Source organism: Plecotus auritus (assembly GCF_963455305.1).
Source record: "Plecotus auritus genome assembly, chromosome: 5".
In the NCBI taxonomy this organism is placed as follows: Eukaryota; Metazoa; Chordata; class Mammalia; order Chiroptera; family Vespertilionidae; genus Plecotus; species Plecotus auritus.
Window position 1 is genome coordinate 149,723,390 of NC_137776.1, and position 288,358 is coordinate 150,011,747.

At 41.1% G+C, this 288,358-nt stretch overlaps 1 protein-coding gene and 1 pseudogene across 5 annotated transcripts; one reads left to right on the plus strand and one right to left on the minus strand.

Annotated features, from left to right (window-relative positions):
• Positions 1–92,467: 92,467 nt before the first annotated feature.
• LOC308248331 (protein FAM161A-like) lies at positions 92,468–95,200 on the plus strand (annotated as a pseudogene). The gene is made up of 2 exons: positions 92,468–92,563; positions 92,926–95,200. The product of its transcript is annotated as a protein FAM161A-like (transcript).
• Positions 95,201–103,669: 8,469 nt separating this feature from the next.
• On the minus strand, positions 103,670–192,079 carry TLE1 (TLE family member 1, transcriptional corepressor). 4 transcript variants are annotated; one of them, XM_080669563.1, is made up of 20 exons: positions 191,937–192,079; positions 191,046–191,146; positions 189,078–189,141; positions 188,924–188,968; positions 160,119–160,181; positions 158,633–158,707; positions 145,710–145,911; positions 144,962–144,978; positions 133,243–133,359; positions 130,567–130,620; positions 129,927–130,079; positions 128,441–128,585; positions 127,370–127,560; positions 125,988–126,064; positions 113,426–113,675; positions 111,651–111,898; positions 108,125–108,272; positions 106,492–106,642; positions 105,533–105,609; positions 103,670–105,390 (listed from the first exon to the last, which is right to left on the minus strand). In XM_080669563.1, exons 1-20 carry the CDS (start codon positions 191,958–191,960, stop codon positions 105,283–105,285), a joined length of 2,310 nt encoding a protein of 769 aa, XP_080525689.1. In that variant the 5' UTR covers positions 191,961–192,079; the 3' UTR covers positions 103,670–105,282. The 4 variants fall into 4 exon arrangements, with proteins under 4 accessions (XP_080525689.1, XP_080525688.1, XP_080525687.1 ...); XM_080669562.1 differs by having other exon boundaries at positions 145,710–145,914; XM_080669561.1 differs by having other exon boundaries at positions 158,603–158,707.
• Positions 192,080–288,358: the final 96,279 nt, after the last annotated feature.

A 288,358-nucleotide genomic window follows, 5' to 3' on the forward strand; every position in this document is an offset into this window, starting at 1 on the left:
TGTGGCTGGTGGGTGTAACAGAGTGATGGTTAATTTGCATATTACTCTTTTATTAGATAGGATGCTAATGTCCAGGGCTCTCTGAAAGAGCAATTACATAAATATTTTTAATTGCACTATTCTCTTAAGCATACAAACCACAACTCATCTTAAGTATGTCAAGGTCATTGGTTATCTGCACTGAAGTTTTAACAGGATGTGACAACCTTAAAGTTCTTCAGTTTAAAAATCTCAGCAAGTTTAGACATTTTGAAAGGTCTCCCATGCATGAGTACAACCCTTCAAGCGGTGGGGGCAGTGTTATGGTTTGTGGCATGTTTTCCTGGCATGATATGGGTCCTTTAATTCATGTGGAACAACATCTGAATAGTACACCATACCTAAGTATCGTTGCTGATCACATTGATGGCGTATCCCAATGGAGATGGCTTCTTCCAATAAGACAATGCACCATGCCATGGTGCTCGTATTGTGCAGGAGTGGTTTCAAGAACTTGAGGGAGGCTTTACCTTGCTTAGGTGGCCCCCACAATCACCAGATCTCAATCCAATTGAGCATTTATGGGACGAAGTTAAAAGAGCCATCGGGCAGCTGGTTCCACAACCACCAAATCTCACAGAACTGGACAGTGCTATTCATCAGGCATGGTGGCAGATTCCTCGCATCACCTTTGAACATCTCATGGAGTCAATGCCAAGAAGAATCGCCACAGTATTGAAGGCAAAAGGTGGCCCAACGAAGTACTGATGGGGTGGTCATAATAATCTGGCCACTCAGTGTATATTCACACTTTAGCTAACAATGTTGTAAATTCATACAGCACATGTCATTATTAAAATCTACCATCCTCCTCATGCTATTTTTGTTGTCTACATAGAGCCTCATATCAGAAGAACTCTGCAAATTTTTAAAAATATGACCATGTTGTATATTCCCATTTGCCACTCTATGCCACTATGCACACATTCCTATCCTGCTTTGTGACCCGAGAGCCTGACTTCCATGAATAGCAAAAGCAGTCCTCTGGTTCAGTGGATAGAAGGTACAGTATGGAGGGCAAGAGGAAAGAGGTTGGGGTATTTATTCCACCAGGGAAGTATCCCTGCCAGGCCTTGGGTTGGCAGCAGCTTGGGTCCACTGCCGACGGTGATAATGCACATTAATTCTTGTCAGGCACTGCTCTTCTACAGCTTTAGGAGACTGGAGGCACTTCCTCCCCTTTCCCCTTCTGGCCTACTGTGAAAAGTAGGTAAGGGGTAGCCACTGTTGCTACCATGGGTACATCTCCATTGCTTGCTGGCTCCCTTAACGCTGCCCAGGTGTCTACAAATAGTTCCTTCTTTGATCTCTCCTCAGCTTACCCATTTGATATGATATAACCTGACTGATATATTATTTTACGTGAATGGAACCCAGTTCAGAAAGTAGCATCTTTATTTAGAGAGCAGTGCTCTAATCTGGAAATACTTCATGTCAGCAGCACATCCTGCTGCTACAACCAAACTAGCTATGTCAATTCTCTATAAACTATGGTGACAGGGTTTTCTTTCCTTTTCTTTTTGAGGTATAATTGACCTATTGTATTAGTTTCAGGTGTATAAAATAATGATTCAATATTTGTATACATTGTAAAATGATCACCACAGTAAGTCTAATTAACACCTGTCTCCATATATTAATTGTTAAAATTTTTTGTGATGAAAACTTTTAGATTTTTTAGTAACTTTAAAATATACAATACAATATTATAAACTATAGTCATCATGCTGTACATTACATCTCCATGACTTATTTTATAACTGGAAGTTTGTACCTTTTGACCTCTTCACCCCTTTTTGCCCACCCCCTGCCCTGGCAACAATGTGACAGTGTTTTCTATGCCAATCATTTAGACACATGATCTCACACAGTATTTTTAATTTCTGATCTATGAATTTTGCTTACAAGAAATGTCTTATGAATATATAAAAAAATGAAATAATAGGTCCACATACAAAGGCCAGTCTTTTTTCCCTTAGCTAAATAACACATAAATGAGAGAAATGAACACACAATGCTGAAGAACTTGGTTTTCAAATATTTTAGGGACAGAGTAATAAGATGGCCTTTTCACAGAATTCTAGCATTTGCCATATACCAAGATACCACTTGATTCATTGCTGTTTGCACCCCTGGTATGAATGTCCTTTTTATATGAAAAGGGCAAACCTTCTGTAAAAATATTTTGAATGTTTCTCATACAAAACCCAGAGAACACTTGCAGAGGAACCAAAACAACATACAAACAAAAGGGGGCAGGGAGGCAGGGACACAATGATAAAGGCATGAAAGTACCTGCAGCAAAAAAAAAAAAAAAAAAAGACTTCCTGAAAAGGAAAATAAGGGCTGCAGCAATTGAACTCCCTTTATCTATACCCTAACAAATAACACCTCCTGTGCTTTAAATATTTAATGTGAAATCTGTGGATTTATATAGCTTACAAAATGCCAGGGGCTTATTATCTTTACAGTCTGTATGACAGGAATATTCATATCACTGGATTCCATAGTCGAAGACAACAGGAATTCCTCCAGGTGCCAATGGCAGATAACTTTCACGTGGCTTCAATAATCCACTAATTATGTAACCCCTCAGGTAGAACAATGTCATTAATCTGATTAAATTATTTATGTTGCTGGAAAGCTAAATCTTATTAGGTCTTCACTATTTTATTTGGTTCTGCAGTATGGATATGCAAAAGGGCAAAACCATCTTTTCTCCACTGCATTTTCCAGCTGGAAAAAAAAAAAAAAAAAAAAAGCAATGAAGAAGGAAATAACCACTTATTTGGTATTTTTGATGCAAGCTCACACAGGCCCAGAATTTTCCAGGTCCCTTTTGAAGCCCTGTTCTCATGGTTGAGGGATCCTCACCATGTTTCAGTAGCAGGGTTTTAACCCGTGGTCAGATTAAAGTCCTACCAGAGGCCCTGTCAAAGGTACTAAATTAAAGTGGAGAAGCTTCATGTCTCCTGAGCAGATCACTGATAAGACTGTGAAATCCCCAATGTTAAATGTGCTACCCAAACACATTGAACAGACTCCCCCATTTTTGTTTTTGGCAACAGACTGGCCCATTTTCATATCTGTGCTTATCTATCAAACATTTAGTTAGAGGATTTAAAAAGTCTGGAGATTAGATTAAAATCCTCCTGAATTTGATGGGCTACTCAAAGCCTGTACCATTTATCCAAGCACTCTGTGTGAATACTAATTTGTAAAATGCTTTATAACCCTGAATTTTAAAATGTTATGGCTAATTCATCTATCATTTCCATTTTATAGAAGTAAGTATTAACTAAACATTTTATCAGAAAAAAAAAGAAATAAAACACAAGATCTGTTAAGGAAAAATGCATGTTTTTAAAAATAAAAATACAGCCCTTAACCAGTTTGGCTCAGTGGATAGAGCATTGGCCTGCGGACTCAAGGGTCCCAGGTTCGATTCTGGTCAAGGGCATGTACCTTGGTTTCGGGCACATACCCAGTAGGGAGTGTGCAGGAGGCAGCTGATCGATGTTTCTCTCTCATCGATGTTTCTAACTCTCTATCCTTCTCCCTTTCTCTCTGTAAAAAATGAATAAAATATATTTTTAAAAAATGAAAAATAGGAGAAACCAAGATGGCGGCATAGGTAAGCACCTAAACTGCTGCCTCACACAACATTTTCAAAACTACAACTAAAAGACAGAACGGACACCATCCAGAACCACAGGAAAGCTGGCTGAGTGAAAATTCTACAACTAGAAGGAAAGAGAAAAGCTCACAGAGAATTGGAGGTACGGCAAAGGGTCTTTGTGCATGCAGAGAGGAAGGGCGGCTGAGAACCTGGCTGACTTTCTCTGGTGAGAGGGGGAAGGAAGCCCCCGACTGCAGTGAACCCCAGTTCCGGGCGAAACCCCATGGACCCAGGCTCATACAGGGGGAGTCTGGACTGTCAGGTAGAGAGAAAAGCACCCAGAGACTCGGAGACCCGGGGAGCCCCGGCGGGCAGGGGTCTGGAGGCGTGCGCACCAGTGTGCACAAAGACTGTGGAGGTTGCCACAGGCTTTCCCTAGCAGAAGGGAGTCAGAAGCTCCTGACTGCACTGAGCCCCAGTTCTGACTGCACTGAACCCCAGTTCCAGGCGAGCCCCTGGGGACCCACACTCTTGTGGGGGGAATCTGGACTCTCGGGCGGAGACTCGGGAGCCAGGGAAGGCAGAGGTCTGGAGGTGCGCGTGCTCAAGGGCAAGGCTGACGGGAAGCCAAGACTGTCTGCTCCGCCCTGAGACTCCACCCCATCCAAGCTGAGCACAGAGGCTTTTGCAATTTGGCAAGTCTAATCCTATAAGGTTGTCTCCAGCACCGAACTTCTCCCAGTGTAGACACAGCTGATCCTCACAGCCAACTGGCCTGGAGGTCAATTCCTCCCAGTGATACCAACAACAATCAAGACTTAACTACAACAAGGCTGTACACACAGTCCACAAAGGGGTGCACCAAGAGTGTCCACCTCAGGTTAACTGGGGAGGCTGAGCCACTGGGCCATATAGGAAACCTAGCACACAAAGCTACCCTACCAACTCAGGAAAGCAGTGAAAATGCAGCGCAAAGAATCAGATCACAAAAGAAAGAAATGGAGGAAAACAAACGACTGGATATAGAATTCAAAACCACGGTTATAAGGCTTTTCAAGAATATCCTAGAAAAGGCCGATAAATATAATGAGACCCTCGAAGATATGAAAAAGGACCAACTAGAAATTAAACATACACTGACTGAAATAAAAAATATTATACAGAGACCCAAAAACAGACTAGAGGAACACAATAATCAAGTCAAAGAATTGAAATACAAAGAAGCAAAAAACTCTCAACTGAAAAAGCAAAAAGAAAAAAATAATCCAAAAAATTGAAGATAGTGTAAGAAGACTCTGGGAAAACTTCAAGCGTACCAACATCAGAATTATGGGGGTGCCAGAAGAAGAGAGAGAGCAAGATACTAAAAACCTATTTGAAGAAATAATGACTGAAAACTTCCCCCACCTGGTGAAAGAAATAGACTTACAAGTCCAGGAAGCGTACAGAACCCCAAACAAAAGGAATCCAAAGAGGACCACACCAAGACACATCATAATTAAAATGCCAAGAGCAAAAGACAAAGAGAGAATCTTAAAAGCAGCAAGAGAAAAACAGTTAGTTACCTACAAGGGAGCACCCATACGATTGTCAGCTGATTTCTCAACAGAAATTATGCAGGCCAGACGGGAGTGGCAAGAAATTTTCAAAGTGATGAATAGCAAGAACCTACAACCAAGATTACTCTACCCAGCAAAGCTATCATTCAGAATTGAAGGGCAGATAAAGAGTTTCACAGATAAGAAAAAGCTAAAGGAGTTCATCACCACCAAACCAGTATTATATGAAATGCTGAAAGGTATTCTTAAAGAGGAAGAAGAAAAAAGTAAAGATAAAAATTATGAACAACAAATACATATCTATCAACAAGTGAACCTAAAAATCAAGTGAATTAAAAACCTGAGGAACAGAATAATCTGGTGAATATAATAGAATCAGGGGCATAGAAAGGGAGTGGACTGATAATTCTCAGGGGGAAATGTATGGGGGGGGGTTCATGAAGAGACTGGACAAAAATCATACACCTATGGATGAGGACAGTGGGGGGGAGGTAAGGGCAGAGGGTGGGGTGGGAACTGGGTGGAGGGGAGCTATGGGGGGAAAAAGGAGAAACAATTGTAATAATCTGAATAAAGATTTATTTTAAAAAAAACAAAACTTTCCTGATAGTGGTGGTGGTGGGGGGGGGGAAGGTAATGGGGGGGATGAGGACAAATATGTAATACTTAACCAATAAAGAAATTAAAATGTAAAAAAAAAAAAACAAAAAACTTTCCTGAGTCTAGTTGCCCCATGTCTAATGGGATTTCTACTAAGTTTCTCACTTCCAAATATTCTTCCTTCTTTCAAGGTTTCCAAAACATTGGGGGAAGCTATGATAAGCCTTTCTCTTGTAGCCCAGGGCTTTCTTTTAATCGGTATGTGCTCAAGACATATAGCCAGCTCAACCCTCAGCTAAATTTAAATCATATGATACTAGGATTAGAATTCATAATCTTATGTTACAAAAACACCACCCTCTAATAGAGCTCACAGAACTTAACTCTATTTTCTTCTTGACCAGCAGCTAGAAAGCACCATAAAAATAAGCCTATGCTCAAATCCAGGCCCAACCAACATGTACCATGTTTCCCCGAAAATAAAACATCCTCCGAAAATAAGACCTACTTACAGGTTTCCTTCTGAGTGAAATATAAGGCATCCCCCTGAAAATAAGGCCCCCAGGCTCTGTCTCAGAATGAAAATTAATTTACCATAAACTGGTCGCTAGGGCCGCCCCGACTGGTGTCTAGCAACCAGTGACGTTATGCGGAGTCCTGACATCACTGCTGTGTGGAGGCACAGCGGAGGTCGGAGTGAGCGGTGAGCGCGGGGCGGGAGAGAGGAGGAGACTTTCGCAGATGCGTGTAGAAGAACAGGAGGATTAGAGCGGACGGGACGCGGCGAAGGTGGTGAGTGCTGGTCTGTCTCTGGTGACACTACCTGATGCTCGCGGCCGCCTTCATGATGACTGAAGGTTCTCAGTCAGTGGCAGACCCTGCTCCAGCCCAGATCCAGGCCCCAGCAAGCCCAGTGACAGTCCCCAGGCAGGTCCCAGGGGTAAATGTCTGATAAAGGGGTAGGGGGGATGTCTGGTGAAGGTGTTCAGTGGCACAGGGGTGGGGGAAGGGGGATCACTTAAAATGACACAGGAGGATCAGAGGGGGCAATCAAAATGACACAGGAGGATCAGAGGGGACAATCAAAATGACACAGGAGGATTAAAAGGGATTACTAAAATGGTAATACCCCTCTGATTCTCCTGTGCCATTTTGATTCCCCACTCTGATCCCCACTGTGTCATTTTGAGTGATCCCCCTCCCCCCACCTTGATACCCCAATTCCTTTTTTTTTACCCCTAGAAATGAGCGCAAAAGAAAAAGCTACTCCGTGGAGTACAAGAAAGGAATCGTGGAAGACTCTTGGGGCCAAAATCTTACTGCTTTCTGCAAAGAGAAGATGTTGAGTATTCGATTGGTCCAAAAATGGCGAGCCGAGTATGGTAACCTCATTGAACAAGTGGACAAGGGAAATGCTAAAAAGCGCAAGTGTGGATCAGGTCGGCAACCATTATTTTCCGAGCTGGAAGACCTGATCTGTGAATGGGTTGTTGACAGGAGAGCAAAGGCTTTGGTTGTGAATAGGGCTCAGATTCAAGAATTTGCCCTTGCAATGACACTACAGTTTGACATAGCCCCCGAAGACTTCAAATCATCACAACACTGGCTGGATAATTTCCTTCAGCGAAGTGAACTGTCTTTAAGAAGATCTACAACATTGTTTAGGTTGGAAGATACTCAAGTTATTAAGCGAGCACTTGCATTCAAGTTCTTTATTGATGATGCTGACTTCTCTAAATACAATCTTTCCAACATGATTGCTATGGATGAAACTGTAGCGTTTATGGGCCAATCATCTCAAACAACAACTGAACAGCGGGGTGCCTCCTTAGCGTACATTCCCTCCACTGCTTACGGAAGTGCACGTGTTTCCTGTATTTTGGCAATTCGTCTGGATGGCACTAAAATCCCAACTTTAATCATTTCTAAGGGCAAGAAGGAAAAGATTGAACGTATTTTGGGCGTTTTTATTCTTGAAACTGAAAAGGCCTGGGCCACACAAGCAGTTATAAGGAAGTGGGTCGATTTAATGCTGCCGCTTGTTATGCGAGGGAGCCAAAGAGGTCTGCTAGTCTGGGATGCAGCCAGCACTCACCACGCTAAAGACATGAAGACATTTCTTCACGAAAGAAAAATAGATCAGATAATGATTCCCGCAGGAATGACGGCCTATCTCCAGACTCTTGATATTGCAATAAACAAGCCATTCAAAGACAATTTGCGCATGGAAATTAATGACTACATTGAAAATAGAATGGAGAGAAATCAGCGTGGAAACTTTGTGAAACCTAAACTGCAAGAAGTTGTGACTTGGGTGAAGAATTCATGGGAGAAAATCACTGACAGTTGCATTGCAAATGCACTGCGAGCAGGCTACCTTGACAAGAAGTACTCATTTAAAGACAGTGCTATTGCTAAACATGAGAGATTTGGTCCACTGATTCTGAAAGAAATGGAGTCACAAGAAATTCACCAGGAAATTCAGGAATTGGATTGTTATGATGATGTTCCAGAAGATGATGACATGATTGTCATTGAATAAATGAGTAAATTCTTGATACTGTAGGATTCAGTTTGTCTGGTTTGTGTTGACAACTACTGTACTACCGTACCGTATACAGGTAATAAATTTCCTTTATTTTCATTTAACAATAAATGTGTACCGTATTCTTCTTCATGGAAAAATAAGACATCCCCTGAAAATAAGACCTAGCACATCTTTGGGAGCAAAAATTAATATAAGACACTGTCTTATTTTCGGGGAAACACGGTAGTAAGAACCAGCATCTAGTCCACTTACATGAGTTTTCCTGGAGACAGACTTTTGGGTTAAGTGTGTCCTGAGAGGCTTCAGGCCACATACAGTAAATCTTAGAGTAGACCAGGTATCTATCTGCCCCAGGTTTCTAAGTATACAAGTGACTGTGCATGTACCTGCACCACCTGGATTCCTCTCTAGGAATGAGGGACTCAATTTACCACTACTGGGAGCACTACAGGCAGACAGCCCTCCGCTGTCAGCCCCCTACAAGGATTGCCTCTGCTGAAGAGAGCCTCCATACTCAGGATCACCACCTTACCAGGGCAGCCCATATCCAATGAACAGTTGATGTGGTGGTTATGAAGGCCCTGCTCCTTTGCCCAAGTGGGATGGTTCTGAAAGATTATCAGCTTCAGAGCTCCCCATATGTTGACTGAGGCTTCCACTGAGAATGCATTGTAGTTCAACTTCTCTCTCTGCCCAATCCTGCTTCCTCCCCTTCCCTTCCACAGCTTCTGATGCCCAAAGCACTCCCTAATAAACTTCAGGCTTATTCATCTCCACTGAGTCAGCTCCCTGGACAGTTCAAGCTGTGATGATGTTTAATTACTATACTCCCTAAGAATTCTCTTCGTCCAGGAGTATACCTGCCTCTTCCAGATGCAGAGTCCTGGTAGAGTACGCAATCAAGAAAGGAAGTTAAACAACACAAGAGTTAAAAAATGTGAACTGTGATAAACATTATAAAGGAAATAAAGGGCGAGGAAATATATCATAATGGAAAAGAGCTACTTTAGGTGAGATTTTTATGGAAAGCCTCTATATAAAGGTTACATTGAAGCTGAGACCTAAAGATAGGAAAGAGCTGACTACAAAAGGATCTTAAGTGGGAATGAACTTAGCATGTTTAAGAAACTTTAAGAAAAGGTAGAGCAGATAAAGTATAATGAACATAATGAGTATAATTAGCAAGCTGTAAAGAGCAAGGAGTAAATGAGGTTGGACAAGAACCAGATCATATAAATCAGGATAAAGAATACAGATTTTATACCCCAAGAACAATGAGAAGCCATGGCACCATGGTTTTTATTTATTTATTTAATTTTTTAAAATCGTTATTGTTGAAAGTATTATATATGTCCCTTTTTTTCTCCCACTGACTCCTTATAGCCCGCCCCCGCCCCCCACCACCCCAGGCCTCTGCTACCTTACTGTGTCCATGAGTTATGCATATATGCATATTAGTTCTTTGGTTTTTAAATAGGAATAAAACATTATCCACTTTACATATCAGATCACACTAATTGCATTGAGAGTTGACTAAAGAAAAAAGTGAAATATAGGAGACCTGTAGGAGGCAATGTTGTAGACTACCAGGGGATGGTGGTAGTACAGCTAGGTACTGACAGTAGCAATGAAGAGAAATGGAGAGAATAAATATTTCAGAAATGATGGCATGTATCTGATATATTGATTATGGCTTGGATATGAGGGGTTAAAAAAGAAAGAAAATTAAGAATGATGCTTGGGTTTCTAAAATATACAAAAGAATGATGGTGATAACATTTAGTTTTGAAGACTGGTGAGTGGGAAGGCAAAGCTTTGGGATAGAATAAGAATTCATCTTGGACAAATGAAGTTGCTTAAGAAACATCCAAGAAAATATCTCAAATATGCAGTGAAATAAATACATCTAGATATCATTGGAAAGATTTTATCCATTATCATCATTATCACCATAATCACCATTATCATCATCATCATCAATTAAGGCACCTAGCCTCTTAGAGATTCAGTTTCTTTATAAATAAAACTAGAGGCCCAATGCACAAAATTTGTGCAAGAGTAGGTCCTCACAGCCCCGGCTGCCTTGGCCCAGCTTCGTCTACAGGGGTGGGCAAACTTTTTGACTCGAGGGCCACAACGCGTTCTTAAATGGACCGGAGGGCCGGAACAAAAGCATGGATGGAGTGTTTGTGTGAACTAATATAAATTCAAAGTAAAGGAGCGGAGGGGAGAGCAAGAGAACCAGATAGAACAGCCGGATCCAGCCCGCGGGCCGTAGTTTGCCCACGGCTGAGTCTAGAACAGTGGTCAGCAAACCGCGGCTCGTGCCGCAGTTTGCCACTCTGTTGACTAATGAGTTTGCCGACCACTGGTCTAGAAGTTCATGCAAAAGGTCCTCTGGACGGTCTTTCTGCTGTTCCGCCATTTGGTCGATTTGCATATTATGCTTTTATTATTATAGATGGGAATAATGTCTACCTTTCTAATTCATAGAATTGTTGTAAGAATCAGAATGAAATAATATATGAGCAAGCACCTTGCAAACACACACATATACATTATATATGTGGATATGTATGTGTAAATAATACTCAGTATTTTGATTTAAAACCAATTATTTACACTTCAGTCCCTACCAGTAGTACTCACACAGAGTGTTTTTAGATTATGTTAATTCTAGCAGTCCCCAACAGTTAAGTCCTGTGTGAGGCTATAATGTGTAATTGGTTCTAGATTATGATTTCTACATGCTTGTTCTAACCAGATACCTAGAATTTCTGAGGAGATATAAGGTGTATATATAACTAGTGCTGAACATACAGAGAGGGAGGGAGAGGGGGAGGGACTGACCCCAAAAGAATTGCCAAACAGTGCATGTCAAATATCAGTAAATATTAAGTATTCAAAGGATATGACTTCCTTCAATAGAACAAGAATCTATAGGTAGATAATCCTCCTTATCTTTCACTTCACTTTCCTTACCTTACTAACCCAAGTAGAAACAAGAAGTTTCTTTCCTATTAGAAGTTCCTGCAGATATAACGAACACTCTCTTGGCCTCTAAGGAACACCCTTCCAGTAAGACGCAAGGTGAGTATTGAAGTTCTAGTAACTTCTGATGGGTTAACCCTATTTATGCATCACTCTGTCTCTGAACAGACCTTCTGGAGTCATAACCAGGCTAATTAATTCTTTCCAAGGAATCACTCTGGCAGACAGAGTCTGGTGCCAATGCTAAAAAAGAGAGAGATGGAGATAAGAAAAGTACCATAGTTTTATCACCAAATACCTGAAACTGACAAGCAGATAAAATGATCAGTGATGAGAAGCAAAATTTCTGGAAATCTGTCATGGCAGCAGGAAATGTTTATCTCAATAACCAATTTCTGCATTAGACATAGTCAATGAGCTCCTTTTTAAAGCCAGGCAAAAGATTAAATGCATTATTGCAGTAATTATTGGTAAAATAGTGACATTTTCAAGAACTTATTCATCTTTATCTTTGTTGTATGCTCTGAGGATAGCTTTCAGAAACATAAAAATAAAAATATTATAAATAAAATGTTTCTATTTATTAAGTTTTATATTTTTGGATATTTAATTAATTTAATTGTTTACTTAAAGATGGCCAAGATTAAGATCCTATTGCTAGAATTCATCATTGCAATGAATTTCTAGAGTTGAAATGGTAAGCTTACATGACTAGAATTTGAGATAGGCTTTTAGTGTTAGGGCAAGAAGGGACCCACTTTGATCATCTTCCTTATATCAGTGGTCTCAAGAGTGAAATACACAAAAATTTTTTGCATTTATTTTTATTCCCTCCTTTTTATTACTGGATATGTTTAATAATGAACATAGTACATCAGAACAGTTATGCAAGTACCTAATTTAGAAATATATACTTATAGTAAACAAATAAATATAGCATATTTTTATACTTGTAATTTTTTCCTTAATGATCCACATATTTGGAGACCCTTGCTCAAAAGCTCATGTTATAACTAGTAATGTTTTAAATACATATAGGACTTACCCTAAAATACCTTTTATGAGTATTATAACATTGCAAAAGCTCTGATTCAGGACCAAACGGTGCCTTTCTGCAAATTTAGAAAAGGAGCCCTTCATTCAGGTGGACCTGCTCAGGAAGTACAGCTTTGAGAACTGAGCAGGGGCCAGACTGCAGCTCCACTCAACCCTCAGCAGATACCCAGATAGAGTGAACAAACTGCACCAACGTCCAAATGTGTGGGCCCTGCATGCTCCATTTTCAGAGAATGTGCTCCAAGCAATCACGCCCCCTGTGTCCATCTGGCCAGACTTCTGGGAAGTGGCCCCAATAGCCTCACAAATGGCAGTTCCTTTGTGAATTAGCTTAGTCACAATCCAGAGTCTGATTCCCAGTTTCACAGCCTCAGAAAGGAGATGTTTGTCCGCATGGAGAACAGATCCATTTACTTTAACCCAAGTCACAAAGTTAGCAAATTTATTATTTTGACCCAAGAAACATCAGTGTCACAGAAACCAGAATGCTCTGGGCCAGCACACTGAGTATTTCTCATCATAAGCAAAGCAAGTTATAATCAGAAACAAGGCACCCCATCAAATGAATCAAAAGCAAATGGCATCAAATCAAGGTGGCCAGATGTCCGCAGCTGACAACAGAGGTGGTTAGATCAATATGACCCCAAGTTCTCTAGCTACAACTATTTGGATCCTTCTCCATAATAGATGTCATCTTGCCAAGATCTCTGCCAATACAACAAGCATCCTGAATTGAACAGCCACTGGCTGTTCCCTTCCCCACACAGTGTTTGGAAAGGCACAGTCTGTACATGCCTCACTGATTCTTCTCCGTACCTCCCTGGATAATAAAACAGCCCCTCTTTCTGGCAGGCAATTTTTTTTCTTTACATGTGTTATAACACTACATTAGCTTTCATCAGTCCTAGAGGTAAAGATGTCACTCTTGGGACCCTGTACATCACTGCTACTGGCCCATAAGTTTAAAGTTTAATTTTCCAAAGGAAGTCCAATTTTTTGCAACTTTTTCAGGGTACTATACTGTAACCCCGAAGTGCCAAAAACAATGTGCTACTCACACTGTCTTCAGAGTTGCAATAACTCTGATATACAATGCTCAGAGTTTCAGAAGTGAAATAGCCATCTACATACATGTCAATTCCCTGATCACCAAATGCTAGTCATGTAACTCTCCTCACTATTAAGACACTTCAAGGGGTGCCCCTCCTCATTACTAAGACATTTCTACCATGTAGTCCTCCTCATAACTAAGAATGTCCATATGGCAGACACCTCCTTTTGATAAATTTATTATTATAACTTTGGCAACCAATAGTGATGTAATAAGGAGAGAGCGATGTATTTAGACTCAAATGAAAATAAACTTCACCGGGGGGAAAAAATGTGCCCATTCATAAAGATGTTTATACTAAAAGGGACCAGCCGAAGAAAATTATTTATTTAAGACCCAAAACATTTCTCCAAATGATAAGTTTGACCTCAGTTTCATGTCAGAGTTAAGTAGAAGAATTCATCCCTATGTGTTTTCATTTTCCCATTAATATATGCTACACCAAGAGAAAATAAATAAGTAAAAACTAAGTCAGTGAAGTCAATGGACTGAGGTGAATTAGTTATTCATGTTTTAATGTTGGCAGTGGAAAATGACTGCCAGAAGGTACAGGGGCTCATAGATCCCCAAAGTCAGCTGTTTTCTGTAAACATACTTTTTAGACGTTTAATAACATGTCCTTGGACCAGACTCTTGTGATATTGCTCTGTTTTCCCTCTTAGATCTCCTGCATGTGCATAAAATGTCTCTTCTCATTTTACTGACTGAATTGGCTTCTTCTTCTTCTTTAAAATGGTCATTTTTTACCTTCGAACAAATTGTTAAATTTGCTATTGATCATGCATAAAAATAACTATCTGGCCTGAAACCTGGAAAAAATTTATCAGACTTTACTGGTTGATGCTATTTTTGAAGGTAAAATACCATCTATCACTTAAAGCTGTGTTAAACTATTCATATCTCTTCAAGAATTGTGATTTTTCAGTTTCCTATTTATATATAAAATCATATTTAATTTCGTTTATGCCAAAAGCAGTGTGCTAGACAGTGGGGAAAATAGCAAAGCGAATTAGGCCTGACTCCTGCCTCCAGGAATTTGACACTCTACAAGGAGCGAAAGGTGAGACATGCATATAAATGGCTACAATGTGAGGCAGCATGAAATTGGGGCCATGGAAAGAAGGACCAAGTACCCTAGGAATTCAGAGGGAGCCTCGCTTCCAGCGGGGATGGTCAGAGAATGCTTTCACCACAGAGGAGGAGGCATCTGAGTTGGGCATTAAGCCATGAGTCAGATTTCAGAAGGCGCAGATGGGGGATGAGGCATTGCAAGCAGACAGAATTGCAACAAGGACAGAAGTAGCAAAGCACAGGGAACAAACAGTGATCCAATTTGGCTGGACCATGGTGTACTGAAAGGGGTGGTGGTGCTTGGGAGGTAAAGGTAAGTTGAGGTTAAATTATGAAGGGTTTTGAATGTATGGTAAAAGAGTATAAACTCTGGTGGGCAATTCAGGGAAAAAGGATCATCTTGATCAGAATGCATTTTAGAACAATTGATCAGGCAGTGCAATATGGAATAGAGAGAGGAAAGAGCAAGGCAAGGAATGATGATATATTTCATATATGAAATGGCTAGTGGGCTTTGCAACAGACTGCCAGGAATAGATAAGTTTGAAATGCAGCAGGGATTTTTCTGTGCACTATTTCTTATTCAACCTATATTTCCCCCTTTCTGGCTATAGGAGTGAGGAAAGCCAAAAACCACAGAGTGGGTTCATTAGTCTAAAATGTGAGATGTGAATTCTAAGGAACTACAAAATCTGCAGGGGGTCAGAGGTGGGTGCTGAAGTCGAGTTACAGAGCTAAATTTCTAGAACCAAAGAAATAAGAATAAGCACAAAACCAAGTCAATTCAGAGAAATCTGAGGGTGGGAAGAGAGTCCTGCCAGACCACCAAGAATGCAATTTTTAAATTTTGTCTTTTCTTTTTTGTTTGTTCATGTTTTCTTTTTAATGATAAGCTAAAAGAATTGTGAAAGCATACTTTGGGCCACGTAGATAAGCACCTTATTAATGAGTGCTTCCACTCTATTTCATTGTGTGTGTTTAAATTTTTCTATTGCGTTGACACCAAGTAGTACTATTTAATTTTCAGGAATTCATACAGAGAAGGCAGAGGAAAATTTTATATAGAAATGATACATATGCCAGTCGAAGGACAAATGAAATCCTGGTGAACTAAATAAACAATAAATTATCATTGGTTCAACTAAAGAAATAGGAAAATGGAGTCCATGATACCAAAACTTAACAGAACTAAAGACTCAGAGTCCACTGTACCCAGAAACAAAGTTTTCTTAAATCAGTACAGAATTTGGATTTCAATGATCTGGTAATTTCTTGATATTTAATTTGTATATACATTTTGGTTAATAATTATGTATCATTTATAGCCATAATAAGCTTATACCTAGTTACACTGCATGAATGTAAGTACCATTTTCTTAAAATGATATCAGCTAATTCAGTGGAGGTAGAATGAGTGGAAATTTTTTTTCACTAAAGTGGGGCCATACATTACTAATATTTGGAAAACATGCATTTTGGCTTATGGCTTGATTTTAAAATAAAGCATGTCAACTATTTGCTTAAATTGTCAAGGCAAAGAAGACACTCATATATTTATATTGTAAGAGGTAGTCCTACCCATTTTTCAATCTATAAACTTCCAAATTAATAATATATGCAATAAAAAAGTTTTGTGTAGTACCTATTTGTTTTGTCATTGAATTAGTTCAGTTACTACGGGATTTAACCAGAGAGCCCCAGGCTATAAAATAAAGTGACTGAACCTAGATTGTAAGAATATATATTATAGAAGAAATTCTTCAATATTTTTCCATTTTTGTTTTTATTCCATCCTTATTTTGATAGTAGTCAGAAAATATAATATATTCTTGTGGTAACTAAATAAGCAAATAAAATCAACATTATCAGTCACCACTGGGATTATGTTATTTTTAGCATGCTGATGTGAAGTTGAGTTTAGTGGGAATCTCTATTACATTAATTGGCTACCAGTTCTGCTAAAGTGTAATTAGCACCACTATTCATATCTCAGTCCATGTGTGAATTTGGCAGCACTGTCAGCATAGCACACCTGTTTTCCTAGCCCAGGATACTAACTGAGCAACAACTGACTGATATTCTGAATTATATTAAATACTAGTGGCTCAGTGCACGAAATTCATGCAAGGAGGGGGGGTTCCCTCAGCCCAGCCATCACCCTTTCCAATCAGAGACCCCTTGGGGGATGTCCAACTGCCGGTTAAGGTCCCATCCCACAGGGTTCAGGCCTAAACCGGCAGTCAGACATCCCTCTCGCAATCCGGGACCGCTGGCTCCTAGCCACTCACCTGCCTGCCTGCCTGCCTGCCTGATCACCCCTAACTGCCCTCCTCTGCCAGCCTGATCTTGCTCCCAACTGCCCTCCCCCTGCAGGCCTGATCTCACCACCAACTGCCCTCCCCTGCTGGCCAATTTGGTTCTGATTGGTCGGTTTCTTGATGCCAGTCAGCATCAAAAGCTCCACCTCTTAGGCAGCCATTGGCTCCTCACAGTTGGACCAGATTTGATTCTGATTGGTCAGTTTCTATGCCAGTCAGCATCTTCAGGCCTATCTCCAGGACTGCTCAGAGAAGCGGGGCTGATCAGCAGCCCCTGTGGAGGCCCAGAGAGAAACAGAGGTGCAGCTGCTGGCAAAGCCCGGAGAGAAAGAGAGAGGCAACGACTGATCAACAGCTGCCACGGAGGCTGCGGATCAGACCCTGCCTCTCTCTCCAGGCCTCTTTCCGGGCATGACCCACAGCCCCCTTGGCAGTCAGTGCTGGGTCGCTGCGCCCACACTGGCAGCAGTCAGTGCTGGGTTGCTGTGACTGCAGGACTGACTTCCGGTGTTTGTTCGAGCTTTCAGTCAGTCGTTACAGACCCTGAGTTTTTATATATTAGGATATTTAGTAGTATTCCTGACATGTGTTCAAAGGAGACAGTATTTAGATTTTTTTCTCATTGCTAATATAATATAAAAAATGTATAATCTTCCACAAGTTTCACAAAATGTTAGCTAAGTCATATTTAAACTACCTCCATGAGGTTACACTCCATTATCTCCAATGTGTAGGAACAAGGGTCAGGGTGTCCCAAGCTTTAAGATTCTTCAGCTCATCACATTCTTAAAGTTTCCTCCTTGTGAATAAACCCTCATAGGAAATGCCTCCAGCACGTGCTGGAGCATGCATGACAATCTAAGAACAACTCATTTTAGGGTAGGAAAAATCAATGAAAAATATTAAATTAGTATCTATATGAAGAAAAATATTTAAAATAAAACAAGTTGTTAAATGTACTTACCTAGAATAAGTATCAAATCCAGATAATGCCAAATAATCACAAATTTCTAAATTAAAAAACTATAGGCTACTATCTCATCTTTTGACTGATAATAGCACCCTCTCAGTCTGTTATCCAATTTTCATATTTAGATGTAGGGAGTGGCTAAAGGGTTAAGCCTCAGACTGACCTGTTGGCAAAGCCACAAACAAGTCCCAGCTTAGAGAGCACAGCCCTCCTAGCATAATTAAGCTTGACCTTATGACACTCCCTAGATCCTTCCTGGGTAGCTAATGGGCTGTGGTAGGTGCAACAAGTGCAGCCAAAACAAGTGAAACTCACAAGAACATTGTAACTATGGAGACCACTACCTTGTTTACCTCTGACTATAAAATAAAGCATCAACTTGCCCTCTGGATCTTTCTCTGTGGCCTTAGCCAGGCACTGGAGATCCACCTAGAGTAGACCCAGCTTATTCTCTGTCTTTTTTTCAATCCTTCACCCCCCCACCCCCCACTCAGGCTCACTGAACCCTTGGCTGAGCTGGCCCAGCACATTTGGATGCCACATCAACTAGTCTACAAGTAAAAGGGCCATGACATATTCAAGCTTGATACTACATTTCTTCTTGTTTCTTAAAGAAGGGATTTGCACTCCACTCTATTCTTACCTCTGGAAGCACACTCTAAGTAACTGTTCTTTCTGGATCTCTACTTTGTTTTATACTAAACAAATCACAGCAGTTTCCAACCAACTCACTGACCCTTTACACCAACTCAACAAGATCAGGGAATCTTCTTTCTAATGGGGGCAGCTTATTTTCATCCACAAGCAGCAATATGCCCTGGAATTATGATGAATAGATTCCCATAATCCACCAGCTCCTGATTCATTGTGAATTAAGGTGCACCCCTTAATTCAGGAATTGAGCCTGCAACCTGGGCATGTGTCCTGAGAATTGAACCATGACCTCCACGTTCATAGGTCGATGCTCAACCATGGAGCCACAGCATCCTGGCAGAAACAGGTAGATTTGATGGTGAGTTAGCAATTCAGAAAAAGAAAAGTAGGCCAGAATTGTTTGCTTCAGGGAAAAAAAAAATCTGGGAATCCAGAAGTAAGCATGAACAAACTGGGCCCCAGAAGGAGTGAGAGGGCCTAGGATAGGAAAATGGAAGAAAGTTTTCAAAATCCTTTCTAATTTATCCAGAGATAGATTTCACTACTGAAATTTTCAGCCCTAATTTTGTATAACTGTGATAAACAGCCGATGGTTCTTCAAAAATGAAACAAATTACCAAATGGCACAGCAATCCTATTCCAAGCTACACACCCAAATGAACTGAGAACAGGTGTTGGTTCACAAACTGGCCCCTGTACATGGAGGGCAAGGAAAGATCAAAGAAATAGGCAGGCCATTCCAGAGTGGTAGGTGGAAGATTTAATAAGGAAAGGAAATTACATATAAGGACCCCCTTGGGCAACTGCAAGATGAGTAGATCTCCGCACCCACCCACTAGAATCTTAAAAGCTTATACAAAAAAAAAAAAAAAGCTTATACAGAGTCCTTAACTGGGTCCAGACATGTCCAGGTAGTCTCAACAATGTGACTATCTCGCCCTAGATGATTTGGATCAGTGGGTAGAGCAGGCGTCCTCAAACTACGGCCCGCTGGCCACATGCGGCCTGCCAAGGACATTTATCTGGCCCGCCGGGTGCCGCTGCCTGTCCTGCTTAGCAGCTGACTCGTCCCGGGCACGCAGTGCGCATAGGAATTTGTTCGTAGTTTTTTTTTTAAACTATAGTCCGGCCCTCCAACGGTCTGAGGGACAGTGAACTGGCCCCCTGTTTAAAAAGTTTGAGGACCCCTGGGATAGAGCATCGGCCTGCGGACTGAAGGGTCCCGGGATTGATTCCGGTCAAGGGCACATGCCCGGGTTGCGGGCTCAATCCCCAGTGGTGGGGCATGCAGGAGGCAGCCAATCAATGATTCACTCTCATCATTGATGTTTCTCTCTCTCCCTCTTCCTCCCTCTCTGAATCAATAAAAATATATTTTTAAACAAACCCACGTGACTATTCAAAGCTGTGTCCTTAGGGCAGCTTCCAGCTTGGGGAAGGCAGGCAGAACACACATTCCAAGGACAGGGAAGGGTGTAAGGTGCCTCCAAGTGCCTGGGACCAGCTCACAGATCAATCAGTGGTCAGATCCTCTTGATGACCTCCTCCAACAACAGGTGCTCAAATACCTGAACATGAATGTCTGTAGCAGCACTATCCACAATAGCCAAAAGATAGAAACAACCAAAGTGCCCATCAACCAATAAATGTGGTATATCCAATTTACAATAGAATATTTTTCAGTAATAAAGAGGCATGAAGTATGCCCAGCTGGCGTGGCTCAGTGGTTGAGCATCAACCTATGAACCAGGAAATAACAGTTCACTTCCTGGTCAGGGCACATGCCTGAATTGGGGACTTCATCTCCACTGTAGGGTGCAGCCAATCAATGATTCTCATCACTGATGTTTCTATTTCTCTCTCCCTCACCTTTCCTCTCTGAAATCAATAAAAAAATATTTTTATAAAGGTATGAAGTGTCATACATGCTACAACATAAATGAACCATAAGTGAAAGAAGTCAGACACAAAAGGCCATATATTGTATGGTTACATTTATATGAAATTAGAGGCCCGGTGCACGAAAATTCATGCACTGGGAGGGAAGGGGTCCCTCAGCCTGGCCTGTGCCCTCTTGCAGTCTGGGAGCCCTCAGGGGATGTCCAACTGACAACTTAGGCCCGCTCCCCACAGGGAGCGGGCCTAAACCACAGTCTGGCCTCCCTCTGTGGAAGGCGACAGGTGGGCTAATCAGAGGAGGTGCCCCCTGATTGCCATCCGCTCCCTCTGCCTGCTGGTATGCACCTTGGCTGCCTGATGCCACCTGCTCGCGGGCTCTGCCCCCCACCAACCGGTTGTTCTGCCATTTGGTCGATTTGCATATTACGCTTTTATTATATAGGATGTTCATTTTACTCAAATCCATAGAAACATAAAGTAGGTAAGTAATTGCAAGGGACTGGGAAAGGGGACACAGGAATGAGAAATTATTCTAACAGGTACAGTTTCTTTTTGGGGTGATAAAAATTTTCAAAACTAGATAGTGGTGATGGTTATACAGCATTGTGAATGCACTTAGTGCCCATGGTACTTCTGCAGCCCACTGCCTACCTTCTGTGTTAAATTCACAGACAGTGCTGAGTGGGTGTGTGTAGAGAAAAAATGGTCAAGTGCAGCATCTCAAGTTACCCTATGCCTTAGAAGAGATGGAGACAAAAGTGAGAAGAACATTTGAACAGTATGGGTTCCTAAATGTCATCCACTCCCTGGACACTTCACAGATTGGCAGGAAATGACTGAAGAATGCACCCTGTAATTTAAACTCAACCAACAGAAAGGAGGATTCCAAAGCAAAGAAAATGCTGAAGAACATTTCCCTCTAAACAGGTATCATCTTCATCCTTATAGGGTCAGCAAGGAAACAAAAGTGCCCATTGTTCCTTTATGCCATCTAGCTCTGCCTTATTCCACATATACAATACAAAAATGTGGGGGAAATGAAGCTATTTTCTGGGGGAATTTAGAGAATTCCCTAACTACCTAATTACTGGCCTCCAAAGTATTTAGCTATGAGACTTGAAAAGTAGAGGAAAATATGTCTCACTAAAGGAAATTTGTCTTCTGATAACAGGTATAGACAGTGCCTCTCATTTCTCACTGGCTGTTCTCTATGGGTTTACAGTAGTCAGGTCTTCAATTCATAGCTCATCACAGCTGATTATCTTTGTCCTCGATTTAGAGAACTCGGGTAAGCAGAATGCACTGCATAAACATACAAGTGAGTGGACATAAGCAATAGGAAACAAAAAATTATGAAGGCAGAATTCAGGTTTTGTAAATATATTTTAAGAGAGTGTTGAATGAAAGGTCATTCAACAACACGTTTACACAGATTGTTTTAGAGTGAGAGGATTATTGGTGATAAATGGTTATTTTTCCATTTTTTACTTATATTTCTGGATATAATGCAATAAGTACATATTTATTTTCCTTATGTTATAAAAGAAAAAGTACAGATTATTTTCCCACCAAAAGGAACCAGCTCAATTTAGGTTTATGCTTGAAATATGACAGATTAATCTGGAATAGTTTGTCAAACTAGAAAGCAAGAAAACTACCATGATTAAGATAAGATTAAAAATATTGGATTGTCACACAAGCTGGTTTGGCTCGGTAGATAAGAGTGTCAGCCTGTAGACTGAAGTGCCTGGGTTTGATTCCAGTCAAGGGTATATGCCCTGGTTGCGGGCTTGATCCCCAATAGGGAGTGTGCAGGAGGCAGCCAATCAATGATTCTCTCTCATCATTTATGTTTCTCTCTCTCCCTTTCCCTTTCTCTCTGAAATCAATAAAAAATATTTTTTAAAGAATACTGGATTGTAAAAATGGCCCAGGAACCAACCAGAAAAGAATTTCACAGCCAAAGATTAAACTGTTTGAACATTAATATTATTAAATAACTGCAATGGATGAAAACACATCATATAAATTTAAATGTATTACACTGTCATGATGCTAAAATAATTATTTATTGGCTACCTTTTTATAGAATGCTAGAGAATAAATTCAATATTCTAAAAACTGGTAAACAAAATGAAAAAATCAAGCAAGTAACTTGCCTTTCCTATGCTAACTGTACTGGAGGATAACCTAATGGTTGATGATGAAAAGTGTTTCTTTATAGAGCTATTCCAGCTTGTAAATAAGGAAGGAATTATAAAGTTAAATTATCATTGTTTTGGAAACCCAATAAACTAATGAGTACAGAAAGTTATCATTTTTGGTTCCTAATATCATCAAAAAAGGGATAACCAGATATGTAACTCCTACTAGAAGTAGACACCACCACCTATAAGGATAAGTCTCCAGATCGAACTTTTGTTTTTTACTAGATATAAGGGAAAGATCTCTTTAAATGATAGAGAGGACGTAATCTACAAAATCAAGAATGTGAAAGGCTATACAGAACAAATGATGTAGCTTCTCCAATGAATAAATTGCAAGGTGAAAAAATTAGGGGGAGGGGATAGCCTATAAATTACAAGACAATTAAGAGAGAACAACCAATGGCAATGTACAAATCTTATTTGAATTTTGATTTGAAACTTTTTAAAATAACTTTTTCAGATAATCTGGGAAATTTGACCACTGACTAGCTATTTGGTAATAATGAGGTATTACTGTTTATTTTTTAGGTTATAATAATGGTTATGTGATTATATTTCTTACAAGAGTTCTTACCTTTCAGATATACATAGTGACTTATTATAAACAGAATGATTCCATGCCTTGGATTTGCTTCAAATGATCTCTCTACAGGTGGGAGCAGGAAGTTAGGTAAAATAGTATTTACCATGAGCTGAAAATTTATCAAGTCAGGTGATAGGAATAGGGGATCTTCTTTGTACTATTTATTCTTCCTTTTGTACAAAGATAGTAAGTTTTAAATTCCAGAACACCTACAAATATCCCCAAACTATCCACCTAAGATTTTAAAGTATCTTCTTTCTCTGGGTAAATATTAAGGCCTGGGGGGAAAATAACAACACCTAACTATTTTATAGCTGAGTAGAGAGACACCATGGGACTGGGGAGAGATTGGCCAGGATGAGCTTGGCAATGCCCACTAGGCCATGGGAAATTTCATCTCAGTCCATGTCTTCAAAAGTTTGGCCTTCCAGAGTGAGTCTAACAATTATTTTCTGAACAACCTAAGGATAGTGAAGTAAAGCTCTTTTGCTTGTTTCATCTTTCCACCTCTTAACACAAATAACCTCCTGGAATTTTATAACCAAGAATTGGAAAGCAGGGGAATATTATTTTAAAGGATCTTGGCAGAATTTCTCATCTATAATAATAAAAGTAATATGCTAATTAGACCTGATGTCCTTCTGGACGACCTTCTGGGCGAAGCTGGGGCTGCTAGGGAAGCCCGGGTCCCGGATACCAGGGGGAAGCTGGTGCCAGCAGCCGGGGGAAGGAAGGCCTACTCTTGCATGGATTTCGTGCATCGGGCCTCTAATAGGAACAGAATTGTCTTTTTTTTTTTTAAGCAAAATACTTCAATGAGCCAATTAGGTAGAACAATGCTTATGAAGACAGTAAAAGATTAGAAGACAGTAAAAGAAAGATATAAATAAATACCTTTATTTTTAATGAGAAGAATTTGGATGGTGCATGGGGAGCCTCTGAGAAATGAGTGGCCTCAATAGAAAGGGGTGGCAGACTGTATGGACAGTGAGGGAACCCAGCACCCTGGAGGAAAGGTTTTTGCAAGGAGAAAAGAGTATCCTTAAAGAAATATTCATTGCTAACTATGGGTATGGGACTATTTAGAACAGAGGTGGCTAAATTTCAATTCTGAAATGACTATTCTGCTGTAAAGTGATGCGACCCTCAGCCCACTGTTGAAATCATAAGTAAAAGCAATTGCCCACAAAGCCATATGTGAGTAGTTCATGGAAGAGGAGCAAAGAGGTAGCGGCTGTTCATGTTGAGTTGGTGTGGGCAGAAGCAAGAGACAACTGCAGGAGATCTGTGTTCAGTAGAAACAGAGCAATTTAGAAGACAATTTAGACCACCATATTCTGTAATCCTATGCTCTCAATTCTGGGAATAATCCTAGAGATCACCCAACCAGCAGTTTTTAATTTGGTCCACAAAGCCCTTGGCTTCTCAGAGGTGCTCAGGGGCTTCCAGAAGGGACATGGCCCCTAATCCTTGCTACATCCAGAATTTAATCTACATTACATATTAGAATTCCATGTAATATCTTATTTTTAAAAAAGATTTTACTGCCTAAAAGGGGGAGAGGGCATTGATATTATCTAACACCCTCATGTTACAGAAAGGCAGAGAGTTGAAAATGCTAAGGAACTTGCCCACGATCACACAGTAGAGCTGATATTAGAATCCAGTTCTCCTGATCCCTAGTTCACTTCTTCCTCCTCTTGACAGAGGGGCTAACAAAGGTGCCAATGGAAAAATGAATGTATACTTAGGGCTTGATTGGCCTCTGCAGTTTTATAGGTTCTTGGCATCACATACAAGTCTCTGTAGACCAGGTATCAGGAGTCTTCTCAGCAGCATAAACTAGGTAGTAGAGAAAGACTTGAAGGCTTGAGGAGACCTTTGCCCTCTCTGCCTGTTGCAAATATCCATTTTAATTCAGTTTCAAGGCTCTGCAAGAAGCCTGAGGCTGATTTCATCCATCCACCTGTCTTGCTCCCACTCCACAACAAAGTCTGAGCTGCCTTCACTTGCATTCCCCTAATCTGTTTCTCTTTTTTCTTTCAGTTTTATTGAGATATAATTGGCATATTACACTGTATAAATTTAAGATATACAGCATAATGACTTGACCCTAATCTTTCTAATGGAGTCAACCACCATCTCTCCAACCAAATTCTATCTCCAAAACCAAAAATTAAATTTCAGGAAAGTCTTGGGCATAATGGAAAGAAGACTTGTTTGAGAATCAAAAATCTTGGGTCTCCAAGACAGTTCTACCAATTAGCTGTGTGGCCAAAAGTTAATTAACTCTTCATCTATAAAATGGTTCTAATAATACTTACCTCATGGGGTTATTACATAAGGAACAAATGAAGTAAGCCACTTAAAATATTGACCTCAGGACATGTTAGTCATTTAGTAAATATTGATTATTTTTTTCACATTTCAATTCAACTCATAAAAAAAGCACTACAGTACTCGCCTGGCATCCTATCACTAGTACTCAGCTAAGGCAAGGAGACTAGCGGTAGCCAGAAAGGTCATGAAGATGTATTTCTTGTCTATGTCTGAATTCTTGATGTTTTTTCAAGGATGCTAATGTGTCTACAGTAAAAGGCAAAATTGTTTCCCTCTAGAAAATATGATCTGAAAATAAAATGGCAGAGTTGTTATGTGGTCACAGTTGACTGCCCAACCCACTCTTCCTCTGGTAGTCTCTTGGGTCCAGTGAAAATGTTGACATCTCAGAAAATATTTCATTCTGTTGGTTCAAGCCTACAAATGGAGTCAACCACTCAGAGCCTCCTTTAGCAGGTGGATCCAACCAACTCTGAAGGAAAATCAGATCCCTCCCTTCACACAAGACACTTTAGAACAGTAGGCCTTCAACCTCCCATGACAGTGACAACACCATCTTATCCTTCCCTTTCACCATGCTCTGTTATAGGGTGCTTCCTCGACTGCAATGCTCCATTAGTTTCACTGACTTAATTCAAACAGAAGCTATGAATCCCTCACAGAGGTAGAACTGCCCCATTTCCCTTGTGATGCATGCCCAGTTGCCTAGTCTATAGCTATTCTGTAAACTCATTCATAGCCCCCTGTCCTGCCCTCAGTTGACAGTCATTATTTCTCATCGGAAAACTCACTGCTATAAATAAACTAAAGGCTTGATTTTAAAATTTTTTCCAGAGTTTCACCTAACTTGTAACCCCCAAAGCAGCCTCAATTCATAAGCACAAACTCAGGGGGGAAATTTTGCACAAAAATTGAGACATACTGTCTCAATCAGCTATTGTCACAATGACACTAAGTAAAACAAACAAACAAAACTAGATCTCAATGACTAACCAATAAGGCTCTGCTTCAAGCTGCAAATCAGCTGGGACAATTCTGTTCCACAAGGGCTCACCCTGAGCCCCTGTCGAAGGAGGCAGCAGCTCTTATCATGTGAAGGGGTCAGAGACTCCCAGAGGTTCACGTGGACATAAGCAAAGCTTGTAAAGGCCTGGAATAAAAACTTACACACTGTCAGATTGGTGCAGTATCCACAAATCAATAAATGTGACACACACACACCACATAAGCAAAATAAAGTATTAAAATCATATGATCATATGAATAGATGCAGGAAAAGTATCTGATAAAATCCAGCACTCATTTATGATAAAAACTCTCAGCAAAGTGGGACTACAGGGAATATACCTTAATGTAATAAAGGCCATATATGACAAATCCACAGGCAACAACATACTCAATGGGCAAAAACTAATAGTGTTTCTCTTAAGATTGGGAACAAGATAGGGATGTCTGCTTTCACCACTCTTATTCAATATAGTACTAAAAGTCTTAGCCATAGCAATCAAACAAGAAGAAATAAAAGGCATAAAAATTGGAAAGAAAGAAAACTGCCATTATCTTCAGATAATGTGATACTATATATAGGGAACACTGAAGATTCCATAAAAAAACTACTATAACTTATATTCAGTAAAATAGCAGAATACAAAATAAATACCCAGATATCAGTTGCATTTTTATACCCCAATAATGAACTATCAGAAAGGGAAACTAAGAAAACAATCCCATTTACAATTGCATCAAAAAATAAAATAAAATACCTTGGAATAAATTTAACCAAGGATGTAAGACCTGTACTCATAAAACTGTAAGACACTGAAGAAAGAAACTGAAGAAAATACAAATAAATGGGAGCATATATCATGTTCATAGATAGGAATAACTAACATCATTAAAATGTCCATACTATCCAAAGCAACCCATAGGTTCAACACAATTCCTATCCAGATACCAATGGCAGCCCTGGCTGGGTGGCTCATTTAGTTGGAGCGTTGTCCAGTACATCAGAAGGTTTCAATTCCAAAAACTTATATGGAACTAGAAAAAAACCTGAATATCCACAACAATCTTGAGAAAGAAGGACAAAATTGGAAGAATCACACTACTTGATATCAAACTATACTACAAGGCCATGGTACTGGCATAAAAACAGATCAGTGGAACAGAATAGAGAGCCCAGAAATAAACCCACACCTTAATGGTTAATTAATATTTGACAAAGGAGGCAAAAACATACAATGGTGGGGAGGATAGTCTATTCCAGTGGTCGGCAAACTCATTAGTCAACAGAGCCAAATATCAACAGTACAACAATTGAAATTTCTTTTGAGAGCAAAATTTTTTAAACTTAAACTTCTTCTAACACCACTTCTTCAAAATAGACTCGCCCAGGCTGTGGTATTTTGTGGAAGAGCCACACTCAAGGGGTCAAAGAGCCGCATGTGGCTCATGAGCCGCAGTTTGCCAACCATGGGTCTATTCAATAAATGGAGTTGGGAAAATTTGACAGATAACATGCAAAAAATGAAACTAGACCACCTTCTTACACAATACATTAGAATAAACTCCAAATATGCTCATTATAGCATTATTTACAATAGCCAAGATTTGGTAATAGCCTAAGTGACCATCAGTAGATAAAAAAGCTGTGGTACATTTATACAATGGAATACTACTCAACCATGAAAATGAGGAAATCTTACCTTTTGCAACAGCATGGGTGGACCTAGAAAGTACTATACTACATGAAATAAGCCAGTCAGATGAAGACAAGTTCCGTATGATTTCACTTATGTGTAGAAGCTAATGAAAAAAATAAACAAACAAAATAGAAACAGACTCATAGATACAGAGAACAGACTGACAGCTGTCAGAGGGGTGGGGTTTGGAGGGGTGAATAGAAAAGGTGAAGATATTAAGCAAAGGAAAAAAAAACACTCATGGACACAGACAACAACAGTATAGTGATTACCAGAGGGAGAGGGGTGTTGGGGAGGTAAAAGAGGGGAAAAATAGTGACCAAAGGAGACTTTACCTGGGGTGATAAACACACAATACAATATACAGATGATGTATTATAGAACTGTACACCTGAAACCTATGTAATTTTGTTAACCAATGTCATCCAAAAAAATAATAAAAATAAAAAAACTTATGCACTGTCATTTCCTACTATATTTTATTCCTACTATATTCAAAACAAGTCACAATTCCAAGTCTACATCAGTAGGGTGGGAAAGTATACTCCTCCCATTGAGGTAGTGGGAAGAGAGAGGGTGAATGTTTGCTAAACGATGATGAAATTTCTAACACCTCTGGAGATGCCAACTATAGCGTGACCCCCCAAAAATGTATACTCACTTTAATAGCTGATAGCTCAATTGATGCTTCTTTCAATTTAATCCACTGGAATTAATAAATTATTCAAAGTGTGTGTACATTTTGGGGGGGACACCCTGTATTTATTCCCTAGAGTCAATGGTTCCCTGCATTTCTATATTGATGTCTTCCTTGCCCAGAGTTAGGAGTTAGATAATATGATGCTTCTCCAGGAAGTTGTCTACCACAACAACTTTAGTGCCATTGCCTGCTCAGCATTAGGTAAGAGATAGGGACTAAGCCTTTCTGCTATTTGTATGTAGCCATCACTAGAAATAGATGCATGTATACACGATGTGTAGTTTAAACACACACATACTCCCAAACCGCAGACATTTTTGCAAACTCGCCAGTGCCAGAGGGAACCTCCAGCTTGTGGTCTGGCCTTTTATGTGGCATTTCACTTGAGTATTTGCTTTGGAATTTGATCAACAGAGCTATTCACGGGGCTATCACCACATGGTACAGTTACTACCACAGAAACACAGAACCTCTTCTACAGGAACATCCCCTGTTCATTCTGTAAGCTGAATTCCTGCCATTTCCTAAAGATCCCACAAAATGGCTATGTGGGCTCCTACTTCCTGGTAATTTGGAATAGAAGCTAATGTATTCATTTTTACACAACTCTTCCTTTGCCTCCTTCCTCTGGAAGAATTACCTTCATCATGTTTTATTTTAAAACTTAAAAAGAAAAATCAAGAGGTAGGGAAAATATGGTCTCATTTGAAGAACTGAAAAGTGGGTATGGATGAAGGTCTCACTAGGGTTAATCTGGAACTTCTTTTGCTTTTCCCACCAAATCACATCTTAGGCCTTAGGGAAACAATTAACAGCAGGCTGACCCAGAATTAATCACAGAACTTATTTGCTTATTATTTAACTTTTTATTTTAATGTGGAAAAAAAACAAACATTTCTTCCCTTCCTATGTGCTCAGGAATTAAGCTCAGAGAATTTAGCACCAATCTGGAAATTTAAACACCAATCTGGAAGTCCCAGAAGAGACCTCACAAAGTAGCAGGAAGTGCCACAGCTCTGTAATCAGACAGATTCAGTTTCAGTCCAGACTCTGCTCCTTCCTCAGTCATTGGCAAGATGGCTTAATGAAACCCTCAGTTACTTACTGCTACATAATATACCACACCTCCATACTCAGTGGTTTAAAATGACAACCCTCTTACCATAGTTACAATTTTGTGGGTCCTGAATTAGAGCAGTGCACAGCAGGGACAGATTGTTCGTGCTCTACAAGGTCTGTGGCCTCAAATAGGGTACCACCGAGGGCTGGAAATGACTGGAATGACCCAACTCTAAACATATGTTGGAGCCTAGATTTTGGCTGTTGGTTAGTCTTTTTGGCTCTTCTCTGAATAGCATCTAATGGGGCTGGAATGTCTAAAACAGGGGTGGGCAAACTTTTTGACTCGAGGGCCACAATGGGTTCTTAAACTGGACCGGAGGGCAGGAACAAAAGCATGGATGGAGTGTTTGTGTGAACTAATATAAATTCAAAGTAAAGGAGCGGAGGGGAGAGCAAGAGAACCCTCCGCTCTTTCGGCTCCGTGTGCCGGATAGAACAGCCGAACGGGCCGGATCCAGCCCGCGGGCCGTAGTTTGCCCACGGCTGGTCTAAAATGAGCTAAGATGGCTAGAAGAGCTGGTTCCCCTCTCTTCTCTCTTCTCCCTTCTTCTCCCTTCTTCTCCCTTCTTCTCCCTTCTTCTCCCTTCTTCTCCCTTCTTCTCCCTTCTCCCTTCTCCCTTCTCTTCTCTTCTCTTCTCTCCCTCCCTCCCTCCCCCCATTCCTCTCCCCCAAGGTAGCCTCTCCACATGGCTACCTTGGCCTTACTCAAAGCATCACACCCTCGGGGTACATGAACTTCTTACATGGCAGCTGGAATAAAAGCAAAAGCTATCAGGTCTCTTAAAGGTTAGACCCAGAGCATGCTGTGTCACTTCCACCACATGCTATTGGTCAAGTCAGTCTCAAAGGCCAACTCAGATTCAAGAGAAGAGAGAAAAACACCAAACCGCTTTATGGAAGGGTGGCAAAGAATTTGCAACCATTTTTAATCCACCACAGATTCAAATTTCTCATTTGTGAAAGAAAATCAACAAATTCTATAACTGTTTTAAAGACTAGCTAAAATGTTTTCAAAATATTTGATATTTGGGTGGCATTTTTAAATGGTGGCCTTTATTACTGAGAGTGTTTATTTGAATAAGAGAACATTTAAAATTCTCAAGATCAGATTTTGGTCTCACTGATATAAACACAATGCCAGGACAAAATTTTGCAGAGATGTCAATATATAGCCAAAATATATAATGTATAATATATGTTCCTATTCTATTGTTCCCTGTTGATTTTTTCCTGTTATTATTAGCCTTATATTGCTTTCATGGCTCAGACAAAGCTACTATCCATTCCTTATGGTAGAATAGGCCACCATTACAGTAAAAACTACCATAATCTGTAGGGGATGAGGAATGTCCTGGTGGTGAGAGCAAATACTTAGAAAGAAGTCATTTTAATGGAAATTTCCCATGTATGCAAAGTCTTCTTCTATAAACATATAAACAACAAAAAGAACTAGCCTTCTGCAGAAATAGGTTCTCCCCTGGGTGGTGGATAAGGCACTGTAGACCAGAAAACACAAGAAACACAAGTCTTAGAGAGGAGGACTTGAGTTCTCTGACACTTACCACAGAAGTTCCTTCCCACTCTGCACCTTGTTTCTTTAACACAGGGGCGTATGGTATGTGATTTGGCACATGGAAGATGCTCAAAGGCTTTTCTTGTAAACCTAGCTGTGTTAATGAACACAGTTACTTAGTGTTCCAGATTTGATATCCATTCTCTATTTTAAACTTCCTGTCCCACTGAGTACATTCATGTGATAGCACATGTGACTTTTGTTTTGAATTAAAGAATCAACTCACTTCCTGAGGTAACAAGGAATCTGAGCCTCCTGAGTGGAAGGAGTATCCAGGGTTCCTGTAACTACAAAGAGCTGTCCACAACTGCCATTCCTGAACTGCACATTTGGTTTCCTGCTTCTCACCAAGGTGACAGGATGATCTCAGTAGATGATGTCTATTTTTTCTTCTCCATTTCCTCAAACTACTTTCACTTTGCCTCTATTCCCAAACAGTACATCAGAAAAGCTGTCTCTAGAGCCACCAATGACATGCATGTCCACAAAAACAACAGATACTTTCATCCTCATCCCATTTGACCCTGTGTAGTAGCATTTGACACTGTTGACTTCTCCCTCCTTTTTGAAACACTCTTCCCTTGGCTCCAAGTAGCACATAACACATGTTTCTCTTCAGACCAACTGCTCCATCTCATTCCCTGCATAAATTCATCCTCCCCTACCTGAAAAAGTGTCGGAGTTCCTCAAAACCTGGTCCTGAAAACAAAAAAAACAAACAAAAAAAAAAACACAAAAAAACCTGGTCCTGGGTTTTTTTTCTTCTCACTCCATAGTCCTTATCTACTGACACTCCCATCCATTACTTCCCCTCAATAGCTCACTAATGTCACAAAATATGTACATCTCTAGTCCAGACCCCTCCTCTGGACAACTCTTTTTAGGCCTCTCAAAGGCACTTTAAGTCCAAAATGTCACTGAAATTTTTGAAAGCCCTCCATGGAATTCTACAGCTAAGTTTGGAAACCATTACTCAAAACTACCAGTTCCCTCATCTATAAAACAGTGGGGAAAACAGTCCCAACCATAAAGAGTTAATGAGACACTTTAACAAGGCCATTTGTTACATAAAGGGTTTGCACATTATAGGTGATCAGAGAACAGTAGTTATTGCCATTAGCTGGTGGTGGTGGAAGTAGTAACACATAGTCATGAGGGATCAGGTGATGAAGATTCATGAGGAGTCTCACCAGCCTCGCTGGCTATGCAGCATATTTAGATTCCTTTAAATGTCAGCCCAATTTCTACTTCTATACATCTGGAGTTTTTCTGGCTTGTAGAAAGCATCTTACCACAGAGGCATCTTTTATTTGGATTTACCTGCATTGACATGAACACCTGCCTTTCACACCTCACGTAAAAATCGTACAACACATCCTATGGGTCTGATAACTAACCAGGAAAACTTCTGTGGGGCCTTCAAAATTTACAGGGCTAACTTAAACACATGAGGAGAAAATTTTGATATCAAGTTGCATCTGAGCCTTTGAAACTATTTTGGGTCAGCTACACAGCAGAAGTTTGGGCCTGGCAGCAAGCCGTAAAACTGAGCCAAAAATAAACCAAAGGCCATTATAAAAATGCTGTAAGTGCCAAATGAATGCGATGTGAAAATTGCAACATAATGGGGTAAAAAATATACAAAAAACTGCTTTCCAATGGTGGCATTAAGTGTCCCAGCCCAGAGGAAGAAAGTTTGAGGGGAAAAGTCTGGAAAGCAAATCCAGTCCTTGGGAAATTAGCCTTCCAGACAGCTCAGAGTCCTCATCCAAGGCGATTTACAATTTATTACCCACCGGGAGTCAAGAGCATTCATTCCTCCTGCCCATATCAAAGAGTGCAGCATGGTACAGGGAGGAGTTTTCATAAAAATTAATTGGGCCACTCAGCTTTTCAACATATTCAGAAAATGAGGCTCTTTTTTCCCTTCTCCAGCCTGGACACACTCTTCCTGCTCTTCTCTCAATATCCAGCCATTCCACAATACACTTGGCACATCTATTCGTTATTTATGGTCTTATTTTCCTGAGCTCCAGAAAAGGTGGTGATTTATTCTCAGCGCAGTCCCCTGGTAGAGGCTTTTAGGAAGGGTGGCAGCAAGCACCGTGCTTCCCATCCTGGCTCTGCCCAGCCTGCTAGTCTCAGCCTGCTTTGCCAGGTCATTCCCACCCTCCTTTTCCCCAATTAGGAACTGTTACCAATTGAACATGGACAGATTTATGCCTGGCTGGGGACCAGCTCATCTTCCACTGATTGTCTAAAAGAAGAGTATGTTCTGTGTCAAAAATCCTTTGCATGGAGTCCAACTGTTTTCTTGGAAATTGCTTCTTTGACCCAGGCTCATAATTTTTTTTTAGATTTGAATTTTATGGGCCTGATGCAAAGTCTGTCAACATATTCTTTGTGAGACTTTTTCAGGGTACAGCATATTTCTGAAGAGTACAAAGGTTTGGGGATATTCCTATCACTTAGTGCCAAGAAAACGCACTAGAAACGGAGGAGCGTGGGAGAGGTGGAGAAGCAGGCTTAATAACCTTTTACTGAGGGATTTTTGAACAGCAAGACAGATATAATATTCTATCAGCAGTTTTGTAGTAGTTTGATGTTAAAATAGCAGATCCTTCGTGTTCAGGTGAACCCCCATAGTAAGGCCACCAGGATTACTATGCTCCAGAGAATGGCTTAATTGGCTCAGAGCCATGCCATTTTTTTATTATCATATATATATTTTTAATCCTCACTCGAGGATATTTTTTCATTGATTTTTAGAGAGAGTGGGAGAGGCAGAGGCAGAGAGAAATATCGATGTGAGAGAAACACATTGATTGGTTGCCTCCTACACACACCCTGACCAGGGTGGGGGAACCTGCAACCAAGGTATGTTCTCTTAACCAGAATTGAACCAGGGATCTTTCACTCCGCAGGCCGATGCTCTATCCACTGAGCCAAAATGGCTAGGGCACTATCCCGTTTCTTATCATGAGAAGATCAAGGTGGAGATAGGGTCAGCAACACAATTGTGCATCAGATCACAACCTCAATTTCCCCTAAATATTTGTCCTTCTCACATATATTATAATGTGCCTTTGGATGCACTAATAATAGGGTAGGCAGTTACCTTGATGAACTTCAGATGGACGAGGGCTAATTTAACCTATTCACACAACTAGGGAGTATATAGTCTTTTTTGTTTTGTTTTTTAAATCTTTATTGTTACATATGTCCCCTTCTTCCCCCATTGACCCTTTCTTGCTGCCCCCATGCCCACCCCAGGCCTCCACCACCTGTTGTCTGTGTCCATGGGTTATGCATATATGCATACAGTTTATGGTTGATCTTTTCCCACCCACCCACCCACCCACACCCATCTTCCCTTTAAGATTTGACAGTCTGTACCATGCTTCTATGTCTCTGGCTCTATTTTGTTCATCAGTTTATTTTGTTCATTAGATTCCACATATGGGTGAGATCATGTGAGATTTGTCTTTCTTTGACTGGCTTATTTTACTTAGCATAATACTCTCCAGGTCCATCCATACTGTCTCAAAGGGTAAGAGATCCTTCTTTTTAACTGCTGCATAGTATTCCATGGTAATAAATGTGCCACAGTTCTTTTATGCACTCATCTACTGATGAGCACTTGGGTTGTTTCCAGATCTTAGCTATTGTAAATTTTGCTGCTATGAACACAGGGGTGCATACATTCTTTCTCAGTGGTGTTTCACATTTTTTACGATATATTCCTCGAAGTGGGATCACTGGGTCAAATGACAGATCCATATATAATTTTTTAAGGAAATGCCATACTGTTTTCCATAATGGCTGTACCAGTCTGCAGTCTGCATTCCCACCAGCAGTGCACCAGGGTTCCCTTTTCTCCATATCCTCACCAGCACTTGTCATTTGTTGATTTGTTGATGGTAACCATTCTGACAGGTGTGAGGTGATACCTCATTGTTGTTTGAATTTGCATTTATCTGATGATCAGTGAATTTGAGCATTTTTTATATGTCACTTGGCCATCTGTATGTCCTCTTTGGAGAAGTGTCTATTTAGGTCCTTTGCCCATTTTTTAATTGGGTTGTTTTTCTTCCTTTTATTGAGAGTGCATAGTCTTGATGCTCACGTGATACCTCCTTATGCAGAAATTCAATGAAAGTGATTTGCTCTCTGAAAATGGCAAACAGATGAGCATGGATAGGACACAAACTATGAAAAATTGAAGGGATGCTCATATTTTCCTTCCTCAAAACCCCACTGCGATTTCAGCTATGTCCAATATATTTAAGAAAAGACCAAATATGTCACCCAGTCCCCAAACTCCTTGATGTGAGCAGCAGAGATCCAGGAGTCTGCAAAATAAAATGGTGAAGGAGAAGAGTTTTTTTCTCCCATGTCCCACCCTCTTTTTAGCAGCCAAGAATAACAGAGGCCAGGACAGAAAAAGAAACACACAGACTTGCCATCATTTCATTAAAAGAATATGTTGCCGAGGCAGAAGAGAGGAGAGATTCTGCAATTTGAGAAAATGTTAAATGTAGTCAGTCTCAGAGATGGAAGCATCAGCTAACTGACACTCACAACCCTAAATCATAAGTAGTTTTACTGTTCACCAGCAAGGCCTCCTGCCACCTCCAAATACTAGCCTCAATTTCTGTGATAATTTTATCTCCTCCACTTCTTTCCTGAACTCTGAACACTTCCTCCTATTCAATTTCCTTTTGATGTCTCTTTTCCCCTCAATTAACATATTCCCTCCTTACTGGCTGAACGTTTTTATTATTTCTTTGTGCTCTTGTTTTAAAATGACATGTATTCTATTTACTTCTCTGAGACTGTGGATATGCATTTGATATTATCATGTGCTTTATAGTAATACTAGAGGCCCAGTGCATAAAAATTCATGCACTGGAGAGGGGGGTCCCTCAGCACGGTCTGCCCCCTCTCACAGTCCAGGAGCCCTCAGGGGCAGGAGGCGACCCAGCGATCAGGGGAAGGTGATGCTCCATCACACCTCTGCTTCTGCCACTGCCAGCAGCGCAAGCCTCGGCCGGCCCTGGTTACCTGATCCTCAGGCGGCCCTGGGTGGCTGGGCAGCCGCCATCCAAGGCTTGCCTGCGCTTCAGGCCGGCCCTGGACAGCTGGGGGGCTGAGGGGGCTGGGGGACTCCAGAGGCAGGTGCGTGGGGCGGGCCCAGCCTTGCCGTGCGCCTGCCACCCCAGCGGAGCTGAAGGGACTGGGCACCACCCTCTTGTGGCTGTGGGCAACGCCATCTTTGAGGGCGGGCAGTCAATTAGCATATTCCCTTATTGGCTGTGGGCACTGCCATCTTTGAGGGTGGGGAAGTCAATTAGCATATTCCCTCCTACTGGCTGTGGGCGCCACCATCTTTGCAATGGCGTGAGAGTCAATTAGCATATTCCCTCTTTATTAGATAGGATTTTTCTGTGTTTTTGTTTTAATCTTTACTGTTGAAAGTATTACATAGGTCCTCCTTTTCCCCCCATTAACCTCTTCCAGCCCGCTCCCGTCTTCCCTCCTCCCCCAGGCTCTCACCACCCCATTGTCTGTGTCCATGGGTTATGCATATATGCATACAAGTTCATTGGTTGATCTCTTCCCACCCACCCTCCCCTGCCTTCCTTCCCTCTGAGGTTCAACAGTCTGTTCATGCTTCTATGACTCTGGGTCTATTTTTGATCATCAGTTTGTTTGGTTCATTAAATTCCACATATGAGTGAGATCATGTGATACTTACCTTTCTCTGACTGGCTTATTTCGCTCAACATAATACTCTCCAAGTCCATCCATGCTCTTGCAAATGGTAATAGTTCCTTCTTTTTTATTGCCGTGTAGTAATCCATTGTGTAAATGTACCATAGTTTTTTTATCCACTCATCTGCTGATGAACACTTAGGCTGTTTCCAAGTCTTAGCTATTGTAAATTGTGCTGCTATGAACATAAGGGTGCATATATTCTTTCTGATGAATGTTTCAGGTTTCTTAGGATATATTTCATTGTCATATTTTTATAGTATGCTTTTTTTACATCTTTTCTTTTGTGTCTTACTATATGGAGTATCTTTGACTAGATCTTTTGACAATTTCTTTTTATTATCTTTCATCTATGACAGATGTACCAGATATCTGAAGGTGTTTAATGTTGGCAATGTTCTGGGGTAGCAGGAGGCCTTGCTGGTGCACAGTGAAACTCCTAAATTTGGCAATGCACAGTTTACTTATTACTTTAACCAGAAGAATTACAGTTGAGCAAGAGAGAAAAACCTGAAAGGAATGGACCAGAAAAACTAGTCATAACGTAACTTCTTTAAATGTATTTGTTTACACCACTTTGATTGGTTGAACGGCCAACCGGATGACCGACACTTAGCATATTAGGCTTTTATTATATAGGATTTAGAATAAGTTCTTAATAAAGGGTGTCAGAAAATAGAGTCTTGTGGCAACTAGGAAATATAGTTTATATGGAGGATAATGTTCCCACTAAAATAACTGCTCCATTACAGTGGCAAGAAGATGACCTCAAAGGCCTTCATGTCATTATTCTGTTGACTTTACTAATAAGGGTAAACACATTTTCCTTGACAGGCGGAAGCCACAGAAACTTCCTTCTGTAGCCACCAAAGAGAGAGGCATGCTGGAGTAAGCCAGGACCTGCCTAAACATGGAAGTAATCTATTCCTTGATCTGTATCTAACAATAGTCAGCAAGTTAAAGGAGGACTCTTAAATGGACTATACCTGTTCTTACCAAATGGGTTGTTTAATGTATTGTCCTTTATGTAGGGTTTCTGAGCTCACCAAAGAGTACACACATCACCATTTAGCTTTGAGGGCAAAAGAATAAAACATACCATTCATCCCTTCACCAAGAGGGACTGGGCACCACCCAGTCTAATCTCTAATTAAGATAAATAAGCAAACAAGTAGGATAAAGTAGAAATTCCAGTGCATTACAAATCTACTGATGGCTGCTAGGTATTAGCCACAACCTGCAAATCCTGAAAAGAAATTAGTAAAATGTGGTCTATTTCTAACACTGAAAGTTCTGCTACTGTTAAATGATACTGATTAGCTCTATACCAAAAGGAATGAACTGGGTCTGCTAGCATGACTAGAACTCAGATGCATAAAGTTTAAGGGAGAGAAGCAATGCTGAAAAAGAATGGGGTGGGTGGGCGGGAGGTAATCAACCAAAGACCTTGTATACATATATGTGTGGCCCATGGACACAGACATTTTAAAAAGCACTCAAGAAATAATATTATATATCATCATGGAAATGAAGAAAGAGAGGTATTTTTTATTTTTTTAATTTAATATCTTCATTGTTCAGGTTATTACAATTGTTCCTCTTTTTCCCCCCATAGCTCCCCTCCACCCGGTTCCCACACGACCCTCTGCCCTTACCCCCCACCACTGTCCTCATCCATAGATGTACGATTTTTGTCCAGTCTCTTCCTGCACCTTCCACACCCCTGTCCCCCCAAGAATTGTCAGTCCACTCCCTTTCTATGCCCCTGATTCTATTATATTCACCAGTTTATTCTGTTCATCTGATTTTTTTATTCACTTGATTTTTAGGTTCACTTGTTGATAGATATGTATTTGTTGTTCATAATTTTTATCTTTACCTTTTTCTTCTTCTTCCTCTTCTTAAAGAATACCTTTCAGCATTTCATATAATACTGGTTTGGTGGTGATGAACTCCTTTAGCTTTTTCTTATCTATGAAGCTCTTTATCTGCCCTTAAATTCTGAATGATAGCTTTGCTGGGTAATCTTGGTTGTAGGTTCTTGCTATTCATCACTTTGAATATTTCTTGCCACTCCTGTCTGGCCTGCATAGTTTCTGTTGAGAAATCAGCTGACAGTCGTATGGGTGCTCCCTTGTAGGTAACTAACTGTTTTTCTCTTGCTGCTTTTAATATTCTCTCTTTGTCTTTTGCTCTTGGCATTTTAATTATGATGTGTCTTGGTGTGCTCCTCTTTGGATTCCTTTTGTTTGGGGTTCTCTGCACTTCCTGGACTTGTAAGTCTATTTGTTTCACCAGGTGGGGTAAGTTTTCGGTCATTATTTCTTCAAATAGGTTTTCAGTATCTTGCTCTCTCTCTTCTTCTGGCAACCCATAATTCGGATGTTGGTATGCTTGAAGTTGTCCCAGAGGCTCCTTACACTATCTTCATATTTTTGGATTCCTTTTTCTTTTTGCTTTTCCGGTTGTTTTTTGCTTCTTTGTATTTCAAATCTTTGACTTGATTCTTGCGATCCTCTAGTCTGCTGTTACATCTCTGTATAATATTTTTTATTTCAGTCAGTGTATGCTTAATTTCTAGTTGGTCCTTTTTCATATCCTCGAGGGTCTTGCTAAATTTATGGGCCTTTTCTAGAAAATTCTTGAAAAACCTTATAACCGTGGTTTTGAACTCTATATCCAGTCATTTGCTTTCCTCCATTTCTTTCATTTATGATCTGTTTCTTTGTCTCCACATTTTGGCTGCTTCCCTGAGTTGATAGAGTGGCTTTGTGTCATAGGTGTCCTATAGGGCCCAGTGGCTCAGCCTCCCCAGTTACCTGAGGTGGACACTCTTGGTGCACCCCTTTGTGGGCTGTGTGCACAGTCTTGTTATAGTTAAGCCTTGATTGTTGTTGGTATCACTGGGAGGAATTGACCTCCAGGGCAAGTGGCTGTGAGGATCAGCTGTGTCTACGGTGGGAGAACTTCTGTGCTGGAGACACCCATATGGGAGAAGACTTGCAAGAGCCTCTGTGCTCAGCTTGGATGGGGCGGAGTCTAAGGGCGGAGGAGACAGCATTGGTTTCCCGTCAGCCCTGTTCTAATAGGCCCCTGTGTCTCAGTGTCCCATGGTAATCGTTGCAAGCACCTCTGAGAGAAAGCCGCCCTCGAGTTCCGCCCGCTGCCAGACAGTCCAGTTTCTCCCCAAATGAGTTTGGGTACCCAGAGTCTCGCCCAGAACTGGAGTTCAGAGCAGTCGGGAGGTTTTGTCTCCCTCCCATTTGAGAAAGCCAGCCACGCACTCAGTTGCCAGTCCTCTCCGCACGCACGTCTCAGTACCTCTGTCTCCTGCAGCTCCTCTGAGTCTCAGTGTGCTTTTCTCTTTCCTTCTAGTTGTAGAATTTCTACTCAGCCAGCCTTCCTGTGGTTCTGGATGATGTCCGTTTTGTCTTTTAGTTGTAGTTTTGAAATTGTTTTGCGAGGCAGCAGTTTAGGTGTTTACCCATGCTGCCATCTTGGTTTCCACCCCTGAACAGGTTAAGAAAGAGAGTTTTTATAAAGGTCTATTATGACCACACACCAAACTATTGATGGTGGTTGCCTCTGGAGGTGTTAGAAAGTAGAAAACAATGGCTAAATGTGATACTAACAGTTAATTCTGGGTAGTGGGAATATGGGTATTTATGTTCTCTTTTTTACTTTACTGTATTTTTAATTTAAAAAAAGCATTTTAAAATAAATTACACCATATTGATGACCTATATCATGAAGTTCTATGGGTATGAAGGAATTGTGGAGACCTGCAGCCCATATGGCAAGCGGGTCCTTGAATGGCCACCACAATGTCAATCAAACGAATTTGTTTGTGCATCGTACTTGGGTCCCTCCACAACTCCACTACTGTCATGCAATTTAGCTATCATTGCACAACGCAGCTTTCCTGAGATGGTGTGATCCAGGAGTGCACGACAGAGTAATAGTTTAACTCTAAAAACCTATTGGCAGGCCCTGGCCAGGTGGCTCAGTTGGCTGGAACATTGTCTGTACACCAAAAGGTTGTGGATTTGATTCCTGGTCAGGGCACATACCTAGGTTGTGGGTTCGTTCCCAGGTTGGGGCTCATTAAGGAGGCAATCAATCAATGTTTCTTTCTCTCTCTCTCTCTCTCTCTCTCTCTCTCTCTCTCTCTCTCTCTCTCTCTCTCCATACCTGTTCTTATCAAATGGGTAGGGGTGTGTGTGTGTGTGTTTCTCTCTCTCTCCCTTCTTCTTTCCCTAAAATCAATAAACATATTCTCAGTGAGGATAAAATAAAGAACTACTGGAGGTCCAAAGAGGTTATAGCTCTCAGCGCAGGCTGTCTTTCAGCTTCTCATCAGCGCTCAGCCACAGTTCAAAATACCAGGGAATGGACCACTTTGACTACTCATTAGAAAAGATTGTAGGGAAGTCAAGGAAAATTAGCAAGATGACAATATTTTAGTGGAACCCAGAAGCAGTCACTGAGCAAAAGTTGAATAGCAAAGAAATAGCAAAGACTGTTGATAAATCAGACACAGGAAGAACATCAAAATATCAATTATGTTAAAATCAAAATCATCATTTTGGTGAGTATAATTTGGCATCCAGATGGACCACACTAAACAATTCAATTCTATTTAATTATTTAAATATCATTTTTGAGAATCACTTGCTTGGCAGTAGAGCTGTTTAAAATCAAATGTTTTATAGGAACCACATTACAGCTTTGCTATGTAGAAGACTTTCTGTAGTCTTTGCATTATTTGTACCTCTAAGGTTTTAATAGATTGCATGTTTCAGCAAGGAGGAAGGGAACTAATATTTGCTGAGTTACTTTTATGTACCAGGCCCTGGCTACATGCTCATCTCATCTCAATTCATCCTCACAACAGTATAAGATCAATATCACCTAGAAATGATACTCTGGAAATTCCTTCTAGAGATGAGAAAACTAAGGCTTCAACTGTGAAGTAACTTGCCCAAAGTCCGATGGTTGGGAAGTGGGAGATCCAGATTGCAAACCATAAAAGCTTTTATGGTTGGCCTATGAGTCCCCACCCCCTAATACTCTGTAGACTGTGGAAATTTCCCTAATTCAGATCTAATAAACTATGATCAAACTTTGATGAGCATATGGATCCCCTGGTCTTAATAAAAGGCAGATTCACAGTCAATAGGTCTAGGATTGAGGTAAGATTCTGCAGGTCTAACAAGCTCCCCATAATAATGACCTTGCTGGTCCACAGACCACAGTTTGAGTAACAAAAAGTTGTAGAATATTTAACTATGTTCAGATGAAGATGGCTTACAGAGACAATCCTCTGCTGAGAAACATCATTAGATTCTGTTTTGAATGACAGGATCTCATCTTTAAAAAGTATTTAATTTTTTTAAAGTCTTTAGACTTTTATTTTACAGAAACACATCCTAAAGAATGGTGGGTTATGTACAAAAAAGGGCCTTTCTTAATTTTCCAAAAATTACAGATCTATTATTTCACCAAATACCTACCCAAACTCTATGGTCTCTTTTCTTCAATATGTTATATACACTGACTCCTCAGTAAAATACTCAGCATAAGGAATAACCTTGTTTCAAAAGGGCTTTTTAACTATTGACCATTAATACATTTTGCTTCACTTAACAGAGGAACTAGTTAAATATAGAAGCAAGTGTTGGACATCTCTAAGCACTTTTAATAGAATCTGTCTCTATGATCTCAATAAAATGATACAAGTCACTTAAGGATTCTATGAGAGACTTGTTTTGCAATATCAACTTTAAAATCACATTAAAGTTTAAGTATTTCAAGCAGCGTTTAAAAAATGACTATATTCCAGCCAATTCCTTTTTAATCTATACCTAAGCAATTTGATGCAAATATTCATATACATGTTCTCTTGCAATTAAAAAAAAATAGAATGGTTGTCATTCTTATCCATTCTGAGAACATAATCCTCCCCTAATGTTCTAAAGAAGGTAAACAGATTGGTCAATTATAATCAGGTAGAAGTGATTATAGTTAAACCAAAATCATAATTTGTGGTGAATATGTCTCTGTCACAAGATGGATAATGATAAACAATTCTGTCCCTTGGGTTCACTCATCTGATTAACTGGAGGGTATTTTGTGGTTAATGTAATCCTAACAGCTCTATCAGAATTTCTGGCTCATCAAAATTTAAATTTTTACATTATAGAATTGAAGAATCTTGCCCTCATAATCTTCCAAAAACAGTAAATAGTGTGTTTATCTACAAAATAACTCATTCCCTCTTCTTTTGTCAGCTACTCAGTTCTCTTTTGCTATTTATATCCACACATAATCCTACCCTTCCTGCCCCAGGTGCTTTGGAGCATTGGTCCGGGGACCACCAGTTGGCGACTGCTGCTTTGGAGGAAGGCAGCTCCATCCCAGCTGGCCAGCCCTAACCTAGCAGATTATCCCTTTCCCTGGGCAGAGTAATTGAGTCATTGATGGACTTCTGATCCAATTGGAGTCAATAAAAAATGAGAAAAGTTTTGTTGCCACAATCCAGCTTCTTTCCTTAGAGGGAAGATTCAGAGGCACCCTCTCTCTGTTCGTGGCAAGTTCTCAACAAAACCATCTTTTAACCACAAGGGGGAGCCAACCCTTATGGTGAAGCTGACACCATGGCAGGAGTCAAAACAAAAACAAAAACCAAAAAAAATGATCCTCAGATTGTCCCATGCACTCTTCAAGCACTCTTTCAATCCTCTATTCGACGAATATCCCTCTAATTGATCTATGAAGAAATTTTTGAAAGCCCCTTTAAATGCCTTTTTTTAGTTCAATAGCATTCTCGGCCACATTTCCCCTGGCACCATAGTCCAATATATCTGTCAAAAAAGGAAATGAGGTTACTGTAATGATGACCCAAACACTTCCTCTTCTTAGAACTCCAGGAAATAAAATAAAGCTCATAATTTAATAGTTTGCATAATCTCTCTTCCTCTTTTTGAAAACTGGAATGGCAAATGACATTTGCCCATATCTACGGTATCCAGCATACCTCATGTTTGGGAGGATTACTCAACATTTCCAAGTTCTTTTTTAATATGTTGAAACGTAATCTTTTAAAAAACACACATTTATAGCAATGGCATGCTTCAACCTCTCGTTACAATCTTTTTTGTCTAGTAAGCTCTACTTCCCCTTTGACTACAATTCTGATTAAGGAAGTATTATTATCATTTTCTCTCCTGTGTTAAATTTCATAGAATTTTCTTTATTCCCCCGCCCCTCCAAAAAAGCAGACCAGAGGTCACTAGCTGATGGTCTTGAGTTTATTTTCTCTCAACAGCTCAGCAACCTTTAGCATGTACCTCATGGTCCACGTAATTACTAAGAGTGTTAATCTTCTTGTCCTTATTCCAAGCAGCACAAAGGAAAAAGAGGGGCAGAAGAATGTGCCCCTTCCTTTATAGCAGGGGTTGGGGACATCCAGCCTGCGGGACATATAAAGCCCGCGAAATTATTTGGTCTGGTCTTTCTAAGGCCTTAGGGGTGAATCAATTAAGTGTTTGACCAAACATAGCAGGCTAATTTTTAAGTTGATAATTTTGGAAATGATATTATAAATATCTAAATGGCCCTTGGCAGAAAAAATGTTTCCCCACCCCTGATTTAAAGAACTATATTGATTAATTTATGATAGATTATGCTATGGCAATAAATTCCAAATATCAGAGTTTACAACATCTCTTTCTCACTCTCTTCACAGGAGTCTGCAGCTCTATGCTACATTTTCCCCCATTTGGGGATTGTTGTGAACTGCAGTGTACTTCCCCCTCAAAAAAAAAATCCATATATTTAAATCCTAATACACAGTTCCTTGGACGTGACTTTATTTGGAAAAGGGTCTTTAAAGAGGTAATTAAGTTAAAATGAGGTCATTAGGGTGAGCTCTAATCCAGTATGACTGATGTTCTTATAAGAACAAAAAATTTGGACACAGACAAGTACAGAAAGGAAATGGTGTGAAGACGAAGGGGGAGAGATAGCCATCAATAAGCAAGGAATATATCCTTCCATTCCAGACTTCAAAAGAAACCAACCCTACTAACATCTTGATCTTAGACTTCTAGCCTACAGAACAGTGAGAAAATAAATGCCTGTTGTTCGAGTCACCTGGTCTATGGTATACTGTTTCTATGGTAGCACTAGAAAACTAACACAGAGACCCAAGCTGAAGAACAGAGAGAGGAGAACAATGGTTGAACCTTGCAATTTCTCTTATAGCTTCCGTTTGGATGTGCCATTTGTCATCTGCTCACATTCCGTTGGCCAAAGTCAGTTATCTGGCCAAACTCAACAGAATATACTCCTCCTAAAGGGAGACACTGCAGGTCTCATGACAATGGGAATCTATATATATAAAAGAGTAATATGCAAATCAACCGAACGGCAGAATAACCAGAATGACTGCTTGACCAGTCGCTATGAGGCATACGGACCACCTCTCGGTCCCACCCCCTGGCCAGCAGGCTCCAATCCCCCAATGGCGAATGGAGAACCAGGGGTGGGTGGCAGTGGGGGGTGGGGCCAGCTGCTGGCAGCCAGGAAAGATGACCCTGATCACAGGCCAGGCCTAGGGACCGTACCTGCACATGAATTTCGTGCACCGGACCTCTAGTGGATCTATAATCCTCCCACAGCATAGACAGTGAACAATAAAAATAATAATACCATCCACCACAATGATACTTTTCTGGTTCTCTACTGTGTAGAAACTGTACCAAAACATAGTGGCTTAGAGTTATTCTTTTCTCTCACAGTTCTGTGTATTGACTGGTCATTTCTCACTTGGAAGCAGCTATAGTCCAATGAAGCTGTCTCCTCTGAAGATTCAGCTGGGATGGACATACAAAATGGTTCACTCATGGTGTCTGGCAGGTGATGCTAACTGTTAGCTATGAACTCAACTAGAGCTCTTAACAGAGTACCTACATAAGGTCTCTGCTTATAACGTGGGCTTCTTACAGCATGGCAGGTAGAAAGTAGCCTCAGAGCCTGACAAGATTCAAGGCAAGGGTGCACAGACTCCATATATCAATGGGAGAAGTATCAAAATACTTGTGGCTTTCTTTTATCCACCATTGGTACATTCCACTTCAACTGTATCTCACTGGTGAAGAGTTAGACAATTAGTTCCATCTAGCTTCAAGGGAAGCTGGGAAAATACTCTCTATATAGCAATGTACCTGCTAAAAATTCAGGTTCTGTTATTAGGAAGAGATAAATGGATATTTGGATAAATAACATTGCCACACATGCCTCATATCCTCTTTATTCAGTTTTCTTTCTTAAAACAATTTATATTATCTCTAGAAACTCTGTTGTTTTTTTTATTTAACTTGTTTCTTTTCATCAAAGTAATAAATACACATTTTTAAATAACCTCAAAAGACTTATTATAAAATACTAGAGGCCTCATGCACAAAATTCATGCACTTGGGGGGGTCCCTCTGCCCGGCCTGTGCCCTCTCGCAGTCTGGGAGCCCTCGGGGGATGTCCAACTGATGGCTTAGGCCCTATCTCTCTGGGGAGCGAGCCTAAGCCATCAGTTGGACATCCTTAGCACTGCCGCAGAGGTAGGAGAGGCTCCCACCACCACAGCTGTGCCCAGCAGCCATGAGGCCAGGGGACAGCTCCTGCATTGAATGTCTGCCCCCTGGTGGTCAGTGCACGTCATAGTGACCAGTCGTTCCACTGTTCGGTTGATTTGCATATTAGCTTTTTATTATATAGGACTAGAGGCCTGGTGCATGAAAATTCATGCACTGGCAGGAGGGTCCCTCAGCCCGGCCTGCCCCCCCTCACAGTCTGGGAGCCCTCAGGGGTGGGAGGCGACCCAGCGATCAGGGGAAGGCAATGCCCCCATCACACCTCTGCTGCTGCCACTGCCAGCAGCACAAGCCTCAGCTGGCCCTGGTTACCTGAGCCTCAAGCGGCCCTGAGAGGCTGGGCAGCCACCATCTGAAGCTTGCCTGCACCTCGGGCCAGCCCTGGGCGGCTGGGAGGATGAGGGGACAGGGGCAGGCCCGGCTGTGCCGCACGCCTACTGCCCTGGCGGGGCTGAGGGTACTAGGCGCTGCCATCTTATGGCTGTGGATGCCACCATCTTTGAGGGAGTGGCAGTCAAGTAACATACTCCCTCCTTATTGGCTGTGGGTGCCACCTTTTTTGTGAGGGCGTGACAGTCAATTAGCATATTCCCTCTTTATTAGGTAGGACTTTAAATAACTCTGTTATCTGTTTCTTATCATTTTTGTTTGAATATTTACCTCAAAATTTCTAAACTAAATTCTTCATTCTTGGGAAATTCTTCCTATCCTACTCACTCCAAAATTGCCCAGAATATAATTTTAAAAAGATCCATAGAACCCTTTGTGTTTCTGGCAAGATCCTCCCATCCCACTGTCACACATCTCTGGTTTCACCATTACATGTTATTTAATAGGCCATTCCCAATGTGGATTTCCACATCTCCCTAAAATTATCAGAATGCCATGCACTATGCATACATCCATTCCAGTCATGACAAGGAATCCACTCCTCAGATTCGTCTCTCATCTTGATTCCCAAGTGGATTTGCACCTCTAATCTGACTCAATCTCCCAACCCTCCATGACTCCCTTTCACCTTGAACTGTGCCCTCTCTGGACCTCAAAGTCCCCTATGCTTCCAACCTCCTCTCTAGAAGTTGCCTTCACCCCCTTGCTCTGCTGGAGCTTTCAGGCACCATGTCAAGAGCAGCTCTTTCAAGCAGTGGTTGCTTTTATTCTCATAACCAATACTCAACAAGGCTTGAACATGGGCTATGTCCACCCCTATCCATTCCTTACTCTATTTCCAAACTACTGTTTCTCCCAATCACTAAATTCCCCCATGGAAACATGTGTTATCAGATTACCACATTAACCTGTCCTTGTTGTAATGATCTACCTTCTACTTGCTCCCATATTAATGTCCTAGACCTTGTCATTACCAACAACTGTTCTGCCTCCAAAATCTCCATTTCAAGCATCTGACTTAGATCACCATCTCCTATTTTTCTTGACCATCTGTCTAAAAATCCGGATCCAATAATTCTCCAAACACACTGGGACCTCCAATTCAGTTCTTACCACATTTCACTACCTGTCACACATTCTTATTGGCCCCTTCACCCTTGGTTAGATTCCAAAATCCATTATTATAATGTTTCCCTTGCATATGCCTGCTATGTCCTTGTACCTCTCTCCTTCTGTCTTCCATACCCAGCAAGATCCCAGTCAGACCAGGTGCCTGCATCTAAGCAACTGAACACAAGAGAAAGCCCTCCAACCACACTGATGGCTCACCATTCAATGTTTATGCAAACCTTAACTGGGGCCTCAGCACTGCCAGACAAGCCTTATTCAACATTTTCTAATACAAATTACTCTCCCACTCTTCAGGAGGCCCATTTCACAATTTCTTCTTTATCGCAAACCTCCAATTCCTCCCTAGTCATTTTCAGCTTATCAGTTTTTTTGTTTTTTGTTTTGGGCTAGGAAAATAAAAACAAAACAAACTGTTAAACTGTTGTGACAACCTACCCCAAAATTTCATTGAAAAGACCATGAGAGCTCTGCAGTCATAGAGAAAAGGAGACAGGTGAGTAAAGTATAGAAAATAGGACAACATCAGCAACAGACTTTATTTTCTTTATATCTGTCTTAAAGGCAAGCTCAAGTTTGTTGTATAGGACCCTTTCCCCAGCCAGGGGCCCTGGGCCCCAGTCTTGGTTCCACCAACTTTATGGCTGCACAAACCATCCTGCCCAAACAGTAAGTGTTACCAACTAAATTAAAGTCATGAAACTGCAAAGACATTATTTTTCTTATAAAATGGTACAATTAGCTTCTACGCTTTCTTTCAATGTATGCAAATGAATGGAGAAGTGGGAGTGGTTTAACTCTTCTACAAATCTAGTGGAATTCTTTGGGGAAAGATGTAAATAAGTGGAATTACACATTCACTGTAAAGAAAAAGACATGCTATTATCATCATTAGTAATAATTTAATTATATTGGCTAATTGTTATTACATTTTTATGCATTCACATGAAGGCAAATTTTATCTCCCTATCTCTGTTAAAACAAAAGAATAATGCTATCCTAGATAGTAATAATAATGACTACACCTGTCAAAATAGATTTATATCTTGAGTCTCAGACAGCCTCAGCAATATGTTTTTGCCAGGAATATTTATTTGTTCTTTTATCTTTTCCTTTTTTTAAGGAAGAAGACAAAAAGCAGATTTCCATATCTACTCTTGAGCCTCCCTCTCCAATGGTGCTCCAGGCAAGAACCCTTCAAAATTAGGTACCAATCAGTGCCAATTCCTTTGGTAACCATTGTAATAACATTAACATGATGAACTAATGAGATATTAATGCGGTTGTAATAGACATTTTCATAGGAGTTCCATTGTAATTGAGTAGTTTAATAATCTGCCTTAATCTGTGCTTGGCAAGAGTAATGTATGATGAATAGGGAAAGGCAGAATTTTGATGACTTTCAGCTTGTAAGGTGTTTACTCTTTTAAAACAGAAAATACCTGTTTTTAAAAGCAGGTGCATGAGTAAACATTGGAAAAAAATGAGCTCAGAGTGTCACAGCCCTTATTCCTCAAAACATCTCAATGCATTTTATACATTTTACTTTCTAAATGGCAATAGATGTGGGGAATGGATATTTAAGGTCTTTATTTGTATTTGATATGAATATGGTAGTTCACCTGTTTATTTGACTTTTCATTTGTCAGAACTTAGCAATTATGATTCTGGATGGCAGAGTCTTAAGAATTTAACAACAGTACAATCAGCATTGCTTTTAAAGGAAAGAAGCACTAACACCCATACCACATACACACAGATACACACACCTACACACATAAACACAATTACACAGACACACACACACAGAGAGAGAGAAGAGCTTCTGTTGTTTGAGAGAAATAAAGAAATAAGGTCAAGGACCCAGAAAGAAATAAAAAGGCATGTGGTGACAGAAAAGAAAAGGCAAAAGCAAGATTGAAAAGCCAAGATATTCAGTCTTTCAATTGGATTCAAGAGGATACCTGCAAGTAACCCTGGTTTGAACTCTGCTGAAAGAGAGAGGAGCAGAAAGAGCAAGGCCTTTGTATGATTATTTATTCCTGCAAACAACAGCACATGGCAACGCAGAGCCTTTCTACTTCCTGAGCTAATATTTGGAAGACATTGTATCTCCAGGGCAAATTCTAAGTGTTCCTCCTCTCTCTAAAGAAAAGACAAAGGGGGGAAAAAGTGGAGGGGGCGGGAATCAAAGGTTTCCATTATCCAAGGATAAAAAGAAAATACTGATGAAATTCAACATTGAACATTGTACAAGGAAGATAAAAATTTTGAGAAAAAAAAAGTGTGATGAAATGCTTTGCTTAGCAAATACAAATGAAGGTTATGTAAACCATGTGATTTTTTTTTTAAAGGTACTGTTGTTAAATTAACTGGCAGCATTTTAAAATCTCCTGAACAGTGAATGCTGCTGCCAGTTCTACTCAAGTTTTCACCCCCTCTACATCAGACCTACTTTCCTGGACTCTTCCAAGGTTGCTTGGTTCTGCCCAGCTTGGATACAAGGGGGAGATAGCCTGCAGATTCACTAGCTTCCTTTCATCTCCTCCAATTCAATTTCCAGCTGATAATCACAATGGCCCCATTTCTCTGCTTCCCTTGGAAGAACCCACTTCCTCAGTGTGACTCAGCACTGTGTCTGCCTGGAGCACAGCTTGCAGGGTGTTTGCTTTGCTCCCTCATCATGGCCAACCCACAATTACTAGAGGGGACTGTCCAGGTTCTGCCTCTAGTTTCACCCAGCATTTCACAACTTACCAGACTCTTTTTGATCTGCCTGTAAATCTGACACCAGTAAGAGATTTCAACACTAAAGCTTTTGGGGAATTAAAAGGGCAGACCAGGTAGGAAAAAAGACCATCATCATGGGATTCAGAGACCCTGTTTTCAAATTCTGGTTTCTCCACTTAATACCTTGTTACTTCATCTCTCTGCATTTCAGCTTCCTCACATATAAAAATATCTGTACTAGTCTCCTTAGGCTGCTGTAACAAAATATCACTGATCACTTTTTATTTTCTCAGAGTTTGGAGGCTGGAAGTCTAAGATCAAGGTGTGGCAAGGTTGGTTTCTGGTGTCTTTCTGGCCTATAGACATTACCTTCTCACTATGTCCCCACATGGCCTTTCCCCTAAGTGCACATGAAGAGAAAGTTCTCTGGTGTCCCTCTCTCTTCTTATGAAGACACCAGTCCTATCAGATTAGGCCTCAGCCTTAAGACCTAATTTAACTTTAATTATCTTCTTAAGGGCCCTGTCCCCAAACACAGTCACATTGGGTGTTAGAGCTTCCATCTATGGATTTGGGGAAAACACAATTCAGTCCCCTATAACACCTATCTTAAAAGATTTCAAAGATTCCCAGAGTTTTTACACTTCATGAAGAAAACTCCTGCCCTGAAATGTAAAAAAAAAAAGGGGGGGGGGTAGGTGTGAGGGTGAGAGGAGATAAAGAAAGCCAAATCAAGGCGGCATTGTTTCAGGAACATCTTTGTGAAGAAGAAAAAGGAAACTTAGCTCATATGTTTTCTCTGGCCCTCATTAGCAAAGATTCTGTATTTATCAAGGATAACTAAATAATGGATAATTTTATTCTTCTATTATATTAGAAAACATTGGGATAACCATTGTCCATATGGCCAGAATATGCAGAATTCTATTTTCTATCCCTGCCATTGACTGATAAGGTCATTTTGAATATTACAATTTTCCTCTATTTTTAGAGGAAATCAAATATTGCATAATAAACTACAGTGCAAACAAAACTATGTTATGCTTTCTCAGCAATTATAAATAACCAGATCAACCCTAATCAAATTGTAATAATATTTAGAGTCTACTGAGTCCACTAGCTGTGGTTTAAGGTAAAAGGAATAAATAGAATACGCTTAATAAAAGACACAGGCCACTGCTAGCTCTGCCCATAACTTCAACTGATTTGAGATAGTAAGTGCAACACCTTGGAACCCTCAGGTGATTGGACTCATGGTGCAAACCTAACCCAAAGTTTGCCCAACCCTACATTAGTAAAGAAAGGCTGTGGTCCCATGCCTTCCCAGCCACAAAGCCTGTAAGACCCATTTATTAGGCCTATTTCATGATAGACCCCTGAAACATCATAAGAACCCTTTCTTCTTTTTTTGGGGGGGGAGAGGGGGCTGACTTGGGTGAATTTCTTTTTCTACAATTAAGGGAACCATAAAAGAAGAAAACTCCTGCCCTGAAATGTAAAAAAAAAATAGGGGGGGGGGGGTAGGGGGTGGTGAGAGGAGATAAAGAAAGTGAAATCAAGGCAGCATTGTTTCAGGAACATCTTTGTGAAGAAGAAAAAGGAAACTTAGGTGTGGGTCTATAACATCTTTTCTGTGCCTTTTGATGCTATTAAATCTAGAAAAACACTCAAAAGCCTAAATGTTTCTCCCTCCAGTGGTTCCTAAAGGATTTTTGTTGGTATTTTATTAGATGTTGTGTATCTTACTCTATTACTGTTACTCCACATTCAAAGTGTGGGGAGATATCAGTCTGTTTTGAATCACCATAACAGGATATCTCCTTTTGCAAAGAACTTGTCTTGGCATCTGCAGATGAATTCATCTATAAATATTAAAACATACTAGTATCTAGAGCTACAGAAAACTACTGGTTAATGTTTCCTGGTAGAAAAAATAAAAAGAGCCAATAGATGAGTTTTCAAATTGGGCTTCTTACCTTTCGTTCATTCAAAATAGATGAAAATGCCATGCAAGATCTATTTAAGAGAACCAGCAAGTGAAATCTTGTATCTCCTGACCTCAGACCTGACGTCAACATGAGTTGGGCATGACTTGGACGTGATGGCTACCATGAATTGTTCTTCCTTATCCACACTCCCACTTCCACTCTTCCTATTACAATCTTAAGCATTATGAGGATGGCAAGTTAATCTATCTTATTTTACAGTATATGCCCACTGCCCCCAAAGGAGTAGGTGTTCAATAAATACTGATCGGTTTTCAAATAAATGAAAAAAACTTCTCTTAAAAAAAATACTCCTCCTTGTACACAAACTACACTCCTACAACCCAGATTTTCTCTTTTCCTTGTTTTTATTTAGGAATCCTCATCATCCTATATAAACATATATATATTTACTCATCCAACTAAGATTTAAGTTATTGAGGTTAGAAACTTTGTCTTTTTATATTCTCTCTGTTGTCCTTAATGCAGTAAATGTGCAATAAATATTAGTTGATTAGTTAAATAACTTGAAAGTTTAGTGAAATAACCAACAGTTTATTGTTTTAAAAGGTCAAATCAGTTGTGTCATGAATTCACTGGTCAGTGCTTCAATCTTCTAACACCCCAATAAACTCTTCTCATTTTTAAGAAGCATTGATTTGAACCAATATATCCATGTGAATATTAGTAAAGTCATAAGGTTTTTTAGTCTTAACTTTATTCATATGTTAAATACTGTTTTATTGCTTACCCTGGATCTTCAAAGCCTACTTTGTTTAAATGGGGAAAGGATAGCAGAAGAATGTGTAAGAGGCATCTCTGGGAAAAGAAGAAGAAATTAACTTTGAGGTTTTCTAGTTTGAAAAGGTTAAAAAGCATTCCAAAATAAAACTAGTCAGCATTCTCAGCGTAGGAAAATGACAGTGATTAAAAACCTCTTTCTGCCTGGGTGAGCACTGTCCCGTCCCTATCCCTGTCCCTAGTGCTGGGTAACCCAGAGATATAATTTATGATTCACAAACAAAATGGTCAATGGTTCAGCACAAACCAAACATGAGCAGACACATTTCTAAATCCAATCGTCATGCTGCTTACACAATCTGTTGATCCATTGAACAAATATATGTTGAAAGATTAAGCAGGAGTTGACTGCCATTCAGGAAGATAAATGTAGAGTAGACTCATTTTCCGCCTGACTTAATGCTTAAGGATTTGTATTAGAATGATGTTGGGGAGGGGATGTCTGCAGGGGGATGGGAGGAAGGGGAATTCCAGTCACCCAGATCTTTTGAATGAGATTATCTTGCCAAGGACCTCACACAGAGGCCTTTACCAGCCATATTTCACATCCTGGACCTTCTTTTCCCCTTATTCTTTTATTGTGAAAAGAAAAAAAAATCGAAGGAAATAAATGAGCATTGCAGGAGCACTTGCCTTGGCTATTCAGTCCTTGTTGATGGAACAATAGGAGACAGAATGTTTTATACAGTACAGTGTGAGATTTAGAAGGGGGAAAAGAGACAGGCTGTCATAAAGACATATTGTTATCCAGCTATCTCATAAAAGAGCTGTGAACCATTAAGCTATAGAGAGGACTGAAAGCCTGAATCTAGAAACTTGGTGTTCCCACTGGTGAGGCCAATACCATCCCCTGCCAGAGAGTGGGCCAGCCTTGATCCAGCTCATACTTGTTGAAATCTTCCCCAATTGAGGTCTGAGGGCAGGTTTCTGGAGTTCATGTGTTCAGCTTTGCTGGGCTGAAAAAGCCAGACCCCTTCACTGTTGTTCATCCTGTTCTAAGTGCTTGAGCTTCACACGAAAGTATTGCCAAAAAGAAAGAGAAGGGAGGGTGGAGGAAGAGAGGAAGAAAGAAGGAAGGAGGAAAGAAAGAGGATGAAAGAAGAACAAGAGAGAAAGAATAACCATTTGTACAACCTAAGTGGAATTTCCTTGATTTGTAAACCGGGGAAATATCTGCAATACAATAATGCAATCATGCTGCTTCCTTATTTAGCAAGCTGTGAACACTTTTCAGAGACAGTCAACAACTCTGGCCTGGTTGGGAATGCATTCAAAAAGAAAACCACTGAGCATTGCAAAAAGAGATGGATCTTGACCTACCAAAGTACATGTGCCAATAAATGCACTAGAAAGCAATTCACTTCGATTCAACATTTATTGAGTGCCCATATGGGTCATGACACAGGAGTAGGAAGCATACAAGCTTATAAAAGATCTGGCTCTTGCCCTTGCAAAGCTCATATGCCAACAAAGACCATGTGGACATGTGTAGAATGGTACTTGGATGTCCAGGGAAAGGTATTCATTTTCTATTAAAGAATAAGTTGAATCTTCTAAATTGGAAAAAAAATTAGGCAGGTGCTGGATTTAAGCAGTGCCATGAAGAAGTAAAGGGAGATGAGCACTGACAGTTTCTCACATACAGGGTCAGTACGAAGGCTCAAGAAGAAACAGTGTTCAAAGTAGTCTAAGAATATCTTTATTTGCCAAGCAAAGCAATGAGTTTGGAAATCGAGAGGGTGTTGGATAAAACTGGCTGATGAAAGGTCTTGAAATAGTTTTTAGCCAATCATGAGCCCTTGTTTTTCATTTTTTAAATGCATCTAGTGCAAGATGAAGAATTGCTAAGATATAAATTTTGTGATTTCTAGTTCTTTATAGCTTTTAATTTTGTTTCTTCTTATGAGATTTCCTATCATCACAGGCCTCCAAGCTGAAGAGGTTAATGACCAATATGCTAGCCTGATGTTTCAGTTTCTTGTTATTTTATTTCACTGTGAAATTTTGCTGGGATTTAAAATGATGCCACACAGCACGAGTTTGGACCATTCCTTTAACATTAACACCCCCATCTTTTCCTTGGTGCCACTGTTATTCGTTTTATCTTTCATGAGCATTTGACTTCCAAGTAAAACCAATAGCATAAGTCTCAGGCACAAAGTTTAAATTTTAGACCAGTGAGTCTACAGTCCATTTTATTCCATTTGTTTATTTTAACCAAGTATCATTGACTTTGAACTATTTAATCGTAAGCATCTGATTTCTCCTCTTTTTGGATGGCTTAGAACTTGGCAAGCCAAAATGTTAACTACAAGAATAGAAAAGAAACAGTACTAATGAATTCAATGGAAATTGCTTGCAGTCTAAAGAAAATATGACCATCTGTGTTAAGTTATTGAAGGTTATGGATTGAGCTTTTTGTTTGGTTTGGCTTGGGATGGGGGTGGGGATTTGCCTATCACCCTTTTCACTTATGTCTAACAGTACAATGTCAGATATTACAGGGCTTTAGCCTCCTGCAAGGCTATCCCATTGGACAACCAAATATATGTGAATCTTGCACATGATGGAAATTGGAAAGCAGTCTTACGTATATTCATACAACCTCCTAAAGTTATTTCTCCTCTGACCTGGAATGCACAGGAAACAGTGTGTTTGGTCCACTTTCACCAGATCCAACCACCTCAGGTTCAGGTAAGCAACTCTGTCTTAAAATCTCTCTCTCCCCATCTCTCTTACTCTTTCTCTAAAAAATCCAATAAATTACACACACACACACACACACACACACTCACACACACACACACTCACACACACACACACACACACACACACAGGTGCGTATGAGTTAGATGACAGCAAAGCATAGTCTTTTCACCCATATGGGCAGGAACTAGTACAGACTCTCCAGTTTGATTTATGGCTGTCCCAATGAAGAGAACATAATTATGTAGATCCAACCCTACTTTGGCAAGAGGTAATACTAGCCTGATGCCCCTCAATAAAGAAGTATGAAGTGGTTCTTGTGGGGTTTCAAGGAGAGGAAAGTTAATGATTCTGCTACAGAATTCTGTTCTGGATTGAAAAAAGAACTCTGTTTTTATCCCCTAAATCTAGGAAAAATTCTTCCAGAATAGCAAAACTAATGGTAGCCAAAGCTAATGGTGTGTTCTAAAATGCATTTTATTCTTTCTCAATGAAGCTCCACGTGTATGATGACATTTTCAGAAGGAGCTGAAAGCTATTTTGCCAAAATTAAAAGCACGGTTAGAAAATCTGCTCCAAATACAATGGTCTGCTGGATTGGAAATATTCCTCCAGAGACAAGCCCCACGTTGCAGAATACCTGAATCAGCAGAAGGTGGGAGGAAGTGTGAAGATGGTATTTATTATGTCTTGAGATGACTCCATAGGTCACTGCTGATTTCTGTTTATACTGCGCTGACCTTTCACACTCCAGAGCAGTTTGTTCAGCTGTGATCTACAATCAAGAGTACATGCAGTATTTCATCCGGTGGGCCCTGCTCTAACCTCCTGGTATACCCAAGGAAAGATGCAGTACATAGAAAGAAATGCCCATCAGACTATAGTTCTTTAAATTGTCTGTTTTCTCACTTTGCACTTTTGTATTAATAAAAATTTACGTGTTGGGTTACTAGTATAAAGCATGATCCCAATGGACTGGGTTTTAATAAAGCAATTATTTTCACTTTACATTATGGTAATTAGAAAATGAGCCTCTGGAAACAATCCTATCTTTAGGCCATTTGTTCACTCATCTCAATTAGGATATGTTCAAATACTGAAGAGCAGTCTAATACTTTTTGTAATGGTCTGTGCCAACTCTTTTGCAAAGGATTACTTGAGGTCACCAAGCTGTGATCATAAAGAAACCATCGGCAGTTTTGTTAGCCTTTCAGGTTGATTTTTATGTTTAAACTTATTGGAAGTCTGTTACTTGGAGCTCCCTGATCATTTTATCCATCCATTCAATAGCAGAAGATTCCTCCTGTTTTTCCTGGATGTGAGAACTCAATTATACTACCACAAGAAAATGTTTTGTGATTTTTTAGGCCAAAAACAGTCTTATGCATGTGTAATATAATCAATAATAATATAGTATTGTTTCCCAGATAAAACTACAATTCCAGGGACAGGACTACTTCAGTCACTCATTCCTGAAGTACAGATTAGTCTGTGTGGGTCTCTTAAAGACGAACTTCCATATGCAGATTACCTTTAATGATTACCTCCCTAAGAAACTTTCCACATATGACCCTAACCTGTGTACATATAGCACCTTGTACTTCCCCCCACCCCATCCAGCACTCAACACTGCACAATAACCCCACACAAATTAGCTCTTTGAGATCAGGATCTTATTCATCCATAGAGCCCTAGTGCCTAGCACAATGCCTGACATACAGTAGGCCCTCAATAAAGTCATGAGAGTCCACAGTGATAATAAACTCATGTCCTTCATCAATAGGCCTCTGTCTGTTTTTCCTTTCTTCAACCATTGTGTGCTGTTCTGACACCAAATGAGAGGCATGCATAGTAGGAAGCATATGCTTAGTGATTGAACCAATGTGTAAGCATCTCTGAATTATAAGGGCTTCAGGGCAGGGACCATGACTAATTTCTCTTGGGTCCTCAGTCACTGGTTTATAGCAGGTGCTTAACAGATTTATTTGTATTGAATAGGCCTGATCTTTTAATCTGTAAAAAGTTTTGAAACATGATATGCCTTGTAATACAAATGCCTATAAATTGTAAGTTCACCATATATTCTTGAATGGAGGAGTAGACACTGATTCTTTTGCTTCTTCCTTAAAACCCACTGTTATCTTGGGTTCTGGGTCCCTGATTCCTTAAAAATAATTGAGAGGGAGGGGGATAAAAAGGAGGAGGAGGAGGAGAAAGTGAAAGGAGGAGGAGGTGATGGAGGAGAGGAAAGATAGAAAGAGGAGGAATAATAAAATAAAAGATTAAAGGAAGAAAGAAAAGAAGGAACTGAAGGGAAACCCATAACTCTGTGTCTAACATAAGGGATGATGGAGTAATAAAAGGAGTAATGTTGATGAATATAAAGTGATCAAGTAAGCACTATTTTTCGAAGATGAAACAAAACAGAATTTGGAATTCTATTTTCAATAACATGGTAGATTAATCCCTCCAGGCATAACTAAAATACTGAATAAAATATTTAAACTGTCATTTGAATATATGGCTTGGCTGGCAGGAAACTATGGATGAATTGGAGATCAAAGATGAAAAGTGTGAATCTAGAAATATAAGTAAGCAATAGAGAAAGCCCTTGTCCTAGGACTACCTAAAAATCCTCGAGACCTATAACTCATTTTTTACTGGGCTGCACCCATAGAACTTGGGGCTCTAGCAAGAGTATAGGTCAAATTGAAAAGCTTTGGCATAAAGCAGCCTACCCTCTCCCCTCCAACCTGTAACATATACACTCTCAGAAGGGAGAGGAAAAGGAAAAACATTCCACACACTTTACAGAGGGAGGTGTTGGGCATAAATGCCTTGTTAGGCTCTGACCTCGGGTTTAGGTGAAAAAGGAGGGAAAATAAGCCTTGAGAATTTCTAACCACAAGCCCTGTCTATGTTAGTGTAATGTCAGAATTCCCTCTGTGTGACTCCCAAGAAAATACATACTGAGAAAAAAAAATTTTCTTAAGTGGTCCAGACATCACATCCATATGCTGGAATGAGAGAGAGAATGAGGAGAAAAGAAAGCCACCTCCATTTCCCAGAAGTTGCACACACCGATTCTGGCCCCCAACTTACTCATATAACGATCCTAGCTATGTATAGGTTGATAGGTTGCTTTATTCTGGGTTCCAGAATTTATTGATGAAGAAAAATGCAAGAATGAATATTGGAGGTTGTTGTGTGGGAGTAAGCTCTGCCTTTATCTTCAAATATTGCGAAGTAAGGTAATACTTGTTCCTTGGACATCTTTCTGGTTAGCAATGGACAGGATTTTTGAGTCTTATTGTGGAATAAATCCGTTTTGCTAGTCTTCAACTTTTCATTAAGAAAAATAACTTGATAAAAAAATATATATGAAATTGGTAATCAATGCTTAAATAATAAGAAAGATGAAAGAAGAATCAAAGACAAAAAAAATCATATAAATTGTAACTAAAGTTCTTTTTCTAGGGATATTTGAAATCACTAGGACACATAAAACTGATTAGAACTGAAGCAACCTTATTGTTTCCTTTTATTTTGCTCATCTTAACACAAATTTCCTCAAAAGTGTATAGTGGCCAAGCCCTCCTGTAGAGCTAGAAAAACAATGAAATCACTGAACATTTTCTTTTGATGGAATGCCTTGCTTAGGGCTTTTTGTTTGCTTGTTTGTTTTTGCTTTGGTTTGGTTTTTTTGGTTTCTGACTAAACCACAGGAAATAGTCATTTTAAATTTTATAAAAGGTTTAAAAAAAGACATCTTCTGTAGTAAGATAGCATCTTTTTAAAAAATCCTCAGTTAGTGCTATTAATTATTCTTGGAAGAAGGGAATGGTAAGTTTCTCTTTATAAGAGTAGGTTTACATTTTTTAAAAAAAATCACAGCACTATATCTGAAAATTTACAATAGAGGCATGTGCAATTTCCCAAAAATAAGGGAGGTATTTTCTTTTTCTGTGCCATGCTTCCAGCTATTTTACAAGAAAAAAATGAAATGTACTGTTGTGCAAATATCAAAATAACACTGACTCATGACAATACTTAACGCTGGCTAAATTAGTCTCTCTTTAATTCTGGGTTAATCTGGAGATGCAAAGAGGAAATTTCTACTGCTGCAGGTTCTCACACACTCACACACAAACACACACCTATGTATGTATACTTGTGTATGAGTCACAGCAACCACGTATTAGCACAAAAATTTCCAGCCCAGCTGGTGTTGCTCAGTGGTTAAGCATCAACTCATGAACCAAGAAGTCACCCATTTGATTGCTGGTCAGGGCACATGCCTGGGTTTCCAGCTCAATCCCCAGTAGGTGGCATGCAGGAGGCAGCCAATCAATAATTCTCTCTCATCATTGATGTTTCTATTTCTCTCTCCCTTTCCCTTCTTCTCTGAAATCAATAAAAAATAAGATAAAAAGCTTAACCAAGTAAGGTTTTATTTTTCTCTTGTAACAAGTACAGGAATAGGCCATCCTCTTCTATTTCTATATTTTCACTCTGCCACATTTAGCATTTTGCTTTCATCCTCATGGTCTCAAATGGCAGCTATACCTCCAGGTATCACATCCACATTCCAGACAGGAAAAAGAAACAAGTGATAAAGAGAAACAGGAAATGTCTACAGCAGAAAAGCAAAACTTTCCTAGATGTCCCCAATAGAATCAAACTTATTTTTTGTTGGCCAGAATTGAAAGAAAGTCTAGAGTGGGCTAATTTTACCAGACATATCACCATCTGAAATTGAGGTTCTAATAGTAATAAAAAAAGAATGATATAAATATTTAATGCCAAAATTCTAGCATTTCAATCCATGAAGGAAGTTATTAAGTTTCTCAGAGTAAAGTATAATATCGTATTTATTTTCTGTTCTCCAAGTGCTGATATATAGTTCATAGTCATTCAACAACTATTTCTTGAGCTCCTATTGTATGTCAGGTACTATTTTAGGTGTCAGGGATACACCCAGATAAAAATTCTTGTCCCCTTAGATCTCTCATTCTAGCAGGCAGAGACAACTAGTAAACTATAGTCACAATAACTGAAGTCTACAGTTTATTCAAAGGTGGTAAATTATACGGAAAAAAAACACAGCTGTGTAAGGAGAGTTAGGCATAGAGGACAGAATAAGAATGGTATAACTATTTCATGCCAAAATTCTAGCATTTCAATCCATGAAGGAAGTTGTAACAAAAATAAACAAGGTTATATACTAATTTGTTTTTCTTTTTATATCTCAGTCCCTTCTGATTTCTGGAACGTATTGTATGTTTTATCTTTAAAAATAATTTTTTAAAAAATAGGTCAGTATTCTTTTCAACTCCCATTCTTAAAAGTGTTGAATCCAACTGCTGTTATTTACACAAGAAATGTCAATGGTTGTGTCAGGTAGTGCGGTAGACTAGACATTGCTTCACACAGTGCAAACTGTTTGCAATTTATTTAAAGGGTCTGATTCCATGAGGAAGAATGAAAATTCCAAGGGAAAAAAAGGAGCAATTAACAAAGAGAAAATGCTCTCCTGACCTGGTGCCTCTTAAGTGTCAGAAGCCTGGCTTTTCTAGGGAATGTGCTTCTCAATAGGCATAGTGCAACTGGTTAACTCTCCTCTCCTCTACTTTAAATCATAAATATAAGAACTACATTCACACAAGAAATTACATTTCAGAGTTTAAAAAAAATTCCAAAATCAACATCTCCCAAGGGATTGAGGTTTGATTGATTTTATTTAAAATCTGAGTGGGTTTTGACCACTAAATATTTGCTTAATTATCTCAGCAGTGAAGAGTGATGCTCTCATTAGCAGGGGTTAGAAGCCCATCTGTGTTCTCTGTCTATCTTTTGTACATAATTGTAAACCCGCCAACTGAATGTACAGTTGGGGAGTTGGAAAGTTGTAATTACAGCTCTGATTATCCCGTGAACATGGGTAAAACCATTTATTTTCCCTGGGCCTTGGCTTATTTGTGCATAAAATGTAGTTAATGCTACTCCACTACAATGCAAAATTTCAATATTTAATGCTAAGCTAAAGAGTGTAGCCTTATATACTAATCACTGGCAAAAAGTGATGTTCTCCCAGTCCCTGAAGGTGGAGGGCCCAATGACAGCAAGAGGAATCTGATCACTATGAAATTTGCAAACACAGAATCACAAAGGTGCCATGTCCCTGCAGAAAACCGAAATTGAAGGCTTCTCCAGAAGGACAGGAAGCACAGTGAGTTGAATTTCACAAATATTAGGGAAATGAGCCAAAGTCATTTGATAGTTACTTTCAGCAGAGGCAAATGCAGATTTTGTGAGACTTTGAGCTTTTATATTTTTTTCAGGGAGAGGGAGGTACTCTTTAGTGAAAAGAATACTTAGTGAATGTTTCTGTAGCATGAAAAACAAAGTCACAATGAACTGTAAAAATTTTTAATGGAAAATATCACAAAGTCACAAAATGTGTAAAAATACTGACACTTGGAACTATCTGACACACCTCTATAATATGTTCCCTTCATTTTTGTCTACATTCTTAATGATCTCTTCAATTTTTTTTAATTTATTGATTTTTAGAGAAGGGAGAGAGAAATATTGACTTGTTGTCCCATTCATCCATGCTCTCATTGGCAGGGGATCGAACCCACAACCTTGGCCTATCAGAATGATGCTCTAACCAACTGAGCTACCCACCAGAGCCCATCTCTCTATATAAAAAGCCAGCGACCAGAACGCTGTAATGACCAGAACAACCAGTCACTATGACACCCACTGCGCCAGCAAACCGGCCTGATCGGGGGCCGGGCCAGCCAGCCAACCTCCTGCAGCCCCTCCCCCTGGCTGGCCCCACCCCTGATCGTCCCCCACACCAATCAGGGGCAGGGCCGGCTGGCCCACCACCCACAATCCCTCCCCACGGCTGGCCCCCGCACCCCAATGGGGGGCATGGCCCACCGGCCAATTACCTGCAGTCCCTCGCCCCCCCACCGACCTGGCCCTGATTGGGCCCTGATCAGGAGAGGCCGACTGGCCAACCTCCTCCCAACAGGCCCTGCCCCAATCTGCCCTGATCGGGGCCGGGCCGGCTGGACCCCACCCATGCACGAATTCGTGCATTGGGCCTCTAGTACAATAATGACTTTGATAAACATTCTCAGAGGCAGATTTACCATGAAGCAAATGAAGCTCCAGTTCCAGGGTCCCTCACTTCCACAGGTCCCTTGCAAGGCTCTACACCAATTTTATATTTTCCTCATTCCTATCACAAAAGAAAAAATTATTGTGTCTTTATAACTGTGCATGTTGTTGCATTATTGGGTTATATTCCTGAGAGGAAAGAATTTCCATTTACTAGGCTTCCATGAGAACCAAATTTTCTATTAAGAGATGACAACTGGACAAATTATCCATACTAGCTTCTGACTCTGTATGTTTCAAATTATTGTCTTCCTCCACTACTACCATCCTTACAATGCCAGGCTCTATAAGACACACTCACAAAGCAAGACAACTTCCCATGCCTTCATGGCACAACAGTGGGTCAGTTATAACAGTGGACATCAGGAGCATTCCTGGATGCATTCTCATAGCAGGACACCTAGCCTAATTCTCATTCTAAATAAACGTGCACTATGTACTTCTATAAGTGACTATGAACCTCATAAAACCATCTCACTAAACACAAACTAATATACTGCCAACTCAACTTCCTCTTAGCTAGTTCCCCAACATACAAAGCCATTCCAATGCCATCTCTATGCAAGAGAAAGAATAAAGGGAAGTTGGAATGGAAAGAGACTATGATCTTAAACAATATGTTTTAAATGTTTTACTTCTCCAAATTTTATACATATGGCCTTTCGAGTATCCCTTTAGTTTAAGCATCATTCATTTAATGGTAAATCGTTGCTAATGCTGAGTCCTGATGGCTCTACATATGCCCCATGATGGGTTTGATGGCTCAGAGGAAAGAGAAAGCTGTGCAGGTATATAATATTCTGACCTTCAGAAATAGCATTTTGGCATGTCTAGCTTCTATGCATCCAGAGATGTGAATTCTGGTTTGGATTTCTGAGGACACAAATTATTCATTCAGCTGCAGTTCACTTATATATCAAGTCACACAAAAAATGCTTATTGAACTTTATCATCATTAAGAAACTACTAAAAGCTGTGGCTGATTGAAAAGTAAGCCACAGTCCCTGCCTTTAAGGGATCTAGAGTCCAGAAGAGGAGACAAAAACAAAATCACAATGCAAGGCAAACTGCACTGGAAGAACAAAGGAAGTAATGTCCAAGTAGGAGTCCAAATGATCAAACCGTGGGCTGTTTATTTAAATGACTTTAAAACCTCTGGTCCTCAGTTTCCCCATATACAAAATGCAGGTAGTTAAATACTGATCTCACAAGACTAATGTAAAGATTAAAGGAGATAAAACTGCCTAAATAGAAGGCTTTCTTTAAATATCACTCCCTAGAAGCCAAAACAATCTTATTCTTTTATATATTTGCTTCTGTTCCAATGCTCAATAAATCTCTGTTGAAAGTAGAATAATAAATAACAAGATGGATGAAATCCTATATAATAAAAGAGAAAAATGTAAATTGACCATACCTCCGCTACACTCACCAGCCAATCAGAAGTATGTAAATTAACCCGACTAAGATGGAGGGTTAATTTGCATATGCAGGTGCCGAGCGGCCTGGGTTCCCGGAACATCCTCTGGACCCAGGCCGCTCCTAGCCTGTAGGCCCGTGCATAGGTCCTGAGCAGCCAGGGTCCCAGAACGCCCCTGCCACTCCAGGCCTACAAGCGCATGCGCCAAGTGGCTGGGGGTGGAGCAGGAACATCCCTGTGTTGCCATGGCAATGCAGCAGATGTTCCTACCCCGAGGCCGCTTGCGCATGCACCATCACCAAGCGGCAGCCCAGGTCCACACCCCCAGCCCAGCACCCACAACTGCAGGGGTGTGCAGAGACCCAGCAGCTGCCGCCGCATGGCCCAGGGTCTCCACACACCCCCCAGCCTAGCGCCCACAATGCGGGGCTGGCTGCTGGCCTCGGGGGCGTGCCCCCCGGGCCATGGGGACACGCCCCTAGCCCAGTGGACACAATGCAGAGGGGTCCTCTGCTCATGAGCTGCAGAGGAAACACCTTTTCTTTTCTTTTTTTTTTTTTTTTTGAAATATATTTTATTGCTTTTTTTACAGAGAAGAGGGGAGAGGAATAGACAGTCGGAAACATCGATGAGAGAGAAACATCAATCAGCTGCCTCCTACATACTCCCCACTGGGGATATGCCCCCAACCAAGGTATATGCCCTTAACAGGAATCAAACCTGGGACCCTTCAGTCTGCAGGCCAACACTCTATCCACTGAGCCAAACCAATTCGAGTGTAAACACCTTTTCTGACCACTCATTGGCTAAGCTCCCTGTATGCCGCCACTTGCAGTGTTCTTGGTAACTTGGGTTATAAGAATCCAAGAAGGTGACCTAGGGTTTTTCCACCACACTCCTGGAGGAAAAAATGAAGGTCCACTGCTGGAGGGGCTAAGAAATGTCATATCCTTCCCTAGCCGGTTTGGCTCAGTGGATAGAGCCTCGGCCTGCCAACTGCAGGGTCTGGGTTCAATTCCGATCAAGGGCACGTACCTAGGTTACAGGCTCCTCCCTGGCCGGGGCCCAGGTCAGGGCTCATGCAGGAGGCAACCAATCAAAGTGTCCCCCTCACACTGATGTTTCTCTCTGTCTCTCCCTCTCTCTTCCACACTCTCTAAAAATCAATGGAAACATATTCTCAGGTGAGGATTAAAAAAAAAGAAAGTAATATCATATCCTATGAAAGACACATCTTGCAAATGCCTAAAGAAAAGTTGTCATTTTTTCATGGTGAAGGGACTGGAGTCCATGTTGATGAAAACACTTTGGCAGCTGCGGTGGCTGGCAGTGGCTGCAGCAGCGGGTGATGGGGCTGACGCCTTCCCCTAATCAGCCCAGTCGCCTCCCACAGAGGAAGGCCAGACTGCGGCCCATGGGGAGCGGGCCTAAGCCGTCAGTAGGACATCCCCTGAGGGCTCCCAGTCTGTGAGAGGGGGCAGGCTGGGCTGAGGGAACCCCCCCCCCGCTCCATGCACAAATTTTGTGCACCGCATCACTAGTAAAAATACAAGAAGAGATAGTGAGGGCTTTCCAGAAAACATTTGCTCTTACCCAGGCCTTAAAGAGCTATCAAGAATGTCTTGGGCAGTAGTCTTTGAAGGACAAATGGCAGAAACCCAACTCAAACTGGCTTCAGCAAAAAAGAGGAACAGTTGGTTTATGAAACTGAGAAGTCCAGGAGAACCCTGGTAGCCAAACAATATTCCCGGAACAAGTCTCTCTTGTTCCGGGACTTGTTCCGGGAATATTGTTTTTCCCTTTGCTTTTTCTCATGTTAGCTTTGTTCTCAGGCAAACTCTCCCCGCTCCATGGCAAATAGTCACCTTCAGGTCCAGGTCTACGTGGCCCAAATCTGCAATATCTGTGGGGTCTCAGATTTGGAATATGCTGATTTGGAATATGCATCAAGGTGGTTGCTGGGGTGGTATACAAATGGAGAGGTATTTCAGGGATTGAGAATAAAAGTTGATTCTTAAAAATATCCAGCAGCTAAATAGGAGGAGGGAAAGGACTGCTGTGGAATTCACCTACAAAGCACATTTCAGGTAAAGAAGAAAACAAGAGCAAAAGCGCAAACGTTTACTGAGTATATGCTTCCCTGGTGTCTGGGAGCATACAAATGTGAGGGCAATGTGATTCTGTCCTCGAGTAGGGAGGTGAAGCATGTCTGAAAAATAAACAACCATAATCCAAGATGGGACGCGAGCAAAGCCATAAAAAGGTTGGTTAAATGCCATTTGCTCAGAGAAGGCAGAGATCTCTTTCAGCTTGAAGGATTATAAACTTTTCAGCAGACAAGGCACTTGAATTGGATTTTGAGGGAGACTGTAGGAAAAATAGTTATAAATCATCTGAAAATTGAAATATCAGCCCCATTTCCCCACCCCCTTGAGAAGAACTCGAGCATTGACTTTCAGAGTTGAGGAATTATAGTTCTGATACATGAGAATATCCAGTCATTTCTCAAACCATTATCATGGACAGAGATTAGAAACAAAGGCAGATAATAAAGGTCACAGAGTGGTTTGTAATGTGGCAAAAGTAATGCTGCCTGGGCTAAAATTTTAAGTAATTATATCTTTTTGCATTTGTTCTTTTATGCATCAATTTAACTAGACTTTTTTTATTGAGGTAATAGTTGCATAACATAAAATCAACCATTTTAAAGTATACAATTCAATGGCATTTAGTACATTCACCATGTTGTTTAATCATCACCTAGGTCTAGTTCCAAAACATTCTCAATCTCCCCAAAAGGGAAATCTGTACCTATTAAGCAATCACTCCCTCCATTACCCCATTCCCTGTTTCTCCCAGCCCCTGGCAACCACTAATCTGCTTTCTGTCCCTATGAATTTACCTGTTCTAGACATTTCATATAAATGGAATCATATAATACGTGACTTTTTGTGCTTGGCTTTTTTCACTTACCATATTTTCCAAAGTTAACTGAACCTCTTCTGATACTCCTTCCAAAATTCCATAACGTGGGGCTATGTACAATGAGTCTAGCAGCACTCCTATGATGGGCTTTCTACCACCCACTGTCCATAGACCCTGGTAGTCAGTATGAATCCAGGGATCATGTCATAAGAACTCCTTTGGGCTCTTCTGGACTCATAAACAAGTACTCACTTGGTATATAATAACAAATTAGCTGGTTGCATATTGGGTGCTTGTGGACGCTAAAATGAATTGTTTGACCTACAGAACTCTGTTTATCCTGGGATTTGGAATCTGGAAGGGTTTTAGAGAACATCAATTTTTTAATCTGTTCTTTAGATAATAAAACTGAGGCCCTAAAAGCTTTAAAAAATTACCCAAGAGCACAGAGCCCATAATAAAAGCTCAGAAATTCTCAGGCTAAATTCAGCACTCTCTGATATGATATGGTTTCCAAGACTTTGCCTCTATAAGCAAGAACAAAATGCAAGAAGACAGCAGATCTAAAGAAAACCTCTCAACTCTGGAAAAAACAAGAGGAGTCTCATTTCACTATTTACGAATCTGTGCAAATAATAGGGGAGTTGGGGGTAATACTGCAGTTCACAGGGGAAGAAAAGCTGGTGTATCAAAACTGAGACCAATTTTTTATAAAGACCAATTCTGATCTTAAATTATGAGCATATAAATGGGTGGGCAATGCTTTCTATCATGTATAAATTTGGAGCGACCATTGGAGTTATTTTTCCCTGTGGCAGGTTCTCCTTGTCAACATGGCTTATGTCTTACATTATTATAGCAATGATGATCTACATCCTGCCATCTCATTTCAGATTTGCTGCCAGGGGCACTGAAAATGAATGACCCAGCAACAGGGAAGGAGGTGGGGGTAGGGGACAGTGTTTAGGATGCAAAGGCAGTGAGAGCACTCAGGAGCACCTAAACTGTTCTCCCTCTCCAAAGATATCCTTTGTAAATGGGAGCTCAGATCCTTCTAGGTAGAAATGTAGGCCTGTAAATATCATGTCAGGATCTTTACTTTTTTTTTTGTAACATAAAGTTAATGATGCTTAAAATATGCACAATATGTACCCCTGTGGAACACTCAATTATCTTGATGTCTGAACTTCTGGGGATGGTCTATAAAAAATAATTCAGAGGTGAGTAGAAATAGACAGAATTGTAAAACACAATTAGGGAGGGGTGGTGGGGAAACCCCAGAAGAATATGCAGCAGAACAAGGGAGAAACAAAACAATGCTCCAATGTGCTCATCTTTGTTCTTTAATCTCATCTTTGAAAGATGTATTTCCTGGATTTTTGTCTGAGAGATTCATAGCATTTCCTGGAGACAATTTACTTTTTTCTTTTTAACTTGAGGCAAAAGGTGTTTTTAAAAACAAGTCAACTGAACCATTCTCTCCCTGCAAAGCTACAACACACAAACTCTCTGTACCTAAAACAAGTAAACAAACAAAATCTCCTAACTAATATTTAGGCTTTCAAAAGCAGGTCGGCTGCGAGCCTGGCTAGGATAATAATTTGCACCCTCCTTCAGCCACACATAATACAGTCTTTATGCAGCAAATAGCAAAGTTGTTTCCCCGCAAGTCAAAGGTCACTTTTTGCTGAATTAATAGCTGCTCAGGGAGGGTCAGTGTTGTGCTATCCCTACATTTTTTCCAAGGCCTGGAGATGCAATTTCCTCCAATCTGCAGGCAATTTCCCACCAATTTTCTTGGGGAGCTAATAGGCTGTGACAGGAGATGGAGCTAGCAACTAGCAGGCATCTTCAGAAAAGACAAATTGCATCTCTGCCACCTAACTGGGCAATCTAGAGCGACAGAGTTTATAGCTTTGTAGTGTTATTGGGCCCCATGCTAACAGCAAATCATTCACGCTGCTCGCTGAATTTCATATTCCCTTCCTTCTGAATTTGTTATTACCACATATCACTTTGTAGCACTTTCCCTGGAAATTGCAGTAAAAAGGGGGATCGCACATATATTAGTGACTTAAATGTCTCCTAAATTGCTTACCAGAAATGATTAGCTTTCAGTAATTTCTGTTTACAGGGTTGGGGCTGCGCTGGTACTTTTTAAGTGATGGGGTGGGAAGGTTGGAAGGACGAGCCAGAAAGGAATGAAGAAGTGCTGTGCAGCAGGTTGCAGCCTTCGGCCAGCACGTAGAGACTGTGTCTTCTGTCTGGTAGGTGCTTATGAATAGTCAAATGCATTTCAAAAAATAAACATTTGCAAAACATGCTTGCAACACTGCTTTATGCTTTGCCTAGATTGTGTTTTAAAAGCTAACAGTTTAATGTAACAGTGGAAATGTTTTCACAGAATTAAAAGGAAACACCCTTATTTTCATTTACTTTTTTCTCATTACATAGTAATACATGTTCAAACTACAGATTTAATAAGGATAAGAGAAGGGAAGAAAAGAAAGGCTGATTAAAGAAACACCTACTCATTGTTCCACTCAAGCATTTTTTAATTGCCTGAATTAAAAATGCACAAAAATGAACAAGCTAGGCTCCTGCTGCAGGGGATTCAGTGGAGTGGAGGAGATAAGCAAATGAGCAGATACATTGTAAGACACTGTGTCCCAGTAGTCTGAAGGCCACTTTTGAAGAAAGGGGGAACAGACTGCCTGCTCCACTAAACTGAGGTGAGCAGAACAGGTCAGGTGGAGTTAAATGGGGCAGGTAAATTAACAGCAGAGATTTGAGTCAGCTTTGCTTTCCTAAAGTGATGCTAGCTGAGAGGATCAATATGAAAATAAGTAACCATTGCACTCTCATTATTTGCATCTAGAGACCATCACTTGACAAGCATATAAACAATAATGCTTTGGACAACATGCTCTATGCTGTAATGATGACTGTATTAACATTAGAGTAATATTAGGGTACAAAAAGGCTAGCGTGAACCTTTGGATTACTGCGGCCCACCCCAGGAAAGGTGTTGAGCAGAGACTGTGCTAGAGAAAAATGCAGACATCCTAATAATCTTAAGAACCTCATTCCTAAATGATACCTATCTCTAGAACTTAGAGAAAATGAAAATGCTTTAAAAAAAATTTTTTTTCCTATTTAAAAAAAACTTCAGGAAGGCTAATTAAATGTTAGGAAGCACCTGACCTTGATAGATACGTAAAAACAAAAGCAGAAATACACCCCGTTTCACCAGATCAGGAGGCCACTGGAAGGATCGTATAGTCTCTGCTGTATTTGCCAACACCTTCATAAAGAGTAGTGTTATGGCTCAGCTAGCGTGGCTCAGTGGTTGAGCATCGACCTAAGAACCCGGAGGTCACAATTCCATTTCAAATCAGGGCACATGCCCAGGTTGCAGGGATCCCGGTATGGGTTGTGTGAGAGGCAGCCAATCAATGATTCTTTTTCATCATTGATGTTTCTAATTTCTCTCTCCCTCCCTTCCTCTCTGAAATCAATAAAAATATATATATTTTAAACATAGTAGTGTTATGATGTCTTCTTTTTTCAGCTCATTATCATACTAGTATGCCTAAAGGTAAGCAAAAAGGATCTTCTCAAAAGGAAAAGGAACAAGGTTTGGTGTAGAACTTGTTAAACCTTGGGGATTGTCACATTGATGTGAGCAGATCATCCTGGCTTGCTGGTTTTGAGGGTAGGTTCACTCAAACAGTAGAAATGTGAAGGGTGCAGCAAGATGCCTGCTCTAACTGATCTCCACTCGCTAGCTATGAAATCTGACACTTCATCATCCATATTTTTCCTACCCAGAAGGCTTATTTAGGTGACCCTGAGCCTTAAAGGCAGAGTGTGTTTTGAATCTAAAGGTGTTCAGAGGTAGGTCTATAATAATCCTCCATATATATTAACTGACTGAATTGAATAGAATCAAGAGTCCCCTAATTAAAATGAAATGCCCTCTGATAGACACCAGTCATTATCTATGTGCCTCACCCAAGCAGGCTCCCATTAAATGGGTCCGGGCAAAGGCCTCAGCATCTGCACAATTCCCCTGCAGAGCTAGTTTTGGAAACCCCTGTCTAGATGTGGGCTGAGAAGAGTGGGGTGGGCATGAAATGTATACCCAGAAGAACAGCAATTGTGGGAAAAGCATGGGAATGGCCCCTCAAGTCAAAGCTGCCCTTTAAATCTTAGGAGCTATGGGAATTCAGCCAAGTGACCTGATCAGAACTTTTTGTGTCCTTAACCTGTTATAGCATGGTGGTTGTGAGGGTCACAAGAGGCAATGCTTGTGAACCTCACCCCATCATGGTCAGCACTGGCAGGGCACCTTGCACAGGGGAGGCTTATAAAAAATGGCAGCTCCTTCTCTCACCCCACCCCACCCCTGCCACCTCCCCCTCCCCCTCCTCCTCCTAGGTTAGCAATGGATCTTCCCCCCTGCCCAAGCCACTCGCTGACTCATGAAGTAAGTGCAAAGCCTCTCCTAGGTTTCAAGGTTCCACATGGATTCAGCTCAAGCACTGGGCATAGTGTTCTCTCCTGTCCTCCCTCTTCCCTGTTATTGCATTTCTCTTGGGCATAACTTCCCAGTGGGTGAACCATTACAGCGCCACGACTGGCTGTCCTCAGTTCCTGCTTAAGCATGTTGGTTTTTAATCCAATCTGTACCACTTCTTGCATGCTATATTCACTTCTCTCTGTCCATATGAGAACCCTCAAGTTAATACCACTGGAACCGGTAAGACACAAAATGGTACCCTATGGCTGGAAAGATTCAAAGGGCTTCACTGAGCATTTCAATTGCTACTTCAAGAATTAGGTAAGGGATGCTGAAACCGGTTTGGCTCAGTGGATAGAGCGTCAGCCTGTGGACTGAAGGGTCCCAGGTTCGATTCGGTCAAGGGCATGTACCTTGGTTGCGGGCACATCCCCAGTAGGGGGTGTGCAGGAGGCAGCTGATCAATGTTTCTCATCGATGTTTCTAACTCTCTATCCCTCTCCCTTCCTCTCTGTAAAAAATCATAAAATGTTAAAAAAAAAAAAAAAAAAAGAATTACGTAAGGGAGAGAATGTAACTCATTCAATGTCTTTCACAAAGAGAAGTTAAGGACTTGTCCAAGATCACACAGCATTTCATATATTCCTCAATTTTATTTTATTTTTTAAGTGTTTTTTTTTAAATAAATCTTTATTCAAATTATTACAATTGTTTCTCCTTTTTCCCCCCATAGCTCCCCTCCACCCGGTTCCCACCCCACCTTCTGCCCTTACCTCCCCCCCCACTGTCCTCATCCATAGGTGTATGATTTTTGTCCAGTCTCTTCCTGAACCCCCCATACCCTTTTCCCCCTGAGAATTATCAGTCCACTCCCTTTCTATGCCCCTGATTCTATTATATTCACCAGATTATTCTGTTCCTCAGGTTTTTAATTCACTTGATTTTTAGGTTCACTTGTTGATAGATATGTATTTGTTGTTCATAATTTTTCTCTTTACTTTTTTCTTCTTCCTCTTCTTTAAGAATACCTTTCAGCATTTCATATAATACTGGTTTGGCAGTGATGAACTCCTTTAGTTTTTTCTTATCTGTGAAGCTCTTTATCTGCCCTTCAATTCTGAATGATAGCTTTGCTGGGTAGAGTAATCTTGGTTGTAGGTTCTTGCTATTCATCACATTGAAAATTTCTTGCCACTCCCGTCTGGCCTGCATAGTTTCTGTTGAGAAATCAGCTGACAGTCGTATGGGTGCTCCCTTGTAGGTAACTGTTTTTCTCTTGCTGCTTTTAATATTCTCTCTTTGTCTTTTGCTCTTGGCATTTTAATTATGATGTGTCTTGGTGTGGTCCTCTTTGGATTCCTTTTGTTTGGGGTTCTGTGGGCTTCCTGGACTTGTAAGTCTATTTCTTTCACCAGGTGGGGTAAGTTTTCGGTCATTATTTCTTCAAATAGGTTTTCAGTATCTTGCTCTCTCTCTTCTTCTGGCACCCCCATAATTCTGATGTTGGTACGCTTGAAGTTGTCCCAGAGGCTTCTTACACTATCTTCAACTTTTTGGATTTTTTTTTTTTGCTTTTTGCTTTTTCGGTTGAGTGTTTTTTGCTTCTTTGTATTTCAATTCCTTGACTTGATTCTTGTGTTCCTCTAGTCTGTTGTTGGGTCTCTGTATAATATTTTTTATTTCAGTCAGTGTATGTTTAATTTCTAGTTGGTCCTTTTTCATATCTTCGAGGGTCTCGTTATATTTATCGGCCTTTTCTAGGATATTCTTGAAAAGCCTTATAACCGTGGTTTTGAATTCTATATCCAGTCGTTTGTTTTCCTCCATTTCTTTCGTTTGTGATCTGTTTCTTTGACGCCGAATTTTTACTGCTTCCCTGAGTTGGTAGGATAGATTTGTGTGCTAGGTTTTCTATATGGCCCAGTGGGTCGGCCTCCCCAGTTAACCTGAGGTGGACACTCTTGGTGCACCCATTTGTGGACTGTGTGTACAGCCTTGTTGTAGTTAAGTCTTGATTGTTGTTGGTATCACTGGGAGGAATTGACCTCCAGGCCAGTTGGCTGTAAAGATCCGCTGTGTCTATGCTAGGAGAAGTTCGGTGCTGGAGACAGCCTTATAGGATTAGACTTGCCAAATTGCAATAGCCTCTGTGCTCAGTTTGGATGGGGTGGAGTCTCAGGGCGGAGCAGACAGTCTTGGCTTCCAGCCAGCCTTGCCCTTGCACACGTGTGCCTCCAGACCTCTGCCTTCCCCGGCTCCCGAGTCTCTCCCCGAGAGTCCAGATCCCCCCCCACAAGAGCGTGGGTCCCCAGCGGCTCGCCTGGAACTGGGGTTCAGTGCAGTCAGAACTGGGGCTCAGTGCAGTCAGGAGCTTCTGACTCCCTTCCACTAGGGAAAGCCTGTGGCAACCTCCGCAGTCTTTGTGCACACTGGCACGCGTGCGCCTCCAGACCTCTGCCTTCCCTGGCTCCCGAGTCTCCACCCGAGAGTCCAGATTCCCCCCGCAAGAGCGTGGGTCCCCAGGGGCTCGCCTGGAACTGGGGTTCAGTGCAGTCAGAACTGGGGTTCAGTGCAATCAGGAGCTTCGGACTCCCTTCTGCTAGGGAAAGCCTGTGGCAACCTCCACAGCCTTTGTGCACACTGGCACGCGCGCTTCAAGACCCCTGCCCGCCAGGGCTCCCCCGGGTCTCTCCTGGCTCTCCTAGACTCTGGGTGCCTTTCTCTCTACCTGACAGTCCAGACTCCCCCTGTATGAGCCTGGGTCCACGGGGTTTCGCCCGGGACTGGGGTTCAGTGCAGTCAGAACTGGGGTTCAGTGCGGTTGGGGGCTTCTTCCCCCTTCCGCCAGAGAAAGTCAGCCAGGCTCTCAGCCGCCCTTCCTCTCTGCGCGCACAAAGACCCTTTGCCGTACCTCCAATTCTCTGTGAGCTTTTCTCTTTCCTTCTAGTTGTAGAATTTTCACTCAGCCAGCTTTCCTGTGGTTCTATATGGTGTCCGTTCTTTTAGTTGTAGTTTTGAAATTGTTGTGCGAGGCAGCAGTTTAGGTGCTTACCTATGCCGCCATCTTGGTTTCTCCTCCTATTCCTCAATTTTAAAACTAAAAAAAACAAACCACTTATAGACAAATTTTATGGCCTTCATGAACAAGGGTTCAGACCCCATGGCTTTTCTGGGGACACCCAAGAATTCAGAATGAACTAGGAAAGGTCACTGCTGAGAAAAAAAATTCCATCTTTCATTTCTGCTTAACCTTTAATACTAAATGCATATCAGTTACTGAACCTAAGAATATTTAGAAATAAATGATGTTGAATAAAATTAGTAAAGTTTGCAATTTTTCATAATATGAATAAATGAGATAGAATTAAATATGTTTCCTACTTAAATTAACACTGTCCAGTGGGAAAGAAAATTAGTTTATGCTTAGTAGAAGGATACATAAAATTTTACTATAATTCAGCCCTAAGGAATTTTTTAATTACCTCAGTAATGAAAAATGTAAAATTACTGTGAGTGCAAGTGCTGGGATCTTTCAACACCCATTCCTCAGCTTTAAACCATTTGCCATTTTAATATCCAACTTCATAAATATTTTATTTCCAAAATGTTTGGCCCTTCAGAAGACAGGAATGAATGCAAGATAAGATCTAGCAATAACTAGCACTCAACAAGGGGGTGGGGGGGATGGTAATATCCACAGAGTGTACAGATCCAACTGAGTTTAAATGCCAACCAGTCATTTCTTAATCAGGAGCAGTGACAAAAATCACAAATTTCATTGCTGCTGTGTCTTCAGAATTAGGTCCAAGAAATAAAAAATAACGACCTTCACTTGTTTGTGTGGTCTGGCAAAGGATTAAGCCAAAAAAAATAAAATATTTTCCCAATCAGCAAATGTTCCTATGAATGGATTGGCCAGCAACCCCAAGAACATTTCTTTGAATTATATCTTGCATGCAATCCCATTTTTCCAGTGATCCATTAGTTAACCAGAAATACTGTACAGAATTTAATGGGTTAGGAGACCTTAAGGGAATTGATGCATCTCAAATGAATGCCTCAGGGGATGCTGGTTTATTGCACAGAAGATAATTCTTTCCTGAAAAGGAGCAAGCTTCATTTGAAATTAAGATTTGAAGATCATAAACGGAATCAACTGAGCCAAGAAGTCTTTTGTGATGTACCGCACCTGGGAGGCAAAGGAGCATTTGCAGAGAATGTGAGAAGAGGAAGGCCTCATGGAGTGACAGAAACTTTTCCCCCCACCTGAAAACAGAATGTCTTGTGAAGGAAACTTAAAGGGTTTTTTCCATGTCAGTGTGCCACACTAAAAAGTTTGTTTCTGAGATACAGATAGATGATAGGCAGGTAGGTAGGTTGGTAGGTAGATAGATAGATAATAAACGTTGGTTGTGTTCCAGAATATCTTGATGCAGTTAACTCCAAAATAAGTTATTAGCTTATTGTAAATGCAGCCAGTTTTTAAAGTCCTGGAGTAATCCACTGTGGACTGCAGCAAGGAAGTGGAACAAAGAGTGTGAAATGAACAGATGGATTTGATTTTAAACAAATTAGACCCATGACAAGGGATGTAACAAGTCATTTTTCAGTTTTCCATGCTATGGGTGAACTTCCCTGTGCCCTTTCCAGCCTGCTAGCTCATTTTTCCCCTACTGGGAATGCAGGCCTTTCAGCTTTGGGCTCTGTGATTGTAAACTAAGGTCTCTTGCTTCTAATAAACTGATCAAACGAGGCACCAGAGGGACTGAAGCAACAGAATGCTTGATTAGTTAATCTCCAAACTATTTGTTCTCTTAATCTCAGACTCGTTCCTAGGCACACTCATAAATACAGGAACAAATGTTCAGGAGATATCACACCTTTGAAACTCTGGACTCTGAGAGTATCCCACAATCCCATATTGGCAATTCCCATCAATGTGGCTGATGTCAACCCCAGGCTGGCTCATTGACATGAATCATCCTTGTCCTTTCCACGGTTTTTTAAAATCCCACCCCTGCCTCCCTGCCCCAATTTCATGGGTTCGGTGGCTGAAAGCTGCCAGATGTGGCCACTGTGCACTGAGGCACACCCCTCCACCAAACCTGAACTCCCCAGCTGCATCCACGGCCTCAAAATGTCCTGCTGTCGTCTCACTACCTCAGTAAAACTCACATCTCCTTACTGCCAATATCAAGTAGAGCTTTGAAGGGAAACAATGGGTCTCCTTAAATTCATACTAACAGGTGAATGACTGACTGGCTCCTCTGACCTAAATGATAAGTCCCCTAATTGACCCTTCCCTCCAGGCCACCTTCACAGAGCATCTAGGGGTGATCTGTGACCCACAGAAAACACTGCAGCCCCCACCCTCACTCCATCTGCGAGCCCACCCCACCCAAATACCCACCCACTCTGCCCAGAACTTAAACATTGCTCCTCCCTCTTCCTGTCACAGAACGATACTGAAGTTGACCCTTGCCTCTGAACTCCCTTAACGCACTCAGCACACACTTCCTCTGTCACAAGAGTTTAGCGAAATCTGTGTTCACAATCTTACAGTTCAAGCACCATTTTATCTGGAAACACTCCCAGCTCACACCCACCCAGCAAAGGTCGTGGCTCCCGTCTTGGCATCAAAGTCTTACCTAGTTCACGAAGGCGACTCTCGGCAGCATTCACTTGATTTCTGCAAGTTCCAATGTATCCAAATTTGTCCAGTACTCAGCTACGAAATGTGACCGCCGTGCACTTTTGGATGAAGTACAGAAAAGCAAAACAATCCAGTGTGTAAATAAACGTCCAAAAAATGAGTGTGCGGTAGAAAGTAGGGAGGCTTGTGGCTGGTTCACGTCCCCAGTGAGCTGCGAGGGGAAGGGCCCAGTGGGGCCGAGGTCGGTGGAAGCTGCCACGTTTCCAGCGACGGCAGGGACAGGCCCAGTATCTCCCAAATAGGCCCCCCAAAGCCCTCTTCTCGGCAGCCTGCTGTTAGGTTTGGAGGGGGTGCAGAATCCCGAAGACGGCCAGCAGGTACCGCAGGAGCCACCGCAGGAGCGAGGCGACCGGGGTGCAGAAGCGGTCTCCCTGCGGGCCCTGTCCGCCTCGCCTCCCCGCCCTGCATGGAGTGGAAGGACCAGAGGGCACGGAGAGCTGACCCAGCAGCTGGCAGGTAGCGGAGAGTGAGGAGGTGGCGGAGGAAAACCGAAAGGGACATGGGTTTCATCTCGGAGACTCTTCCGCTTGAACAAAGGGGAAGCTTCGAGACCGTTCCACGGAGAGAGAAATTGCGCAAGGGGAAAGGCCTCGTGGGGAGGCGTGGCTGTGGGTCTCGCGAGAACGGGGAGTGACCCTCAGTGGTGCTTGCTTTGCGGGGAGGGCAGTCATGAGCCACTTAACGGGAAACAGGCTGGTGGAGATGGAGGAGGGTATAAGGGAAACGAGTGGGGGGGCGGGGAATAGTAAAATAAAGGGGAAAACACGGGGAAACGCTTTTGAGAAATGGTCCTTAGGTGGTTTTGACATTGTGCAAATGTCCTACCAAGAATGCACTTACACAAAAGTTTGGGAACCTTTGCTTAAGAGAATTGAATGATTGTGTGCATTCATATAGAAACATATCACACTACTTTGCAGTTTTTGAAAATGTGTATCTTTCCTCCTTAAAGAAAGAGATTGTCTTTTTCATCTTTGCCCAAAGACAATGAATGTTTGCTACGTGACTTTCGAATGAATGGTAAAAAAATGTCTATTTACTTATTTATTTTTAAAACCACTTTTATTAAGGTATTATTGTCATACAAAAAGCTGAATATTGCTCACCTGGCATAGCTCAGTGGTTGAGTGTCGACCTATGAACCAGGAGGTCATGGTTCGATTCCTGGTCAGGGCACATGCCCAGGTTGCAGCGGGATCCCCTGTGTGGAGCATGCAGGAGGCAGCTGAGCAATGATTCTCTCTCATTGATGTTTCTCTCTCTTTCTCCCTTCCTCTATGAAATAAATACAAATATATATTTTTAAAAAAAACAACCAACAGCTGGGTATTTTTAATGCACACAACTCGATGAGTTTAAAGATAAGTATATATGTGTGAAACCATCACTACCACAAAGAGGGGGGGAAAACCCTTTTTAAAAAGGAAGCTCACTACTCCTAGAAGAATGTAGCTCATATGTGATTTCAGCCAATGGGATAAAATAGGAAAAAACCTACAAATAAGAGAAGAAGGAAAACGTGGGATCAGGAGGTTTGAGGAACAGGATTTTCTTTCCCTGCGTCTTAAAATGACAATACAGACACAGTGGCTCCCTCTGTAATGGGAGCAGCGTGGCCTTTGTGAGAGCAACAAATGGCACAAGATAAAATTCTTTGGGCTGAACATTAGAGCAGCTGATGTCACCACATCTATCGCACAATCGCCAGTGGAAAACCACCCATTCCTCCTTGAGTTAGCATAGAATTTTTCAGCTGTTTCCAAAGCATTGCCACCGATGTGCTCATCTTGTCACCTGCTTCTCGGCAAACAGCACAGACCCCTCAGGGCCCCAAGCCTGGCCCTGGCTCAAATTCCCCGGCTTTCCAGAAGGCATCCAAGCCTCTCTGCTTTTACACAGGCAGTATCCACTTGACCTTTTGCAGTTTTCCACAGTTGTGCCATAACTGGTCACTTGTAGGCAAGCACAATTAGTTGCACTGCCTGGTGCCAGGGGAGAAATGCCAAGCTGGTGAGGAAATGAATCAAAATGAATTGAAATTAACCTGCAGAGAACTGATGAGGAAGACTCATGCTGCAGCAAAAATCAATGAATAAAAAAAATGATCTGCCTAAGAAAAATCAATGAAACCAAATGGGCTGCCCATAGAGAAGAATTCTCTCATATACACAGGCTATGCCTCACCTCAGATGTGCTCAGCTAATCCAGCACTTGTCAGCTTGCTGAAGAGAGCATAACCTGTCTTTTCCCCTGCAGCAGAGGTTCTCAAACTTTAATGTGCACGAGTTACCTGGGGATCTTGTTAACATGAAGATTCTGATCCAGTAGGTGTGGGGTGGGGCTCGAGAATCTACACTTCAAACAAGCTTCCAGGAGATACTGATGTTGCTGGTATGTGGACCACACTTTGAGTAGGAGGCAGCAAAGTGTGTAGTCTCTGGACCAGCATCATCAGCATCATCTGGGAACTTGTTAGAAATGCAAATTCTTGAACCCCCACTCCAAACTGACTGAAGCAGAAACTCTGGGGATAGGGTCTAGAAATCTGAGTTTTAACAAGCTCTCCAGGTGATTCTGATGCACTCTAAAGTTTGAGAACTGTAAATATTCTAGATCTAAACCATGTTTTTTCATGTAGGTCCATGACCATCTCTACCATGAAAACTTCTCATGGTAAGCAAACGTGAAGATCTCTTGCCTCCCTTTAAAACCATCATCCTTTAATTTCTAGTTTATGTTAACTTTTTAAATGCTCTTTTTTGTCTCCTAAATTCCATCAAGAGAGATTCTCTTGGCTTTTAAATTCTATCAGGAGCCACTTGAGAGCCTGGGCCATACCTTGTTCATCTCTGTATCTCTAGTTTAGCAGTGTTTGCCATAAAGCATGTAATCATTAAACACTTGTGGATAGGCTGATGATAGTATGTGGATTCACAGTGAAGCCAAATATGGTTAAGTGAAGGGCAGGAATTCATTTGCTAGTTTGAGCATTCTTTTCAAGTGAATAAAATATAGATATCTGAATTAATTATCTAATGCTGCATAACAAACCACCAAAAAATAAAACTGATTTAAAACAACAATGCTCATTTATTATCACGCATGGTCTCTGTGGATCAGGAATGTGAGTCTGGCTTGGCTTGGGGGTCTCTGATGAGGTTGCAGTCAGATATTGGCAGGCTAAAGTCGATGAAAGGCTTGACTGGGCCTGAAGGATCTGCTGGCTCACTCACATAGCTGGCAAATTGGCACTGTTTGTTAGAAGAGGTCTCAGTTCTCTCCACGGGGCTACTTGAATGACCTCACAACATGGCAGCTGGCTTCTCCCAAAGGAAGCAAGCCAAGCAAACAAGGCAAGACTCCCATGCTGTCTTTCTTTTTATTATTATTATTCTATTGGTCACATAGATTAACACTGATTCAGTGTATGAAGGGACTACACAGGGCCTGGAAGCCATGTTGGCACCTGGCTATCATAATGTGTATCTTCAGGTTGCCACAGATACTGAGTTTGCTTGCAAGGAGTTAACAGTCTTGGGGAGGAAGAAAAATAGTGAACAAGTTCACAATAAGGATTTAAGATAGAAATACAAGCATGAAAAAATAAAACAGTAGCAAGGGGACAAGGTGGGGAGGGTGGTGACTTTAGATAATGATGTCAGGGACTCTCTAAGGCAAGCATGTCAAACTCGCGGCCCACGGGCCACATGCCTTGTTTATTTGGCCCATGTTAGCCTTTGAGTTTGACATGCTTGCTCTAAGGTAACGATATTTGAGCTGAATGATGAGGAGGAACCTCCACGTGAAAAACAGGCAGAAAGAACAGTTTGTGCAAAGGTACTGGACAAACTTGAACAAGCTTGGCATGTTTTAGAGATGGAAAGCAAGGGTGGCTGGAGGGTTAGAAAGAAACTAGAGGCCCGTTGCACGAAGATTTGTGCAATAGGCCTTTCTTCCCCTGGCTTCCGGCACTGGTTTTCCTCTGGCACCCTGGACCCAGACCTTTGTTCTGGCCGCTGCCTTCCACCTTCGCTCCAGCCAGAGTCTGCCATCTTTGTCTTCGCTGCGGCCAGAGTGCCTCTCCTGTAGATCCCTTCGCGCCCCCCCCCCCCCGCCCGCCCTCTCATAGCAGGCGTCCTGCCCTGCCTGGTCGCTCCACGCCTGGAGTGGCTGGGTGTGTGTGGGGGGGTGTGCCGCCATCTTTGTCCTTCTAATTTGCATATTCCCTCCTGATTGGCTGGTGGGCATCATGGAGTTATGGTCAATTTGCATCTTTCTCTTTTATTAGTGTAGATAGGGAGTGCCATGATGAAAGGCCAGCCTCCAGAGAGTTGGGAGGCCACCTGGCAGAGTTTGGCATCTCCAAAGCAAAGAAGGTGTTTCTGGAAGGACAGAGTAGTCAATGTTTTAAAAGCTGCTCAGAGTTGGAACAAGAAAAACATGAAGACCTTGCCAGTGGGCTTGGCAAGAGAGCACTGGAGACCTTGTTAGAGGCAGTTTCCATGGTGTGGATGGGATCAAAAGCCTGATGGGTATGTTGAATGGAGGCAGAGGGTGAAGGAATGGAGGCTGGGGAGTGGAATTCTTCTGAAAAGAACTGATGTGATAAGGGGAAGACAAATGGAGTAGTAGTACCTCTGGGGCATGGAGTTAAGGAAATTTTTTTGTTTTGATGTTTGTCTTTGATTTTTGGTTTTGAGATGGGAGATAGGACAGCCTACATGGCTGAAGTATGCTGAAAGGAATGAGGTAAGATACAGGTCCCTGAAACATAGATAGCAATCTCTTAATATACGTAGTTCCCATCTTTACCCTTGTGACTGAGTTTTATTTAGACCCAACTAATTCTAGATAGCAAATTTGGCAACTTGGAACATTTTTGTACTTTATTTAATTGGGAATTACAGTTCTTTTATTAGCTCTTCTGATTTAACCCATGAGTAGATATTTAGACTTTAGTGTCTAATTTATAGAGTTTATGAAAGTAATAACGTGACATTTTTTTCTACAATATACAGTTTTAAACTCCCATTAACTTAGACTTGTCTACTTAGTTTTGTGACTGCAGGTGACCAGGTACAGAGAGTCACAGTGATTTCACAGGGTAGTGAAAATTTTCCTACCAATTATAGAAATAGTCAACTTTTATTGACTTTAATTACATATGTGTGACATGATAGAAGGCTTTTGTGTGTTTTTTAAACAAATAGCCAGAACTTCCCATCGTTGCCCTGAGGGGCTGGGAGAGTCAGCACCAGCAGCTTCTATGTCTCCCCCCTCTCTACCCCGCCATTGTATCTTTTCAGTATTTGTGTGTGTGTGCCCTGACCTGAAAAAGTGGAGAAATAATGATTTAAAAACACTGAGTGGGAGTCAAAAGTCAGACCAGGCCTTGTTTTTTTCCTGATTCCTCCTAGAGGGGCCCCTGAGCGTCCTCCCAGCCTCCACTCAGTCCTGTCCTGCTCCCTTGGGAAGTTCCTCTCCTCTTGCAGCTCAGTGGCCTTGTATATATAGGAGGGGGGTGGCAAAAGTAGGTTTGCAGTTGTGAGTGAACGAAACACAGAGTTTATTCTTTTATTATTACTTAAGTATTGTATTGTTTTCCACACGATCAACTGTAAACCTACTTTTGCCCCACCCTGCCCCCTTATCTACAGGGGCTAGATTCATTCCAAGACTCCCAGTGCCTGAAAGTATGCATAATACCAAACACTATATGTACTGGGTTTTTTTCTATATATACATGCGTGCCTATAATAAAATTTAATTTAAACTAGACACAATAAGAGATTGACAACAATAACTAATAATAATATAGAATAATTATACTGAATTAAAAGTTATGTGAATGCAGTCTCTCAAATAACCTACTGTACTATACTCACCCTTCTTGTGATGATGTGAGATGATAAAACATCTATGTGATGGATGAAGTGAGGTGAATGACATAGGCATTGTTGTCAGAAGGAGGATCAAAACTAGAATAAATGTGTTTTTCCTTCTTCACAATTTTACAGATAGAAGATTTGTTCTTACCATATATCTTAGCATCCTCAGCATACAATTTTTTTTCTTTCTTTATTAAGTTGAGAACTTCCACCTCTTCACTTAAAGGAAGCACTTTATGGCTTCTCTTTGGCATATCCATTGCACTTGTGGCCATTATTAAGTAAAACGAGGGTTACTTGGACACAAGCACTGTGATACAGACAGTTGATCTGATAACTCATATGGCTCCTAAGTGACTAAAGGGCAGGGAGTGTCTACAGTGTGGATACGCTGGACAAGAATGATTCACGTCTCAGGCCTGAGGGAGTGGAATAGCACAAAATTTCACCATGCTGCTCAGAATGACATGCAATTTAAAACTTATGAGTTGTTTATTTCTGGAATTTTCCATTTAATATTTTCAGACCATGGTTGACTGAGGGTAACTGAAACCGTGAGAAGAGAAACTTTGAATAAGGAGGGACTGTATGTAGGTATGAGGTTTCTGCCTGGAGAAAGGAAAAAGGAAAGAGACGTCAATAAAATCATGGATCCACAGGATGTGTAGGTTATGTCCATCTCCCTGGTAGTTGTGAGCACATGTCTAGTCAGGGATCCCTACTCTAGGGGCAGTGAATTGGGAAGTAAAGGACCCTAGTCCAGAGTTCATACGCCAGATTCTGCAAATGCTTCAAATATCATTATCTAAATTAGCAGTGAGGGTTCCTTAATTAGCTTAGAAATGTTAGGTTTATGCTTTTCATTGGAAAAATAAGTGTTTTCAAGCTATATGGTTAGCTAGAATGATTTGCATCATCCTGCAGGAACAAAGTAATAAGCCCTGGGAGCTCTGCAGCCCAACAACTTGAGAGCTTTCCCAGAAGTGCATGTGGTCCTGAATGAACCTGCTGCCTGATCCAGCTTAGAAAACTTGCTGAGCCTCCCATTCAGGGTGCTATTCAGAATGCTCATGAGGACGGAGAACAGGGGCTGCACCACGCCGAGAGGACAGGTTGGACGATGTTTTCTTATACAAGTTGGTACATTTTGAGACCAGCTATCATTTTTAACAACCACCCACGTCAGTTACCTGTTGCTGTGTGACCAACACCCGCCCCCCCCCCCCCCCCCGCCCAAACTTAGTGGCTTGAAGCAATGATTTATTAATTTTCACAATTCCGTTTGTTGGAAGTCTGGTCATTGTCCTGCTGGCCTTGTACGGTCTTCTGAGGGTTTGACTGGGGCTGTCTTCAGTTATGTCTGGCTGTTGCTGCTGGCTGTCAGCACCCCGTTATCCTCCACATGAGCACTCAACCCCAGGAGATTACACTAGACTTCTTCACACATGAGAGTGTGAGAGTGGAAGCTAAAGGACCTCTAGAGAAACTAGCTGAAGTCACTTCCCCCATGTGCTGTTGGTCAAAGGGAGTCACATTCTAGAGGACAGAAAAATACACCCCGACTTTTGATGGGACTAGCTTCACATTGCAAAGAGGTGCACAGGGAGGAATAATCCACAGGGGCTATTTAACAAAAGAATCCAGCAACACATTAGGCTGAAGTGCATCCTTACCCACTTTTGTCAAACAGTCTTCTTGATCATTTTGAATTTTTTTCCAGGACAAACTTCTTATTAGATCTAAAGAAAACCTCATCCTTTTTTTTTTTAATCTAATAATTTGATGAAGAGTTCCCAATATACCAAGTAGAAGTGCCAGCACTGACATTTTGGGTTTCTTATGCTTGTATTATTTTCAACCTACCGCACTGCTGGAAATCCTTAGTACAGAAATCCACTTCACCTGTACACAGAATCTGCAACACATCACAATTTGCTATTAGGACACCACTGTCAACTCCCTCCACTGCCCTACCATCCCTTGAGGCACCTTGTGAACCGAATGGGCCATGTGACCATGTGTAAAAGATGCTCCACTGAGGCATGGGAGAAAACAGTAATATTTTAATTCATATTTATGTATGTATATTTATATTTAGTAATATTTTAATTCATATTTATGTATGTATATTTACATTTACATTTATGTATGTATATTTACATTTACACCCTAAAATAATAAAATAAGGCTTACTGATATTTAAAAGCAGAGTTAACAATATAACCCCTACTTGGTTCATATGCTATATGGTTGAAATCATACAGTATGTAGCCTTTTCAGATTGGCTTCTTTACTTAGTAATATACATTTAAAGTTCATCCATTCTTTTCATGGTTTGATAGCTCATTTCTTTTTAGTGCTGAATAATACTTCTTTGTCTTGATATATCACAGCTTATTTATCCATTGTATTAATATGGGCTCTCTGGGGAAAAAGAACCAATAGCTTAGATATAGACAGATAGACAGATAATGCAATATATATATATGTGTATATATATATATACATATATATATATATGTGTGTGTGTGTGTGTGTGTGTGTGTGTGTGTATACACACACACACACACACAGGGTGGACAAAAGTATACTTACAATTGTGAGTACCTGAAACACAGAGTTTATTCTTGTATTATTATTTATTATTGTATTATTTTCCATATGAACTGTAAACCTACTTTTGCCCACTCCTGAATGTATTACATAGTATTACTAAATATATTACTATATATATATATATATTAGTGGCCCAGAGCATGAAATTCATGCACATTAAAAGGGAATTAATTAGAGGAAATATTTTAATATTGCTATTTGCCCTTTTTCTATAATAGAAGTGTCAGAGATGAACGAAAATTAGTAAAATGTTTATAAAATCTCCCTCCTGTCAGAGTCTGGGGTGCACCACAGGACCTAGAGTCAAGTCCCTGCCCACCACCCACATGTGCTTTGAAAACGCAGGAGACCCAGACCTGGCAGGCTCCACCCCTGTCAAGCCCCTCCAGGTGGGGGGCACAGCCTCAGGTGCCCCATCAAGCCCCACCAGGTGGGGGCCATGGCCTGAGGCAGGGGTTGCAGCCTGAGGTCCCCCAGCCTGGCGCCAGGGTGGGGGCGCAGCCTGAGGTCTCCTGGCCCGGCACCCGGGAGGGGGGCCGTGGTCTGAGGTCCCCCATCAAGCCACCAGGCAAGGGGCGCGCCCTGAGGTCCTGTCAAGTCCCGCAGGGTGGGGGGCATGGCCTGAGGCCTCCTGTCAAGCCCCGTGGGGCAGAGGGGCATGGCCTGAGGTCCCATGCAGCCTCAGGTCCCTGCTGTTCAGTTGTGATGTTATGGCGTTATGGCTAATTTGCATATTCTTCTAAAATATATATATATATATATTTAGAAAGATATTATAAAGAATTTGAAGCAGAGAAGTCCCAAGATCTGTAGTTAGCAAGCTGGAGACCCAGAAGGTCCGAGGGTATAGTTTCAGTCCAAGTCCGAGTCAGAGGCAACAGAAGACTGTCCCAGCTGGAAGACAGGCAGAAAGAATGAATTCTATCTTACTCAGCCTTTTTGTTCTATTCAGTGATTGAAGGAAGCCCACCTCAATGAAGGAAGAGGGATCTGCTTTACTCAGTCTATCTATTCTAACGTCAATCTTATCTAGAAACACCCTCCTTGACACACCCAGAATAATGTTTAATCCAATACCTGGGCATCCTGGGCCCCAGTCAAGTAGACACACAAAATTAACCATCATATCCACTCACTTACTGAAGGACCTCTTGGTTACTTCCAATTTAACAATTATGAATTGTAAACATCCTTGTGCAGGTTTCATTTTGACTCCTTTGTGAAGATACCAAGGAATATGTTTGCTGGATGGTATGGTAAGCATATGTTTAATCCCAAAGGTTTAGCTCAGTGGATAGAGCATCAGCCCTTGGACCAGAGTCTCAGGTTCAAGTCTGGTCAAGGTCACGTGCCTGGATTGCAGGCTCAATCCCCAGCCCTGGTTGGGGTGTGTATGAGAGGCAACCAAATCAATTGAAAAATATCCTTGGTTGAGGATTAACAATAAGAGTATGTTTAGTTTTTTAAGAAGTTGCCAAACTATCTTCCAAAGAGGCTTTTTTTATTGCAATTCCACCAGCAATACATGCGTTTCTGTTGTTCCATTTCCTTACAGATATCTTGATTACTGAGTTTTTTTTTTGTCATCACCTTAAACTTTGAACTTGAGTAGTGTGCCTTCCTCAACTTATTCTAGTCCTGGCCCTGGACTTGGATTTTTTTAGGGCAGAAACTAGGTCTTATTATTATTTTTTAAATGAAATGTGGCAAGTAGAGTACTTAGTAAAGTGCCTGATGTACAGTCAGTGCTAAATAAGTGTTAACCATAGTAATTACTATTGTATCTCTCAAATAACACCTACCAAAGTTACCTGCAAATAGTAAATGTTTGTTAAATGAAGTAATAAGCTTGTTATACAACTGACGTATCTGTATCTAGGGTTTGGGCTAATGTTTTTATCAACTCTAGTTTTATTTGATTGGCACATATTTCTTCTATGATTTCCCCCACATTCTATAATCATTGAGATGTTGATGCAAATGACTTAGAATATTTCAGTTACTGGCAAATTACAGAATGGTAATTCCTAAAATTGAAATAGCCATAAGACAGAGTGACTCAGAATACAGACAAGGAGGACAGGAAAATCTTGTGAAATAGATTGTGGAAATGCTGGGAGAAAAATTTCCCATTGGAACAGGAGAGTCACTGATACTTTTGTCACTGTTCCCATTGGAACAGGAAAGTCACTGATACTGGGCCTGGAAGCTATTCCAAAAAGTCTCATCATTATGAAAGGCTAGCCATTTAACCACCTGCCTTTGAACAACTCTCAATTGCCAACACCAGGAACCACACACACCCTACAAGGAAATTTCTGTTCAAATCAAATCAAAATCTTATTTATGCACATTTCTGTATTTCTCAACTTAACTTAAAGAAATCATACGTGTATGATTTTACGAAGCCCAGGTGGGATGTCAGCCTCACCCATTTCACAGTCATTTTGAGGAGAGAAGAGAAATGGTAGGTTTAATGTCTTTTAATATTATCTAACAGATTTATCTTACTATTTCTCTGCCCCCATGAGTGGGGATAAAGGCCAGTACTGAAATCCATTTCAGCATTTTTCTTATTGAGTCATTCAACCAACCAACTCTTCCTCACATCGCCCTTAGGAAACACTGTTCAGTTGTGGCTAATCGGAGGCATCCTCAGCTGTGGATGCTAAGAGGTACATGGCTGACAAGGGCAGCATGGACTTGGGTCTGAGTTACTCTTACATAGGTGTTACTCTACAACGTGTGTTTTATCAGAGAGGTAGGTTTGGCTAAAAAATTTAAGAGTTTATATATTTTGTACCACCGTTAATAGGTAGCAGTTGATATTTGCTATGTGCAAATAATCAATTGAAGTTTAAAACTTAAACAGTAAACGTCTCATGTATTTAATATAAATAATTTAAATCTAATAGTAACAGAGCAGCTCAGAATAAATGACATGTAGAATTATATTTTATTTTTAGCAGAAGCCTACTAGAAAGACAAAAATTCATAGAACGAGTGAGCTAGCATCTCTACACAGCAACGGTAAGAATTGATATCCTTTTAAAGCACTCTGCTCCTTCCTATAGTCCTTTCTACTAATTTTTCCACATTTATCCAGTGTTGAAATGTTCAATTGAATCATGGCCATGATGAGACATTTTTTAAACAGTATCTCGCTTACCTGCGGGGCCTTGGCTCTGCAGATGCTGGGGACTACCTAGACCTTTTCAATGATTTAGATGTGAATGTTAAGATTTCTAACTATTTCATCCTGAGAGTCTATGTCTACTAAAAGGCAAAACATCTAAAATGGATGTAAATTAGAAGACAATGTGACACCTATTTAGACACTGATGCAGAGATTAAAAACAACACTAACATTTACACTCTCTATATTGAAGTTATGGAAAATCTGCATATTGTCAAAATATAATAAATTACAGCCCAGAAGAGATGGTTATCACGTTGTTAAGTATTAGCCCCAATATTAGAAAGACAAAAATGACACGGAGGTTTGTGTATTGACAAAGTGTGTATCATGGAAAGCAGTAATAACAGACTGGACCACATTCCTGAATGATTGTTTAATAAAACAGAGAAGGACAGACATCTTGGCTGGGTAGATTCTATTTTATTCACTCTTCAAATAAGAGAGTCTTTCCAGCCCGACGATATGTCACAGGATTGTACAAATTGGCATTTGCAGATATCAGAAGGATGCCTGCCACCTAGAGAGCAGATTGCATTTACTGTCGGTTGCTGGCTGTCAGCGGCCTTTCTGATCCTGTTTCCATGGAAATTGACATTAGATAGGTGGGGGGAGAAGGGAGTTATGGGTTGCGTTCTTATTTCATTATTTCAAATAAGATGTTTGAACCTTTTACCTGCTTTGCACCCATCTGAAACTGGTTTCCCTGGTAACGGAATCGGGGATGTGGCCCCCCAGTTGCTGAGCGCAGGTACTCTTCCTCTGCTGATCTCAGAACACAGCACTGAAGGGGAGAGTCAGCAAGGCCAAGAGTCCTGGATTAGCTGAAAGGGTGTAAGGAAGGAAAGAAATTGGAAGTAACCTAAAACTTCATAAGGTTGTTGTTTTTTTAAATACAAGTTTTTCTTTAATTAAAAATCTAGTCATTCAAGTAAAACAAATATACAGGTGGTGACGGTCTGCCATGGACCTTAAAAATGGCCACCCCTCAACTGCCTAATCCTGCTGCTCTACCCAGCCCTGTCCCTGAGACTCAGACCCCCTGCTCATGCATTTTCCTATACATCATGCTTACTTTTCTTAGAGGGTTAAAGGAGAAAAAGGAACATTATAGACAAGGGCTCACTGGCTCCTCCCCACCACCGCCCCTTACCCCCACCCCAGATCAATGTTTCCTCATCCTGAGTGACTTGCTTTCCAAGGGACTATAGTTGTTTTTAAAAGGATTTCACTGCAGAGGATATGCATGGGGTGGCACTAAAATGGCAGTCTTCTTTAAAAAATACTAACATACAAGTAACCTTAGGGGAAAGAAAAGAGTGGTCAATAAACTAAACTATTAAGAATGGTTGAGCTTTACATTCCAAATGTGAAGTTATGTATCGGGGCTATTCCAATCGCAGAGTGCTATGTGCTGGATTCAGTAGAATGGCCATGTAAATTGAAAAGCAAACTAATGTCTCTTCAAGCTCTGGAAATCACAGAAGGAATTTGCTCCCAAGTGGAAAACGCTAGGCAATCAACCAATGAATCACTCACCCAAAGAACAAAAGCTTTGTCTTTCTCATCAAGTGTCTTTTATGCAGAAGTAGGATACGGGTCACTTCATGCAATATCAGAAAGAAAACCAGAAGGGCAGAGGTTTCGGCGCATAGACCTCACTTGAGTTCTGATGTGTTGTATTATGAAAAGGGGAACAGTGTATTTCCTTCCTTTAATTTTGCCATATATAAAACATTCCCCCCAAAATATTACACCTGAAATGCTTGATAAAAATAACTCTTGTCTGAGATGCTAGTGTTGGGTGGAGGGAAGAGATTTTACTTTTATGCAAACAAGAAAGCTAACTATAGAAATGAAATAAAGGCTTATAATGCATTACCACACTACGATCTAGTAATTCCATTCTTGAGATTATTTCAAGGAAATATTTCAAAAGAAGAAACAGTTCTATATTTGAAGATTGTTAATGTACTACTAGTTATCGGAGTTAAAATGTGGTAAAAATAACCATGCAACATTGCAGAAGTAGTCTAATAAATGGTGGTGTATCATTCAATGTTGCCAAAAAAAGAACTGAAGACTGAAGAAATATTGGGGGGAGGGTGTAGGACTTGTGATAGCTTAATGTGAAGAGCAGAAAAACCTTATACACTGCTGATGGGAATGGGAATTGCTGCAACCACTATGGAAAACACTACGGAGGTTTCTCCGGAAATGAAAAATAGAACTACCATTATGACCCAGGATTCCCACTTCGGGGTATATATCCAAGGAAACAAAATCACAATCTCAAAGAAATATCTGCACTCCCACATTCATTGCAGCATTATTCATAATAGCCAAGGTTTGGAAACAACCTAAGTGTCCCTCAACAGATGAATAGATAAAGAAAATGTCACACACACACATACACACACACACACACACACACCCCAAGATTATTCAATCTTTACAAGAAGGAAATCCTGCCATTTGGGACAATATGGAAAAACTTGGAGGGCATTATGCTAAGTGATATAAGCCAGACAAGACTATCACACGTTTTCAGTTATATGTGGAATTTTTAAAAAAGTCAAACTTAGAAACAGTAGAATGGTGATTGTCAGGGCTGGGGGAGATAGGGAGATGTTAGAAAAGAGTACAAGGCGGAGCTGGCGGCCTCCAGTATCCATGCCCCGGTAAATCGCAACACCCCTGCGCGGGCTGCCCAGGTCGAGGACTCTAGAGGATCTGGTGGCTGCAATGGCAGCCTTGGAGGAAGAGGAGGATGAAGAGGAAGAGAAAGAGGAGGAACAGGAAGATGAGAAGGCAGTGGGACGGGCGCAGGTGATGACTGACTTTAACATCATTTCCGTGGTGAATAACCTAACATATATGAACTATGAGGCCCCTGTGGACTTTTCTGATATTTACCACTCTAATGAAGAATATTTCAGGAAACTACAAGAGCTGAAGACTGCCCACATGGAAACTATGGCAAAGTTAGAGAAAATGTACTAGAATAAATTAAATTTAAGAATGTGCAGCCAGTGATCATCAGGGACGAAGCTTCTAGTGTCTCTTCCAAGTGTGTAGCAGAAAAGAACTATCACCCTATCTCGTTAATCACATCACTTTCAGAACCTGATTTAGGTCATTCTTCCTCCTTGATTGTGTCTTCCTCTGAAGATGAGCTGCCCAACTTAGAAAAAGACTATCCTGAGAAAAGCAGAATGATGACCTATGCTAAGGAGCTCATCAACAACATGTGAACCAACTTTTCTGTTAAAGATTACATTCAGTGTGAAGATGCTGATTTCCCAGCAATTAAAAAAACAAGGAAGAAATAAAAAGAATGGGTGACAAAGATTACAGTACCTGAGCCTTTTCAAATGATGATTAGAGAACAGAAGAAAAAAGAAGAGAACATGAAATACAAATCAGATGTTAAAATGGTACACAAACTGCTCAAAAAACAAGAAGATTCAGAGTGTAAGAAAAAATTCCGAGCCAATCCAGTTCCAGAATTTGTCTTTTCCCCCTTTTATCATGATATAGTCAAGCAAAATGAAGAATGGAGGAGAACTATGGAGGAGAAAAACAAAGAAGCGCTTTTGGCCTCACAAAAGCCACTTAAGTTTATTGCAAGGGAGGAACAAAAGCGAGCAATCCGGGAAAAGCAGCTGAGAGACTTTATTAAGTCTAAAAAGAAAACAAATCGATTTAAAGCCAGACCTATACCTCGATACCTCGATCTACTTACGGTTCAACTACCAATTACAGGTTAAAAGAAGAAGAAGAGCTCTTTAGAAACATTAAGACACAGCGGAGAGCCCAAGAACTTTTACTGAATTCATCCCCTCTGCCTTAGAGTCCACCTAACAGAAGTTTTGCTGCAAGGAAGCCCAAGGATCCCAAACAGGCTGAAAAGTTGAAGTATAAATGCAAGTCTAAGAGCCAGATTGCTGATTTTGGAGAACCTCCTGAGAGATATCAGAAGCACCTCTCAGAACAGAAAAGTCCAAAAATCCTGTTAGTTTACAAACCATCTGATCTTCATGCAACCTCACATGCACCCACTAAAAGAGAGAAAAATTAGGCAGATAATAAAGCAGATGAAGAAAATTTGAAAGAAACGCATTGGGCTTATCAGTCTCTAAGGCACAAGTCACCAGTAAGAAAGAAGTCCAAATGCAAAGCATGTGCCTTATAACTGCAAACCTCCAATGCCCACAGTATCTTCCAGAGGAAGAGAACAAGCCACCAGATCACTTGAGGAAAAGAAAACGTTGGAAGAGAGAACTCGGATCCTAACTAAGCAGAAACAAAGAATGAAGGAATTGCAGAAACTCCTGACAACCCGAACTAAGGCTTATGACTCACATCAAAGTTTAGCTCAAATGTCTAAATCCAGAATAAAATCTATCAGAAAGAGTGGAAAGGAAAGGATGAGAGAATACCAACGAGAACTAGAAGAGAAGAAAAGTTAGAACTCAGGCCACTGCTATTTCAAAGAGTTGCTCAGAAAAATGCAAGAATGGCAGCAGAAAAGCATTATTCTAACACCCTACAAGCACTAGGAATACCTGGTAAGTTTGTTTCAAAGAAAGGCCAAAGTGGAAAAATATTTGAGTCCTTCAGCAATCAAGAGATGAAAAGTTTCACTGAAGATAAAGCTTTAATGAAGAAGAAAATATAGAAGAAAGAGAGAATGAGGAAGAAAATTATTTCACTGAAACCAACAGCCAGGATTCTTGCAAGGAAAAAGAAGCCGAAGAAGAAAGCGGAGAAATCTGTTGGAGAATACAACAGAATCAGCAGGGCCTTCTCTCTGTGCTGTTGCTGTTATTTGCAGCATTCGGTGTGAGCAGCTTTGCTTGTTTTGTTAGGAACATGGATGGGAAGGAACCCTTCTGATGTGTGCAGGGCTCTTTAGCAAAGTTATCTGTAGCCAAAAAGGCAAATCCAGCTAATTAGTCATTTAGTTGGAGTAAGGCTTTGCCTATTCAGTTTTTTAAATGGCTACGTGTGCTCTGTTTGCAACTTTGCTCTTACTTGTATTTTTTTAAAAGCAGTTGAGAATCACAGCTGTCACAAACTGATTAGTTATTATGTCATTATTTTTGGTAGAATAAACTGGCTTAGCATTGAGAGCAGAGAAAAGTATTGTCCTTTGGTGATTTGTTTGAAAAAAATGTTCTGGAAAGCATGAATCAATACATTATTTTAAAATTGTACTGTTTGCCCATTCTTTTTCTCTGCAATACATCTCACAAAATGAACCCTCACAGTTGTTTTACTAGTTAACTTTCTTATCTGAACCATTTTTATCTTTATTTAATTTTTAAAATCTGGACCATTTTTTAAAAGTAATATAATATAGGGGAAAATAGGTACTTGCAAATTTACATTTATTTCTGCACTGAAAGTTTATTATTAAATTATCCACCCTATTATCAGTTTTTCTTTTTATCTCTGGTTTTATTCTAAATTATTTTTGACATATAAATTATTAGAAAAGTTTTTATACTTATTTTTTAACCTTGTGTATTATGGCAGATAGAAATAATTATAGCATTCTGAATTATAATCATAATAAATAACAAGCTGGTTTTAAATGAGATGCTATTGTGCATAACTTGTCCAAGGCAAGTCTCCAAAGTAATTCAGGCTTACCTCTTTAATACTAGAACCAGGGTGTTCAATTTTTTACATGTTATTGCAGACACACTTTGTCTTTCTGAGAATCATGTTATGACTTTTATCATTTTTCCTCTGTAAGCAAATTTTTTGTTGTAAGAATTTAAACCAGTCATAAAGATGTGATAGACATTTTCTTTTATAAAAAATAATCAACTTATAAAGAGGATTAACTAATAAAGGTATATAATAGTGGTATTTACTTACTGGAAATTTATGCTTTAAATGAAAAAATAAGGTAATTTTTTTCTAATTAAGGGCAAAGATTTATTTGCTATTCCTTTTTTATAGTTTGTGTTAAACTATTTGTCACTACCATTAGATTGTAAACTCCTTGATAGTTGGCATCATTTTAAAATTCCTCTTTGTATTCCTTTAATATTTTGCACAGGATTGTGCATATCATAGATACTTAATAAAGGTTTGGATAAGTAAAAAAAAAAAAAAAAAAAAAAAAAAGAATATAAACTTACCTATAAGGTGAATAAGGTCTAAGGCTAATACTGTTTGTTTAACTGAAATTTGCTTAGAGAGTAGAACTTGTGATGTCACCAAAAAAAGTAAATATGTGAGGTGGTGGATGTGTTAATTCTATGGAGGGAATCCTTTCACAGTGTATACATGTATCAAATCATCATGTTGTATATACTTTAAATAGCTTAGAATTTTATATGTCAGTTACACCTCAAGCAGAAAAAAAGACAGAAAAAGAAAGTGAGAAGCAAGTTCTAAAACCATGTGGATAAGCAGGTAGAACAGTACAATTAAGACAATGGGGCAGGACTGAAGGCGCGCGCGTGCCAGTGCGCACAAAGGCTGCGGAGGTTACCACAGACTTTCCCTAGTGGAAGGGAGTCAGAGGCTCCTGACTGCACTGAGCCCCAGTTCTGACTGCAGTGAACCCCAGTTCCAGGCGAGCCCCTGGGGACCCACGCTCTTGTGGGGGGAATCTGGACTCTCGGGCGGAGACTCGGGAGCCGGGGAAGGCAGAGGTCTGAAGGAGCACACGTGCGCGCAAGGGCACGGCTGACGGGAAGCCAAGACTGAGACTCCACCCCATCCAAGCTGAGCACAGAGGCTATTGCAATTTGGCAAGTCTAATCCTATAAGGCTGTCTCCAGCACCGAACTTCTCCCAGCATAGACACAGCTGATCCTTACAACCAACTGGCCTGGAGGTCAATTCCTCCCAGTGATACCAACAACAATCAAGACTTAATTACAACAAGGCTGTACACACAGTCCACAAAGGGGTGCACCAAGAGTGTCCACCTCAGGTTAACTCGGGAGGCCGACCCATTGGGCCATATAGGAAACCTAGCACACAAATCTACCCTACCAACTCAGGGAAGCAGTGAAAATGCGGCATGAAAGAAACAGAACACAACGAAAGAAATGGAGGAAAACAAACAACTGGATATAGAATTCAAAACCACAGTTATAAGGCTTTTCAAGAACATCCTAGAAAAGGCCGATAAATATAACGAGACCCTCGAAGATATGAAAAAGGACCAACTAGAAATTAAACATACACTGACTGAAATAAAAAATATTATACAGAGACCCAAAAACAGACTAGAGGAACACAAGAATCAAGACAAAGAATTGAAATACAAAGAAGCAAAAAACACTCAACCGAAAAAGCAAAAAGCAAAAAAAAAAATCCAAAAAGTTGAAGATAGTGTAAGAAGCCTCTGGGAAAACTTCAAGCATACCAACATCAAAATTATGGGGGTGCCAGAAGAAGAGAGAGAGCAAGATACTGAAAACCTATTTGAAGAAATAATGACTGAAAACTTCCCCCACCTGGTGAAAGAAATAGATTTACAAGTCCAGGAAGCGCACAGAACCCCAAACAAAAGGAATCCAAAGAGGACCACACCAAGACACATCATAATTAAAATGCCAAGAGCAAAAGACAAAGAGAGAATATTAAAAGCAGCAAGAGAAAAACAGTTAGTTACCTACAAGGGAGCACCCATATGACTGTCAGCTGATTTCTCAACAGAAACTATGCAGGCCAGACGGGAGTGGCAAGAAATTTTCAATGTGATGAATAGCAAGAACCTACAACCAAGATTACTCTACCCAGCAAAGCTATCATTCAGAATTGAAGGGCAGATAAAGAGCTTCACAGATAAGAAAAAGCTGAAGGAGTTCATCACCACCAAACCAGTATTATATGAAATGCTGAAAGGTATTCTTAAAGAAGAGGAAGAAGAAAAAAGTAAAGATAAAAATTATGAACAACAAATACATATCTATCAACAAGTGAACCTAAAAATCAAGTGAATTAAAAACCTGAGGAATAGAATAATCTGGTGAATATAATAGAATCAGGGGCATAGAAAGGGAGTGGACTGATAATTCTCAGGGGGAAAGAGGTATGAGGGGTTCATGAAGAGACTGGACAAAAATCATACATCTATGGATGAGGACAGTGTTGGGGAGGTAAGGGCAGAAGGTGGGGTGGGAACTGGGTGGAGGGGAGCCATGGTGGGAAAATGGAGAAACAATTTTAATAATCTGAATAAAGATTTATTAAAAAATAAAATAAAAAAAAGACAATGGGGCTTTTGATGGTGACCAACAGGGTTAAATCGGACTCCATCAACTATTAGCTGTCTGATCTCAGGCTGTTCACTGAATCCGTGTGCCTCAGTTTCCTCATATGTTAAATGATGTGAAACCATTAACCACTTCACTGAGCACTTGTGAAGATTCAGTGAGATAACACGAAGCGCTCGCCTATCCTTGACACATGGTAACACTCAACCAGTGCTCTTATTATTAATCACCTGCGTTATATTTGACATAATTGGCATACAAAGTATATTTTCCTTGGTGGTGCAATGGGGGATTTTAATTTCCTTCTTTGTACCTTGCCATGTTTTCCAAATGGAGAATCAGAGTTGTACAATACTTTTATAGAATAAAAATATATATATATCAGGAGAGAACATCTGGAAGCCCTTGGCTCAGTGCCTGGCACACAGTTCTGCCAGCCACTTGTTGGAATGGCATCACTGGTGGTCCTAGCCAACTAATGTCAACGTAGTAATTCACATCCAAGATGCTGAGAGCTGCCTGCCCTCCCTTGCGGTCAGTTTCCTCAGGGCAGTGCCTCACCCACATCCTTCCACTGCTATCAGCAGGTTCTTCCCCAGGCCCCTCACTGGAACAATTTCACCTTGGTCATCTGCCCAGAGGCCACCTTGCCACGTGCTAAGTGAGATCACATCCTCCATAAATGATGGCTGGCTGAATCTTATGATAATTTGAATAAAAACATTCTATAACAGTCAGCAGCTTGTTGTTCAACACACAGTAAGTATTCCAATTTTTCAGAGAACAATTTCTAACCTTTGATTATGCATCATCTCTCTAATTACACACATGTACATTCTTGAGGCTTCCACTGTACATTAGGTCCTTTCAGTAGGTTTTCCAAGCTGTAGAAGACTCACATAACTCACATTAAGTTATGGCTAAGTTAAAAAGCAAAGTTTTTAAAAACTTGACTTTGGTTTAGACCTATTATAACATTCAGCTTCAAAAGTTAGTTTTGGGGACAAGAACCATATGATTTCACTCATATGTGGGACATAAAACAAAAAGCAATAGACAAAACAAAACAAACTCATAGACAGATAACAGAATGGTGGGTACTAGAGGGGAAGGAGGGTGGGAGAAGAAGAGGGTAAAGGGGGTCAAATATATGGTGATAAATACACAATGCAATATACAGATGATGTATAATAAAATTTTACACCTGAAACTTCTATAGCGTTAACCAACGTTATCCAAAACAAACTTTAATTAAAAAGAAAAAAATAGTTTTGGGAACAGGGACTAATGCAAGAACAGCAACTTCAAAACAGTATGCCTTGTCCGGCCAGTGTGGCTCAGTGGTTGAGCATCAAACTATGAACTAGGAGGTCATCGTTCAATTCCAGGTTGGGGTACACGCCCAGGTTGTGGGCTCGATGCCCAGAAGGCGGGGTGTGGGAGGCAGCTGATCAATGATTCTCTCTCATCATTGCTGTTTCTTTCTCTCCCTCTCCCTTATTCTCTGAAATCAATAAAACACACACACACACACACACAAACAGTATGCCTTGCATTTTATTGTCATTTTTCTTTTTTTTAAAAAATATATTTTATTGATTTTTTACAGAGAGGAAGGGAGAGGGATAGAGAGCTAGAAACATCGATGAGAGAGAAACATCGATCAGCTGCCTCCTGCACACCCCCCACTGGGGATGTGCCCGCAACCAAGGTACATGCCCTTGACCGGAATCGAACCCGGGACCCTTCAGTCCGCAGGCCGACGCTCTATCCACTGAGCCAAACCGGTTTCGGCTGTCATTTTTCTTTTAACCCTCAGCCCCAAAGCCTAAACTGTGGTATGGTTCCAGTCTTAAGAGAATATGAAAATATTCAAACATTTTCTGAATATACTAATAGCTCTATTGTTAGGAATGCTGGTCCAAACCAGCACCCTCAGGACCACCGGGCAACTTAGTTTGAGAAATACAAATTCTCGGCTCCCACACGGACCCACTGAGCCAAAACTCTGAGACTGGGGCACAGAAATTTGAATTTTAACTAGTCCTCCTGGTGATTTGGATGCAGACAAAAAGTTTGGGGAAAGCTTCTCTAGAAAAACGAACCCAATTAAAACCACTGAACTGTTGAAGTGCAAGAAGTCCAGGGAGTAAGTTCCCTTGGTCATTACCCTTAAAGACAAGCGTCATCTTGCTCAGGGGAGCTTGAAACTGGTGATCTGCAGACTTCATTGCCAAGCGAGAGTGAAGAGAAGACATCCTTGAGAAGCAAACAAACCATGAACCTGCAGCGGAGGGGACTTGAAATGTCATCACTCTGGCTCAAGCTGACGAGGGGCAGCCGTCTCTTGATGGAATTAAACAGGATGCTGAAATTAAGAACTGGATCCCTGGCCCTGATTTGTTGGAAAACTTTTGGGAAAGTCACAACCTCAGTGAGCCATTAGCAAAAGTGCAATTTTTAAAAACCCTGTATAAACGCTCCACGGGTTTGGAACCAGCTGCTGCTTCTCAGTCATGAAGTCTTAAATAACCCATTAAAAATCCCATCTCTGCCCTAACCAGTTGGGCTCAGTGGATAGAGCGTCGGCCTGTGGACTCAAGGGTGTCCCAGGTTCGATTCCGGTCAAGGGCATGTACCTTGGTTGCGGGCACATCCCCAATAGGGGGTGTGCAGGAGGCAGCTGATTGATGTTTCTCTCTCATCGATGTTTCTAACTCTCCCTCTCCCTTCCTCTCTGTAAAAAATCAATAAAATATATTCTTTAAAAAATCCCATCTCTCAGACACTGAGAATCATTATAATTTGTCAAACACTTCCCTATCGCCTGGTAAATAACAGAAACTTAATAAAGGTGAATGAGCCTATTGACGAAATATGTTGTCCTTATTATAAGTGATAAAAACATCTAGTTATGAAAAAGGCACTGCAAACCTATCATACTAGAACTTCAGTTTTTACACAATGAACTTCAATTCCATGGAAGAGTTACATGGCAAAAACCTACATGCAATGTATCAGTAAAGACTGAGTTATCAAAACAAAAGGTAAATATATGTAAGGTAAACCTATTACAAAGAATGGAGAAAACAATTATCTGCATAAATTAAGTTACAAGTTAGTGAACACAAACCTACCTACTCTTTTTTTATATATATACTAGAAGCCCGGTGCACGAAATTCGTGCACTTGGCGGGGGGAGGGGAGAGTCCCTCAGCCCAGCCTGCACCCTCTCACAATCTGGGACTGCTGGCTCCTAACCACTCGCCTGCCTGTCAGCCCGATCACCCCCTAACCGCTCCCCTGCCGGCCCGATCAACACCTAACTGCTCCCCTGCCAGCCCAATCACCCCCAACGGCCCTCTCCTGCCGGCCCAGTTGCCCACAACTGCCCTCCCCTGCCAGCCATCTTGTGATGACATGGAGGCGGTCATCTTGTGGCAACATGGGGGCGGCCATCTTGTGACGATATGGGGGCGGCCATCTTGTGATGAGACAAGGGTGAGACACCACCTAGGCTTTTATTAGTATAGATATTTTTATTGATTGCAGAGAGGAAGAGGAAGAGAAAGATAGAAACATCAATGATGAGAGAGAATCACTTACTGGCTGCCTCCTGCATGCCCCCCACTGGGGATCAAGCCCGCAACCCAGGCATGTGCTCTTGATCAGGATTGAACCTGGGACCCTTCAGTCTGCAGGCAGACGCTCTATCCACCGAGCCAAACCAGCTAGGGCAAACCTACCTACTCTTATACTATTGCACCAGACTGGTACCTAGGGAATTGAAGGTAAGAGGCACTTTGAACCGCTTGGAAAAACCACAACCCACTCAGATTTGAAGGAACACAGACAGGACCCATGGTAAACCTGAATCTGGTTCTGCCTCCTATGAAGCCACAGTTTTCCTGAGTCTTGCTTACTTAAGGATGACAATGGTCACATCCATTTTTATATGTAAAACTGTTGAGCATGACTCTTGGCACATACTGGTGATCAATGTCTAGCTGAATCTGAAATTTATTGAACCCTAACTTGTAATCCACATTCAAGGCAAGAGGTACATAAACGTTTGGCTCACCTGGGTTTCAATAACCATGATTCCCACCACTTGGAGAGGAGTGTTAATTCAGTTACTTCCTAAATTCACAGCTTAGGAAGAAATATCCCATTCATGCCCCCTCCACTCACAATCCTGTTTCACATGCCCATTTCTGATCCTCAAACCCTGAAAACTGGGCATGACAATTTTATTATTTTCATTTTTATGAGCGGGGAGACAGTTTATCCAGGCAATTCTCTACGATTCCAAGCCCCCTGAGCAGAGGGACTAGCTCTAGAATGCCTCTTCCAGGACCAAATGAGTGCCTCATCCAAAAACAAATCCTCAAGTTGATAAGGTCTAGACCAGGGGTGGGCAAACTTTTTGACTCGAGGGCCACAATGCGTTCTTAAACTGGACCGGAGGGCCGGAACAAAAGCATGGATGGAGTGTTTGTGTGAACTAATATAAATTCAAAGTAAAGGAGCGAAGGGGAGAGCAAGAGAACCAGATAGAACAGCCGGATCCGGCCCACGGGCCGTAGTTTGCCCAAGGCTGGTCTAGACCTTATTAGAGAAAATCCAATTAGAGAAAGAATATCAGAAGCTGGGGAACCTACAAAGCATGAGGGGAGAAAATGCAGAACAAAGAAAACAGGACTATTTCTTTAACTCAGAATTCTTTTGAATTCCCCCCTCAACCCCCACCCCTCGCCCCCCGGCTTCATGGACACATGGACACCCAGCTAGAGACCACACTTCCCAGTCTAGGGAGTGACTAAGTCCTTGCTAACCAACTGGACGGGAGGGATGAACCAATGCCTAGTCACCTGCTTGAGCGCATATCCCTGCCCCTGGACTTCCACTCTGTCCATTGCCAACTGGAAGTGGGGACGATGAAGCCACCCCGGAGGCAGAGTGGCACTGCTGGCCCAAGTCTCTGGGTCTTATGTGGGAGAGACACAAACCTTTGTGGTCTCTAAGCCACTGTATAGTGGAGTCTCTGTTCCAGTAACTTAACCTCTATCCTACTATTACAGAAAATGGGGAAGTGAGGCGGGGAAGAAGAGAGAACAAAGAAGGTACATGGTCCTTTAATCAGCCATCAGAGTCTGTGGTACAGAAACCTGCTTCATTACACAAGGAAAGGATGAGAGAAATCAAGTTAGTAATTAGGGCTTTGCCATTCGCTTAATAAGAGAAAATATTTAACAAACTCTGGACATAAACAAGCATTATTTTGGCAAAAAGCAAACAAAATAATGTTGTTAAATATATAAAAAATAAGGTCTGGATAGCAAACCAAAAAAAAATATTAAGACAAACTTAACAACAGCTCTCGGGATCATAAGAAAGCAAGAACATTAAAAGTCCTTAGATGCGATTTTTAAACAGCCAGGAAACGTGGCTCAACATCGTTGCTCATTATTTTCTAAAATATAACAGTAAACAATAGGTATATATAGAATGAGCCCTGGACTCTTTTCAGGAGGAAACTTGTATGGCAACTTATTCAAAGCCCAGGGTTAGATTTCATCTAGTCTAATTAGTAAAAGCTCACCCACAAAGAGGAACGGACTCGTAACGGCTGAGCTGCAGGGGAAGCCGTAACGGAGGAGAATGAGGTGAAGCGCTGGGTGTGGTTGGCTTAAGAACAGTAAGTTAATATAACAGATCAAATAAGTATTAATGGAGACAAAACCAGTTGACAGCTCACCTTTCTTTTACAGGTTAATAAACTCGACAGCTTCGTGAACATCATCAATCTTAACACTAGGCCCCAGTTACCTCCACTCCTTGAGACGTGAAGCTTGTGAAGGAGAGATTAAAGGTTTGAAAAAGCTGAGCCTTCCCAGAGAAAAGACCATTCTGTTTCCCAATGAATCACCAAGGGAAGCAGAACTTTCACCTGTGACCTCGAATGACAAGAGTATCCTAACAGAAGAATAAATTTTGACCAAGTTATCTTAGTTTCCCAAATAAAACTGTTATTTATATACCTTTGATTTACTCGCGATACCTAGTGTTGGGTTTCCAGTAACTCAAAAGTGTTGACTGGGATGCCATGCAGCGGAAACCCATGGCCAAATACATTAACAAAATCAGAAATGCTTTTAAAACTTCCTCTACAAATGTTTGGACTTTGCTTATAAAACCCACATCAATGATCCCAAAGTGTTGATAACAACAAGAAGGCAAAGGAAAACCACTTATTGGTACTAAAGCCTTTACTGTAATAAACCAAATATATTTACAATTTATACAAATGTTTAACCTTCAACAAAAATACAAAAAAACATTTCACAAGATGCAAAACCAGGAAACAAGTTCATTGGAGACACCACTGCGCTACCAAGGACGGAACATGAGGGGAACTGCAAGGAACAGAAAGGTAATCTGTGCAGATCACACAGAAAGAAAAGGACCGGCTCTGCCCGAACCACAGGCTCTGTGCCTCAAGCCCGCAGCCCCAGCCCCTCTGTCCACCTGGCCTTGGTGCTCCATTTGGTCTAGGCAGATAGGTGACCTTCTGTTGATGGACGCGTCGCCTCCTCTTTGTAGACTCAAAGTCGTTTTGTGTCAAGGTTTAAAAACAGGTTTTCTTGTTTTTAAAGTTACAACTCTTCTATTTCTACAAATTCAAAACATTTTGGCCCAATTCAACTATAAACATTAAACCACATAATGTTTTCAGTAGATGACTTCGTAGACTGTAGCCTTCTTGTCCCCTGAGCCAGTGACTATGTACTTGTCATCCACAGAGATGTCACAGCTGAGCACAGAGGAGGACTCTTTGGACTGGAAGAGAGAACAGTGGGGGCATATTTACTGTAGAACAGAGATACTCAGGGGCCCTGCTCCCTCCAAGGTACCTTCCACTTGGGGTGTCACTGGACCGCCGAAGCCAAACTGTCCTTCTCGATAAGGAACACTGACTCACCTGGAATATACTAGCTCCGTAGGGGGTCCGCCAAGCGTTGAGGAGGTTATCTTTCCCAGTACTCACAAACCACTTACCTAGAATTAGCAAAGGAAGATGTAGTTTAACAAGATAAAATCCCTACTACACTATTAGCTCCACGGACTTAATCAAACTCAGTGCATTTTTAATCATGAACTATCTTGTCCAAGGGCTGGGCTATGCTATGAGTAGAGACAGCAGTTTTAAATCCAGGCTCTGCTGTGAATCACCTGTGATCTTGGTTTAATGAAAGCAGTGGCAAGGACCATGTCAGCCTCCTTAGCCACGATGGGTAGCACCACACCCAGCACACGGTGGGTCCTCAAACAGGGAATCAGTGACTTTGCTGTCCTTGTACCTCTCCCCATGACAAAATGGGGCTAAGGATTAAATGACAGACCTAAGTAAAATGCCAGACACGACGCATGGTGTACAGAGTGCGGTCAGTGGTGATAGCTACTCATCCAACATCGACCTCGCGAACAAGTGTTTGATACCGTGTGGACCTCTTCCCTCTGTATCCGCACTGCAGGGTGCAACCTTCAGGCTCAGCTACACATTACATCCTGACTGTGGGCTCTGTACCCTGGTCACTCCCCCATGACTCCCTCCACTCCTGCCTGCCTCTTCAATAAATCCCCTCCCAGCCCTCTTCAGAGCTGCAACTAACTGTGCCCCACCCTGACCCCAGACTCTCCCCACCAAAAACAAACGTGTCAAAACCTTGTATGAGGCAATTTCACTGCCTGCTGACTTCTCTCGAATTAGGAAAACAGACATCATTGTGCTCTGAGGGACATATTAAGACAGTGGAATTATTGCTTCCAGCTGCTCAGAGAACAATATTTTTTTCCAGATACGATCTCGGCTCTATTTTTCTAAAAGTCTTTTCCACAGAGGCCATCGCTGTCCTCGGGGGTCCCTTCAGCTGCACTCACCACAATAAGCAAACTTCAGGGACAGCACGCAGCTCTCGTGGAGGTGCAGTTGGTACTTGTCAGGCTTGTTCACGTGGAGGACCTCCACGTTGCTGCTCTCCATGCCCACGGCCAGCCACTCCCCGGTGGGGCAGTACCCCAGGGAGAAGATCTACAAGAACAGAGCAGCTCACTGATGAGTTTGCCTAGTAAACTTACGATGGAAAAAGGCAACAGGGAAGGGGGAAAAATAGCAAGAACAGGAGGATGGAATCAGCAAACTCCAGACTGTGGTCAAGTCGACAACAAGCAACTCAACTCAGATGAGCCAAGTGTTAAACATCTTTATATGAGACAACTGGAAAAATGGGAGCACTTATATGTGATGAAACTAAGAAGTTATTCTCAATATTAATGGTATTTTTGTGTGTGTTGTTTCAAGGGATCCTTGTCTTTACAAATACCAACTGAAATACTTATGGCTGAAATGACAGAATGTCTGGCATTTACTATACCATAAGCTAATGTTTGGGGCAGGAGTGATAGATGAGACAAGACGGGCCACGTTCACTAACTGTTAAAGCTGGGTGAGGGGCAGGTGGGGTTTACTGTACAATCCTCTGTCCTCTCATATATGCTTTCACATTCTCTGTACTCTCTTATGTATTTGAAAATTTCCACAAGAAGTTTAAAAAGGGGGGCGGGGGGGGAGCGCAGACCAAACAGAATCTTACTCATACTGGGAAAAAGGGCTAAAACAGGGAAGAAACTCCACAAAATTTTAACAGGGACACAAAATTTAGTATTATATATAATTATTTTTATCCTATTTTTTTTATCCTATTTTTTTTCTGAGTGGAATTATTTCATTACAAAAAAATAAGTCTAATGTTGAGAAGAACACTTCTACCATCAGAAAGCACTTAAAATGGCAGTCTTTCCCCAAACACACCTAGATTCAGAAGCTTGTCATCTAAATAATCTTCACAATCCACAATCAAAGTTGAGAGTTTTATATCTTTTCAAAACTCTATAAATTTAGTCAGCCATGAGTCCATTTTCTAAAGGGTGAGTAATAAAACAGGCACCCATGGAGAGGCTGCAGCATTTTTTTATGTTCCCTGATGCAAGAAAAATGAATTAACTTTCAGAGCTGTTGTGACTTTCCTCTACTCCTTGTGATGAGCCTGCATGCTTTTCAAGCTGTTTATATGTGAATCAAATTATCAGCTCTCACCCTCACATGAGGCGGGGAGAAGCAGACCCAACCCGCTGCGGGAAAGCTGGATATTCCTGATTGCACCGATTCCTTAAACGAACTCATATATGACTGTAACAGCTATCAGGGATTAACCTACAGGAGTTTAGACACCACTCTAAGTGTGTCTGGGGCAGGAGTGATAGATGAGACAAGACGGGCCACATGTCGCTAACTGTTAAAGCTGGGTGAGGGGCAGGTGGGGGCAGGCAGCTGTTTCAAGGGCTTGTTTGTTGGTGTTTAAAAAAAAAAATCAGTATCTCAAATTTAAGCCCGGTCTGTTTGTATAGCTACTGCTGTCATGGGGTACAAAGGGAGGGAGAGGACACACACACACACACACACACACACACACTCACACCACCTCCCAGATTCCAGGTAGGAGGAGCCGGGCACCTGTGAGGTGAAGTCGTGCTGCTGCAGCTGCCGCCCTTCGCGCAGGTCCCAGGATCTGACCGTGTTGTCCAGGCCGCCCGTCCAGAGCTTGGTGCCATCATTAGAAATGTCAATACAGCTGGCCCCGTCTGTGTGGCCCTGGAATTGCCTGATAAAACAAACCAGATTGAATAATGATTTCCTGCCAGAGCTCAAGGTAAACACTGTTGTGTTGTTGGTTTTGGACTCGGGGTGTGTGTGTCATCTCTTCAGTGTCTGCTGATGTACAAGATCAAACCAACCTTCCCCGAGGAGGAAGACGGTGCACCTGCAGGCTTTTTTCTTTCTTCATGATCCAAGTGCTAAAGAAATGGAATGCCATCTTAGGTCACTGCACAGAAGTCAAACACGCTACTATAGCTGTTCTTACAGACCCGCCTGGAAGGTAAAATCTCTCCCAGGTCTGGAAAAATGTTTTATGTGTTAGAAGAAAACAAGAGACAACCACACAGAATCCCAGCCGCATTCCTCAAAGAGAGATGAAGGCCCGGCTTTAATCCTGCAGGCCTGCATCGCCACATTACGGGCTCCGGGCCTAGCAGCACTCACAGCACAGCGGTGAGTCAACACAGCCGTGCCCTTCTAGCCAACAGAGGCTGAGCTCATAGCGACCCGCCCTTGCTCTCTGTGTTAGAAGGAGCCCTGCATTCCAAATCTGGACTCACAGAGACAAAGGGTCGTGCCCACCTCCGGACTCGAAGGTGCTGAGCAGAGATAAAGCTAACCGCTGAAGCTGACCCCTGGCACCTCAGCAAGACTGAGCACAAGGTCGGTCTCTTAAAGGGAACCCTCGAGCTTTAATCACAAAACGACACCAAGAACAATCAGCCAACAGGATCTGCTGAGCACAGATGCTCTGCTAGGCAGCAGGTGGAGCCCGCTAGGGGAGGAAATCAATGTAAGTCGCTGCAGGGCTGGCAGTCTGTGGGTCCGGGACCCGGTTCTGCATGCTCAGAGGGAGCTGGCGGGAGAGCCACCAGAACAGGTGAGAGATGCTCAGGGGCCCAATTGCGATGGTAACAGGACCCAGTATAGAGCTGCTTGGGAATTTCAATGCCAAGAGGGGATTTCCCATACCTGTCTTTCCACTCATTTATTATGCCCACAAGTCTCCATACTTTTAAGCTGAGCTTGGAATTTAGTAAGCGTGTAAGGGAATAAAACAGCACTGCTGTTGCCCTGAATGCTGAGACAACATGAGAACCATCCCTTCAAAAATCTTTCCTCTGCAAGCCACTCTGAACTTCTGTCTCTGTCCTCCTCTTCCCCGACACCCCTGTTCTCCCAAACTCTCACCATGCACATGCACCCCAGTGGGCTCCAGACTTCCCACCAGTCACACAGGCCTAGGGCAGACCCTGCTCCACATGCTGCAAGTGCAGCTTCTCTTTCCTCCAAGCACTCTTGAAACCCAGTGACTCCCCTCCATTTCATCCTCTCACTTCGTCTTACTTCCAGAACTCATGAAATACTCTCACTCCTTGACTACAAATGTCTTTGCTGACTTATGGCGGTTGGTAGGTGTCCCTCCATCCCTCTGTCCACACATCTCTGCACTACTCTCAGGCTCCGACAAGGCAAGACCCCAGGACTGTTCAGAATGTGCAGTTCACAGTAGATACAAAGGTATTCATAGACTCTACACTGCCTGGTTGCTCAGAGCAGCTGGTATCCATAGGTGGCTGGTCCAAACTGAGAAAGAGGTTTGTGAAGCACCACCCCATTATATGAAACAGGTATTGATCTCCAGGGGGCTGGCACAGAGCAGGGGTTCAGAACACAGACATGAGAACAGAATGCCCGGACCCAATCACAGCTCCATCATGCCGGGCTGTGTGACTTAAACTCTGTGCCTCCAGCTCCTCTTCTATAAAATCAGAATAACAGGAGTGCTGAAATTATGAGGACTAAATGGGTTAAGAGTTGAAAGCACTGAGAACTGGTATTTTGAAAGTGCTATTTCCTAAGTTAAAAAACAAACACACACACAGAAAAAACAAGTGAACACTTGCTAGATTAAAAGTCTGAAACAGTTGTCAGCTCTAGCTCCATTAATTTGCTCATTCTGCCCAGTGAGTGGCAAGAGAGAAATAACCACCACACCGTCACGTGCACACAGGGACAGAGCCTGGCTCAGAGACTCTCACTGGAATGAGAGGGAGCTGCTCTGATGACCTCCACGGTCTGTCCAACCCTTCCTCCAGCACACAGGCCCAAAGCATTGGGAGGAGGCCTGCTAAGCAATTCATGAGCCTAAAATCACACCATAAACGAGTGTTTCAGAGTGAAGATGAACTGTGAAATGAAAGGGCGAAAGATGCTAGTTTTGCCTGGATGTTTTAGTGCTTACATTTTCAAAGATTTTTCTGTAAAATCTCTGGTGTAAGCAGTGACTTAGGTGGAGGGAGTGAGCTGCCGGAGCCAAGAAGAGACACAAAGGTGGTGACTGCAGCTCTCACTATGGTTAGGAGCACAGGTTCCAAGAAGTCAGGCTTATTCCTGGTGAGAGACCCTGGACAGGGCTTAGTTAGCTAGTTATCAAGAAACACGGATATGCCCTGGCCGGTTTGGCTCAATGGACAGTGTTGGACTGAAGGGTCCCAGGTTTGATTCTGATCAAGGCACATGCCCAGGTTGTGGGCTCGATCCCCAGTGGGGGATGTGCAGGAGAGGCAGCCAATCAATGATTCTCTCTCATCATTGATGTTTCCTTCTCTTTCTCCCTCTCCCTTTCTCTCTGAAATAAAAATAAATAAATAAATAGAAACAAACACAGATATTTAAAAAACTGTGTGTAAAATTCATGCAATCTCCTCTTCAAATGTTCGTTTTGTTATCCTTTATTAGTTGGCTCCTGTTTGCACAAACAAGGTTCTAGCCAAAGCCAAAACTATCTGCCCTAGCTGGTTTGGCTCAGTGGATAGAGCATCAGCCTGAAGACTGAAGGGTCCCGGGTTCGAGTCTAGTCAAAAGCATGTACCTCAGCTGCAGGTGTGTAGGAGGCAACCAATCAATGTGCCTCTCTCACATCGATGCTTCTCTCTCTCCATTTCTCCCCCTCCCTTCCACTCTCTCTAAAAATCAATGGGAAAATATCCTCAGGATTAGCAAAAAAAAAAAAAAAAGCCAAAACCATCTACCACTGAGGACCCTTCATACCGCCATGGAATCCATAATGTGCTGCCATGTGGCAAAAGCCAGGAATACTTTTTAAACAAGCCTGGCATCTATATGTGCCTGAAGAATGGAAATGGGAACATTAGGGACTTAAATATACAGTCTAGGGGACACTCAAGCACAGCATCAAGATGGTGAGTCCCCCAAGGGAAGCCACACAATTCCGTCTTTGCATTCCCAATACCCGGCTCCCAGCCGGGTACACAGTAAGATCTGAATGTGTGGGCTGAGTGCCTGGGGGCAGCTGGAGAAGCAGGGGAGACAGGAGGCCTTCTGACCTCCCCACTGATAGAAAACCACCTGTGCTCACCTCACCAGCGTCTGGTTGTGCAGGTCCCACACGGCGATGTTGCCGTCGCTGCAGCAGGAGAAGCAGACCTTGGAGTCAGGGCTGATGGCCAGGGCGTAGCAGGCGGGGGCCGAGGACGTCAGCTCCGCCTTGATGCGAGGGGTTGGGGCGGCCAGGTCCCAGATGGACAGAGTGCTGGCCTCCCCTCCCACTATCAGAGTGCAGCCATCAGGGAGCAATTTGCAGGAACGGATGTAGTTATCTCTGTTCTGTGAAATAAATACAATTCAATCGCTGCATGTACTATACACTAAACCATAACAATGCCATGTTCTCTAACTGCTATCTTGGTTTTTTGACCTGAAAAGTGGTATTTCACGGACACTAACAAGCAAGAATTCTGTCATAAAAATCAGGATCTGATTGCAGCTGTCTCCCTCGAAAGAGTAAACGAAACGAACTCAAAGGATTGCATGCTCAGACAGGACTGTCCCTCACGTTCAGTTCTTGCCGAGTAGACAGAACTGAAGTTATCAGTAAATGTGAGGTAGATACACATAGACTTCTCTATGAAGAAACCTCTTTGCAAAGCTAGTTTATAAATATTTGATCTCATCATTCTCTGTTATTTACTAGTATTTGGGGACTGTAGACCCCCTGCCTATGCTTTGGTGTCCATTACTCTTAGCTGTACCTAGGCCTGCACCGTGTCCTCATTAGCCAGGTGCCTCCTTGTCCAGGAATTTAACAGAGCTGCTTTCCTGTAACCTGGCTGCTGTCATTATTTATGCCTCTCAATCCAAAGACAAAAGAAATTAATAAAAGAGGGCATCTCTCCATCAAAATCAACACATCTTACAAAAAGAAGTGGGACCTAAAATGACAGCCCTACCCCCGAAAGAAATAACTGCTATCCTCCAACCCAAATAGACATAGCTGAGTTATTTTTGCTATGCTTTCATCATGGTCTCTCACTCAAAGATGGGAAATCCTGCAACCCTTCTTTTTGGAAGTGCTCTCCGGAGTCCAGGCAGGCAGTGAGTAAAGGGCACCACCTGTACAGCCGAGTGCCGGCAGACTCCACTCAGGAGCAGGGTGGCCTTGGCCTGCCTCAGGCGAACCATATGTGGTCTGTAGATCCCAGGGTTACAGCTTAGCGACCGGAGCATGCCCAGCATGTCCTATGATCCTGGAAAATGCACAGTGGTATTCTCGGATGCTGAGAGGTGGACGGGGCACCTGGGAAAGCCTTCTCACCACTCCTGTTTTGCTGATGGCTGCCCTGATTTCTCGCAGCATGATCCATTAACCCTTTCCTGAAGTTAAGGTAATAAAACCCAGCCAGCTCCCCAGGCCTCCCTGAAAACACAGACCCTGTTCAGACTGGTTTTAATGCCACGTTATCAAATGTTTACTATTCAATATTTATCCAAAGGCTGCAGGGAAATTAAAAGTTGAGTGGGTTGCAGGGCTCAGAGTCCAGGGCTCGCTGAGCTTTCATCCATTAAATGGGAAACCCCTTTTGAATACACATTTGAACAAGGACAGCTTCTGTAAACGACTCTAAAATATTTTTCTAAAAGAAATCCATCATGGGATTTAACCACTGAAAGAGCAGCAAATGAAAACTTCACATCTACGGGAGAGGGGTGGCAGGGAGCTAAATCGCTAACACAGGAAACAGAATGGGTTTCCATTTCCTCCTAATGAGAATTAAAACCCAGGCCCGGACAGCTATTTCCTTACTGAGTCTCCAGGGAGAAATTACCCTTGTGCACTGGGTTCTGCTCACTCACCAGACAGTCAAGCTGAGAGACAGGGCTCTTATTGCCGGGGTGGCTGATGTCCCAGACCTTGACGCAGCCCTTCCCACCCGTGTACACGTGTCTCGTGGGGTTGCTGATGGTCACTGCGCACACCACCTCCCCGTGGTTCAGGGTGTTGATCTGGCGAGCGTGTCGGGGGATGCCGGGTCCGATGAGGGCGTCGGGGGGGAAAGGGACAGGCTGCATCTGCCCATCTGCTGTCACGTGGAAGGAGTATGCACTTTGGGACGGGATGATCGGAGAAGAGAGACGGGCAGGAGAGGAAAAAAAAAACATCTATCATAAAGCAATTAGTCACAACCTCCACACACTTCTGTGAGAAAGACAAAGAAAAGGAAAGATTCGCTTGTTACTATTTCCTTTTAAAATCAATGTAAGTTGAAGTATTTACTGATGGAACTAATTTAAAAGAGTAACAGAACAAAAGACACATATATTGAACTGTATTTAAATTTTTAAATTGTGTGTATCCATTCCATAAAGCATTCCTTCAAATCCAATTATAAAACACTAAATGTGCCTCCAAATGAACATTATATGCTTCCTTCCATATACCTTATAACGGTATCATTTCTTTATATAATGTTTAATGATTATTTTTGATGCTTATGTCAAGCGCTTATGAACTTATAATAATTATAAACAGTAAACAGTGCCTCTCAACACAAACAAATACAACTTTCTAAAGTACCAATTTAAAACTCTTGTTTTGCATAACCAAGACAAAAGAAAAGAGACTCTCTTAGGTCAATGGCTTTGTGACAGAAATTTCACATTTCTCCTGCAACAATCTCCCTGTACATGAACTCCAGCAAAACTCCCAGTTAAAACACTACTCTTCCCAGCTTCCTTATAGCCAGCCAAGTCCCTGTTCTGACCACAGAGACATAGGTAAAGTTCTTAATCTAAAACAAAGGGGACCCAGTGGGGGCATGAGTGCTATCTGTACTTTCCTCTCAATTTTGCTGTGAACCTAAAACTGCTCTAAGAAATAAGTTTATTAATTAAAGAAACGAAAGAAAAGAATTATAAAAGGGGAGGTGTGCCTGCCCTCTTCTCTTCCTCCTTCCTGCTGCCTACAAGATGAGCAAAATGACTGGAGCTTCAGCAGCCTTTTGGGGCCAAAAGGTGACTCTGAAGATGGAAATCAATTGCTGAGGGAAGCAGAACAGAAAGACAGGATGCACAGGCCTTGGTGACACTCTGGGAGAGAGAAATAAACTTCTCTGCTATTTAAGCTTTTTTTTTCTTCTCCTACTAAATGCAAACAAACTAATCATAGTGCACACTTCTGTTTCCACACCAAAATCTCAACGCATATTTTCTCTCTCTTGTAAAAGTGCTTAAACTCCCAGCACTAATATATAACAGATGTTATAAAAGATACACAAAGTTAATAAGATACTTCAGAGAATGGAACTACTAATATGTTCACCCCACATCCAAACTGATGGAATTTGGCACATGACACTAAAGACTACTCTTACTTTCTCTCGTCAGAAGGTCCACATTAAACCTTTTCTATATGTCCATATATATAAACAATAAATGAAGTATGTAAAGTTTCTTCCTTCCCATAACCCTCTGGGGTAAATCTGGACACTCTCTGAAACCTGTCATTGTCACCTTGCAGTCCCTTTACAGATCTAAAGACCGTGAGTATTAATACAGAATTTAAGTTTTCATTTTGATGCCAACTCAAAATTTGTAAAGTAACTTAGCAAGCACAAAATTGAAAATTCATACAAGATATCAGGTCTCTACTGGCCTGCACATAAAACCCACATACATGCTTAGCTTGAAAATAAAATATATGCTATTATTTTCCCTATAAAAGCAAAATACCAAACACATGACTTTTAAAAGAATCCCTCCTGCCCCCAATCAAAGGATACAATCTTACATATCTGTTCTCTCCTGACAAATTGGTTACAATAAATAATATTAAATGGCTCAGTGGCCCAAATCCTTAATGTTACTCTTCATCTGAATAATTGAGCACACAAAATGGGAACCACACAGAATGCCCTGGGCAATAAATACACACATAAAACAACGACAGCTCAAAGCCCTTATGTCATCAAACCACTAAACCTCATATTTTTGAATCCAACAGTATTCTTTGCTGCCCTTAGTAATGTATCAAGTCCATATGATAAGTTCAATACATGCACATTATATAGTTAATCGAACCTATGCCATTTATTATATTTGAAATCAAATCGCATTTTATTGCCCTGGGAAGAAAACTAATACAAAATAATATTGACTATAAACTGTGAGTTAAAAAAATACAATCGAATTGAATGTATTTAGGGAGAACAGTGGTTGGCACAGGGAGAGAACTTGCCTCTCAAAGCTTTCTGTGCTGTGACGACATGGCAGGAGTGAAGGTCAGTTTCTCTGCCATAAGTCACTTCCACACAGGCGAAGTTTCCATCAGAAGCCCTTTCAGCAATTCCGGGTTTTAAGGGAAGGAAATTTTTTCTTACTTCCACTGGAACCTTGCTTATTATAGAGTTAAATGTTCCAGATCAAAACAGAGGCACCATGTCCAGGCAAAGAGCTGTCCTGTCGTCTCTGAAGATGCCACCTCTGCCCCAGGCATCCTCTGCTTTACACTGTGCAGGAGGTCTGCGATCATGCTGAGCAATTTAAAACTGATTCACAGAGCAGTGAACTGCTGCCAGAAGCTGCGAACACTTGTCCATCCCAGGGGAAACCCGTATGGATGTCAATACCTCAGTCCCAGGGGGCCTCGGAGGAAGCAGGCACTGGCCGCTGTGCTGGGAGCCTAATCAAATGAACAAACCAGAACAACGATGCCGAAGGTGGAGGGTCCCAGAGAGGAGTGGACTGGAAGCAGTGACCAGGGGAGCAAGCGAGATGGGTTTGGAATTCGCTTTTCACCCACAGAACAGGACCATCTCCGAGAAAAGGCCACGCTGATGGTGCACCATGAAGATGTTCATGAGACGCAGGAGGAAACTTACGTTTCTGATGGAGGGGCTGGGAAAGGGTCAGACCAACCAGGAAGGGGGATTTACAAACAGAGAATATTTATGAATATATCTCAAGACTGAATTCAGAAAGAATATGGTGTGACTGCCAGTTCAATCATAGACAGAATTCAAAAATCTGAGTGGTGGTCACCCTGGGCGACCCAAAGGGACACAGGAGGGTTCTAGAGAGCTTTTGGTGAAAAGTCACTGAGCTATACACAGGTTGATTCACACACTTTCCTATCTCAATAATTGCAATCTTGGATTCATTTGTTTATTCAAAAAGTCGAGGGGGGTGGGGAGGGAGGTTCCTGACCGATGAGCACGTTAGACTAGGCCCACAGACAAGTTGAGAGCCCAGGCTTTGGTTTAAACGAACCTGAATCGTGAAGCCCTGGCTCACTGTCCTCGCTAACAGTGGCCTTCCTACTGGCCTAACCACCTGCGGCCTATCACATGTCTGTTTGCTGATCCACAAGGTAGAAATAATAATACAACACAAAGGTTGAAGTGGCTGTGGTAAGGACTAAGAGATGACAGCTGCAAAACTGCAGGGCACAACACAGTGCCTGACACCTGCAGGGGCCTTCAGGCAATGGCAGCATCAGTATCAAACACCCATGACTTAGGAAGAGGAAGAGGATATGCTGAAACAAGGGCTCTTATCTGGACCAGTGGACAAGTGTGAGGGTCAGGATATACGGAAAGGGAGGACGGTGTGGGTGAGGGTCAGGAAAGCACAGGGCAACGGACAGGCACAAAAATCAGGAAATTCTAAGGCACGGGAGGGGTGGGGAGACGGCACAAAGAAGAGGACGGCTGGATAGGATTGTGGCAACCTGTGGGGCAGAGAGAACAGTCCCGATAGCCCTCGTTAGGGCGAAACTGCTAGGGCCACCCACCTTATCCAAGAAAGGGAACGGAGCCCCGCCTCACCCCAGCCAGCTTTCTGAACCAAGCACCTGCAGGTCAGGATCCTAATGTGAAAACTGGTTGTAGAACTGAAAAGAATAAAGCCCACTGGACATCACAGACTTAAAACTGAATGAAATCACACATGGTCAGAGCACGAGACTCTTCATTTATTGGTACAGCAGAGAGGGAGGAACTCAAGAGTCTCCACAGGGATGCCTCTTAGCGGCCATGGAAAACTGGAAAACAAGACTGCGTCCGGGGAAGCAGGTTCTTTTTTCCTGGCAGGCTGGCTCCTGTTAATAAAACTATGCTGTGCTCCGTGACCAAAGGAAAACAGGTGTTTACAGAGTTATTGGTTCCCTATAAATAGATAGCAACAGCAGCAGCAGAAGCCAGTAAACAGTAATGAAGAACCACGGACCCCAGAGATAAAGGCTGTGGACTTTGCACGCTTGACGTAGGATTTCTTGCTGTATTTACAGGTATCAAAAATCTGATCATGTCAAAAACCTTTGCTTGCTCTTCAAGCTCTTTGGAACCAAGTCCTTCACAACTGAGCCTCTTTCACAGGGCCGTCCTGTATCCTAAACTCCCAGCCATGTGGAGCAGGCCAGTCCCCTAAAACATCGCGGGCTGGGCTGTCCCTCCCAGTGTTGCACACAGGCTGTTCCCTGCCGCCTAGACCAGCACGGCCTCCCTCGGACGTGCACTCACGTCTTCCCTCCCTCCTTCGCCTGGCACACCGCCCCAGGCGGGATGATTCTTTCCCAGCGTCTGGCTCATCCTGTATCCTCCTCTCAATCTCGACTACAGCACGTCTCACACTGTGGACTATTTGCTGCACGTGTTCACATGTCTGTCTTTCTCATTCCAGCATTCTTCGGGGACAGGTGGATGACTTCACCAGCTAGCACACAGCTGGCACTCAGTGAACCCCAATGCTCCAAGCTGTCTACTGCTACCTAATCACTTATAAATGAAGGCGTGAAAGGTTGCTCTGGCAAGGAAAGTCAGCTACTATGAGAATGTGGAGAGCCCTCTGACCCCCTGGGTTGTACCAGCCAACTTTTCCCAAGGAATTTCTAGAGGTTGCACCAAATATTGATAAAAGATGGTATCAACTTTCCCAAGCAGGGGAGGAGAGCAGTCCCTCAATAGTTGATATGAACAGAAAGGCAACAAAAGCAACTATAATAAAGGAGTGAAATCCAAGCCAGCAGAACCCAGTGGATGCAAGAACCCTGCAAAGCATGCTGAGGCAGGCGCAGCCACAGGTCGCAGGCAGCATGCTCAATCCTGTGGCTGGTGGCTGAAAAGAATGCAGTAACTAGTGAGGAGACAGGTTAGAGTCTCAGTTTAGCTACTAATAAGATGTGGGGATCTTACCTAGCTCATTTAGCCATCATTTCCCTACTTTTACAATGCGCCATGACAAGGCTGACCCTGTACACCCGACTGCTGAGGTGTGGAGTAAATGAAGTGATGTGGGATAGTACTTCCAGCAAAGTTATGAAGTACACGGCAGATTCGACCTTTATTCCCCATGTACCAGGAGGCAGCGTACTATCCCTTAGTATTTAAAGAGGAGGGAAGTAGTACAGGAGAGGGTGACTGCCCCCTACCCCCTGACTAATGAGTGGGAGAACCAAGATCCCGGTCCAGGGCAGGTTGGTTATAAACGTGGAACTCTAACCTTTACTGTAGCTTCCATATCAGCACTACCTCTGACATTTTCACCTCAAGAGGGATAATGTGGGCCCAGCAGGAAGGAGACACCTACCCTGCACTTCAAGAGACATCAGGTATGTCAACATATCCATGCACTTCTTTACAGAGCCCTGGGCATAGGAGGCTTGGAGGGCTGGAGTGTCTGGGCTCATTCTAAGATGAGAATAGTGTAGTTATGATTCTGGAGTGTACTCTTAGCTTCAAGAACCAGGCGAGTGAAGGTGGTGGCTGGGGGTGGGAGGGTATGACATGGGGTCATAAGAAAATCAGAGTCATATTACTCTAAGATTTCAGCAAAAGAAAACAGGTCCTCAGGACTTTAATTCATCTATGATGGTAAAATTTCTCTCTTTGCCAATATGACATTTAACATTTCTTAGGGTCTGCATATCCAACCCATAACACCTATAAAATCCTTTACTTCTTTCCCAGGACTTTTCCAGTTTGGCGTCCCGACAGAATAGAGGGCTTTAGTAACAAAATACTACAAGTTGAGGACTTCAAAGCATTAAGATAGAAAACTTGTTTGTTTCCTTATGTAGCTGACTATAATGCTATTCCTGTTATTAAAAAGGCAAATGCAGAAAAAGTAAATGGATATGAAAAAGTAAATTACTAGAAAGAGAAAACAAGAGATGGCCTGATCAATAAACTGGGAGGATTTCTGGCCAAAGTAGGATTTTATGATTCTGTGTCCTAGGCCCTTCTTCCTCCATCAATTAAATATTTTCAAATTTGCTGATGTGCTGAGGCAGCAATGAGGCTTCAATGCAGGAAAAAGATACAAACCAAGAGATTTCATGGACAATAAGCGAGACAAAAAGAAGTTTAAAATACAGCCATTTCAAAGCTCAATTCACAAATTCTAGCCACGAATCCAACCACTACAGGCAAACAGCATGATGTACACAAGAACTGTACAAACTACTTAATATATGATAAGCAGAAAGTAATTTCTGAAGAAGGGAAGAGGTAGAGAAGTAAAGTGAGGGTTAATTGTCTAGCAGGTTAACGTACTTCACATCAAAAGAAAGGGCCTCATATGTCAATATAATCTCAAGAAATTAGATTCCCAGATCATCAAAGGGTAGAAAAACAGAAGTTAAACTAAACCCAGATGGTGATAATAAGGCACAAAACAGGTATGTTACTTTTAGTGTTTAATAGACAAAACACCCAAATGTCATAACAGGTAATTTTCAAATCCAATAAATAAACCGGCTGTGGAATCTAGACATCAGAGGAACCAGAAGTAAATTCAGTAATGGAAAAAGGGGGTGGGAGGATGCGGCCACTGAAGTGTCCTTTGGCCAGAAGCCAGGGTGGTGTCTCTTCACAACATGTTTCCTAAGAGACCATTTTACCCCAAATGTAGTTAACATTTTCTTCTCCCTTTAGGCTCTGACTCCTAAAAGGTACTTTAACGATTTATTTAAATAGTAAACAAGTGGGTGGAAGATTTCTCAATTACATGTCTAGCATTAAAACACAGGGTGAAGGAACCTGGAACTAAGATGGAATCTTAAGCCAAACTATTATTAGTGACTTCTAGGTGCTACGAGGGAGGCAGGTGGAGCAAAGCCCCCAGTATTTATGGAGGACAGCAATGCTCCAGGGCCAGAAAAAACGTCTCCACAACAAAGAGATGTCAACCTGACTTAATTTCCAAACCTCTGTCACCAGTGATCTACAGAGCTTAGGGAATGCACTGCCTACAACTAAAAACGAGTTCCATTAAAGCCGACTAAACAATGCCAAATAAATCTCACCAGGAGGGTTTGGAAACTGCCAGGGTTACCACTTAAAAGTCAGCACCACTTCCCTGCCGGCCTGGTTCAGTGGCTGAGCATCGACCCATGAACCAGGAGATCAGGGTTCGATTCCCAGTCAGGGCACATGCCTGGGTTGTGGGCTGGATCCCCGGTGGGGGGCATGCAGGAGGCGGCCGATCAATGATTCTCTCATCATTGATGTTTCTGTCTCTCTCTCCCTTCCTTCTCTGAAATCAAGAAAAATATATTTTAAAATAAAAAGTAAATTAAAGTAAAAACCAGCACCACTAAACTCTAAAATGCAAAATGTGAACCTCCTTCTGGAAGGCTGAATCTCAGGGTCTCCCACAGTCCTGGGCTCATCTCCCACCAATCAATGCAGCAAATAGTTGTTTACTGGGATGCTCCAGGGACAAGGGACTTCATAAGCTTCCATTCTCATGGGGAAGTAGAAGATACAAATGACATGTGGACATCAGTTTACTAAAGGCCAAAGTGTGAAAAAGTGGCACAAGATGTTACAAGGTGCCACTGGAGAGAGATCATACATGGGAAGTCATCAGCAAGGCTTTATGAAGAAGGCAGCAACTGAAGCGGTCTTTGAACAGAAAATACTTCCACAGGAAGAGGAGAAGACTGATGAGAAGGTAAGCTGCTCGGGATAGAAGGAGGAACCTTCAGGAAAAAACTGGATATCCCATCTGGCCTGAGCACAAGATGCAAACAGACATGAGGCTGGAGTGATGTTACTGAGGGCCCTTGAATGCCACATGGGGAGCTTATACGCAACTTTTGAAGACCTCCGAGCAAGAAATGGATCACATCAGGTAAATACTTTAGAAAGGGGAAAACTCATCTAGGATCCTACTGACAAAAGTGAGCACAAAATAAGTAAGAATTTTAACAAATAAAAGACTGAGTAAAATGAGAGTTAAATAAGGAAGAATCAAAAGCTAAGTTTGGGCCCAGATATCAGAGAGAATGGGGAATATGCCTTTAACAAAGATATAGAAGTTAGAAGAGACCAGTGTGGGAGAGGGAAAATAACCATGTTAATTGCAAAACCCTATCGAGATCTTAGATGACTTTAGCACCAAAAACAAGTACAGGATAGTGGTGACATGAGTCATCTTGCGCTCGTCCAATTTGATAAAAAGAATGTAAGGCCACGGGACCTTTTGCATATGCTGGTTCCTCCAGCTAGAGGTTATGCCCTGCCCCTAGGAGGTTAATGCAGCTCAGAAAACACTTCTAAGAATCCTTCTTTGACCCTCCCCGCAGATGGGATCAGCCCGTCACATGCTTTCTCAGAAGAGTTCCTCTGTCATAGCTCTTATCTCAATTATAATTAGACATTCATTTTTTGCAATGATTTGATTAATGTTGTCTCTCCATCAGTAGGCTGTGAGCTCCCAAAAGGGTCCCCTATGCCTAGGTAGCAAGTCTCGATGAAATCTGTGGAAGAGAGGACAGGAGGGAGGTAACTGTCTAGATCTCAGTGAGCAGATGGTGCAGGAACCTGAATCACATCCTACAAGATAGGGCTGATGCAGGGACACGTTCAGCCAGAAGAGACGCCTCGTGGCAGATGGTGGTCTCCAAACATATCTGAAGAGCTGTCGTGAGGATGATGGATGAGTGGCACACTATGTGGTCTCAGGGGGAAGGAGAGAACCAGGATTGATGGGTAAAAGTTCCAGGGAGACAGATCTCAGCTCAAGGGCTGGAAGAGTTTTCACACAGCAGCAAGTCCCCTTCACTAGATACGCTTGGTCAGAGGTGCACAGCCACTTGGTGAGGCTATCGCAGAAGGCGAGCCACAGATGAGCATTCACACCAGAGGCATCTCAAGGTCCCTGCAGTCCCCACTGGACTCTCCTAGAGGCAGTCATCCATTTGCTCCCTGTGCTGGGAGCTTATCTCACTCTTTCCTCAACAGCCCACCCTCTCTGTCCCTTTTCCCGGGGGCTATTCCTTCTGCACATGCGTCAGCCTTCGGTGCGTCCACCTCACCCCAGGAAGCCCTACCCTTCCTAACTGGTCATTCTTCAAATGTCTGCCTCTAACCCACTGCTGTCCTCACAGCACTTATCACCGACCACACACATAGCTAAAGCATGCGTTGTTCCTTCAATGTCTCCACTACATCAACAGGCCCCCAGGCGGGGAAAGCAAACATTCTCTTGCCTGAAGCATGCCCACAGTCCAGCACAAAGCCTGCCATACAGTTCTTGCTCAAACACCCATGAATAATCACCCAAATATTTCGACTGGTATTTCTCAGAGAGACCGTTGCAAAGCTTTTACCACCTTGTTCACCCAACTCTGGACTTACTGGTTTGTCTCCCTTTCTCTTAAGTGTCTCAGCCCAGTGCTGGTCTAAGTGCTGGTCTGCAGACCTTTGCTATTGTCAACTCACTGAGAAACGTTTATACAACAAAGTCAGTTCATGACTCTTATACTACAAAACTGGGATTCTTTGTGTCTGTCCCCCATTCGTCTGTGTCATATGTAACAAGAGCGTCAATGTGCCAAACTAGGAAAAGACTGGTCTGTGATCACAGCGGGTAGAGAAGCAGTCTCGGGCAGCATTACTTTACTAACTGGTAAGAAGTTACTAATTCATGGATTGATATGGGAATAAGGCTGTACAGCCCAGATCCTCTTGACAATGGGGGAGTTCATTTTGCTCTCTGATATTAACTCCATCTTGCTCACATGATATGCACACCTCAAACTTGAAAGATAATCCTAAAAAATAGATTTTAATTGTTTTAGAGAGCAAGGACCACTCTGATCCAAAGACCAACACCAGTGGCCATTTGACCCAGGGGAGAAAAGCACCCTCCTATGTGAGAGTCTCACAGCTTTGTCACTGTGCCACTGTCCTTGTCTCTGGGCACCTCATCGCCTGTTTACACTACTGTAAACACAAACTCAAAGTCACGCACATGAATATTTTGGCTCTAATAAGCATGACACCAGTATTGTTCACTGAAGGTTTAATCTTTGTATCTAATCACGTTATTAACATATACAATACTGTATACAAACACACACAACACTGTATACAAACACACACATGCACAGACACTGGGAACAGGGTGTCTGTTAACCATCCCCTGCACACCAGCCTTGGAGACCAGCACTGTAGTTCATACCTCTGCCCACCTTCCCCTCAACTTCCTCACATACCGCATTCAAGGAGGGGTCTTGGCAGCAGGGCACATCTCCTACCAATGACTCTTGAAACAGGCTTTCCTTAATGGTTGGTTGAGCTTAGCTTTATGTGCCCATTCTTTTCCCAAAGATTCACCAATGACTATGAAATATTGCCTTTTATCACAACACTAGTAGGCCTGCGCATGAATCTGTGCGCCAGTAGCTCTCTGCGGGGCCTGGCCGCTCCGCGCCTGCTGCCCAGAGGCTCTCCGCAGCCCAGAGGCCCACCCGTGTCCAGGCCTGGCCAGAGGCCCAAACGCGGCCGGGTGCAGAACGCTTGCCTCATCGCCAGGTGGATGAAGCAAGCATTTCGCCCGGCTGCTCACACTGCCTGCTCTCAGAGGTCGCCCAGGACTGGGGGACTTCGGTGGGGCTGAAAGGCCTGGGAGCCACCATCTTGTGACTATGGGCGCTGCCACCTTTGTGACGGAGTGATGGTTAATTTGCATATTACCCTTTTATTAGATATGATTACTTGTTTTCCCTTTATCCACTCACCAGACAACAGGACACCCAACAGCTACCCTGCCAGCAAACACATATAAGAAAAGCCCGTCCTGGACGCAGGGCCACGCACCCAAGAAAACACACCACACAGTAGCTGATGGGTATGTAATCGGAAGGAATCTACCAGCTAAGGAAGCATTTGCAACACTGTCACACTCCCCAGTCCCACTCTTCCCTGGGCCTAAGATGCCACCTTAAATTCCTTAGCACCTCTACTAGTTCCTAGTGTAGAGAAAAGCCTAATCTCATCATTAATCAAATTACTATGAAACAGATATTATAATGCATGAAAAGTGAACAACAGAGATCTGCTTTCCTAAAAACAGATGATGGGAATATAGAATTCCATTTTATCTCATGCTCCCAGTTTAGGTAAAACAAGGCTCCAATCAAAATCACACAAGGATGACCACGTTGTTGAATGGGCCACTCAAAATAATGCAATAATAATGTTTGCTTTCCACTTTATGTGTCCCTTGCAAACACACAAAGGTAGAATGTAACAAAAATAAACTGAAGGCCTTTGACATGTACCTTTATTGAGAAAAATCAACAAAACTGGAACAGGCTTTTCTGCCATCTTCTATCCCAGAGAAAGGCAGAGTACTTGCTAGGAAGTAAGACATATTTCAATTTTGCTTTAAAAAAAAAAATTGAGAACTTGAGGAATTCTTGGAAATCACATTTCTAATTACTAACTATGGAAAGCAAGTGATTTCATGTGACACTGGAGGAATAACCACCAGGGTTTTTCAAATTCTGAATGCTCTTTGCCCTTTAACCTATCTGTCTTGCTTCCCCACACAGGCACTCTGCTCTTATAATTCTGAACCTCTCAGAGTATGGCACTCAGCAAAACTTTACCTGGGGGTCAACCTCGGATGTTGGCATCCGACAGAAAATACCCTTTTCAAACTCTTGTTCCTACCAAAATAGGGAGCAGGTAGCACTGAGCTGGGTAAAGAGAAAACATGTTTCAAATTTCTGAGATTTCAAGAGTTCACTATAGGTTACTGCCCACCACACAGTCCTGCTGAAAGTCCCCCGCAGCTACCCTCTAACCACATGGCAAAGCAGAGCAGCTTTCTGCCGAGAGGTCAAGGGAGGAGGGCCACCCACCCTGGTCCTTTGCAGTGCTCCTCACCCTGTCTCCAACAGTTTCTCTCCAGAAATAATGGAATGCATGAGCTCACCCTCCGTGAGAAGACAGAGGCATGACACCTACAGGGTGCCTATTTATAGAAAGTGTTAACACTCCTCAGGAAAAGACACTAGAAATCTCCTTGGAAACACCCAGGCCTGTGCTCCCTTTGGAATTCTGGTCTGATAATACCCATGACTAAGTAATCGCCTTGAAAATAAAACTGAGAAGTTGGAGGTACTTACGGTTTCCCCCCGGGGATTCCTGCCAGGTTGGGAGGGATCGTAGGTACTCGCATGTGAGGGGGAGGATCAAACCCAACCTGGAAACAAAAGAAGGAATCGCAGACTCAGTTTCTACAGGGCAGGCACTTGGTGAGCATCACTACAGATGTCTCACTGGAAACTCAGGTCCCCAAAGCAGCTTAAACAGGAACAGTGGCACAGGCTAGCAATACCCAGAGAAAATACATCATAGGAGAAGTAATACAACCAACTCTAAATATTACAAGAAACACTTCCTTCTGAGGAGGTGGAATGGAGAGGGATCTCTTGTGCACTGAGCCAGCCTCCCATGGCCAATACGGGTCTGCCTGGTCCTGCCAGGTACATAGCACAGCATGTTGTTTCAGTCAGCATTTCTCAACCTTGACACTATTGATGTTTTGGGCCAGACAGTTCTTTGTTGGGGGCTGTCCGGGAGAAGACAGGGTGTTTAGCGGCATCACTGGATGCTATCCTCTAAGTGCCAGTCACACACCCAAGTTGTGATAATCAGAGTATCTCCAGACATTACCGAATGACCCTGGGAGGCAAAATCGCCCCCCGTTTCATACCACTGGTCTAAGTTAATCCTTAAGGACTCATACATGATTGTGTGCACCGTAATCGCAGTACCTAGTCCCTCAGCTGCCCACTTGGCTTCAAACTATCCTGTCCTCCACTGCACTGCTCTTCCTGCAAGTGAAACGTAAGGAAGAACCAACAAAAGAGAAATGCACATGACATACTGCAACCAACCAAGAGGAAATATTTTCTATCCGCTATGGGTTATAAACTATCCCCTTGTCCTGATGCAGTCAAGGGCTCCACATTTGATTTTCCCTTCCTGTGCAGTTTTGTATCTCCCTGGTCAAAAATGAGGCCAGAGGGACAGCGCCCCATGGTTTCCGTCCCTGTTTGTATTTCTGCCTGTTGCACGGAGGTCACTCCTTACACTGAAGCCATTCTATTGGGTTTAAAGAATAATATAGGCATGGAAAGAAAAAGTTATGGCTTCTCAAATATTTTTTCCTAAGAATTAAAGAGGAAAAAAAAAATACTCAAAAAAATGAATGAAAAGGCTTCTGTGAGCTACTTAAGTCATTTCATCGCCTTCCAAGAAAAAAAAACCACTTAGGTGGGAGAAAACCAGATGTCCCCTGAACCGCTAAAGGAGCTCCTAAACACTGCCTTTTTCATCCACAAAGAGAGTAAAGCAAAAAACGTCTGGCCGTCACGTCACTAAATGGAGCGGCATGTGGATGAAAGCGAACAAGGCGAAGGCAGGCATGGCGAGGACACTGGGTCTTTTGTTTCGCTTTGTGGGACCTGCCACCTGGACCCACCATGCTGCCAAGGTCACCTACCATGGGAGAGCGCCCATAGGCCACCACAGCGGCGGCAGCAGCCGCCGCACTCATCTGCGGAGACATGTTGTGGAGGCTGGCGTAGGCGGCACCGGGGCTGGTCAGCTCGCCGTTCATGCCCGCGTGGGGCACCATCCCGAATGGGGCGGGGTATGGGCCAGGCACTGCCAAGGGCGTCCTCAGGCCAGCAGCTGCAAGGAAGCATAAGCCACACGTGACTCAACTGGCAGCTCAGGTCCAGCCTGCTGGCCATTCAGGGAGAGATTTTAGTGTTATTCATTAGGGGGAAGGAAACTCCCATTCGTACACAGGATCCCTTCTTCCCCAAAGCTGAATTCATCTGGAAAGAACAGACCCCAGGGGAAGCACTGCCCACACATTTCCTCCTGAGTAGCACTGGGAAACCAGGGGGAATTAGCAGCATCCCTGCACCCAATTCACAGAAGGCAAACTGAGGCAAATGAAAACCTGGTCCTGGATTTATGTAAACCAAAGCACGGATTTAGAAGAAATATTCTGGGGCCTCTTGTCCTTTGAGCCTTGGGAGGTTACTCTTTTCCTTTCCCAGTGAAGAAGATCAAGTTGAAGGTTATGAGTTTATTCACAGGCTGGAGTCTCATTGAAATTCTCCAGATTTCTACTGAAAGAGAGATCCCAGATTCCTGATGGACCCGCAGAAAACCGGCCAATTGAAGTAAAGCAAGGAGCACACTTAGGCTGGCCAGATGGGCCATTTTGGTCAATATCAGCAAACTCAAGACACACAGTAACAGTTTGGGAAGGAGCTTACATTTGGAATAATTATCAGAAACTTTACTTAAGTCCCTAGGACTTGGATTATTTGGAAATAAAAGTCAAATGTAAACAGCTAGAAATAGGACAGGGTGAAGCTGCTGAAACCCACGGATGAAGATCTGCTTCTTATCAGGGTTTTTCTGAGATAGGAAGGAGGGAGATAGGCAGTAACTACATTTTATGTTCCTGGGGAAACTGCGTCACAACAGGAACAGATGACGAATCAAGCTGGGGAAGGACAAACAAAACAAAGCACAAGAAGAGGCGATGCCCTACCCGCCTGGTTAACGAGGGGGTCCATGGCTGGAGGCTTGCCGAGGCCGGGACGGAGGCCTGGAGTGGCACTGGTGCCCGGTGTGGGCATGTCGCTCCGAGGCGTTGGTGTGCTGGATTTCAGAACAGGCGTGCTGGCTTTTTCATGCTAGTATCATTAAACAAATTAAATGAGTATTATTTTTAATCCAAGCCCTATTACACAATTTATCATAACAGCAGCTGGAACACTGGGCACCTTCTAGCTACTCCCTCAGCCAATTTTCATAAATCCACACAATGTTGACAGCATTAACTTGTGAGCGAGAAATGTTGACCTTTCCTCTTCCTGCCAGAATTAAAACCCTAGTGAGAGACACAGAACATGATCACACTTCTTCCTCCGCAGGTTTTTGTTTTACAATGTATTTTTCCATCAGGCTTGTGGACTTTGGATTGAGGCCAAGTCAGAAGGATGACCATTCAGAGGAAAGCTCCTGGTCACTCAGAAAAAAATGCCAGGTCACCAAGAATGCCAGAGGGAAGACCCCCTCTTCTAATCTTGCCTTTTGTGGCAGTGGGAGTGAGACTAATGGCGAGACACAGCGAGGCCGTTGATTTTATGAGATGCAAACCAGCATCTCAGAGGCAAAAGCTCTAGACTAGTCCCATTGCTGTGTTTGAGAGATATGCCTAAAATGAAAGATGGTGCTCTGGAGTTAAGCATCACTGCTGCTTGCCTATGTAACCCATGTGGACCATTAGTGCAGGAGTCAAGGCAGTTACAGGGTGACAGAGTATCTTCTTTTGCCTCTCAATTTTTCATGTCCTTTAAATTCATCTGAGCAGCTCTGTGGTGCAGTAGCAAAGAACATGTGCTAGAGAGAGACCCCAGCTCTGTATGGCTTTGGATCTGATGGGCTTTATAAATTGGCAAGTGCCTCAGGCTTCTCTCCCCATCAGAGAAATGGCATGAGAAACGACACTGTTAAGGATTTACTGTAGTTGGTTATGGCTCAGCTAGGGTGAGTTAAGAGATGACACACTCTACAGTGTTTGCTGTCGACTGAAAGCAAGAATGGGTTCTGCTGCAGTCCCCTCCCCCCGCCAGCTCCAGGCTTCCCCCCAGTGCTGCCTGGTGTGAACCACCAAACTGACTAGCAGCCCAATCACAGCATGCCCCAACCACATGGTTCCGTCTGAAACCAGGTAAAAATGGACAGCTGAAGAAAATGAGGACTTCTCAGGACCTAGGAGGTCTGAATTATTTGCTAACTGGGAAGTTTCAGGGAGCCCTTGCTAGGAGCATATCCCCCAAGTAAGAGACAACTGAGAGGGCAAGAGCAACACTGTATGGGAACAAAGAACAGAAGAGAGAGTGTCACTTTCAAACACTTAAAAATACAATTCTCAATCAGTAAAAGCCCCACATTTCAAATACTTTAGGGTACCCCAGTTCACAAAGAAAACTAAACTGCTAAAGAGGCAAGTGAGAGTTCTTATTACCTACCAAGCTCATTTCTTTGGATTTCAAAGAAGTAGAACTTCCCGAAGAGGCGGTGGATGCTGGGCTGCTGGAAGCATCTTTCTTTAGCAGGCGGTTTTTGTCGATCCCATTTTCCCGGGGTGAGTGGGTGGGGCTTGCTCTCGGAGAAGAAGGGTCCTTAAGAAGCATAAGCAAAGCTTCCATGATTTTGCTTACAACGGACAGATCTTCCCCTTACACACTCTTATTCCCACACTAATCCTCTAAAGTAAAGGAAATGCTAAAAGTCTAGATCTAGGGAACTCGAGGGTATGCGCTCCAACACTGTTCTCCTTAAAAGGATGGTGTTTGCAAATATACCCAATTAGACACCATAAAGAAAAAAAAATCTGGGAACAACCATATTCCTCATGCTCAAATACTTTGCCCTGAGGGCACAGGAAGAAATTGAGCACCAGGGACCCAACTTAGGGATTCAGAATGATTAGGGAAACATTTATTTTAAAGGAAACAGAAGTTCGGGTCAGATAGAGCATGCTGGTCCATCCATCAACAACCATGAAGTTCTCAATGGATAAAGGTGCAAGAAACCAAAACACTGTGGCTCCAATTCTTTTTCTCACAAGTCACTCTGAACATAGAGTTTGATAAAGAGTGTAGTTACCTCATTAGACACATCCACAACTAAATTGTCATCGCTTTTGTCACCATCACTGTCCTGGAAAAAAAAAGTTTTAATTCCATTTATTAAAGGTTTGAAGCCGTTAAATTTCTATAGTTCTTGATATCAGGCAGACTAAAGAAAAAAAACACCCGGAATGTGCCTATGGGCTCCCTTAGAGATCGCCAGCCCTAGTAATGAGTCCGCCTTCCCCCCTTCTTATCTGACCTGAGGCTACACAAAGCCCCAGGCGGGATTTCTGTTGCAATAGCATACCAGTTATGTAATCACAGCCTGCATGCGAGGTGTGGCATAGTACGGGCTTGATAAATGTTTTCAACCTGAATTGCCCTTATAATCTGAAATCCGCATTATATCAGGTCTTTTCTCGTTGAATTTCAAATTATGAACACAATTCATGTCACTGCTTTAATGTGCATCACCTTGAAGACAGCCAACAAATCTAATGTTCACAAATAATTGATTATAAAGACAAACTTAAACCATGTTCCCATGGGGTGACTCATTACTACAAAAAATGTAAAGCAAACAAAAAACTAAAAACAATAAAGGTAGTTATTGGCTGGAATAACATACTAATCTTAAGAATATGAACATGAAATGACCTCATGTTAAGAATAACCTTCTTTAGCAACCAGCATAAAATACTTTTGGAGAGATAGAAGGAAGACAGGATGGCAATATTGGAGGGCACCAGCATCCTGCAGTAGTGCTTTCATCGTCTCTTCATAAAGCCATAGTTTGATAATCAGAGGAAACTCCAAGGTTGCACTGAGTTTGAAAAGGCTTCAGAAAAGCTGTCCAATGTAAGGATATGATCTCTCTTCAACTTTGAGGCAGGCTGAAAAAGGCAGCTTACTTTCCTAGCCGAAAGGCCTGACTACCTTTGGTGCAAAGTAATACAGCGAGCATACAGAAAAAGTAGGCTATCACAACAGGCCCTAATTCCCAAAAAGAAGTAGGCCCGTAGTTTATGACCTAAACAGTTCTTTTCCTGATGTCACTGTCAATTGAGAATTCACAAATAATGTTTGAGAAATATTAGTACAGTGCAAATACTACCCGCATTGGCCTTCTGTGGGACACAAGTCCAGGCTGGAAAGTTACCCTCAGCTTTAAAGTCAGGTCTTAAATGTTTTCTCTAGCTGTACTTAGAACATTACTTGTGGGAGACCTAATTTACTTTCTTCAATAATGTGTTACTTGAGACACTGTTATAAAAGCACCATGAAATTCACCAACAACAACATAAAATTACCACCAATGAGGAAGCCTAGGCAATTCAAAATGGTCCATTAAAAGAAATACTTTCATGTAATAAAAGAAAAAATTAATACTAAAGAAAACTTGCATTTGCCTAGTAAAGCCCACAGAAAAGCTTAAATATTTCCAGGTGTACAGAACCCAAAGCTAGAGTGGTGATAAAATAGAAGCTGAAAGTGTTTCCCTTTTAGAAAAAAAAAAAAATTATAGAAATGGTTAATGTAACTGAACTGGCAAAAAATAGCCAACAATTAACTTATTATAACGGGTCTTTGAAGTGAGTCCTTAAGTTTTCTGTAATTTAAATCTTAGCTTAGTATCGACCCTTCTGCCAATATAAACCTTCACAGTATAGTATTCCTGTGATGGGTCCTGAGGCCTTTGTCCCAGATTCTTCAACATCGCTTCAATACACCTTCAACTACCTATACAATTAGCCATACATGCATGTTACAAAACAGTCATGCAGAGCTATGGATTGTAGCTCACTCACTATTAAATAACTTAACATACATGAGTAGAACAACTTGAAATTGTATCGGCAAATTTCCAAATTTCTGCATATCATGGACCTTCTCACTAGCTTATTAATAGTTGATGCTATATATAAAAATACCTGCACAGGACACTGGCTCTGAGCAAAAGATAGGGGCAAACATGTGCTGAAAGGCTTGGGCTGGAAAGAACCAAAAACTTGGGTTCTTTGTATATTATTATTATTATTATTATTATTATTATTATTATTATTATGCAAAGTGTAGACTAATTCAAAGGACCTCAGACAAAATATCCACCCTAAGACCTCGGTGTGGGAATCCTAGCACAGTTGTTAAGAGATGGATTCTGGAGACAGACCGCCTCCAGGATCAGCCATGAGCTCTGACCTTGGGCAAACCACTTGCAAGGTCTGTACAGTTTCTTTATAAAATAGAGGTGATCAGAATAGCATTCAAAAAGGTATTTTGTGGCACCACAGATCTTACCCTGATCACTTTAGCAGCATAGGCCCAGGACAAAATGAAAATGCAAGTCCTTGTTCAAAAATTGAGAATGTGAAGATGGCTGAGAGCAGAGCATTAGAACCAAGGTTGAGGCAGGGTCCTTTCACAAGCAGGGCCCTATGCAACCTCACGCCCATGAGGCCAGCCTTGCATTCTTGTGTCCCCGCTTAAGAGTAACTAAAGCAGAAAGCCTAAAATTTAATACTAAGCCAGGCAGAAGGATAACTTACAGTTCTAGAGGGAAATAAAATCCTGCAGTGTAAGACTCTATCCTCTTTATGGTATTATTTTAAGGGCTGTGGATTATCAATAAGATCTTAGAGTACTTTTGTATACTCACTTGGAAAATAAGCAAGAAGCAACAAATATTATTTCAAGTCCTTCATTTACTTACATAGTGGCTGGAATCCTTATCATCCACCTTTCTTTTTTTGATATCGTTGGAAAATTCAGGCCCATTTCTGCGTTTATCAGTGCCTCGTAGACTGTCTGGGACCAAGAGGGAATTACTCTGCAAGACAAAAAAATTAATCAAGGATTTCTTCCCAGGTCTCTTTGTACACTTGAAAACCCAACCTGAATGTGATAGCTGTTTTAGAAAGGTGATACCTACATTGCCTTTCATTCCATTTAATTCATCTCATCTAAAGACAGGATGGCAAACATTTATACAACTTTAAGTACTTAAAAGGGAGACCCTGACTATGCAATCAAACCATTTTTCAGGCCCTACTCGCTTAAAATGTTCCCTTAACTGTTAGAGAAATGGGAACTTGCTGTTTATATGGGCATGTTTTTATTCTTTCCCACTGCAACTTCCTGGTCAAGAACAGGAATGGCCTATGAGTAAATCCTGAGGTTATTCTATTAGACTAATTCTGTGACTGCAAGTCAGTGCGTCACTCCTAAAAAACTCAAGGAGAATAGGTGGGATTAACAGCACAGTTTACTAAGGCAAATCAGCACTTCCTGCAGCAACAATGAAGAAACTCCTTTGAGTTCTTTTAATTTATTGTTGAAAATAAGATTTGATGCTCCTCGCAAAAAGCACCGAAATTTAAGACCCAAAGAGGGAATTTCAGCCAGTGAATCTTCAAGGGCCAGGCCAGTTCCCACACATAAAAGCAGGAACAAGGACTAATCTTTTCCACAAACCACACAGGATACTTTCATTTGCATGTACTGAGTACAAACTGTTGACCCAAAGAAAAGAGGCATTTTAGATATTTGGGGGTCACATGACATGATCTGACAGCTGGTCAATTCCCATCTCCTCTGGGCTAATGCATCAGAACATGTTACAATGAGTTATTTTAAGGGCGGGATTAGCATATGCAAGGGGGCAATTTGTTCAGTGATGTGTTACAGCCTGGAACAATGCTGAGCGAACTGTGCAAAAACCTCCTTTCACAAAGCAAGATAACCCCAATTTCTGAAAGATGCTGGCGAACTAAGAGGAGGGCGTCCAAGGCCAACAGACAATTATGTTACCTTCCTCTGCCACAATTTAGAAGAGAAGGGTCTGCTGAAAACCTTTGTGTTAGACCACTCTAACGCCACTGCATGTACCAGGAGCAAATCATTTACATATATTTTTAACCACCGTGGGTACCTAACTAGCCTGCAGTAATCAGCCAGGTGGCTGGCTCTCAGAGCTCCCACGTGACAACTGTGCACCCCACCATAGGGGCCTCCACAGTTTAACCACATGCAGGAAAAAAAACAAACTAGGAACCAGAAGGCAGTCTGATGCCTCTCTGCTTACTTCAGGGGCTGACTCCGTTCTCCCTTGAGCTGAGCTTTTCATTCATGACTGTTCAAGCTACACAAAAGCCAGGAGGCTTACAGAAAAACAGGGGAGGGACCACTGCAATTCAATATAAAGAAGCTCAGAGTAATGTCTTTAGCATAGGGTGGGGGACTGAAAGGTGAGCTGGCTGGATCCCTGAACTAATTACCTTGGTAAATGTCTGCTGAAAATTAACCCCTGCAACCCAGAGCCACACAAGATGCCAGACAAGATGCAGAGTCTAAAAGTGCAAAGTGCAAACATGCACTCAGAAAAGCTGAGCCTCCGAGGGGAGTAGCAGCTTGCACTTCAGTATAAACAGTATCCGAATAGAGCTGTGTTCTGGAATTATACATCAGCCCCAAAGTCTCCTCTCCAGACTCTGAGCAAGTACAATGTAAGGGCAGGGCTGAACTATTTAACTTCTGCCCATGTGCCCAGAACCCTAGAGTTGGTGCCCACTGGCAATTTTAAAGTCTCTGATCAATGTCACCTTTTGTAGCCCTTCTGCTCAATCTAGCACTGGGCATCCAAACCATTCAGTCATTCAGAGACAGCTCTGAATGATCTTATTTTTTAAATATGATGTTAAATGGTATTGTGAACACAAAAGTAAACAACACTTATTAGGATCAAGAGAATTTTTGTTAGAAACAATAGCACTCCTACAGCTGGACCTGTAAGCATGTCAAGTGTTGAGGCCTTCCGACTAAGTCTTAGAATTTCTACTGGAATTCCCTGCTTGAGCAGCTTAAATGAGGCCTATAATCTGAATGCGGTTTTGAAAAAGCTCTGAGAAGTTCCTCTAAATTTAGACAAAGCTAGTAATTAGCATCCCTGCTTATCTGAAAATTGGCCCCATTCAAATGGCAGACTTAGATGAGTTATGAAACAAAACATCTCATCGTACCTTAGATGCTGTAAAACTGATTCGAAACAGGTGGCGAAGAGTGTGGGCTGGAAAGCTGAGAGCCAAGGCGAGGAGCCAGCAGGTTCCTGGCTCCCGCTGCAGCCCCACCAAAAACGGACCACCTCCTTTTACCCTTGTCCCCAGGAACCCAGTTTTCTGGGTGTAATTGCTCCTGACAACCTCCCGGCTCTGACGCTGCCTTCATTGTTGTTCTTGATTTAGGCAAATAGTTCCCGTCTAATGAACTTCACGTCAGCAACAATAACTTCTTGGTTAACTACTGCCTAGGAGACCCCAAGCTTCATGGTTCCTTCATTTGCTCCCCAGGAGCCCAACCAAAAGACTTCACAGGTATTTCCGGATGTCTCATAAGACCATGAGTCTTTTCCTCTCATGCTGTGTCGTGTGTCCCCCCCCCTCTGCCCCCCCCCACCGCGTCCGTGCACCATCCAATGGCTCAGAGGTGGAACACAGCCATTTTGATGGTCATTATGAGCAGTTTCATACATATTTTAATGAAGAGATTATGCCTGGGTACTAACTTAATATCCTTTGGATCCTTCAAAATTTAGGGTTCTATCTTGATCTGTTAGAGTTTGACTAGGACAAGTCAGAATCACCTTTCATACCAGGATTTAATCAACTTTTATGAAGAGGCCGTGGCACAAGAATGAAACTGAGGCTACTTTGCTTTGTTCTTATCTAAAAACTCATGCATTCTAAACACAGAGGAAAATTAGAATCCAACCTTTGAGCAACCTTAAAGACATACTGTTCATCCCCTTCATCCCCTCATTTTACCTGGAGGATGCCCAGCGAGGGGCCTCATTGTACCTTAAGGATGCCCAGCGAGGGGCCTCATTGTACCTTAAGAATGCCCAGCGAGGGGAGGCAATGTGCCTGAAGGCGATGAGCTCTTCCCACTAAGTCAAAGTGCCACTGAAGCATCCATCTTATATAAAAACTGCTGTTTGAAATTTTAACCCTGCTATTTGGCTTCTGTAAATGCTTGCTTGCTTAAATAATAAGGAAAATAAGACTACTCCCACTTCAGAAAGGCCATTAAACCTGCCCCAGATGAAATTATCAGTGCTGGTACCAGGCTAAGCCTTTGGTTGAGGTCTCAAGAGCCCAGCACATAGGGGCTCTTTAAGAACTTGCAAAGGGGGCCGGAAACACCCCATATTTGGGAGACAAAGAAGGTAAAAACATACAAATAGGGAAAATTCCTCCATGTTGGGGCCCAGAATTTGAGAGACATTTTCCTCTGGACCCGCGTTTAATAAATGTAACTCCATCTCTCCAAGTATTGCTTGGTTCTTCTCCAGTTTTCTGTAACAGCATGACTTCCTCTCCTTTTCACATTGAAACCACATATGAAATGACTAGATGAGGTGCAAGTACAGAGAAAACATGCTCCACAAGAAGTTATGACCTGTCCCTCTTAAGGTAAATCTCTAGAATATAAAATCTGAGTGGGCCTCTTCCCTGACAACAGGGAAATTGTTCACTATGACCAATAATATGCAACCTGAGGGCCACTTCTTGCCCTAACAGCGATATGATGGTTAGGAGCTACTCAGAGAGAAAAGCAAGAATAGCAGATCTTCCAATATTACACCAGTGTGCACTCCTTGAGCGGTCAAATCCAGAGCAGCTTCCGAAATGGGTGAACCATGTTTTGTAAAAGCAACACCAAGAACATTCTCTGCTATAGTTCAGTGGAGTCAAGCTGACCAGACCAGTGGTCGGCAAACTGCGGCTTGTGAGCCACATGAGGCTCGCGAGCCGCGGTTTGCCGCTCTGTTGACTAATGAGTTTGCTGACCACTGGACTAGACAGTTGGTAGAGGGTTTGAATCTAAATGGGTAGAAGTAGACAATATATATATTCTCTTAAAATAAAGCAAAGGTAAACATCCAAATGCAATTATTAAACCATTCCTTCATGGAAGAACTTAGCACGTAAGTAGAAGAGTCTGTTGAACCTCAGAGAGCATTGGGTTGAGTCAAAAGAAAACGTCAAGATTCAGACTTTGTGTTTGTTCCCTTTATTCTGACTGTTCTGGACAATGTTGTTTCTATTTCACGCTCTGATTACCCACTCAAGACTGAGGGAGAGACCCAGCTGCTTCGGGATGCATAAAACCAGTCTTTAGAGTCTTATTCCAAGAATTTTACTTTTCTTTTAGCAATTTAACAATAATAGTTGTTCATGTATGTAGAGATATTTTGGAAGGCAAACTCCAGAAGATATGAAAGAAGGCAAGTTTAATGAAATGTTACGCTGACAGTGCTACCGGAACACTTGTTCCGAAGCCCTGATATATCCCTCCCTCAACTAATGTAAGACCTCAAAGCAACTCTTCTGCCAACCAAATATCCACCTGGAAGCCACCAGCAGCAAATCTGAAAGGAAAAACCTCTCATGGATACAGCAAAAGCTAGACAGGTTTCCCTAATGTGAAAATAATGTACATTATTCAAATGGATTTCTTTAGCTGCCATGCTGATTCCCCTAGGGAACTTTCTCCTCCCCGCAGGAAAAGTGTTTGTGTCAGAGGTACAGATTGGAAACGCATGACACCTCATTTATCCTCAGTTACACTGAGGCAGTGGGAACCTAATTTGCTAGCACAGTCTACACTGACAATTAACTTCTCGGTGAACATTAAAACAATTAGGTAACGACGCACCCCATCACATCTGTGTGCTTTCTTCACCGACACCTGATACCAATTAAGTCATCACCCCACGCTGTACTTTTTGCTACAGTCCAATTGGTCAGTCTCGTATTCTGCCTGACATTTCAACAAATATATTTTTTGCTCATAAAACTAACAAGTTCCCCACTTGTCAATGGTGAAAAGTGGACGAGAGTGGAGAAGTGTGGAAACGTGTCCACTTGGCAACCACATCGCATCTCAGAAGCCCTGGCGGTGAAGCGGGTCTGCTGAAGGGTCTACATCTATTTTTCATAGTTAAAATGCAAAATACAGAAAGAACCAGTGTGTTCTTGCATCTTGATCTAGGAACTCAGCACTGTCGGATGCAGAAGGGGACTTAGCCAGGAGGACTCCCAGGAGAGAACATAGCCATGTAGGAGGCATACAAACCCAGTCGATATTTGGGCTAGAAGAGGTATCAAACCACCCGGTGTCTTAGGCATCATCCTCCATGCCCCCAGCTTGCCCTTCCACCCACCTTCTCCTGATAAAGCAAAATAAAATAAAAAACTCTTGAGCTGACAATAAATATAATTTAAAAATAATTTTTAAATGAACTCAGGATACCTTTATTCCCCTAATCAGGACCTTGGTCACAGCAAAAAAAATCAAATCTGTTATTTCAAACCTTTTTTAAAAGCATGTTTTCAAGGAATTACTTAGGGGTTACTGTTCCTCTTCTTTCTCCAGCCCCTGATGGGATACCTTCTATTGCAAGACAAGGCCCTGAAACTAGAAAGCACTGGGTCAGGACCTGGCTGGCTGTGAGTTATTTGGGTATCTGACAGCTTCCATCCACCCCTCCTTATCTGAAAGTCAGCAGATGCAGAGCTTGCTGCCTACTACATTCCAGAGGGAATGAAAAGATTATGGGGCCAACATTTAGGAAAACCTGCTCCAAATGGTAAGCAACAAGTTATCTAATTACAGAACACAAATTAAGTCTTAAAAAAGGTTTTGGAAGGAGAAAATACTCTCTACCTATTCTTTGTTGTTTTTTGGGGGAGAGGAGGAGTCAAGATGCCCTATATTCACTGTGATCGCAGTGAGATAAAACCTAAACATTTCTCCAGTCACACACAGGCTCCCATACCCATCTGAACATTTGTCCTGGTCATACACAGGCCCCGATACCCACCCAGTGAGATAAGGCACCCACAATAAACAGACACCACCACCACTCTCCCCCATCTCCCCGCCCTGTTACCGGTGCACACTCCTAACAACCTGGAAACAGCCCGGGCTTTCCTTTCTTCAGGGGTTCACCCTTCTCACGACAGTGACGCCGATTTTCCCAGAGGATCCATTTTTTTTAAGCACATGGTTTTAAATTCTGTCAAAAGGGGAAATCTGCTGAGGCAACTAACTGCCTGAGAAAACGTCAGTATCCTTCACTGTGCCTAAATATTGCAATTGTAGGTGACGGATCTCGGTTCTATCCTTCATTCCCAGGCAATTCCTTGACATGCACCAGGTCAAGATAAAGTCATGAACATTTAGATGAAAATACCTTCTCCAAGTCCCCCCTACGTTTGGTGAATTTGAGTATCATGAGATGGATCAAGGTCACAAAAAAGCTGAGATCAGTTCATGGTCCCAACATCCTAAGAAACACCATTAGCTGCCACCCTGTCACATGGCCCTAACCTCCACAACTGTCTCACCCACTGTATTTTAAAAAGGACACAAGTAACCTCGTTGGGCATGACTAACAATGCATTTACTATCTTGCTAGCAGGTACTGAGGGGAGACATGCCTAAAGGCTTGTTCTATTTGTGTCTGAGGCCTTGCTGTTTCTGGTTCCTCCCAAGTCCTCACCTGCGAGGCAGCCCCATCACCATGTTTCAGATGACCTGCCTGTGCAGCCAGACTCCCTTTGTCCACAACAGGGGTTCCTTCTATCCCACCACCCCCCATAATGCCATGGTCCTGAAGAGCCACTAGAGATGACGTGAAACTCAAAATTAAAATTTCAGAGAAAGAACAACAATGCCATTTTTGAGAAAGCCTCATGTCCTACTTCACTTTTTTGAGAAAAAGTGAATTAGGAACTGGTCCTGCCCTACCTTGGCTAATTAACTAGCAAGTAGGACAACTAGAGAAGAAAAACAATATAAAGACACCACCTTATAGTAAATACCGTGATGGCTGTCATAACTACTCTTAAGTAAGTCCTAAGTATGAACCCAAAAATTTTAGAAGCCAGTTACGGGAGTGACAACACAGTCTCTTTGAGAGACATAATCTAATTCTCAACTGCCATTAATTAAGTAAATGTATGACCAGCAGCACCCAACCTCCCTGAGCGTGGTGTCTTACTGATGAAATAGCTACCGTTATGATCTCTAATGTGGATGAACAGTACTTCAGACTTCTCTGGACCAGGAACCCCTTTTGAGAAGTTGATGAAAGTTCTCTCCTCAGAACACACTGCATAGTTTTTAGAAGGTTCAAGAACCTTCTGAAGCCCATCTATGAAACCTGCCTACGTCCACAGACACTCTATTCTCTGGAGTATCTTCCAAATCCCCACCCCCAAGGCTCCTCCCTTTTCCAAATGTTCCAAAGAGTGATTACAGGGGTCAGGAATTTCAGTATTTTCATTTAAAAAAATATTTATGACATTAAAAAACACCACTGCAAAATGACAACAAATATATGCAGTGATTCAAACAGTGCTGGGCGTATAGTAGGTGCTCAATAAATATTTGCTAAAGTAATGAGAATTTAAACACATATTGTATGCTATTTTCTTTTAAAAAATCTATTTTATCCATTTTAAAGAGAAAGGGAGAGAGTAATAGAAACATCAATGATGAGAGAGAATAATTGATGGACTGCCTCCTGCATGCCCCACCCTGGGGATAGAGCCTGCAATCTGGGCATGTGCCCTAATCAGGAATTGAACCATGACCTCCTGGTTCATAGGTTGATGCTCAACCACTGAGCTACACTGGCCAGGCCTATGCTATTTTCTTAAAAGGCTTATGACTCTTAGTCAACTCTCTTATTCCAGGTCTTTCAAGACTTATTCCCTTCAGCCAAAACTTAATATAATTCATCTCTAATTGAAATATCTAACATTTTTGTTATTACTGAAGAAATAAAGGCCTTTGTTAGGTCATTTAATATTTCTTTGTTCAATAGTAAGTAGCATTCTGATAGTACACTCATGTTAAAAACCACCATCAAGTTTTGCAAATTAGAAAAGTACTAGTCAAATCTTAATTTATAAACGGCCAGACAACATAAACCTCTTAAAAGTAACTGGCTTTGTCATTCATCCCTTTCAGAAACAAGCCATTTCCACATAGTGTCCATGTGTTCACCCTTTTCTTAATGCTTTCCTTTCCTGACTTTTACCTTAAAACAGGCTGAATTAAGGCTCATGTGTTTTCCTACCATAAAACCTTAAACTAGCAAATGGAATAATTTTGTCACTAAAAAATAAGCAAACATGACCTTCGAACCAGTTTTAGACTTACAGATACAAATTTATACACACTCACATCCCCTCTGGATCTATGTAAGTTCCTGCATTTTGCACTTAATATAAATAATGTGTGTTCAATGTAGGAAGAAGAGCAGGAAGACATAAGCCTATAGACGGGTCTGGAATTTTTTAGAACTCCTTAGTCTCATGGCAGAAGTTCTCAGGGTTTGGTCCAAGAACCCCTGATGTTCCCAGGGACCCTTACCTACCTCTTTGAGGGCAGACTTTCTTCCTGTACTTCCAAACAATGTTTCAAAACAGAAAGAATGCAGAAGTTGATGAAAATCCAGCTATCCTTTTTAAACCAGGCACTGAAGACATTTGCAAACGTGTAAGACAAAGCCACTCTTCCCACTACAATATTTTTTTTGAAAACAGTTTTTTTTCATTAATGATGTTACCACAAATTAAGTAGCTCTTTATCTGCTTCAGTGATTTTAAAATTTATTTTCTTTCTAATCCAGAAAAATTTCAAAATATAAAACCCACATAAACAAAAGTTCTTTGGGGTTATCACCAATTCTAATTTAAGGGTAGAAAAAGATTGAGACCATAAGGTTTGAAAACTTCTGCCCTGTAGCAACTACCCTTGACCCCTCATTGGGTGAAAAGAAACAAGAGCATTACAGGGTAAACGGACATTATCTACCAAGTAAAATTCAACTTCATAATTCAAACCACTTTATTAAAGAGATAAGTACTACACTATTTTAGGCACTAATGGTACACATCATCTTATTACCCATTGCTTCTCATATTTAATTTTACACAAAGTTTGAAGAGCTACTTAATTTTATATAACTGCAGCAAAATCCCACTAACATGGACAGTGAACAGTTTAATTCCTCTCTAGAGACTGAAGTTAAAGTAAATGTTTATGCTACAAATTAGTGTAGTTTCCCATTTTATATCGTCACCTACAGTTTTTTGTAACTTAACAAGCAGGAAACACAGTACGTATTCAGAAAATATTCTGAAATTATCATTACTTGTCAAAAATTTAATGTGAAAAAGGAAACTACCAATAACACATTATTTTATATTTTTACGGACTGCTTTATGCAATGTATCCACGTTTTGACTTGGATGCTCACTGATTGCTAACGCAACATGTGGACTTAAAAACAATCCACGGCTGCATAAAATTCAAGAACCACTTTGTCCTTCTTTAAGGACATAACTCATCATCCTTCCTCCATCTCACCATCACTTCCACAATGAATGAAGTTCTTGCTTACATTTTTCAGCCAAAAATACAAGTAGAAGGTTATTAGACACATTCAGAAATATACAAAGAGGTCTGAAAAATGCGCCTACTACCTTCAGCATGCAAATCTCTCCTCATTCCTGTCATGCACTGGCATTTCACAGAGGTACATATCATGGTATCTCTTCCACAACTGCCTAGAATTTTTGCTGAAACTTTCTAGACTATATTTTAGGATTTTGGTCTCCTTTCCTTGGTTCCTTGAGAAAGGCCTTGTGATGTATGTGCCTACGTATCCCAAACTACAGACGCATTTCCTATATTACCTTACATACAGTAAACAAGAAATATACAGTGATTTAAGGTGAAACCATAATACTGAGAATAAAAAGTTGAAGTCCCAAACCTAGAAGTAAGTTAAATAAATGACAACATGCAGCATGCTAAAGGACATGGGCTCTCTCAGCATCTTTTGCCTTCTGTTCTCTGGTCCAGGATTAGGGATTTTAATTTGACACACTATAGGATGAACATGACAGAAAAAATGATAACCTAGAGACACTAAAACAGCAAAACAGAAAGGTCATCTCCACAAATCAGTCAGTTTACTTAGGTGTGTACTTTGTGAGGATACTTTATTCCGTCGCTGTAATTTTTTCTCTCCCCAATATTTTTCCAGAGAAAACTTCCAGTACCAGAATTTAAAAACTAGCTACCCCATATTTTCACCATTATCCACTAACCCCAACACATCCTGATACATAAAGAATTCCAAGATCTATCTCAAAGAGAATTTTTAAAGTCCCTACTAATTCATCCTGGTTTGTGGATGTGGCTCAGTTGGTTGGGTGTTGTCCCGCCCACCAAAAGGATGCCTGTTTGATTATTAGTCAGGGGACATGCCTGGGTTGTAGGCTCAATCCCAGTAGGGGCGTGTGGGAGCTGCCCATCCATGTTTCACTCTCACATGGATGTTTCTCCCTCTTTCCCTCTCTCTTCCTAAAAATCAATTAAAAATCTTTTTTAAAAAAAGATAAATAACACACACACACACAAAGGAGGGTAAAAAACATAAACTTTTCAGAATGAAAAGAATTGCCTATCTTCCTCCCAAACCCATAACAAAAAAGTTATCAGAGTGACTTACAAGTTCAGTATTCCCCCCCCACCACCTTTTTTTAATCAGTTAGATTTAAGATGGTCAAAATACTGCTATGTTCAAAAAGAAAGAAAAGAAGGGAGGGAAGGAGGCAAAAACTGTAGATTATCATTGCTGAAGAGGTGCCAATTCTCACTCTATTTCATCATGACATTTGGGAGATGCATTTTAGATACAGATCTCCCCCCAGCTACTGGCGGATATGTGTGCAGGTCTGACATGCATTGTGTGAAATGCGTGAGAGCCGGGCCGGTGGAAAGATGAGCTCTCCAAGCACAGAATCCCTGGCCGCTGAATTTCCTTGTTTTTAAGAACTTAAGATGCTCAATTCTTTGGTCTAAAATAAATTTAAGTTCAAGTTCACACTCCAAAGACAATTATGAAAAAAAAACTAGATATGGAAACCTAGCAACTAAGAGGCATTTGCAGAGGATAATAAATGGTTCAGGTAGAAATAACACATTACTAACCAATTTCACATGTGGATTGTGACCTCTTGCCTGCAAAACTGATTTAAGATAAAAAATGAATACTCTTAAGCTACAGGCAACCTAGCCTCAAAATGCAATGGGAAACATATTTTTAAGTGGGCCTGGGGCACATACAGATAATAGCAAACAGCTCTGCCCCAAAATCATGTTGCTCTCATCTAACGAAAGTTTTATAAAAATACAGGGTTGGGGTGGGGAATAGTCATATTTTTTTAAAAAGCAAAAACCTGGTCACTGAGGGACAGGGAAGATGTGCACGTCTGTGCTAAGGAAAGGCAGCGTGGGGTGCACTACGGGAAGGGGGTGTGTTCGTGTACAGCAGGCGTTAGAGTACTTACTGTGCCAGGTTCTCTGTCTGCTCCCGAGGTTACCAAGAAACGCACAGACATGCCCGTTCAGACACAGAGGCAAGAACAGAAATAAAAAAAAGGGGGGAATAATTAGAACACAAGCCCCAAACAGTTTTAAAAATGGCTTTTATTTATATAAGTCATTGCACATTCCTAATACAGTGATTTCCTGAAAATTACAGTATTTTGTAAACATAAGATTTACAGTTTAACCATACACAAAGCCTATTTTTTATTTCTTGACAGAATAAATTACTTTTCTTCAAAAATTAGTCAAGTGCAATTTTGCCCAATATTTAACGCATACTAGAATTAAAGCCTATGAAGCTAAGTAGTAACAGATGCAATTATCAAACCTCTCATTTGAACACATTCACTTTCAGATTTAACTTCTTATTTCGCCCCATTTAACAACATTACTTTCTTTGAAAATTACCCAATTAAGCAGTTAACAGTTTTCCATAATATGGTACAGGCCACTGGCATTAACTAGGCAGTTGCCAAGATGTCAAGATGCCTGCAATCTAAAGAGATCGAGAAATCTACAGATGCCCACACTAAACCCTGAGAATTTCCAGGGTGAGCTGTATTTCAGTGGCCAAGCTTTGCGGCAGTTCCTCTTAGCTCATTGTTTGCTCTCTGAATAGGTTGGGGCTTTCTTTAGCGGTGCACACAACTTTGCAGCACTGTATGAGTGTGAGGACAAAGTCCTAATCTGGCTTGCCCGGCCGCTCACCTCTGTGGTGGTCTGCATCATGGTGCTTCTTGTCATCTTTTATTGCCAAGTGAGACTGCCCACTAAGAGCACTAGACAGCGCCAGAAGGCCGGCACTGCCACCCAGGGGCGGGATCCCAGGCGGCTGAAGTCCTGAAGGGTGAGGCGTAAGGGGGACTGGGGGTCCGTGGCCATGAGAAAGATGCTGAGCTTGCAACTGCTGCTGCTGTTGGTGGTGGTGAACGAGGGGGAGGGGGAGAGGGAGAGGGAGAGGGAGGGGGAGGGGAGGGGGAGGGGGAAGAATTGTTGGAGTTGGTGGTGGCGGTAGCAACATCCAGGGGAAAGTAGACATGACATGAGGATGGAGAACAGAACAGGAGGGTAACATACACACAAACGGGTCAAAGAGGGAGACAGAGGGAGGAAAAGAGGGAAAAAAGGTGATTAGTACTTTCAGTTCATCAAAAGCTTTTACCTAATAAGATACAATCTTCCCAAAATATAATCCTCAGATCTACACTGTCACTTTCTGGCATTAAGTTACCCCCTAAGAATGTAGCTGTTTATTATCATCAGCAATCCTAAGTTAGTAGCCCCTCACATGTTTGCTAGTTCCATCTCTAAGTGCCTCGAGAGATGAAATCCAGTATGTCATTGAATCTAAGATGCCACAGATTCAAGACTCATTCTGATTTCAGAAAGGCTAAAACTGGGGAAGTGCAGATATGCACCCTACAATATAGTAACTGAGTAGTCATCAGTTATTAAGTGACTCCATTTCACCCCGACCTTCTTGCGTTAACTCACCACAATGGTATTACAAAAGAAAACCAACCTATTACCTTTAACAGGACTCAGAGAGCCGGAGGAGCAGTGCATCTCTTATGCACCCCACCCCCGGGCACGTGTCCTTATTTCACTAAGCCCGCACTGTGAGAAGGTCCCAACATTCCCATTCCACAGAAGGGGCCAAGCCCAAAGTACTGAGAGAATTGCAGAGGTTCTCCTGGCAGGTGGAGGGGAGTGGAGTCCATGTAGGAATGACCCTTAGGACTCACTAATCACTGAGCCACCACATGCAGAGGGAGTCTCAGGGAGCCAGGCATGTGACAGGTGGAAGAAGCCTGTGAAGGTGAAGTGCTGTTTATCCCATACTTCCTCTGAGCTCCATGCCCCGAACCCAGTCCTTCAACATCACAAGGAAAATACTGAGGCCCAAAGAGTCCAAAGACCTTGACGGGAAATCACTCACACTGTCCTATGGGACACCAACCACAGACACCCAAGTCCCAAGTCCCAAATGCCACTGCCTCTATAGCTTAACCCATTCCAGAGATCATAAATCTTTTCATATTAAAAAGTATCACTGCTCTCATATATTATATTTAAGAGCATGTTGTAGAAATGAAAAAGTATCTAAGAAATGGCCCTTGTACCATAAATCTGGCCACATTTCAGCTGTCCAACCGAAAACTCGTTTTTGATGAGACAGTAAAAACTATTAAAGCTCAATTTCTAAGGTGTAATGTTAGGAAATTCTTAAGATTCTGATTTGTGGGCACTTCCCTGGGACTCAATTACTAGTTTTATTTATTATGCTCTGGCGTGTACTGAATATATTAAACCTCACACCAGATCTTCAGTAATTCCCACCCAGACTACTGATCTTTAATTGAATTCTGAGCATGTTCCCCCTCCAAGAGCAGGAGAAAACAGCATCTTAAAAGCAGAAATCAGTGTCTTACAATCATTTCCCAGTAAATCTTCAACTCCTACTAGGCATCTTTTAAAAAATAACTTTAGTTCTCTTTCAACTTCCATTCCTTCCAAAGAGAGCACAATTCTTATTAGAGGGAAGTTGGAAAAGGGGGAGAGAAGTCCAAGAGGACAGCTTTAACAGTATTCTTGGAAAGTATTTATAAACTACTCATTCGACATTTGAGATCATAACAACAATTTCTTTACGCATAAAATCACCTTCCTGTCATCCCAGAGACACTAATTCTTGCTCTGTCACCTTTTAAGAGCTTGGCAATAACAAGACATAAAACTGAAGAAGCTGGCAGTGCGTCATGGTCCGCTAGGCATGCTCATTAGCACTTAATTAAGAACTAGACACCTGCCATAAGAAATGGGCTTGCAGAAGGATGAGGACCAGGTCTGCCCTACCAGCAATTACTATCATTACTTGGAGAATAAGAGCTATGTCCGGCTTCTGGGAGGGAAATGCAGTGATGCATACACAAGAAGCAAGCGCGGCGGGGTAATTAAGCACAGCACTGATCAAAGAGAGGCTAAGCAGAGGGGAAGGCAGTTAACTACAGGGTTGAGGACGCCACCCTACCACCCCTCTGCACACACCTGCTCCCCAAAAACTCCAGAATCCAGTCACCAAAAGTCGACTTCAGAGGTGGGATTTGATATCAGAGCAAAGGCAGCATTTGGATACGCAAGGAGGAAGCCGATTTTCTGCCAAACCCAAGTCAGTTTTTAGAAAAATGATCTGGAAAGTATTCTGATATGCTGTTGAAAAGAAAGGTCAGCTTATATAATAAAGGGGCTTTGCCACAGCTGTGAAGTAGATCCTGTGGTTAAACCCAACATTTAGGCTAATAACTCAGTGGGGATATCCTAGAGGCTTACTGGCCACAGGCAACTCCACCTCTACCCACCGCTGCTCTGAGCTTCACCCTTGAAGAAACAGCTCACTGTCCATTATTAGAGGCAATTAGGTTTCTCCATCCTTAACTTGGCCATCTTGAGAGCTTCTTTGTTTTGTGTGTTGCTGTTTTTTAAGCAAATCCTATCAAAACGGAAGGCGTACTAGGAAGCAACAGGAAGGATCAGCTATTGAAGATACTGCAGGCCCAGGAAACAGGGATATCACTGTCTCACATTTACTTCTTTATGTGGCCAGAAGAGCTCCCAGATAATATTTTCGTCTTCAGTATCTGGCCTCTGCTAAGAACACACCTGAGGCAGGGAGGGTGGGCATCATGGCTCCCATTTAGCAGATGACAGGGTTGCTTGCCTTGGGGCTCATAGCAGGAAGGATGACTGCAAAGCTTTTGTTCCCTAGAACAGCATTTCTCCTGGGACCACAGCAGCATAGACACATTCACAAAAGCCCTCACATTTCTCTCCTTCCCCAGGTAATGAGAGGCTCAAGGGCACGCAATACTGCAAACTTACCCCTGGACATTTACCTGGCGACAGACCCACCTGCACCATGCAGACTAGCAGTGACGGATGGGAATTTGATCGGAGATGTGTGACTCTAGAGCGCCCACTCTCCTGTCCCTACATTTGAAAAAGGAGGCTCTGTTTGGCTCCAGCTCTCTCCTAAGGAAGTTTATAAGAAGAATCAAGCCAAACACAGAGTGCTCTGGCTTCTCTCAGAACAAGATGCTTAACAGATAAGAAGTGTTTCTTAAGATAAAACATTTATTGAAAGGAACAGAGGGCCCTCATCCTAGAGAGTGAAACAATTAACTCCAAAAAGGCAGCCCACCTGCCCCATATGTCCTTGAAAAAACATTTTTTCTCAACAAGGCTTACCTGAGACTGGCAATCTAGCACCCATCACCTTCACTAAAAGAAAAACCATTTATGCTACTTAAACATATGTTTTAAAATAAAAGAACTACTGACATTGCTATACAGCCAGAAAAACATCAAAAAACAAAACAAAAAAAACCAACCACCACCACCAATGGCTCTCCCAATTGGGGAATTTATATGCATCAGTCCTCTGTGACCCAAACCTGAGCAGATCATTGGGAAACTGTAAAATGTTTCTCAACATGACAGCAAGAGTGGAAAAATGCAACCATCTATCCATTTATTAGTTTACACTAATAAGTAACTTCTGTCCTAAATTAATGCTTATAGATCTATACAGCACAGAGCACAAAACAGTTAATAAAGCTAACAGGAAAGGCATTTTTGACGAGCAATGGTGGTTTTTTGCAATATAGCTGGTTATTCAAGTTATCAAGCTAGACAGGTGTGCTCTCAAATGGAGCAATTTTGACACTCCTTTGCCCCAACCCAGGGACACTTGGCAAAGCCTACAGACATTTATGGTTGCCACACTGGGGATAAAATGTTACTGGCATTTAATGGGTAGAGGCCAAGGATACTGTTAAACATCCCACAATTCACAGGACAGCCCCACCACATTGTAAAGCCCAAAATGTTAATAGTGCTGAGGTTAAGAAATTCTGGTCTAGATCTAAGCTGGAATTCTGTCCCATTACATTAGAATTCAGGTTCTTAAACATCCAGCGACTTGTCAAATTGTTGTTTAAAAAAATAAAAATACTTCTCAACATTCAACTATTCATTTTCCCGTCGTCACTACCTTGTCACAATTCAAAAAAAAAGAGTACCTACTTCCTTGATTTGGCGCAACCAACAATTTCAAATAAAAACAAACAAAAACTTCCTGTTCTACAAAACAACTTGGGAAAGGACTACACAGGTAACTTTTACATATCAGTGTTCTGGTGCTCAAAGGCGATTACGAAAGGGTTGGGTTGGGGGTAAGGCGATGAATGCACTTGCTCTCTCCCAAACAATCTGAATAGGCTGAGAGTGAGCCACGTAAAACAAACACCGAACACTGAGTTAATGATACTGAAAACCCACAAGGAATAAAGTAACCTCATCCATGTCAAACAACAGCCACACATTCTGACTTGTAGTTCCCGCTACTATAATGAACCTGACTTGGCTGTTTACATTCAGAGCTTCAACGTATCAGTCCCGTGTTTCCACATTTTTGTTACTCAGCCAGGTGTGGCACAGTGCTTTATCACCACAGAGCTGCCTATACAACAGGAAAGACACCCAGAATACACAGGAAGGCCGCTGCTCACCTCACCCTCACTAGATGCTAAGTTCTTCATCACCTACCACGGAATCAACTTGAATTGAATCCGGTATAACCTCAGGAAAAACGATGTCACGTAGATCACAAACTGAACCGAACCTGAACTTAAAAACATGCCGCATGGTTTTAAAATAGCATCTCTAATGCTGAAAGCGTGACAATAAGTGGCATTTATAGCACTTGGTATTTAAACATTTTTAAAGTGAAAATGATGTGGAAAGTAGCATTTGTTGACAGTTCTCTCCAATCACTTTTACTTGATTTCTACTATTTCTCTGTTCTTTAAAACACTCACTTCTTTTTCTGCACTGGCATTTAATGGGTAGAAAAAGAACAGTGGTATGCTACAGCAAACAAGTGGGAAAATCAAAGACAGCTCTACAGAAGTTATCTGAAAACCTCCCATTACGTGAACAGCCTCTTGCATAAAAAGGGGTAAGGGTGATAAACAGGCAAAACTGCTTTCTGGGGCCGAGAATGCTCAAGACACTGGAAGAAAATGAAAATAAAGCATCAACAACAATCCAAAGGCCCGATCTCAATGCAGCAGCACACAGAGAATGACACAGAGAGGGAAAGAACGATGGCCTGTATGCAGACAGACACCAGGATGAAGGCCTAAAGTTCTGAAGAATCTGAACTCATTCTTTCTACATTTCAGCTAATCCACAGGCCAACTCAGTCTGCAACATCACCGACTTGCTTGTCCAACCTACCCTAAATTACTGTTACAGTTGTGACAGTGACCAAGACCCTGGGACTTACAGGCCTGAATTACAGTGAATTTTAAAAAGTCATGTTTATTTAGGAAGATTCACTCCTAAAACCACATAAGGTTTTATGGAAAAAAAAAAAAATGCTCACCATCATTAGCCACTAGGGACATGCCAACCAAAACCACAAATGAAATAGACCACTTCATACCCACTAGGATGGCTAGAATCAAAAGATGGACAATAACAAGTGTTGACGAAGATGTAGAGAAATTGGAATTATTCTCATCCACTACTTTTGGAAAACAGTATGGCCATTGTTCAAAAAGTTAAACTAAGTTACCATATGACCCAGTGATTCCACTCAAAAACTTGTATACAAATGCTCATAAGCAGCATTATTCATAACCAGAGGCCCAGTGCATGAAATTCGTGCATGGGTAGCGTCCCTTGTGGCTGCCGGCTGGGGCCTCCCCCTGGTGGTCAGCACACAGCATAGCGAGCTATTGAACTCCCGGGTGGGTCGAACTCCCAAGGGGACGTTTTGCATATTAGGCTTTTATATATATAGAAGATAGTCAAAAGGTGGAAACAACTTAAATGTCCATCGACTGATGAGTGGATCAAAAAATATGGTAGACCGGCCATGTGGTGGCTCAGTGGTTGAGCGTCGACCTATGAACCAGGAGGTCAGGTTTTGATTCCCGGTCAGGGCACATGCCCAGGTTCTGGGCTCAATTCCCAGTAGGGGGCTTGCAGGAGGCAGCCAATCAATGATTCTTATCATTGATGTTTCCCTCTCCCTCTCCATCTCCGTGCCTCTCTTTCTCTAAAATCAATAAAAATATATATTTTTAAAAGTGGTATACTGATGCAATGGAATATTATTCATCTATAAAAGTATTGAAGTACATGCCACAACATGAATAAACTCTGAGAACATTATAGCATGTGAAAGAAGCCAGCCACATACTACATGACTACATTTATATGAAATGTTCAGAACAGACAAATCCAGAGACAGGGGAGGCAGGGCAAGAGGACTGACTGCTAATAGGGACATGGGATTTCTTTTTAGAGTGTTACAGCTGTTCTAGAATTAGGTAGTGGTGATGGTTGCACAAGTCTGTGAATATACTAAAATCCACAAAATTACATGCTTTAAAAGGGTAAATTTTATGGTATGTAAATTATATGTGATTTTTTTAAAAAACCACATAGCTATAACTCATAAAATGGGATGCTCAATACTAGGCTTTTTTCCAAGGAATCAGGTACAAGTCACATGAAAAAAAACACATGGGACATTAAAAAGTAAACAATGCTTCAACAAGTTTCCTAATAACTGAAAAGCACTCTGACTACTTGGAAGAACCCAGACATTGAAGCCAACCCTGCATTTGTCAGAAAGACATAGCTGTGCTCACTAAAAAACTAACCTGAACCAAAGGAGAAGGTGCATAAAAGACTTCTTTGCAATACTGCTCGCTCCCTTTGGAAAATTAATAGAAGAACTGGCCCTAGCGGGTTTGGCTCAGTGGACAGAGCGTCGGCCTGTAGACTGAAGGCTTCTGGGTTCAATTCCAGTCAAGGGCACATACTCGGTTGCAGGCTCAATCCCCGGCCCTGGTCAGGGCAGGTGTGTGAGGCAACCAATTGACATGTCTCGCACACCTTGATGTTTCTCTCTATGTGTCTCTCCCTCTCCCTTCTCCTCTCTCTAAAAATCAATGGAAAAATATCCTCAGGTGAGGATTAACAAACAAGTAAAAGAACTAAACTGCAGGATTTTAAGTGGAGGGTATGTCACCAAATACAAGTTTGCAGAGCTGGAAGACCCATGTTTGTTGTGGCCATTTCATTTTCTCTTATTGGTAGCAGGCTAGGCATTATCCTCCTAGGGCGAGTTTGTTTTATAAAGAAACTTACAGCTGGGTTATTGATGGGCTTCCCAGGGATTAACTGCATACTCATGAGAATAAGAGGCTAAGCTCATCCTCTTAAACATCACACACTACAATCCTATAGATAGCTAACAGCTACAGCCCGAGGAGAAAAATAATCCAACATTTTGCTAATCCTTAAACCAATCATCTCCTGCAACAATGGGAGCCCTTTAGGTCTACAACTCAATCTCTTAAGGACAGAAAGGCTCCAGCTCCAGACACATCAGGAGTTTGTACTCACAGCCATCCCCTACACAAACCCAGCCAGCATCACAAAATACCCTACACTTATTTCATACTAAGTCGTTTTAAAGTGAAGAGCATTTGTCTATGGAGGAGGAATATACAAATCTAACCAATAAATGGAGCCCCAAACCTAAGGCTCCCATAGGCTTTGACAGAAGTTATATTCATGGAAAATAAGTCAGACTGTGTCCAAATGGATGAGAAAGGAAAAACAAAGTTGCCTACATTAACCCCAAATTTCATGAGTTCCTAAAGTTCATGGGCAATTGCTATAAGAAACTGCTCAAATTGTCTTATATCTACAGTTAGCACGGAGGCAGTTATCAGAAATCTGGTATATCATGGTATGGAAAACCCCCACTGGTCACCTGGACATCTCGCCTTCCAATTCTTTCAGTGATCCTTGCCACCTCCAAGTGCCAACAGAGGCCTTGTTCCCTTACTCACATTTTTGCTTCTCAATTCTCTCTGTATCTGTTCCCAAAACTTAACTTTAACCCCTTGGTTTTGAACTTTAAGTTTGTTCATCAAAAGTTAAATGGCAGCCCAGCCAGTGTGGCTCAATGGTTGAGCATCGGCCTATGAACCAGGAGGTCAGGGTTCAATTCCCAGTCAGGGCACATGCCCGGATTGTGGACTGGATCCCTAGTAGGAGGTATGCAGGAAGCAGCCGATCAATGATTCTTTCTTATCATTGATGTTTCTATCTCTCCCTCTCCATTCCTCTCCCTGAAGTCAATATATATAAATTAAATGGCAGCACTTTTGCACTGTTGTGTCTTCATTAAAAGTCATGCATGCATGACAATGTAATGGCAGGAGCAGAGCATCTGGCTGGGTCTAATCTCAAGACACCAACATCCAGGTAACCACTAGAAAAGACAAAGGAGAAACAGCCACCCCTCACAGGGGGCTTGGCCAACTGGACCACAGATCTGCTCCAGACACTTAGAGAAACCAGGTAGACAAAACTGCAGTTCAAGGAGCCAGGACCAATACTGGGTGAGGGCTGCCAGCCAGGATCTTATCCCCACAAAAGCTATGCAAGCAAGATAGTACTGTCCATCTACAGATGGGACATTGATCGAGGCCAACGGATCGTATGAGGTCACAAAGCTAAAAAGTGGAAGCACCAAGTGTCCTACTCAATGTCTTTAAAAAAAGAAAACCACACTTCACTACTGTTTACTTTCTAATCAAAACCCAATCTTCTTTGAAGGGGTGGGGGAAACTGCTGAGAAGAAGGACAGGGAACCTCCTGAGGGAATGGAAACACTGAAAAGAGTGGTTACAGAGCTGTGTGTGTGCCCAAGGCCATCAAACTGTATGTGCAAGATCTCTGCATTTCACTGCATATAAATTACACCTCAGTTAAAAAGAATTGTATGGCCCTGGCCGGTTTGGCTCAGTGGATAGAGCGTCGGCCTGCGGACTGAGGGGTCCCAGGTTCGATTCTGGCCAAGGGCACATGCCCGGGTGGTGGACTCGATCCCCAGTGGGGGGCATGCGGGAGGCAGCCGATCAATTATTCTCTCTCAACATGGATGTTTCTGTCTCTCTATCCCTCTCCCTTCCTCTCTGAAATCAATAAAGAAATATATTTTAAAAAAAATTTTTTTTAAAGAAAAAAAAAGAATTGTATGTGCAGATATGTACGTACCAAAATCTATATGATATTATTTATGTCATTAACCTAGCTTAAAAGTAACTCGTTATTTGGAATCCCAAATTCAACTAAAATTATTTAGTGTCAGAGCAGATAGAAGAGAGCTCTTTGTTCCAAACTTCCCAATACTGCGGGGAATGATCTTGAAGAGTCCTTGGTTTTTCTCTGCCTTCAGGTAGCCATTAACTATCCCACAAACAAGTGTTTCAGCATTTTACGAATCTGTTTTATTTTATGCATTTTTAACACAATTCCAAAGTTATAAAGAGGGATGCTGCTGAAATTGTAGACTATCCTGATGTAAAAAATAAATAAAAATCAAGGTCTCAAATGAGTTTAAGTTCCTTTTGCACAATGAACTTGTTTCTAAAGCACAAGTGAGCTGTGTGTCAAAACAAATAAACCCTGTGCCTTTTAAGATCTCTATATTATTAAATACTCTTCCTATTGTTGTAAGAACGTAACATGTTTAATAGCAAAAGAGCTTATGAAAAGCAAAATTCAAAAAGTAAATCAGCAGTTACTATTCTGCCAATTATCAATTTTGCTATCAGTGAAAACTATGAAAAATGTTTAACAAAACCATTTCAATAATTCTCCAAATTTAAACTAAGAATTTCACATGCCAGTAACTTAAAGTTGAAGGTAGGTACCATGGTGGAAAAGATTTTAAAATTCAATTTTTCTATCAGATAGAAGAACAAGTTTTCTATGCTGGTGAGAAATGGGCACCATTAATTCACTCAAGAATGGAAAAAATATATCCTCTCTCTCCTAAAAGAGCATCCATAGTCCTGGGACACAAGCTGAGTATGCCTAGAAGCTTGGTGTCCTTGAGAATATTTAACGTTCTCCTGGTTTGCTAAAGAGAAATATCGTTAGCCCTGTCAAGCAAGCAGTGAGCTCCTTGATTGTACCTTAAAGGGAATGAGAATGTTTCGGCTCATTTGCATTTTAAAGGGTACTCTTTCATGATCTTTCACACTTGTAATAGATGTCTAAACCGTTAAATTACTATTTCTTTTCTTAGCCTGAAAGTCGATGCAGACGAAGAGCGTGGCCTCTCCCATTGTTCTTTCCCCTAAGTCGGTCCCTGAACAATACTGACAGCTGCTATCAAACCGGGCTGCATTTACTCTGTGCGCAGCTGCTGCTTGTAGGAACAGACAGCCTCCCGGAGCCTCCTCCCCTCTGGGGAGACAGGTTGACACACTGCATGTTCAATGAAGGGGGTCAAAGGTCCACTGAATTGTCAACCCAATTTTATGCTACTTCGATTTTCCAGGACGCACGCAATTCCTTTCAAGCAAAAATCAAGCATATGCCAGAGCATGAAACTTATGGTTTGGGGTAATTATTGATCACTACAAACTTTAAAAGATCCTGCTGACATAAATTAATATACTGATTCAAAAATTACAATTATAATACACTGATTCAAAAATTACAATGATAAAAACCACACAGGCCGAAGACATGCAATTGGCATTTAGTCCTGAGCTGGGCCCAATGCGCTGATTTGCGTTATTGTTGCTAGCTAGCAGAGCTCATCTGCCTTTCTAATCTCAACAACATGTTTCCTGGACTAAAGCCATTCATAAAATTAGCGATTCATCTGCCCTTCTAAAACAACCTATTTTTATTTTCTGATTCGGCTCAAAATGAGTATTACCTATAAACATCTGGTTGATACAATTTTCCCCTTTCTGATGTGTTGTACTGGGCAGTGCCTTTGAGAATTTAAAAATACAAGTTTTACCATCAAGAAATGATATGTAAAAATTTAGAGCCTATCAGAAAACAAATGTGTTCCACAAAGTTTAACTGGGTACTTGAGACCTGCTTTGCATATGTTTTCTTTTAATCAAAACAGGCTTTTCCATCCTCATTCATTAGGGTTAAAAAATTCTGTGCTTAAGCTACAAGTACAATTTGCTATTAGTCTTTGCTAATCAAACACGGTACATGCAAAAGTACCAGTGAATATTTGATTTGATCTCTGAAATAAAGCAATTCATTACACAAGAAAAGGGTACAGAAGGCAGCAGACAAATGCAGATGTAATTGTGTTTTTTGTTGAATGTGATTAGAGAGCCCACTAAGTAACAGTCAAAAATGTGATACTAAAGGGGGAGAAATGCAGAGCCTGGACTTGGGGGGAGGAGAAGGGAAGAATTGTTTATGCAGAGCTAAGCTGTCAAGTGTAATAAAGCAGCTTGAATAAAATTTAAGCTGAAAATCCACTGAAGCTCCCCATTTCAGGGAGGAAAAAGCTATTAAAAGGAAATGAAGGTCACCCTCCCAGTTTATTTCACCTAATTGACTGCCAATAGCTTACCACAGGCAACCCGACTGCAGATCTGCAATTGAGAAACTGATGAAAGGAGAGTTTTCAAGCTGAGGCTCATTCTTTAATCCTCCTTGGCTCTTATGTTTTTTCCCCATCTCCAGTTGGGATGTAATTTTAAACCCTGATGGATTAACTGGTTCCATTGTCTGTGGCCGTCATTGGACTATGGCACTCTTAATCCGTACAGCAGCATGTCTAATTATCATTACAAAGTGTCTCAGGGAACTATAAAGACCAGCAGGGCATCTTCTCACAAGCAATTAACATAAATTGATAAATGAGTGATTTGAATCTGCTCAAGGCGCTCACTTATGAATAAAACCAGAAAGGATGGTCCCTTGTTTCAGCTACTTCTTTCACTTGTTCTAGAAGGGCAGAAAATCTGAGCGCCATCCTGGACCCTGAAGGGGGCTGGGGGCAGATAAACTCACGCAGGGGATGGACCGCAGGGTTCACCAGGCTCATTAATGCAGAGCAAGTAACTTGTGATTGACAACCAGTTGCCAGCGAGGAGCACTAACTGAACTCAAAACAGGAAAGCAGAAACCTGGTGAAAGGCTAGAGGGCAGAAGGGCAGACAATTATCACTTCTTCAACAGCAAGAGAGAGTTCTTTTCATTGGGGGTGCCACTTAAAACTTCATGGAAGAGGCACACGAAAGAGGAAGACCAAGCAGTTAGAAAGGTCTCTATACCCTAGGAAAGAAAAAGGCAAAAGCAAAGAAACTAAATGAAATGGTCATTATGAGATGTGTCTAGACTTCACTGTGATCTAAAGTTACAGGACAGAATAAGGAATAGTTTAAAACTCTAACCTAAAGGGTTTTTTTACCTGGCTACTGGAGCAAAAGTGGCTTAAGTGTCACAGGCTCAAGGATATTTATTTTCCCATTAAAAGGTAGACTAATTTTTCTTCTCTTCCTAAAACGGTTTCTCCTATCATCTCCCTTATGCTAATCTCACTTCCCCAGCAGAGCTCAGCATACCTGAATCCCCCCCTCCCACCCTTATCAAATAGGTCAATGTTAAGCTACACAAATATTTTATAGAGAGAGATTAAGCCATCAAATTAATAAGAAATGAAAGCTGGTTATACACACTGTAGGAGGTAGACCTGGTAGGCCACGTACCCCGATGATGGCATTCAACTCTGCCATGGTCACCTGTTTGGCACGTTCGACAGCCTGCGCCACCTGTTGTTGATGCTTTGAAAACAACGAGAAGAAAGGGTAAGCAAGGCAGCCAAGAACTTCATGTACCTTCCGATAACAACAAAAAGGCAAACGCCACATGAGATGCAGACTGAAGTATAATGCAAAGTTTGGATTTGCTAGTATATGAAAAGTTTGTCGGGCACCCATTATTTCACAGAACACATGTAGAAAAGGAAAAAGAAAACAGAGCAGTGCTTTCCTTGTTTCTAACTCACTCCAGTCACCACTTAACTTCTGGTGGAAAGCTAAGGCTCGGAATGGTACAAAGTCAAAAAAGACACCAAAAATGGTTAACCTGGGGCTTCAGAAAATAAATAGTATGGGAACATTTAACATCAAATCTTCTATTAGTTCTCTGGTCAACACATCTCAACCCTCAAGCAGTTTTTGGAAACTCTGGTAATTCCTCTCCTTTAGACAGTTCAACCTACACAAGGGAAAGGAAAGACCTCACTCTTAGTTCACAGTCCGGAAACACTCTATCTACCTCCCGACCTCCACCCACAAGTAAAAATAAAGCCACACCTGTGCTTTGAGAGGCATGGGACAGACCACAGCAGAGACCAAGATTACTGAACAGGGAGTACATGTTACGCTGGAAGAGGCTGCTCTAGCAGAGATGGCTGCGGTATGAAGCAGCTGATGACAACTAAACGGACAGTCCGTATTTCAGCTCCCAGTCCAACAAGGTTTGTCTCAAGATATATGAATCCTTGTTTAGCATTTATAAGATTGTATCCAAAAGTAAGGTAAACTTTAAGGTCAAACTAAAACATACTGGTTTTGAGTCAATCTCACAGATTAGTCATATACAGAGCTTTTCCCTCTCAAAATATTACAGTTAAACCTTTGTGGCTTTGAATCTTAATAAAAATGGCATACACACACACACACACACACACACGCACAACTCCGTAAGTTAAGGTAACATGAACACTTATTTCATCCTTAAGAGTACTGGCACCCACTCCCTCCATGGACAGCATTAAGTCAAACATTATTCAAGTACAAATGAAAAACCTGCTTCCATGGTCAAGCCAACCCTGATGGACCCATTTTTAAAATTCAGAATAAGAAAAGCTCTCTAGAGAAAGGACACTTGGAATCATCAGTAGCAATTAAACTTATAAATTAATTTAATTTAAAATTAGAAAAGCTTTATGTTTGATAGTCATTTTGCAGTTTTCCAAAGGAAAAAATTTAATTTGAGACTGAGCTATTGCCATCACTTCTAGTGTGCCCTCAGATCTGTTAGATGGAATAGCAGGGGTATACACACCACAGCTGTAACAGATGTTCTTCACACTTGTTCCTTGTGATAAAATTAACATCTTAAAACTAGCTAATTTGCAAACAGAGAAGCAACATAATTGCACTTTAACAGCTGAACAGTTTTACTTACTTCCTGAGACAGAAATGGGATGACTTGTGCACAAATCGTATTCAATCTCTTGGCGATTTCAGTCTATAAAGACAAAGCCACATAAATGTTTAGTATACTTCATAATCAGTTCAGAAAGATAAAACTTCACACCCAACACTTTAGCTCTGCACTACCCCATTCTTGAGGGCATAAAATTGCTTTTCCCAGCTACCTTACCAATATTTATCTTGAGATAAACAGTAGATATTAATCCCACTTGCAAAGTAAGACATAACTGCACGCTTTATTGGTCACTTAAATAAGAGATAATGAGCACTTTAATTGAATTGGAAAATCTACGTGGTTTAAGGCTATATAATCATTTAACCTGGTGATTGCAAACCCCTTCGAATACTTATTCAATTATGGTGTACCGGGCACATTTATGTAGTTACAGCAAGTTCATTCAAACTAGCGTCAGAAACAGGCGAGCAGGACCACCATCAAAGCAATTTAGCTTTCAATACAAGGTCTAGAGTGAGAGCAGCCACTTTCCACTCATCCCAACTCTTGTACAACTGAAGCAGTATTTGAATGTTAGTAGCCTTCATTAAGTCTCGAAATTGCAAACAAGCCAAGAAAATAATATTAAAACAGAACTCAAGTCCAGAGGGACAGTCACATCAAGACGTTCTGAGGATCTGTAAAGTTTCAACACAATTCAGCATCAAATGTGAAGACCTCAGTACAGGGTCCACAGTTCAGAAGGACATAACGAAATGTGTCCTGAGTGTCTGTGGCCCAAGCTGTTGTAAAGAAAGCAGGGAAAGTCTCTGCCCAGCTCCAAATCCACAGGATCCTTCTGCTACAAGGGACAGACTGGCAAGGGAGGGAATAAGGGTGCTTCTGCTTCCAGCATAGGGTAGGATCCACCTGCCTGCCCCACCGCCAACACCCTCCAGCAAAATGCAAAGCAACTCTGCCTTCCTTTCCTCTAACTTTAAGGATCCAGTTCTGCCTTTAAAAGGGAGAAAAAAAAAAAGTCATCTAAAACGAGTCCCAGATTTGACCTTATTTATTCCATCATTTTCCATCAATGCTTACTTACTAATGCTGCCTGATAGTGAATTAGGTAATGAAAAGGATCATGAGCAGACGAAAATTATGAAGCACATAGCCATGCCCTTGAGAAACAGAGAATGGAGTAAGTAAGATAAAGTAGGAACCGTATAATGAAGTATATCAAACAAAAGCTGCCTTTTGTCCTCTAAGATGATTCTGGTTAACACTGAGTAACAAGGCCTTCAGTTAGATGGGATTGGATTGGGGTCAACCCAACTCAATTCTCCCTGACTACCAATGAGATAGGGTTCCAGCCGGGGCCTTGTTAGAAATGTAGTACTAGAAGAGGAAATGACTGGTATAGACCTTGCTTTAACCAGCAGGGCAAACAGATATATGGAAAAAGGGTGCAGCTGCACCAGGTGTAAAAATAGGACAGGGCAGCCACACCCAATTCACCCGATTAAGCTAACTCAAGGTCATAGCTCTCCTCAAAAGCACCAGCACAACAGGGTTAGGGCGGGTGGGGGTGAGTGATGTGTGTGTGTGTAAAGGAGGATGAATGCCCTTGGTGGACTCTTAGTCCTTGCCCCCCACTCCCTAGCTACGATATATCCAAAAGAACATTCCATACTTTCCCCTTCTCCAAAATTCACACTTAAGGTTTCCCAATCTTAAAAAAAAATGCTTAATACTCACTTGAAGTACATACAGATGTGTATGTAGAAAAATAAAATAACTCTAGGTCTCTCATCCAGGGATAACCCTGAGGTAACACTGTGGTGATTCTGGGAAGCATCATTCGAGGCACTCACAAGCCCAGAGTGGAGAGACTTTTATATCAAGGGCCCACCACTATATATACTGCTTTTCTCTAATTTGTTATTTCTACTCAAAAATGTCTCATAGACACTCTCCCACTCAATAAATACAAGCCTACTGGTGTTTAAGCACCCAATATCAGTGGATATTTATATTTCATCTAATTTGCCACATTTATAAATTGTGTCAGATAACCCTCTACAAAGATCTCTAAAAGAAACCCCTAGAAATGAACCAGTTAGGGCAAAGTGTATGCATATTTTAAATTGGAATGCATGCTGATAAACTGCCCAGTAGAAAAGCTTACCAATTTATATTATCACCAGTCTATAAGGGCACATGCTCTCCCACAATGTCAATACTGGGTTTTGTTGACCTTTTTAAAAATCTTTATTCATCTAATAGAGTAAAAAGTGATCTCACTTTTATTTGCATCACTCGGATTCTTCCTGAAATTAAACATCTTTTTACTTATTTATTGACCCACTGAATTTTTTTCCCCCTTTCTCTGTTTTTCCTTTGGTATTTATTCATCACTGTCTTTTTGTAGTAGTTCTTCCCATATGACAAATATTGACTCTTTTTCCTCGTTTTCCCAGCTTGCCATTTGTCTTTCAACCTTATTTGCTATAGCTGTTTGCTGTGCATAACTAAGTTTTTATGTGGTCAAGCTAAAGAATACTGTTTTTATGTTCTGGCTTTTGGGTCAGAATTATAACACTCAAAAATTATAGAAGCCGTTTTCTAATTTTCTTCTAGTGCTGCTATGGTTGTACTTTCTATACTTAAGTACTTGACCTTGATGGAATTTATTTTGGTGTAAGAAAAAAATGATCTTTTTAATTAATAATATGTGCTATTACGTGGGAGTGGCTTTAAGGTAGAACTAATTTTAACTGTCAGGGACACTTAAAACCTGAATGAAATGAACTTGTAAACCTTTAATAATATTAGTTATTAAAAAAAGAAGTACAGTCCTAACCGGTTTGGCTCAGTGGATAGAGCATCAGCCTGCGGACTCAAGGGTCCTGGGTTCGATTCTGGTCAAGGGCATGTACCTTGGTTGCGGGCACATACCCAGTGGGGGGTGTGCAGGAGGCAGCTGATTGATGTTTCTCTCTCATCGATGTTCCTAGCTCTCTGTCCCTCTCCCTTCCTCTCTGTGAAAAATCAATAAAATATATATTAAAAAAAAAAAAGAACTACAGATTAAAGCATAGATCATATAAATTGAGTTAGAGTAGGTAAGACAAAAACAGGAGGAAGGTTGAAGATCAAATTGATGAAGGAACATCAAAAGCCACACCATCTTTCCTGGGAATCTATATATATAAAAGGCTAAGTGACCGACTGTCCGTCTATCCAACTGGCTGGTACATATGACATGCACTGGCAATTTAAAAATAAACATTGACTCACACATGCACAATACATATAAAGCTCTTGCTGGCACCAATTGCACGTTGTGTTTTAATTTTATAATACTATATTATATATACTATTTTGACATGTCATTTTTTGCAGTAACGTAATTACCACACTAATCGTTCTTCTAATTAATTTCCTTTCAATGTGCATGAATCTGTGCACCAGGCCACTAGTTCTACTAGGTGTACCGGTTAATAATGTGGATTTTTTTCAATAGATGGAGTTACACATATGCTGATATATATATGACTTGATATGTATGCCCATTTTGTTGTATTGACAACAAGCTTCAAAACTTCATATGTCAAAGTTTCTAGAGGTGTTAACATCATAGATATTTTTAGACTTAAAAATGTCGAATTTTTTTTAAATATATTTTATTGATTTTTTACAGAGAGGAAGGGAGAGAGATAGAGAGCTAGAAACATCGATGAGAGAGAAACATCGATCAGCTGCCTCCTGCACACCTCCCACTAGAGATGTGCCCGCAACCAAGGCACATGCCCTTGACCAGAATCGAACCCGGGACCCTTCAGTCCACAGGCCGACGTTCTATCCACTGAACCAAACCGGTTTCGGTGAAAAAAATGTCGAATTTCATGCCAAAAAAAAAAGAGCATTTGCGGGAAGTTTTAATTCATTATTTTGAAGAAAAGTGCTGCTGAATACTTCAGGCAGCTTATGGTGAACATGCTCCATCTCAAGATACTTGTGAATGCTGGTTTAAACACTTTAAAAGTGATGATTTCGATGTGAAAGAGAAAGAACATTCAGGTCAACCAAAAAAGTTTGAAGACCAACAATTACAAACATTATAGGATGAAGATGCATGTCAAACTCAAAAACAACTTGCAGAAAGATTAAACGTTGCTTAGCAAATAATTTCTGATGGTTTATAAGCAATGGGAAAGATTTTAAAGGAAGGAAAATGGGTGCCACATCAACTGAACGAAAGACAAATGGAAAACCGAGAAGTCATCAGTAAAATGTTGCTTCAACGGCACGAAAGTCTTTTTTGCATCGAATTTTGACTGGAGATGAAAAGTGGACTTATTTTGAGAATCCCAAACGCACAAAATCATGGGTTGATCCAGGTCAACCATCAACATCGACTGCAAGGCCAAATGGCTTCAGAAAGAAGACAATGCTCTGCGTTTGGTGGGATCAGGAAGGTGTGGTATATTATGAACTTCTAAAACCAGGTGAACCTGTTAATACTGATCGCTACCGACAACAAATAATCAATTTGAACCACGCTTTGATGGTGAAACTACCAGAATGTTCCAGAAGACACAGCAAAGTAATTTTGCTTCATGACGACGCACCATCACACACTTCAAAACCAGTTAAAGACAAAACATGTTAAAAGATCTTGCCTGGGAAGTATTAACCCACCCACTGTATTCACCAGACCTTGCTCCTTCAGATTACCACTTGTTCCGATCAATGGCACACGCACTTTCTGAGCAGCACTTCAAAACATACAAAGAAATGGAAAATTGGGTCTCTGAATAGTTTGACTCAAAACAAGAAAAGTTCTATTGGGACTGTATCCACAAATTACCTGAAAGATGGGGGAAATGTGTAGCTGGCAATGGACATTACTTTGAATAAAGCACTTTTGCTGTTTCTCTTGAAATTATCGTGTTTTCTTTGACTATAAAATCCACCATTATTAACCAGTGCACCTAATAAATAAAGGGCCTGGAGAAGAGATGGAAACAAGAACAGAGGAGGACCTTTACCCCACCTATCTCCTCCTCATGCCGGGTCTGTGAACCCTAATCTGAAACTGTCCTCTGACAAGTGAGCTTCATTTTGAGCAAAGAAGCCTAAATTCAAGTCTCACCTCTGGCCAGACCTATAACTGAACACAAATTAACAAGTAGTGTTTTCCACCCATGCTTCCATTCCTGACCACAGAGTTTGCAATAAGGCTAAGTGTGTATTTAAGAAAGTTCTGTAAGCTTTTCAGACAGCTTTCTACCTCTTGCAAAGGTTAGACAACTCCAACGAGAAAAACTGCAGGCTAACTGTATTTTCCACCTGGAAATCATTTTCCTGATGAAAGCTGAAGCCGTATTTGGTTCCTGCTAATAGTTATAAATACTTATAACTAAACTTTCCTGTGCCTGTATTTCTGACACCATATAAGGCAACAACATTATGTCAGGTTCAAGAGCTATGCCCAAACCAGATATGCATGGAACCTTTGTGCCCAGAAACTTAACCAGCTGGGTAAAGGCCCCAACATCAAGCCTTATCTTCATGGCTAGCCTCCATCCACTGAGGCAACAGGAAGCAGGTATCCAAATTATCTGTTCAGAACAATCCTTTATTCTCCCTTGCCAAAGCCAGCTCCCCTAACTGACTTGCTTATGATAACAGAGTTGGCCCTCATAATCCAAAAACTTGCGTTTGCATCTCTGTAAACCAGTACTACTAGTAGATGTCCTTAAATCACTTCAACCGCTTGGGCACAGTTCTTATCACCAACCTACTTCAGTGTTTCATCAAAATCAAGTAAGTTAACATGTGAACTATTGCAAAGAGCTGTTCTCTTAACCCAATCCTTCAAGGCCAACCTCACATCAACTTGAAAGCTACCTTTCCCCCCTCAGTAATATCAGAAAACAAACTCTTCTCTTGGCCCTTCAAGATCCTCCACAGCCTTTGCTGTCCTTTGATACACTACTAGTAAGTCCACAGGTTTAAAAATCACATCTAACATAAAGCTACCATACAGATGCTTTATCTTTTTTTAGCTTTTATTTATTTATTTATTCCTCACTCGAGAACATGCTTAGAGAGAGGAAGGAAGGAGGGGAAAGAAGAGGGAGGGATGGAGAGAGAGACATCGATGTGAGAGAGAAATGTTGATCATTGCCTTCTCTCCCCCTCACACTCCCGAAACCCAGATATGTGCCCTAACTGGGAATCAGACCAGCAACCTTTCAGTGCATGGGACGATGCTCAACCAACTGAGCCACACCAGCCAGGGCTTTTTTTTTTTTTTAAATGCAAAGAAAAATAACAGGTGTTGGCAAGGATGTGAAGAAATTGGAACCCTTGTGCATTGCCAGTGGATATGTAAATGGTAAAGCCACTGTGGAAAACAGTACAGAAATATGGAAAACTACATGATCCAGCAATTCTACTTCTAGGTATAGATCCAAAACAATTAAAAGCAGGGACTCACACACTGACCAGGTAGCTCAGTTGGTTAGAGTGTTGCCCGGATATGCCAAGGTTGTGGGTTTGATCCTTGGTCAGGGCACATACAAGAATCAACCAATGAATGCATAAATAAGTAGAACAACAAATCAATATTTCTCCCTCTCCCTTCCTCTTTTTTTGTTCATTTAATAAATCTTTATTGTTCAGATTATTACAACTGTTCCTCTTTTTCCCCCCATAGCTACCCTCCACCCGGTTCCCACCCCTCCCTCTGCCCTTACCTCCTCCCCACTGTCCTCCTCCATAGGTGTACACTTTTTGTCCAGTCTCTTCCCACATTTCCCACACCCCTTTCCCCCCGAGAATTGTCAGTCCACTCCCTTTCTATGCCCCTGATTCCTTTATATTCACCAGTTTATTCTGTTCATCAGATTTTTTATTCACTTGATTTTTAGATTCACTTGTTGATAGACATGTATTTGTTGTTCATAATTTTTATCTTTACCTTTTTCTTCTTCTTCCTCTTCTTAAAGAATACTTTTCAGCATTTCATATAATACTGGTTTGGCAGTGATGAACTCCTTTAGCTTTTTCTTATCTGTGAAGCTCTTTATCTGACCTTCAATTCTGAATGATAGCTTTGCTGGGTAGAGTAATCTTGGTTGTAGGTTCCTGCTATTCATCACTTTGAATATTTCTTGCCACTCCCATCTGGCCTGCATAGTTTCTGTTGAGAAATCAGCTGACAGTCGTATGGGTGCTCCCTTGTAGGTAACAAATTGTTTTTCTCTTGCTGCTTTTAATATTCTCTCTTTGTCTTTTGCTCTTGGCATTTTAATTATGATGTGTCTTGTTGTGGTCCTCTTTGGATTCCTTTTGTTTGGGGTCCTCTGTGCTTCCTGGACTTGTAAGTCTATTTCTTTCACCAGGTGGGGGACCTTTTCGGTCATTATTTCTTTAAATAGGTTTTCAGTATCTTGCTCTCTCTCTTCTTCTGGCACCCCCATAATTTGGATGTTGGTACATTTGAGGTTGTCCCAGAGGCTCCTTACACTATCTTCAAATTTTTGGATTCTTTTTTCTTTTTTCTTTTCCGGCTGAGTGTTTTTTGCTTCTTTGTATTTCAACTCTTTGACTTGATTCTTGCGGTCCTCTAGTCTGCTGTTAGGTCTCTGTATAATATCTTTTATTTCAGTCAGTGTATGTTTAATTTCTAGTTGGTCCTTTTTCATATCCTCGAGGGTCTCGCTAAATTTATCGGCCTTTTCTAGGAAATTCTTGAAAAACCTTATAACCGTGGTTTTGAACTCTATATCCAGTCGTTTGTTTTCCTCCATTTCTTTCATTCGTGATCTGTTTCTTTGTCTCTGCATTTTCGCTGCTTCCCTGAGTTGGTAGAGTAGCTTTGAGTGGTAGGTGTCCTCTAGGGCACAGTGGCTCAGCCTCCCCAGTTACCTGAGGTGGACACTCTTGGTGCACCCCTTTGTGGGCTGTGTGCACAGCCTTGTTGTAGTTAAGTCTTGATTGTTGTTGGTATCACTGGGGGGAACTGACCTTCAGGCCAATTGGCTGTGAGGATTAGCTGTGTCTATGCTGGGAGAACTTCTGTGCTGGAGACACTCTAATGAGACAAGACTTGCAAAATTGCAAAAGCCTTTGTGCTCAGCTTGGATGGGGCGGAGTTTCAGGGCAGAGCAGACAGCCTTGCTTTCCCATCAGCCCTGCCCTATGAGGCCCCTGGGTCTCAGTGTCCCATGGTAATCGTTGCAAGCACCTCTGAGAGAAAGCCGCCCTCGAGTTTCACCCGCTGCCAGACAGTCCAATTTCTCCCCGAATGAGTCGGGGTTCCCAGAAACTTGCCCGGAACTGGAGTTCAGCACAGTCGGGAGTTTCCGTCTCCCTCCCGCTTTAGAAAGCCAGCCATGCACTCAGCCTCTTGTGCATTCAGCAGTCAGTCCTCTCTACGTACGCGCGCCTCCTGACCTCTGCCTTCCACAGCTCCCAAGTCTCAGTGTGCTTTCTCTTTTCCTGACAGTCCAGATTCCCAGCGAATGAGTCTGGTTTCCCAGCGTCTCGCCCGGGACTGGAGTTCAGTGCAGTCGGGAGCTTCCTTCTCCCTCCCGCTTTAGAAAGCCAGCTGCGCACTCAGCCACCTGTGCACATAGCCGCCCGTACTCTCCGCGTGCGAGTCTCCATACCTCAGCCTTTTGCAGCTCCTCTGAGTCTCAATGTGCTTTCCTCTTTTCTTCTAGTTGTAGAATTTCCACTCAGCCAGCTTTCCTGTGGTTCTGGATGGTGTCCGTTTTGTCTTTCAGTTGTAGTTTTGATATTGTTGTGCAAGGCAGCAGTTTAGGTGTTTACCTATGCCGCCATCTTGGTTTCTCCATACAGATTCTTAATAGCTTTCAGCACCCATGTCTTCTCCACACAATAAGGTAGAAGGCATGAGAACAAGACTCCTACTAAACATTTGACACAGCTCCCCTCTGCACCCTCTGCCACGAACACTGCCCACAGGGCACAGTCCATGTGCTTTTAAGGAATGGTTCACTGTCTAAAATGGAATCCCTGCCCTAGCTGGCTTGACTCAGTGGATAGAGCGTCGGCTGTGGACTGAAGGGTCCCAGGTTCGATTCCGGCCAAGGGCACATGCTTGGGTTGCAGGCTTGATCCCCAGTAGGGGGCGTGCAAGAGGCAGCCAATCAATGATTCTCTCTCATCATTGATGTTTCTATCTCTCTCTCCTCCCTTCCTCTCTGAAATCAATAAAGAAACATATTTTTAAAAAAATAAAAAATAAAACGGAATCCCCTTGCATCCAATGATCAAGAGGCAACCAGACAAACTATTACTAAACAGTGTTCGAATAAGGCTCTGTTTACAGTAACAAATCACATCTTATGTTAAAAAGCAAAATTCAACTGAGTAAATTTGAAGATCTAATTGGCTTTACTCAATGAGTCATGAAGCAGACAGCATCTGATCTAGCAAACAGAAAGAAGCTCCAAAGAGCTGTCCAAAAGGAAAGGTGTTTAAAGGCAGAAGGGGTGGAAAAAGAAAATTATTAGGGAAGAATGTACTGTTCTCAGGGAAGGTCGCTCACCTAAGGGGAATGGAGGGGGCCTATCAGTTGGATTACCTCATTTTTGCTATTGACTTGTTAATGGCTATGATCCCAGGAGAGGATAAAAACCTATTAAGTCTTGGTTTGCCAATGTGAGCCTTAACACAAGCGACTCCATTTTGAGCCTGTTGTTTCTTATTAACACTTAGATTCACATATTTTAACTAAACTAAATATGATCAAATACCTCGAAGGCTAGCTTTGGAACCAAACCCGGGTGTATTTTGCAGGACTCTTAAACTGAAGACATGTTCTGTGCATCTGAACTTACGTTTTAGGATTTTATGATTCCTAAAAGCTAGACTCTCCCCCTTTTTATACTCCTTACACGTAGTCTAATTACAAACAGAAGAGGCCACTTCCCAATGTCTGCTCACTTCTCCACTACAGAGTCATGTATAATGAATGTTATTTGAAGCTCAAAATAAGGTGAGGACTGCTTAAGAGTAATGGTCCATGGTCTCAAAGCAATCCAATGGCACCTTGCCCAAAGTCAGCTATAGGAGGGGAAACTCCATCACCATTAAATTGCAAATTGATGGATCATAAAAAAGGCTGTTTATGCTGAGGGCTGGCAAACTGATTTTTTGGTTTGAGTCAAGCAGGAAGCCCAAAGAAACATCAAAAGCCACACCATCTTTCCTGGGAATTCTAAATAAATGGCCTGGAGAAGAAATGGAAACAAGAACAGAGGAAGACCTTTATACCACCTGTTTCCTCCTCCTGTGTCTGGCAACAGATAGACAAACAAGAATATGAAAACAAGCCCAGCCAGTGTGGGTCAGTGGTTGAGTATCAACTCAGGAACCAAGAGCTCGCTGCTGGTTCAATTCCCAGTCAGGGCATATGCCCGGGTTTTGGGTTTCGAGCTTGACCCCCAGTAGGGGGCATGCAGAAGGCAGCGGATGGATGATTCTCTCCCATCATTGATGTTTCTATCTCTCTCCCTGAAATGAATTTTTAAAAAAGAATATGAAAACAATGCACACAAAGGGAAATAGCTAATGTCTAAATCCCTTCTGACTAGAAGTTTCTGAATCTGTGAAAGGACAATGTTAAATACAGAAAAAATGTTCAACCTCACCAGCAAGCAAACAAAACGTAAGCTTTGTTGGAAGGTGGGTCATTCTGCACCAGTTAAGTTAGTTTATTAAAAAAAATTAATGAAATCCAACATTGATGAGTCCTCTGGGAAACAGAAACCATCATAACATTACTGATGACAGAGTAAATTGGTAGTCGACTTAGAAAGCAACTGGGCAATGTGTTCTAACAGCATGAAATTATTCAAACCCTTTGGTAAGGCTTCCCACAGCTAAGAATTTATCTTAAGGAAATAGTTTAAATGAAAAGCATTCCATGCATGAAGCTGTTCACGGCAGCACTGGTTTCAAAGCAAAAGAGAAAAAACAGGTAAAGATGTAACAGCAGTTCAACACATCACAAACATTTGCAGAATTTCTGAAAATCTTAACATTTGCCCTCCTGAGAAATCAGTTAATACTAGGAGAACAGTATTAGACCCAAAGGCAAGGCAAGTAACCATTAAAGTCACATGTATGATAATGATGTTTAAACAGCCAACACATTACCAGATGAAGCAGGAGGACAATAAAGACGTGATGTTAGCGTGCTGGTGTTTTTTTTTTACAACGTATGCATGTGGCCCAGGACTGTTGATATCCAAAATAAAAATGGTCATTATGCTGTGGGGTAGGGTTACTGGTGACTTTTTATTTTCTTCCAGTGACCTTGTGAACACCACCTTTGATTTACTGTCTAACTCTATTATTAAACTGGAAAGAGAGAAAAGGATGGTCGGGCCCACCACCTCTGTGACTGACAGTGGCACTGAGTCACAACAATGCTGGCAAACCATGAAACCATGTGGGTGCCTGGCCCTCTTACAATCCTCACGTCACATATGGAGAAACCGACGTCTAAAGGAAATGACTTGCCCAGGATCATAAAGCAAGATCAGAGGCCACATTCTTTGCCTAGTCCTTTCTCCAGGAAGCGGAAATGGAAAATTGGGACATACTCAAGATCAGAAATAAAGCTGATAAATTCAGCTTTGTTTTGCAAAGCAATACAACCCAAACAGGACTGCAACAGCACAAGGCCAAGGCCATGCCGTCTCTCAGCCAACCAACCATGGTACCACAAGAAGCAGTCCCTATCTGTCAACAACAGGGGCACGGCATCCTTACTGCCCTGGTATAAGTACTCTGCAAAGCTAAGTAGGCATTTTACAAGGGACCTCAATTATCAATTGTGAACCTTAGATAAACAAGTCACAACCAAACTGCGCTTCAGTTCTCTCCTCAGGCAGAGAGTGTTAGTGTATCAGCATTAACATCAATCTGGCCCACCAATAGAGCAAAATCCACATAATCACATCTACAAATACATCTCTATTTCCTGCAGATGACATTTATATACCTGGAGAAAAGTCAAGATGTTTGAATAAAAACCACATACCCAAAATAACAGATGCAAATAATCTCCTAAAACACCTCAGTCTACTTTGGAGGGGGTGGGGGAACCTTTGCCTAGAGACCTACTTTAGAGTACCCAATATTCACCAGATTTACTACTATCCCCCACCATACACCTCATGAAAGGGTTAATTTTACCTTAAATTTTAACGCATCAGAGTAGCTTTCTTTTAAAATAGAATTGTGTCAATAAACTGACTAATCACATTTTGGGGAAATCCAAATGAAAAGAACTTGTGTCATTAAGTTAAGGTTGTAATGAGGTTATGAGGGATTCTCAAACTTAAGAATGCTTTGGAACCACCTGAGAGACTTGCTAAAGCATGAGCAGCTGGGTCACACTCCCAGATTCTGAGTCAGGAGACCTGAGGCCCCAGCATCAGCACTGCTCTCAAGTTTCCAGGTGATGTGTGGTTATTGGACTAAGACCACAGCCCGAGAACCGCTGTCATCCCTTAACCACAACAGCGGCAGAGCCTATTGCTTAGCACACTGCAGGTCCTCTCACACCTACTCTCAAATCCTCAATCTGAGCAGGTCCCCTGAAACTAGGGTTTAAACAAGTGGGCCGGTAAGCCAGGCCTGCCTCTCTCCAGAGCCTTGCCACAATGCCATGGCTGCCTTCTCCACGCATTTTTTACAAAACAAGGCCAAGGCAAGAACACAAACCGGGGGATGTCGGAACACATTTGCCTACTGTGGGAAACAACCTCAAACAATATTCATTTAAATGATTCCACCCATGGCAATGTAATCTCGCCCCCTCCTTAAACCCTATGATTAAAACAAAACAAAGGGTACCAGATGACAGAAACCCTTTAGTGGCTCAATTAATCAGAACATAAGTCACCAATTACTGGCAGATAATAACTTTTGTGTTCCATCTCCCCCTCACTTGGCAGCTCCTACCGCATTCTAAACCTGAGCCCTTTCCAACTGGGCGCAGACACTATCCTTTCACTGCTCATCCTTCGCTGTGGCTTCTTTGGAAACAAGGAGGAGATTAAGAGAAAGGGGGGAAACCTGCTGAAGGCTGCCGGGGCGCAGATAGCAACACTAATTGCTCCCATTCTCTGGCTCCTCCTGAGACAGATTGCAGGGCCTGCATCTCCAGAGAAAGCTCTTGCTCTTGTATCTCCTTCGTGGCAGCTCTCAGCAGAGCAACTCAAGTGCCCTTAATTGTTTATGTTCTTAATGCAGAGTCTCTTGAATGCATTCATTTTTAATAGCAGGCTTGAATATGGGGCCTATCAAAGAATGACAAAGCAACTCTATTCATTGGTTCTCCCTTCCAGCAATGATGGTCTTTTGATTTATTTGCAAATGACAAGCTTGGCTGGCCCCACTTGAGGGCTGCACTTTTTTTTTTTTTTTTTTTAAGAATTCAGTTGCATTTCCAAGATGAAGTTGGGTCTGCAACCCTGTGTATTTGTGTAAATTCCACCTCCCCCATTCAGTTCCTTCTAATTAATGACTTAAATGTTTTGACCCAACTGTTGCCAAGCAGAGCATTTGGGGTTTAATTTGTCACTTTGGTAAAGATGCATCCTTGACAAAAGCATGGCAGCTGTTTTGGTGCCTAAACAGCACATTTCCATTATTCAGAAGCCCTTGTTATGGGGTTCAGACAGTGCTGTTCACATGAAATCATACTGACTTGTCCCGTGATAGAAAAAGACAGCATTTGGCAGCCTCAAAGGAAAATGCACTCTGTAACGCCACAGAAGGTTTTTAAGACAAACTCCGTAGGGTGAACAACTCTGTAGGGTGAATCACAGAGCAGCTCTGTGAAGTCATCACCTATTGTTCTCAGAAGGGAAAGCGAACAAGCCTCCCCTCAAACACATCCCAGCAAATACACACCTTTCACCCTCTTCACAGGTCTTAGTCATGAGGGAGTTCTTAAGAAATTAGATAATATCATACAATAGCAGAATCAGTGGGAGGAAAAGCTGACTACATCATCATCATTGCAGGAAGGCTAAAATTACAATTACGAAAATAAATTATGTAGAGACAAAGGCTGCCCAGGAGTACGCAAAAATCAAGTTACCTCTGAAAACTGGGTTTCTGAGAAGGTTCTTTCTTCAAATGTTGTAATGTTATTTTCTTTGCAATAAAATTAAAAACACTTCTTCATTGTAACTACCTCGTAGGCCTGTCTTTGGTTGGTACTGACTTCCAACGGTCTGCGATCACTATCTCCATACCTTCCAGCATGACAAAGCAAGCCACCAGCGCACTACTGATCATTGGTTTGAGCATTTCCCATCGCCCTGCTCCCCACATCTTCTTTGGAGAAAACTGGCTCAGAGGTTTGGCATGAATAGTTCCCTAACAGATTGAAATCTCTAGCCAATCCAGATAGTGGGAAAGGAATTTCCTGCCTGAGGTGACCCTGGACAGTGCTCCCTAATTTTTTTGCTACACATGAATGACACGGCTGCTCTACTCCCAGAGCCGCTCTACTCCTAGAGCGACTTCTTAGGGAAAGCAACTATTCCACTAGGACACCATGTGGCACAAAGCAGAATGGCCACAAGTTAGAGACATCAGCGATGGTGAGGCTCCAGGGCAAAGCCATTGAGTCCCCAACTCAGTCTCAGTCTGGAAGCCCCACCCAGACCATTACTCCCCCACAATCCGAGTCACTGGAGAGGTGGTATCTTGGGAAGGAAGACAAGGTTCTTGGGCCTTTCCAGTTGGAACCTGTAATTTACTTTTCAATCAACATCATGCACCAAGAAACCTGAAAAGCTCCAGAATGCAATTTACTCTCCCAGTGGCCAGAAGACTGTTTAAGGGAGGGGACTCCACTACAAATTGGGAGCCTGCCTCTGGCTTTAGGAAAAGCGTGCACAGCTGTGCCCAGAAAGCATGGGCATCACAGGTTGGGAGCCACTGGGGTAGAAAAAAACTTGTGCACAATGAAGTCAGCAGTGAAGAAAAAATTGTTTTCTCAAAGCATCTTAGCTCATGATTAAAATGAAATCTGAAATGCTGGTGAAAATTTTCAAAGCATAACCTTTGGAAAAGCTTTTAAGTATTTAAGAAGATGCTAAGTACAAGGATCCTAGATGACAAACTTCACTAGTATATTAAAGATTCACAGAATATTAACTCAGCTATGTAGGTGGAGGCAAACAGGAATATCATTTTAAATACAAGTTAAATTATTATTTAAAAAAAAACTAATCAACACATCATAATACAATCCACATAGAAATCTAAGCAAGAGAAAAATAATTATCACTTCTCCAAGATAACAGCCAAGCTACTTTTTCAGGGGGATGTGTATTGTATGAACGAGAATTTATTCAGGGTTGCATGGATTGTCCAAAAATATATATAATTAAAAGTATGCCAAAGAAAAACCCTAGGTCCTCTTATGCTCAGTCATGACAATTTACAATTTTAAATTGTTGCAATGTGAGTCTAAGATATACTGCGGAGCTATTAAATGAGAAGGGAGAACAACTAAATCATGAAAGTGAGAATGATTTATAAAGGAGGGGCCACCCGAAGTTACCACTCCTGTAATGCACCAGTTATTTTACAAGTAGACAAATCAATTTCTGTGCTCGTGTTTTTAGAAAGCATCCTAGATATCCTTCCATTAATTATGTGGGTTCAGGACATGTCAATTCTCGTTTCCCAGAGCACCAGAAACCAAATTTAACCCACAGATTGTGTTACGCTGGTCTGCCCTCACCGGGTTCCCACAGGGCTGGCTTGGTTCAATAATGCCAAGCTCCTTCTGGAAGAACAGCATAGACTTCCTGCCATTTGGACTGTGAAACACAGTAATTCACCAGGGAATAAAGGTCAAGGTTGCACTTTTGGTCATTACTGAATCATTTGAGATGATCTGTGGTGAGGATGAGAGGAAAATCGAAGGCTGTGAGAACGCTGCAAATGGCTTGACCTCAGACCAATTTTCGTCTCCATCTGTCTAATAGACATGTGGACAAAGAGCCCTCCCTCCTTCTGGGCTGCTGGGCTGTTTTCAAATCTGCGGCACAAGCCAGGAACCAGTTAAACAATACATTAATAGGGGGAAATAACCTTCTAAGCCCCAGAGTGACGCTTACTCAGGTTTGGGGTCATTGGCTAAAGTTTGGAAGGCAATTTCTCTAGTCTGCAAGCAGTCCTGCAGCTTACTCAAAATTGTAACGAATACAGAGAATCATCTGCAGCCCAGGAGCATGTCAAAATCTCCTTATTCGTACATGCAAATATATGCATACCTACACCTCCACCCCCCACTCAAAGACATCCACATTCTATTATGTCTGTTAACACACACACAAAGGGAGCAGCAGTTCCAAACACTACATGCTGCTGAGAAATCAATCTTTTTTCAAGTGTCCAATTAATGCTATTTAATCATTATTAAGGCACTTCAATCCTTAAATACAAAATGGGAACCCAGAGCCTAATTATCATTTAAGCCATGGAATTAATGTTAATATCCCAATTTTATACTAATACTCCCCACTCCCCTTTACTGGTTTGACCGAGCTACTTTTTTAAGGGAATGTTGTGCCATATATAAGTTTAGGCCCCCACAGTATATCAATGTCAAACAACATCGTGTCAAGCTACGATTCAATTCAGGTAAGTGCCACTGCCAAATTTTCTTGTTCCCAGACGGGCTTTAAGATTATTTTATTGCTTAAAATTTAATTTGTTCCAACTCGTGTCTCCATGACAACGTTGGCTAACCCTGCAAATCATTTGGGTAATTGGATATCTTATCTTTCTATTGCTCTCAAATCGAATGATTCTGCTAGAATTGTAACAGCCAATCAAATTTACAGTCCTCCTGAGTAATAGACTTGGAAAAGTAGCCACATTCATCTCCTCTTTACAGCCATATTAACCAGTATGCGACAAACAGTAGAATCTGGTCTTCAAACTATACTCCAAATTATAAATGGTGTCAATACCAATATTCTCACAGTGTAAAGTCTACTCAAAAGCCTCTTCCCTTTTATACTGTTTTGAGAAGCAACAATTGGTACTCATTCCATATAAACCTTGAGCAATTTCAGTATTTTGAGGGAAACTGACCTGAGTAATTCCAGTAGCTAATCAGAAAAAAGTAAAATAAAAAAGAAATCACAGTTTTGCAGGGATATTTGACCTTGTGATAAAATAATGACCAAAACAATGGCTGCACAAGATTATAGTGTATGCTGACATTGATGTTTCTGAGGTTCTTTAGGGAGATAAGTCATATTGGATCCATTAGTCAAGAAATAAGAATACAGATTTAGCAACCAGTTCAAAAAATCCCTATACTCTTAGAGAAATCCAAGTAGCCAAAATATGACACCTCTTTATACTTCATTTAACTCACAAACATCACAGCATTCAGGATAGTCAATTATGGAATACAGATTTCCTATAAGATTTGAAAGTCAGCAGATCCCCTCCTGAGTTACTGGATGATTTTGGTCTTTAATCAGCTAAAAAGTACAGATGTTGGATACACTTCAGTGGTCCAAGTTCAATCTCTTGGTAGCTGTGCAAGGAGATAGTCCAGACACTGTAAAAGAGCCAGTCAGCTTACAAATGAAAAAGGCTCCGGAACCCCAGGCTGAGGGGGTTGTCAAGAACCTAGAGCTTTCCCTACAGACACTTAGGACTTCAGGACCTCCTCAGGCTAAACACAGAAAGACAGAAACCTGGAGCTTCTCAGCACACAGGTGTCAGGCAGTTGAGCTTTTAAGAAAGTGTGAGAAAAGGTACTGGCACAATTTGTCTCAGCTGTGCCTTCCTTTATCCCCAATAGACATACACAAGTTTCTACTGCATCCTACTTGGCAATAACAGACAAGAGCCTAAAATTCCAGTATGTCCAATTTCAATGGCCCTGCTTTCCTTCCCTGTGCATTTTTCCCCCTGCTTTCCCAAATAATTAGCACAGAGCAGAAGCTGTGAATGTGACAGGACACAAAAATCTCAAGCCCATGATGTACATGAAGAACATAACTACTCAAATTTTTGCAAAGCACCTTACAAGTTTTCATAGCCAAAAGATATACTTCATTAAAAGGTAGACATCATTAAGGCTGAAAAAACAACTTCTTTCTCTAACCAATTAACAACTTGGCCTTGTAATTCATACGCACCCTCCTACCCAACCCCCTTTTACACCCCCCCCTTTTTTTTTCAGGGTGACAAATTAAGATTGGATTTTCTACATTACATTAAAAAGAAAAAAATCAGAAATGCACCTCCCATCCTTTATTCTGCCAAAACTCCCTTCAGTAAAATGAACCAAATCCTCTTTGTTGTTCATCTATTCCTGTAAATGAAAAAACTCAACACAACTCTATTTTCACTGGTAGTTGTATTAACTACTTAAGGCTGCTCCTTCCAAGGGCTTATTTTACTGTTTGGTCTAAGTAGGGCATTTTAATTCCTCTAGATTCCTTAGACAACAGGTTGCCAATGGGGTCTGCATTTTTTAAAAAAAGTTTCCTTTTGAGCTTTAAGATAAATGCTTCTGATCTTAGAAGGAAACAAATAAAAAACGTAGTCATTGAGGGAAAATAATAAATAGTGAATAATTTAGATGGAGGGAGGAAGGAAAAAAACAGGATGGGGGTGTGGCCTGGAATTCAACAACAGGATAAAGTTTTAAATGGATCAGTAACAGATTTCGAGAAGAGCTATCCTCAGAGTGCCCAAGTGCCAGGCACCATTGTGTCTGCGTAAAGAAATGCATTCTAGCCTAGCCGGTGTGGCTCAATGGATAGAGCGTTGGCCTGCGGACTGGAGGGTCCCGGGTTCGATTCTGGTCAAGGGCATGTACCTTGGTTGCGGGCACATCCCCAGTAGGAGGTGTGCAGGAGGCAGCTGATCAATGTTTCTCTCTCATCGATGTTTCTGACTATCCCTCTCCCTTCCTCTCTGTAAAAAACCAATAAAATATATTTAAAAGAAAAGAAAAGAAACGCTTTCTATCCTGTAGGGTAGATGCTGTCTTCATTCCTAACCTACTAGCCTGTTAACTCTTTTATAAGGAGGAATACTTAATATCTACACAAAGTGGGAACAGGGGAGCTAGAAGGATTTTACAGAGCACTTCTATAGCACAATTCCTAGGGCATGTGGGAACTCAATGGATGGGGACTATGACTACTCACTCTAATGCCCCAAATAAGCTTACTCATCAATCATAAACCCACAAAGCTGACTTTCGAAAGCCAAAGCTGAAAAAGACAATGCTAGAGACCCAAATGGGTACCTGTAGCTGCAGGCTGCACAGTACCAGCTGCCCTTCCTCCATCCCAGTGGCCCATCCATTCTTTCTTCTCTCCATACCAGACCTAGATGCAGATCAGTGTTAAGACCCCCTTTCCTAAACCTAAAGCAACCTTTTTATTTTCTTTCACTAAACCATAGAAGTCTTTCAAATGACACATATAAAGGCGGCTGCATTTTGTTCTCTAAAATCAATTTTCTCCCCAGCCATCAAGTAGATGTTCCCGCACAGAGAAAGAACAGCCCTTCCCTTCTAATTCAAAAATCCATACTGTCATTGCCCTTGCAAACTGCTAAACAAGCAGTATTGGCAAGTCACTTGTGTTCTGTAATATATTTACTGCAAATCCCAAAGGCTCGCCTCCTAATGCAGTTTTCTATTGTGTCTGTGCGTGTCAATACACTGGCTGGTCACCTTACTTGTAAGAGGCTCTGACTGGCTGTTTGCTAAAGGCATCAAGAGGGGACTGAGGCTGCACTCCAGGAGGCCCCTGCCTTGGAGAGCCTCCTCCACATAGAGGGGTACTCAGAGGTTTTGTTTTCTGGTATTTCACACCCCTCTACCACCCACGGCCTCTGAGGCCAACTTAACTTCTTCATTAGGACAGTTTCCAGCCACACAGTTTAAGGTCAGAGTCCTTTTGCACAATTATTTCCCAGTTTTCCTACCTATCAACACTAAAGCTATTTCCCCCAGCAAATATAACGATTGCATCTCAAAGGTGCATTACACAGGGCCAAAAGGCAGGAAGGCTTGGGGAGGGAAATTGCCTTTCCTGTCTTAAGTACAAATCTCACTTTCAGGCAGCAGCTGAAAAAGAAAGTACTGTAACACCATACATAATTGTGGATCACCTAATACAACCATGCCAAAAACACAAAGGGCAAGTCCAGAAAATGTTATAAAATATTATAAACAACTATTAAAATGGAATTCTTAAAATGTACTTAGAGAAAATTCCTCCTCCATGTTATCAGTTTAAAACAGAGTTGATAACTAGAATGCTCAGCCCTCTAACAAACCATTTTAAAGTTTTCCACAGTTAAAGTTTTCCAAAATTACTCATTTATCCATATAGGGGAGGGTGGGGATGGGATGCAAAAGCTCTATGTAAGATATTTGACAAGCAGATATTACAAAATGTTTACTTATTGACTTGGTATCATATAGGTGGGTACATATGAGTGTTCACTGTACGATATGTCTTTCTTCTTTTCTGTATATTTGAAATTCTTAGAAAATGTTTGGAGGGCGAAGGGACTATGTAAAGACTGTAAGTAAATAATGGGTATAATCATTACTATTAAGAAACCTGGCAACTAAATCAAGTTTAATGCCTTGGACAAAACTTATCATTCAATTTATCCAAACTACAACTCTATCAGGCCTGTGGTCGACCTTAGCAGATAAGCAGTGGTTCCAGGGATAGTAACTGACACACACACTCAATTCACATGAAAGCCCAGACCTTAGCAACCTGCTACTTCCGTTTTCTCTCTTTTTTTTTTTAGTACAAACCCAAATCTATTACTATAATTAAACTCCCCATTAAGAAGCCTCAGTGGATATTCTGACTATAAATCACTTTTCCAAAAGGAAAACAACTTGAGCAACCACTGTTAGATGAGGTTACTAGAATTAAAGTCCTATAAAACATCTAGTGAAATCAAATAGAGTTCATTCTGAATTTTAGCATAAGGACCCATACTCTCAATTCAAGTTTTTAATCTGGGTTCCGTAGACTTGCTGAAGAATCCTAACATGTCCACAAAGAACCAAAATTGCTGGACAAAGCTATTGTGTACAATTTTTTGTACAGACAGCTTTCAATTCATTCTCATATAGATTCAGGATCCAACTACTACTCTACATAAGAAGCATTTTAAATGCTACTAAACCAGTGCCTACTCTGCCGGACTCAATGGAAAGGGTAGATAGATGTTAAGTCTCAAACTCAAGCTTCAAGCAGACTGCAAGCTAGCTGGAGTAACAAGAGGCACATGAAAAAACATTATTACGGAAATCAGAGCAAAAACAGTGGTATGACAGCTCCTGTTGGAGCAGTCGTGGAAGCCTTGACATAAACAGGCAGTGTTGTTACTGGAACTGGACCTTGAAGGATATGGAGGAAGGCCATGTGAAGTTTGACAAAAAGGCCTGGACTTTTTATACAGAAAAAAGAAAAACACAAAACACATTTTAGGCATGAAGAAGAGGCCCATTGGGCTGGATTAAAGGACCTGGAAGAAGAAAAGGAGGTGGCCAAGTTAAGATGGCCAGGGACGCTAACCAGGAGCAGACACAACGATTGTGAGTGATGGGCAGAGGCAATTATTCGAGTAGGGAATCAAAATTAGAAAGAACAGACATAACCGAGTAAGTAAAAAAAAAACCAAGCAAGCCCCTGAAGGTGTTTTGCAGTCATTATCTTAAAAATGCCACCTTTCCAGGGCTAGAGTTCCGAGAGTGTTTGAAATGTAGGGCCAGTGGTCTGTAGAGACAGCAAGCCCTTGGGCCACACAGAACACGCCATTGTGGTGTACTGAGAATAGGAGGGCTTTTATTTCAACCCCTCCTTTGAAATTTTCCATTTATGTATAATAAAAATATACAATATATTAACATGAGAATGTATTTACATAGCTTATAAATTTATAAGTAAATAGTCTAGTGATATGTTTTCAAACTTTTTACTGACAGGTTGCACAAAATACCAAATAATCTGGTTAGATCAGTAATGGTACTAGTATCAAACCCCGCCTAGTTCCGCATGTATTTCAGCGGTTTAACAAATTGCATGATTTGGACACACAAGTTCAAATACACCTACTACAGTGCCAGAAACAACTGATTCCACTTTATCAAGTGAATAAAGAATATCTACTAACACAATGAAAATAGTTATGTACACAACTCTACCCCCTCCAGTAGGCACAGTGATATACATCCACCACACTTAATAGCAGTTTTTCTCTATATGGCAGATTTAAAAATATATATATCCAATGGATAGAATTCTCATTTTTTTTTTCCTTCTATTCAAAATGAACTTTATCTTACCCTTTTTCAGCTAACATATTTTGTGGTCAAGAAGGAAATAGTACAACTAAAAAAAAAAAAATGCTTTTTATACCTAGTATTGAGAACGTGTGGAGAAAGGGGGTGAACAATGTGCTCACAATTATGACTTGATGTTGTTTTAAGGCAGGCAAATGAATCAAACTTAAAAATAATTAAAAATCTGAATTGTAAAATAATTAAAAATCTGAATTGTAAAATAATGACAAAGATTTTGTGCAAAATCACAAGTTATTTGATAAACCAGTTATTTGTGTCAACATTTCTTGGAGTTTCAAAAAAAGCGTTATGGTGATCGGATAGTCTATCAATTGAGCAATTCTATAATCATCAGTTTTGCAAACAATTTTAGATACCATTTTTTCTTTAAACAAGTGAACAGCAATACACGACTATCTTAATTTATTTTAAAATTTCAGTGTAAATGTTCTTCACTTTTTTAGAACAAACCATCCTTCGGAAAATTAGAAAATCTCTCCCACACACAAGTGCCTACACCTACTCTCTCTCTACTCACGTAAAACACCACATACACCACTTGGGAACAATCTTATGGCACATTTCTTACTATGGAACTCACCAACCCTTAGTGAGGACTATTTTGAAGGTATGTCCAATCTTGTCATATAAGCTGACAGACCAAAACAGCTATCTAAAATTTAATTAAAAACCATATATCCAACATTCCACATTAAAGGGGGTTTGACACTCAGGACATCTTATAGTTCTGAGAATTTCAATTTTAAAATAATCTGAAGCCAACAGTAAGCAACAGGGACTGGAGGGGATGAGATAACTGAGTCAATCAAAAGTTTAATAACTGAAGAGCAAAGACTCAGATCTATGGAAACTTAAAGTGGTTCCATGAGCCAGTAACTGAATATATCTTTAGCTTAACCACCACACAAGATGATTTATTTAAATATTTGCTAAGGGAACAGATTTTTTTTTTCCCCTCTGTGTTTCTTAATAAACACTGTTTGGAGGAACATCGTAAACCCTCTGGCCAAAAACACTCCTCAATTGACACAAGGGAGGTGAGGTGCCAGGTTCCGGTAGGGGTGCGGTGTGACTCCCCTACGGAGAGATGAACCAAATCTTAGAACCTGCCTAATCTAAACCCTCATTTTTCAGAGAGGAAAACTGAGGCCCAACTTGTTAATAACTTAAAGTCCTGAATTGAGGGACCTTTACACCAAGGCAGATCCTATAGATCACAACAGCTCCCAATGGGCCATCCATTCCACCTTTTCTCTGTCTTAACTCCAACCCTGGCTGGTGCTGCCTTTACATATTTTGTTCCTATTGGAGATTTTTATATCAATTTTGAATTTTAAAAACAACCTCGTTTATCCTGAGTACCAAGTTTTTTGATACCTCCCTTAACTTCTCCCAAGGCAAGTGCCTCAATCCCCTCACCCTAGTCCAGTGGTCGGCAAACTCATTAGTCAACAGAGCCAAATATCAACAGTAGAACGATTGAAATTTCTTTTGAGAGCCAAATTTTTTAAACTTAAACTATATAGGTAGGTACATTGTTACTAACTTAATTAGGGTACTCCTAAGCTGGCCTTTGCTTAAAACTCAAGGGGCCAAAGAGCCGCATGTGGCTCGCGAGCCGCAGTTTGCCGACCACTGCCCTAGTCAGTCAGCCCTGGACAGAAACCAGCAACAAGCCCAGCTGTTGATGGGGTGGGGTAGGTGCAGGTTTCATAGTAAGGACTCAGCCCTGCATGCCGATAAAAAAACAACAACAAAGGCTAATCTTGCACCTCCGAATCTGGCTCTCAAAACACAGGGAGCTTTATCTCTTTTAACTTATGCTTGTAATGGACAGGCCTGGCTAATGAAAATAAAGTTGGGGACCACTCCAATCCTGATGACAGCTACCCTCTTTGTATTACAAGATTAACACCTGGTGGAGCTTAACTCTGAGTGTCTGCACTCTACTAGTCATTTCCCATTCACTGACTTAGAATAAAAAATCTCGAAGTGAGAAAGTGTAGACAGAGAACACAATTGGTTAAAAATAGGGAGAAAGGTAAAACTTGCAGACAAATAGCAAGATAGTCACATCTATGGAATCAACCAACTGGTAAATCCCCAACAGTTCCACTTAAACACTTTTTAAAAGCTACTAAAGAACAACTTATTTTTTAATAGAGACTTTAAAAGCACACATCAAAACTGTAAAAGCAGGTCTAATCCAATACTGGCATGGTCTGAGAAACTGTGCTTGCTGGAATATTGCATGGAGTTTGGAAATGTTAAGCTCTCATCTGGTTTTTCCTTTTGCTCCTCTTCTTCCCCAGCCCCCAAGCAGTGAGACAAAGTGACTGACCAAGCTCACTGAACCACTGGGCCTCAACCAGGAGTCCTGGCCATGTTTCAAATTTCCTTTGATTCTTACAAGTTATTTTAACCTGCAGACAGTGTTGTTAGGTTGGTTACAAGTGCAATCAGTACTGCTAATTTTCATAACTTTTAGGACAAGCGCCAAGTCCCAAAGTGTCTTGTAAATCGTGAAGTTGGTCAGCACAGACAAGGAGAATAGGAGAAACATGCAGCTAGGAAGACCTGAGTCACTACACAGAGGCCCAAGGGTGTTTCCCCCACTGGCCTCATCCTCAGGGAAGAAAAACTGAATTGAGGACCAGGTGACCCAAACTCAAGCATCAACAGGTGCTCGGCCTTGACAAGGCCCAGACTCTGAACACTTGCTCACAGCTGCCAGAGCAAAACACCTACCCCCAATCTATTTCACAGCATGAGGCAAATCACTTTTGACAACTGGGAAGTGCTGTATAAATTCCAGCCACTAATGACAACTCATGGCATGGCTTTACCAGCCTGCTGAAAAGATACACAAGTGGAACAAATAAGGCTTACATATCAATTTACAGAACACATTGTTCCCCAAAAATATCAAATGAGGTAATACCATGCCACATGACAGAGAAAAAAAAAGCCTTTAAATTTCACATGGCTAGCTGGGCCAGTGTGGCTCAATGGTTGAGCACTGACCTCACGGTTTGATTCCCGGTCAGGGGCACATGCCTGGGTTGCGGGCTGGATCCCCAGTGGGGAGCGTGCAGGAGACAGCCAATCAGTAATTCTCTCATCACTGATGTTTCTCTCTCTCTCCCTTCCTCTCTGAAATCAATAAAAACATATTTTTTAAAAAAATTTACACAGCTAAACATACTAGGGAGAAACCTCAAAGCAACTAGACTCACAGTAACCTGCTGGTTTTTATTGTACCCTAACACAGAATTGCCTTAATTTTTAATGAGAAGTCTCCACCTTTCTTGTATAGAGATAGCTAGAGTTTAAAATCTACCTAGAGAGAAATGGACAGGCAGAGATCTATACTAGTAAAAGACTCAAAAGAAAAAACATTTGTCTAATGCTATGATAAAAGATTTAAGTATCCATTACCACCACTAAGCCGTTGACTTCTCAGTAACCAGCCACAAACGGGAGCAGAGAAAGTAAGGGGAAGGCTTATCAGGAAGTGTTGACACAACATAAACATGGACTGTGGGCACCAAACCAAGTAAGGAAACCACAATTATACCACTCTTGATTTGGACGCACTTCCACTTTTTTTTTCCCAGACGGAAAAGTCTGGTGAGACTTGACACTGAAATCTCTAAAACTCACTCCTTCAACAAACCCGCTGAAAGGTGGGAAGGGAGAGCCGCAGTCACACTGGAGATAAATCTTAACATTAAAGCTCTCTCCACAGAAAGTTTCCCCATTACTGCATTTTTTTTCAGTAACAAAGATGTTGTCAGAAATGACAATTTTTTTGTGTCCCCAGATGATGCCTTGCTAGCATTTGGTTATAAGCCATAAAGCAGGACTAATTTCAGCCTGTCAGGAGTCTCGCTAATGCCCAGTTTCCCCCTAGAGAGAATTCCTGTCAAATCTAATGAGAGCTCCAAAGGCCCTCTCTACAATATAATGAGCACTTAGGCCATGCTGGTGATCAGGCGGCAAAAAGCATCAATTTGAGCCTGGCTACACCCTGGGGGCCAGACATCACCAGTTTTAATAAGAATTATGATTACTAGCTGCATCGAATGTCTCCTCAGAACTTATTATTAATGTGTGACATTCAGGAGGATGTTTTTCAAATGTAAGGCCACTTTAAACTGAATTATAGCACTGCTTTGCATACCACTCTAGTTAAGGGTCTGTCAGCATTTACAATATAAACTAAATTTCAGAGAGCTGAATTCACTACTACGAAGAATATGGCATCTCTGAGCTTTTCATATTTTTCAAATTACTGAGCCAATTACATACAGCATATTATTAATGCATAGTGGCTCCTAGATGGACAAATGCCTCATGGAGTACAGGTTATTAGAAAACTATTTTCACACCATGGAGGTTCCTGACCATCTTCTCCCCTTCTTCCTTTTTCCTATGTGATAAAGAGGTCTCTCTGCCATGTAACCTATAGGAACCCAGAAGAATTACACACCTCCTTAACTCCCCTAATAAATCCAGCACCAGCATATATCACACAGAGGTGGCATTCCCTTGTAAAAGAGTCAGGGAGATTATTAAATCCTTTGAGTTCATGAGTTTAAGAAAAAAACTTGATCTTCTCTTAATCTTCCAGAATACTTGTTGGGGAGGGGGGGGGAAGATGGAAGTAGGGAGCTTTAGGGTTAACTTATTCTAAACAATGACAGGTTAGATACAGGGGTGGGCAAACTTTTTGACTCGAGGGCCATAATGGGTTCTTAAACTGGACCGGAGGGCCAGAACAAAAGCATGGATGGAGTGTTTGTGTGAACTAATATAAATTCAAAGTAAAGGAGCAGAGGGGAGAGCAAGAGAACCGGATAGAACAGCCGGATCCGGCCAGGGCCGTAGTTTGCCCACGGCTGGTTAGAACTTCTTGACCAAATTTATTTGCATCATTTATTTAAATGACCATAGATCTTTTAGTCCAATTACTATCAACAAGTTACAAGTGTTCCAATCAGGCACTAGCCATTTAAACATACAAAAACAAAGACACAAAAACAAAGGCACAAACCCAACATAAACTAAGCTACCAACTCTGTAAATCAGAATAAAATCAGCACTTTGAAAGGCCCAATGGTATTATTAATGAAAGGCCCTGAATGTCACTATCTCTTTCCAAACACATATCTGAGAACAGATCTGATGTACAGGATGATAACTTAACATTATGAAACCTATGATGAATTAAAAATCAAAGAGTGCAGAGTTACAAAAGCAGAATTCAACTCTGAAACATACTTGCTTAATGAAAGTCTTTGAATATAAGGAAGATCTGAAGCCTGAACTAATCAATTTCTCCACTGTGCCCCAGCCGGTCAGCCATGCTCTTTAATTTAATGAAACAAGGGTTTGAGATGAAATAGCACATATACATCAAGTAAGAATTGTATTGTTGCACTTTGAAATGTGTCCAACTGTGCAACTTCATCTGATGATAATTTTTTAAGAGGCAATCGATTTCTAAAAGACTTATTGTACCAGCGTCTTGATGAAAAAGTGAATGTCAGCATATCTCCAGAATACTTACGCCTTGCCATTAATGCTTTCTTTGGCAGACAATGACTACTCAATCGAGGGTCCTTTGGGCTGAGCAATCATTTAGCTTTTCTTCTCTTATGAGGTCCTTAGTGCCTTGTTCCAGCTCAATACTCTTTTTATACACCATTATAGTAGCCATAAGTGTGAATTTTATGGGAACTTGCAAACTCATAGTCATAGCTAGAGCTTTCCAGTCACTAATCTTTTCATGCTTTTAAAACCACTAGGACTGAAGCAATTCCCAACATATGCTGTGGCCATAAAGGAACGCTTTTTTTTTTTCACCTCCAAACCTGCACCAACTGAGAAATTTTTTCCAAAAAGATGTATGCAAATAAGCCACTAATTCTGAGTATCACTTTATGCAGCCCCAAAGCATAAAAAAAATTCCATAGTTAGTCTTATATCTTGTTTAACCTTATTTAAAGACGGGAGTGTCTCACAGGTCCACACTTCTTTCCAAACCAGAACAAAAACATTAGCAACTTCGGCAACTCTACAGAATGCCAAAATCTTTCAGGGAGAATATATCTATCAGGTAGAAAAGGAAACTCGGAGTCTCAATTCCCATCTGCCTATATAAACAAGCTAGTTTACATTTCCAAGAACCTCTCAGTCATTTAAAAATTGTGTAACTGTCAAGAAGCAAAGCTTGCTGCAGAATACTACCACCAGTTTACAGGAAGGGAAACCAAGGCAGAAAAATGGCATACAACCCCCCAACTACAGGACAAAGCCAGTATTAAAAAATCATGACTCATTTGTTGTTTTAGCTTGAGATTGAACTAAAGCTTACCTGTTTATGCATTTCTATGTTTAATCCATATGACATTTCATAATACTGCAAAAAAAAAGAATCAAGCATTTCATTAACTCACATTTTATAATGCTAAAAACACATATTTGCTCATATTATGTGAAGAGGAAAAAGTCTAATCCTGGATACCTACCATCACATAGTGCCTCTGCATTTCTGTCTTTTCACTTGCCAGTTTCTCACATTCCAATTTAAGGCTACGAAAACAAAACAGGCAACTTAATGTAAACATTATGTCACTTGTTTTAACATCTGCCTCACATATTTGCACTTCAAGTAAAAACACAGACCAATTGGGAAAAGCCATAAACTATCTAGGTAAACACCCCAAAAACTTTGTCCCTTCATTTAACAGAGAAAAGAAATTAAGTGAGCATTACAGGGTACCCACTCAGCAGCTGGTCAGATGCACCAAGAAGAAAAAAACTGTCAAAACCTCTGATCTACCCATAAGACTGTTGTCTCCTGTTGGTCATCTGTTTGTTCCTACTTCCCTGCATCAAGGTTTGCTTCTCCGGAGGGACTCTACCAAAATCAGGCCTTGGCTTAATCTTCAGTCTCAGGCATAGGCTGTACTATCTTTACCAACTCAGTCTCTAGGTTGTAAAGTTACTTCTACAACTGTTGATCCCTTTTAAAAACTTTGGTTTTTAAATCCCTGCCAAAATATATCAAGCAGCTATTGTGATAGTGGGTTGAAGTCCTTCCTGATTGGTAAACACAGTGTGGGCAGGTATGCCTCAAGCTCTAGAGATTATCTTCAAGCAGACAAAAGGTCAATAATCAGAAAGCCTCTGACAAAATAAGAAAATTCAGCCCTAGCTGGTTTGCTAAGTGGTTAGAGCATTGGCCCGTAGAAGGAAGGGTCTGGGGCTTGATTCAGGGTCAAGGGCACATACCTCTATTGCAGGCTCAATCCCCACCCAGGTTTAGGGCACATGCGGAGGCAACCAATCGATGTGTTTCTCTCACATGAATGTATCTCTCTCTCTCTCTCCCCCTTCCCTTCCACTCTGTCTAAAAATCAATGGTAAAAAATATCCTCAGGTGAGGATTAACAACAAAACAAAACAAAACAAAATGCACACTAAAGCATATGTGTGCTTTTTCTCAACCATGACAAAAATTAAGTCAATTACAGCGCTAGCTGGTTTGACTCAGTGGATAGACCGTCAACCTGCAAAGTGAAGGGTCCCGGGTTCCATCCGTCAAGGGCACATGCCCGGGTTGTAGGCTCAATCGCCAGCAGGGGGTGTGCAGGAGGCAGCCTATCAATGATTCTCTCATCACTGAGGTTTCTATGTCTCTCTCCCTCTCCCTCCCTCTCTGAAATCAATAAAAATACTTTTTAAAATAAAATTGTCAATTGCCGTTATTTCTTAGCTCTGATCAGTTAAAACTTCGTAGAAAAGAAGAAATTTAACGTTTTTTTAAAGTCCACTATGAATTGGTTGCTTTACAGTTTTCACTTATAAATCTTTTGAAGTAGGTCTCATTAAATGAGACTAAAGCTAAGATGGATATAAATGTAACTCCAATCCCCTGTCCTACCCAAACCAACCCAGAATGACACCAAAGCTGGTGAATTTCCCTTACACACATCAACCCCGTCGTCACCACCAATACTAGACACAGCTAAAGGCATCTAACTTTCCATAATGGACTTTGCCTCAGACCACCCAATTCTCTAGCATGGCAAACAAGTGATTTCAACACTGGCTTTGCCTCCCTGAACCCGCACTCCAGGGCTGGGCCATCGGCTGAACCAAGGTTTTAGCTCAGTCTGTTGCAAAATAAATAAATGTAGTGCAAATATTGATGGTTCTCATGCAACTCCTAAATACACGAAAATAGACTCCCTGGAACAGCAGCAAACGGGTAAAAGGGAAACAATGGGAGTAGGAGGAGACAAGAGAAGGGGCTGCCCAGGAAGAGCCAGGAAAGAGGGTAACGTGAATGACAGATCTTTACTGCGACTCCACACGCCACCACCTGGACGCCTGAATTAAGTACAGCCGTCGCCACCACCTCCACCCGGCTGGGCGACAAGGAGCACCGGGCTGTCCGGGCGACTATTCGCCCGGCAAGGCCGGACACGCACCTGTGATACTGAGCCTGCAGAAACTGGAATTCCTCTTTAATGCGGTCCAGGGACTCTGGAATAGTGAACTTGAAGGGCTGGCCTGCAGCCTGGTGCGGCGTCTGGGGCGACAAGCAAGGGGGACCGAGGGTCGGGGATGTGGGCGGATGGATAAAGCAGTAAGCCAGAGGAGAGAAAAGTGGGTGGGATACAAACAAAAAAAAAATTAAGTTAGAAGTGGTAGAAAACGGAGTCTTGAATTCGAGTTTGCGCTTTACTTTGTGGAGGAAGAAAATGAACCCTCTTCCAACCCCCAGCTTCTAGAGAGGCTCGGAGCCTCTTCCAGCCTCCAGGGTGGGTCGTAATAAGTGCGCAGGATCACCCGGCTGGAGGGAAAGGGGTTCCCCAGCCGCCTCTGAGAATCGGGCCAGATATTGGAGATCGCCGCCCCCTCCCCCACGGGGGCGAAAATGACCCAGGGGACTAGAGGAGAAAAACAACTCCCAATCGCTCCCAGTTCCCAGAGTCGCCTGGGCCACCTCCAGGCGCGCCAGAACGGGGGCCTCATTGATATGCAAATAGGCGAGACCAGAAACAAAGGGGGGCGCCCTACCGCCCCGGGGAAGGGGGAGGATGTGGCTGCGGGAGCCAAACCCCAGCCTCTCCGGGCGCCCCCGCCTTCCCTGTCTAGACGTCAAGTAGGAGTGGGCCCAAAGGAATTGGGGGAAATTGGGAGTTTCAGCCCATAACCCACTCCTGGAGGCCAGAAGCCGGGACCTCCCAGCCTTGCACTTCCAGAGACCGGAGGTTCCGCCAAAATGTAGCAGTCACCCACCTCCCTACGGCTCGGAAGAGCACCTCCTCCCCCACCACAGCCCTGCCCCCCCACCTCCCCAGCCAACCGCGCCTCACCGGGTGCCGGCTCTGCGGGAACATCGCTCTGGCGGTGGCCGCGGCTCTGTTCCCGGGCAACTCAATTCTCCGCTCAATTTCCAACTTTAATCCCGCCGAGGAAAATTAAGCTGGGAAGCAGGCAGAAGCGGGACGCGCCGGGGGCCCGCTGGCCACGCACGCAGGCGCGCTCGGAGGGGCGCACCGGCCACTCGGCGCCCCCGCGACTCCTGCTCCCGCCGGTGCGGGCTCCCACGTTCAGGGCCACATCGCGGGGCACCCCGGGCCCGGCAGCACCCAGAACCTCCGCAGCGACGCACTGTTTTCCAACCCGTGGGCCTCGACCGCCTGGGCGGGGAGGTGGGGGCGCGGTGGCTCCGGCCCGCTCCCGTAGGCTATCCGCGTGCGCGGCAAACGTCCCGGACAAACAAATCCAGGCGGGTTGCTTTCCTTTGCTCTTCTCCCGGTTCGTCTCTTCTCCGGGGTTTCCCCGTGGCGCCGACGGCGGGCGAGGTGCAGGTGGTTTGGTGCCCCCGGCTAACCCCACACAAACAAACCTGGTGACGTTCGGAGCCGACCCCCGCGGGTCCAGGCAGCGCCTTCGGGCGGGCGGTCGCAGGCCCCCGAGAGACTGAGGGAAGCGAGGTAGGGGCCGCGGTGGAGTCTCAGTCCCGGCAGAGGAGCGCCAAGGCGGGGAAAGTGCGGAGGACGCGCCGGGAGGCAGCTCGGCACACCCCGTGCGACCAGCACTCGATGTTCTCTCCGGTTGCACAAACGTTCCAGGCCCGATGGGGGCTATTCCACGGAAGGTAATCCCCCAGCCGCCCGCTGCTCCTTGAGGCTGGGGCGCATCCGGACGCGGCGCCCGATGAGCACTCTCCCCGCACGACCGGCCCGGCCGCTTCGGACCTTTCCTCCGAGCCCCTTCCTCGGTCTTCTTTCCTTCCCTTCGTCTGCCTCCACGTAAAAGGCGCTCCAGCCCGCTGCAAAGTTCTCTTACGACCCGGGGTACGACATCTACGAGATGGTGGCGAGGAAAGCAGGAGTGAGCTCTGCTGCTCGGCCTCCCTCCCGGCCGGCAAACTCCGCGGGCGAGTCTGGAGTAGTCGCGACAGGGGCAGCCAGCGGGGGTTAAGTCACCGCCGGCCGGCTGAGGTCCGGGCTGGTGGCGCGGGTCCCGCCCGGCCTGGAATAGGTGTGTGGGGGTGGGGGGGGAACGAAGGGGGGTGCAGCCAGCTGCCTCGGGGACGCGGGGCACAAGGAACCCGCCGACGCCGCTGCTGCTCCTGCAGCCGCCGCTCCAGCCGCCGCCGCCTCCCGCGTATCTCGCGCCGGTTACATTAACACGCGGTTTCACACTCCGGAGCTAACCAGCGCGAACCCCGCCCAGCCCCACGCGGGCCCCGCCCAGCTCCGCGCAGGCGGGGGACGCGAGCAACGAGCAGGCAGGCGACTGAGGCCTGGGCGGTTGGGAGGGGGGGGAGCTAGCCAGCGTCAGCCAATCGCGTGTGTCCTGCCCAACGTGGGGTGTAGACGCCATACCTTCCCGGAGCCTATGGCGGCGCAGCACTGGACGGGCCGCCCTGCTCCCACTCCCCCTCCTCTTCTATCCTACTGGCTTCCATCTCCGCTGTCTCCCCCGTCTCCCTCCCACTCCTCCCAACCCTCCTCAGCCAGCCGCGTCCTACAGAGCTGGGTGAGGAACTGTTCCTGGAGGAACCGCGGGACGCGAAGCCAGCCAATGGGAAGCGACGAGACGCGGAGATTGGCATTGTGGATGGGAAGGTCGGTGGGAAGGAGAGCCGCGGAGCCGGGCTGTCAATCAAAGTAACGTGGGGCTTGCGAGGGAGCGCGCTGGGCGCGCGCGAGCAGGAGGGACCCGCAAGCGTGTCTCCGCGGAAGCTGGGGGCCCGAGTTTGCAAAAATCCTGCCACTTGTTCACTTTTCCCTGGAATGAAAATCCTGAGATTTAATGAAAGTAACTCAGAGACTATCCGCGTAGTTTATTGGAGGGGGATTAGGGGAAGAGGAAGGTAGGCTTTTTGTAGTTGAAGCCAAATGCATCTTGGGGTGCTGGCCTCTTGTTTGATACTACCCTTTTGAGAGTGAGGTCACATTTTAAAGAATATATATATTTTTATTGATTTCAGAGAGAATGGGAGAGAGAGAGAAACATCAAGGATGAGAGAGAATCATTGATTGGCTGCCTCCTGCACGCCCCCTAATGGGGATCGAGCCCGCAACCCGGGCATGTGCCCTTGACAAGAATGGAACCCGGGACTCTTCAGTCCACAGGCCCACACTCTATCCAATGAGTCAAACCGGCTAGGGCGTGAGGTCACATTTTAAAATTTCTCTGAGGTTTGTTTTTCCTTGAGTTGCCTTTTCGCTATTGCACAAGAAGGAGTGGTCTGTGCACTTAGTGGAAAATGCATAAATGGGCAAAGCATTGGTTGTCGTATAAGACTAGGCTTTTCATGCCCACGCCCCCTTTGCACCCAGCATCACAGGATTTGGTTTTTATCTGACGATTTCAAACCATTTTGCAATATAGTCAATCTGCCTTCGTTTGGCATCAAGTATACCCAAGGTGCTGCCAGGGTAAGGCACGCGCGTCCCAGTCGCAAATGCGATGCTTTGCCCTGCAGCTCGAAATTTAGGATCCCTGTCTTAAAAGTCCCAACTTCGCAGTGTTGGGGGATAAGCGGCTGCTGAGAGTTTTAGGGGCCTCAGCAACCCGATCATGAGTCTGTCTGCAATTCCTGGAAACAAAGGGAGACAATAGGATAAGCGTGCATTGAGACCTGAAAAACCAGCCCTGTCCACCTCCCACCCATAGTTTGGGTGGTACCCCAGGGCTGAGTCCTAAAGGAGCTAAATGGGAAGCGTTGGTGTAAATGCCTTGACTAAAATTATTATGAAGTGGAAATTGACTTAAAAGGGATTTTGAGATTTTCAATAAATGGGCATACTGTATAAATTTCCAGTTTTTGTCTGTTTCTCCAAATATCCCACACAGCAGAAAACCTTCAGTATTTCTACATTTATTCTTTTGTTTAAAGAACAGTTCAGTGGAGCTATTTCCACATGATCAGTGAGTGAATAATGCTGTTTTAGCCTAATGGTGGTGAATTCTTCCTTGAGAAAGACACATCTTTGACAAGCATTCATCTTACGTTGGATTGTACTTACCAAGTTTTTAGTGCTAATAACCAACACCGTGGTCCTATTATTTTACTTTCAAGAGACTTATGGAAAGACATTTATTGAAACAAATACAATTTGTAGAGATCTTTTTCTTGAAATATTAAAAGCATCCTTGTAGATAATACATTTCACTGTTGGAGTTGTTTTTAAATATGTATGCTATTGATTTGTCTATAATTGCATCAATCCCAAATATCAATTATAAATAAAAAATTAAAGGAGTGATTTTTACCCAGCCTTTACAAGACCATGGTAAATTCTTAGACAAGTTTGGCTTTGTGGCTTTCAGTATTCTTATTAAGGAGGTTTAGGAAGGGTGTCATATTATTCATTTTGCTAAAATAGAGAATGGGAAGGAAGGGAATACTGCCCCTCTTTTCTTGGTTAAATTTAGTGATGACCAGAACAGCCTTGCTCCACACACAGGATTTCTTAAAGTTGTATGATCCATGGGCAACTAAGTTTGCCCTTTGGCAACCTCTCTGCCTTGAAATCTTCATCTAGTGATTGGGACACAGATGCCACGTATGATCAGCTTCAGGACATTGTAGAAAGTCCTTGCCTATCACAAATATGCCTGTGTGTTTTTGGCTGGAACAACTGGGGCCACTGAGACTTCTCCCTGGCTTACCCAAGTTTTACTTTGATTTACTGGCACAGGCTGATGATTAAGTTTAACAGGAATGAAAATATTGCTACTTCTCTTCTACTCTCGCCTTTCCATCCCCTTCAAAATCATTTCTAACACGGTGCCTTTAAATGTTCTCTAATATAGCTATTCAAAGCAAACATGTCTACTCACTGTATTTCCCAGTTTGCCATGGGTCACAATTTGGAAGTCTCTTTTAACCAATGCTTTGTTACCAGTAGAGTTTGAAACACCGGCCCATCTGATTTCCTTATACTGTAATAACTGGAAAAAAGAAAGAATAATGAATTTTTAAATTGGAAGGCCTTTAATTGTGTGCATAAAGATGGTGTGTTTTCGATGGCTTCTTTTAGGGCAGCGCATTCTCCTTGAGAGAAGGGCCCCTTTTCAAGGTCATATTTTCTCTGTGATTGTCATGCTGTAATAATTATACTGTAAAACTCTCACCAAACTGCATTACAATTGATGGTGTTTAAATAATCAAGTAGCTTTAATCTTACGTTTTAAATAAATAATATATGTGCAGATTGCCTACAGCCTGTTTAAAACAAAATGGTCCTACTCATGAAATCTATAATTTTGATCTTCTATTTAAAGTCTGTTAAACATAATCTTCTTTACCTTTAACATATTCATAGGTTGATGATGGTTTTACATGAAATAATATTAAACATTCCGCTTCCATAGGGAAAAAAAATTGTCTTTGAAAAAAGTTGTCTTTTTATTTTCTGAAAAAGAAACAAAAAGATCATCAGATTGTTTATTGTATCTCCATATATGTATATATTTACATTCATTTGTTGCTGATTATCAAATGCTCAACTCAGCAATGGTGTAAGTAATTACAAAAACTAGATGCTACATATAGTAGCAATAGGAAAAATTATGGCTGCTGGTTATAGAAATGATGCATCTTCATTTAAATTTATTATGTTTTTTGAAATAAAGAATAATTATATCAAATTTTAAAGGATGTTTTGACATTTTCTCTATTCTCTATCTTTTAACTGTGAGTTATTGTGTATACATTTCCTCATTTGACTTTTTTTTTTTTTAAGCTGGGAGTTTCTTAAACCTAAGAATGTAGGGTACAGAAACGTTTTTTCCCTAGAATTGCTTTATAACCTTCCCTTCCCACCTCTTTACCAAAGAAAAGCACAGGATGGGCATGGGGGTGGGGTGGGTGGGTGGAGGGGAGAAAGCAGAAAAGAAAAAAAAATCAGTAGCAGATCCATGGAGCAGTAAAACCTCAAATAAAATCACATCCAAAGAATCTCTTGTGGTTTCACACAATATGGTAAAATTAGAGATTGCAGGAAACCAACTAAATTAAACTGGGAGTATTTGAAGAGAAATGAGCAGACTTTATGAAAATGACACATTGACTGACCAGTATGCTTTTTTATCAACAATTTTTTGTTAAGACGCAGATCAAAGGAACCTGCATATGTTTTCATTTTGTTCTAACTAGAAAATTACATCCAGATGTTTAATAGGCATTCGGTTGGTTTTTCAGCATTGATTAGATATGTTGGTTCTGTTTGCTTACAAGTGTAGCCGGATCATTAGCTAATGCAAAGAAATGTTTGCTGTGAGTTGCTAATTAGGGCTTTTGGAAACCCTCCATACTCAAGAACAATTTGTACAGTGGCCAGAAGAACTTGTGGGACTCAGGGAAGTTGTTTTCCCTTTTATGTCTGGGTGGGGAGAAGCAGACAACCCCGTTCCCTAATCTCCCTTTGCCCACGGGGATTGCGATGCTATCCCTGAGAACTGGAGTGCAAATAAATTAGGAAGAGACCACACAGGCACTCCCAAACACAGAGATAAGTGTACTCTTTCTGGAACAGCCACCAAGTGTGTCTTTGGGGATGGGGGGAGTGAATATCTAAAATGCTGAACATTAACATGTGGAAGATGCTTGGTGCTAATGTTATCAAATACACAGCCTTTTTAAGTATACTTTAGAGACAGATGGGAAAGCCCTTTATGATAAACGAGTGTACTTGAATTCATTACTGTAGTACTTATAATTAAAAATGTCTCCTTTGCAATTTCAGTACTTTAACAGGGTACAAGAGACCAAGCTTGAAAAGGGAAAGGCTGGGGCTGAGGAAGCGGAATTTGGGGGCGGAGGATGAGCCTGGGAGAAAATGCAGTTTACCTTCACAGCCCACCCATTTGTTTACCTTGTTAAAGCCCCAAAACTTGTAGGAGATTACCCATTCAGGAGGCTTTCAAATAAACTGTTTGAGAATTTGAGGCACCAGGCAGATAAACATCTTGGCTGGCCAATCACGTTTTTAAAAACCACTTGGCCTGCAGAAGAACACCGCCTCTGCTGGGGCCGAACTTTTGTTTATTTAAGTCTGTATTTCTAGAGAGAGGTATTGGGCCTAAATAGCCAGTGTTTATAAGCCATCATAGAAGTGCAGATACAAATGCTATGGTTGCGTGTTCTGCGTATCCATGCCCCTTCCAAGCCTGTTTACATCTATCTTGTACACATGTATGGCACACTCCTATGTGTTAAATGCAGAGAGATTAATTTGGGATTTTCACACCAATAGATTAGATTCATTAGTTTTTTTTAATAGTTCAAGCAGAGGGCTTTTCCGTCTGGGCTTTCCAAGTCCACTTAGGGAGATGTACTTGAAAAGCAAGAACAGTATTTGGGGGCAAAATCAGATCGACTGCCTGGAGCTCAGGCCATAATAATGGGTCTCAGTAAAGTTAGCTACCTACAGTCCTCACCCCCACCCCCACCCCACCCCCACCCTTAACCTACTCTAAAGTCTGGTAAAAGTTGTGATAATATACTTTTTTATTCTTTCATGTTAGCATTTAGCTCAAAAGAAGCTGAAGGGCATTTGGTAGACAAAAGAAAAAAGTAGTTAAAGGAAGCACCTTTGATGCTCCTTCCTACATACTCGCATTACAAGAGCAGACCTTAGCCTCTTACTGCTCCTTGCCTTGACCCACTTTGCTACAGGCTCTGGACTTGCTAGAAAATAACATTAAACTGAGACCTTTCCTTTTATATTGAAAGCTTTTGCCTAAGCAGTATCATTTAAATAACTTTCTCCCTGGAGTTAGCAATTTCTTTGAAGGGTTAAAGTTAGAATTCAGCTAATCTGTGATCTCTTTGTGTTCATGGTTGAAGGCAGGTGAGCTCTGGGGATGGAAAGGGGCTAGAAGGCAAGTAAATATTCCATATACCTCCATGGATTCTAGAATGGCAAGTCTAGGCCTAGGCAAACAAGTCAAATGACACAAATACAGAATGTTGAGACATTTCACAAGACAACTGTCCTGGACTGTTTAGAAAGTAAATATCAAGAGAGGTGGCAAGGGGGGGAGGGGAGGGAGAAAGTGGGAAGACTATTCCCTAAAAACAAAGACATGATGAAAATGCAATAAGTGAATATGTATTGGCTCCTGGTTCAAAAACAAAAAAAATCCAGCAATTAAGAAAGATGTTTTTGGACAATTTTAATGTGGACTGGATCTCAGTATTATGGAATTACGGTTAAGTTTTTGATGCAAGAATATTGTGGTTGCCTATGGGGATGTTATTCGGAGAAGATGCATGGTGAAACATGCAACTTCAAATGATGCCGGCAGCTTCAAATAAGTGTGTGTGGAGCAAAAGAAAGCAAATTTAGCAAAAACTATAGTTATAGAATTTAGGGATAAAATCTGCAGTTACTCATTTTACTATTCTTTCAACTGTTCTGTATGCTTGAATATTTTCATGATAAAAAGTTTGATTTCTGAAAATACTGTGGCTAGAGCATCGGCCTGCAGACTGAAGGGTCCCACGTTCCATTCCGGTCAAGGGCATGTACCTTGGTTGCAGGCACATCCCCAGTAGGGGGTGTGCAGGAGGCAGCTGATCGATGTTTCCCTCTCATCAATGTTTCTAACTCTCTATCCCTCTCACTTCCTCTCTGTAAAAATTCAATAAAATATATATTTTTTAAAAAGTTTAGGGAACAATTTTAGGTTCATTGTCCACATCTTTTTCTTCATATGTTAAATGGAAATTTCTTTTGGAGTTAAAAGATTAGCTTGCAATGTTTCTAGTTTTCAAAAGTACAAAAAAAAGTTATCTCTTTTTTTTTTCTGATCATGGAAAACCTGTCATATTAATAACCAAAGTATTACCCAGTGTTTTTACCCTGGATCTTTGAGTAATTTTATTTTGTTATTTATGCTATTTTATATTTGTTTATTTTTTTCTGTAATCTCAAATATTCATTAGTTATTAATTAATAGAAAATGGAAATCTTTAAATAAATTAAGGCATTACATTAGCAGTCCTTTAATGCATCGTTTTGTGGGCCATCAAACTCAGAATCACCAGGAAATCTACTAAAAAATAAACTATTTGTATGTTAAAAATAAAGTAGCAGCAAATACATTTTATTTTAATTTTTTAATTCCCATTATAGATCATTGTTATGCTCACCTTTTCATCACTTAAGTCTAGCAGTGAAATTTATAAATTTGATTTGGAAGTTTCTTTGATACTTTGAAATAAAATGCTGAAACGGATTATTGCTGTGAACTAAGCTTTAAATATTAATCTTGTAAAGAAATGAAAATAGCACTAAATGTTGAACAATGATGTTATGCTCATCTGGAATCATAGAAGCACATGTTTATGAAATGCTAGTAAATCATTTTATAGCCTGGCCAGTGTTGCTCAATGGTTGAGCATGGACCCATGAACCAGAAAGTCACGGTTTGATTCCTGGTCAGGGCACATGCCTGGGATGTGGGCTGGATCCCAAGTAGGGGGCGTGCAGGAGGCAGCCTATCAGTGAATGATTCTCTCTCATCATTGATGTTTCTATCTCTCTCTCCCTCTCCCTTCCTCTCTGAAATCAATAAAAAAAAATATATTTTTTTAAAAAAATAGTTTTCTTGAAAAGTCACAAGGCATAATCTGAGAGGTGACAGTTGGAATGTGACATCCTTTTTTTTTTAATTTAATGGTAACTAGCATGTTTTAAAATTTTCTTATCACCATCATGTTTATTTGAAAGGAAAAATTTCTGTGACAATGGTAAACAGATTCTCATTTGCATACGAAAAGATTAAATCTACAACCTCCCATGAAAAACTTGCCTTAGAGACAAATATGAAAATACAGGGAATCCAGGACTTTTCAAACACAGTGACTAATCAGTCCATACAATATTTCCAGCCACCATGCACATAGCAATGATTACATAAAATGAAAACGTTAAAAATAACTGCTTCACCATGACAGAAAAAGCCCCATGGGGACAGAGTTATTCTGGTTTCCCCCATTCGCAGTCTCCACACTTCAGAACTGGCAAGCTACAATTGACACTTGAAAAACTGTTACAAAACACTGACAAGTAATACAGAAATGTTTATTAATGTAAACAGCCTGCCTCAAGGAATAATACCTTTCTTAAGAAAACTGGTTTTCCAATTAGCATTTCTATGGCGACAGGTATCTTCAGGTAACTCCAGAGAGCAGTTCAAGAAGTTATTTGCCTTTGCTGGAGAGAGAGGATGTGATCATATTTACATGTTTGATTTCTGAAAATTAAAAAATAATTGATAGGTTAAAAAGTCAATGTGCCTTAAAAAGAAAGGAAATCCTGACACATGCTACAACATGGACAAACCTGGAGGACATTATGCTAAGTGAAATAAGCCAGAAACAAAAAGGTAAATACTGTGTGATTCCACTTATATGAGGTAGCTAGAGTAGGCATAGATAGAAGGTAGAAAGAATAGAGGTAACCAGGGGGTGGGTAGAAGGAGGAATGAAAATTATTGCTCAATAGGTGTGAAGTTCCAGTTTTGCAAGATGGAATGAGTTCTATGGATGTGTGTTGGTGGTACCCCAACAATGTGATTGTACTTAATGACACTGAACTGTGCGGTTAAAATGGTCAAGCACTGGCCTGGTTCAGTTGGTTAGAGTGTCATCCCCATTGCAGGTTCAATACTCGGTCAGGGCACATACAAGAATTAACCAATGAATGCATAAACAAGTGCAACAACAAATCTCTCTCTCTCTCTCTCTCTCTCTCTCTCTCTCTCTCTCTCTCTCTTCTCCCTTCCTATCTCTCTCTAAAATCAATGAATAAAAAATTTTTAAATGTTTTTAGAACATGGTTAAGATGATTATATTATGAATTTTATATTATGTGTATATTACCAAAATACTATACTTTTTTTTTTATCTTGTACAAGTTTCACTGTGGATTCTCATCCTATTCATTTCCTGTATTTGTACATACCTTTGTTTATTGAGCACTTAGAGTGTCAGACACTGTTCTAAGTGCTTTACTTGTTCATATTACCTTATTTGACACTCACATCATTTCTGTAAGCAAGTATATTGTTGTCGATGAAAGTGGGGTTCTTGTGGTGTCCCAAGGAAAGCATTCCAGGAGACCCATAAGGGAGGATGAGGTCTAGTGATAAGATTTATTTGTGGTGCCAGATGCAAAATCAAAGGAGTTCCCCTGGGTTTCCAATGTCCCATCTCCATCTGTCCTGCTATGGAAAAAGTCCAATCTTGCCTTCATCGGGCCTAGAAATAGAGCCAGTATCCAGATATTTTGTGCCATGCTAAGGCTAGATCAGCCCAGCCTTTCTCCCCATCTGGCTACCCTTACAGCTGGGGCCCATGTTCAGAATCCGCATGGCTGCTGGGGCCACACATGGCTGTTAGAGCCACATGATTACTATGGAGAGAGAGCATGCAAATGACCTGGGTGAGTGTGTGTTACCAACAGAGAGAGAGAGAGAGAGAGAGAGAGAGAGAGAGAGAGAGAGAGAGAAGGGCTTTGTCTTTGTTAGTCTCAGGTTATATTATCTCAGGATTGGGAAAGACCATGCACTTTTTCAAAATAACCAATCAACGTCCCAAGCTTTCTCAGGCTTATGATGCGCCTACCCTCTATCCCATCCATTCTTTCCCCAGGTTAGACTGACGGAACTCTATGGTTGCCATCTTGGCTCCTATTGTACATGTGCTTAACTTCCCCTTTATTGCTCTATCCTTTCCCCGAATGATCTGTGGGGATGGAAGGTGGTTCCTGGGGAGTGTGTGAAGCTGTTATTTCCCATTGAAGCAACCTATGCTTCTTAGTTGATTATGCTTAATAATGTCTGATTCCCTTTGCTCCCTTCCTTTATTAGTACCAATCTACCTACACTAACACTATTGTCATCCCTGTTTTACTGACAAGAAACCTGAGACCTAGTACTTTCCCAGAGTGACATGTGCTGGCTGGGCCTTGAACCCTGGCACTCCAGAGAGCCCCCTGGCAGCCACTATCCAGAGCTGAGTACTTAGTTACCCGACACAGTGCCATTTCTCACTCTGCTCTCACTAGGTCACATCCCCATTGATCCACTAATAGGAAAACATTTATATGTGTTTTGCCCACAAGCCTGGTAGGATTTCTCTTGGTACTTTTGAGGTGAGGTTGAAACTTTAAGAATTTATATTCCTGTAAACAGAGCTAACAGTTGCCTCAGGGCTCTAGAATTGTATCTGCCAGCGAAGAATTGCAGCCACCTTCAGTTGTGTGCTTTCAGGCAGCACCCAATCCATACCCCAAATTGGAGTTCAGAGAGAGGGAGAGAGAGAAGGGCTCAATAACCCGCTAAAGCACAGGAATAAGAGAGACTGCAAGTCCTAATTTCATCTAGGATAGCAAAGCAAATGTCCTTATTTACAACTTTTTTAAAAAATGTATTTTATTGATTTTTTACAGAGAGGAAGGGAGAGAGAGTCAGAAACATCGACGAGAAAGAAACATCAATCAGCCGCCTCCTGCACACCCCCCACTGGGGATGTGCCCACAACCAAGGTACATGCCCCTGACCAGAATTGAACCTGGGACCTTTGAGTCCACAGGCCGACGCTCTATCCACTGAGCCAAACCGGTTAGGGCAGCCTTGGGCAAACTGCGGCCCGCGGGCTGGATCCGGCTGTTCTATCCGGTTCTCTTGCTCTCCCCTCCGCTCCTTTACTTTGAATTTATATTAGTTCACACAAACACTCCATCCATGCTTTTGTTCCGGCCCTCCGGTCCAGTTTAAGAACCCATTGTGGCCCTCGAGTCAACTTAAATAATAACATTAAAAATATAAACATATGCCCTGCCAGTGTGGCTCAGTGGTTGAGCATCCAACTGTAAACCAGGAGGTCACAGTTTGATTCCTGGTCTGGGCCCATGCCCCAGTTGCAGGCTTGATCCCCCTTGTGGGGCATGCATGAAGCAGCCAATCAATGATTCTCTCTCATCATTGATGCTTCTATCTTTCCCTCTCATTTCCTCTCTGAAATCAATAAAAATATTAAAAACAACAACAAAAACCAGGGGAGTCATGTATAGTTCCATGATTAATAATGGTTTGGGATATCTTGATAATAGTAGACATGTACTCTGGGTCCTGATAACATGTTTGGAAAAATTTGACCTGTTAAATGTAAATGGATTTGTTTCTATCTTTCAAAGCCCTCTTAAAATCAATGGCTTTCAAATATTGTTGACTATGATCCATACTAAGAAACACATTTTTAAACTCTCAGTCCATTCCCTCTATTTTACATACACACACACAGGTCACATCCACAGATTGCAACACATAATTTAAAAACACTGCTTTAAATTATGCTGTTGTATTAGTTAGGATTCTCCAGAGAAACAGAACCAATAGGATCTCTCTCTCTCTCTCTCTCTCTCTCTCTACACACACACACACACACACACACACACACACACACACACACACACACGAATTGGTCACATGCATATGGAGGCCACGAAGTCCCACAATCTGCCATCTGCAAGCTACAGAACCAGGAAAGACAGTGGTATAATTCAGTCCAAGTCCAAGGGGCCACTTGTATAAGTCCCAGTGTGTTGTGAAGTCAGAAGAACCAGGCACTTGATGCCCCAGCTCAAGAAGAGAGTTAGCCCTTTCTCCTCCTTTTTATTTGACTCCCACCCACATTGGTGAGGTCCATCTTTACTCAGTCTATTGCATCCAACACTAATCTCTATAAACACCTTCACAAACACACCCAGAAATGTGTTACCAACTCTCTGGGCATCCCTTGGCCCAGTCAACTTGACATATACCGGTGAAATGAACTATTACAGCTATAGAGTTTTTCAATTTGAATATTAACACCGCCAGCTATGGAAAGTCATTAACCCTAAAACCATATTCATAAAAAATGGCAACATCAGTCTACTCAATAATATTAGGACAGATTGTTCTTTCCTTTACATTTTTTTGCAACGATAAATCATAATCCCTGCCTTAAATGAAGTTATATTCTAACTTCCAAATCAATAGGATTCAGAGCTCTTCAGAGAATTTCCTGAATAATTATTTTGTCATCCTTTCCTCTGCTGTCCCATTTCTGCCTTTCCCTCTTTCCCCTTTTAGCATCCTACCCCATCCTCCACATCTCCTAGCATCCTTCATCTATCTCCAGGGCCCATCTGGAGCTTAGAGTGATATAACAAAAAGAGCACCAGTCTCAGAGACAGAGTCCTGAAATGGAATTTCCTCTACCTCTTACCTATGACCTTCGGCAAACACTTCTCTCTGGACCTCGGGTTCCTTACCTATCAAAGCAGGAAAATAGCACACATCTCTCAAGGTGGTTGCGTGGACTGCAAGAGATTAGCTGAGATTACTTAGTATAGTACTTAACACAATGGCTGGCCCTGACAACCTGGTTCTCTTCATGTTTTTTGCCGGGGGTTGATGAAGACCCTGCCTCAGGTCACCAGAAACAGGGGAAATGCTACCCCTACTAATATGCACCCTGGAAAATCAGACTGCAGCAGGATTCCAAAAGTGTGTCCTGTCATAGCCCAATACTCGGACCCACGAAATACATCATGATGGTGTTTCTCTGTGGCAGGATAAATGGATCGTAGGGAAAGGCCAAGCCACCGACCTAGAATGCCCTACGAACTAACGCCCATTCATACGCTGTTTGATACTCAAGAAAAAACACTAGTACACATACGTTTTTGGAAATAAAAATGCTATTTGGGGAGGGAAGGTTACATACATCAGTTATTTTTGGTGGCTAACTGCCCAGAGTTGCCCATTTAGATAATGTAATAAGAAGAAAAATGTGGCTAACCAGCAAGACGTTAATGGAATTAGGTTTCAAATATGCTCTTCTTGAAGGTCATGCCATCTCACCCATTGAATATGAAGTTGTGCATTGGAATGACCTTGAGAAACGCATATAGAAATTACAAAGTCAATTAGATATTAACTGAACTCTTTTTAGGAATGTGATCTGGGCCAGGATTATTTTTGAACTGGAACTTCCACTTTCCTCTCAGAGACTTTTCTTTCACATCATCTATTTTATTAGCGATGGCCAAGGTCTCAAATCTGTGAGTAAGGTTTAGTGAGAATTGATGAGGCCTGACTAAATAAGAATCCTAATGGCTGTGGGTTGCTGTTATGTGGTAGAAGTCAAACTCAATTATCTTTCAATTCAACAATTCTCTGTCTACTGAGAGACTCTTAAGGACCTCTTCCATGTGACTTCCTTCATTTGAAATCTTTCGTTTGAAATCATTTCTACTTTAGAAAGACAAAAAATATATATCAAAATACAAAACCTTCATTTCTGAGGGAGTGAGAAAAAAAAGAAGAGATTTTTTTTTTCCCCTCTAGAATTGCCCTTTTCCAGTAACGAAAAATAAGACTATCAGGTAAACATTCAGATCAGAGTTAAAACAAAAACTCATGATTATTAAGTATGTTGAGCTGTTGTATACACAGACCAATTCTACCAGCTTTTACATCACGATTACTTCCCTCCCCCACTTCAGCCATTTAGGGAAAAGTTCTGTTTGGGAGGATAGAACAAAGCCTATCTTTGTGCTGTGAACAGTGCAGTGAGCTCCCAGGGTTGGAGGAGGAGAGAAGAAGAAGGACTAATGAACAGAGAGGAGAAGGTGGTACTTCTTGTTCTTTAATTTCACTCAATAGGAATTCCTTCGATGTCAAATGGGAAGGCATCTCTAAAATTTGCAGTCTGTCAGCTGTTATGCTGACACACACCTCACTTTTTCCATAAGCGTGTTCACCTAATAATACATTAGTAGATGTTAGAACCAGCATGGACTGAAAGGTCCACAATTGCACAGGCTAGAATTAGGAAATGCTTTTCTAGGAATGAAGTATTCTCATTACCAGCATCCTTTTGGACTGAATATAAACGCCAAAATGTTTGGGAGAGAGATGGTGGTGGTGGTGGGGTGTTGCTGGTTTTGTGTGGTAGATGTCAATGTTGAGAATTTTTATTTCCAGTGCAAAAAGAGCCTAAAGTGTTCCTTCGGTGAACTTTATTATTCACATTTTGAAAAACCCCCACGCTCAGTTTTAACTCCCAGAATGTTCCTGAAAAACACAGGTAGAGGCCTCTCTAGCAGTAGTATTGCCAGTTCTGGCATTAGTAGCCTGGTTGTTGTTGTTGTTATTATTATTATATTGCTTTTTAAATGCTCCCTGGCTTTTGGCAACATTGTGCTCATTATCATTGCCAAGAAGTTTATGGAAGTGTGAGCCAGTGAAAGTTTATCCATTCTAAGTTTTGAAAAAAATTTCTTTCTTCATTGTTATAGATGCACACTTTAATAACAACAACTATATAAATAAGATAATATCAGCTCAAGACCTGGTAGCTTTGTTAGTTTAAATAGCACAAATCCATGCACTACATACTTAGTTGTTCAATGTTCGTATAAAAAACGGTTATGAAGAAGTTGCCATTAACTCAGGTATATAGGCAATCTTAAACTCTGATAAATTGACTGTTTTCCTCTGAGCTTGAGAACAGCGGCGGACTCCCACTTTGGAAGTCTGGCCAACAAAACTGGGGAATGCAAATAGAGTTAGAAACCTGTGAAAGCTTTTATTCCCTTCACAGACTTATATTGCAAAGTGAATTGCTTTGCAAATGTTAAGGGGGGGATGGTGGAAAGAATAGGGAAGAAAAGAATGTGTTGGCTTTGTCTGCCAGTGGTTGGAGTATAGGGTGACTTGTGTGTGAGTGTGTGTGAGTGTGTGTGTGTGTGTGTGTGTGTGTGTGTGTGTGCATGAAAAGTGGGATTTTAATGGGCGCTCACAGTCGGCTTAGGCAGCCTCTGAAAGCTCTTCTTGTCAGATAGCAATACCCTAGATAGAAAGACCCATTGTTTTCTAAATCTGAAGTTATCACCCTTCCCTTTATCCTTTCTTTTGGACCCTTTAGTGTTTGCTTTATCAGAGTATTTTAATCCCTAGTGTGGTGACTTGGTGTAATTTATCTCATTAAGCCTCTCCTATTTTCTTCTGTTTACATGGCTAATATTATTGTGTTTTATAGAGCTTATCCCAACAAGCCACTTCTTTGTCCCATTGTTTCATCCCTAGGCCAAGAATCAACAAATGAAGTTTTTATCTTTCCAATCTTGGACCTCACCTACTTGTCATTCAGTTTGTATAGATTTCATGAAGAACATGTTCCTTTGAAAACAAAGCAAGGATTCATTTTTATGACCTAAAAACAAACAATTACCTTCTCAAAAGCTCCTGATTATCTCTTTTATGAATATAGTCTGGCAAAGACTCACCGTACATGGGAGTGGGGGCGGAGTAAATATATGTTCTTCCTTGTGGTATGAAAGCCCAAAGTCCCTGAGCAATAATGCCCCGCTCCCACACTTGTATTTCTTTCCTAATGCATAGAATATCCTAGAAGCAGGTGACCTGAGCACTGGACAGCACTTCGTGACGTTATCTTGTCTAAATCCCTATCCTTCGGCAAGACCACACCCGAGCCAGACAGGAAAATCAGTCTTGTTTTCAAAGTTCTCTGAATCAGCCACATATTTGAAATGTCATGTCAGAAAATTCCTTTTCTAAAGAAGTAGCCTAATAAAAGCTTTGCCATTTCCTCAATCTTTTTCTTCTCCAGATGGAAAATCACCAATACCATCTTCAGGGAATGAACAATTTAATGAGCAGTAACCTCCTATAAGGCGGTGGTTCTCAAACTTTAGTGCACATGAGAACCACCCTGGGGGCTTATTAAAAACACATTGCTGGACCCCGACCCCAAGGCTTTTCTGATTACAGAGGTGAAAGAAGACTTGAGAATTTGCGTTTGTAGCAGATTTCCAGGGGGTGCTGATGCAGTTGGGCCAGGGACTCTACTTTGAGAACTGCTGATTCTAGGAACTCTAAAGGAGAAATAGGAGGGTAATTATGAGGCAGAAACAAGGGGATTCACAATAAGTTAAACAAGTTAACCTCTATATGGAAAATGGAGTTAAGTTAACCTCTACGTAGAAAATGCTAAATGCCTATCAGATGAGTTCTTTGCTGTCATGGAGCTCACAAGGTCAGAGTCCAGTGGGAGAGGTTGATGACAAACAGTACTTTAGGATATTAGCCTGTAACACAGGGAACCTTGTAAGTATAGACCAGGAAGGCAGTATTCAGGCTAGGCAGAAAGAAGCCTGGGAAGCTTCCTGTAGAACTGACTGGAAGCCTGAGGAGTAATTCCTGAGTTGATTCTTAAAAAAGGGAAGGTAGTCCAGCTGGTTTAGCTCAGTGGTTGAGCATTGACCAGGAGGTCAAGGTTTGATTCCCGGTCAGGGTACATGCCCAGATTTTGGGCTCGATCCCCAGTGTGGTGGGTGCAGGAGGCGGCCAATCGATGATTCTCTCTCATCATTGATGTTTCTTTCTTTCTTTCTCTCTCTCTCCCCTCCCTTCCTCTCTGAAATAAATAATATTTATATATTTTTGGAGCATTTCAGGTCTAACATTTTATTTTTAAATTTTATTTTCTTTATTGATTAAGGTATTACAGACGTGTCCTTTTTCCCCTATTGCCCCCCAACCCCAACCCTGCTCATGCCCTCACCCCCCTGGTGTCTGTATCCATAGGTTAGGCTTATATGCATGCATACAAGTCCTTTGGTTGATCTCTCCCCCTTACTCCCACCCTCCCCTGCCTTCCCTCTGAGGTTTGACAGTCTGATCGATGCTTCTCTGTCTCTGGATCTGTTTTTGTTCATCAGTTTATGTTGTTCATTATATTCCACAAATGACTGAGATAATGTGATATTTATTTCTCCAACTGACTTATTTCGCTTAGCATAATGCTCTCCAGGTCCATCCATGCTGTTGCAAATGGTAGGAGTTCCTTCCTTTGTACAGCAGTGTAGTATTCCATTGTGTAGATATACCACAGGTTTTTAATCCACTCATCTGCTGATGGGCACTTAGCTATTGCAAATTGTGCTGCTATGAACATAGGGGTGCATATATCCTTTCTGATTGGTGTTTCTAGTTTCTTGGGATATATTCCTACAAGTGGGATCACTGGGTCAAATGGGAGTTCCATTTTTAGTTTTTTGAGGAAACTCCATACAGTTCTCCACAGTGGCTGCACCAGTCTGCATTCCCATCAGCAGTGCGAGAGGGTTCCTTTTTCTCCACATCCTCCCCAACACTATCATTTGTTGATTTGTTGATGATAGCCATTCTGACAGGTATGAGATGGTATCTCATTGTCATTTTGATTTGCATTTCTTGGATAATTAGTGACTTTGAGCATGTTTTCATATGCCTCTTGGCTTTCCTTATGTCTTCTTTCAAAAAGTATCTATTTAGGTCTGTTGCCCATTTTTTGATTGCGTTATCTTCCTTTTGTTAAGTTGTATGAGTTCCTTGTAAATGTTGGAGATTAAACCCTTATCGGTGATAACATTGGCAAATAAGTTCTCCCATGCACTGAACTTTCTTGTTGTTTTGTTGATGGTTTCTTTTGCTGTGCAAAAGCTTTTAATTTTGATGTAGTCCTATTTGTTTATTTTCTCTTTAGTTTCCATTGCCCTAGGAGCTGTATTGGTCTGAGATTTTGCTGCCTTTGGATTCCTCTAAGATTTTTATGGTTTCCCGTCTTACATTTAAGTCCTTTATCCATTTAAGTTTATTTTTGTGTATGGTGTGAGTTGGTGGTCTGGTTTATTTTATTTATTTTTTATTTTTTGCATGTATCTGTCGAATTTTCCCAACACCATTTATTGAAGAGACTGTCTTGACTCCATTGTATGCTCTTGCCTCCTTTGTCTTATATTAATTAAGCATAGTGGTTTGGGTCGATATCTGGGTTCTCTATTCTATTCTATTGATCTATATGTCTGTTCTTGTGCCAGTACCAGGCAGTTTTGAGAACAGTGGCTTTGTAATACAGCTTGATATGTGGTATTGAGATCCCACCTACTTTGTTCTTCTTTCTCAGGATTGCTGTGGCTTATTCGGGGTCTTTTTTTATTCCAGAAGAATTTTTGGAGAGTTCTTTCTAGGTCTGTGGAACATGCTGTTGGTATTTTAATGGGGATTGCATTGAATCTGTAGATTGCTTTGGGTAGTATAGACATTTTAATGATGTTGATTCTACCAATCCATGAACACGGTGTGTTCTTCCATCTGTTTATGTCTCCCTCTATCTCTTTTTTTCAGTGTCCTGTAGTTTTCCGAGTACAGGTCTTTTACCCCCTTAGTTAAGTTTATTCCTAGGTATCTTAATTTTTTTGGTGCAATAGTAAATGGGATTGTTTTTTTAATTTCTCTTTCTATGGATTCACTATTGGTGTATAAAAATGCCATAGATTTCTGGGTGTTAATTTTGTATCCTGCTACATTGCTGAATTCATTTATTAAGTCTAATAATTTTCTGATGGAGTCTTTAGTGTTTTCTATATACAGTATCATGTCGTCTGCAAATAATGACAGTTATACGTCATCTTTTTTATTTGGATACCTTTTATTTCTTCTTCTTCTCTAGTTGCTATGGCTAGCACTTGTCTAATTGCTAGCACTGTTGAATAGGAGTGGTGAAAGTGGGCATCCCTGTCTTGTTCCTATTCTTAGGTGAAATGGTTTTAGTTTTTGTCCATTGAGTATGATGTTGGCTGTGGGTTTGTCATATATGGCTTTTATTATGTTGAGGTATGATCCCTCTATTCCCATTTTGCTGAGGGTTTTTATCAAAAACGGGTGTTGGATTTTGTCAAATGCTTTTTCTGTGTCAGTTGATATGACTGTGATTTTTATCTCTCAATTTGTTTATGTGATGTATCACGTTTATTGATTAGCAGATATTGTACCATCCTTGCATCCCCGGGATAAATTCTACTTGGTCATGGTGCATGATCTTTCTGATGTAATGCTGGGTCTGATTTGCTAGAATTTTGTTGAGGATTTTGGCATCTGTGTTCATGAGGGATATTGGCCTGTAATTCTCTTTCTTTGTGGTGTCTTTTATCTGGTTTTCGACATAGGGTAATGCTGGCTTCATAGAATGAGCTTGGAAGTATTCTTTCCCTTTGGACTTTTTGGAAAAGTCTGAGGAGGATATGTTTTAGTTCTTCTTTGAATGTTTGATAAAACCTCCCTGTGAAAACATCTGGCCCCAGGCTTTTGTTTGCTGGAAGCTTTTTGATGACTGCTTCAGTTTCCTCCATAGTTATCATCAGCCTATTGAGATTTTTAGATTCTTCCAGATTGAGTTTTGGAAGGTTGTATTTTTCTAGAAATATGTCCATCTCCTCTAGATTGTCTAGTTTGTTGGAATAGAGTTGTTCATTGTATCTTTTTTCACAATCCTTAATATTTCTGTGGAGTCTGTTGTTATTTCGCCTCTTTCATTTCTGATTTTGTTTATTTGGGTCCTCTTTGCTTCTTGGTGAGCCTGGCTAGAGGTTCATCAATCTTGTTTATCCTTTCAAAGAACTAGCTCTTGGTTTCATTGATCTTTGGTATTGTTTGTTTTTTTTTAATCTCTATGTCATTTATTTCTACTCTGATCTTTATTATCTCCTTTCTTCTGCCCACTATGGGCTTTTCTTGTTGTTCTCTTTCTAATTCTTTAAGTTGTAGAGTTAGATAATTTATTATCATTTTTTCTTGTTTTTTGAGATAGACCTGTAGAGCTATAAACTTCCCTCTCAGGACTGCTTTGACTGTGTCCCATAGATTTTGGATTGTTGTGTTTTCATTGTCATTCGTTTCTAGGATGTTTTAAATTTCTTCTTTGATTTCTTTGGTAACCCAATCATTGTTTAATAGCATGCTATTCAGCTTCCAAGTGTTTGAATTTTTTTATTGTAGTTTATTTCTAATATGCCATTGTGGTCTGAGAAGATGCTTGATATGATTTCAATCTTCTTGAATTTGGAGAGATTTTGCCTGTGACCCAATATGTGGTCTATCTTTGAAAATGTCCCATGTGCACTTGAGAAGAATGTATATTCTGTGGCTTTGGGGTAAAATGTTCTGAAGATGTCAATTAAGTCCATCTGATCTAGTAAGTCATTTAGAATTGCTGTTTCTTTTCTGATTTTTTGTCAAGAGGACTTATCCAGTGATGTCAGTGGGATATTAAAGCCCCCTACTATGATTGTATTGTTGTCAATCTCTCCCTTGATATCTTCCAGGAGTTTTTTTGTTTGTTTGTTTGTTTGTTTGTTTTATGTATTTGGGTGCTTCTGCATTGGGTGCATATATGTTTACCAGGGTTTTTTCCTCTTGTTGTATTGATCCCTTTAGTATTATGAAGTGGCCTTTCTTATCTCTTGTTATGACCCTCACTTTGAGGTCTATTTTTTTTTTTAAGTGAAGGTATCCAGACAAAGGGTCAGGACTGGTCATGGGCTCTTTCATCAGAAGGAATATATGGAATTAAAGTGGGATATGGAATTTTCATGGAATAGCTGGTCATCCAATTTTCCCAAAGGGGAGAGAGGCAAATGAAGTGGTGATGCTAAAGCTGGAGGGGGGTAAGAAGGAGCTAGATCAAGAAGGAACATCAGAGCATCTGTTAGGACTTTGAAAATAATCTGAAGACTATTGTTTGACTTAGAGTTAAGTGTTGTTGTTGTTTTTGCATCTGAAAGGGGGGGGGATTGATTTGTCTACTTTTCTATTATCAAGAACAAAATAATAAGGCTCCATAAAAGTGGACTTCAGAGATGAAGAAACCAGACTATAGCTCTCTCCAATGCTTGTACTTTCTTCTCTGTAATCACAACTCCTCTAATGGGTTTACTTTGGTTTTCAGCCCATCTCAGGGCTTGCTAGCCTTATAGCCTAGGCCAGTGGTCAGCAAACTCATTAGTCAACAAAGCCAAATATCAACAGTACAACGATTGAAATTTCTTTTGAGAGCCAAATTTTTTAAACTTAAACTTCTTCTAACGCCACTTCTTCAAAATAGACTCGCCCAGGCCGTGGTATTTTGTGGAAGAGCCACACTCAAGGGGCCAAAGAGCCGCATGTGGCTCGCGAACCACAGTTTGCCAACCACGGGCCTAGGTGGAGACAAAGTCCCCTTTTAATTAATTTTTAATATTTTTAAAATTTATTTCAGAGAGAGGAAGGGAAAAGGGGAGAGAGAGACAGAAACATCAATGATGACAGAGAATCATTGATCAGCTTCCTCCTGCACATCCCACATTGGGGATCAAGCCAGAAACTTGGGCATGTGCCATGACCAGAATCGAACCATGACCTCATGGGTTGACACTCAACCACTGAGCCACACTGGCCAAGCTTCCCTTTCAATTTAGTTGAGAGATTTTGGAACTCCATAAAGGGAAATTTATAAAGACACTAGGCAAACACAAAATCAAAGTGAACAAAACATATAGAAGTTAAGTCTGAAAGTAACAGCTGGGTTTCTAGCTTCATCTTTTACTAGCTGTACAGCCTTGAGCAGGTTACTTAATTACTTGTGCTATAGTTTCTATATTTAAATAGACACCCAATTCCCTAAAAGATTCACATGGTCTTGCATGGTCTGGCACCTACCTCTTTTTTTTCTTTTCTTTTTCTTCACCCTTAATATTTCAACATACTTTTTTAAAAGAATAAGGAAAATTCTCTATTAGCCATAATCTTCTTACCACATCTAGGAAAATTAATACTTATTATTTTATAAGAAATATTTTATGTTTTCTTCTATATTTTAGAATATTTCCTTGATGTTTTGATATTTTACTTTTATATGTACTAGAGTTGGAGCTTTGTATATGATTTTAAAATGAATTCTTTTTAAAATTTTTATTTATTGGTTTGAGAGCGAGAAACATTGATTTGTTGTCCCACTTATTTATGCATTTATTGGTTGTCTTGAATGTGCCCTGACCAGGGACTGAACATGCAACCTTGGTGTATCGGGATGATGCTCTAACCAACTGAGATAGCCGGCCAGGCCTAGTCTCTTAGTACATAAAGAGGTTCTTTCAATCTTACAGCAAGGTTTTTTCAGTTCTAAGGTATTTTCTTCTTTTATTTATTGTATTTACCATCCTTTCTCTTTGTTATCGGTGCTGTCTTCCTCTGAAACCTCTGGATGTTCGTGCTATGTCTCTCATCTTTATCCTTTCTTTCGTGCTTTCTGTCACTTGGTTACTTTGGAATTAATTTAGGAAGATTTCCTTAGCTTGATCTTTCAGCTTACTAATATGTCTTTTAGCTTTGTTCATTTTACTTTTTATCCAAATCTAGAGTATTTTTAAATTAATGATCAATTTTTAAATTTTGTAGATCTCTATTTGAGTTTTTGCTGGATACAAAAATCTTCCTGAACCTCTCTCTGGAGGAACTATCTCCATTTATACATTTTCTAAAGTTTCATTTAGTTTTCTCTATTATCCCTACTACTTTATAGTGTGGTGTGTGTGTGTGTTTGTGTGTGTGTGTGTTTCCTCAGATGTGTTGGGAGTTCTTTTATGCACTTCTTGATTTGTGTTTCCCCGGCAGCTCTCTGTGGACATGATATGCTTTTACTGCTATCTTCCCCTTTTGATTATGAAAAGAGGATGGAATGTGCTGACAGATGGCATGGCTGGTAGCTAGTTTTCTTTATGTGGGACTTCCCCATTATACTTGTGTTTTGCCATCATGGTAGCAACCTGATTTTTAGCAGAAGTCCCCACCACTCCGTCTGGCTGGGTACCACTCTGTCTTACTGCTGCCTGCTCACATGGCGTAGGTCCTCTCCATGAATTACTGGAGCTGGATCCCTAGGGAGTATGTCGATCCTTGTTAGCACTTAATAAAAGTTCAGGTAGGAGCCGCTGATGGTTCCATGAAGCCAGATACTTGAAGTTAGGTTTCATTAATTTTCAGGGTCATGTTGACTTTCTCCAGCAGGGCTTGGTCTTCTACCAGCCTTTTTCAGCCTCATCTTATGTCCAATGATCCTCACTCTTTCTGCTCCAGCTACATAAACCTTTCAATCTTGTGTTTGTCATGCTCCCTTCTACCCCAGGGCCTTTGCACATATTGATTCCTCTGTAAAAAACAGTCTTGCCTCCCTCTTCAGTAATTACTACATTTATTTATTTTTATTTTAAAAATACTTATTTATTAAATTGATTGGGATGACATATAAGTTTCAGGTGTGGGTTTCTACGTTCCAAGATCTGTATATTGCACTGTGTGCCCACCACCCAAAGTCAAATCTTCTATCACCTTAGTAATTACTACATTGATATCTATGGCTACTTCCTCTAAGAAATCTCTGATCTCCCTGAATAGGTAAACTCCCTCCTATTATAATAGGCTTTTGAAGTATGAGGAACTCTTTTTGGTAGTACTTTATGATTATTTGTGTAATTATTTGCATGATGTTTATCTCTTCTACTAGACCAGGAATCAATCAGCAAGCTATAGCCAGCTTTGACCAGCAAACTATTTTGTAAATTAAGTTTTAATGGAACACAGCCACATCCACTTACTTACATATTATCTACTAGAGGCCTGATGCATATTATGCTTTTATTATTATAGATGGCCACTTTTGTTAGTACAAAGTTAATCAAAGTTGAGTAGATATAGCAGAGGCTTTATGTCCCACAAAACCTAAAACATTTACTATCTGTCCCTTGACAGAAAAAAACGTACCGATTCCTGTACTAGATTATGAGCTCCATGAAATCAGGTATAAGGTGTGTTTTTGCTTACTTGCCTATCTTCAGCATCTAGACTGGTTATCTGAATATTTGTTTTGCTTTATGTTTAAATAAATGCAAGGAGATTTTTTAAATGCATGTTTTACCAGAGTGTTGAAGGGGTTAAATAAAATAACATGCAAAGGACCCATCCCATAGTGCCTGGAACATAGCCGATGGTTAATATGTTAGCAGCTATTATTATCCTCAGTTGTTCCTTAGTGCATTTTACTCTTTTCTCTGGGTCTGAACCTAAGCTCTCCTTTGACCCTGGGCTAGGTTGTATTCCTGCCCTTCCATACCTTGTCCTACCATACCTTGTCCTCTGGCCTTGTTCTCCTGGATGAGAAAGGCATTTATATTTTGGGCTCCAGGGTTCATTCCTTGGACTCAGATTCTTAGCAATGTATTCTCCACCCTTCCTGGAGATATCCTTCTAGGATGTTCAGTCTGTGTATTTGAAGCATATCATTCTCACGCCTTGTCATAGCCTTTAACCTGTCCTGGGGCCTAGCTTCACCAGGTCATCTAAGTGATCGCAGTTTTGTCTTATTTTACAGTTGCCTCTTTCTGGGACAGCATGAAACTGCTTTTCCTCTGGTTCCCTGGGAGAAGGTGTAGGATTGGAAGAGAGCTCCTAGTGAGAGAGCGAGGAACAGAACAGGCTCAGAACTGAACCCATGTGGTTTTATAGGCAAGAGAAAGGAGGTGTCAAAGCCTAGCCTAGAGGCTATTCAGCCTGACCAGGTCCTGCTGGATGCAGACCCCGAAAGGAAGGAGGGTTCAGGAAAACCAGGGGTCAGCAAGCTGTGGCCTATGGGCCAAATCCAGCCTGCCTTCTGGTTTAGGTACCTCTCACACAAGACTGGCTTTCACCTTTTAAATAATTGGGGGGAGCGGGGAGGAATGAAAAACATCATGATATTTTGTGACATGTAAAAATTATATGAAATTAAAATTTTAGTGTCCATAAATAAAGTCTTATTGGAACACAGCTGTGCTCATTCATTTTCATATATGTTTGCTTTCATGTTACAACAGCAGAGTTAAGAATGGGTATCAGAGAGCATATGGCCATCAAGCTGAAAACATTTACTGTCTGGCCCCTTAGAGAAAAGGTTTGCCAACCCTCCGACTTACACCATTAGTCTCAGCTGGGACAGTGACTTTGACCAGAGCCCACCAGAGCATCTTCTGTGTCTAGCACTGCATGACCTCCACAAACCCCATCAGGCCCCATCTCAGGGTGCAGTCTACGGTGCTGCAGGGAGAGAAGGTGTTAATTAAATGGGTTAATTAGAGGAACCATTCCTGAAGAAGGTGGGGAGGGATGAGATGAGAAAACACAACAGTCTGATTCAAACACTGGTTTCACCGCTTATAGCAGTAGGACCTTGAGCTAGTAGTGTCTTAACTTCTCTACGAAATAGTTCCCATACTCTAAAATCTACATAATTATACTCTCAAATACATAGGGATGTTGGAAGGACTGATGAACTAACGGGTACAACAATGGCTGGCAAATAGTAGGCACTCATAAATAGTCACTACTATCACTACGACTGGAGGGAGCACACTACTGGAAAAGTTGGCCTTCGAGAGGAAAAGGTGTTCTTGTTTGTGCAGTATGTCGAAGAGAAAAAAAACAACGAACATGGGAGATAAACAGCCCTGGGTTCAAGTCTGTCATATATGTATGCATCACTGCTGTATGATCTTAGTAAAGTTACTTAACTTCTCTGAGCCTCAGTCCTCCCTCCCCATCCCTTATGTAACCCAGATGTCAAGTGTGGGAAACATTTATTTCCTTATGGGACCACCTGTCACCATCTCTGGTGAAACACGTGGGGCTTCTGTTTCACCCTGTGCCAATAAGCCCATTCAGAAAATTCTCTTTCAGCAAGCATTTAATGAGTTTAGTAAATTTATTGGAGAGTTGAAAGAGTTACACTTTCGAGATTGGATTATATTGTGCCCCACACAGCCTGTTTCTAAACCTCCTGCTCACATCTTGCCACTGTGTCTCTTCTTTCTGAGTGAAGAGGCCACAATACCTTCCCCTCCCATTCTCCACACATTTCCCCCTAGCTCCCCAACTCCCACCACCAACAGAGCCCAAATGCCCAATGATCAAGGCATTTCCCACAAAGATAGTTCGGTCCCCAGGAGGAATTCTCCTACCAGCTGCTAAAAGAATAAATGTCCTCTCTCCCCTAAACAAGCAAAATAGGAATAATGATGCCTACCTCACAAGGTGTTTGTGGGAATTCAGTGAGGTAATGTGTCTGCCAGCTCCTGGCTTGTAGAAGGCATTCAATAAAGGTTACTTGTCTCCCCTCTTGATTCTTCCTTTGAGATGTGAACAAAGAGAGAAGCTGAGAAACATTTTGAGATGGAGATGAGGGTAGATAAAGCAGCCAGGAAGGTCATCTCCTTGACCGTCGCTCTCCAGTAAGTAGAACAGATATTTGCCAAGAGAAACTGGAAGAGGTGGAGGGGCCTAGGGTGGAAGCCAGACAAGTTTGGTTTGTCTTGGAGTCTGTCCAAAAGAATTTAGTTACTAAAACAGCAGTTCCTCCACATAAATCCTTCAGGTTCTTGAAAAATATTATTAAATCACTCCTGAATCATAAATAACCCTAATTTTATTCATCTTGCCTCGAGGCCAACACACAGCTCTTGCAAGGCCCCCCCGCGCTCCCCTCCCCGCCCCCCCCAGCACTCAGCTGAGTGGGGAAGGTGCCCGGTCCGCACAGCATTAGGTGGCCTGCCATTTAAACTGTTATTCTCTGATGGTTTCCTGGCCCTTTCAGACTTAGTAGTAATCTTTCCCTAGGTGTAGGAGGCACAACAGGAGGTTTATTAACAAGGTTCTGTGGCAAAGGCATGGGAATTTGGGAACTCTGTTACTTCTCTATTTGGACTTGTGTGATATCTTGTTTGTATTAGTATTCTTTTTTCTTTTAACCACATAATTTTTAAAAAAACTTCTTCCAAAAGAGCTCTCTTCTATTTTACTGTGGGCCAAAGATGTTTCTACCCAATGTTGTGAAAACAAATGGTTGGATTAGGCAATGCCAGAGTGTATCCTAAGACCTTAAGAGGTCCTCGCGCTCGTTCTCTCTCTCTCTCTCTTTCTCTCTCTCTCTCTCTCTCTCTCTCTCAGAGATTTCTCATGGCTTTTCCTTCCAAAGCTAAGATAAATAGAAGAGTAGTAACACCTGTCTCTGTTACGTGTCATTGTTTGGGGTTAACAAAAATTAGGAGTTTAGGAAACATGGGTTCAGTTCCTGTTAGTCCACTGTGTGTCTTCTGAAAAATTCTCCAGTAAATATTTTGGTTTCATGACTTAATGTTTTCCCCAAATATAAAGATAATTTGTGTCCATGTGTAAAAACATGGAGACACAAAAAATATAAAGACATGTAAATAAAAATCATGCATGAAGGCCTTCTGTTATCATCTCAATACATTTCCCTAGAGTTTTGTTTTCTCTGCAAATGTGTGTACATAGTTGCCAAACTATGGGATCCTGGTGTACACACAGTCTTGAAGCCTGCTTTTATACTTACCGTTCATTTCACCAGCATTTCCTGGTCATTAGAAAGTCTTCTAATCATCCTCTTAGTGGCTGCATAATATTTGTAGTACGTATTACTGTGCCCTAACTTATTTAATTACAGATGATTGTACCCATAGGCGGTGTTTAGTTTTTCATCATGTAAATAATGATGCCGTGAGCATCTCTGCACCTTGTCCCTGCATCTATGAAAATTCATGAAGAAGGTATTTCTAGAATTAGGATTACTGGCAAAAATAGAAGCCTGGAACCTCATTTTTGTCATCACTGACTTTAGTCAACTGAAGGTGTTTCATCTCAGATCTCGTTACAACATAGCAAAAAGACTGGCTAATTTTTGCCTGTACTGTGGTTTCTTTTTTTTTTTTTAATAAATCTTTATTGTTCAGATTATTACAGGTTTTCCTCTTCCCCCCCCCCATATCTCCCCTCCACTTGATTCCCCACCCCACCCCATGCCCTTACCTCCCCCCCCCGCCACTGTCTTCATCCATAGGTGTAAGATTTTTGTCCAATCTCTTCCCGCACCCCTCACACCCCCTTCCCCCTGAGAATTGTCAGTCCACTCCCTTTCTATGTCCCTGATTTTATTATATTCATCAGTCCATTCTATTCATCAGATTTTTTATTCACTTGATTTTTAGATTCACTTGTTGGTAGGTATTCATTTGCTGTCATTTTGTTGTTCATAAATTTTATCTTTACCTTTTTCTTCCTCTTCCTCTTCTTAAAGAATACCCTTCAGCATTTCATATAATCCTGGTTTGGTGGTAATGAACTCCTTTAGCTTTTTCTTATCTGTGAAGCTCTTTATCTGCCCTTCAATTCTGAATGATAGCTTTGCTGGGTAGAGTAATCTTGGTTGTAGGTTCTTGCTGTTCATCACTTTGAATATTTCTTGCCACTCCCTTCTGGCCTGCATAGTTTCTGTTGAGAAATCAGCTGACGGTTATATGGGTACTCCCTTGTAGGTAACTAACTGTTTTTCTCTTGCTGCTTTCAAGATTCTCTCTTTGTCTTTTGCCCTTGGCATTTTAATTATGATGTGTCTTGGTGTGGTCTTCTTTGGATTCCTCTTGTTTGGGGTTCTCTGCGCTTCCTGGACTTGTGAGTCTATTTCTTTCACCAGGTAGGGAAAGTTTTCTGTCATTATTTCTTCTAATAGGTTTTCAATATTTTGCTCTCTCTCTTCTTCTGGCATCCCAATAATTCAGATGTTGGTATGCTTAAAGTTGTCCCAGAGGCTCCTTACACTATCTTCATATTTTTGGATTCTTTTTTCTTTTTGTTTTTCTGGTTGGGTGTTTTTTGTTTCCTCATATTTCAGATCTTTGGTTTGATTCTTGGGGTCCTTTGATCTACAGTTGAATTTCTGTATATTCTTTATTTCAGACAGTGTATATGTAATTTCTGACTGGTCCTTTTCCATTTTTTTGGCATTCTCATTAAGGTCCTTGAAGGTCTCACTAAGCTCCTCGGAGGTCTCATCAAGTTTCTCGGCGGTTTTTAGAAGATTCTTGAGTAACCTTATAAATGTGGTTTTGAACTCTATGTCCAGTAGTTTGCTTTCCTCCATTTCTTTCATTCGTGACATGTTTCTTTGTCTCCACATTTTGCTGCTTCCCTGTGTTGATGGAGTGGTTTTCTGTGGTAGGTGACCTATAGGGCCCAGTGGTTCAGCCTCCCCTATCACCTGAGGTGGACACTCTTGGTGCACCCCTTTGTGGGCTGAGTACAAAGTCTTGGTGTAGTTAAGCCTTGATTGCTGTTGGTACACTGGGAGGAATTGACTTCCAGGCCAATTGGCTGTGAGGACCCGCTGTGTCTATAATGGAAGAACTGCTGCGCTGGAGACACGCTTATGGGGTAGAACTTGCTTCAGTGGGGCTTTGGTGATTACTGAGTCTGCCTCTTGAATGTGTCACTTATGGATGTGAGTAGTTGAAATCTGTGTCGTCTCACACTGACCACTAGATACATTGGCTTCTGGATCTTCAGTGGCGTGCAGGTCAGCTACTGTCTGAGGCCACCCAGCAGGAGCTATAGCGAGAACTGCAGTTTTCTCCTTTTTGCTTGAGGTTTGGAGGTTTTGGAGCTGTCTGACCAGAGCTGCAGTTTGTTAGGTTAAGCTGCGATAGGGCAGGCCATTTATATGCAAAAGCCACTACGTGGAGCTTGGGTGGGTTTGTAGATTGTGCCATGTGGGGTCTCAGGGAGTCACTAGGCTAGGGCGTGGCAAACAGCGATGGGAGCCAGTCAGCCGTCTCTGCTGTCTTCGTGTTTCCAAGTCCCTGCGTCCTGCACCCCAGGGCAGTAAACAAAGATTGCTGCGCGCACCTCTGCAAGAAAGCCACCCTCACTTTCTGACCCGATGGCAGATAATCCAGCTTCTCCTCGTAGGAGTTTGGGTCCCCAGCGTCTCCCCAGAAACTGGAGTTCAGAGTAATCGGGAACTTGTCTCCCTTCGGGTTGAAAAAAGCAGCGCAGGAGAGAAACCAAGATGGCGGCATAGGTAAGCACCTAAACTGCTGCCTTGCACAACAATTTCAAAACTACAACCAAAAGACAGAACGGACACCATCCAGAACCACAGGAAAGCTGGCTGAGTGAAAATTCTACAACTAGAAGGAAAGAGAAAAGCTCACAGAGAATTGGAGGTAAGGCAAAGGGTCTTTGTGCACGCAGAGAGGAAGGGTGGCTGAGAGCCTGGCTGACTTTCTCTGGTGGAAGGGGGAAGGAAGCCCCTGACCGCACTGAACCCCAGTTCTGACTGCACTGAACCCCAGTTCCGGGCGAGCCCCTGGGGACCCACGCTCTTACGGGGGGAGTCTGGACTATCGGGTGGAGACTCGGGAGCCGGGGAAGGCAGAAGTCTGAAGGCGCGCGCGTGCCAGTGCGCACAAAGGCTGCGGAGGTTGCCACAGGTTTTCCCTAGTGGAAGGGAGTTGGAGGCTCCTGACTGCACTGAGCCCCAGTTCTGACTGCACTGGACCCCAGTTCCAGGCGAGCCCCTGGGGACCCACACTCTTGTGGGGGGAGTCTGGACTCTCGGGTGGAGACTCGGGAGCCAGGGAAGGCAGAGGACTGAAGGCGTGCGTGTGCCAGTGCGCACAAAGGCTGTGGAGGTTGCCACAGGCTTTCCCTAGTGGAAGGGAGTCAGAGGCTCCTGACTGCACTGAGCCCCAGTTCTGACTGCACTGGACCCCAGTTCCAGGCGAGCCCCTGGGGACCCACACTCTTGTGGGGGGAGTCTGGACTCTTGGGCGGAGACTCGGGAGCCGGGGAAGGCAGAGGTCTGAAGGCACGCACGTGCACGCAAGGGCAAGGCTGACGGGAAGCCAAGACTGAGACTCCACCCCATCCAAGCTGAGCACAGAGGCTATTGCAATTTGGCAAGTCTAATCCTATAAGGCTGTCTCCAGCACCGAACTTCTCCCAGCATAGACACAGCTGATCCTTACAGCCAATTGGCCTGGAGGTCAATTCCTCCCAGTGATACCAACAACAATCAAGACTTAATTACAACAAGGCTGTACACACAGTCCACAAAGGGGTGCACCAAGAGTGTCCACCTCAGGTTAACTGGGGAGTCAGACCCACTGGGCCATATTGGAAACCTAGCACACAAATCTACCTTACCAACTCAGGGAAGCAGTGAAAATGCGGCGTCAAAGAATCAGATCACAAACAAAAGAAATGGAGGAAAACAAACGACTGGATATAGAATTCAAAACCACGGTTATAAGGCTTTTCAAGAATATCCTAGAAAAGGCCGATAAATATAATGAGACCCTCGAAGATATGAAAAAGGACCAACTAGAAATTAAACATACACTGACTGAAATAAAAAATATTATACAGAGACCCAAAAACAGACTAGAGGAACACAAGAATCAAGTCAAAGAACTGAAATACAAAGAAGCAAAAAACACTCAACCGAAAAAGCAAAAAGCAAAAAAAAAAAAAAAAAAAATCCGAAAAGTTGAAGATAGTGTAAGAAGACTCTGGGACAACTTCAAGCGTACCAACATCAGAATTATGGGGGTGACAGAAGAAGAGAGAGAGCAAGATACTGAAAACCTATGGGAAGAAATAATGACTGAAAACTTCCCCCACCTGGTGAAAGAAATAGACTTACAAGTCCAGGAAGTGCACAGAACCCCAAACAAAAGGAATCCAAAGAGGACCACACCAAGACACATCATAATTAAAATGCCAAGAGCAAAAGACAAAGAGAGAATATTAAAAGCAGCAAGAGAAAAACAGTTAGTTACCTACAAGGGAGCACCCATATGACTGTCAGCTGATTTCTCAACAGAAACTATGCAGGCCAGACGGGAATGGCAAGAAATTTTCAATGTGATGAATAGCAAGAACCTACAACCAAGATTACTCTACCCAGCAAAGCTATCATTCAGAATTGAAGGGCAGATAAAGAGCTTCACAGATAAGAAAAAGCTAAAGGAGTTCATCACCACCAAACCAGTATTATATGAAATGCTGAAAGGTATTCTTAAAGAAGAGGAAGAAGAAAAAAGTAAAGATAAAAATTATGAACAACAAATACATATCTATCAACAAGTGAACCTAAAAATCAAGTGAATTAAAAACCTGAGGAACAGAATAATCTGGTGAATATAATAGAATCAGGGGCATAGAAAGGGAGTGGACTGATAATTCTTAGGGGGAAAGGGTATGGGGGTTTCATGAAGAGACTGGACAAAAATCATACACCTATGGATGAGGACAGTGGGGGGGAGGTAAGGGCAGAAGGTGGGGTGGGAACTGGGTGGAGGGGAGCTATGGGGGGAAAAAGGAGAAACAATTATAATAATCTGAATAAAGATTTATTAAAATAAAAATAAATAAAAATAAAATAAAATATCGGAAGAAAAACAAAAAAATAAAAATAAAATAAATTCAGAGATTGATGAACCATGAAAAAAAAAAAAGAAAAAAAAAAGAAAGAAAAAAGCAGCGCATGCAGTCGCTAGCCCTATTCGTGCATCTCCGTACCTCAGCTTTTCAGCGCTTGTGCACGTCTCAATGCTCTTTTCTCTTTCCTTCTAGTTGTAGAACTTCCACTCAGCCAGCTTTCCTGTGGTTCTGGGTGATGGATATTTTGTCTTTTAGTTGTAGTTTTGAAATTGTTGTGCGAGGCAGCAGATTAGGTGTTTACCTATGCCGTCATCTTAGTTTTTTCTGTACTGTGGTTTCATGGTTAGCAACTGGAAGACAGTATCTACACTAATAAAAGAGAAACATGCAAATTGACCATCCCTCTGCTATGCCCACCAGCCAATCAGGAGCGAGTATGCAAATTAACCCAACAAATATGGCGGTTAATTTGCATATGCAGGCGAGGAGAGAAGACTAAAGACAGCGTAGAAGGAAGCCAAGCCTGCAGAAGGGAGCGAAGCAGCGGAGAAGGGTGTGAGCGAGGCTGCAGAGATGGTAGGGAGCGAGGCAGCGGAAAAGGGAGCGAAGCCCGTCTCGGCAGGCTTCGCTCCCTTCTCTGCTTTGCTCCGGCTGCAGGAAGCCCTATTCTTGCAGGAATAGGCCCAAGGAAGCCCTATTCTTGCAGGAATCTTCCTGCAACGGGCCTCTAGTAATATAATGATGTGGTATCGTAATTATGACTTGGTAATATTCTAAGGTGATAATAATAGCTAACATTTATTGGATGATTAATATGTGTGAGGGCCTCATTTTTTTTTTTGTTGTTGTTGTTGTTTTTTATGTTTTTATTGATTTCAGAGAGAGGAAGGGAGAGGGGGAGAGAGAGAGATAGAAACATCAATGATAAGTGAGAATCATTGATTAGCTGCCCCCTGCACGTCCCCTACTGGGGATTGAGCCCACAACCCAGGCATGTCCCCTGACCAGGAATCAAACGGTGACCTCCTGGTTCATAGGTCAATGCACAACCATTGAACCACACTGGCCGGGTTAGGTCCCATTTTAAGTGTTTTATAGATATTAACTCATTTAATCTCACCACAACTCCAGAAGGTAGATAGTATCATTCCTATTTTACAGATTGGAAAGCTGAGGCACAGAGGGTTAAACTACAAGGTAAGTGGCTGAGCCAGGATTCAAGCTCAAGCATTTTGGCAATGGCCCATGCCCTTAAGCACTTGATGATCCTACCTAAAAATAAGCAAGCAAGTAAGATCCCTCACCCTCCACACACCAAGGCTGCAGTGTGCGGGGCTACCTAAGTTGGAAAGGGGTGGTGACTCCACCACTCACTGCTGAACTGCAGCCCTTCTTTCTCTCAGCTCTTCCCCCTTCACTAGCTGTGTGCCTTCGTGGGAGAGGGCAGGAGAGAAACAAGCTGCAAGCACCCAATTCTGTATCTGAAAGGGAAGAGGAACATAGCTCAAAGTGGTCTCAGGAAGCTGCTCATTCAGGATGGAAGCTAGGAAATAAATGAGAAAACACTGCTTTAGGGTTTGGGGTTTCTGTTTTGTTTTCATTTTTGTTTTTCACAGTTGTTAGTGAGTCAGCCTTGCCTAAATAGAAGCAATATTTTCCTCACATTTCTCAGCAATTCTGTTTCCGTGGGTTCTCAGCTATTTGTCGCTGCAGAGCCAGATGTGAGCTCTAAAGCAGGATGTACTAGAGACGATGGTAACTGTGCATTCTGAAGGAGGTAACTAATCATTTGTGCTCTTGTCCACTGCAGATCGCTTGGTTACAAATGACCTCCAACAACTGTTCAGCTTGGATGGTTCTAAAGGCACCTCATTGTTTAGAGTGCTGCTTGGGACTAAAGTTCTAATAGTCATTTTCTGTTGTCCCACCTCCTCATGCTTCCTTAACATAATACTGGTGTTACAAAAGGCTACACGGGGTGTTTTTATGTAGGTAAAGCCCACTGGTGCTGCGGTGATACAAAACAGAATACAACTGCCACAGCAAAATCCAGCGCAGCAGCAACGCCATCTGCTTCTCCTTCCTACCTTGCCAGATTCCTCTTAGGGAAACCCACCTGGAGGGTCTGCCCTATTCCCACTGGCTCAGGATTGAAATGTGTAAAACTTCGAACAACACCAGAAATGAATGATGGAAGAAATGAACTACAGAACCTTTCAGGGAAGCTGGCTGCATAGAAATCCTCCCAAGGTCTCTGCAGTGGGGGACTTCGAACAGCCAGAAATAAGTACCTGCTCTGCCTGTACCTGGCACATAGAGATGTTCAACAGTGTGTGCTGAACTGCAGTGGGTTCTGTTGAGTTAGAGTAGGTGGAATAGTAAAAGGTAGAACAGAGATGCTTTCTCCTTTTACTTTTGGATAGTCTAATAACATAACATTAAATGTTTATTATGGGCCAGGTCCTGTTCCAGGTACTTTATATGCATTATTTCTTCTTAATTCTCGCAACATTCCTATGAGGTAGGTTTTTTTTTTGTTTTGTTTTTTTTTAAGGACTCTAATTTTAGAGCACTCTTAGGTTCTCAGCAAAATTGAGGTGAAGGTACAGAGATTTTTACATATACCCCTTCCCCCCACACATGCACAGCCTCCCACATTATCGACACCCCCCACCAGAGTGTTCCATATATTACAACTGATGAACCTACACTGTTATATAGTCACCCACAGTCCAAAGTTTGCATTAATTAGGGTTCCCTCTTGGTGGTATAATTCTATGGGTTTGGACAAATGTATAATGGCATGTGTCCACCATTATAGTATCATACAGAGTAGTTTCATTGCCCTAAAAACCCTCCATGGGCTGCCTATTCATCCATCTTCACCCCCTTCATAGGCATTTTTAATATTTCTATTTTACAGCTAAAGAAGTGAGGTTGAACAACTTTCCCAGAGTCATAAAGGTATGTATGGTAGGATTGGAACCTGGACAGTCTGACTTACGCCATTTACCACTCCACTGCCCCTCAAATTGAGTATTTTCTATAAGAGATATATCTACATAGCATCCTGAAGAAATGTTTCAATAGTGTTTGCTCCCTAAAAAACATATATTTGTTTACAGAGGGTACTATTTGTATCACATACATACAGGGTTGGGCAAAAGTAGGTTTACAGTTGCTCATATTGAAAATAATATAATAATTAATAAATAATAATACAAGAATGAACTCTGCTTCACATACAACTCTAAACCTACTTTTGCCATATATATATATATATATATATATATATATATATATATCCACAGATCAATAACATATAGTGAGGCTAGTTTGAACAATTTCTTATAATTAATGAAATATTTTGAAACATTTTGAAGGATAACATACATGCAGAAAAATGTACATAGCATGATAGCATGTGTACAGCTTCATGAACTTTCACAAACTAGAAACTCATGCATCCACCTCCCAGAACAAGAAACACAGCATTACCAGTACCTAACGGCCTCCATTCAGTCTCTCCCTCCCCCAGGGGTAACTTTCATCCTGATTTGTAACACAATAGATTAGTTAGCAAAGGGGAATTTTTAACAGTGAGAAAATTATCAAAGTTTCTCCAGAATCTTGTGTTCCCAAGTGTCGACTGTCGCTGTGATCTTTAGTCAGCCCAGTTACTCAGACACCCTAATAGCTAAAAGGCAGTTAAAGTAAGGAGTCAAGTTCACATTAGAGGATAGACCTCAAAAAGCAAAAATGAAATAAAAATCCACTCTACTTCATCTGTTGTAGAGAGTCCAGAACCAACCTCTTAAGTAATCGTGAGGATGGGATGGGAATAGGGATGAGGTTAGTATACACTTATCCTATATAATAAAAGGCTAATATGCAAATCAACTGAACAGCTGAACAATGGGTCACTATGATACTCACTGACCCCCAGGGAGCAGATGCTCAATGCAGGAGCTGCCCCACAGGGGGAGCGCCACTCAGCCAGAAGCTGGGCTCACTGCTGGTGAGTGCAGCAGCGGTGGTGGGAGCCTCTTCTGCCTCCCCGAAGGGCTCCCGTACTGCAAGCTGAGGGACGACCCCCTCCCCCCCCAGTGCACAAATTTCATGCACTGGGCCTCTAGTCTAATCATATTTGTAAACAAAATGACAAGGAAATTAAAGGGGGGGAGCAATCTATGGTAGAGTACAGATAAAAACATACCAAGTGTGTTCTAACATTCAAGAATTACATTAGATATATTGTTTAGAAGCTTCTGAGCCCATCTTCTAAGAATTCTCATGGGAAGTTGAGGGTGGGAGTAGCAGCCATGTTGGTACAATGTAGCTCTTTCCCCACATTGATTGACTGGAGCAGAAGCACACATCTGACTCACTGGAATGAAAGGGTGCTACTAGTGTGGGCTGGCCTCTTAAACCAGGACATATAAACTCTGACTGCAGAGACATGAAATAGATGAGCTGACAGAGATGAGGACTGTGAAGTAAGAGATTAGAGAAGAAGACAGAAGGAGAAAAAAAGATGACACTGGAGCAAAGTAGCTAATTGGTTTCTGCTGGAATTCTAATTTTTTCTTGTGCAACCCATCATGAGACCCAGGTTTGCCTCTTCATCTGGGGCGCCATTAGATATTCTTCAACCTTTTGTACTCTAACCTCTATTATTTTGATAATATAGCTTGAAGGGCTTCTGTTACTCACTATGCTAGCTACAATGGCTGTGTCACATATCACTCCATAATTTAGTGGCTTAAAATAAGAACACTTATTTTGCTTACAAATCTCCATATTGAGCAGGGCTTAACATGGATAGTTTATTTCTGCTCTAACTTGAGGCAGTTTGAAGGCCAGGCACTGAAATGGGCTGAACTCTCACTCACGTGTACGTGGTCCTGGGCTGGCAGAGTTGGAATCACATGGAAATCTTTCTGTCACTTTGTGATCTCTTCATCACGGTGGCTTCAAGAGTAAATGGTCTTTTACCTGGAGGCTCAGGGCTCCAAAGGCACAGGTCTCAAAGAGAGAGGGCCAGGTGGAAGCCATAGCTCCATTATGACCTAGCCTCCAATGTCATGCACGGTGATATCCACCTCATCCTATTTGTGGAAGCAGTTACAACAATCCACCCATGTTCAATGGGACCCCACCTGTCAATGAAGGAATGTCACCACACTGTGAGAAGAACATGTGGCTGGAATGTATATCAGTGTGGACATTTATAGACAATTGAATTGGTTATACTTATAAAACCTGATTGACACATGCAATAATTCATAAAACTTGAAAATAAGAGTTCCCAGAAAATTATCAATCTTGTGATGAAAAATATCCTGGTTGGTGGGTACAATAAGAATTCTTTCTCTCTCTTCCTTCTCTGAATTAATGAACATCAAATTTACCCACAGGTGGTCTCACTTGGTTCTCCCCTGGAAACAGCATTTTTAAAAGATGACTTGTCTCCTTGATTCCAGATCCATCTTATTTTTAAACTTTATCATATAATGAGATATGGATGAATTCAAATCCCTTGTCTGTAGTGAAAGGTTCCTGGTCATATTGTTTTCAAATGTCATTTGTAAGCATGTCCTTTTTTGCTTGGTGAATGCGGTTTCCCCCTCCAACTTGACCCTTCTTGTATTTTTAATAAATAGTGATCCAGGTTTTCAGGGTCCAAAATACTCCACAGCTGTAAAGTAGGCACTACTGAAAGATGTATTCACTCCTTCAGGCCTCCAAGGTGCTATTTAAAATGTTATTGCTTCATATCCCATAATAGAAGCTTACACCTTATTGATGGCCTATCTCTTGACTGTGCGTATGTGGAGGAGAAAGGCTAGGAGAGGAAGAGCTGTGAACTGGAACAGGAAGCTGAATTAACTCTTTCAGCAAGGCTTAAAAGAAAAGGTTTAGTATCAAAAACTCTCAAGCCTAAAAGATGCTGAAGCTTTCAAAATAAATAAATAGTTAAGATAGTGTTATTAGATGCAGTAATTACTGGAATGATGAAGTTCTTGTTGATGCTGGTTGAAAATAGGTATGTTCTATACTTCATAGCAACATGTTCAATACAATAGTAAAATGAACTTAATTATGAAAATATGCACATTCTGATTCCATATAGAAAACTTCAAATTGTCATTTGTTTAATTAATGAAGTTTACTCAGGATTGTGTAAACATCTTCAATTCATAGGTTCACCCTGTTATTTGAAATATGGAATAGAAAGATAAGACCATTGATGGAGTTTTAAAAATTCTACCTATAATAATAAATGAATAGGCATGAATATAGGGTCAACCTTAATAATAGCTATTGGGTCCTGTAGAACTAGCAGTCTGGTAAATAGTTAACCACCAGCTCAGGCTGGTTGGGGAGAGGAGGATATGAGAGGGCAAGGAGAGCCCTAACTGGCAGCATTTACCAATTTCTGTGGTGTAAATATTTCTACCATGGCTGATTTCATACTATCAACATGGTATCACAGAATACAGAATTGGATGGAGGAAAATGGGAGATACCTAGCAACAATAAAAAATATACCGTATATTAAAGAATACAGAATTGGGAGGAGATATGTTCAGTGGGCTCTTGTGAACTATATGTGCCAGTCCTATACACCATTATTTACAATGTTTGGAAAGCTAGTCAGATGATTCTTGAATACACCTTGTTATAATACTAGTGTGGAAAAAGACAAATTTTAGGTTGCAGGTTCTGTGGCAGAGACATTTCATGCTCACTGAATCTCCACTTACTCCCTCACATTTCTCATTGGCCAATGGACTAGGAAAAGAGGCAGAAGCATTTAAAAGTTGGTATGCAACCCTCAGCCCTCTCTTCCCTTGCCACTACAATAAAGGAGGTCATGAGCTCCCAATGGTGCGGATATAAGATGGTGAAACCTGGGTCAATGTGGTTCCATGAATGTGTGGAGTCCGGCCTTTATACCATACTTCAGTTAGTAATTGCTGTTCAACAAACCGTCCCATACAGAATGGCTTAACACAATGCATTGTCGTACCTGTCAATTAGCTGGGCTCCACTGGGCAGTTCTGGTCTTCTCACCTAGGCTTTCATGAGGTTTTAGTCAAATCGTGGCTGATGCTGGAATCCTTGGAAAGCTTGACTGGGATTGAGCTAAAGATGACTTCTTTAATCAGGTCTGGCACCTCAGTACTCCTCCACATGGAATCTCATTCTCTAGACATCTGTGCATGGCCTCTCTTGGCAATAGTAGGGTCAGACATTTCATATCATGAGTGACTTCAAATGCAGAGGCTGTCAGGATTTCCTAAGGTTTAGGCTGGGAACCACCATAGTTTCACTTCTGCTACATTTTCTTGGTTAAAGTGAATCCCGGGATCAGTGCTAGAGACACAGTGGGAGGTGACAATACCAGGATGTCACTATCAGGATGTAAGAGTCATTGGCTGTCTTCTGTAAGGATTAGCTATCACATACCACAAGTAAGAAACAAACCTTTGTTGTGCTAAACCACGTAGCTTTCAGGGTTAATTTGTTCCCTTGGTAAAACCTAGCATAATCTGACTAATCCAGAAATTTGTGCTGTGTTAGTGAAGATAAGGTAGGCTTTGCTGCAAAAACAAACCTCACAATCTTAGCGGCTTAACACACATGGTCCTCTGGGTGGTTTGATGGCTTTCTAGGATGCTGCCTTCCAAGGGTGACTTGGGGGTCCAGGCCACTTGTACCATCTGAAACGTGGCTTCCAGCTCACTGGGGCAGGAGGAAAGAAGAGAAAGGGGAGCTCATGGCTCTTAAGTACCTACTGGCCAGAACTAGTTACTTGCTCCAACTATAAGCAGGTTGGGAAATTTGGGGGAGCATGTGAACATTTGATAATTAATAAATGTCTCTGCCATAAAGTTATGTGAACCTATTTGCCTCTTGAAGGAGGGAGAGAGGAAGGAAAGAAGGAAGAAAGGAAGGAAGGAAGGGAGGGAAGGAGGGAGGGAGGAAGGAAGGGAGGGAGGAAGAGAGGAATTTATAGAATGCAAACTACAACCACTAAACTACAACCACTAAAACTATTAACAAAACAAAACTATTAACAAGTACTGCTAAACAAAAACCATTAACAAATAACTAATAGCAGAGGCTTTCACTGTGTTTTTAATCTGTTGTTTTTTGTTTTTTTTTTAATCAGCAATGATAAGGAAACTAAACCAGATTAAGTGCTATCTTATTGGAGGTACAAAGCAAACAAGAGGAAAGAAGTGATTGAAGAGCACTTCAGAAAGCTCAATACATTCAAATCAACGGGGCCTGATTACTTGCATCCCAGGGCACTTAAGGAATTGGCAAATGTAATTGCAAGACCTCCAGCCTTTATTTTAGAAAAGAAGGTTGGACAGGAGAAGGTCCTGACGAGTGGAATCTGCAGATGGAGTATTTTATTTAAAAAAAAAAAAAAAAAACACAACAAAAACCACACAGGGAAAAGCACAACCATGGTAATTATAGACTATTCAGTTTATCTTGGGTACCTGGGAGGATACAAGAACAAATCATCAAACAATCAATTTGCAACCACCTAGAAGAGCACAAGGTACTGGGTAGTAATCAACATGATTTTGTGAAGTACAAATTATGCCAGACAATTTAATTCTACCTGTGAGAGAGTGATGAACCTGGCAGAAGAGGGGAAAGCAAGACCTACAGTTGGATTTCAATAAGGTTTTGTTTTCTTTCGATTTTTAATTCCATCCCCTGACATTTTCAGCATCAACTCTCCAAGAGGATGCTAACTAGAATGACAGTTGGTGGGCATGACTCTGGATGAGGCACTCAAAGTGATAAAAACAAGCTGGCATGGTTATTAATAATAGTTATTATTTTAATCAACTGATGTGGACAAAGAAGATGACAATAGTGAAGAAGATGTTGAGATACAAATAGCATTCTCCACCACTGATGGGAAATATGAGAGAAAAGAAGAGATGCAAAAAACAATCTAAGAAATTCAATCTAAGAGATCCAGAAAGGGAGAGAAAAAAATGGTAAAAGGGAAGTTACTTGAGAAAATTATGTAAGAAAATTTCCCAGAAAAGGACATACATCTTTGCAGTAAAAGAACCCCTTAAAGGCCAACTACAAAAAAGGGAAAATAACCCACTTTCACACAACTTGGTAAAATTTTAGAACTCTAGGAATAAATAACACTTTCTAAAAGCTTCCAGAGAGAAAAATTAGGCCACTTATAGAGGAATGAAAATTGAGAGATGTTAAATTCTCATTAACATCTTTGGCCGCTAGAAGATAATAGAGTAGTTTTATTTTTTTTCAATTCTGGGGGAAATTGAATTTGATACTAATTTTCATACTCAGCCAACCCATCAATCTGTGAGAATAGAATATAGACATTTCACATAAACCAATACCCAGAAAGTTTACTTCCCAGGAACCTTTTCTTAGGAAGTTACTAGAATGTACACTCGAGCAGAATGAGAAAATTATCCAAGAAGGAAGGCAGCAAGGGATCTGACACATAACTATCCCAAACTGGGAGAAGTTGGAAGAAGATAACATAAATGAGCTAAATTCTTATCTGGTGGCCATTCATAATCAAGACATAGAAAGAGGAATGGTTTTTCTAACACCCCGTATATTCAAAGAGTGCATAATTTACGAAAGAGTTTTCATATGTATATATGTAAGGTTGTGGGGCACAATCTCAGAGCACAAGTACCAACAATCTCTGTAGTTTAAGGACACGTTATGTTGCTGATGGTCTTGCATCCATGGCATTTTTCCCCATTTCATTATGCATGCCCAATTAGGAGATTATATTTGCAAATTTAAAGTCATATCTGCTTTAATGCTCCTTTAAATTTTCTCAGAATTATACCTAATATTTCACAGAGTACTCTCTCCAAAATTAATAGCATGGTGCACGCCACATGGTCTCTTTAGTGTTTTATTGCAACTAATTTCCATTCCAAGGAATATGTTCTCAGAATTGTTTTTTCTCCCACTGAATGATAGCTTAGGTGACCTTGTTATAGGAAAAAAACTATTTTAAAATTATAATTCTAAAAATTAAAATAACAAAAGTCACTTGAATCATTTCTAGACTTCCTGTGCATTTCAATAATAGCCTCATTCACAAGTGTCTGTTAAATGATGGCAGATACAAGTAAAAACTCTGTATGTAACATGCATCAACATGTAGAACCAACTTAGTGTAAAGTTAATGAAATGACCAAGGTGAGCCAGCTGCAAGAGGACAGGAGCCAATCACTGAACTTGTCATACCCTAATCCCCATGATCAAGGACTATGTAATTACAAATTCCACTGTACTTCTGATTACTGGCTAAGATGGTATGCCACATAGCCACATAGATAAACACAGTCGCCATGCACACTGCCTGCTAATGCAATGTGCCTGATTACTCTTGGCAGCAGTTAGCCTATTTCAAATTTTGCACAAAATTGGTACTTACCTAATAGGCCAATTACACTATTTCAAATTGTCATTATTCTAATGTATCTAAAATATGAACATATTGTAAAAGCAGTATTTATTTTTATTTAAAGTGGGGGAAGGGAGTGGGACGGGCTGTTTACAACCGGAAGAACTAACAGCAGACATGTTTATTTTTTAAAAAAAATATTTTTATTGGTTTCAGAGAAGAAGGGATAGGGAGAGAGAAACATCAATGATGACAGAGAATCACTGATCTGCTGCCTCCTACACGCCCCCTACCTACTGGGGATGGAGCCCACAACCCAGGCATGTGCCCTTGATGGGAAATGAACCTGGGACTCTTCAGTCCACAGTCTGGCGCTCTATCCACTGAGCCAAACACGTTAGGGCTAACAGCAGACATGTTTAAAACAGTATTCACAGGGGATGGGACTGGGGCTGGGGAGGAATCATCATAAGCCTCTCAGAACCATCCCATCCACACCGTTTAATTTATTGTAAGGTGCATTTATTTATTTTTTTAATTGTTTGAAGTATTACAAATAGTAGTACATATGTCTCCTTTTTTTTTTCCTTCCCCATTGACCTTCCCCCGGCCTCCCCTTCCCCCCAGTACATGCCTTTACCTGCCCCCTCCCCCCAGTGTTTTTTATCCATTGGTTATGCTTATATGCATGCGTACAAGTCCTTCGGTTGATCTCTTACACCCCTCCCCCCCCCCCCCCGCCGCAACCTCCTCTGCCTTCCCACTGTAGTTTGACAGTCTGTTCAATGCTTCTTTGCCTCTGTATCTATTTTTTCCCCCTTTTCTTTCCTTTAAAAAATCTTGCCTCTGCAGACTAGAAATAAACATATAATAACCAAAAATGTTTGAGTCCCAATTTCCATGTCCAACAGTTTTGAGTCCCCATTTCAATGTCAAACAGTTCCTTATGTGTACATGTCAGCAATGATATCTGGATGGTGGGCACATGGTGGCAATGCAGGTCTGACCCTCTCTGGTTTGGTCCTAGGCAACTTGCTGCATCGCACAGCTGCTGACTGCTAGCGTGGCAAGGCGTCATCAGCGTCTTCCATCTCTGGACTGTTTCTCCTCTTGTCTTCGTGGTTGGAGCAGACCTGTCAATTCCTCTCTGTTGCAGGAATCCACATGGTCTTGGAGTTGTTTTCTGAAAATATACAAACATATTCTCGACCACAAGTTAATAAAGGAATCTTTTCTATATAATTGATTTGGGATCCTTTTTATTTTTGCCCAAACGATTTTCCTTTGTCTTATTTAGACACCATGTGTGTTTTTCATGGGTGTCTTGCTGTTAGCATTACAAATGAAAACTAATTTTGTAAAGTAAAAATTTTCTAGATGTAATTTACTTATAGGATATTTTTCCTTACATGATATTACCCTTCTATCCCCCCCCTTTTTTGATTAATGGAGGCTTTTGTAACTTTTATAATGCAGTCTTGATGACTTTAAATTTTAATTTTTTGACAAAAATATGACTGCTTTAGTTTCATTGCATGTTCAGGAATTTTACCATGAGATGAACTACCAATAGAAATTTTAATTACCACATTAGGAACAGCTTTTTGTCCAGTACAATTAAATTTTCTTGAATATTCACGTATTTCAATTAGCCTATTTAAATTAATCTGAAAACTTGATTATTATTTTACTGTCAAATTTAATAGTCTACCAACAATCTTAATTTACCCTGTAAATATTAGTGGAAAGGATTATTTGCATTCTTGAGTAGGCCCTGAGCATTCCTGGTGCTAGGCTGGATTTAGATATAGGGCAGCTGTTGTTGGCCAAGTCTCTGTCTGTTACCTGGGTCCCAATCTGAGCTGGGCCAAGTCACTGTCTGTCACCTGTATCCAGATCTGAGCTGGGCGTGGGAAGCAAAGCAGCCATGGGGGCAGGAGACCTCCCTCAGACGGGGTGAGGGTTCAGGCCCCTGCAAGGTTGGGGGGGTGAGGGTCTGTGCCCCACCTCTGTTGATCCCCAAGTTCTCTCCTGATGGCCCCTCTGCGACTGTGCCTGTCTTAGGTTGTTCCTTCCCTGAGGAATCTTACCCGTCTCTGGCTAACCAGTCATCCTCCGGGCCAAGCAGGGTGATGTGAGGTTCAGTTCTGTCTCCTTGGTAGCCTATGCCCCCGTGGCCTCCAGCCCAGTACCTGCCTTGGGATCCCCTGGCCTGCTGGCGGGACCTCAGCACTGATCACATATCTTGGGGAACTCAGGTTTCTTCTCCAGGGAGGGCCCAGCTCACACGATTGGGCGAGAGACAGATCCATGGTACCAGCCACCATGAGGCTTCAAGCTCAGCATGAACAGAAAGCTCAGGCAACAGCTGAGGGCAATTGGATTGTGAGAAGAGGGTCCCTCTTGGCACAAAAGGCAAGAGGGGCCAATATAGAATGCTCAAGTGCCTTCCCAATGCCTTAATTCCTTCTGAAAGGGATTATATCCTTTCATGTCCTTTTTTTTTTTTTTTTTTTTTTTTTTTTAATTGCTGCCAAACATTTCAAGAATTAGTTTGTAAGTTTATTTGGGATAATTGTACAATATGCTGTTGTAAAATATCTAAAATTTTAATAACATTGTAGAATAATATCATGTAAGGATATTCTTTGCTCTAGGCCATGGCTATTAAATTTCAAACTGGCTGTCAATTTCTTTTTGTAACCTTATATAAATTTTGTCAGGAAGGCAAAAACACAAATTATTTCCCCATAACCCCCACCCCCTACTTATGTCCCACCCCCTTGTTGTCTGTTGTAAGGTGCATTTACTACTGTAACACAAGTATCATATTATTGTAATTAAATTCATAAAAACAATAACAGTTGCCTCTCTTAATATTGCTCAAAGAGTGGGCCATGCAAAACTTGTTAAAAATGCTGAACTACTGGTTCCAAATGCACTCTTACTGAATTTGATCCTCTCTATTGGAGCTAGGAATCTGCATTTGGAACCATTGGTTTAGGCATCGATTGTAGAAAACCTCGTTTGTACATCCTCTTCAAGTATATTTCAAGACTGAGCTGCTTGTGAAATCATCAGGTGCTGTATTGCCTTCTATGTTCTTTACCATGTCGAAGTGCCCTTCCTTTCATTTTTTTTTACCACAGATGAAAAAAACAATGACCTCTCTTTTTTTTTTTAATTTCTTTACTGATTAAGGTATTACATATGTGTCCTTATCACCCCATTGCCCCCCCCCCCCCTTCATGCCCTCACTCCTCTGTTATCTGTGTCCATTGGTTAGGCTTATATGCATGCATACAAGTCCTTCGGTTGATCTCTCTCCCTTACCCCCATCCTCCCCTACCTTCCCTCTGAGGTTTGACGGTCTGATCGATGCTTCTCTGTCTCTGGATCCGTTTTTGTTCATTAGTTTATGTTGTTTATTATATTCCATAAATGAGTGAGATCATGTGATATTTATCTTTCTCTGACTGGCTTATTTCACTTAGCATAATGCTCTCCAGTTCCATCCATGCTGTTAAAAATGGTAAGAATTCATTCTTTTTTACCGAAGCGTACTATTCCATTGTGTAGCTGTACCACAGTTTTTTAATCCACTCAATCTGCTGATGGGCACTTAGGCTGTTTCCAAATCTTAGCTATTGTGCTGCTATCAACATAGGGGTGCATATATCCTTTCTGATTGGTGTTTCTAGTTTCTTGGGATATATTCCTAGAAGTGGGATTACTGGGTCAAATGGGAGCTCCATTTTTAGTTTTTTGAGGAAACGCCATACTGTTCTCCACAGTGGCTGCACCAGTCTGCATTCCCACCAGCAGTGCACAAGGGTTCCCTTTCCTCCGCATCCTCACCAGCACTTGTTTGTTGATTTGTTGATGATAGCCATTCTGACAGGTGTGAGATGGTACCCCATTGTCGTTTTGATTTGCATCTCTCAGATGATTAGTGACTTTGAGCATGTTTTCATATGTCTCTTGGCCTTCCTTCTGTCTTCTTTTGAAAAGTATCTATTTAGGTCCGTTGTCCATTTTTTTGATTGGGTTGTTTATCTTCCTTTTGTTAAGTTGTATGAGTTCTCTGTAAATGTTGGAGATTAAACCCTTACTGGTGATAACATTGGCAAATATGTTGTCCCATGTAGTGGGCTTTCTTGTTTTGTTGATGGTTTCTTTTTCTGTGCAAAAGCTTTTTATTTTGATGTAGTCCCATTTGTTTATTTTCTCTTTAGTTTCCATTGCCCTAGGAGAGGTATTGGTGAAGAAATTGCTTCGGCATATGTCTGAGATTTTGCTGCCTGTGGATTCCTCTAGTATTTTTATGGTTTCCTGTCTTAGGTTTAAGTCCTGTATCCATTTTGAGTTTATTTTTGTGTATGGTGTAAGTTGGTGGTCTAGTTTCATTTTTTTGCATGTATCTGTCCAATTTTCCCAACACTATTTATTGAAGAGACTGTCTTGACTCCATTGTATGTTCATGCCTCCTTTGTTAAATATTAATTGAGCATAGTGGTTTGGGTCTATTTTCTGGGTTCTCTATTCTTGTGCCAGTACCAGGCTGTTTTGAGAACAGTGGCTTTGTAATACAGCTTGATATCTGGTATTGAGATCCCACCTACTTTGTTCTTCTTTTTTAGGATTGCTGCAGATATTCGGGGTCTTTTTTTATTCCAGATGAATTTTGGAAAGTTCGTTCTAGGTCTGTGAAATATGCCCTTGGTATTTTAATGGGGAGTGCATTGGGTAGTATGGACATTTTAATGATGTTGATTGTACCAATCCATGAACACGGTATGTTCTTCCATCTGTTTATGTCTTCCTCCATCTCTTTTTTTCAGTGTCCTGTAGTTTTCTGCATATAGGTCTTTTACCTCCTTAGTTAAGTTTATTCCTAGGTATCTTAATTTTTTTTTTGGTGTGATGGTAAATGGGATTGCTTTTTTTAGTCTCTCTGTAAGTTCACTAACAATGACCTCTCTTTCTCACTCTTTCTGCATACGGTCTTATTTTGGGGAACAACAGTTCTTGTCAAGATCCTTTAAGCTGGGCCATCTCTTGAACTAGAACAGGTAAGAAAATCTTACCTTTAAAATCCATGACAATGACTGGGTTTTTCAGTTATGTAGGGAGAAACATTTTGAGACTGTCTTTGTATCTTATTTTGGTGCTGATCACTTTTTCTCACTCCCATGACTGCAGGAATATTGATCTCAGCATATTTTGACCATTAATGAATTATGCTGGCAATAAGCAGAGACACACACCTCCTGCCTCCTGGGAGCTTAATCTTCTGCCACGCATTTGCATTTGTAAGCCAGCACCTGTGTAGTCTATATTCTAACTATTTGTTATTCTCCTCTAATTACATATTGGTAGTGGTCCATTTGCAGCTGAGAGCAACCAACTGGAGAGTCAAAGAGATTATTAAAATATTGACTTTAAATTAAAAGGCCAAAAGGAAACACGGCTGGGTTTGTTCCTACCCATTCTAACATGATGGTCCAGGGACAGTTTATAACCTTTCATGTGAAGGAAAGTTGGGTTTAAAAATTAGTACAGTAGTTTTACCTTAGAAGGACTTTTAACCTTAAATATTTCCTTTGGCACCAATATTTCTGTTAGCTTCAGCCTTCCTCACCGGGAAAATACCATTTTGTTTGGCAGGTGATACATTTTTACATCCTGTACTTTCTACTTGGCTCTGATCAGTCACTCAATTTAGGGATTAGGGCATTGTGCATGGTTCAGTAAGAGCCAGAAAACTTTTCCTTTTTGCATTTTGGTAATTTTTTTTTTATCACAATTTCAAATTTATATAAAAGTTTCCAGAATTGCACAAAGAAAACCCCATATATCCTTTCCTGAGATTCGTATTTATTTATATTTTGTCCCATTCGCTATCTCTCTTTCTATAAATCTATTTCACACACAGCCTTCTTTTCCTGAACAATTTGAGAGTAAGTTGGAGACATTATGTCCCTTGTACCCAAAACATCTTGGTATTTTCTTAAGAATAGCATTCTCTTTATAACTATGCTTGTTATCAAAATCAGGCTGTTTTGATATAAGCCACAGTCCAAATTTAAATTCAGATTTTCTCACTTGTCCCACTGATGACCCAATAATTAGTTATAAGCTAATTTTCCCCCGACCAGCATCCAGTTCTGGATCATATACTGTATTGAGCTATCATGTCTTCTTTGTTTCCTTTAATCTGGAAAAGTTTCTCAGTCTTTGTCTTCTTGACAATTTTTTATAGAAGACAGAGCAATACTCTTTGTTTAATTTTGTAAAAGGCCCTTAATTTTGGATTTGCCTGGAGTTTCCTCATGTTTAGACTTGGGTTCTGTATTTTTTGGCAGAGATACCATTGAGGTGATGTTGTGTCCTTGTCAATGTATGGCGTCATTGATGTCTATTTGTTCCATATAAATGAGTTAGGTGTGATCACTTGGCTGAGATGTTTTCTCCACCATAAAGTTACAGCTTTCCTTTTTATTAGTTATAAATTACAACTAATTTGTAGAGAGATATTTTGAGACTGTGTCAATATCCTGTTTCTAAATTTTTTCTGACTACTTCAGGATGTTCTGACTCCATCGTTCCTTCTAGATTTATTAGCTGGCATTTTGCTATAAGGAAGATCTTTCCCTTCTCACCATGTACTTATTTAAGCATGAACTCATGGATTCTCATGTTATTCAGTGAGTTGTAATCTATTAATGTCACTTTTTATTTTGATTCTCAAATTTTCCCAGATTTGTCCAGTGGGCAGCTACTTCAACCTGGCTTGTCTTTTTGGCATGCGTCCATGATCAAAGCACCACCGTAGTTTCTGTAGCAACTGGATCATTTTATATTTTCTCTGTCCATCCCTGGAATTAGCCATCTCTCCACTGAGCCACCACGTAAACTGTGGTAAGAAAATAAAATTTATCTTTTATGCATGTCCCTCCCTCTTTTCTTCACTTTTCAGTAACCTGTCCCACAAGTCCCTAGTGTGAACATGATTTTCATTATCTCTAGTTAGAGAGAAAATTCTCATAAATTCATTTACCTTAAAACTCTTTTGGAATGACTGCATTATCTTTTTTACAGTTGTTTACATTTTCAAAGAGGAAAACAGAAAACAATACTCAATAAAAAATTATTAGTCATAGAATGTTACTGATGAAGGAGATATTTTTTTGTTAATTGACAGAATACCAAACAGTATTCCCTTTCCTATTCTTCTGAAATCATCATTTTACTATGGTACAGTTTTCATTTCTCCAATTGAAATTTATATATTTTAAAGAAAAATTGTTAGGTTTATTATAAATCATTATATAAACATCATAAATCATCTTAAAGACAACTGTTTTAGTCAGTGTTGTGTTCTACTAAAACCTCTAGTTTTATTACAGTATAACAAATATCTATGCAAAACTTAAAAACTGGAGTGATTATTTGGATACTGGTGCAAGCCCAGTTCAAAATTCCTGTATCTCTTTTTTCTTCCAAATGAGAGTGAACTTTATATTAACTTATCCACTTCATTTTTCCCGATATAGGTAGGAATAATATTTCTCTAAGATTTTAAAGGGAAAAATATTTTCAAAACGTATGTTAAATGTTAAATACTCTAATTGCATCTAACATCCTGAGATGATTAAAAGAGGACGTAGAGGCCAGGAAGCATTTAGTTTAAAGTACTTCCAAACTAGATTTAAAATAATGTCCATTTAAAATCTAAAGTCAAATACGGTTCTGTTCAAATGTAATTCACTGTTGGTAAATGCTAGGTTGTTCTTCCTGTATAATTTTGTGAACCAGTGTCACCCCAATAAATTCAATAAAAAGGGAAAAAAATGCCAGGTTGTTCTTGAAGAAGGTATTACTTTAATCTCTCATGGATTAGCTTCTTAAATTTAGAATTTACCATTCCTTTCACTTTTTGCTTTGTCTTTATTTCCCTTTTTCTCATTTTGGGAGAGGAGAGATGATTTTATTTTAAAGGAAATACTCGCTATAGTGAATCAAAATGTAAACAGTCACCTGTTATTACTGAGCCTGAAATGAATTGCGTGTGCATCAGTATCTTGTATTTAATAAATTATGGTCCATATGTATGCTTTCCTATTATAATTTCTTAACTCATGGATATTGGTTACCTACATTCTAATTATTTTTTATCTTTTCCTATCAAATAACTTATCATTGAGTTTGTTACTTTACTAAGCCCATTTGTTATTGGACATGTGAATTTTCTTTTTTAAAATTAATTTTTATCACAAGACTATATGCATAATTATTGTTTCATCAAGAAACAGTTATTAAATGCTTACAGGATTCTTTTTTTAAAAAAATATTTTTTTATTGATTTCAGAGAGGAAGGGAAAGAGAGGTAGAAACATCAATGGTGAGAGAGAATCATTGATTGGCTGCCTCCTACATGTCTCCTACTGGAGATGGAGCCCACACCCAGGCATATGCCCTGATCAGAAATGAAACCGGTCACCTCTTGGTTCCTGGGTCAAAGCTCAACAGCTGAGCCACACCTGCTGGGCTCACAGGGTTCTTAGATGTGTTCCAGTTGTTTGTTATCCTTTCTTTCCTTTCTCTTTCTTTCCCTTCACTTTTCTCTCTTGAGTCTGTTTTACCTTTTAAGCTTAAAACATAAGCTTAAAGACATAATGCCTGCCTCACAGGCTATTGGGAGAACTAAATACAACAATGAATATGGAAGTTCCAAGCACAATGCATGACCCCAGTATGTACTTTTACTTTTGTGTCCTTTAAGGAATCTTACTTTGACAAGCTTGACAGGTCATCGAAACTGCTGTGCTGGGCAAAATTTTACTTTCAAAAAATGAAAGCCTGTGACTAAGCATGGCTCTTTTCAGGTTTACATGGAAACTGCAATAGGTGGATTAGTAGTTTTGACAAAGGTGGAAGCAAGACTGTGGTATGAAGGAAGGAGCCTTGTTCCTGTGACAAAGGACTGCAGCTTACTCACTAACCCACCAGGGGACTTAGTCACCTTGTTTTAGGGCTTCAGTTTCTTCAACTGTATTAGGGCATAGCTGATGTCCAGGGCATTTCTGGTTTTAAAACCTGATAGTTCTACAGATGCAGCACTTTTATTTTATTTTTTAAATCCTCGCCCAGGGATATTTTCCCATTGATTTTTAGAGAGAGTGGAAGAGAGAGGGAAAGACAGAAAGAAATATTGATGTGAGGAAAACACATCGATTGGTTGCCTCCTGCAAGGGCCTAGAACAGGGCCTGGGCAGGGGAGAAGCCTGAAACCGAGGTACATGCCCTTGACCAGAATCAAATTCGGGACCCTTTGGTCTGTAGGCCGACACTCTATCCACTGAGCCAAACTGGCTAGGGCAGTGGTCGGCAAACTGCGGCTCGTGAGCCGCGGTTTGCCGCTCTGTTGACTAATGAGTTTGCCGACCACTGACCTAGACTCTTGATTCCAATAATTACAGGCTGTTGTTGTTCCTTGTGATTAAGCCCTAGGGCAACAGATGCAGCACTTTTAAAATGAACTTATCTGTGAGGTGAAAAATGACCTGGAGGATGTACAACGTGTTCATCATGCTGGGTCTTCATGGGTGATGGGGAGCAGGGTGACCTTATTTCCTCCTTTCCTCCCTCCCTCCCCCCCTCCCTCCCTTCCTCATTTCCTCCCTCTGCTTCTCTCCTCATGGATTACTGCTCTTGTTTCATAAACATCATATAGATTTGCAAGCAATTTAGGGCAGCAAGTGGTTGTCTATGTGAGTTTGTGGTTTCTAAAGTTAACTTTCCTTCTTTTCCTCTTTTCTTCTTTCAGCAATTATTGATAGCTCCTTTCATGATCCAGGCCGTATACCTAGGCCCTGGGACACTCAAGTGAACAAAAATGTCTAAGTACTGCATTCATGGAACTTACAGTCTTTTTATCTGTATCTTTCTTTTTTTTTCTGAAAAATGTCATACATATAGAGAATCTGAAAAAATAATATCAGGGACATCTGTATCACATAGAATCAATGGTCGGCAAACTGCGGCTCGCAAGCCACATGCATGGTTTGCCGCTCTGTTGACTAATGAGTTTGCCGACCACTGCCATAGATTAACCAATTGTTAACATATTATGTTTCTCTCTCTCTCTTTCTCTCTCTGTGTGTGTGTGTGTGTGTGTGTATCCTCAACCAGAGTCACTTCCTTATCTTTTTGCTGTGATAGGCACTATATGATATTCTGTTTGAAGGAAAGGATCTGTGGTTTTTTTAAACAAGTTAGAAAACCATTGATGTAGTCCAGACCCACTTTGCAGATAAGCAAATTGAGGCTATCCAAGGGTAGCCAGCATTACCATGATTGTTAGTGGTAGCATTAAGACTAAAACCCTGGTCTTTTTATGCCTGGTCTAAACTCTACACACACACACACACACACACACACACACACACACACACACACTTTTTAATTGTTTGAAAGTTGCAGATACCATGCATCATCCTAAGTACTTTAATATTCATCTCCAAGAATCACTACACTCTCATAATTAAACATAATACCATTATTATGCCTAATCTGGTAAACAAAAATTAGCATCAACCTCATAGAATTGTGTAATGTCTATTCCATATTCAGATTTCCTTAATTATCCCAAGAATGTCTTTTACTGCCCTCCCCCCACCTGTCCCCCAATCAAGGTTTACACATTACGTATGTTTTTTATGCTTATGTAATCTCTTTTAATATAGAAGTGTTCCTCTACCCCCCACCTTTTTTTTTTTTTTTTTTTAATGACACTGACTTTGGAAGAGCCTAGGCTAACTGTCTCACAGAATGTACAGAATTCTGGATTTGTCTGATTGTTTTCTTATGATGTCATTTAACTTGTTTCTGTATTTCCTGTAGAGATTTGACTAGATTCATGTTAAGAGTTCTTGGCAAAACTACTTTATAGATGAAATTGTTATCTAGTTTAAGTTTTATGCAAAGATCACTTATTACTTGTGATTAAGAAATAGAAATTTAAATTTGTATTATAGACTGCCTCGTGGAAAAAGCATGAGTTTTGCTAGTAGAGGTCTGACTTGAATGTGAGTTCTGTATTCTCTATCAGCTTGACTAAATTAACTAATTTAGCTCTCCACAAAAGACCTGAGCAGACAGAATCACCCTGGGGCATGCTTGTCCTTAGTATTTCTTTAGAAGGAGGGCTCCTCTATACCACCCCTCATTCTTGCCAACCTTCTCAGCTCCACCCCAGCTTAAATGCCACCAATTCTGTGCCATTGTCCTCCTTAGAGAAATTTGAAGTTTCTACTTTGAAGGGTTTTGACAAGAATAAGAGATGAATTATAATATGTGCAAATTACACAGCACATTCTGCTCATTATTATATGCTCAACGTACCACCACTGTTATTAGAACAGTATTTACAACAACAACAATAAAAAGAGAGGACTTGAAAAGGGACAGGGGAATGGTCCAGTACTGACGAGAGGAATATTCAGTTTCTTAAGTGGTTACTTCAAAAACCTTCCAAGAGTGTTCGGGCTTATGCGGTGATCTCAATAAATGTTCAGCTGGGACAGTGCTATGACACAACAGCCATTAACGTTTATGCAGTCCTTTACAGTTTACTAGTACAAAGCACATCCACATTCATTATTATGTTTGACACACATCCTCTTTCAAGGAGATCAGATGTGCTTAAAGCCTAGCCCAAGGACACAAAGCAATTAGTGGCGGAGCTCAAATTAGGAGTTCTATTGGTAGAACAGACTTCTTTTGCTGAAAATGTACAGTCTGGAAGAGATACCAAATGTCTCCTTTCTTAATTCCTGACCAAGTGACTCGTTCCTTATGGTGAAATGCTTAGTTAAAGCTCTTGGAATTTATTTCAGACTTGCAGCCTCATCTGTCATATTTTATCTGCGTTGGGTGACATTTCTTGTAGTGTCATGAGTCACCAGAAAGCTTTAGTTATTTCTTGCTTTCTGCTCTAACAGAGAGAAGTTCCGGTTATAATGAACCTGAATTAACACTGTCACATGCATATTAAAAATGCACTCAAATCTCTGAGCTGGACTAAGTTCATTGCTCAAATTGTATAGCACAGGGCAAGTTAAAGACTCACACAAACACTGGCCCTTGTTTTCTGAAGGAGCTAGAACAGTGAGAATATTCTCAATGTTGACCTTGATATTTTTTGCTTATTTCTGTTTGGCTTTTTTTTGGAATAAAAATTTATTGCTATTTTAAACTAAAACTGATGATCTTTGGTTTAGCAAACTAGTGTAGCATAAAACATCTTAGAGGAGATGATTTATCCTTTATTATCCAATTCAAGATGTGATCTCATTTCTTTTGTGATTTCTTCTTTGTATCACAAGATACTTAGAACTATACAGGGGTGGGCAAAGGTAGGTTTGCAGTTGTTCCTTTGGAAAATAATACAATAATTAATAAATAATACTATAAGAATAAACTATTTTCCGTACTCTCAACTGTAAACCTACTTTTGCCTACCCTTGTATTTCTTAATTTTCAAATATTTGTGAACTTTCTAGTTATCTTTTTGCAATGGTATCTATATTTGTAATCATATTGATGCTTTAGCATCATTCTGTGATGTCCAGGGATCATATTTTGTGTGATTTTAGTCACGTGGATGTTGCTGAGACTTGCTTTGCTGTCCAGCATACATCAGTTCTGTAAACGTGCCAAGTATACTTGAAGAAGGAAATGCTTTCTGCAGTTGTTGGTGGGACTGTTTCTTGTTATGCCAAGTGGGTTAATCTTGGGTTCAAATCGTCTGTATTTTTACTGACTTGCTTCCTCCCCCTCTGCTTACTATGACTGCTTACCCTATTATTTCCTGAGAGAAGTATATTAAAATCCCTCACTAATATATGAATTTCTTTCTTCAGTTTTTGCTACATACATATTTTGAGATAAAGTTGCTAGGTGAAGGCAAATTTAGAATTGTTCTATCTTCTGGTGAAGGTAACTTATTTTTGTGTCCCTTTTCATCTCTAGTGATGCTTTCTGCTTTAAAGACCACTTTGATATAAATGTAGCTACACCATGTTTCTTCTGCTTAATATTTTCACCCTTTTAATTATCCTTCTCCTTTCTCTAGCCAATTACTCTCAATCTTTCCAATATTTCACGTGTGTCTCTCCTTAATATTTTACCACATTTCCTTTATGTATTTTTGCTGACCTTCTATTTTTTTAAGATATATTTTTATTGATTTCAGTCAGATATATATAGAGAGATAGAAACATCAATGATGAGAGAGAATCATTGATCGGCTGCCTCCTGCAGGCCCTCCCTGGGGATCAAGCTCACAACCCAGGCATGTGCCCTGACCAGGAATCGAACCGTGACCTCCTAGTTCATAGGTCCACACTCAACCATTGAGCCACGCCAGCTGGGCTTTTGCTGACCTTTTAAAATTAAACTATAGACATTGCAACTGTTCAAACTAGTACTTTAGCATACACACACCCGTCCCTCCCAAATCTCCTAATATCATCTAATACCCAGCCCATATTCAAATACCCACAATTGTCCATAAGGTGACTTTTATTAAGTATGTGGGTCATTGCATTTGAGTGTGTGGCTCTTAGTTTCTTAAAAATCTAGAAAAAGCTAAATTAATTGATGCACTATTTTCCCAAGAGTGACCATAAGGAACTGAAACAGATATAAATATTAGTCTTAAAAAAACATATAAAAGTACCATAAAGAAAGAAAGAAAAAGAAATACAGTTAGTACATTCCATTTGTAATAAAAATCTGAAAAATGCAGGAAGCTGAAGTGAGAAAATAACAGATACTTTTACGTCTTCCACCAACTGTGAGCATGGCTACCTCCTGGTAGCCTTACCTATTTCTATCTGTCTACCTACCTATTTGTCAATATGCTTACATGGTTGAGACCATTCTGTATATAATTTTTTCTTTAATATAAGCAATTTTATATCCTGCATTACCTTTTTACTCTTTAAAATTAATGTAATTATAATTTTTAATGGCTGCATAATGTACCATTAAGTGAATGTCCATAATTTTACAATCATCTTCTGTTTATAATAGTTAATAATAATGTTATGAACATGTTCTTGAAGAAATAGTCTGTTTCACATTATATCTATCATCTTCACATCATAAGGCTGAGAAGTGAAATTTCTGAGTCCAAGGCTTTTCAGACAAGTGTTCCAAATTTAAAACATCCCAACATGCCAAAGCTTACTACATTGGAATAAATGTTCTCTTCAAAGCGGACACAGCATGGTTAATGAGTTATCATTGAAATTTTGTTATGTGGACAATTAGTCACCACATATCTATAGTGGATACTGGGTTTTTGCCCACCTATTGTAGAAGCTGAAAATGCCAGATACTTTCTCAGGCTCCTTGAAGCTAGGTAATTGGCATGTGACCTCGGATGGACCAAACTGGCTCCCTTCAGACTTTGAGACTGAAACTATTTATGCAAAGAAACAGGCCCAGTGAGGAATCCATCTGGGGTGTGTGTGCAGTGGCCACAGCCATGAGGGAGATAGCATCTGATGTGGTCATTGAAGCTGTTAGGTCCAGCAGTCAGTGGTAGTGGCAGCAGTATCCTCAGCAGAAGGGCTTCAGCATGATTTTTGTTCTGGCCCTGGCTGATGTCTAATGTCTCTTCTCTTTTACCAAGCCTGGTTGTCCAATCTTTTCTCATCCTCTGTCAAATCCCAATATCCTTTAATAAATCACTTCTCTATTGAAATGAGCCATTCCATTCCATTGCTGCAAAAAAAAAGAACTTGACTAAATTTCCATGCAGGGATTCTTCCCAAGCAGCAGGACCTATTTCAAACAGCAGGAGAACCGGCATGCACGGCAGAGATCTGGGGGAATAGAGAGGGCTCAGCAAGGTAACTTGTCCGGACTGGGGAGCTGGGACAAGTCAGGTTGCACAAACTGGGTTAATATTAAAACTGAACAGACCAGCTTCTTAAGAAGTTAAAATTTATCATTCTTGGGCACTGAATCTGGTTGTCAGCAGAGTGATTCAGGGGCTGATTCAGGAATCCAGCCTTTGTAAATGTGATACCAGAAACCAGATCTGGGAAGGTGACTAAATGTTAAGCCTCCAGATGGACAGTGAGCCAAGCAGCCTTATGTGGGACTGACGGTGGATCTGAGACCAGGTGGGTGAGAGGAGCTGTAGTGGATGAAGCTGTCAGTGTGAAGTGGAGACTAACAATCACCATGGAAGGCCCTGTAACCATTTTTGGAAAGTATCTTTGGCAATTTCTTCAGAACCAATTTTCAAGCAATACAATCAAAGCAGCCTCATTACATAAGAGGTCTACTTTGTGTCCGACCCAAACCGGTATTGATCACCCTTCCCATGGGGATGAGCTTTGAATAAATTTTGGCCATTTGAAACATCCAGAAAATCAAGGTTGTAATTATTGCGGGTATTAGAAACACAGCGCCAGCTCTGAAGGCCATCTTTGGAATCATTGTTTATTGGCGCTCTCTCTCTTCCCTGCAGGGTGGTACCTCTGCCTTTCCCTCTCTGAAGCTCCAAGGGCCCTTCTTTTGCTTCTGTAACTTGTTTCCTGGCCCACTTGTACTACCTCTGAACTTTCTAAATAAACTTTCTCTTATAACTTGAAAGAAAAAAAAAAAACACAACTATTTATTTAGCCTTTAGATGTTTCCAAAGTTCTAACAGTGCTTCACAGCAACTATCTTTTTAAAATCTCTTCACAGCCCTGAAAGGTAGGTATTAGTAACCTGTTTTAAGGATGAAAGTACAGGCTGAGAAGTTAATTGTCAGATAAGACAGCAAATGAGTGGTAAAGCAAGAACTCAAACCCAGACCTGGTTCACTCTGGGGCACAGGTTCTTCCTGCAGGCAGTGCTCCAGGAGGTTCCAGAAATACTTCACATAACTTCAGCATTACTGCTGTCTCCTCAGGAGCCTGCTCTCCAGGGAGTGATATACATCTGACTCCATAAGCTCGAGACCTGAAAAGTCGCAGTTATCTTATACAGAGGCCCATTTGCAAAACAACCCGCAGGATTCTGCCCAAGTCTGTGAAGTCTTTAAGGGCTTAAAAACAGTAGAACTCATAAACAGTAAATGTGAATACAAGTCAAATAATAAAGCACCTTCATTGATTTTCATACTCAGCAAAAGTATTTTAAATGATTAAAAAAATAACTCAATGACACTGAAAAATTAGCCTGGCTTGTGCCAACTTAAAGGAGGCTGCTGTCTGTGTGGGCATGGTCCTCTCTGTCAGGTACAGAAGAGCAGGTCCATGTGTGAAGGGGTTTGTTTCTGGGGATTTCTTTTAGAAATTCTTAATATGTATTTATTAAGGACCATACACATATAATAGGTAAAGATCGAATCTTCTACATTTCCTTTGGCTGACAGCAGACCAGTCTTCAGACTGATGCAAATGCCTAGGTAAAAGGAGAAGGGGGGGGACAATCACTTAAATTGCACTGCTCTTTACACTTCCTCCCTGGAGACAGTGAGGGAGGGACTGTTGTGTAGGGGGGAGAGAGGGAGGGAGGGAGAGAGAGGGGGAGAGAGAGGGAGTTGGCAGGGTGTGGTGGAGGTGGGGATGTGGTAAAGATTTCAGATTTTCCTTTTTAAAACAATAGCTTGCTGCATGGGCAACAAGTGGAGGTAGAAGGGGTGCCTGTCCTGCTGGGAGGCTTCACTGTGAAATTGTCTTTGTGTGGTTAGGAGCCAGGTCGGGGGCTTGGACAGGGGGTTGCTAAGTTGTCAAGTCTTAATTTGTCTTTGCTCATCTTGGGTGGTACTCTATACTCTTTACCTCCCAATTACTGACATGATGGGAGATGCTGATGGTGGTGCCATATTCTCTTAAGGTTTTCTTTTTAAAAAAATCAAACCAACAACCAATCAAACAAAAACATTCTACTTCCCAAATCTGTCCCCTGAGGAAAGGTTCAAAGGCTGTTCTGAACCATGGGCACTGATGTTGCTGCTGTCATTTGGATGTAGGTTTGGTGGTTTTGGTGGTGGGAGGTGGGAAAAAGCTAAGCAGAGGGTCCTTCCATGCTATTCCCTTCCTGCTACAGTTGTTTCAGACGTTCCAGCCAGACAGTCCCAGAATGTCTCTGCACAGAATGCAAAATGAACATGTTTTATAAAAATAACTCCTTTGATATCTCCCAGCCTTGGACCCTGCTTAGTTAGGGGCAGTGACCACGAGGCATATCATCTCGGGCTGTCCTGGTGGAGTGAGGGGGAGACCACCCATGGCTTCCCAGCTGCACTGCCTGTGGAGCAAAAGGTTCAGAAGCAAAGGATTTTTAAAAATAATGAAAAAAAAAAAGAATGAAAGAAAGACCTCTTTGAAAATCCTTACTGTTTCCCACTATCTCCTACAGCGATTCCCTGTTCATTAGTGTGGCCCAACAATGTGGAGATTTCCCCCCCCCCCCAACACACACACCACACACACTTTGATATCAGCCTAACCCCTGAGGTTAAACTCGTGGTAAGCCACTATCAAGGTTAACTAAAAGAAAGTTGTAACTGGGAATCATTTAGTCCTTTAGCTATTGCACATTTTCACATTCATTCGTTGAAGAATAAGACAATATATTGTTTTATTATTCAAAATCCCCTTGTTGCTGGCAACTGAAATCCAGACAGAATTTGTTTAGGAAAAAGGGAGAAATTTATTGGAAGGATATTGGGATATTTTAAGTACCTTGAAGATGGGGTTAAAAGTTAATCTCTGGGAAAGACAAGGAAACAGCTAGGAATTTAATACAAAACAAAATGAGACTGAAGCCAGAAGCCAAACTGCTACCAGGATTCTCTCTCTCTCATCTCTGTCCCTCCTAGTTGTCCTAGTCATTCTGTCTCATTATAGACCTTGTTTCACATATTCTGCATTAATACACTGAAGAGGGACAGACTTTATTTCTTAATTCCACATAGAAAAGTCTTGTGGAAGGCCCTAACTGTCCTGGCTTTAGGCAGGGGTGCCAGCCTGGTCCAGTCAATTGTGTCAGTGGGGTGGTGCCATCTAAGAAACAGTACATAGCTCAACCCCCTTGCACCACATGTCCACATGTTTGGAGTATAGAAAGGAGCCATTCCAAAAAAGGGAGTTCCTTTCTTGGAAGTAGGGAGGAGTTCTACTCAAACAAAATAGCAGATACCCACTATAAATACATAAAACGTACTTGCACATGGACCTGAGAAATGTTTCTTGTCTGTCCAACTGAAGTCTTGATAAAGGCCAGAACTCAAAAACCTAATCTAGATATCTATATATATATAAAAGCCTAAGTGACCATTATGACAAAATGACCGGAAAAACTGGACGACTGGCCGGTAGCTATGATGTGCACTGACCCAGACCTTGCTGCTGGGGCCCTGACAGCCCCAAATCTGGTTCATGTGCATCCCAGACCCAGACAGGAGGGAGGAGGGAGCCCGATTCCTTACAGAACTGGCCATTGGTTAGCTTGCTACTGGGGCCAACCTCCCGTGGTCCCTCCCCCTGGCAGGCTGCCCCTCCCCCCCATCAGCCCTGATTGCCAGGTCGAGAGACACCAGGCCTCTAATATATATATATATATATATATATATATATATATATATATATATATATATATATCAAGAACTATACAATTCATTCATTCATTCACTCACTCATTTTAATTTCAGACTCCAAAGAAGACCAAATATATTGAAAATGGCTGGACCCACACTCTAAAGAGAATCAAATACAAATAATAGTTTATACTCAAATTTATACATACCATATACACATACACTAATTCATGTGGATCTGGGAATTTTCTGCTTGTTGAGCTGGATTCTCTTCTGCACACTCTCCATTGTTTTTGTCTAAGCTGATTTGGTCTGAGCTGAGATGTCCACTTTTTACCTGGGGGCTCTTATTTATGAGTGTTGCCTCTGCCAATCCACTGGGAGAGGCGTGTTCCCTGCAGCCCCCTGACCTGTGTAGGTTTCCTGTTCACACTCTGAAGGGGGTCCACTGTGATTCTGCTCAGGTGGCTGGCCCTGCAGGTGCTGATGGTGGAGGGCATGCTCAAAGCCTGCTAGGCAGGGTGAATCTTCTCCTCACTGGTGTCTGAGAGCACATAGATTGTTCCTTTATTCAACTACATGGTGTAATCTTATGTAAGATCATAAAACACCCTTCTCTTCACCACCCATCTCACCTGACTCTCCCTGCCACAATATGTTGCCACCCCATCGATATTACTGTTCATTAACTCATGCCTAACATGTAGTGGCTTATACTAGGTGTTAGTGAATGTCTAAAAATAGATACAGAGCCTGGAAGTGAGAAATGAAAATTGCAAAATGGCTGGGTGGAAAAAATGATGAGACACAGATAGGCTTTTTTATATTTTTCCCTGTGGGTTAACTTTTACAGGTTAAATAAGGTCAACCAAGGGCATTTAGCCACTTCAGACATTTTACTTCTTCTTAGATGATTCTAACATCTGCTTTATGTATTTAATTTAACAGGACTTTGTCTTAAAGACCACTCTTATAACATGATTTGCTTTAAGCATTGCCATCATGTTTGTGTGTTTGCATTTCTAAAGTTTTGTATTTCAAATCAGGTAACTAGTTTCAGCACATGTATTCCCATGTACACATGGCCATAATTGGGACAGAAGACTATCTGAAAAGAAGCCCCCAAAATAGTTACTAGGAATAAAAGGTTTTATGTTTTCTATTTATAGGAAGAATTGCGGGGGGCGGGGGGGAGAGTAGAGAGTTTGGCTTTATTTTAAAAACAGCACAATTTAGTATATAATTTAAATGCAAAATTATAGGCTAGCATTTTTCTAATTGTATTAATAACCTGAACACCCTGACAGGGGCAAAGGAAGGTTGCAATATTCCTATCCACAATGATCACTGCCCAGCAGACATTTCTGCTTTCCTTGACTCCTGTTTCCCTAGTACAGCACACCCATCAAGTGTTAGCACATTGCTTACTCTCCCCCTTTGTTTTCTAGGAAACCTGCCTACAACATCTTCTAGCATGCTATAAAGATGCTTTCACAAATCATTTTATTACTACAATTTCACTGAATCTTTCTAACAAATCTATAAGGTAAATATCCTAGGCCCACTCATAAATGTCAGGGCTAGGTTGTGTATCCACAATTTAAAAAATTTATCTTTATTGTTGAAAGTATTACAGATGTCCCCTTTGTGTGTTTTTTTTTTTCCCCCATTGACCCCCTCTATCCTGCACCCGCTCCTCCTAGGCCTTCCCCAGACTATTGTCTGTATCCATAGGCTATGCATATATGCATATAGGTTTCCCAGTTACATAATTTTTTATGTTAAGTCAAGAACCTTTCTCACTTCATTCATATTTCTCAAATTAGGATCTGAAGATCCTTGAAAGTCTGCAGTTGTTTCTCAAGGGGCCTTGAGTTCTCTGCAAGAATTTAATTTTGTTTTCATTTTGATGCTAATAATGACTATCAACATATTTTGGTTCCTTTGGATGATCAATGTAACAGAGAGCTGCCATGTGCTTTCATGGCCTGCATATTTTTCTGTGCTTAAGATTTTGTTGGTGCCAGGGAATGCCACTTTGTCAGAGACAAATGGTTTGGGGGTGGGGGAGAGAACATTCAGGCAGTTAATATGTGAAGGTTGTGTTCTCACTAAGTGAAGGCCAAATGACTTCATCACAGGATGTATGAAGAAAGGTTGTGTATAATGTAAATAGAGACAAGAGGTGGGAGCATTGAGTCATTGCACGGCATGTGATCAGCACATTGGACTCAGAAGAACCTGCATGTTGATGGGGAGTGAGCCACACTGACCTGGGCTACATGCAAATGTTCTTTATGTCGAGTTTTTCACTATGTGAAATTATCTTATGTTTTATTTGTTTGCTTGTCTATTGTCTGAATTTTTACATTAGAATATATACTTCTGGAGAGCAAAGGCCTTGCTTATCTAAGTTGCTCTTTTTTTTTTTTTTTTTTTTTTTTTTTTATGACACCTGGAGCCTTGGGGATGGAAAGACTCTAGGGAGATCTTGTAGACCAGGTGCAGAAGAGAGTTTAGAATATAACTCTAAAGAAGTTAAGGATTTAAGAGGTGAATAATAGAAATCGAGCTGGCCATGGAGACTAAAGAAACATCTAGGCAGAAAGAAAAGTGTCATATCATGGAAAGCAATGGAAGACCTCAAAAGAAGGTCACAAGATTAACCAAAGAACTTGTATACATGCATATAAGCCTAACCAATGGACACAGACACCCGGGGGTGAGGGCATGAGTGGGGGTGGAAGGGCAATGGGGGAATAAGGACACATATGTAATACCTTAATCAATAAAGAAAAAAATTTAAAGAAAGGTCACAGTCAATAGTATAAACTGATGCCTGCAAGATAAATATAGTAAGTGCCTTTTGGCTATGGTGCCTTGGAATACACTGGTAACCTTGGGGAAGTATATTTCATTTGAATGATGGGGTAGAAACCAGACTTGAGTGGACAGAAGCATGACATATGAAGAAGCTGAAGCAGTAAATGTGAACAACTAAATTTCTTCATGAAATTTGGCAATAGGAGATCCAAGGATATAGCTAGAGTTGAACATGGGGTTGAAGGAGGAATTTTTTTCTTTTAATGGGATATAGTTGAGCTGATGAGCTGAAGCTAGAAGAGAAGTTGAAGGACATAGGAGAGATGGGGGGCAATAGATGCCACCAAGTCTGTGAGAAGCAAGAGGTATGGTATCAGAAGACAAGAAGAGGTAGGCTTTAGATGGAGTAGGTCACCACTTCTATTATGACAGGAGGGAAGGCAGGATATTTACTCAATACCTGCTGTTGGCAAACAACAAGGAACAGGGTCCCCATCCTCAAGAAGCTGCAGTCTGGTTGGAGTGACAAGACACTGCAGCAAAAACAGAATAACTCGGTCTGTGAGAAGCCTACCGGCAATGAGTGCTGTTGTATTTCAGAGGAGAGCAAGATTAACTCCTGATGCTATGATCAAGGAAGTTTTCACTGGAAATGGCATTTGATTTGGAACTTGAAAGCAGAGTAGGATTTTACTAGCTGGAAAATCAAGTGTTAAGAGAAAATAAAGGAGAGAAGAGTTCATTTCATGTAGAGGGACTGGCATGAACAAAGGATTGAAGTACTGTACTTCAATCAGTTTATCCTTCAGCAAAGAAATGGCCTAAAAAAAACTCTGTACTATGACATAACACAGCAATTTAGAGAAAGAAAGAGACCGTATAGATTATCCCATCTAGTGCCTTAGCTTTTTAGGTATGAAAACTGAGATTCAGAGGGATGGAAGTGAATATTGAAAGTCACAAAAAGAGTTGGGTTCTGGCTTTCAAATGTAGCTTACACAATAACATTATTAAAAGTTTTGGAAGGATAAGAATGCATTTAGTAACTCTGCACCTGATTTTATTGAATTACTTCAGAGGTGCAATGGAGTAAAAATCAGAACTTTAGGTTTTTTAAAAAAGTAATATTGTTACATAGTCATGGTGATCAATTCTAACAAAATTTGCTACAGAGGCATTTCATTGCAACCTGCATTAATGAAGAGATACGGATAATTTGTTAAATAATTATTAACTAATGATTAGGAGGAAATTAACTAATGATTTCCTGCAGTTCACCAGACATATCTTACACTGGTCTCCTATGCCTCGCCTAAGTTAAGACCCAATTGGGACAGGTGTATTTTCAGGTCCTCTGCCCACTTTTTGATTGGGTTGTTTGTTTGGTGTTGATTTTTATGAGTTCTTTATATATTCTGGAAATTAAATCTTTGTCAGAGCTACTGTTTGCAAATATCATCTCCCATCTGGTTGGCCACCTCTTTGTTTTGTTGTCAGTTACTTTTGCTGTGCAGAAGCTTTTTAGCTTGATATAGTCCCATTTACTTTTGCCTTTACTTTCCTTGCCTTTGGGATCAAGTTCATAAAATGTCCTCTATGACCATAAATTTGGTACTTGGGGATAAACTTTAATCCAGTTTTATTTATTTGCATGTGGCTTTCCAGTTTCCCTGGCACCACTGTATGTTTCTGACTCCTTTGTTGAAAATTATCTGTCCATATACATGTGGTTTTATAGCTGGGCTTTCTATTCTGTTCCATTGATCTGTATGTCTGTTTCTCTGCCAATACCATGCTGTTTTGTTTATAGTAGCTCTGTAGTATAATCTTAAGTTAGGTAGGGTGATACCTACAGTTCCATTCTTTTTTCTCAGGATTGCTTTGGCTATTCAGGGTCTTTTGTGTTCCATACAAATCTGATGATTTCTCATTCTATTTCTTTATAAAATGACATTGGGATTTTGATGGGATCACATGAAATTTGTATATAGCATTGGATAATGTGGCCATTTTAACTATGTTGATTCTTCTACTCCATGAACATGGGATATTTTTCCATTTTGTTGTGTCTTTTTCAATCTCTTTTAGTAATGCTTTGTAATTTTTAGTATATGGGTCTTTCATGTTCTTTGTTACATTTATTCCTAGGTATTTTATTCTTTTGGTTGCAATTGCAAAAGGTATTGTTTTGTGGGTTGTTTTCTTTTGAAGTTTTGTTGTTAGTATATAGAAAGGGAATGGATTTTGAAGACATACAAACCAGCCAATAGATATATGAAAAGATGTTCAACCTCACCACCAATTAGGGAAATGCAAATCAAAACTACAATGATATACTACCTCATACCTGTTAGAGTGTCCATTATCAACAAGCCAAGCAATAATAAGTGTTGGAGAGGTTGTGGAAAAAAGGGAACCCTCATTCACTGCTGGTAGGAAGGTGAACTGGTACAACCAATATGGAAAGCAGTCTGGCAATTCCTCAAAAAATTAAGAATTAAGCTACCATACCATCCAGCAATCTCTCTACTGGGTATACTAGTATTCCTGAAAAACTCGAAATCATATATTCGCAAAGATATATGCACTTCTATGTTCATTGTAGTATTATTCACAGTGGCATGGAAACAACCAAAGTGTCCTGTGATAGAGGACTGGGTAAAGCTGTGGCTCACATACACAATGGAATACTACTCAGCCATAAGGATGAAATACTGCCATTTGCAACAACATGGATGGACCTTGAGAATATTATTCTAAGTGAAATGTCAGTCAGAAAAAGCTAAGAACCATATGATTTCACTCATATGTGGGATATAAAACTGAAACTTGTGAACAACAAACAGCAGTGTGGTGGTTACCAGAGGGAAAGGGGTTAAGAGAGAAAGGGGGTCCTAATGTATGGTGACAGGAGAAGATTTAATTTTGGGTGGTGGGCACAGAGTGCAATATCAGATCTTGTAACACAGAAACCCACACCTGAAACCTATATGATGATGTTGGCCAATGTCACCCCAATAAATTTAATTTAAAAAATATCCAATTGGCCAAAAGTGAATTTGAAGAAAAACTGTCAACTCAAAGTATGTATTTATACTAGAGGAGGAAGATGAGAAGGTATTAGTTTCTTAAGGTAGCCGTAACTTATTATCATACTCGTAACGACTTAAAACGTCACAAGTGTCTTACAGTTCTCAAGGTCAGAAGTCCAATACACATCTCACTTGGCTAACATCAAGGTGTTGGCAGAGCTACATTTCTTTCTGGAGACTCCTAGAGAGAGATTCTGTTTCCCACCTTTTCCAGCTTTTAGAGGCTGCCCACATTCTTTGGCTATGGCCTCCTTCCTCTATATTCAAAGCTAGCAAACTCTGCACCTCTCTGACCCTTTTTCTCTAATCATTGGAGAAGTTGATCTCCCTTTGATCATGCCAGGGAAGAGTTTCTCTGCTTTTAAGGATTTGTGTAATTAGATTGGACCCACCTGGTTTACCCAGGATTATATCCTTATCTCAATATTCTTAACCTTAATGATGTCTGTAAAGTTACTTTGCCATAGAAAGTAACAAATTCACAGGTTCCAGGATTAAGATTTGGACAAATTTGGGAGGAGGTGTATTATTTTGCCTACCACAAAGAAGAAGGAGAAAAAGAAATATTATGGATTCTTAGAGAGATGATGGACTTTTTAGTAAATATTATGGATTCTTTAATAATTATTATAGATAATCTGGCCACTGTGTGTGGGTTCTGGGGCCTCTTGGGAGGGTCACTGGTACAGGCCAATGTCAGACACTGCCTGTGAATAGCCCTGGGCAACCTGTTTGGTCGGTTTCTATGCCAATCAGCGTCTCTGGGTCTATCAGAAACAAATCTGGGTCAACTGTGAGGAGCCAGTGGCTGCCTAGGAGGCAAAACTTTTGATGCTGACTGGCATGGAAACCGACCAATCAGAACCAAATTGGCCGGCAGAGGAGGGCAGCTGGGGGGCAATGGGGCGGCAGTGGAGCAGTTAGGTGTTAATCAGGCCGGTAGGGGCACGGTTAGGGGGTGATCAGGCTGGCAGGCAAGCAAGCGTTTGGGAGCCAGCAGTCCCGGATTGTGCGAGGGATGTCCGATTGCTGGTTTAGGCCCGATCCCAACCTCATGACTTAATTACCTCCTAAAGGCCCCATCTCCAAATACCATTACATTGGGATTAAGGTTTCAACAGGTGAATTGTGGGAGGGAGGTGGAACACAAACATTTAGGGCCTTAGCAATAGACTCTCCTGAGTTGCCCAAATTGGGTTGCTTGTGTTGGTGACATGGGGCTAGTTCCCTTGGTTAGGTCTATAGTGAATGGAATAAAAGTTTTTCTGAAGTCCTAACATTGCATCCCCTTATGCTCTTCCTCAGTCATGAATAAGGAAGGCTGGGTTCATCAGCTGATTAGTGTCTGGTTTTTCCTCGAAAAGATCTTTCTAAGACAGCGGCTGCCAACCTTTCGGACCTCATAGACCACCAGTGGTCCGCGGACCACCGGTTGGCGACCGCTGCTCTAAGACAGTCGGCCACTCTGAAACAATGCACTCATTGGGACAGTTCCAAATTAATACACTTATTTGTTATGGACACATTAAACTATAGCAAACAATGAAGCAAAACAACCCAAAACCCAATTGTTCAATCTTGATGTAAAGATTAGTTAGAATCTAAAGTATATGTTGAATTTTAAAAAGATACCCAACATTAAAAACATAAGTATTCGATTATCAATGAAATAAAAATCAAGTACCCCAGTATAATCCTATAGAGGCCTTACTTTCATAAATACATGACTTTTTTATGGCTTTTGGTTACAAATTTTTCAGGAAAGGAATGCTGGTTTTCCAAAGTCACTTGGAGGGATAAATAAAGCTAAAAGTCAATGTTCTCAAAAAATAAAAATAAGAAAGAAAATTATTGAATGAAACTCACTTATTCATAAAGAAATATTTATTAACTTGGTATTAATATTAAGCATCAATTACGTTTCAGGCTTTTCTTTCTGACTGGAAAAGTATTCTGGGTTGTTGATTAAATTCAGTGCAATGTAATGGTTACTAATTTGCAGCGTTGGGGGTAAGATGGACATTCTTTTGTGAAAGTTGAGGAAACTGTTAAAGATACATACATTCCCTTTTTTAAAAACTATAAGTAGAATACATAAATACTGTTGAATAAGGCCAAGATTTTATGCATATGAATATATAGATAGTCAAATCTCAATTCCACACCATGGAGTAAGGATGGCTAATATCGACAGATGTTCCACTACCCCACTTGCCATGCCAGAATCCTTTTTAAATAGTGCTTTAGGCAGCCAAGAACAGTCACTGAGTGTATTAGTTTGCTAGGGCTGCCATAACAAAATATCACTGCATAGCTTATGCAGCAATTCCAGAAAGTGAAGTGTAAGATCAAGGTGTCAGCAGGTTTGGTTTCTTCTGAGACCTCTCTCCTTGGCTTGCAGACAGATGCCTTCTTGCTTTGTCTTCACAAAACTTTCATTTGTGCATGTACCTCCCCGCTGTCTCTTTTGTGTGTTCAAATTTCCTCTTCTTATAAGGACACCAGTCAAATTGGATTAGGAACCACTGTAATTGCCTCATTTTAGCTAATCACCTCTTTAAAGACCCTATCTCCAAATACAGTCTCATTCTGAGGTACTAGGGGTTAGGACTTCAACACATGAATTTATGAGGGATACAATTCACCTTAATACACACAGATATAATGTGTTTGCTATCTCTGCCACAGAGTATGAATGCAATCATTTTACCCAGAAATAATTTAAAATGAGTATAACCTACTTAAAAAATGTTTTTTAACTGAAATGTTTTCCAACCCCTGGACCAGAGTACACTGCTTTGAGAATGAATGCTTATTGCATGATCTCATCTTCAGGTGACCTCCTGAGTTCCTGGGGCAGTGTAGTGGGAGGTGCCCACTGTGAGCAACACTCCCCTCAGGGGGACAGCCTATCGTCTGGAATGGCTCCTCAGTGGAATCTGTGTCATGGCTTCCCTGCTTCTCCAGAGTCAACTAGAGCCAAAACCGCAGTGGGGACTGCTCCACAACACTGAGTCAGTGTCCCTGCCTTGGGAAGTGCTCCTCTACCTCCTTAGCCTAGAGGGGAGCCAAGATTGTAAAACCTAAAGAATGTGAGCCACAGTGATTCTATCTCGCTGGAAAATATTGCAAACACATTTGTACATAAGCACACAGATTAGAAGAGTATTTCCCAACCAACTTCAGTTAACAGTTATTGTCACTGGAGAGCAACAATAACCCTTTATCACTTCAGAAATTACCCACATCCACAGACTGAAATCTAGAAACGGTTCCATGATTATTTTAGATGGAAGACCCAAGGAAATTACATTAAGAAAAGTGACATATAGACAGGTAAGAGTTGCAGATTGGTAATTAGCAAAGAAACATAGGCATATATTTTTCAAGGCTTAGTGAATTTTCTGGAATTATGCAACAGATAAATGACTCAAAGCAATCCACTTGAAACATTGCCCTCCAGGACTAGAAGGAACCTCAATGGGCCTGTGCTCTGATATCATCTCAGATCTTTTCTCTTATCAGAGGTGTGTCCTAATACTGTTCTGGGAGGACTAAGCCTGCCAAAGGCCATGTGATGTGCTGGAAATGCCAAGTTCCAGAAAATAACACAGTGACCTTGATGACAATACAATGTAACATCTCTTAGCTTCAAGTTCATACAAATTTGTATAAATATAAATTTCAGAGAAAACCTCTGTTTTTTTCCTAAACACACAAAAATAAAAGCTACCATTTTGTTGTAAGTTAGAATAAAAGAACATTACCCCTTATATCACTGGAATATATTAAATGACTAATTACATCAAGAATAGTCTATGTATGTCAACTGTACTAAAATTTAAAAAAAGAATAGGCTAGAAATTAGTCCTTTGGAACAATCTGCTTCATAGATTAGCATGAGAGCTTATTTGCATATATGCTGTAGCCACATTTGGAAGAGAGTGTGTCTATGTGTGTGTGTGTGTGTGTGTGTGTGTGTGTGTGTGTGTATATATATATATATATATATATATATATATATATAGCATATGTGGCATATATAGTGTTTTAAAGGGAGTAAATACCATGTAGTTCCAGTTAATTCTGGAGGCAAAAGACAATTTTAGTGTTTTTGCAACATTTGACAATAACTTCATCTTTGTAATATCATCTAAATTAGCATTTTTAAGAATCCCACATATTACTTAACAGAAAAGGCCTAAGTCGTATCAGAAGAGACTGGAGGCAAATTAAGTTTCCTTTTGTCCAACTTTGTGTCACTTCCTGCCTCCATAAATAGGGAAAGCAAAATATCTGTGCTTCTTATTCATGTACATCTGCCAAACCAATTAACACCTCCTGAATGTTATCTTAATTGCATTTATTAACATAACATTATCATAGCAGCGAGATAACATTCAGGAGGCATTAATTGGCTTGGCAGGCACTCTTGAAAGGGGAGCAGAAAGAAGGGCCCTTCTCAGTATCTTGCCTTTCTTTTTTATGGTGGTGGGGAGGAAATGAGATTTCCTCGAAACAGAAAATATATCCCTACCAAAATGGCAGCCGCATCACAGGGTCACTTGATTCTCCTTCCTAAAAGTTGCAAACAGCTGTCTGCTGTAAAGCCTGCCTCTTCAGCAGTTTACCTAGCTGCCCACATGGCACTAGTGTCTCTGCAGTTCTGGCTAAGGAGGCCCTGGAGGTGGAGAGGCACAGAAATGCTTCTCAGGGATGCACTGGGCTACAGTCATAAATGTTTATACACCTCAACTGCTTTAGAAATAGTCTGAATAAGTTCCTCTGATGAGAATTTGATAGGACTCCTACTCTATTCTTATAAAATCATAGAACTACAGAATGTTATAACTAGATGCATTCATTAACTCATTAAGTAGGCATTACTGAACTCCTACTGTAGTCCAGGGACTGTAAAATACAGAAGTAAAGAGATAAGCAAGACTCAACACCTGGCTCAAGATGTCCAGCTGGCACAGGAATTGGTCATGTAGACAGTGACCACAGGTGTGTGGCTTATTGTAGACACCCAATACATATTTATTGATTGGATGAATTAAGGAAATATGATGACTGTGGTTCCACTCTGGTAATAGTAGGGAGGTTAGGGAATATGTGGGTGTAGGGATATGTGTAGCAGAAGGCAAAACTAAAGCCAACAGATGATTGTAGAAAGATTTGAATAGGGACTGAACTAAGGCAGAAAAACTAGGGATGAAGAGGAGGGCACAGATGAGAAAGTCCACGTGGGAAAAATAGCTGCTAATATTTACTGAGGGTTTTCTTTGTGCCTTTGAGCGAAGCAGTGTTGTTAACACTTGATATGAATTTAATTTTTCTCAAGAACCATGAGGTGGTCCTATTCAGTTAGAATGTGGGAGGCTGAAGAACGTCCCTCTCCCCAAGGATATGTACTCTCTAATCCCCTGAACCTGTGAATATGTTACTTACATAGCAAAAGGGACTTTGTAGATATAATTAAGTTAAGGATTTTGCAATGAGGAGATTATCCTGGATTATCCATATGGACCTGATATAATTACAGGTCCTTTACTTGAGGGGGATAGGAGTAGAGTCAGCATGAAAGGTCCAAGGATGGAAGCAGAGAAGAGAGAAGATGCTGTGCTGCAGATTTTGAAGATGCAAGGCCACAAGCCAAGGAATGTAGGTGGCTTCTAGAAGAGCTTTCTGGGGCATACTGTGTAATTCTCCAAGTTACTCTTCTCATTTTAAAAATATGTTTCTATTGACTTTATAGAGGAAGGGGGGGAACAGAAACATCAATGATGAAAGAGAATCATTGATTGGCTGTCTCCTGCATGCCCCCTACCGGGGATTGAGCCTGCAACCCAGGCATATGCCCTGACTGGGAATCAAACCGTGACTTCCTGGTTCATAGGTCCATTGAGCAACATTGGCTGGACTCTTTTCATTTTCTTTAGAGCACTTATCTCTATGCAAAGGTACTTAATTTAATTGTACAATATTTTTCTTTTTTTTTGAAACTGTTTCCCCTATTACATTCATCATTGATCCAGTGCCTGACACAACAAATGTGCTCAATAAATGTTTGTTAAAAGAATATAGGAAGTGAAGAAGTTCTCAAACTTGCTCAGAGTGGCACATCCTGGCTGTCAGGAAGTCCTCCTAGAGTCCTGATATGTTGAAACAACAGACTATAATCACTTTGTGACATGGAGGTGCACTGCTCAGATCTCATTTCAATGAAGAACTTCCTGACCCAGCTGCTGGGAATGTGGTCTGCTGACAGCCTTTATTCTTAGCCCCTTCAGGGATTACCTCACTAACCCATTACCTCATTACCTCAGAAAACTGCCTTACCCAAGGTTACATCCTTCTCAGGGTGGCTTACATCCAACCGTTGATTGAGATGGGTTTAAAGGCCTGGCTGGCCATTTTAGTCCAGCATGGGACAACTCTGGTAGGCCGTTTTAGCTCTGGAGTTCCTTGTAGGGTGGTCCAAGGCTGTCATTGGGCCCAGATTGTGCTTGATTTCTGCCTCACCTGATCCAGTTTTCCCTTCCCCTCCATAGGTGTTGATCTCAAGGACACTCCTTACTGAACATCCTGCACACTAAACTCTGTCTTAGAATCTGCTTCCTAGAGACCCCCTTTCCCCCCCAATCTTAAACAATCACTAAGCATAGGATTCTCTCTTGAGCCAGGTAGTTATAAGTAAACAGAGAACAGAACCCACAATTTAAGAAAAATTTAAAGAGCTTAATATTAAGGAAGTCCTCTCCATTAATTATTATCTTTTCACTGAATTAGGAAAAGACTTCTATTATTAAAGAATTATCGGTGAATCCTTCAAACGTTGATGCCTCCCAGAAACATGGTTTGATAGTCACATCAAATCTCTGTCCTAAGTATCTCTTGATCTTGTCTCTGATTCATCACCACCATCACTCTTAATTCAAGCCATCCATTAGTTTTCTCTTGGTTTAAAGAACAATTTTGAGTACCTTATTTTGTCTCCCACCAATTTTGTCTCCATTGTTTAGCTTAAACTCCCCATCACCTTAAACATAGATTCTAAAACCTTAACATGACATCCAAAGCCCTCTCTGATTGGGCTTTTCTGTTTTGGGCTCATCTCTGGCATGCCTAATCAACCTCCCCGCTACACCACTGCTACTTTGATTTGGTCCTATCAATGCTCCAAATTTTCCATGTCCATCATGACCTGGATTCTCTTAAGAGCTCTAGCTTTTCTTTTCTTTCAAATCTTCACCCAAGGATATTTTTTCCATTGATTTCTAGAGAGAGTGGAAGGGAGGGAGGATAGAAAGAGAGAGAGAGATAGTGAAAGAGAGAGAGAGAGAGAGAGAAACATTGACATGAGAGAGACACATTGATTGGTTTTCTCCCACATGCACTCATACTGTGGTTGGGAATCTCCACATGCATCCATACTGAGGCTGGGGAATCTCCACATGCACCCATACTGAGGCTGGGGAATCTCCACATGCACCCATACTGAGGCTGGGGAATCTCCACATGCACCCATACTGAGGCTGGGGAATCTGCAACTGAAGTATGTGCCCTTGACTGGGAATCAAACTCATGACCCTTTGGTCTGTAGGCTGACGCTCTAACTACTGAGCCAAACAAGTCAGGGCTAGAGCTCTAGCTTTGAATATTGCCACCTCTCCCTCCTTCTAGTCTCAGCCATACTGAGTAACATACACAGTTCATCAAAATGCCTTGTTCTTCTTTGCCTCTGAGCCTTTGCACATGTTCTTCCCTCTGTCTGGATTATATTCCCTTTCTCTGCCTACCCACCTCCCACCAAGCCTTTCTCCTTGCCAGCTTGATTTCTGTTGCTGATCACCCTTCCCTGATTCCTGAGGATGGATTTGATAGCTCTCTATATGTGCTCTTATGATACCCTGTTCTTGGCTTTTTTGATAATAGTCTTTATCATTCATAACTGTCTCTCAACGGCTATCTCAGCTACTAGACTAGAGTCCTTACTCATAGCTATGAATACAACAAGTAACACAGTGCCTAGCCCATTGAAGGTATTTGGGAAACTTTTGCTGCTGAATGAATGAAATATCATGAAAACTGAAGTCTCATGAAAACCCTAATATACAGGCAGGCTAGACATTTTTTGGCCACATTTTAGAGATATGGAGATTGAGGTTGACTTAGCCAAGGTTGTATTGCATTTGGGAATTCTGATTGCAGATATAGTACTACTTACTACAAATGCCTCAATCCTTCCTTCATTCCCAAATTATACCATTCCACAAATACTTGAAAGCCTGCTGTATAGGTGCTGGATTGACATGATTTGTCTTATGGAGCTTACATTCTACAAGGAAAGAATGGCAATAAACACGTAACAAAATAATGTTGAGTAGAGGTAAGTTCTGTGAAGGAAATATGATACAATGATGTGATAGAGAGATAGCAGTATGTAGGGGAGAGTGGTCCTTTAGAATTGGGGGTCAGGGAATGCTCCTTGAAGAGGGTGACATTGAGTTGTAAGATAAGAAGGGGGCCAGTCATAAAGCAAGCCAAGCAAAAACCTTTCCGGCAAAGGAAAGAACATGAGCAAATCCCTAAAATGGAAAAAAGAAACCACAAAGAAAAGTTTGTTGATGGATCACGGTGGCAAGATCACGGTGAGAAAAACTGTCAGAGATAGTATCAGCCTAGATCACGTAGAGCAAGTAGATCCTGGCCAAGAGTTTGGATTTCGTTCTAAATGAAATAAGAAGCCAAAGGAAGATTTAAAGCAGAGGTTGGCAATTTCTTAATCTGAACTGTGATAGAGTGGGAATCCTAATGATACAGACAATTTGGATGATTAGGATTTCAGGAAATAGACTGCCATGTAATTTGGAAAACATAGTCTAGTGGGATAACAGCTCTAGGAGCAGTGTGGACCCAGTGACCATTTTCCCGGGAGAATTACAGGTGCTTTTATGAGCCATGATTATGGTTTCCATTAATAAACTCCATGTCTCATGTTTGTCTCTTATTTCTAATTGCCTGCTGGACAGCTCTTTCATAATGTCCTGCAATTTATGTCTAAAGTTGGATCTGTTGGCTTGCCCACCTGCCCTACCATGAAGTGCTATCCTCCTTCTTTATTAATGATCCATTGATTTACATAGGTTATCCTCTTAACAAAAACACAGCTGAGTACCAAGTTCTGATGCTTACACAACCCAAATATTTCTTAGATTCAGCTTTGTTGCCCTTGTCTGTCTTTAGGTTCTCATTTGCTATCAACTGAACTCTCACAGCAACCTCCTAAATTATCATTAATCTTCTTTACTCCAGCCCATTTCAAACTATTCTCAGACCTAATCTTATTTTCCCCCCAAAATGCACTCTTTCAAGTTTTATTTCTACTACAAAATACTTTTTTATTGTTAAATAGTCAAATCCTATCACCAACTAAAAAGCCAATATGTATCCTTCTATGTTTTTATTCTATGAATATACACACATATACACAAATTATAATATACACAAAATATAATATAATTTTGTTTGCTGATCTGCCTTTTTATTTAATAGGTTGTATTTTTCTAAATGAATAAACACACATCTAAATCATTTTTGGTGGCTTTATATTATCCCATTGTATGGAGGTACTACCAATTACCCAAATAAATTTCTTTTGAAAGTCATTCAGGTTATTTTGCTTTTATGAATGATGTTGTATTGAACATCTTTCTATTTTATCTACTTATATCACTGTCTCACTTCCTTAGGAAATATTTACTTGAAATGGAACTTTTGATCACATATAAGTTTTTGTAATAGTTTTGTGGTTTCATGACTTAAATATTTGTTTTTAATTGGAAATTTTTTAGTATGAGGTGTGAGACAATAGTCTGAGGTTTATTTTTCCTAAACTGGTTGGCAAACTTTCTGATATTACTTATAATATTATTTATAGTTTAATCCAACATTTCCCCAATGATTTCAGGTGCCAAAACTCTGTCTTACTCTAAATTCTATTTCTGGGCTTTCTATTCTATTCCATCAATCTAGCTACAACTTCTAGCAAAAATGCCCTATTGTTTCAAATCTAGTAGTTTTCTAACAGGGTTTAATATTTAGTAGGCCAGTTCCCCCTCTTTGCTCCTTATTAATTACTTCTATATTTTTGTGGCAGAGATTTACTCCCCCGCCCCCACATTTTATTTATTTATTTTTAAATATATTTTTATTGATTTCAGAGAGGAAGGGAGAGGGAGGGGGAGGGGGAGAGAGAGAGAGAGAGAGAGAGAGAGAGAGATATCAATGATGAGAGAGAGTGATCTGCTGCCTCCCACACATTCTCCACTGGGGATTGAGCCCACAACCCAGGCATGTGCCCTTGACTGGAATCCAACCCAGGACCCTTCCATCCACAGGCCCACGCTCTATCCACTGAGCCAAACCGGCTAGGGCTTATTTTTCAAATAATATTTAGCATCATTGGTATCAAGTTTAAAAAAAACCACACACTTATTGAGATTTTTGTTGACGGTACTAAATTTTCTGCATTATTTTGGAAGAAAATGGCATCATCAGAACTATTTTTTTTTTCAAGATGTGTCTTTCATAGGATAAGACATTTCTTTCCTTCTTTATTTTTTAAAATTTCTTTATTGATTAAGGTGTTACATAGGTGTCCTTCTTCCCCTATTACCCTCCCACTCATGCCCTCACCCCCTGTTGTCTGTGTCCATTGGTTAGGCCCATATGCATGCATACGAGTCCTTTGGTTGATCTCTCCCCCTTACCCCCACTGTCCCCTACCTTCCCTCCAAGGTTTGATGGTCTGATCAATGTTTCTCTGTCTCTGGAACTGTTTTTGTTCTTCAGTTTATGTTGTTCATTATATTCCACAAATGAGTGAGATCATGTGATACTTATCTTTCTCTGACTGGCTTATTTCACTTAGCATAATGCTCTCCAGTTCCATCCATGTTGATGCAAATGGTAGGAATTCCTTCTTTTTTTATCACAGCATAGTATTCCATTGTGTAGATGTACCACTGTTTTTAAATCCACTCATCTGCTGATGGGCACTTAGGCTGTTTCCAAATCTTAGCTATGGTAAATTGTGCTGCTATGAATATAGGGGTGCATATATCCTTTCTGATTGATGTTTCTAGCTTCTTGGGATATATTCCTAGAAGTGGTATTACTGGGTCAAATGGGAGTTCCATTTTTAGTTTTTTGAGGAAACTCCATACTGTTCTCCACAGTGGCTGCACCAGTCTGCATTCCCACCAGCAGTGCACCAGGGTTCCTTTTTCTCTGCATCCTCGCCAACATTTGTCATTTATTGATTTGTTGATGATAGCCATTCTGACAGGTGTGAGATGGAACCGCACTGTCATTTTGATTTGCATCTCTCAGATGATTAGTGACTTTGAGCATGTTTTCATATGTCTCTTGGCCTTCTTTCAGTCTTCTTTTGAAAAGTTTCTATTTAGGTCCGTTGCCCATTTCTTGATTGGATTGTTTATCTTCCTTTTGTTGAGTTGTATGAGTTCTCTGTAAATGTTGGAGATTAAACCCTTACTGGTGATAACATTGGCAAATACGTTGTCTTATGTAGTGGTCTTTCTTGTTGTTTTGTTGATGGTTTCTTTTGCTGTGCAAAAGCTTTTTATTTTGATGTAGTCCCATTTGTTTATTTTCTCTTTATTTTCCATTGCCCTAGGAGCAGTATCAGTGAAGAAGTTCCTTTGGCATATGTATGAGATTTTTCTGCCTGTGGATTCCTCTAGTACTTTTATGGTTTCCCGTCTTATGTTTAAATCCTTTATCCATTTTGAGTTTATTTTTGTGTATGGTGTAAGTTGGTGGTCTAGTTTCATTTTTTTGCATGTATCTGTCCAATTTTCCCAACACTATTTATTGAAGAGACTGTCTTGACTCTATTTTATATTCATGCCTCCTTTGTCGAATATTAATTGGGCATAGTGGTTTGGGTCGATTTCTGGGTTCTCTATTCTATTCCATTGATTTATATGTCTATTCTTGTGCGAGTACCAGGCTGTTTTGAGAACAGTGGCTTTGTAATACAACTTGATATCTGGTATTGATATCCCACCTACTTTGTTTTTCTTTCTCAGGATTGCTGCAGCTATTCGGGGTCTTTTTTTATTCCAGATGAATTTTTGGAGAGTTCGTTCTAGGTCTGTGAAATATGCCATTGGTATTTTAATGGGGATTGCATTGAATCTATAGATTGCTTTGGGTAGAATGGACATTTTGATTATGTTGATTCTACCAATCCGTGAACACGGTATGTTCTTCCATCTGTTTATATCTTCCTCTATCTCTTTTTTTCAGTGTCCTGTAGTTTTTTGCATATATTTCTTTTACCTCTTTAGTTAAGTTTATTCCTAGGTATCTTAATTTTTTTGGTACGATGGTAAATGGGGTTGCTTTTTTAGTCTCTCTTTCTGTAAGTTCACTATTGGTGTATAGAAATGCCATAGTTTTCTTGGTGTTAATTTTGTATCCTGCTACCTTGCTGAATTCATTTATTAAGTCTAATAATTTTTTGATGGAGTCTTTAGGGTTTTTTACGTACAGTATCATGTCATCTGCAAATAAGGACAGTTTTGCTTCTTCTTTTCCAATATGGATGCCTTTTATTCCTTCTTCTTGTCTGATAGCAATGACTAGTACTTTCAGTACTATGTCGAACAGGCGTGGTGAGAGAGGGCATCCCTGTCTTGTTCCTGTTCTTAGGGGAAATGGTTTTAGTTTTTGTCCATTGAGTGTGATGCTGGCTGTGGGTTTATCATATATGGCTTTTATGAGGTTGAGGTATGATCCTTCTATTCCCACCTTGCTGAGAGTTTTTATCAAGAAAGGGTGTTGGATTTTGTCAAATGCTTTTTCAATTGATATGACTATGTGATTTCTTCCCCTCAATTTGTTCATGTGATGTATCACGTTTATTGATTTGCAGATATTGTACCATCCTTGCATCCCTGGTATAAATCCTGCTTGGTCATGGTGTATGATATACTGCTGGATCCAATTTTCTAGGATTAGGTTGAGGATTTTGGCATCTATGGTCATGAGGGATATTGGCCTATAATTCTCTTTCATTGTGTTGTCTTTATCTGGTTTTGGTATTAGGGTGATGCTGGCTTCATAGAATGAGCTTGGAAGTGTTCCTTCCTCTTGAATTTTTTGGAATAGTCTGAGGAGGATAGGTTTTAGTTCTTCCTTGAATGTTTGGTTTAACTCTCCTGTGAAGCCGTCTGGGCCTGGGCTTTTGTTTGCTGGAAGCTTTTTGATGACTGCTTCAATTTCTTCCATAGTTATAGGCCTATTGAGATTTTTAGAATCTTCCTGATTGAGTTTTGGAAGGTTGTATTTTTCTAGGAATATGTCCATTTCCTCCAGGTTGTCTAGTTTGTTGGAACAGAGTTGTTCATAATATTTTTTAACAATCCTTTGTATTTCTGTGGGGTCTGTTGCTATTTCGCTTCTATCATTTCTGATTTTGTTTATTTGAGTCCTCTCTCTTTGCTTCTTGGTGAGCCTGGCTAGAGGTTCATCAATCTTGTTTAACCTTTCAAAGAACAAGCTCTTGGTTTCATTGATCTTTTGTATTGTTTTTTTTTTTTTTTTTTTTTTTTTTTTTTGGACTCTATGTCATTTATTTCTGCTCTAATCTATATTATCTCCTTCCTTCTGCTCACTCTGGGCTTTTCTTGTTGCTCTCTTTTAACTCTTTGAGTTGTAGGGTTAGGTAATTTATTCCCATTTTTTCTTGTTTTTTGAGGTAGGCCTGTAGAGCTATAAACTTCCCTTTCAGGACTGCTTTCATTGTGTCCCATAGGTTTTGGATAGTTGTGTTTTTATTGTCATTAGTTTCCACAATGTTTTTAATTTCTTCTTTGATCTCATTGGTAACCCAATCAATATTTAATAACATGCTATTCAGCTTCCAAGTGTTTGAGTGTTTTGGATTGATTTTATTGTATTTTATTTCTAATATTATGCCATTGTGGTCTGAAAAGGTGCTTGGTATGATTTCAATCTTCTTGAATTTGGGGAGACTTTGCTTGTGACCCAGTATGTGGTCTATTTTTAAAAATGTTCCATGTGTACTCTAGAAGAACGTATATTCCGCAGCTTTGGGGTGAAATGTTCTGAAGATGTCAATTAAGTCCATCTGATCTAGTGAGTCATTTAGGATTGCTGTTTCTTTGTTGATTTTTTGTCTTGAGGATTTATCCAGTGATGTCAGTGGTGTATTAAAGTCCCCTACTATGATTGTATTGTTGTCTATCTCTCTCTTGATATCTTCCAGGAGATTTTTATGTATTTGGGTGCTCCTGCATTGGGTGCATATATGTTTACCAGGGTTATATCCTCTTGTTGTATCAATCTCTTTAGTATTATGAAGTGGCCTTCCTTATCTCTTTTTATGGCCTTCACTTTGAGGTCTATTTTGTCAGATATAAGTATTGCTACCCCAGCTTTTTTTTCATTTCCATTTGCCTGAAAGATATTTTTTCATCCCTTCACTTTCAGTCCGTGTGAGTCCCTTGTTTTGAGGTGGGTCTCTTGTAGACAGCATATATATGGGTCATGTTTTTTATCCATTCAGCCATTCAATGTCTTTTGATTGGATCATTTAGTCCATTTACGTTTAAAGTTATTATTGAAAGGTACTTGTTTGTAGCCATTTTTATTTTTTGAGGCTGTGTTCCTTCTTACCTTTTTGTTTCTTCTTTTTACAGCATTCCCTTTAGCATTTCTTGCATTGCTGGTTTGGTAGTGATAAAATCCCTTAGCCTTTTTTTGTCTGTGAAGCTCCTGATTTCCCTTTCAATTTTGATTGATAGTCTTGCTGGATAGAGTATTTTTGGATTGAGTCCCTTGCTTTGCATCACTTTGTATATCTCCTTCCATTCCCTTCTAGCTTGATGTGTTTCTGTTGAGAAATCATTTGATAATCTGATGGGGGATCCTTTGTAGGTAACTCTCTGTCTCTTTCTTGCAGCCTTTAAGATTCTCTCTTTGTCGATAACATTTGCCATTGTAATTATGACGTCTTGGTGTGGGTCTTTTGGGATTCATCTTGCTTGGGACTCTTTGTACTTGAATAATTTTTTTCTTCCCCATATCAGGGAAGTTTTCTGTCATTATTTCTTCAAATAAATTTTCTAATCCTTGCTGCTCTTCTTGTCCTTATGGCAGCCCTATTATACGTATGTTATTTCGTTTTGCATTGTCCGAAAGCTCCCTTAGGCTCTCCTCCTGCTTTTTAATTCTGACTATCACCAGAAGATCCAGATGTTGAGTTGCAGGAGCCTGGACCGTGTGCAGTGGGAGGTTTGCACCCCCCAAGTGTCACTGAAGAGGTCTGATACCAAGACATGTGGTTGCTGTGGGTTGGTGGGAACCACACTCGCCCTGGGTCAGAGTCACAGGTGCTTAGTGTTGCCTCTTGTGTGCACCTAGAATCAGGGATCCTGCCTGCACCATGTTGAAACAGAGAACCCACTGGCGTGTGCCAAAAATCAAAGTCCCCTATTGCGTGTCAAGAGTCAGAGGCTCCCTGTGTCCATGCCGAGAATCGAGTATCAGAGTCTCTGTTTCTTGGTGCTACCTCACACTGAGAATCAGGTCTCTGTTTGCACATGTGCCAAGAATTGGAGTCACTGGCTCTTAGTGTGAATGTACTGGGAATCAGGGATCTCAGGCGCATGTTATGAGGAATGGAGTCTAGTCACTGGTGGTCAATGCTGCCTCTTGTGTGGAGATTCAGGGTCCCCGATCTGCCCAGGAGACCGGGTTGCTCAGTAGCACTGTGTTGGCAGGAGGTCCACTCTGCCCTGTGGTAAACAGCCTTCTGTGTGTGCTTGCCCCGAATCAAAGTCAGGTGGCTCTGCCCCTTAGTGTGGGTGTGGGGTCTGGTCACGCGGGTGTGCATGTGGAAAACAAACTCCCTGTGTCCATGTACCCAGGCTCAAATTCAGCGCTGCCTTCCTGTGTGGGCACAGGGTCTGGTCATGGGGAACAAACTCCCCGAGACCGCACATCCAGGTTCAAATTCACCACAGCCTCTCTGCTAAGGTGCAGGGTCTGGTCATGGGAAACAAACTCCCCAGGTTTGCACCCCCAGGCTCAAATTCAGTGCTGTCTCCCTGCATGGGCGTAGGATCTGGTCGCAGAAGACAATCTCCCCAAGGTCGTGCACCTATGCTCAAATTCAGGGCTGCCTTCCTGCCTAGGCATGGAGACGAATTGCGGGAAACAAATTCCCGAGTTCGCAAATCCAGGGTCAAGTTCAGCGCTGTCTCCCTGCCCTGCGTGGGCGAGGGGTCTGGTCGCAGAAGACCACCTCCCTAGGGGTGAGCGGCTAGGCTTGAATTCTGCTCAGTCTCCCTGCCTGGGCATGGAGACTAGTCGCGGGAAACAAACTTCCCGTGTCTGACACCAAGGCTCAAATGAGGCAGAGTCGCCACTGCTTTGTGTGTGCAGAAAGCCTTATGGTGCGGCTGGGGTCTGGTAGTTTCTATGTCGCTGCCACAGGGGCGGCGGGGGAGGGGGATTGGCTTTGTGACTCACAGAAATCTGCGGCCGGGTGCCTGGAGTCCTGGTGTCCCTGGGTCTGCAGCTGTGGTGGCAGGTCTTCTACCAGAGCGGCTGTAGGGTCCTGGTTTGCTTCCGAGACCAGACTGGGTGGTGGCGGGCTAGGATCCTAGTCTCAAGCAGTTCTGTTCTTCAAGATGGTGTGGTCTCTGGGCCGCCGGTGTCCTCCCCGGAGTGTTTGCAGCGGCCGCGGGGTTTTGCCATCTAAGACTGCCTGGATTGGCAGCCCCCTGGAAGAACTGCAGGGTCTAACTGTCCCTATTTCACTCACACACACCCACACACACCCAGAACTATTTTTTAAAAATAAACACGGTTTAATCTTTATCTCGTTTAAAAACATATCATAACTCCCCCGAATGGGAAAGTCATGTTCCTTTGCATGGCCTATAACACCTTACATATTGTGACTTCTGCCTACCTTTCCATGCCCTTCAGAGATTTAAAAAAAATCTTAGATTACCATACTTCAATGAACATGGAACAGTTATTTGAATTTCAAAGTTGGGGTGGAGGTGGGGTGGGTAGGAGAGGATGTATTGGCAGGTTGAAGACATAATTCGGAAATCTCTATCTCACTAGCAGTTGTAACCTGAGGCAGGAGCTCCTAAGCTTGATTGCATTTTGGCCTGTAAACCCATCCAGTGGAAGAACATCAGTTCTAACCTGCAAGCCTTCCAAGAATATGCACATGATCAAGGCTATCTTTCTTTTAAGTCTTGGGAAAATTGTGACTTTCTAAAGTTTGGATCCTGCCTCTTGACACTGAAGGAGAAAATTCCACTAACTGCAAAATAAATAAGTTGGCTGCTGTGTGTTTAAATGTGGCATAATCTCCAAACCCTGGCCCCAGTAAAAGTTTCTGTTGGCTCTTTTCATCCCTCCTCACCCTTCCTTGTTCTCCATGTGTTTCCGCATTCTCTGCCATGTACAATCTGGTGGTGGAGATCTGGGCCAGTGATTGTGGGTGAGTGAGAAGGAAATGAGAGGGAACAGGGAGAAACATTAAGAAAACTAACTTGGCAATGTTAAAATTTGCTGAGAGAAGACAAATATCTTTTTAAATTTCTCTTTATTTTTTAAAATTCTGTTTAAAATTTTAATTAAATTTTCAACTTCCCTTTAAGACATAACATATAAGAATTCAAATGCAAACACTCTTGTGGAATATACACCACAATTTTTCAGACATCCACAGTAGGTCCTGGATAGTCACAGTGTACTTGTTTATAGAAATCACGTTAACTGAAAAAATCTTATAAAAATTCAATCACTGTATTTGAGAAATGGATTTTGTGGTTATCTTGCTAAAGGTGGCATATAAAACAAACCACTCATTGCTTTTAGCATTGGGAAAAGAGTAACTGCATGAGTCTTCAAACTCCACAGATGTCATTTTGGTAAAAGGTTTTTGGTATCCCTCCAAACAATCTTATTGGATAGATGCTAAAATGGGTACAATAGATTAGCTTTCATTTTTTCTATCTTTATTTCTTTGACTTGTCTTTACCAAGGTTGACATTGCTATTGAGCAAGAAAATATTGAAAATATGGACAGAACAAAAACAGGAATAAGAGAAGACAGGTACAATTTATAAACTGGCTCATCGCCAGTGACTAATCAAAAGCTTGGTATCAGAGTCCATGTAAGTTGAAATTGAATTTCTGTAAGACAAACAATGCCCAAAAGTTCACTGACCTTTTTCCCCCCAATGATGTTGTTTTCTGGATGTCCTACACGTGTTACCCCTGCTCTATGATCGCTTTTAAGATTAAGTTGTGAAGCTGTAAAACTATTAATTGCTAGAGGAATTGAAATATTTTTGAGGACAATCTTTCAAAATTCCAGAGAATCACTCGAATTGTATTACCTCTCTCTCCCCCTCCACGAAAACATGGTTATAATTTATCAATTATTATACACAAAAAGTAGGGGAGGGAACAGAGAGAGGACATATAATATGGTTTTAATCCATAAGAAATGTTATAAATGCACCATAACCCGTTTCCCCTTTATTTATTTTTTAAAATATATTTTGGTTGATTTCAGAGAGGAAGGGAGAGGGAGAGAGAGAAATAGAAACATCAATGATGAGAGAGAATCATCCACTGACTGCCTCCTGCACGCCCCCTGTTGGGGATTGAGCCTGCAAACCAAGCATGTGCCCTTGACCGGAATCAAACCCAGGATCCTTCAGTCCACAGGCCAACGCTCTATCCACTGAGCCAAACCAGCTACGGCCCTAGTTTCCCCTTTAGAGCACAGAAGCTTAGTTATATAAACAGAAATAAAATAAATCAACCAAGCCATTTGCCTTTCCCAAGATCATGAATTATAGAGCTTGGTTTTCAAGGACACTGATTTCCCATACAACCCTGCAGGAAGTTGAACTGAGGTCTGTTTGAGGTCACAGCAGGGCAGCAGAGGACAGAACTTAATGAGATGTCTGAGCTATAAGGTAGCTCATCAGATGCACATCTGAGAAATCCTGGTACATGGATGAGACAGATGTGACTCATGGATTCAAGTTGAAGCAGGAAGAATGGTGAACAACAAGGAAGGAACCAAATAATAACTCAAGTCTCAGATGGTTAGAGACAGCATAGATAAAATACAATCTTTACAGGAGGCCTTGCCTAACCAGGGCTAAGAGTTAGAAATGCACATTTATCTGCTATTTGTTCACTTATCTGAAAGAAATTTCTAGTAGAAATGTGAAAGAAATTTCATGCAATAGGACCAGGGCATGCACTGACCTATTAATAAATTATATCTATCGCATAGGGAGGAATCAAAGTTATCAAACATTATAGAACTTATGTTCTAATGTAGAGAGAGACTTCTGTTTTTGTCATAAATAAAAGAACATTTCAAACATACACAGAAGTAAAAGGGAACAATACACTGAACCTCATGTACCCCTTACCCAGCTTTACCAATTGTCAATGTTTTACCTATCTCAAAAAAATTTCTTTTTGATGAAGGGAGTTGGCATGAGAAGAGACCTGGAGGGTGAGACACACTCTGAAGGGGGGAAGCCAAGGCCCACGCTGTCAGCAGGGCTCCCTGAATCCCTCCAGTGTGACAGTATTACAACATTACTGCATTCCTTGTTAAACGAAAGGTTTTAGCTCCGTGAATAATCAGGTAATCAAAAAGTAGTTACTGCTTTGACTTTTTATTATAAGTTCTTCAGTCACTTACATTTAAACATTTTAAATATATCATTATTTTAAACACACATCATTATTTTAATTATATCCAATTAAATATACTTGCATCTCCTCAGCATGCATCACTCTGTACTTTACTAAAAAGCACTTTGAATCAAATTGCATGCCAGCATTTTTTATTATAATTTATGTGCACATATCTGCAGATTTATACATTTTGGAGATTAATTATCAAAAAGTTTGTCTGCCAAATAGTGGAATAAAGGCTGCCTGTGACTCAGTCCTGATCACATGAAAACAATATTGCTAGGTTACAGCAATATAAGAAAATATAATCTTTAATGATTGCTTTTAGCTCCTATTGAAGGACTTTAGCTCTTTTTACCCAAAAGTCTGTAACTTTTTATATTTGCTTTTGTATCACTCATAGCTTGGCATAAGAAATTCTTACTACTGGTGTTTGACATATGATGGAGTAGTGCAAAGACCCTTAAACTAGAATTCAATATGCAGTTCTTGCATGCTAGCCAGCTCTTTGCTATCAGCTGCCGCCCACCTCTCTGGCTGTCTATAACGAATGAATCCACCTAATAAACTCATAAAAGAAGGATTCAGCTCTAGAGTTGTTGGAGGCAACCAGCTGGTACAGTTTGATTTCTGATATCTTGACTGGTTCCAATAACCTAGATGCCAAATCTTCAGATTGACTCTCACTTAAACCCTTACCTTTCTCAGCTCATGCCCCCTGGTTTTGGCATATTTATTTCCTTCCTCTAGTATATGAACAAAAACTTTTCTATATGGTTTCTGGATTAACTAGTCTCAAGCCCTGACATATATTTTCCTCAAAGGAGGATGCCTGCTGTCAGAGCAGCTGTGCGCTCTTCCCCACCCCTCTCCTTTAAATGGAGGTTTGGTGTTACAAAATGGGTTACTCTGTGACCTGGGCTGTATCAGTTCCATTTTCTAATACCTCCCCAACTGAAAGATCTAGGTCTAGGCCATCTCTAATGGTCCTCTCTTTGTTAACATTCTACTTTATTTGCAATATTTGCCTTATCCTATATAATAAAAGGCTAATATGCAAATTGTCTCCATGGATGGGAGTTTGACCAACCAGGAGTTAGATATGTGCTGACCACCAGGGGGTGGCGCGGAACATGGCAGGTGTTGGCGATGTGGCGCTGGCAGCGGGTGGCAGTGGAGGCACTGCCAGCCCCGATGAGAGCGGGACCGCGGTGGGATGGTGGAGAAGGTGAGTGGGCAGTGCCAGGCCAAGGCGGATGTGAGCTGGGGCTCTGATTGCCCTGCCAGTCATCCCAAAGATGGCAACCAGTAGCAGTGGGGGGCAGGGCTGGCGAGCGGGCGGTGCCAGGTCAAGGTGGGTGTGAGTAGGGCCCCGATTGCTCTGCCGGTTGCCCCACAGATAGGCCCTGATCACCGGCCAGGCCTAGGGACCCTACCCATGCACAAATTTCATGCACCAGGCCTCTAGTTTTTTAATATTACACAATTACATATGATTATAGTCTCATTGCAAAAGTACATGAATATAAGGAAAATGGCTGTGGAGTCCCTTTAACTTCATTGTCCCTCCAATTCCCCTTTTTATAGCCAAAGATAACTAACCAAAGAAACATTCTTTGATTAATTTATCTAATAACATTTTGTTACACAGAGTTGCTTCTTTGTGACGTTTCAGTAGCTATGATTTGTACATTCTATTTTGGACAGTGTTAGTCATTCTAGAGGCTGTGCTAGTGAGGAATGGTGTGGGTGAACGAAAAGGCTCAAGCTTTCAGCAGAAGATTTGAAATATGAATAATGAATTATTCTCTTGGGTTTGCATAAGATTCTGTGAAGTTAGTTCCCTCCCTTTCCAACGAAGAGGAAATTTGAAGGGAAGGAGATGATGGTGAGATAAATAGAAGGAATAAATAATATTCTGTCATTTTACAGATTTCAGTGTGTAAAACTAGTCATTCAGAAATTTTATTTCCTTTTTTAAATAGTCCATGAAGCTTATGTGGAAAATAGTATTTTTTGGATTAAGTTTTGGGATGCCAATGACTAAATTTTTCATTGAGTAGAGTAACCAGGAGCATAGATTATGGTAAAATTCTATATAAATATATGATTCTCTTTTAAAAAGTACTCTCTATTAAAATGATAAAATGTGACAAGTTCTATTGGCAAATTATTGTATTAACAACATGTTAGTGCTAACTTTGAAGAAATACAAATAGATTGGTATGCTCTGGTTCCTTTGTCACTAGCATCACCTATTATCAATAGCTAGTTATTTGAACAACAGTGCATTGGGGAAAACAATTTTTATTTAACCTTGAATCAGACTCTAGAGTGAATATAGTTCCAAGGTTTTTAGAAAGTGATCAGAGTGGAATATGAAGCTCTTGCAGTTTCCTTTCTATTGTTAATCTTTTCACTTTAGCATATGGTACTTAGAACTCATTTTACATAAGAGTTTATAAGAATAAATTCCATTTTCTGTTTCCATTTCGTTGCTTGCTCACCCCATATAAAATTAGAGGGTAAAAATGACAATTCCTATATGTATTAAACATCAACTTCAGTAATATTTTTCCCAAGCAGAAGAATTTACCACATCTTTTTCTTTCATTAAAAAACAAACAAACCCCCCAAACAGTGACTAGTACATAAAGCCAAAATACTAAAGATTATCTATTACTGAAAGCAAACAATTCTGCACCACAAATTCTGTACCCAACAAAATATGTGTTCTAATGGGAGGTCAAAATAAAGATATTTTTGGACATGACCACAGACCCTCTTTGAAAGCAATCCTCAAAGCACATTGCTGTAAAACAATTTTTTAAAATGTATATAGCAATGAGGGAGATGTGGGCCAAAAACATTAAAGTTATAGCTGAGTTTAAAGAACTTGTTTGACACATAATATAGAAATAGTTGTTAATAATATGAAACTAAAATCCCAACCTGCAAGTAGGAGATGTGAGAGTACAGGGATTACAGAATAGAGAAAAAAAGGGGTAGGGCTAGAATTGAAAATGTCTTAAGATTCTTACCTTGGTCAGGAGGATAATAGAGATATGATTATTTTTAGACATTGATAAGATACAGTCATGTGCCCCTAAAAATATTTGGGTCAAGGATGGTCTGCATAGATGATGGTGGGCCCATAGATTATGACAGAGCTGAAAAGATCCTATCACCTAGTGACTTCATAGCTGTTGTAACCTAGCACAAAGGTTGCAAAATCAAGGCTGTGGTTGAGATGGCAAGAAACTTTAACCTGGGTGCAAATGAGGATGACATTGAGGAGCTCCTAGAGGTGGTCCCTGAGGAATGGACTCATGAGTAGTTGTTGGAACTGGACCAGGAATGCATAGCTGAAGAAGAGGCAAGAGAAAAAGGAACTGCAGGGGAAGAAAAAGAAGACCCCTACCTCACCCCAACAAAAATTCACATTGAAAAGTTTGGCAGAAGCTTTTTCAGACCTTGATAAGCTCCTTAATAGTTTGAAAACATAGACCTCAACACAGAAAGGTTTTCAGTAATAGAAAGGAATGTTTATGGTGCACTATCTGCTTATAAATCTATGATGAAAAAAGAGACAAACCAAGCAAATCACCTTGGACATATCTCTGAAAAGCATGACAGCTCCTCAAGAAGAGCCTCAGGCAGATTCTTCAGGAAGTGTTCCAGAAGAAAGAATTGTTATCACAGGCAACAACAGCTCCATGCACAGCTGTACAGTGTTTGTGTTTAAGCTAAGTGTCCCTACAGAAGAGTCAAGAGGTAAAAAAAATTTTTAAGCTTATAAAGTAAAAAAGTTATAGTAAGCTAAGGTTAATTTATTATTGGAGAAAAATATTTTTTAAATATATTTTTATTGATTTCAGAAATGAAGGGAGAGGGAGAGATAGAAGCATTAAAGATGAGAATCATTGATTGGTTGCCTGCTGCATGCCCCCTACTGGGACCAAGCCCGCAACCCGGGCACATGTCCTTGACCGGAATTGAACCTGGGATCCTCCAGTCTACAGTCCAATGCTCTATCCACTAAGCCAAACCGGCTAGGGTAAGAGAAAAATATTTTTACTAAATTTATTGTAGCCTAAGTGTACAGTATAAAGTCTACAGTAGTGTACAATAATGTCCTAGTTCTACATATTGACTTACTGACTCACTCAGAGCAACTTCCAATTCTGAAAGCTCCATTTATGGTGAATGCCTTATACAAGTGTATCATTTTTTAAAATATATTACACCACATTATTATTTTTTTTTACTGTGCCTTTTCTACGTTTAATTACACAAATACTTTCCATTGTGTTACAATTGCCTACAGCATTCAGTATGTAAGATGCTGTACAGGCTTGAAGTCTAGAAGCAATAGGCTATTCCAGTATAGTCTAAGTGTGTGTCAGGCTACACCATCTAGGTTTGTGTAAGTGCACACAGAGATGTTCATACAATGACAAAATAACCTACCTAACAACATTAAGCAACACATGACAGTATATACTTTTAAATGTGAATATTTATTTATTTATTTAGTTTTTTTGTTAATCCTACCCAGTTGGTATTTTTTCATTGATATTTAGAGAGAGTGGAAGGGACGGGGAGAGACAGAGGAAGCGAGAAACATCGATTTGAGAAAGACACATCAATTGGTTGCCTCCCACATGAGCCGGCAACCAAGGTACTGCCCTTGACTGGAATGGAACCTGAGACCCTTCAGTCCATGGGCCAACGCTCTATCCACTGAGCCAAATCAGACTGGGCCAAATGTGAATATTTCAATGTCAAGGCAATTCCTAACAAGAATAGGAAAAATATACATATCTTTTTAAACATTTAAAAAAGAAGAAAATAAATGGAACAACTAAGCTAATTCAACAAAAGGCAGGGAACAAAGAGAAAACTAAATGTAAAAGAATGATAAATAAAAAACATAAAAATAAGTTCAAAAATAAGTCAGATATATAAGTATTCACACTAAGTGAGAATGGTTTAAATTATTTTTTTAAAACACAGATTTTCAGACTGGAAAATGGAAAAAGAAATCCAAATTTTTGCTGTTAAAATATGTGACACCCCCTCAAAAAATAATACAAAAAGTTTGTCAAAAAATCATGAAATTGTATGCAGAAGAAAAATTATAAAATATAAAGCAAAGAAAAAAAAAGTGATTAAAATCCAATGAGAAATGGGTAACCCACAATCATAGTGATAGATTTTAATATAACTGACAAAAATGAATAAATCCAGGAGTCAGAATTTTAAAACACATTTAATAATCCTGCTCTAACATATATAATTTATACATTTAAAATATTTATAAACTTCATATTCTTTTATAGAGAATTTACACTATTTCATGGAACATTTACAAAATTTGATCATGTATTAGTCTACAGGAAAATCTCCATGAATTCCAAAGAGCAGAAATCATAGTTCATATTCTCTGACAAAATACAGTAAATGTAAATAGTAACAATAGACGGAGACTACTGTAGTCCTAATCTATGCATTTCAAAACAAAAAAAGATACATTCTCCTAAATAACTCTTGTTTAAAGGGAAAATAAAGACAGAAACTATTAATCATTTATGAGTAAACAAAAGTGAAAGCTCTACCAATTAACACTTGCTGACTATGGCTAATGCAGCACTTAGAGGAAATTTTATAGCCTCAATACCCTTATCCTACATAATAAAAGGATAATATGCAAATTGTCCCCTCAACTGGGAGTTTGGGCCTGCCAACCTCCTGTGTCTACTCCCTCAGGCCAGCCCGGCCTGATTGGTTCTGATTGGGGGCAGGCCAGCTGGACCCCACCCATGCACGAATTCATGCACTGGGCCTCTACCAGTAGTTATAAAATAAGGAGTTAAAAACTTAGTGAGAAAAGAAACAGTAAAATAAATAAGAATGTACAAGAATGAAGATAATAAATGAAATTAATGACATAGATACAGAAAACACCAAAGAATGGACTCTATAAAACCCAAAGCTACTTCTTTGAAGTGGAGTATGAATTAGACAAGACCTTTAGTAAGTCTGGTCAAGAAGAAGAAGAAAAAATAAAAGATGACCACTTTGGAAACAAGAGAGAGCACAACCACAGATTCAGGGAAAATTGAAAATCTTATAAAAGTATACTGTCTTTAGCTCGGCCTGTGTGGCTCAGTGGTTGAGCGTCAACCTATGAACCAGGAGGAGTCCCCATCAAGGCACATGCCGGGGTTGAGGGTTCAATCCCCAGGGTGGGGCGTGCAGGAGGCAACCATTCAATGATTCTCTCTCATCATTGATGTTTCTATCTCTCCCTTCCTCTCTGAAATCAATAAAAACATATTAAAAATAAAACAAAATAAAAGTATAATGTATTTGACCTTAAATTACATATTCAAAATCTATTTGAAAAGGAACACTTTTCTAGGAAAATATAAATTACTAATATTATTTCAAGAGATGGGAGAAAACCTAAAGAGAACTGTACTCATAGAAGAAATTGACAAGGTAATAAAAATATCTACCCCACAAAAGATACAAGGCCTTGACTATTTAATGGACTATACATTTTCAAAAAAATTTTAACTAGTTAATCTCTACTGTAAATAAACAGAAGGAAATTATTTCAAATCAACTATCATTTTATGTAGTTGAGGTACCAAAACTGACAATGTCTACACACACTAACATACACACACAAATGAAATGACCACTTTTGGCCAATTTGCCTTATAAACATAAGTACAGAACTCCAAGTAAAGTATTATTTAATTGAATTCACTATTACTAAGTACATTAATCCCAGGAATGCAATATTGATTGAATACTAGGAGATATATTCCTGCATTTTACTACATTAAAAAGTTAGAAAAATCTCAGGTTATCCCAATAGTGCTAAAAAAACATTTGATATGTTAATATTTATTTGTGATTCTTTTTCTGTTTTTTTCTGTTTGTGATTTAAAATAATGAAAACAAAATGACTTATAAGGTAGTCAGAGGAAGAAACTTGGTTAACTTCATAGAGAGCTTCTAACAGAAATCTAAGGCAAATACAAAAATTTTATGGTAAAATAAAGCATGCCATAGAAAGGAGGAAGGCTTGTTATCACTACCCTTACTCAAAATTATAATGAAAGTCCTAGCTAAAGCTTTTAGGTATTCAGAAATAGATTAAGAAGAAATGCATATAATATTGGGAAGGAAAACACAAAATGTTTCAATATATATATATAAAACCTGCCTACAAAATATAAAAGAATCAACTGGAAAACATTAGAACTCTTGAGTATTTAGTACAAACTACAGTACTACAGTATCAATTTATAAAATCCAAATAACTAATGGTCATGGGAACTCTCTAAAAATTAAGATAAATACTATGTTTCGATATGAGAACACTTAATATATAAAAGATGTAAATTCTCTACAATTAATCCATAAATTCAATCCAGTCCCAATTATAAGTTACTTTATTTTTAAAGCATTACATATATTAGTACATATATCTCCTTTTTTCCCCCATTGACCTTCCCCCAGCCTCCCCTACCCCCTGTCGAAAGCCCTCATCCCACCTCCCCAGTGTCTTGTATTCATTGGTGTGCTTATATGCATGCATACAAGTCCTTTGGTTGACCTATTCCCTCCCTCCCCAACCCTCCCCAGCCTTCCCGCTGTAATTCGACTGTCTGTTCGGTGATTTACTGCCTCTGAATCTATCTTTTTATTCATCAGGCTATAATGTTCTTTATTTTCCATAAATGAGTGAGAGCATATGGTATTTTTCATTCGTTCCCTGGCTTATTTCACTTAGCATAATGCTCTCCAGGTCCATCCATGCTGCTGCAAATGGTAAGAATTCCTTGGAGCAGCGTAGTATTCCATTGTGTAGATGTACCATAGTTTTCTAATCCACTCATCTGCTGATGGGCATTTAGGCTGTTTCCAAATCTTAGCTATGGTGAATTGTGCTGCTATCAACATAGGGGTGCATATATCCTTTCTGATTGGTGTTTCTAGTTTCTTGGGATATATTCCTATAAGTGGTATTACTGGGTCAAATGGGAGCTCCATTTTTAGTTTTGAGGAAACTCCATACTGTTCTCCACAGTGGCTGCACCAGTCTGCATTCCCACCAGCAGTGCACAAGGGTTCCTTTTTCTCCGCATCCTCATCAGCACTTGTTTGTTAATTTGTTGATGATAGCCGTTCTGACAGGTGTGAGATGGTACCACATTGTCCTTTTGATTTGCATCTCTAGGATAATTAGTGACTTTGAGC

Excerpts from the sequence above, each read along its gene's own strand:
- TLE1 (XM_080669560.1), bottom strand. The coding sequence starts at position 191,960 with ATGTTCCCGCAGAGCCGGCACCCG. Across the intron at positions 130,621-133,242 it reads ATAAGGATTCCAGCCACTAT|GACAGTGATGGTGACAAAAG; the intron begins GTAAGTAAATGA and ends TTTTTTTTCCAG. Across the intron at positions 106,643-108,124 it reads AGCACGACTTCACCTCACAG|ATCTTCTCCCTGGGGTACTG; the intron begins GTGCCCGGCTCC and ends CTGTTCTTGTAG.